The 288358-nt window shown below is 35.6% G+C and overlaps 5 protein-coding genes and 1 pseudogene across 5 annotated transcripts; 2 read left to right on the top strand and 4 right to left on the bottom strand.

Annotated features, from left to right (window-relative positions):
- Positions 1-1797: 1797 nt before the first annotated feature.
- Positions 1798-2767, bottom strand: LOC140157798 (G-protein coupled receptor 161-like; annotated as a pseudogene).
- A 26664-nt stretch (positions 2768-29431) lies between these two features.
- Positions 29432-30442, bottom strand: LOC140157796 (melanopsin-like). Its single transcript, XM_072181044.1, has one exon. It carries the CDS (start codon positions 30440-30442, stop codon positions 29432-29434), a length of 1011 nt encoding a protein of 336 aa, XP_072037145.1.
- A 28456-nt stretch (positions 30443-58898) lies between these two features.
- LOC140157795 (melanopsin-like) lies at positions 58899-59894 on the bottom strand. The gene has a single exon (XM_072181043.1). It carries the CDS (start codon positions 59892-59894, stop codon positions 58899-58901), a length of 996 nt encoding a protein of 331 aa, XP_072037144.1.
- A 9077-nt stretch (positions 59895-68971) lies between these two features.
- LOC140157794 (beta-3 adrenergic receptor-like) lies at positions 68972-69985 on the bottom strand. Its single transcript, XM_072181042.1, has one exon. The coding sequence runs from the start codon at positions 69983-69985 to the stop codon at positions 68972-68974; it is 1014 nt and encodes a 337-aa protein (XP_072037143.1).
- Positions 69986-95938: 25953 nt separating this feature from the next.
- On the top strand, positions 95939-228846 carry LOC140157025 (uncharacterized). The gene is made up of 4 exons (XM_072180085.1): positions 95939-97040; positions 209666-209753; positions 216302-216380; positions 226747-228846. The coding sequence occupies exons 1-4, from the start codon at positions 96080-96082 to the stop codon at positions 228217-228219; spliced, it is 2601 nt and encodes an 866-aa protein (XP_072036186.1). The 5' UTR covers positions 95939-96079; the 3' UTR covers positions 228220-228846.
- Positions 228847-282253: 53407 nt separating this feature from the next.
- LOC140157793 (beta-1 adrenergic receptor-like) lies at positions 282254-283231 on the top strand. The gene has a single exon (XM_072181041.1). The coding sequence runs from the start codon at positions 282254-282256 to the stop codon at positions 283229-283231; it is 978 nt and encodes a 325-aa protein (XP_072037142.1).
- The last annotated feature ends 5127 nt before the right edge of the window (positions 283232-288358 follow it).

Genomic DNA, 288358 nt, shown 5'->3' with positions numbered 1-288358 from the left:
ATTTTTATATTTTGCTTCAACGTTCATTCGTACCGTTTAAATATATGATAACATAATAGTATTCTAACATATTTTAGACTTAAGTTTCTGCTTTGTTCTGTCCTCGAGAAATGTACAGGCTGACTAGTATGTGTTTCAAATCCTTCTCAGTGTACGCCAATATTGCAGAAGTATAAACCCTCATATTTTGTGCTAAATATGTGCATAGAAATTCAAACTATACTATCGGTTATTATCATCGGTATTATCAAATTTACATCCACGCTATATGAAATTAATCTGAAACGTGTTAAACGTGAATGGTTTTATGATCAGATCTGTGACTATAATCAAACTTTTACTTTGAGCTGAATAATACGTCATATCTATGATTTTGTCTTTAATATAATTCTTACTCGCTGTTTTACAAATAAATTTAGTATAAATTGTATTGTAAAATAGTAAAACTGTTAATGAATGTTCTATTATTCTTATAATTTTATTTTCGTTGCTGTTCCTGAAGATATATTCACAGGTTCATATTGATATTTCATAAACGAAATGAGTTAACACTGCGACACTTAGTTTCTGCTTTGTTCTGTCCTCTAGAAATATAGCCGCTGTATGTGTTCCAAATGCTTCTTAGTGTACGACAATATTGCAGAAATATCCAGTGTCAAGAGGCGGCGAATTGGAGGTCCTGCGTGCGCGTTCAGCTGATATATGGGTTTTGATTGTATTGTACTCAGTCAGGAGGGCGGTATCAGCCGCAGAACACAGGCCAGCACGTGCAGGACAGAGCCGTATTGGGGAACACTCTGGCTGAGGCATTTGAACAGGCCGCAGTGAATGACTGTTAAGTAGCCCAATTTTTAAGATTCCAAAAATACGCTTTTACTGACTTTAGAACGTCTATCATCCAATTGGGTGGAAAAGCACTTTCAACGTTCATTAGTAACGTTTAAATAATTATATGATAATATTAATCTAATAAACGACATTTTCAATTGGAACCAAGAATATTCATTTAATATTATTTTGAATTATCTTGTTGCTTTCGTACCGTGAAGCGTTGTAAATCTGTGCTTTGTTATTGGACACTCCAGTCTTGAATATAGAGTACCGAAGTGTGACGTCATAAAATGTTCTTTTTTGCATTTCAGTATTTTCATGACCATATTTCGGTAGGACATGACGAAAAACATCCACAGTCCAAATTTGGTGGGCATCGGATCATGAGGGCCCGAGATATGGCCGCATGAATACCTAATTAGCCCCATTGAAATCAGTGTAAATTGGCCTGGTTCCAAACAGTTATGAACCAGGCCAATTTACACTGATTTCAATAGGGCTAATTAGGTATTCATGCGGCCATATCTCGGGCCCTCATGATCCGATTCCCACCAAATTTGGACTGTGGATGTTTTTCATCATGCTCCACCGATACACGGTATTCAAAACGCTGAAATGCAAAAAAAAAAAAAAAAAATTTGTGACGTCATCACTTCGGTACTCTATATCTATTTATTTAGAAATGCTTATAGGGCCAAAAAAGGTTTGTCTCAAAGCTCACGAGAGGTTTGAAAACAAATGCGAAATGCGATTTTTTTCAAATTGGTATTTTTATGTTATTTTGAGAGAAAAAAATTTTTCCGGAAAAAACTAATTTTTTTTTGAAATAACAAAAATTTCCGCATTTCTTTTTTTTCCAAATCTCGCGATTTTACAAATGCGCGCGTAAGCTTTGAGACAAACCTTTTTTTAACCTAGTCAGCAAGTTCTTTATTATTATTATTTCAGCATAAATGACTGTTTCCACTATGATTCTATATATTTTAAAAATTTAAGAAGTCTTTTAACGCCATTGCGAAAGGTATTATTAGTAAGTCCCAGAGTAAGTCCGTACACAAGAGGGTTGCAGGCACTGTTAAAGATGCACAGCCACTGAGCAATAACTTCCAACCAAAATGGTGTTGGTTCACATTGTAGGCCTACCGCCTGTAAAATGGTGGCTACTGTGTATGGTAACCAACATATCAGAAAATGTACCAATCAAGATCGTGACAGTAATATGCGATTTCTTCTCTCCTACGTAACGCCTAATCGTATGGATACTGTTTCTAGTTCTTGTTAGATCATATTCTAAAGCCTTTGCTGTGTTTGAAGTCAATTTCTTGTGGAGTTTTCTGGCTCTCAAAGCGATGTTCATTAGTTTCAGGTAATTAACAAGTATTAATAAGAATGAAGGAATCACCACAAACATTAACATACATACTAAGTATGTTATATTGACGTGCCATTGGATGTTACAAAGTGCCTTGTTTGGTTGAAGTTCTACCCCCTTCCAGAAACCTACGACTGGAAAATGGACGCTAGAATGACTTACAACCATAACGAAATACACAAGATAACGTACTGTTTTACACTGATATTTCCATGCCATACTGGATTCGAAATATGCAAGTATCTCTCGGTGCTGATAACTCCAAGTGATACCATTGACACTGTGCATAGCACACAAATAGAAAAACCAACAAAATCGACATGTGACGCTGTAGTAAAACGATGGCGGCTGACTGATGATTCCAAGTAAGAAATCTGTGACAGCAAGATTAAAAACAGGCACAAATGTTGTATTATGGAATTTCTTTTCACGTATGATCACTGTTATGGTGATTACATTCCCAAATAGGATCAGTATCATTGTAAAGAGAATCAAAGGTGGCTGGATGTATACACCAATCGGGTCCGAGTGACAGGATATATTCACCTGTAAGTCTCCGCACATTCTGTTTAGCTCAAATAAAATTATGTTACACAAACATTATTATTATTATTATCGTCTCTGCGTTGTGTGATTCTCCTGACACGCAGGCCCACACTTGCAGCACCTGAAGTGAGTTTACTGTATGGTGAATTGCATAAGAGGCGGCGAATTATAGGTCCAGCGTTCAGCTGATATAAGGATTTTGATTGTGTTGTACTCAGTATAAGGAGGGCGGTATCAGCCGCAGAACGCAGGGCAGCACGTGCAGGCCAGTGCAGGGATACCCAATCGGACATGTATTGGGGAACACTCTGGCGGAAGCATATGAACAGGCCGCAGTAAATGACTGCCAAGTAGCCCAATGATTAGGATTCCCAAAAAACGTCCCATACCGTATATTTGGGAGCTTTTAACGTAAATCATCCAATTGTGTAGTACTTATAAATGGGAAGTTACAAGTGACCGATAAAGTAACAGTCACAACATTCCTTGTTATTTCAATTGGAATCGATTGGTAAAATAGACGCTAAAATGACGTACAACTTTAAGAAAATACACAAGATAATGTATTGCCATAAAGTGATATTTCCATACCATATCTATTTACTATTATTCTTATACTTTTGTTCATTGCTGTTGTGTAGGTGTATTTCTTGTTCCTTTTTTTTCCATAAAATATTTTTGGCAACTATAATCACCGACAATGAACAATGAAAGGAGTGTGTTGTCGGGGTGTATTTGCATATAAATTACGCATATAAAGTGCACATTCCTGATACTGATGCCTCGTTGTTTTGTGTATTACTTTATAGCTAATAAACCCTTCTGCATAGCTGGATTGTAATTGCATAAATTGGTAAATTTAAAAAAGAAAAAGAAAAACAAAACACTGGCCAATATTCAGCAGAAGTGTTTATTTCTAACTATGTTTATCTATTTATTTGCATCGATAGTAACTGCATGAAAGTCATTTCGATTAGTCAACTGTATCTTTTGAGCAAGATTTGCCTGTTTTGGACAGTCTAAAATTTTGCTGAGTGAAGTGTAATTTTAGCAACATTTTTGATGCAATGGAAGTCAATTTGTGCCGAAATTCCTTCCCACAATGCAATAAGCGTTTTGCATAACAATAGATACAGTTCGGAGGTTAATCAATATTCTTTGTTATGCAATATGCATATTTTTTTGCATTGTGGGAAGTAATTTCGGCACAAATTAATTGACTTCCGGTAGAAACCCTAAATCTGCATATTGCCTGTCGTAATCGGCTGTGTTTACTTCTGAACTTACATTGCTTTTCACGGCATAATGCTTCACTGCTTCAGCGAATCCGACTACATGTAGATTTTGAATGCAATGGTCTCTACTACTCTCATAGCCTAGTAGAATGTGAAACAAATTTGTATTGGAAATTTGGAAAATTTGGAACAAGAACAAGAATTTTGCTCCATTTTTTCCAAATTTTCTACTCGATGACCCCTTTTTTGAAATCAGGTGGTGGTCGCATTGCATTCTCTAAATTCACTACATTTTCATCGTCAACCGTGTAAGTGCATGCGATTATTTTGAAATTTTAAAACGCTTGAAATATCACAAACAAATAGGCCTATGTTAATAAATAATATAAATACAAGCTAAAACCGTTGGGGTTCGATAATGAACCCCACAAAACTAACCAAGTATATGGAAAATGTCATGCGGCCGGGCGGTTTCACAAGTTCCTGGCTCGATCATGCCATTCGCCGCCTGTTTGAAATCTTATACCCAATGACCATCTTTTTTCAAAATATTATACCCAATGACCCCCTTTTTAATTTGCTTGTACCCAACAACCCCCTTTTTAAAATAAGGTTTTGTACCCGATAGGCCCCTACTTCATGATGCCGATAGGCACATACTCGACACTTCTAAAGTTTAGTGCCCGCGGATTTGAGGCATACAAAATGTATTTGTTGTCTTTAATATCAGCCGAATATACCAGCTGGTACTGGTAAATTCACAACACTGAAATAATAAAACACAAACAAATTGACACCGAGCATTGAGTGACACACTACGTATGGATTTATTATTTCAGATTTTGAAAACATATACTCTGGTGAACTGGTCCAAATCATAGAAAAGACATGACAGCTGGTTGGTGAGAGAAGACCGACACTTGTAAACAAAGATACAATTTAGGTGAGTTATTTCTGCGAATATTTTTGCATTCCATAATTACTTAATTCAGGACCATCGCCATGGGGGTGGTGTATTAAGTATTTTCAATGACTTGTTGTTTTAAAGCAGGCATGCCACAGGTTCCTGAGTAGTGCATGATTTGATTTTTAAAAAAATCAGAAAAATAAAATTTTATAAATTTTTTTAACAATTTTGAAGTGTATTTTATGTCTGTTGAAATAATTGAAAACATGAACAAAAACATGCCAGGAGATCCTTCCTATACCACTTTCAGTGGCCAAAACCAGGGGCGTCGCTGGACCAATATGATTGGGGGGTGTCTGTGTTTTGCAGACGGAAATATTTTTTGACCAATTTTAATTAGTAACTACTATAACATTCACAATGTCTATTACGTAACAACAACTATTTCGTAACACATTAATCTTTTATATGTCTCTTGCAATTTGCCGACAATCACATAGCTTTGACTACATTTGCCGACAATCACATGGTTTTGACGACAACTGTCAATTTTTGCCGACAAAATTGTGTATGGGGGTGTTGCACCCCCATATCCCTCTCTAGCGTCACCCTTGGCTAAACCACAAGCTTCCAGGGACCCCGAACCCCACCCATGAGATGCTACGCTATATTTGATTAGTGGCATTGTGCACAATTGTGCTGACGCAGTACAACAAAAGCTTTTCATACACTCCTATCAAAGCAGCCAATCAGAAAAACCGTTAGAAAAGTACGCGAAATGCATTGATTGTGTATAATGTGCACTCTGCATACTACGTGCAGCGTTTCGTGCTCTTTCACATCGCTTAGGATTCATTCATTTTTCGGGTGGGTTAATGCATTTATATTTGTTTCTATTTTCCCATATTTTGCTGTGATAATTTGTATTTTCAGCAAGAATCTTAGTTTTTTTCTTCTCTTGTATGAAATAGATTAATGTATTTGTTGCTGGATAAATTAGGCAAAATAATGCAATTGCGCTGATGTTGACGCATCTAATGCACGTGCCCCAAATATTAGATGCATCAACATCAGCGTGCGTGCATTATTTTGTCTACTTTCTCTCCCAACAAATAATACACATTCATTATTAGTACATGTAAATATCAATATTTATCAATGTCATGTTGGAATATTGTGTACGAATTGAATCACTGAAATAAATTAATTTACAATATTTGTAATTTTGCAGCTTCATTCCGACTAATAGGGCCAGCCAGGCAGAAAAACAAGATCACCATGTCAGTTACTACCGAGAAGTGCCGAAGAGCTGAAAATTACCTTTGCTACCCCAACCCTGTTTGCAAAGAAGAACAAGATCACCATGTCAGTTACTACCGAGAAGTGCCGAAGAGTTGAAAATTACCTTTGGTTTAACATGGTGTTTCTGGTGCTGTATTTGCCATTGGGTGCTCCTATATCTGGCTTTCTGATCTTGGATCTTTGTACGATCTTTTGTATGATAGAACATCTACTTTGTTTGGCTTATAATTTGCAAGAATGACTAGCTTATTTACACTTGTTTACGTGCAACTAGCATAGGTGCTTCGCCCGACCATGTGCATGGAATTCTATATCAATATAAGATGTTATATCAGTTCGGGGGCACTGCTAATTCAAAGACGTCTCTGATATCAAAGACTCTTCAGTGCCGAGTCACATGACAGTATCATAATTCAAAGACGTCTCATAAATCACATACTCCCTAGTCTCAAAACCCAGCCGCAAACGATATTGTGAACGTGAACTGGCGCTACGGGAATAATTTTGCGAGTAGGCCTAATCAGCATGATCAGAGTTGCAGCTAGCCCAAGTGCCTGCTAGCTCCTGCTAATTTTACTATCCAATTTATGAATTAAATCGCGGGCTCGGGATATACAGTGAACGTGAGAAATCGGAGAATGCTAAAAAATGTTGCTCTTTTTCATAATTGAGCTTAAATGCTGCAGAATAACTTTGCTCCCTCGACGACATTTTGCAGACTTTCAATTCTCCGGACACATCAAAACTGTTTATTGGTTATTTTCGGAGCATATATTTTTTACAGATTTCCCACTGAGCCGCGAATTTTAGTTTTAGGCTTAGGGAAACTGGGGTAATTGTGGCCCCTTTTGCATTTTACCATGTAATTCTTTAAGTATGAACTGGAGAAGTAAAATTTCTGCATTAGTGGATAGAGGCAATGGGTACCTATAAGATGTGATAAATATAATTGGAAAATATATTGCAATTTGCATAATAATTAACATAATGTTTTAGGGGTCACAATTACCCCAAGCGGGGTAATTGTGGCCCCTGAACAAAATAAAGAATTTAAAGAGTATTGTGAATCCAGTTCTTCCTGATAACTATTAATAGCATGTTTTATAGTCATTGCGATAATTCTAGGCCATTTGGACTGGTTTATTTACCAGAAAAAGGCATTTTAAGGCATTTTGTAAAATACTTGTTATTATGCTAATTTGTGCATGCCGAAACTGCGGCCGGATCTGACTGTTCATTATACTTCCTTGTTTTGACTTGGAAACATACTAAATATGTCTTTTTTGTTTCAATAATGACCCCAAATGGCTAATTTGATTAACATATAACAGATTAATGACCAAAATAGCTTTTTAGGGGGTCAGATGCAAGTAATTTGCTTAAGACATGAACAGGGGCCACATTTACCCCAAGCCGGGTATTACATAATATGCAAATTTAGCTCATTAAATAAACAATTTTTTTATAAAATTGTTATATCAATGGGAACTGTTATGATTACCTTTCATGTCAAACACATACAAAATAGTCAGTGATACAACCAATAAGTACCATCCCTATGAATAAAAAGTGGACTTGCCACTTTTTAGAGCCATTGCGATGTCGCTCCGCTAATTAGACCCCCTCATAAAACTTTTAATGCTATTTGAATATTTTTTCACCAAACAGTAACATAAAGACCACTCTTTCATACAATACAAAGTTAAGTCACCTAGACCAATGCTTAGTAAAGACACCCTGATAAAGACAAAGGGGCCACAATTACCCCGGGGCCACAATTACCCCAGTCTCCGCCTATATTTAACACTCGTGCTCAATAATTCCTTCAATTCAGCCTAAGTTTAGGCTTTTCTGTTTTGCTTGAGGGGGATGTGCTATAATAGGCCTATAGTCATTATATCTATGAAAGATAGGCCTATAATTCCTAACAAATTTCCTGCGGACCTGACGTATGAACCTGCTCAATTAGGCCTATATGGATAAATGCAAGTTAGCCTTTTCTTTTTTGACGGAGAAGGGTGCCTGAGGGGATGTGCTCCCTCAGAAGTTGGAGAATTATTTTCAAAAAGTTATGAAAGGCACAATAAAGTCATTTGGTGTAAAAGTTTACACTTATTATTCGTATTATTTTGGGCATAACAGATTTCAACGGACCCGACTTGTGAGGGGAATATTATCCTCAAACTAAAAGCCAATTGGTGCATCATTTTGCATTAGGCCCCTATTATTAACTTATTTTTCCGACCATCATGATTAAGCATAGCCTATAGGCCATATAACCATGTCATGATAATGCATAATATGTATTTTAGAATGGATTTCCAGTGGATGCGACTTCCCGTCACAAATTTCAAGCATGAACATAATTATGATGCGCAATGACTCAGAACGTAGGCCTACTCTTCCTCGTTTCTTCTTCCTTGTTTTCTTTCCACTTTTCCCCTTTCGTTTGCCTAAAATCCCCAGGGTGGCTGTGGCAAAACAAAATTTTCAACCCAGTTTTGCTAATATTTTGTCCTGATTTTTGTAACATTTTCGTTCCGGTATTGGCAGTTATTTTATATATGTTTTCAGTTGTCGGGTTATTTCTTTCAATTTTTGGGAAATCAGACCTATAAAAAGTAGACCTTTTCTTTTCCCTCCTTTTCCGCCCTTCAATTTTTGTAGGGGCACTATACTGCCCCACTGGCTATGCCCAGGCCCGTACGCAGAATGGGGCCGTGCGGTGGGGCAAAAGTCCCAAAAAAATCCTAATTTACGACCGTAGTGAGCAAAAAAATATGTTTTTTATGCTTTTTAGTCAAAAAAGGTCCAAAGTTTGTGAAGAAGGTCCACTTTTTACAAAATCGCCCCTGGAAAAAAAAACACTTTTTCAAAATCAGCACCCCGCAAAAAAACAGGCCTGGCTGTGCCACTGCTCTATCACTCCCTTCCTCTCCCTCCCTCTCCCTTCTCTCTTTCTCTCTCTGTCTCCCTCATTTTTTTTAAGACCAGGGCTGCAGGCCCCAAAGCCCCACTCCTGGGCAGTGGGCACGCGCCTGGTTTACCGTAATTTGTTGATCTATTTTGAGCCACCTAATCATAACATAACCCTACCCCTATCAATAAAATACAGGTGTCCATATTTCTCCGAATTCATCCCATGCACGTGTGCAAGAGTCAGGCCACGAGGTTAGGCCTGAACGTTTCCGTAAGGGCCTACCATTTTCAAGTCATTTTTGAATATATATTTTTTGAAAAGTTGCCGCCACAATGCGTGCCAAAAATCGCTCCTCTCCCCCCTCGTTGACTGGCCAAAAATTCATTGTTCCCTCCTTTTTTTGCCTTGCCAAAATATTCACTCCCCCCATGACTTGGGAATTTTTGTTACTTCAAAACGTTGGATATGGCTCGATTTTGCCAATCTAAGTGTTTTCTGGGACCATTTGTCAGAATTTGCACAGATAGATATGATGTTTGCACAGGCAGATATTTGCTAAACATAGGAAAGCATATTCCGATACAGTCACCTTCTTTCCGATATGCTGCATCTGGCCCCAAACTGTAAAAAAAGCACGACGTATGTGATTTCACAGACCCCCGTATGTGAAATCACTGACCCGTCTTTGATATCAGAGACGTCTTTGAATTAGCAGTGCCCCCGAACTGATATGCATCTTGTTTTTACCAAGTATAAGCCGAACAAAGTATAGTTATTATAGGTGCTTCTCTTCTGAAGTTGAGAGTAACAATTTTGCAGTGGCAGCATCAAATTGTGTGTTGTTACCATAATTCCGCAGGCGTATCGTATACACACAGGTAAAGGGCAATCTGTACCCATGCTGACGATGCAGCCGTGCAAACTCACTGACAGTTTGGAACTAGTTTCTTCCGGGGTGGGGCACTCACTAATAAATGGGTGACAGGGATGTACGGCCACATTGACCCCCCATTTTTCAACTCTGTCTCACCCAATGAACCCCCTTTTTATTTTACCGAACTCCCTCTCCCCCAATGACCCCCTTTTTGTTTTCCTGTTACCAAAAGACCCCCTTTTTTCAAAAATGTTGGGGAAATTTCTGATAATCTCTCACAGAATTGTATGTATCCCCATGATCCACCAGTGGATCTTCTGCGACCCCTACGCAGAACTTCCAATAGTGGATTAACTGCGCACGGTGGGCGCAATGAATCCACAGTCGGATTTTCTGCGCACGTGCGCAGAAACTCCCTCCATATATAAACAAATCCAACAAGCCAAGTGATAGTCAGAATTCAGTCGGCCATTACTGGGTCCCGTTTGCACCAAACTGCAGTCGGCCATTACTGGGTCCCGTTTGCACCAAACTGGTGTTGTTACTGCCGAATTGGGTGGATTAAATCCGCTTAAAAATTGGTGTTGAATTGTATTGTGTTGTAAACCTTTATCATTCTTTTGTGTACAACTGTGATGGAATGCAGTTTAATATCCCCGCCAAAGCCATGTCATTTCACATTTTAGGTGGAATAGACCTAAGGGGGACCCAGCTATGGCTGCCATTGAGGTGTAGGAATGCGTGAAAATGGATTCGTCTATAGCGCCGGTGGAATAATTTTGCGCACGGTCACAGGGAATCCACTGACGGATTTTTGGCGCACGATATAATCTCAGACGATTAGGTCTACCTTAGGATTAAAACATTACTTTCGGTGCATGTACGATGATTATTTATTATACTTTTTTTTTATTTGTTATATTTCTTGTATCTTAATACCCACTGACGGATTTTCGGCGGACGTGCGCAGAAATTCCCCTCCGTATATAATGCCGGTGGAGTTATTCTGTGCGCGGTCGCAGGGAATCCACTGACGGATTTTCGGCGCACGTGCGCTGAAAATCCCCTCCATATATAGCTCCGGTGGAGTAATTCTGCGCACGGTCTCAGCTCCACTGACGGATTTTCGGCGCACGATGAGACGAATTAGGCCTACCCTGGAATTCTTATCTCTTATGAAACATTCTAGAGTAGGCTAGCCTAATATTAAATCATTGCAATTCATGAGAGGATTAAAACGTGCGCCGAATATCCGTCAGTGGATACTCTGCGACCGTGCGCAGAATTACTCCATCCGCGTCTATATACGGAGGGGAGTTTCAGCGCACGTGCGCCGAGAATCCGTCAGTGGATTCCCTGCGACTGCGCAGAAATACTCCACCGGCGCCTATATACAGAGGGTTGTTTCAGTGCACGTGCGCAGAAAATCCGTCAATGGATTCCTTGCGTCCACCGTGCGCAGTTAATCCACTCTCGGAAGTTCTGCGTAGGGGTCGCAGAAGAGCCACTGGTGGATAGCTTACATAACTTAGAATTGCCCTATTTTTTATTATTTTTCTTCAATTTTGTATAAACTTTTATGTTGCAGGGCCTAGATTTCAACGAGAATCACAGAATCGATTCTCGTAATGACTCTCGTAAGATTCGATTGCGAGAATCAACTTTCCTCATTGTATCATACAGTAAGTGCAGTGACTAATGGATTTTGATTCTCGCAAACCAAGACGAAATCTAGGCCCTGTGTTGTCCCAAATTTTCCCCAAGTCTCACTGAATGACCCGGGTGAATGACCCCTTTTTGGTCAGATTTTCCCCGTCTCACAAAAAGACCCCTATTTTGAGACCAGACCCCTTTTTGGTGTCTAGGCTCTCACCGAAAGATCCCTAGTTCGAACTAGTTGTGCTGTCTGCATATTCCCTGTCACTTCCAGAGTCGAGTGCCCCCCTGTTTCTTCTGGTTTCTGTACATTTTTGAAGTTGTGTTTGAAAACAAATTACATGTATTACTGTATTGATTCAATCCATCTGTAAAAGACAGTTCATGTACCTTCATTTGTCATTCAACAACTCTTCCTATACCTTTGTACAGGAGCCAACCGTTGTTAATCTGTGATAAACCAACACTTTTACTGTAGCGTATACGCGAACGCGAGCGAGACTACGCGTTACGCGAGAGCGCGTAAAATTCGTCATGCAAGCTTTTACTGAATTCAACTTTAAAAAAAGTTGAATTCAGTATTTTTCATGTAGCGGCTAAACTTTGCCGTTTTATTCTGTAGTTTTATTGCTGATATTAACAGAGAAATCATCGAAGTTTTTGTAAGGCTTAGTGACAATGATTAACTGACATTTCCTCGTGAAATAATCGTGAATTATACGATCTTTAGCTTCTTTTGTTGAAAGGGATTCAATCATGTTTCACCGTTGTTCATCATCGTTTAACTCGCGTCCGGCGCGTCTGCGTAAACCATGCAGACGACACGGCCGCATCGTTGTTAACGGTGATGAACAACGGTGAAACATGATTGAATCCCTAATTCCTGCACTGAGGATAGACCTGGAAAAAATGTTTACTTTATTCCCTCAAAATTCTGCTTCTGCTCATATAAAGAAATACTTAATTGATGGGATTGGGAAATACAGCATTATCATGAAAACCTCCTGATTGGATCGACCATCATCACTTCTACATGTATTTTTGGGATTCGTTGCATAGCTTAAAACACCTTTAAACAAATTTATGTTCGAAACGTTAGATGGCAAAATTGCATTCAAATCTGGATCGAAACAGAGTCGTTGGATTTGCTTTGACATATAGAAAGTAGAATTGTATCTAGCAGTATGTGCGGTGGATAGAAGTTGTGGTGAGTAAAACCCAGTTGTTATTGATCGATTCATCTTGCCATATGGACCAACTGCCATCCCTTGCTGCAACCCCTTTAAAAACATCAAAAAGTGGAAGAATTACACAATGCTGAGCAATAAACCGGGCATGTAAATCTTTCGCTGTTCCAAATGTAAGCACGAACCCAGTGTCCATGGTACAAAATGTTGGCAGTTCAGATGCCGGATAGTCTTTTTCAGCTAGGAACCATCGACTTTTTCTGTCTCGAGTTGGTATTTACCCTTTACCCTTTTCCACTTTGCCGATCCAAAACTTGTCCTGCAATGTGGTATTTAGCAGTAAAGATTGAAGGTTGTGATGCAGCAAGGAGAGATTGATGTAAAAATCATCAAGTGCAACAACCACAACTGAATTCAAAGTATGATGGCCAACAATGAAGTCAACCCCGAGGAGAAATTTTAAGACATCACTTTTAGACCTGTCTTTGTCTTCATCCTCTGGAAACTCACCTATAAGAATGTCCTCATGTTCTTGAAATTCTTTTACAACATGATGTTGAAATTCAAGATCTCCTTTTCCGATGATAAACAGAAGTGCAATTTGAGCATTCAGAGTGCTGTTCGCTACCAATTCGTTACCCCATGTTTTCCGTGTAGTCTCACGTTGGCGAAAGTGGCTCCACTTCGGCAGCACGAATATTACAATATTTGTTTCTGAATTTAGACCTTGTTGAAATGATAGAGAATAATTAGATATTTCACCTTTCCTGAGACAATCATCAAGTTCAAAGTGTAGGCTGCCATTTTTCGCAATTATTTGTTCCTCTGCTGTCATATTGTTACCAAAATATGGATGTGGATGTGGTATTAGTAGTACCAGTTATTCGACTCATGTTAACAACAGTCGTAGCGATGGGAAACAGCCTTGGCGTAGTCTGTCCGGAATTACGTATTCGTACTTGAACAGATTGGACTCTTTTGCTTTCTAAACCTGCATATGAACGGTACGGGATTTTGGTAAAATGTCTCTCCTCATATATCAGTGATTTAAACAGAACAACTGCGTAGAGAATTGCGACCACCCCTATCACCGTCTTCATTTTCACGTCCATGATAATCCTATCGAGGAAGCGTCAGAAGGAAACTTCTTCACGAAGTAATTGTAAATACTTTTCTATTGTATACTTCAATCAGCGAGAATCAAGTAGTTGTTTAATGTTGTTCATATTCATGGTACTCCCTGTTGACAGTAATGTAAATACCCGGGGGCACTTCAATTTGAAATGGATATAGATGTAGGGCTGGTACTTTCGCACTAAGGGGCATTCGGTGAGAGCAAAATGTAAAAATATGGGGTCATTGGGTGAGAGCATGGTTTTTGGCATTCGGTGAGAGCAAAATGTAAAAAATATGGGGTCATTGGGTGAGAACATGACCTTTTTTAAATGTAATCTTTGAGTGAGAGGCGAAACAGCGCCACAGAAATCTCGAAAATCGAATTTCTAGTTCTAAATGGCTTCAAATTTCTTATTTTTTTCAAAATAAGTGACAAAATCAGTGATAAATGAAAGTTGCTGATAAAAATTGAACTTGTAAGGGTCTTTCGGTGACAGATCAAATGAAAAAATAGGGGGTCTTCGAGTGACAGAAGATGTGTTCGTAAAAAATATGGGGTCTTTGGGTGACAGCGACGCTGAAAAGGGGGTCTTAACAGCCCTACATACGCGTCACCTCAAAGTTGGAGTGCCCCCCCTGGGTGTAAATAGCTGCATGGTGCAACGCTTGTGTAAAGGAGTACATTAGTGTGTTGGCTAATGGTAATGTGCTAATGTACATGTTAAAGTTTGTCCAAGAAATATTTGAAAGAAAATAATTCGAGGGTTGAGAGCCAGAAAGCCTCAACTCACAATCACTTGCTCCCATAAACATGAGCATAAAGTCCCAAGGACACGATAGCAGATACAGTCCATTAATTACGACAAAATTCAATCTGAAATAAAAGACATAAAGGGAGGAAATATTGAGCCAACTTTAGCCTATGCTCACTTTGTGCAGGCTTATCATAGTGAGATATGGCTTTCTGATTCTGAACCCTCTATACGGTAATCAGGATTGTTGAAACCACTTTTGCCACTTTCATTTTGTCTCCCAAAAACTAGTTGGAGGATAGGATAATCATGCGCCGCTAAGCTGGACCCCGCTAGAACAATATGTATTTTCAAAATAGACTTTAAGGGCGAGTTTCCCGACAGGAGTCTTATTAAGCCGTAGTCTTAAGGTGGCCTTGAGGCTACTAAGCCTAGCCCGCTCTCGAAGCCCGAGTCTTAACTCTAGCCGGATTTCTTCAACGCAAATTCAACCTCGTCTTAGTGGCCTTGCAGGCTTAACGCTTGACAACCTCGTCCCTTTCAACCAGCGACTTAATTGTATAGGCTGTTTGAGGTAGATGTACATAAGCTGTGGTCCTCACGGTTTACCGTACTAACAAGGTTGCCGTCTCATTTATCGCAATGTTCCCGGCGCAAAGACTAGCCTGGACCCGCGGTCTTGTGCTTGGGCTTATACCGTAGGCCTGCTACTTGATGCAAGAATATTGTGTCTGTTTTTGTGTCTTTTATGTATTATTTTATTTCCACTTGACTTTTTATGAGTCCAACTTGTATGAATGATACGTCTATGCTTTATACTCGTGATTTTTTCTTTGCATCCCAAAAAGGGTAAAACTGTAAGCCTAATGGAAAGGAATCTGTGATTCCCCTAAAAAGGAAAGCAACCAACGTGCTATCTACTGCTGATATCAGTAGTCTTCTCAGATCTCACATGAAGTTATCTGTTGGTGCAATATTTATAATTATTTAAGTAGAAGATATAGCAATATTATATGCATCTTATCCGTAAATTCAGTTCTAATACTGCATGCATTATTGTTTCGTGTCAAATATTTACTATATCTTTACCAATTTTGTCATACTTCTATTATATAAAATTGATGTCCAACCTGGTATAATATAGGCACTCCAAAATAATATTGTAAGAGGCCTACTTATGAATAGTACGAGTATCAAACTATTAAGGCTTGGATGTATCATATAGGTCTTCATGATGATGATGATTATGATGATCATGATGATCATGATGATGATGAAAGAATTAAAAAAAATATATATTCGTTGTTAAAAAAATCATCATTCAAAATGAGTAGGTCTTATGATAGCAACAGTTACTTAAACAAATTCAACTAACTCAAATGAACACTAAAATAAAATGGTGAAATGTTCAACTAAATCGAACAATTATATACCCACAGTGGCGTAACTAGATATTTTCATTTGGGGGTGGGGTGGGGGAAAGCGGGGGCCAACATAATAAATGAGGGACAGGCATCGTTCATGCTGTTTGGGTTTGTAAGGGGTGGAGTGGGTCTGAGGAGTTATGGGATCTGCTTGGAATGTGTCCCCGGAACATTGGCGTAGATTTCTTTTTGACATGGGGGGGATGGGATTGAAAAAAATTATGGTACAAATGCCATATTTAAGCTATTAAAGCTAGTGACATATAGGCCAATGGTACAAAAGTGGGATAAATGCAATTTACTTAACCTTAAAAATTGAGTTTTTAAAGTTAAAATGACCAAAATACCGTATGAGGTTAATTAATAAGGGGGGAGCTCCCCCCGGAGTTACGCGACTGCTTACTCATGTTAATTGAAAGACCGTCAAAAAATATGAAAGATAAACTTTGCGTTACAATTTAAATAATTTGTTAATTGAAATAGACCAAGGCTTACGACCTAAGACCTGCTCTGAGGCAGGGCCAAGAAAAGCCGCTGTAAGCCTGGTCTTACAGGCTTGCGTAGACTACGGCTACAGAAGACTGATTTCGAGAAATGCAAATTTTACTGAAGCCTGGGGCTAATCCTACAAGCCTGGCCCACGGGCTAACGAAGCCTCGAGGCTATGGTAGCCGTGCTTCGGGAAATACGTTTTCAGTTAAGCCTGGTCTTACGACCTCTTAAGCCTTGAGGCTAGACAAGCCAATTGCTAAGCCACCCGTCGAGAAATTCGCCCTAATAGTCTAGTTTTTTTCATTTCAGCTTAAGGCCAGAGTAATGGGAGAGAACATGGACCTTTTCGAGCATCATTATTTCTGAATTGTATGTCCAGAGTATATAAAACTATACATTTTTGGGAAGGAAATGAGTCACGGAAACCCATAGTGACGTCAGATTTTGTCAAAAATCTCGAGTTTTCGAAAAAATCACAAGAAATCACTTTTTACCCCAATTTTTTGTGACAACTTAAAAAAATCCGCTCGGAGTAAAATAAAAATCAGTTAGCTTTTCATGAAAAAGAGACATGAACTTAGGGAAAGATTTTTTTTTTAATTCGTCTCTTTTTTCGAAATATTGAAAAAAAAAACATGTGAAAAAAAGCCAATTTTGTAACTCTATTAAGCTAAAAATTCCACATAATGGTGTATATGTTTTTGTTTAAAACAAATATTTTGAAAAAATGAGAAAACCTTCCCTAGACTTTGATTCACCAATGAATCAAGTTTCAAGTGAAAGAATTCATCTTAGTGTTAATAAATATCAAGGCGAATGTGTCTTGCATTACTCCGGCCTTAATTTAGCAGCTGTGGTTGTAATTGCAATTGCAACGTTGTAATTACACCGGCAGGTATAAACATGATATAAGATTGGTCACGGATTGCTGATTGATAACTGACTATTGATTGCTAATTGACCAGTATTGTTCAGTAGCTGATTTCTGAATGGCTAGCTGATTACTGATTTGATTGTAAACTAAGGATCGGTTCATAGTGAATAAGTTTTGTGACGTCAAAATATATACGGCAACGAATAAAATATGATGACACGCCGAGTTGAATCGGATTAAATATCGCGCAACTGATAGCGAGATACTATTGATTTATATGAAAGGCTCGAGGTCACCTGAATATCGTTCGACGAACGATGATTTCAATAAAAATTCCTTTAAAAAGGAACAGGGCGAGCAAATGAGGAAGTGTCAAGATAAAGGTGTATTTATTTTATTGTTTGAACTGTTTCTATAATTCGCATCGATCATAATGAGTATGTTTTTACGTACCTCAACTGACAAGGACTACAGTACTTAGCCCATGATCTTGCAATGAGACTGTACTCAGTGTATGGACAGTGTAGCCTATTTGTCTAATCATTTTGACTATTTAATTCTGACCATTGTGATTAAAACAGGCTTTCAGATTGGTGAGCTATGATTGTGTACCAAGTGATGGGCACGTATAATAAAAATACACTGGATAATTCATGATAGCCTATTTACTGGCAAAAGGTGGGCCAAATAAATCTTAGTTGATTCTTGAACACAATTTAAGCAGGAACCTTGAGGCAGAATTTGAATACTATAACGTTTACTTAGCCTAACATGTTTATGAAAAAAGTGTTTACAAACGAATAACATCTGTTATACATATATACATCTACTTGCTAAGCGTGTGCTCAATGGAAAAGAGAGAGAAAAAAAAAGAAGGATAATGAACAACATTTATTGTTGATTAAAGTAGCTATGGGTATACAATGTTTACAAAATAAGAGCGTTAATGTTTTGTCATGAAGTTAACGTCTTTGCTACATAGCTAGTTGTTAATATATCTAAAATTTGACTAGAGATTTACAATTTGATGACATTCAAAATAATTTAGTATTGAAGAATTTCAACAAATTACAGAACTTTCATTTGTTGACATACTAGCAATATTGTTAACAATGTGAAAATCATGTTCATAAGCGTAACATCCTCTATATACATCTATTTATTAATGTTCATAAACGTATAACAATTTGATACATCTATGTCTTAATGCTCATAAACGTAACATCCTCGATACATCTATTTATTAATGTTCATAAACGTCCTTGATACATCTATTTCTATTTCAATGCTATTTTATCTCCGTGTTCTGACAATAAATTTGACCCGAATAACATTTGTAAGAGGTAGAAACCTATCAGGTGGCGAGTGGCATGATAGAGCCGGCAACTTGTGACACCGCCCGGCCGTATGGCATTTTCCAATATTTATATTCTGTTAATTTTGTGGGGTTCATTATCGAACCCCAACGGTTTTAGCTTGTATTTATATTATTTATTAACATAGGCCTATTTATTTGTGATATTTCAAGCGTTTTAAAATTTCAAAATAATCCCACTCAATTACACGGTTGACGATGGAAATTTACTGAATTTAGAGAATGCACTACGACCTGTTCAAATATTTATAATATGTTAACATGTTTTAATGTCAACAACAGCCCTCACTTAACAGACATTAATTCTCAATCAGCATGATCCATGATGCTAAAGTAAATATATTTTCTCTTATCTTCTGCCTAAGTTTCCCCATTTAAGGGGTGGGGTATGAACGTTTGGACAGTATTTATTGTGGGACATTAGAGCACATCAAACATGTTGAATTGCATTCTGAATACGAAGAATGTCCTTTTGATATAAAATAATTTAGATTTTTTGAAATTCGCAAATGATGATTTTTACTTAACGTGTATGTAGGTGGGATGAAAAAGCCGACGATCAATTGAAAATTTTGACCTTTCGTATTGAAGATATGGATCTTTTTCCCAAAACACAAAAAAATTAGGTCATTTTTGGAAAAAAAATCCATATCTTCAATATGAAATGTCAAACTTTTTCAATTGATCGGCTTTTCCTCCCAGCTACATACACTTTAAGAATATGTCATTAGATTCATAAAATTTACTTCGAGGACTGTTATATATCAAAAATATGACAAATATCAAATTTTAATAATCAAAAATTGAAAATTATTTGATATCAAAAAGACATTCTTCGTATTAGGAATGCAAGTCTGATGTGCTCTCATGTCCCACAAAAATACTATCGAAACGCTCATTCCAGATCCCTTAAGTACTCTCTTTAATTTACTCAAGGTTGTGTTTGTATAAATGAATTCAGTTATATAAACACAGCCTCGTGAAAAGGACATATTGACATAAATTAATTGACTGTGTGTGCACATACAGGCAAGTATTTTGCCAGTATCAATAAAACTATAATGAGGCTATTAATGTAGCCCAACTGTACGTACAATCTGGCAATACCGCTAAATCTTAAAGAAATGAAAAATATCTGTTGCAATTTTCGGATTTGCATAAAAGTAATTCTAGTTCATCCAAGTTGTAAAACAATTATTTCTTTTAATACAAACACATTCCTTGGTAAGACAACTTTATAGCACTGTTTGAATATCAACATGAAGTAGTAGTGACAAATTTAAATGTACACTATCGCCACGAGCGTTGGTACCCTATCATTGCGTGTTCTTTTAAAATAAATTCTTGTTTATTTCTATAATTTGTGAATCAGGCATTAAAACACACTTAGGCCCTAGCAATGTAGGCCTACACAAGTTCGGAACGAGATTTTTTATCTTTTGACGCGTATTTCGGTCAAGTGCCAAAATTGATTGCTCAATGAATCATGAAATGAGAGCAATAATACTTTGATAATACCGATCTCAAGTGGATATCAGCCAATGAAAAAAGTATTCACAGGAAATATATCTGTGGGAGTTGAATTTTGTTGAACTCGACAGATATATATTTGGTGGGTCACCGTGGGTGGTCTCATATATAACACTTGTGAGGGCTGTCATATTTGTCGTCGCTTCAATCATATCTTATGATATTTATATATTTATTTATTTATTTATTTATTTATTTATTTATTTATTTATTTATTTATTTATTTATTTATTTATTTATTTATTTATATTTATTTATTTATATATTTATTTATTTATTTATTTATTTATTTAATTATTTATGTATTTATTGACTTATTTATTTATTATTTATTTATTTATCTATTGACTCATTCATTTCTTGATTTGCTTTGCAGTTGAAACCTACAAGAAGGTATGGGTCAACCTCCGCGCCTGTTACAGGCAGTCGTAAATGCCCCGAAAAGCAAATCTTTTTGACTCCTATTCAGGTCAGGGGCGTAACCAGACCTGACCTTCCGGGGGGGCAAGATTGAAAAAATTCCCAATTTCTGATCAAAAGTTTTAGTATTTATGTTCGAGAGAAAGCTCGCTTGCCACGAAGCGTTAAACGGGTGGAGTCGGTGGGGTCCAGGGGCAAAGCCCAGGCGGGGGTCAAGGGGGCTGAGCGCCATGAAGCTCCTGGTTTTTGGCATATTAGAAAATATCAGTGTTTAAGAGTACAAATTTCACAATGAAAGTAGTAGGCCTATAGATCTTCTTCTCTCTTTCTTTCCCTTTTCTCTTCTCCCTTGAGTCCCTTCCCTTTTCTCTTCTCCTTCCCCTTTTCTTCCCTCTTTTTCTTTTCTTCTTTCCCTTTCTCTTCCCTCTTTCTTTCACATTTTTCTATTCTCCCTTCCCCTTTTTTCTCTTCTTTCCCTTTCTCTTCCCTCTTTTTTCTTCCCTCTTTTTCTCTCTTTCCCCCTTTCCCCTTACAGACATTAAATCATGACAATAGTTCAATAGAGTTTACCTATTATGATTTGATTAACTTCGTTAAAGAAATTCTCTAAATTTTGCTTACCTTGGTCAACGGGCAATACTTGTTAACAGTCGGGCAACGTTGTGAATTGTAGAAATATATCTTTCTCCGGTTCATAGTTTTATATTCGAAGCCGCATATATTTTGACGCCCAAAACGTATTCGAAGCCGAATATTCGCCTTCGAATATTCACTTTGAACTAGTCTTTACTGAATAAGTTTTTTAAAGGGGCATTCGCATTTTTTTGAAGTTATAAAATCTGAATTAAAGGAATATTAATTAAGTTGTTTAAAGGGGCATTTGGAACTTTACAGTTAATCTCAAAATTAAAAGAAAATGAAATGAGCTGTTGTATTGGTAGATTAAAGGAACATTCACAACTATAGAGCTTTAAATTGAAATTAAAGGAATAGAAAATTTGTTGGTGGCTGACTTGTTTAAGGGGGCATATGTAGTTCAACATCGTTTGATATTTTGTACGTGTCAATGATATTTAGGCCATAAGGGAAACCCTTGCCTAATCAAATAAACGGGGTCAATTTTGTTTAGTCCGTTCATATTTCACCCCGTATGTTTAAGAGTGCACTCATTCATATTTAGAGATTCATTCCAAAGTTGCAAATGCCCCTTTATACAACTCATTTAATATTCCTATAACTTAGATTTTATAACTCTTAAGTTCCTAATACCCCTTTAGATAAATAAATCAACAACTCACTTTATGTTCCTTTAATTTAGATTGTATAACTTTAAAGTTGCGAATACCCCTTTAAGTCATTCAGCAAATTTGCAATCCATTCAGTAATCAGCTCCTGGCCAATCAATAATCAGCTCCTGACATTCAGTAAATCAGCTACTGAATATTCAGTAATCAGTAACTTAACGACCGGCAATCAGTCGCCAGCGACTGAACAATCAGTAATCAGCTACATGTCAATCAGCAATCAGTGATCATGATCAGCATTCAGCAATCAGTGATCAGTCTTTTATACCTGCCGTAATTAACATGATTTTAAATATTTGTATATTACGAGGGGGTATCAAAAAGTTTTAGAAATCGCACAGAAGTGAAAGAGCTATATCAATGAAATTTTGTCAGAGCAATCACTGGTCCTTATGTACACGATGGTGCAAAAATTGTCTCATAAGTATGTTTACTTTTTTTACATGAGCTAGATGTCACTACCTGCCTATGTAACCGCATAACCAGCAAGATGGAGGCATGCAGCACACACCGTCGACGTCCTATACGATAAATATAAATTTAATACTCCGTTGGTGAGCGACGGGCGAGTGGTAGTGAGCGACAGGCGAGTGGTATTTCACTGAACGCAAGAAAAGGAGTTCTATCTGATTGGCTAGCAATCGATCGCTTAGGTCGCTCAGTAGTCAACTACAAACTCATGCATTCAATTCGATTGAAATCGATTATTCTATTATTGACGAAGATAAAGAGCGTGATAGTGTGTCAATAATGTACATTGTATTGCAGCTGGATTTTACATACATTCCTTTATATTATTATTTCTCAAAGAGTTGAATATGATCACAATTTTTACCCAGGATTTCAAATTTTTTACCCGCAAATTGCAGTTAAACATATCCACAGCAAAATACCGGTCCTCACTAATTAGTACATTTAATTTCCAGTTAGTACATTTAAACGAAACCTGTGATTTACGTGACAACAAATAAAATTTTCTTACAATAGAAATATCATATGGGATACTGATATGGTAGGCCACAACCGCCACAACGTGGAGCTGCTACGCGTAGCTGACTTTTTGTTCCGTGGAGCCAAATTGACCAATCATGTTAGAGTTTTTCATTACTCGGAGGTAAAACTGACCAATCAAGTACGACTTACTCATTACGTGAAGCGAATTTAGTCATTAAGAATTTGCCAGACGAGCTTCACGTAGTTGCAAGATATCCTCGGTCACGATAGTTATGATTCAAAAAGTAATTTATGAAAAGTACGAACCGACTTATTATTAAGATGGACATGCACTCACAAGAAACTCATACAGTATTGTACACAACTATATAGCTAGGCAGAGTGGTGGTAAACCATGCACACAATTCTGCGATCTGCAGTGTACGCCGGGAGCTGATTTGTACATCTTGCGCGGCGTGGCCTGCGGAATTCGACCTTCAGCAAACCAGTTCGGATTTACTTTATATACTAGTAGTAGGCCATACATACTGTAGTTACTGTACTGCCCGTTTTCCTATACACCTATCCGACTTCGCCATTACTGCGGTGTCCCCGATGTAAAACTGCGGTGTCCCGAGGTCGGGGGTTCCATCCATTATTTATTGTGTGCTATACAGAATTGTACCCGGGAATTGTACACAACAGTGATATTCAATACACAATCATGAGTATTGAATTACGAATTAAATCTCCCGCTCTGGTACATCTGTGTTGCCGTCAATAGAGGGCCAAATACAGTAAACGCTTCTCGGATTGGTGTATACACAATACTCAGTGCGCTCACCATTGACGCGTGACCTAGTGTATGTTAGAAGTATTATGCCATTGCCTATATGACGTCACTGTGTAAAAATAACCAGTCAATATTTAAAGTATTCTCTGAAATTCTAGAAAATATAGTTTTGTAACATTTCCTAAATTTTAGCTAATTTAGGTGTTTGGAAATATTGGTACTTTTGTGTTTTAGGAAGGATATGTAAACGACAGATAACACCAAAAATATGAACAAATTATTTCTAAACCGTGTTAAGTCTGCAAACCATTATGCTTCTCATTTTCAAGAACGCTGGTTAACAATAAGCAGACTATTGTCTCATTTCGTAAACAAAAGCCCACAGTATTGTTACCTTGCGTTCGCTTTATAATCATTCACCCAACTGAAACTATAATACCAGCTCATTGTTCATTGCACAGGTAAAACAGACACAAGTGCAGTGTGTATTTAACCAGAGAAGATCTGATGTAACATAGTTGAGCTGTTTTCATTGAGTGTTATCTTGGTTTAATAGCTTTTAATGGGGTTTAAGTCCTTCAAAGGTCGTGGTGAATTCTACTGTAGACATGACTGCATCATGATTATTTTAAAGTCAACAACATTCAACAATATGATCACCGTGATAGTATGACAGTATCAGTACCGTGGGTGTCAGTGATCCTGGCCTGACACAGTAGACAAACAAACAAACACGCCACACACATGGCACATGCATGCAAGGTAACATTGACTATACACTAATCAAACAATGGTATTGATCCTGTACAACTGTTTGTGGTTTATTTACATTCGATTCATTTAAAATCCACATAGTAAACATTAATTTTGGCAAGAGTTTTCTCTCTCTGGAACGATGGTGCATCAACTGGCTCCGCGTAATGAAAAGATCTAACATGATTGGTCAATTTAGCTCCGCGAAGCGAAAAGTAAGCTACGCGTAGCAGCTCCACGTTGTGGCGGTTACGGCCAGCCATATACTGATCATGCGAAAATCGTAAAACATAGAATAGAAACAGTGTGGCCGGCTCTCAAAATCTCAAATTGTATGCATAGCCTGAGTCGCACGGCCTATCTCGAACAAAATAGCTCAAAATCACCATGCGTAGTTGTTGAAAAACGTGAGGATTTATCGTACTACCACGGCAATTTTTAACACGAAGATATAGGGATGATGACGGTGTGCAGCATGATTAAGTTCCATTTTAAGGGTTACAGTGCCTAGAAAATCTGTGATGAAATAAAAATTCCTTTTCCAAAAAGCGACAGTGACATATCACAATCACCACCGATTCACCGAAGAGATAACTTTCATTTCATCATCAATTTTCTAGGCACTGCAACCCTTCAAAAGCATGATCTTAATAATGCTGCTTGCCTCAATTTTCTCAATCTTGCAGTTTATGCACAGTAACTGGGGCAGTGGGTTATTGGCATCTAGTGCCACGTGTAAAAAAAGTAAACATACCTATGAGACCATTTTTGGACCATAATGTACATAAGGACCAGTGATTGCACTGACAAAATTTCATTGATATAGCTCTTTCACTTCTGGACAATTTCTAAAACTTTTTGATACCACCTCGTAATTTTCTCTGAGGACTTGCAGCAAATTAATTGATCTGATATATTTTTGTTGGTGTGGTAGTGTGGATAGTAATCAGGTAATGATGATGATGACGAGGACGACGATGACGACGACGAGGACAACAACGACGACGACGATGATAATGATGATAAAGATGATGACGACGATGACAGATGATGATGAAGATGACGATGATGATGATAATTAATACACAAACGAGAAAGAGGAACAAACATGCCTAGCATATAATTCTATTTTTAACATGGAAATCATCATTAACATCATCATCAACATCATCATCATCATTATCATCATTGCAGCTACAACCACACCTATAGAAATCATATATTAAATGCAACTCAACAGAAAAACAAAGTATTTAAAACAAATATTGATAGATAATAATATCTGTTATGGTGTCCTTGGGACTTTATGCTCATGTTTATGGGAGCAGGTGATTGTGAGTTGAGGCTTTCTGGCTGTCAACCCTCGAATTATTTTCTTTCAAATATTTCTCGGACAAACTTTAACATGTACAGAGGGACCAGACGTAGAAAACAATTGTATACACGGAAATTCTGAAAAATTCAGAAATGTGCGACTCATAGTTAAACCTGTTAGTCTCCATCCATTATTCCCTTCACAACTTGTTGTAATGAAATTGCGAATGTTCACTTTTAAGGCTTACTATCCATGTGGCTTATGCAGGCTCAAACATCGCGGTTCTCGATACAATATTGGGCCAATTAGTTTAATTATTGTTAATTTTAACACTAATTAGCGGTAATACTGGTGACTTGTTTTTCCTTACAAACATCGTCGTACTTGCTACAATAATCTTCGTACTTATCATACGTTTTCTTGTTTTCAAACATCGCAGTTCTGAAAACAAAATTTGCACCAATTAGTTTAAATATAGTTAATTAGGATGCTGATTAGCATTAACAAGCGGTAATAACGGTGACATATAGCTCTAATTGTGCGTCTATTAGTTTAATTAGCGCGGTTTTCGGACTGTTTTCCTTACAAACATCCTTAATTGTAGTTGTCGTTCATTCATTTCATTCATTCATTCATTTTATTTTCATCATCAATACATATATAATCAGTATAACAGAGATAAGCAATGTGGAAAATAATGATGTGATGAGGTAGATGCATTACAAAGCCAAAGGGGAAGAAAATGCATCACCTTTACATTGAATAATATATAAATTTAGATATTTACGCAAGAAAGAAAAATAAGTAAAAACAGGGGTAAAAGCAGGGGGCGGCCAAAACGAAGGGGCGGCGGAAGAAGAAGGGGCGAAAAAAATAAATAGTAAAGAAAAAGGGCGGAAAATTGTACTATACATCAAAATGTGTTGCATTAATCTTTTTTTTTTTTTGCTCTTCACTTTTTCAAACCACCGAAAAAAAATTTGGGTCAACCTTTTTGGGCTCTTGAGGAAGAGGCGGCAAAATTGAATTTTCTTCAGCCCCCGGGGTAAAGCGGCCACGGTACGCCACTGGAACCCATCTTTAATAATACATTAACCAGGCAAATTAATGCAAAATTTTAAAAAGCGTTTATAAGTAGGAGGGAGCTGTATGTGTATAGGGGTCAAATTTAGTTTTGCTCCGTTAACATTTTTTTGTATTCCATTTGGCCCATCTCACCATGAAATGACAGAATTTTTGGATATAGACCCAACAAAACTATACTTTATACTGTGAAATGAGCGCATTTGGGTGCAAAATCATGCAAAGTATTTATTTTTTAGTATTTTGATGGGATTTGGGTGTCTAAATATATGTAAATGAGGTCACAATATCAATTTTCCAAGAAAATTGGATATTGCGTTTTCGTTACAATTGACGTTTTAGGTCAAAATTGAGCGCGAGGGCTCTTTTTAAGATTTTGCGCAAGTTTTCGTCCAATTTTTATTTTGAGGTTAGTAGCGCAGCTAGCGCTAAAGATAACATCAAGACTGACAGACTTTCGAAATTTGAGTATTCTATCATGTTTACGTTGTCTGTAGTATCCGTTTGAATGTATTTTCAATGCTCCTATTCAAATGCATTGGGGTCAACGCACTTTTCTCCCATAGAGTTCAATGTAAGCATAACCGTAGACGTTCTAGCAGCTGTTGGAAACAAACCGTTATGAGTAAAAGCCTGAAATTCCATGAGCAGGTCAACCGCAATGTTATCTTTGCATATGTAAACTTAAAAACAAAGAATGATCAACAACTTGCGCAAAATCTTGAAAAGCGCCCTCGCTCTCAATTTTGACCTTAAATGTCAATTTTCAAGAAAACGCAACATCCAACTTTCATCGCACTTCCAAGAATTGATATTTCAACTTCATTTACATATATTTATACACCAAAATCATATCAAAATACCAAAATATAAATAATCTGAAGGATTTTGCACCATAATTCAATCATTTCACTAGATAAAGTATGGTGACGCTTGAGTGCGCTGCACACTTTTTTGTTCGGTCTATATCCAAGTAACTTGTACAATAGAGTAACAGAACCATTACATGTATGCGATAATCAAGAGCTAATGATCACCTTTAATTATTCTAATAATACCAGTAATACCCATAAAGTTTTTTGGTTTCAAACAACTCAGTCCTTTCGTTGGCAAGAAGAGATGAAAAAATCACTTGTAAACGGTAGACGGTATTCTTACAGTTGGAAAGATCTAGATCAACGGCTCTCTTAGATTAAGGCGTACATGTCAAGAAGAAATGGCCATCAGCGATTGGTTGAATTAAGAGCTTAGATGTCAGCATCCAGCCTCTTAACTGCAGCCAATCTCTTGTGGCCACATCATGGGTGTTACGCCTTCCAAGAAAGCCACCACTTTAGGTCCAGATGCAAGATATTTCAGCCTAACCATTGCAGGTAAATGTTAACCTTTTTGGTCAAATGTATGCGTGGGGAACTCATTTCTCCTCCCCGGTGTTTTTTGAAACCGCTACTAATTCAAAACTTCAAAGAAAGCCTCATTTATGTCAAAATTTATTTCAAAGAATCGTTATTTTCTACTGGATGATGGTTGCATGGGTGGCTGAGAGATCAGAGGCAGAAAGGTGAAGGGGAAAGAATCAAATCAATCATTACATTGATATCGAGAATGTTTTGTTTACATATATGGGATGTAGAAAAGCATCAGTTTTAGAAAATATGATTGTTTTTGACCAAAGAAATTGTTTTTGGAAATAGTACATTATTAGAAGGTTTAATAAGCGATTCCTCTTTTTTACGGATTTTTGAACTTTTCAAATCAACACAAAATATATATCAAGTTATGCAAATAAATGTTTTGCAAATTTTAGGAGGAGGGGAGTTATTGAGTTATATCTTTTGAGCCATGTATGGTCACAACTTTAATACATTGCGTCTTCTATACTCTGCTGAAATGTTCCGTACTCCACTGTATTTCCCCCTCAAATGATAAATGTTATTCTTCCTATCAATGTTTTATTCACACCAAACGTACCGTATTCATTCCAATAAGCGCCCAGGGCGCTTAACAAAGTCATTTTGGGTGGGCGCTTATTTTATACCTGGTTTCCGTAATTTTTTCGTAAGGGGCGTTATTAGAGACAATTTTACATATGTTATAAAGGGCTCTGAGATGTTTTAATAGCTTTTCTGATGCAGAAAATGTATTGCAAGTTTACACAAGATTATAGCCCTCCAGCTATTTCACTGTATTGATGTCTCTCTGTCACTTCAACATTAATGGTATCCTTTAGCAAATTGAAAATACCCTAGGTGGGCGCTTATTGGGGCATGGGCGCTTATTGGAATGAATACGGGGGGGGGGGTATTACTAATTATGTACTTATCCTTATGGATATCCTGATAGTTTCCCTTCAGTTGTGATCAATCTGATCAGCATCATGGACAATAAACTGTATTTGCATTTCTAGAAATTAGGTTTACTGTTTTATCCCGAAAAGTCACCGCGAGTTGCACAGGGTACGTTTGTAATAACGACGTATCTTGACCACGGTAGCTGCATATAGGAATGGATTAATGCAGGAGTTGAGGTATAGCCAATACCTCAGAATGTCGCGATAGTATGCTTTATTACACTGTGGACAGAATACGTTGGTGATAATAATGTATAATACGTATGGCAGCGTGCAGATGTTGACAGTCAATACGATAGCACCAAGTAGAATAGCTGCCTTCTTGTAGCGCTTGTTGGCGTCAGCTTCAGGTCTATGAGCCATTGGTACATTTGAACTACTACTTGGTCCTGCAGCAGACCTATTTGGATTTTGACTTGGATTCTCATTTTGAGATGACGTATTTGCGTTGCTGCTAGGATGAACCATTGGTTGACGCAATTTTTGTATCAGTCGAACAACAAATGCAAGACTGAATGATTCAATCGTAAGGAGAGGACCAAATATAGCAGTTATGAAAAACACAAGAGCAAACACCAAGTTATGCTTTGGTGGTGAGCGGCAATCTTGGCTGTAGTCAAAGTAATCGTGTAAAGCAGTTGGTGTCAGCATATCCCAGAGTAGTACTTCGATGGTTCCCAGTAAAATCCCATAGAGCCAAATCCCACCGATGATACACATTATTCGCTTTCTGGACTGGATCCTCAGATACTTGGGATACTCTCGGGACAGAAGAAGAAATCGATCTATGCTTATTGATACAGTAGTTAACATCCCGGCACTGACAAACATATTAGCCAGAAATACTACCAGTTGACATCCGAATTTGTCATATGGCCGTGGTTTATTGGCAGCTAGAGGGATCTCATAAAATTGAATCAGTCCTACTCCGAAGTCAGCACACGAGAGGTTCAAAATCAATAGATTGCTGGGTTTCTGTCGCAGACCCCTTACTTTAAGAAAAGCTACTATTGTGGCCATGTTACTAATGAGAATCAAGATGCCAATAATGATGACAACAACTACTTGCAGAGTGTGTAGGTTACCAGCTAGATCCATTTTTGAGTTGATACCTGAAAATTAAAAAGGTATGCTGAAAGCTGGAAATCTGCAAGAAACCCTGAGAGCTTTCGAAAAGCAACCCTTATCAGTGCAGTTTGACAAACTGTCTATACTGGTGAGGTGTCTAGCCAACATTTTATTTCACTTTCAAACACGTGATCTGGCTATAATAACCAATGCAAACAATTTGATTGGTTGACATGGGTATAACATTATCCATCTGTAGAACTAATTGGAACGCTCTGCCAGCTGTTAAATTTGTTGAAAGCAATAAAACATAATCAGACAATAATAAGAGCGTAACTTCATGGTTGCATTATGTGTAGCAATTAGATCTTAAAATATAAGTCATTTATGGGCACCAAGTCGCTGGCCGAGCAAGCGACTCCCCCGTGGCATGATGTCGGTGATCGTGTGCGTGGCACCCGAGGGGTCCCATGGTCAATTATCGGGGGTGCCAAGTGAAATCTGTCTTCATCTTCTCTCCTTTTTCGTTCCTTCTCTGCCTTCCGATAGCAAAAATGCACGTTCCTTGTTAGGGTTAATTAAGACGAATTTTCCATTATAAGGTAATATCGAGTAAGCGGGAAGTTAATTCTAAGTCCCCGTCCCACAACATGGAAAGTCTTCTAGCTTCGGTTCCGGGCATTATATAGAGACAAAAAGAGCTATCCTTTGTATTGTAACTATGATTTTCCTTCACCACACGGTTGTTTGATGTGATCATTTATTATTTTTTCTAACAAAACATTATTATAATGTTCAATTCTAGGCCTGAATAAATACCAACAGCTATCACACTAATTATGCGTTTTGGCGTGACGTTGATATCATTTAAAATGGACGAAAACTAGATGTGTGTGTAATTTAGAACGCAAAGGCCTCATTATACATGTATGCTTTATCACCATCATCCAGCCGTAGTGTGCACTATATTGGAGAATATACGGTATGGGGATAATGAAAAGGTTGAGAATGGTTTGTTATAATGAATATGAATATAAATATATATCTATAATAACTAAAGTGCGTTATCCTTTTAGCAAATACGCTTTTATGCATAGTTTGATTAAATTAGAGTCATGCGGTAGCATGACCAGCAAGTTTTAAAAAAATACGACTGATAAAGAAGAATAAACAGATGCACCGCTAGACTGACTATATTTACACGGAACAAAACGCTATTGTTCTATGATATTTTTCGCTGGGTACATAATATATGTAAAACCATGCTAAATCTTATTTACTGTCCAAAGTGTCATATTTTAATAACTCATTATTTCAAAAAGTTACACCAATCTTACAGTCAATCCGATTGTTTGATAATAAACAAACATTCTTGCTTTATTTCACGCGGTATTTCATAGCCAAAATTAGTGGCAAATCATAGCTAATCATACTGATATCCACAATCTTTAGATACTGCTACAGCCATACATGGCTGTCACTGTCGCACTACCTTTTTAGATTCACTTTCAAATATACCCTAGCATTTTCCTGGATACCCTACATACAAATTCTGGATCCCATTCGCCAACAAATCAAGTTTTTCACAATTCTTTTATTCTTTCCGGACCACAGCATACATTCATATTAATAAATACTCCACTTTCACACCTCGTTATATCGGGACGTCGCTGTGGCGAAGCGGTTAAGGCCATGGACTTCTAATCCATTTATGAATTTTTGCTCAAGTTCGAAACTTCCCACCACTTATTTTTAAATGTTTTATTAACCAATGTATTGTCATAAATCAAGAATAACACCATTTCGAACATCCATTGCTATTGTGATATTATATTTTTTCATCAAACAAACATGATTGATTTTTTATTCACATTTAGGCCTAGGCCTAGGGCCTACTTGCACCATCCAGATGCTTTCACCATGCCTGACTATCATGACATCTTCGTCATTTAAAACACATTTATCAGTGTCTCTGTTCACAGCTCAGACTGAAATTATATTTGGAATAAATATTATAAATTGTCACAAATTAAAATCACAAACCGCGAAAGATCGCCAACAACTGCCGCTGAATATTGATATTGAGAACCACAAACCGCGAAATTTGGATATCCAACTAGATTGCCCCGTAAGGCTACAAAGAATCACACACCACGGAATATGGATATCCAACAAGCTTAAACTATAAATTATGCTCCCGATAGAGGGCAGGGCTTGAAGGGAAATTAAAATCACAAACCACGAAAGATCGCCGACAAACAGCGAAATTTGGATATTCAACCAGATTGCCCGCAGGCCTATCGATTATAAAGAACCACAAACCGCGAAATATGGATATCTAACAAATTAAGACTTCAAACCGCGAAAGCATAGGGCCTGCACTTTGGCTCGTTTTTTGCAGGTTTACATGGTCCAATAATCACAAGATGACTGACATGTGGTAACAAAGGAAGCAGTCACTGCAATTTGATTATGTCCCATATGATTGGCCATTCAAGACACCCCTGTGAATATACTATAGCGGCCTTTTCAAAATATAATACCTGTTTGCTTGACTGTATTGACAATACCCGGGAACAATACACACAGTATATGCATTGGACAAACTTTTTACAATAAGCATGATAAGTGATGATGTGACCTCCAGATTTATACATCGTTCGTCTCGCACACTGACAACATTTGATTGAATGGACTGTAGGCTACTGCGCCGTGATTACGGTGAAGGACACCGGTTCAAATCCTTTGTTTGGAGCCAATCGATAAAGGCATGCAGGGCCTCTATACCCATGTACAGTTTATCCCTACATAACCTATGTCTTGAATACGCTGGCAAAGTTATGTAATAATCGGATTAATACTATATAGCAGTAGGTAAAAACAAGTTTTGAATAATAAGCGCTATAAAGTCCCATTCAGTGATAAAAAAAAAAATGAAAAAAAAAAATCAAATTGTTACGTTTATAAATTTTTTAATGAAAAACAAATGGCAAAAAAACAACAACAGGAAAACGACAGTATTGACGAAGTTGAAGCCCCATTCAAATACATGTAGCTAATTTATATACTGTCAGTACCGGTATATAAATTACAGACTCACGTAAATGCATTATTTTTTGTCTTAGACACACGGCGCGGCTTTCGGCTGAACCACTGCACTAGCAAGCTATGTTTAAGTTAGCACATCTATGACAATGACGAAAGGTACAAAATCAGCCATAGGCCTTTAGAGAGCAGAAGACACAAAAGTGGTGTTTTATGACCTTTGACATTCTTTTGTGGCGAGTGACATGGTCTTTCAATTCACGCCGAGTGTCCTTGACAGGTTTGACTATGCTTCAGTGGTCATGAAAGAATTCAAAAGATAACCTCTGCCCCAATAATCCCAAGCAATTGTCTGAAACTGCTCCTCGGATCATAAGAACTCAGTCCTCAAATGATAGTCATAATAATGTCCAAAATATAAAAATTAATGACTATCATTGAATACTGAGTTCCGCAGTCTAGTATCCAAAATCTGAATTTTGATGATTTTTACGATCGTCGGGATGAAAAAAAATAAAAAAATCACTGAATGGGCCTTTAGTTCCCCCCTCTCCTTACCCTGGCAATATAAATCAAAGAAAAATAAAGAAAAAATAAAGAAAACAAGAAAAGAAAATTAACCAAATTAAGGGATCTGTTTTGAGCGTTTCGATAGTATTTTTTGTGGGACATGAGAGCACATCAGACATATCGAATTGCATTCTGAATACGAAGAATGTCTTTCTGATATCAAATAAATTTCATTGTTTGAAATTCACGATATAATACAAATTTTATGACAAATTATTAAAATTTGATATTTTCACATTTTTGATAAATAACAGTCCTCGAAGTAAATATCATAAATCTAATGTTATATTCTTAAACAGTCCCTGGCATACAGATACCATACATGTATAGGCCTATGTATAGTAAATTTGTCTGCTTTATCTGTTTTGTGCTGTTTAAGGGGACTCGATCTTTTGTGCGTAATTATAGAGGGCCAGGGGATTCACTCTATCATTAAAAAAATCATTTGAAGAAGTCAAAGAGCACTAAGAATAAAAACTGTAGTGTAATTCACGCCAGACACAATTTCTTTATATGACAAAAATTAATTTTTGTAATCGATCAAAAAACAAACGTTTTATATCAATTTTAAATTTAGCCTGAATCCGTAAATATGGTACCTCTCGCCCTTTTTTAGGTCAAGGCTGTTTTTACCATTATGCAGCGAACCATTGTTGAAGCTATTTCACATACATGTATAAAACATTCTAGAGAAAGAATGATGCCATATACTGTTGAAATATCTTTTGTTGTTTTCGAATGATAATGTCATGAAGTCGTAAATTTTAAGGTCAAATTCCTAAAACCAAAACAAAACATTGCGACGCATGTATTCCCCGACTTACGCAATTTCATCATCACATTAGTGTCTTTATTATTTGTTTGAAACCTTTCCCAAACGTTCGTGCTCTTTATGCATAAAACGGGTAATCTATCTTTACAAAACGTGTCTTTTTTTAGTAAACAAAAGGTTAAAGATGGCATTATGAGATTTATCATTTATCATTACACGCCTCCACTCAACTGCCACCGTGGCCGAACGGTAAAGCGCTAGACGCGTAATCGAAGGAAGTTTCGAATCGCTGGTTCGAATCCCAACGAAGCCTGTGGAAACTTTTTTTTTTCTTCAAAATTCATGATCGCATTCTGAAATGAGTCACTTGTCGGTAAATCATGTATCGTATCCTTAAGCAAATAGTTAAACATAATTTCCATAAAATGTAAGCTTTTCCTGTCAGATATGTCCCCTTTTAATTTTGAGCAGAACAAGTGAGGTAAAGCAAAGAAAATTGAAATTTACTCACTAGCGCCAACGAATGTTATATACGATTGTAAAACGGTACGATCCTCTGGGTGTGTGGGGGCGTGTGCGTATGTGTGTCCTGCACGCGTATTTTTTTTCTGCAACTATAACGGGACGCAATACGATACCGGTATGTTATAAGAATCAAACTTACAAGAAAGATGGCTCTTGTCAAATCCTACAATTCTGTCAGAGAAAATATGCATATTTGCATTAAATTTTAATTAATTGACATAATTGATTAATTAATAAATATTTTATTTAATGATTTACCATAATTCCAAATATGTCAAACAATATGTCAAATTAAAGCTAATGAAATGCTTTATAAATTGGTCAGAGCGCATTTTGCAGAATGCATTTAGTACTTTAGTTACATGATTCCAAACATTCTATTCCAATTTTTTGCTATACACGCATAGGAGCTGTACTTTTAAAATCCGCGCCTAATCAATAATAATAGTCTTTCACTCCATTGTCAAAGTACTGTGCTCCCTGTAGCATTATGGAGTGACCAGGTCCTAGAGTGTAGTCTTAGAGTGTGATGGTTTTGTAGCAGATGACAGTGCTCATTCAAGCCTGTCAAGGTCAGTTAGTAGCCACTTGCTGAATGGATGGCCATGCTCATCTATCAAAGAGATGCCTTGTGCAGCTGCCAATCACAGTAGAGGTTTGATAACATTTTGTTAAAAACCCAAATGTGATATAAGGACAAAGCTGTGCATGTTGGTACTTAATTGTTTGGATTCTTACGTTGAAATTCCCTTGTATTAGTATTTTTATGTGTAGTGTATAGTGGTCATAAATTATATAGCTTTTAAATTTTGGGCATTTTTGCTCTGTTGCACTGTACCATTATGGAATTTGAGCAAATCAATTACCGACACAAGCAGGTATACAGTGTATTATTTTATTTTTATTTCGTATCTCAGGAGCACAGCTCACTTGGTAAGGCATCAGAATTTGGTACACTAGCGCTTCGAACTTTAAATCGGAAGGTGGTGAGTTCGAGCCTCATCACGGTCACATTAGTTTTATAAACCAAATAGCCTATTGTTCGAACTTTTCATATTTGTTTTTCTTTTATTGTTTCTTTTCTTTGTCTTTTTTTTTCTTGTTTTCTTTTTTATATATTTATTTTTCTTTGATCCATATTGCCAGTGTAAGGAGAGGAGGCACTAACGGCCCATTCAGTGATTTTTTTTTTCATCCGGACGATCGTAAAAATCATCAAAATTCAGATTTTGTACAAGACTGCGTAACTCAGTCTTCAATGATATAGTCAGTAATAATCTTTTGGTCATTATATGACTATCATCATTTGACGACTGAGTTCTTATGATACACCATCCGAAGAGCAGTTTCAGACAATTGCTTGGGATTGTTGGGGCAGAGGTTATCTTTTGAATTCTTTCATGACCACCGAAGTAACAATTTGATTTTTTTTTTCACTTTCGCTGGGCCTCAGTGAATGGGGCTTTGCAACGCGATATATTCAAAACTTGTATTCACCTACTGTTATAGCATTAATCCGATTATTACACAACCTCGCCAGCGTATTCAAGACATCCAATGCAAATAATCACCTGGATTATGACGTATCATACCGTAAATATGGCGGAGTACTCAAATTCATTCAACAAAAGCATGATTACAAGCTATTGCAATCTACCGCGACAGCTCGTCTCACACACATAACAAATGCACAAATACGATCAAATAGGTTGACGACAACGTTTGATTGAATGCACTGCATTGTGCCATGATTACGGTGAAGGACACCGGTTCAATTCCTTTGTATGGAGCCAATCAATAATTTCACGCACATCCTCTATTATTGCCCAATTATTGCCCGGGATGATTGCACACTGTAAAAGAGCTATTGTTATAATGTTTGATGAAATCGTGTTTAACTACCGTATTTGCTTAAGAACGGCACAATACAGATAAAGCAGACAGATTGACTACATGTGGTACATGTATATACATATAGGGAATGTGTGTGAGTCGAGTATTACCTAATTATAATAGGGGCGTATCCAAAAATGAATTCACGCCCCTTTCAAATGTCGAGCCAAAGTGCAGGCCCTATGGATCGCCATCAACTGCCGCTTAATATTATTATCCAACTAGATTGCCCCGCAGGGCTATAAAGAACCACAAACCGCGAAATTTGGATATGCAACTATTGCCCCACAGGAAGCACAAAGAAGCACAAACTACGAAATATGGATATCCAACAAGCTTAAACTATAAATTAGCTCCCGATAGAGGGCAGGGCTTGATGAGGGAAATTAAAACCACAAACCACGAAAGATCGCCGATAACCGCCGCTTAATAGGGATATCCAATCCAACTAGATTGCCCCGCAGGGATACAAAGAACCACAAACCGCGAAATGTGGATATCCAACTAGATTGCCCGCAGGCCTATCGATTAAAAAGAACCACAAAACCGCGAAATGTGGATACCCAACAAATTAAGACCACAAACCGCGAAAGATCAACAACAACTGCCGCTCAATATTGATATCCAACTAGATTGCCTAGCAGGGCTATAAAGAACCACAAACCGCGAAATTTTGATATCCAACTAGATTGCCCCGCAGGGCTACAAAGAATCACACACCACGAAATATGGATATCCAACAAGCTTAAACTATAAATTAGCTCCCGATAGAGGGCGGGGCTTGATAAGGGAAATTAAAATCACAAACAGCGAAAGATCGCCGACAACCGCCGCTTAATAGGAATATCCAACTAGATTGCCCCGCAGGACTACAAAGAACCACAAACCGCGAAATTTGGATATCCAAGCAGATTGCCCGCAGGCCTATCTTTTATAAAGAATCACAAACCGCGAAATTTGGATATGCAACAATTGCCCCACAGGGCTTCAAAGAACCACACACCACGAAATATGGATATCCAACAAGCTTAAACTATAAATTAGCTCCCGATAGAGGGCGGGGCTTGATAAGGGAAATTAAAATCACAAACAGCGAAAGATCGCCGACAACCGCCGCTTAATAGGAATATCCAACTAGATTGCCCCGCAGGACTACAAATAACCACAAACCGCGAAATTTGGATATCCAAGCAGATTGCCCGCAGGCCTATCTTTTATAAAGAATCACAAACCGCGAAATTTGGATATGCAACAATTGCCCCACAGGGCTTCAAAGAACCACAAACGACGAAATATGGATATCCAACAAGCTTAAACTATAAATTAGCTCCCGATTGAGGGTAGGGCTTGATGAGGGAAATTAAAACCTCAAACCACGAAAGATCGCCGGTAACCACCGCTTAATAGGGATATCCAACTAGTAGGCCTAAATCGGACTTACTCTCTGTGTCTCTCTGGCATTGTCAACATTGGGTATGTGTTGTTCATATTTATATTTTCTTTACATATTTACGTTGCCTTGAATAATTAAAGTATATTAAAATGTATATTGATCATTGTGTACGCCTCTTAATATTACAGTCACGCATGACGAGCAAGTTTTAAAAATAAACGACTGATAAAGTTTTGTTTAATTATTTATTGTCATGAATCAAAAATAGCAACTTCAAACATCTATTTTTGTTTTATTCGTTTTATGGAGCACTTCGTATAACCTGATGACTTTCCAAGCTTGGCGCTGCTTGGCTACATTCATAAAAAGAAAAGAAATCTACCAAAAAAACGTTGACAACGTAAAGAAATCAGCAAGTTTACAAAAACCCACCTCGGCTCACTTTTTGAAACTTGGTCCCATTTTGAACACCAACAGCAAATCAGTGTTTTTATTTTATTTCAACAGAATACAGCGTTTCCAACAAGATTACAAGCCAACTTGTTATTCGTTTAATTCAATCATTAATCATGATTATTATAAAACAAAACACAATAGGATATTGGCTTACTATGCAAGAACAAGATAATAACCTGTCAGGTCGTTCCAGAAAGCTTACAAATTAATATCGCATCTGCACATTAAAGATACATGTACATACAGTCAGCAACCTGGACAACCGATTCTTTAGAAATGCATAGTCGCGCTAAAAGTCGATCGATACATGTTAAAATCAGCACAATTCAGAGATACACCTTTTTGCTATGAAATTAATTTTCTCGGTCAAATATAAAGCAATTTTTTTTTTTTTTTTCAGTAATGTCGGTTAAAAACTTGGTGTTTGGATATACATTTTTTTTAAAATCCTGGTGTTAAAATTAAGCATCAAATTGTGTCTTTTAGTGTGATATTTTTTATTTTTATAGGCCTTGAGTTCGCCCGCGAGCTTTTTACGGAATTCATTTTTTAGCGTCTCAAACTAATATAGTTTGCTAAAGAAAGATATTTCCCACCTCTGTACGGCACATCGTGTGGGTCTATATATTATAATTTTGTCAGAATTTCCGTTTTTATTTTACCCTTTTTCCCTTCATGCTCCGAAAATGTCAAACTCATTACTTTTATCTCGAGAGCAACCAGCAGAAATAGTCGATATTTCGTTTGTTGTTATCCAGGTCAATTTTCCATTGAAAGCAAATATTGCCCGACCAGCGATTTGGTAGCCCAAATCCCCAATTGGGTATTCTGGTAAATGAGGTGAGTTTTAAAAATTTGCTCCCGTGAGTTTGAATTTCAATTTATATGGATTCCATGATTATAAAAAACATTTTGTCTGTCTGTTTGTTTGTTTTCCTAGGTTAGTCCGTATTAAGAGACGCACGCTTGAGGTCCATGGGAAAATCCACGGTCCAAACCTAGAAAAATTAGCGTGTTATTATAGGGGATTTTAATCTTCTGTCCCTCCTCTCTCCAGGTGAATTTTGTATGACCCCACTGCCCCCCCGCCCCCCATCGCGGGTTGGTATTTTCATTACACCCTTCAGACTTGTGTTCGGGTTTGTTTTTAATTTGACATGTAGGCCTATAACCATATTTGTCATAATTTAGCGCTATACCTATATAGGCTAAATGTATAGCTATAGTCGTGCTATATAAATATTATTATGTACCAGTATGTAATATCATGTACATGTAGGCCTATGGGGTGGGGTGGGTGCAGAGGTGTGTGAGGGGGGTAGTGGGGGTGTATGTAGGAAATTTTGGGGTGGTACTCAACACACTTTAACCATGACTTTCATTGCAAGGCTCATTGTTGCCACAAATGTTTGTTTTTTTCCTTAAGGTTATTTAATAGGTTTTATAAACTTCCATGTTTAACCTGGTATTGTTTTGGCTGCTTCATTAGGGCCTATGACTTTCGGTGGGTTTCCAAAAGCAGTTTCAAACAAACACAAACAAAAGGCACCATACCCAGTCACCTTCATGACAATTGAAACACTACGTCAAGTATTAACATCCAAGTTATTCTGTTTTTAGGCAAGCAAATTTAAATAATTGCTTGAACAGGTTTTTGTTTAAAAACAAAAACCTGTTTAAGTTACAATGATAATGAATGGTTCTTATAAGGCACAATCTCTTCTGATGAGGAACTCAAAGCGCGTAAAGCATGAAATTTACAAACAAACGTAAAAACAATCAATTTACAGAGATGGAAGTGTGTTCCAAACAGTTTGCTTGATCATAAAACACACAGCGTAGTATTTATGTTTTGTAAATAAAAGTTTTGCTTAAAATATTGCCCAATTGCATGTAAGATTAGTGCTTAAACATGATCAGTAGGAGCGCTACATATGTATACGCCTGGGAATTTCTTTGCTATATTGAAGTTCTGTCAACACTGGGAAGCCATGCCGGTATTCCAGGGATATCGATCCACAATGCTAGTATTAGCCTTAGATTTCACGCGTTGATTTTGAAAAAATTTCAGCCGGCAGTAAAAAATGGTGAAATCAAAACGGAAATTCTGACAAAACTATTATATATCGCTCACGGTGATGTGCGTTAGAAAGTTGGGAAAAATCCTTCATTAGCGAACTATCTTACTTTGAAAAGCTAAAAGGTTGATCCAAAAAAAGAAAATCTTACACTAAATGACTAAATTTGACGCCTAAGTTTAACACTAGGATTTGAAAAAAAAATACAGTATCAAGCACTACAATTTTTCCTGACATTTACTGAAAAAATGAAAATGATTGCTTTTCATTTGGCCGAGAAAATTTAGCTCATTTCAGCACCAAATTCGATCGTTTGTATTGCCTCATTAAATGACTGAGTGAGCCTTGCATTTCTAAAGAATCGGTTGTCCAGGTTGCTGACTGCATAACACTTCTAGAAATGTTTTAGATTTATATAAATATGATAAAGTTTAAATCAGTACCTTTTACAAATGGGACCAAGTTTCAAAAAAGTGAGCCGAGGTGGGTTTTTTAAACTTGCTGATTTCTTTACGTTGTCAACGTTTTTTGGTAGATTCACATTACACTGCTTTAAACAAGAAAACTAAAAACAAAATATTGGTAAATATGCAGCAGAAGATGCGTGTTTTTTCTGACCGTTCTCATCTGTTTTCAATGATGTGCAATTTTGTTTGCAGCGTGTGTCGAAATAAAGTTTACAGTTTGAAACTGCCCTATTTAGAATACATATTTATTTCATATTTGTGTACAGCAATAATTACCATGGCTTCTGTCGATAAATTTCAATTATTCAAAGTCACCTTTTTGTAGTTTCACTTATCTCAATCCTTGTCTATATTTTGCTTCAATGTTCACTCTTACTGTTTATAGTGTTTGAACAAATTTATCTTATAGACATTCTTCTTACTTGGAACTCAGAATATTCGTTTTATAATAAATATTATGTGTTCTTATTCACATCGATTTCGGTGCATTTTAAGGCATCAATAGCTATAATTTCCTATAAATAAAAGCTGCGTGTATATTTACCTTAACTATGACGTCTATGACGTTCACCTTTGATTAAAATATATCAAAAATAAGCAGGAAAATTCCATCCACCTTGTTGTGTTAACTGCGCCATTTGACACCAACATAATCAAAAGCGCATGAGCCTAGACCATATGTCCGACATTTCATTCAGATAATGAGGTAACTTGTGATTTGACTTGTTTTAAAGCAGGATCAATGGGCTAATTACCCAGGAAAAAATTGACACATTGACAAGATATTCTCTTTTGTCACCATGTCCAAACCATCCAAGAAATTTACAATGGACGTTACTCAGCAAAATGGCCCCCTGTCTAGTTACACGACCTGGAATGCTAGGTAGGAGCCAGCCAGGGGCCCAAAAATTAGTTTTGTGATCGCACCCGCCCTGCCAATTTGATGGGTTTTTTTCAGTCAGGCATCTTAGACAGTCTTATATTTCTTATTTATAAATTTATAGATTCACCATGGGGTACATGAGCGCAGCCATTATACAACATTGTATCAGCAAAAAGTACAAAGATAAGCATTCACTCCATACAAATGAATAGGATAACAAGATGTCGGTATTAATGAATGTTCACAAAAAATGACTGCTGCAAAAATATGAAGATTGGGGAATCCTGTAACTTGAATATTTTATAACAAACGAAAGCGTTTAAAAAGTTATCGAGCGCCGTTGATTTTACCATTTTATTCCATTTTCACTCCAAGACGTCTTTGATTTCTTTAAATAGATTTTTATTACGATAAAGTGAATCCCCGGCCCTCTATAACTGTACGCAAAAAAGGTAGTAACCTTAACAAGTGAAGATCATCATATTTACAGATTACGCGTTAATAACGTTTTACTGTCCCCTCCAGATACAAAGCGCTGGATTGGAATTAACAGTATTAATACATCAAAATAAGTGGTTGCGGGCACAACCAATAATTCTTCACGAACAAATCCACTTGTAACTTCATTATTATCTAAATACAATACACAGAATGTGTTTTGTATAAAAAGAAAATAACCGACAGTGGTATACGATACACATACAGATCGTTTTACGCCGCCCTCAAGCTTGCCCAGGCTGATGGGATATGAATATTAATTATATAATATTGAATGGCTTTGAGTGTGATACTAGAATATATTGAACGAGATAGAAAAATATTACACGAGTCGAAGACGAGTTCAATATTTTTCTATCGAGTGCAATATATTATTGTATCACGCGAAAATAAGCCATTCAATATTATTATTATTATTATTTATATCAGGCTTACCTACCCACCGGGCCTAACCAATGCGTATTGACCTTCTTGTTTTCTGCGCTTTCCTTCCCCCAAAGACAAATTCGGAAAATATACAGGTTTATTAGTAGATGTGGATTATATTTCCTATGTTATTCATCATCCATAATTGCAGCAAATTAAGGTGTTGGTGCTGCCAGGTGCACGTACAATATTAAAAACGATATTGTATTGCCGGGTATTTTGCAAAAACTATACAATACATAGTTTTGTTGTATCGCTCAAAAGCCTGGTATAAATAATAATATAGTATACCAACATTTTAAAGGTAGGAAAATAGTGTAAGTGCAGCAGAAGAAGAATGCCGTCAGCAATGATGCTGTAAAGAAACATTTTTTTCTGTAGATCTGAGATACGAGCAGGATGGATTGTAAAGATCAGATATGTTGGTGCCAGCCCAGACAAACAAGAACCTAGACCTATGACTTTGGTTCGCGTAGTGAAGTCAACACTGCATAGCAACAATTTTGACAAGGACGCAACTCGGACACAAACAAGCTGACACAATCGCGTCTACGGAACATGTTGCATTTAACGCGGGCGATAACGGCGCAGTAAACACGCAAACGAGCGCGTCAGAATGTAAGCGATATTTCTCCTCGCCTAGTAACCCCGTCAATCCGTCAATATCACCTTGGATACGGGGCTTCACCTCCCGCTGTGTTAAGGGATGGGCAGTTATAGGTCTAGGTTGGTATGTCTATGGGTGCCAGGTCATGCAGACGTTAGCAGCAAGGTTTTATATGTAATTCTTTTGCGTACTGGTCACAGAATTAAAACCAGAGAACCAGGACTCTACCGCCATCTTTATACAGGCATGGAGCAAAAATTGTGGGTATTCGGTTTCCCTCGGAATGCGCTCGAGGCATTCGTTGTCATGCAGGCGCGACATAGATAATGGGCGCATTTGAGAGACGCACTTGATGCGACCTGCACGCGAGTACAAAGACGCTACAGATGAGACGCAGAATTGTTTTCGTTCGTCTCCGCGCACCGTCGGCAAGGACCCGAATACCCCCAATTTTCTCCCCATAGCTGACGGCGCGATTGTACGTGGCGGTATAGGGAGTCCCGGTTCTCCTTCTCTAATTCTGTGGTACTGGTAGCCAATGGGCTATTCCAGAAAATAAGTGCACATACCCTAAATTAGAGTAACTTTTCATAAAAGAAATGTCTGGATTTTTAAGTTTGCTTTATTAAAAAAAACCTGGAATTCCAGCTGCCAATGTTATTGGAAAAAGCTTGGAAATGCAATTAAATGAATGAAAAATCGCGGGAAATGTCCAAAATAGTTAATCATATTGTTTCATTTAATAGGCTTGAAGACATATTACTCAATTGCAATAATACCAACCCAATACCTTTTCGGACTATATTTAAAATTATCTTAGAAGAGATACTAACTTCTCATCAAAAGAACTCCTAATATAGTAATGCGAGGGTTTAGTTTTATTATCGGTTTATTATTTGAAGCAGGTATACCTCTATTTTTAATTTAAATTTATTTGCCTTTTAGGGTTTCTAACTAGTAAATCCTATTGTTTCATTCAATATGTAAGGGTGGAAGTCATATATTACTCAAATTCCAGCGATACCGTGGTATTATCATTTCGAACTATATTTAAAAATCCATGCCCGTGTACTTCTAGTTGAAGAGACTTGGTGAGTATTATTATGAGGCTTTGATTCCAAATATTCAACAAATAGCCTAAATGTTAAACAAAACGATGTGTATAAATACGTCTCAACAACGCCGTATAAGGCGGCGCCCCGCGGCGGTGCATACAAATAGTATACACCATCGCAAATTGAATCAGACGTCCGGTCGTTCCCCCTCTTGATGGTAAAATTGACAAAACTAGATTCCATGCGAAAAAATAATATTAACAAAGGTAAACGATAACAACTATACAAATTAACACATCAGCCATATTGGGTTACTCTAGTTAAACTCCACCCCAATGGAAAACGTGATCTTAATCTTACACACATGGAGTGTAGATTTTAAATGGAGTTGCTCATTCAGTTAATCTCATTTCAATTTCACTCTCCCTGTTATATTTGGAGATTAAGGTCATGTCTTCCACAAGTGGTATATGGATTTCAAATACCCTGTTTTGAGAGAACCGATCTTGATACTGCACACAGAACTGTTGTGGTGTCAGGCTTCTCTACCTGGCCAAAACGTCCTGATTGGAGGATTCTACAGACCCCCAGATGCAGGGTTGGACCCTCTGTTAAGTCTTTGTGATAGCCTTGCTAAAATAAACAGCAGTGCTGGTTCTGCGTACATCATCCTAGGAGGGGACTTCAATGTCCCAAATCTTGATTGGTCATGTGAAGAGGAAGTGATACCCAGAGGTGAACTCCAAACTTCATTGATCCAAATTATTAATGATAATTTCCTGTCACAAAAAGTGAATTTTCCTACCAGGAAAGATGTGAATGGGACTGAGAACACACTTGATTTATTGCTCACCACTCATCCTTCTCTGATGCAAAATGTGAGGCCACATGCAGGCATAAGTGATCATTGCATCATCCAGAGCACCATTTCCACCAAAGCCAAGCTTCAAGTTAAACTCCCCAGAAACATCCCTCTGTGGCGTAAGGTCGACGAGAGTGAGTTCAAAGCAAGATCGTCTATTTTGAGCGAAGAATTCTTTGCTCGTCTGCCGGAGACAAGTACCGTAGAGGGAAATTGGACCTGGTTTAAAGATTCTCTGAACTCGCTCGTGGTTGAACTAGTTCCACATAAGCGTGTTAAAGGTAGACCGCCGGCACCGTGGTTTAACTCCAAGATGAAGCGTCTCTGCAGCAAGAAGGAAAAAGCTTACGTGAGAGCAAAGAAGAGTGGTTTAAGATCTGATTGGGATAAGTTCTGCAGTATCCGCAAGCAAGTGGACCGAGCTCTCGGGAAGGCACACATAGAACATGTGCAGACAGTAGCTGAGTCAGAAGACCCCAAACTATTTTGGCGTTACATCAGATCCAGACGCCAAGATAACACTGGTGTGCAGCCACTGAAGGTTGACGGCGAGCTGTTTACAAGTGACTCTGATAAAGCCCAGGTTCTTGCTAACCAGTTCCAGAGTGTTTTTACAAGAGAAGACTCAGATCCGGAATCAATGCCCATTTTGCCTGATAGCCCATACCCAGACATGCCTGAGATTAAAATCCAGACTGAAGGAGTCGAGAAACTTCTTAACGACATCAAAGTTTCCAAAGCAATTGGACCAGATGAGATCCAGAACCAGGCTTTGAAACTGGCGGCTCACGAACTTGCGCCTATATTGACTTTCATATTTCAACAGTCCTTGGACTCTGGTTCATTGCCACTCGACTGGAGGAGAGCAAACATAAGCCCCATTTTCAAGAAAGGTACCACCACCGATCCTGCCAATTACAGGCCGGTGTCCTTGACCAGTACATGTTGCAAATTGTTGGAGCACATCGTGGATAGTCAGGTGATGAGACACTTGAACAAGTTTAACATCATCGCAGACAACCAACATGCTTTTCGTAAAGCGAGATCCTGCGAAACCCAACTCATCCTTACTTCACAAGATTTGCTACAGAATCTGGACAGTAAACATACTACTGACTTGGGAGTGCTTGACTTCTCAAAAGCTTTTGATGTCATGCCACATAACCGGCTCCTTCTCAAGATAGGATATTATGGCATCAGAAACAAAACCAAAGAGTGGATTGCTTTCTTTTTAACCAAACGTTTCCAGCGTGTAGTGGTGAATGGGAACTCATCCGACTGGAAACCAGTTCTCAGTGGAGCTCCACAGGGGACAGTTTTGGGTCCTCATCTCTTCCTCATGTTCATAAATGACATCCATGAAAACATCTCTAGTACCACCCGCTTATTTGCTGATGATTGCCTGGTTTACAACAACATCAAGTCAGCTGAAGATGAACACCAGCTACAAGCAGATTTAAACAAAATGGTTGAGTGGGCCCAAACATGGGGCATGAGATTTAATCCATCAAAGTGTAAAACCATGAGGATCACCCGCAAGAGGAATCCAGAACCTTGCAACTACTCCATGATGGGAGTAGACCTAGAGGAGACGAATAATACCCAGTATTTAGGTGTCCACTTTCAACGTGATCTTCGTTGGAACAAACAGACAGAGTATGCTACATCAAAAGTAACCAGGGTGCTTAACTTCATCAGAAGAACTTTTTATCACTGTGCTCCATCTGTCAAGGAAAAATTGTACTTGACGCTCGTTAGACCCCACTTAGACTATGCCACAGCTTCTTGGGACCCCTTTACCAAGAAGAACATTGACACCATTGAAAGAGTCCAGAAGAGGGCTGCAAGATTTGTGTCCAACACTTATGGGCAAGATACCAGCATCACTGCCATCCTGAAAGAATTGAACTGGTCCTCGCTTCAGGAAAGAAGGAAGTGCCATCGGCTTACCTGCTTTTATAAGATCCTGAATGGCCACCTCCGACCTCCAGTTAAAACTCTTTTTGGAGTATTTAGGAGGAAGAACTACCAAGTACCAAGTAAATGGAATAACCACATTGTTGGCACAATAAGTTACAGTGAATTTTAACCAAAATTATACAACATACATGATACATACACACAAACGCCGCTTAATATAACTCATTTCCAAAAATGAGCAATGTGTCTTACATGCAACAAACATGTGGGACAGTTGAATAACCTCAATTTTAAACTAGATTAACATCAAATACTGGCCTATTAATTATCATAGATAACGTGTACAATTACAATGAACATCCACATCGTATGCATAATTTGTTTACAATTCGTCGGACGCAACACATAATGTTATATCTTTCGAAGTTCCTTTTCCAGAGGTTGGACCCATAAATTTGTATGCAGACCCCTCGAAAAGAAAAAAAAATCTTTAAAACTTCTCCGCCTGGTTTAATATTCTCAAGTGTTTCCATATTCTGTCCCTACTATTTGCTAATTTTCAAAATATGCTCCATAATGATGGTTATCGGTGGTCATCGGTTTACATAGGTCACCACTGATAGTGACTTAACATAACATTATCATTTCAGTGTCCAAATGACATCCTGAAAAAGTGTTTGCAATAATGTCACTACGAGTTGCACAGGACACGTTTGTAAAAATCACGTATCTTGACCATAGTAGCCGCATAAAGAAATGGATTAATACAGGAATTGAGGTATATAAATCATCCAAAGATGATATTAGATCTCATGTAAAAGTTTCTCTAATTCTAGGTTTTTAGACATACTCATTCCTCTTACACAAAATCTTTATACTTTAAACTCGGCACGCGCATAAATATACACATAAATACACACTTTTTTGTTTTTATGTTTCATTTTATTTTTTCTGTTTATTTCTTCATGTGAACATACATTTTAAAATAACGCCTAATGCAAGCATGATGATATTCACACACATGATTTTGTTTTCTTTTCATCGTGCGTTTCTCCAATATAACTGTCCAATCAACGTCATATTGTTCAATAGTAGTTTTCGTGATTGTTAAGAGTTCCCGTTTCAAATCATTGTCTTTGAGTCTATGACTACACAGATAGTGGGTAAAAACGAAAAGTGTCAGAGCTCTAAAGCATAGTTTGTAACCATTCCCATATGCAAACATTGCATTTTCACACAAAGCTCGAAATTCTTCGGTGAAATTATCATGATATCCAAGTGGCCAATCTAACATCAGTTTATATTCACTATAGTCTCTGCAGAAATGGATTACATTTTGTATTTGTTTCATTTCATCAGAATTCAATAGCTGACTTTGAAGGGTTCCCTTTGCAAGATATGTTTCTATACAGTTGAAATTGTCTTCATTTCGGCTATATACAATTTTTGTACAGCTTTTCAAGGATTGATTCTCTTCTGCAAAACAAGTCGTTTCATCCTCGCTGACAATAATGTCATGACAACATGATCTGGAACCTTGGTACTCTCCTGTAGATTGATACATACTTTTTGTTTGTTTCCAGCAAGTTTTTGATTCTTATTGTGAATACTGTGAAAATGTATCTGTCAATAGTCCATGAACAGGTAAAATTTACCGGCAAAAGTATACTACATACTCATGGAATGCGTTGGGCGGGGTGATCTATGTAGACCTATTTATGTGCAATAAATATCTGATCAACATTTCTTCAAGTTTTTAATATGTACTTCGTACACCTCCTTTAGGTCTCTCACACAGTCTGCAGCACCTCGATCAACTTCTTCGGTATGGTGTGTAATCTCCAATTATTGACAGCAAGGATCTTTTCAACGCTTTCCCGAATGTATAGTATATGATAGTAAGTACGTCTTAAAACTGGGTTCTTAACCACACCCACTGGCTGTTTGAACTCGTTTACCCTGATGTAACTTTCTTGGCAATTTTCATTCGCCGTGATTGTCCACATCCATCAGTTCATCGTTGTTTTGATTGTCTATATCCACCACATGATCTTGATTGTTATGGTTTTCATTTCCGTCATCATTATCATCATCAATAATAACAATATCGTGCATTTCCACACAGTCACCACATTTCATCACCAAAGTCACTTTTGGATGATTCGAAAATAGTTCGCAGAATTCATCAAATTTTGTGAAATAATGTTCCATTTCTTCAAAGCCCTCGTCTGTATCAAAATCGTCCATGCACACGTGTTTGGCATTGGAGTATGGTAAAGCGTTCCCACATACACTGTATTCAAACACTTCGATGGATAGGTGTTGAGAACCATTATAACTTTTCGGTAATATGTCCCAAGGACATAGCTCTGAAGCCGAAATATTACACATACCGGTTGATAAAATAGAACTGCAAATTTGTAGACGGTAAAGCGACTCAGTGATTGCGTTTAATTAAATTACCTTTATGTAGGAACAATGAGCAGGCCTACGTATATATAGCATCTATTATAACTATAATACAGATACATGTTTTGGCCTAGCTTTATATTACAAAAGTTTGTACCTATTGACTTTTATAGTACAGTACCTATTTACTTTTATACTTTACCAATATTATATTAGGCAGATAAATCTGCTCCTGTATACTGTACAAGTACTACATTAAACATGTTAAAGCCTATATTTGAAGTTGAACCTCTTAATTGACCTATTAATATCGGCATTGTTTCACTCGTTTGCTCAGCCACTCCAATTTAGGAAGCAATTAGGTAATAGAAGGGATTAACTCGTGACGTCATTTGTTTGATCCCATTTGCATAATTGTGGGCGTGAGGATGCCCAGGAACTACTATTGTCCCCTTTGTACATAAACTTTGCTTTCTGGCAAGGTTCCGTCACCCATTTCAATCCACCGATTACTTTTAGAGTCAAATGTAGATGGGATTCCAGAAAATTGAAAATTGTCAAATCCTTGTAAATTGTAGCTTCATTTTGTACATTTGTATTGATTGTTATGGTTTGGGATAAGCCAAGCACAAACAGAAGATGTACATGTTTGTTTTGTATAAGTGTCTCTTTTCACCATGTTTTACGTACTACTAGGGGGCGATCGAAGTGCTCCGGTTTTGAACTGATCAACATTATCATGAAAATCTCCTGATTGGATCGACCATCATCACTTCGACATGCATTCTTGGGATTCGTTGCATAGCTTAACACACCTTTAAACACATTTATGTTCGAAACGTTAGATGGCAAAATTGCATTCAAATCTGGATCAAAACAGAGTCGTTGGATTTGCTTTGACATTATAGAAAGTAGAATTGTAGCAGTATGTGCGGTGGATAGAAGTTGTGGTGAGTAAAACCCAGTTGTTATTGTCTGATGTTTCACTGAGCATATATCTTCAGATTTTGGCCAAATTGGAATCACCGATTCATCTTGCCAAATGGACCAACTGCCATCCCTTGCGGCAACTCCTATAAAACATCCAAAAGTGGAAGAATTACATAATGTTGAGCAATAAACCGGGCATGTAAATCTTTCGCTGCTCCAAATGTAAGCACGAACCCAGTGTCCATGTTACAAAATGTTGGCAGTTCAGATGCCGGACAGTCTTTTTCAGCTAGGAACCATCAACTTTTTTCTGTCTTGAGTTGGTATTTTACCCTTTCCCACTTTGCCGATCCAAAACTTATCCTGCAATGTGGTATTTAGCAGTACAGATTGGAGGTTGTGATGCAGCAAAGAGAGATTGATGTAAAAATTATCAAGTGCAACAACCACAACTGAATTCGAATTATGATGGCCAACAATAAAGTCAACCCCGAGGAGAAATTTTAAGACATCACTCTTAGACCTGTCGTTGTGTTCATCCTATGGAAAGTCACCTATAAGAATGTCCTCCTGTTCTTAAAATTCTTTTACAACATGATGTTGAAATTCAAGATCTCCTTTTCCGATGATAAACAAAAGTGCAATTTTAGCATTCAGAGTGCTGTTCGCTACCAATTCGTTACCCCATGTTTTCCGTATAGTCTCACGTTGGCGAAAGTGGCTTCACTTCGACAGTACGAATATTACAATATTTGTTTCTGAATTTAAACCTTGTTGAAATGATAGAGAATATTAGTAATTAGATATTTCACCTTTCCTGAGACAATCATCAAGTGTAGGCTACCATTTTTTGCAATTATTTGTTCCTCTGCTGTCATATTGTTACCTAATATGAATGTCCATGTGATGTTAGTAGTGCCAGTTATTCGACTCATGTTAACAACAGTCGTGGCGATGGGTAACAGCCTTGGCGTAGTCTGTCCGGAATTACGTATTCGTACTTGAAAAGATTAGACTATTTTGCTTTCTAAACCGGTATATGAACGGTACGGGATTTTGGTAAAATGTATCTCCTCATATATCAGATACTTAAACAGAACAACTGCGTAGAGAAGTGCGACAACCCCTATCACCGTCTTCATTTTCACGTCCATGATAATCCTATCGAGGAAGCGTCAGAAGGAAACTTCTTTTCTACTACTTTTCTATTGTATACTTCAATCAGCGAGAATCAAGTAGTTGTTTAATGTTGTTCATATTCATGGTACTGCTGTTGACAGTGATGCAAATAGCTGGTGCAACGCTTGTGTAACGGAGCACATCCCTTACGAAAATGGCACGCAGTTTTTGAACGCATGCAGCATGCAAGCAGCACGCGTGCCGCACCGCATGCAGCACGCGTGCAGTTGGTAGCGTGCGGATGCGTATATTTGGAACGAGGCACGCATGCAGGGAAGCGTGCAGATGCTTGCTGCATGCGTGCAGGTCATGAGCGTGTGCAGTTTGCATGCAGCATGCAAACCCATTAGCGTGTACTGCATGCGTGCAGCACGTACTGGCCATATATATGCGAGACAAAATCATGAAAAAAAAAATCAAAAAAAGAATGGTTAACAGTGTATACTGTCCATACAATTAGTCTTACATAACCTGGCTATCCATTTCACAATGAACCAAAATTGCCTAGCTTAAATTTATACAAGTCACTTATCTAACTTAACCTACCTGATTTTGAACCTGGGACCTTCTGCATGGGAGTCTGATGCTTTACCATTTGAGCTATTGGGGTATACACATTTGGTTAAGTTTTTTAAGTTAATATAAGCAATATTTTGATGACTAAACCGGCCAAAGTGCATCATTTTATGAATATTGATCAAATTTACTGTGAATATTGATAACATTCACTATAAAAATGTTGAATTTTGTTTTGATTTTTTTGATTCATGAATGGCATACCAACATTGGCCCAATATTGCAATGCCAACTATCGAAACAGGAATTGCATTCCAACATTGGGCCAATCATGCAATGCCTACTATCAAAACAGGAATGGAATTCCAACATTGGCCCAATGTTGCAATATCAACTTTCGAAACAGGAATGGCATTCCAACATCGGCCTAATGTTGCAATGCCAACTATCGAAACAGGAATGGCATTCCAACATTGGCCCAGTGTTTCAATGCCAACTATCAAAACAGGAATGGCATTCCAACATTGGCCCAAAGTTAAAATGCCAACTATCGAAACAAGAATTTGCTTGCCCTCCCCTCTAGACCTGCCAAAAAATGCTTGCCCCCCCCCCCCCTCCCCCCCTCTCTTGGTCTGCCAAAAACTCTTGGTCTGAAGGTTAAATACTTAGAAAATTTTGGTCCGAAGGCTAACTTATTTATTCATTGTAAACATTTAAATTTCACTTCTAGATCATTGCCAAATTGTGACTTGATGTCAGTTGTGTAAAGGTGAATTAGTCATTGAAAATCCTGCATGCATGCAGCATTTTACCTTTACTGCTTCTGGAAACCCTGTATGCGTGCAGCATTCTAACTTTGTGATCTGGAAATCCTGCATGCGTGCGGCAATATGCGTGCTGCATGCAAGATGCGTGCAATTTGCATGCAGTCCTACAGTCCGCACACAAGTGTAGTCTGCACGTAATTTGCGTACAGATTGGTAGTCTGCACGCAGGTTCTGCGAAGCAAATTGTGTGCGCGGTGGATATTTGTGTGCGGTGCCTGCATGCACACAGCTGGTTCGCACACATGAACACGCAACCAGCAGGCCTTGCTTGCATGCTGCACACATCTGCACGTGTGCTGCACACTGCCGCACGCGTGCTGCATGCTGTCGCACACATTTTTCATTGCTTGCATTTTCGTAAGGGATTAGTGTGTTTGTTAATGGTAATGTGCCTCTGTACATGTTAAATTTTGTCCGAGAAATATTTGAAAGAAAATAAATCGAGGGTTGAGAGCCAGAAAGCCTCAACTCACAATCACCTGCTCCCATAAACATGAGCATAAAGTCGCAAGGACACCATAGCAGATACAGTCCATTAATTACTACAAAATTCAATCTGAAACAAAAGACATAAAGGGAGGAAATTGATTTTGAAGACTAAAGCAAGGAGCCAACTTAAGCCTATGCTCACTTTGTGCAGGCTTGTCATAGTGAGATATGGCTTTCTGATTCTGAACCCTCTATACGCGCTAATCAGGATTGTTGAAACCATTTTTGCCACTTTCATTTTGTCTCCCATAAACTAGTTAGAGGAGAGGATAATCATGCGCCGCTAAGCTGGAACCCGCTATAACAATATTTATATATTTCAAAATAGACTTTAATAGTCTAGTTTTTTCATTTCAGCTTTAGGCCAGAGTAATGGGAGAGAACATGGACCTTTTTGAGCATCATTATTTCTGAATTGTATGTCCAAAGTATATAAAACTATACTGGAAATGAAATGAGTCAAGGAATCCCATGGTGACGTCAGATTTTTCAGAAATCTCGAGTTTTTGAAAAAAAGCACAAAACATCACTTTTTTACCCCAATTTGTTTGTGACAACTTAAAAAAAAATCCGCTCGGAGTAAAAAAAAAATTCAGTTAGCTTTTCATGAAGAAGAGACATGAAATTAGGGAAGGTTCTTTTTTTTTTTTAATTCGTCTCTTTTTTCGAAATATTGAAAAAACACGTGAAAAAAGCAATTTTGTCACTCTATTAAGCTAAAAATTGCACATAATGGTGTATATTTTTGTTTAAAACAAATATTTTGAAAAAATGAGAAAACCGTCCCTAGACTTTGATGCACCAATGAATCTATAATGTCTGCTTTCAGAGTGCCAAAATTAAAAAATCTAAGAGGCATTTTGAATGCACATTTTTGTTTTGTTTACACCACATTTGCTGGCGTTAACAACACATCGAATGCGCCTTGATTGCGTTGGACATACGCGCAGAGATGCGCCGCGTCATGCGACGCGGATCTCGCGCGTAATCACAATATTTTGTATTCGCACATTTCTGACTCCTAATTTCCCACCAATTTACTATGCTGTCATGAGCCATGTGACTTTTTAGAGTTGGAAAGATTGACATAAATCAAGCAAAAATACGAGTAAATATTAGCGAGTTGTATTTTATCAGTTTCAAGTGAAAGAATGCATCTTAGTGTTAATAATTTTCAAGAATATATTAATCCGGCCTTAATTTAGCAGCTGTGATTGTAATTGCAATTGCAACGTTGTAATTAAACCGGCAGGTATAAACATGATAAAAGATTGGTCACGGATTGCTGATTGTTGATAACTGACTACTGATTGCTAATTGACCAGTATTGTTCAGTAGCTGATTTCTGAATGGCTAGCTGATTACTGATTGGATTGTAAACTAAAACGCCAGCGACTGAACAGTGAGTAATCAGCTACAGGTCAATCAGCAATCAGTGATCAGCATTGAGCAATCAGTGATCAGTCTTTTATACCTGCCGTATTTAAACATGATTTTAAATATTTGTATATTAATTTTCTTGCAGCAAATTAATTGATCTGATATATCTTTGTTGGTGTGGTAGTGTGGATAGTAATCAGGTAATGATGATGATGACGACGATGACGACGACGACGACGACGACGACGACGACGACGATGATGATAAAGATGATGATGATGATGACAACGATGACAGATGATGATGAAGATGACGATGATAATTAATACACAAACGAGAAACAAATATGCCTAGCATATAATTCTATTTTTAACATGAAAATCATCATCAACATCATCATCATTATCTCTTCAACCACACCTATAGAAATCTTATATTAACTGTAACTCATCAGAAAAACAAAGTATTTAAAAGAAATATTGATAGATAATAATATCTGCTATGGTGTCTTTGCGACCTTATGCTCATGTTTATGGTAGCAGGTGATTGTGAGTTGAGGCTTTCTGGCTCTCAACCCTCGAATTATTTTCTTTCAAATATTTCTCGGACAAACTTTAACAGACGAAGAAAACAATAGTGTATACGGAAATTCTGAAAAATTCCAAAATTTGCGACTCATAGTTAAACCTGTTAGTTTCTCTTCATCCATTTATTCCCTTCACAACTTGTTGTAAGGAAAATGCGAATGTTCACTTTTAGGGGTTAATATCCATATGGCTCAGATGCAGGCTCAAACAATAGCTGTTCTCGATGCAATATTGGACCAATTAGTTTAATTATTGTTAATTTTGACACTAATTAGTAGTAATACCGGTGATACAGCGCTAATTATTCGCCTATTAGTTTCATTAGCGTAGTATTTGGACTTTTTCCCCTTACAAACATCGTCGTACTTGCTATAAGTATCTTCATACTTATCATGCTCATATACGTTTTCTTGTTGTCAAACATCGCGGTTCTCAAAACGATGTTGCGCCAATTATTTTAATTATCGTTAATAAGTATGCTGATTAGCATTAATAAGCGGTAATACCGGTGATATTTAGCTCTAATTTTGCGTTTATTACTTTAATTAGCGTGGTTTTCGGACTTTTTTCCCTACAAACATCCTCGTACTTATCGTTCTCCCATAAAGTTTTTGGTTTCAAACAACTCGGTTTGCGGAACAATATGACGTCAATTAGCTTCATTATCATTAATGAGGACATTGATTAGAATTAATTGAGCGCATTCAGCGCGGGATTTTCGGACTTTTTTTTAAAATTAATTAGCAATCAGCGCTATTATCTGTGTGATATAAGGATTATTACTAATTAGCGTTGTTACCGCCAATACCGGTGATATATCGCTTAATCCTAATAGTAAAAGATGTGGCTTTCACATTATACAAACGCTGACTGATTATTGAAAACACATTTTAAGTTATTACCACATTCATTGAGGCCTGCTTTTCATGGGACACTCTGTAGCATTATCTTCTGGTGGAATAATTTAATTCCAATGTTATGTTAAAGGCCAGAAGAACTGCCTGTTTGACTGCATCATAATTATTACACTTCCTTATTGGTAGAGATGAGTAGAATTTCCCGGTCTTCCCTCAAAACTACTACGTAACAGTAGGATCTAAATGCTCGTTGGACCATTTCAAATATGAAGCTATCTGTTTATCGTGTTAAAAATACTACGAATTTAGTCACAAGCGAAACATCAAGGTCTAACCTTGAGGAAAAACCTTTTGAGTATTTGTCACCTAGCTTGTCTAACATTTCCTGCTCGTAACTTGTAATTTATTTTTCTTTCAAATATGCGTCCGTTTCCATTCTTTGTTTCTTAAGTACAACATTTGCCACTTCTTCCATTTCCAGTTTTTGATGTTCAACCGCCATCTTTTCTTGACGCGTCTGTATTTCCATTTCTTGTTTTTGTTTTCCATGTATAGTTTATGCAATTCAAGAGCTATATTTTTTGTTTTCATTATCTAAAACATTTCTTCACAATGAATTCATCAAAATTGTCTTCGTCTATCAAAATATCAATCAAGGCATTTTTGATTACTGGCAATCTTGTAGCTTGCTCTACATTCAAGTTCTAATATTTGGCAAACACCAGTAAATCAGGCTTTTTCAACTCATCGAGCTTCTCCAAAATTATAGTTTTCAGATACTCCTTTACATTGAACGCTTTACTGTACATTCATTTTGAGACTCAGTACATTAATTTCAACTATTGCGTTTTACAGTGTGTTCCCGAACGAGCCCTCAATTTGTTACAGATCGTAACGACCCAAGCCCAAAACCACGTTTTACCCAAATGTACAGCAGAATAATTTAACAGAATTTGAATCTTTAATGAAAAGTAGAGTATTATAGACAATGATCTTGTACATAAACATTAATGCGTACAATTTACAGATTATACTGATGTACACCATTAATTTACTTATCAGGCAGTCTTCTTCTGGTTGTTGATTATTAAGTTTTGACGCACTCATAATGTTTCTGATGACAGTGACTAACGTATATCCTGAATCAAACTTATCAAACGAAGGTCACTGTTCACTATTGACTCGTATTTATATATTCTTTGTGTACAAATCCTTGCACAGATGACACTTTTAAAAATGGCGCTGCTTTCACCAATCGCTCAGTCTCTTCAGGAAACAGTCCACAAAAGGTTGTTCCACTTGTTCCAATTTACATTGACAGACAACTTTTTCTTAAAGCATCAGTTTAAGAAAATATGGCTGTTTTTGACCAAAGAAATTGTTTTTTGGAAATGGTATATTATTAGGAGGGTTAATAATTGATTCCTCTTTTCATGGATTTTTGAACTTTTCAAATCAACACAAAATATATATCTAGTTATGCAAATAAATGTTTTGTAAATTTTAGGAGGAGGGGGAGTTATTGAGTTATATCTTTTGAGCCATGTATATTCAGTATATCATTTTATGATTTATGATTTGTCACAACTTTAATACATTGCGTCTTTTATTCTCTGCTGAAATGTTCCGTACTCCGCTGTCTTTCCCCCTCAAATGATAAATGTTATTCTTCCTATCAATGCTTTATTCACACCAAACGTATAACTAATTATGTACTTATCCTTATGATTATAATGATCTGGTATTTTCCCTTCAGTTATCTTCAGATGAAATCAATCTGATCAGCACCATAGACAATAAACTGTATTTGCATTTGTAGGAATTAGGTTTACTGTTTTATCCCGAAAGGTGTTTGCACTAAGTCATCGCGAGTTGCACAGGATACGTTTGTAATAACCACGTATCTTGATCATGGTAGCGGCATAAAGGAATGGATTAATGCAGGAGTTGAAGTATAGCAAATACCTCAGAATGTCGCGATGGTATGCTTTATTACACTGTGGACAGAAGAAGCTGGTGATAATAACGTATAATACATATGGCAGCGTGCAGATGTTGACAGTCAATACGATAGCACCAAGTAGAATAGCTGCCTTCTTGTAGCGCTTGTTGGTATCAGCGTCAGGTCTTGTAATAGCTGCTCCATGAGCCATTGGTACATTTGAACTACTACTTGGTCCTGCAGCAGACCTATTTGAACTTTGATTCGCATTTTCAGGATGAACCATTGGTTGGCGCAATTTTTGTATCAGTCGAACAACAAATGCAAGACTGAATGATTCAATCGTAAGGAGAGGACCAAATATACCAGTTATGAACAACACAAGAGCAAAAACCAAGTTATGCTTTGGTGGTGAACGGCAATCTTGGCTGAAGTCAAAGTAATCGTGTAAAGCAGGTGGTGTCAGCATATCCCAGAGTAGTACTTCGCTGGTTCCCAGTAAAATCCCATAGAGCCAAATCCCACCGATGATACACATTATGCGCTTTCTGGACTGAATCCTCAGATACTTGGGATACTCTCGGGACAGAAGAAGAAATCGATCTATGCTTATTGATACAGTAGTTAACATCCCGGCACTGACAAACATATTACCCAGAAATGCTAACAGTTGACATCCGAATTTGTCATATGGCCAAGGTTTATTGGCAATCAGTGGAATCTCATAAAATTGAATCAGTCCTACTCCGAAGTCAGCACATGAGAGGTTCAAAATCAATAGATTGCTGGGTTTCTGTCGCAGACTCCTTACTTTAAGAAAAGCTACTATTGTGGCCATGTTACTAATGAGAGTCAAGATACCAATAATGATGACAACAACTACGTGCAGAGTGTGTAGGTTACTAGCTAGATCCATTTTGAGTTGATACGTGAAAATTAAAATGGTATGCTGAAAGCTGGAAATCTGCAAGAAACCCTGAGAGCTTTCGAAAAGCAACCCTTATCAGTACAGTTTAACAAACTGTCTATACTGGTGAGGTGTCTAGCCAACATTTTATTTCACCTTCAAACACGTGACCTGGCTATAATAACCAATCCAAACAATTTGATGGGTTGACAGGGGTATAACATCATCCATCTGTAGAACTAATTGGAACGCTCTGCCAGCTGTTAAATTTGTTGAAAGCAATAAAACATAATCAGACAATAATAACTTCATGGTTGCATTATGTGTAGCAACTAGATCTTAAAATATTATTCAAAGTCGTTCAAATTATCACCTCAAATTACTATAGTTACAGTACTCAGTATGGAGTTTCATCATTTCGTATAATCAAAGAGAGCTTATAAATATAATAATTGGTTATATGACAGGAACAGGAAGCCATTTGCAACGCATAATGTTGGACAATTGGATATTCTAACAGCCAATTAGGTTTTCTTAATGCAGAAAATTAAAATCAGTTTAAACATTTGTATTTGACTGTTGCAGTGTTAATTGTTTAAGGTAATATCGAGTAAGCGGGAAGTTAATTCTAAGTCACTGTCCCACAACATGGAAAGTCATTTTCTGTTGGTTTTTTTGTGGTGATTTTCATTCTATAAACTGTACATTTGTGTGCAAATTGAGGGCGCTATATTATATATATTATTCTGTTTGCTGATGTTCTGATACCATTTTACAAGTATCGACCCCTTGTAATGATGCAAACAAGATTTTAGATAAATAGCGTCATCATTGTTCAACTTTTCTTAAAAATGACTCAGTTTACATACCATCAAACAACTGTGACCAAAGTAAAAACATTTTTGAAATCCTCAGGAACCATCCCGGCCAAGAGATGATAACATTGATCTCCCTATAAAGCTAGAAGACCTTCCTTCCTAATCAGGGGAAAACGTTTGGCGCACACTTCCCTCTTACTTGAAATCACCTTAACCAATTAGCACGGCAGCATTAATACAGATGCACAGCGGAATTCGCCATCGGGCCAAAGTGTTTTTAAAATGCGTAAAAACAACTTGGTTTTAATGCTAATTATTGCGTGTTCTAGGGAAGTCTGATTATCTTTACAAAATAGCCGAGTGGGCGGGTTTTTCGCTGAAATATATATTGTATAAAAACTGAAGCATTATATGTATAAAGGAATATATGAATATTAACTGCACAACATGTAGAACGATTCATGATACCCAATTGTGGTACAGTTGGTGTTGTTTAGGAGGGGGAGAATTTTATCACCTTTACCAATTAGCACGGCAGCATTAATACAGATGTATCTTAGTCTTTCAGTTGTATTTTGACCAGAGAAGATGTAAGATAGAGGAAGATAGAGGAGGGTTAACATAATTATATACTTGAGATCATCCAGTAGGTAATGTCGCATCTATTCATAGTCCTTTATTCTAAAGTAGTTAGACATCCACTTGAAATATCTTCCGATGTCATGTGTGTGACTGCCCACGGTTGACCAATTTGCACTCCAGAATTGGAAATATTTTCAATGTTTCTGTACAGAATTTGTTGAAAAGTATAAAACGCATGTGTTATATATATTTTCTTCCCTCTGTAAGTCATTTCTACTTTCATTTGAGATATTCTTTTGTGCTCCACATTTTGTAGTTAACATTCTACTTACACAGGGTGGGCAATAGTCTAACTAGATTTTTAAATAAAATAATTATAATACTGAATATAGTACGAACATAATACAATTAACATAACATCCGTATTTTCTGTACAGGAAAATATACCATCAGTTTTCTGAATGCCAACAAAGACAACAACTACAAATTAACAATATTAAGTCATTTTTACATGTTTCTCATTTGCAATTTTGATTTTCTGAGTAATAAACCCATTCAGCCGCATTCTTCATTGACTTGTGGAATACATCACAGAGATGTATTCCACAAGTTAATGAAGAATGCGGCTGGAAAATACAAACTGTATGGAAAGGGGCTCCATCACAGTTTGATGACATGATTGTTTTCACTTTTATGTTGATTTTCAAACTGAAATTCATGATTTTTTAATACCAAGGTTGATAGCAATTATATATCAATAAAATAATTAAGACTAACGAGCTGGTTCATGGTTCACTCCATGTCTTATTCCATAGACTTCTATGTAAAACAGTCGATTTTCAGAGTTGCTTGTAATAAATCCGTTAGATGGAGAGATAATTTGTGCTTTTTCTGGGCTGCTATGATTATTTGTGGCTTAAACCAGTTACTGAAAGTATTTTAAGCAGCTAATTAGCATTAATTTTAATTATTAAAATCTTAAAAGATTTTAAAATAATTAATTAGGTCCCTGTATACAAATAATCAAGTATCGCACTCAATACAAACTATTATATTTTTTTGTGGGCTTTGTCAAGCCCTGTTGACCTCCTCATTGAAAATGCCCCTGGATAGAAATAGGCAATTTAAAACTAATTCTGACCCTCTATAGCGAAAGGTACTTTATTTCGGCTGCTTCATGTGCCTCCTCTTCCACATTATTGGCAGAAAATATCAAATAGTCATGACAATCTGAAGTGGCCGTCATTTCAAATCATACCCAAGTGAACGAGACCAACTCAATTCTTAACAATGCTTTTGAAACCCAACACTTGAATAGGGATCAGCCATAGCAAACAATGAGATATGTAGCACCCGACTTAAGGTACCTTTTGCTGTAACGGGTCACATTTAACATGTTAATTAATAAGTTAATTGGTACACCTTGTATATTTCTTCGCACACCCTGAATATGATTTGAAGTTTAGGTCATTGTAATCTGTGTTCTTTCTACTTTCCAGCAATATGCACTTTTACATACCTGTTATTGGTACAAAATGTTATAACCATTTATATTAAAATTGATGTTTTCACCTATGAAAATAGCATGCCACAAAAGAGGATCCCAATTTATGACACATGACCGACATTTGAATGTTTTAAAACGTTTTAACCAAAACCAAAGCCCAAAATATAACTCGTTTAAAACGTTTTAAGAATGTTTTGTTTATGCTCGGTATGTCATCACTGATAGTGACATTATCATTTCAGTGTCCAAATGACAAACTTGAAATTGCTGCACTGTACTTCTTTATAGCATTGTTTTTTTTTTGGTAATATAAGTACATTGCCAGTTTGTCAATTTGGGACGGATTCATGCCGTTTTTGGTCACTACTTATTGCGTCTTCTGTTCTTCGCTGCCATCTCCTCCTCGAATGATAAACTTATGAATGCTTAATGCACAACAAACGTCTAGCTGAATTATATACTAATCCTTATGGTTTTAATAATGAGCGTGTTTATTGTGGCTGTATACCGAAAGATTATTCGGTAATATTCATTGTTTTCGCAGAACATATACGCTAATTAACGGATAATCTTGTTCGCTACAAACACGCTAAATGATCTGATGTTTTCCCTTCAGCTATCGTTCAATCTAATCAGCATGATCTAATATAGACAATAAACTATTATTTAGGCCTGAGCGCACTACCTGCCGACCTAACATTGCCTCTGATTGGTCAATTACATGATATCTTTACTTTGATCACCAATCAGAATGGAGCTTTGCATATAATTCACCCCAATTTTTTTGCGTGGTAAAATTATTCAAACAATGTTGCTGATTGGTCCAACTGATAATGAAAGCTTCTTCTTGGCAAATCGGCAGGTATTTCTCATGGGGTTACTGTTTTGGTCCTGAAAGGTGTTTGCAATAAAGTCATTGCGGGTTGCACAGGATATGGTCCAAGAGATACTTTGACAATAATGACCAGGTGTCTTGTTATGATAGTTGGATAGAACATCCCATGGGACATCTGAAAAGTGAAGTCTTGAGTGTCGTGAGCGGTGGAGCGTGACATCAGAGGTCAATGACCTCAAATTTGACCCGTTTTCCTGTATAATTCGTATTATGCATGCCATTTATTAACAACAGCCTCGATTTTCATATTTTTGGTGTCTAATGAAAGATATCTAAACACAAGAAGTATCAAAGCCTTAGTAGTATAAGTGGGTAAGTGCAATAGCTGTCCTGTGAACATTTGGCAATATATTATATATTGTATTCATATACACATGTCAGCTACACATGGCAGCTATTGCACTTACCCACTTGGGCACTCAACAGTCGATGTCCCAACTCCAAGATCAACGACTAATCTAATCATATTCAGTAACTCTATTTGTAAAAGGATTAATTCTAGGAAAAAAATGAAACGATAGCTAAGAGTAGCTTGATGACGTAGCTCCCAGTTGCTGATAGCTAGCTAACATAATCAAAAGCTCATGAGCGAAACAAAAGAAGTGCCTAGACCATGTGTCCGACATTTCAGATAATGGGGTAACTTGTGATTTGACTTGTTTTAAAGCCGGATCATATGGGCTAATTACCAAGTAAAAATGCACACATTGACAAGATATTCTCTTTTGTCAGCAAACCATCCAAGAAATTCACGAGGAAACTCAGCAAAATGGACCTCCTGTCTCGTTACTGGGGCCCGAAGATCAGTTTTGTGATCGCACCCGCCCTGCCAATTTAATGGGGCTTTTTCAGTCAGGGATCTTAGGCAGTCTTATAAATTTATAGATTCACCATGGGGTACATTGGCGCAGCCTTTACACAACATTATATCAGCAAAAAGTACAAGCATTCATTCCATATAAATGAATAGGAAAACACGATGTCGGTTTTTATGAATGTTCACAAAAATGACTGCTGCAAAATAATATGAAGATTGGGGGATCCTGTAACTTGAATATGTTATAACAAACGAAAGCGTTTACGAGCGCCGTTGATCTTACCATGTTATTCCATTTTTGCTCTAAGGCGTCTTTGATTTCTTTAAATAGATTTTATTACGATAAAGTGAATCCTCCGGCCCTCTATAACTGTACGCAAAAAAGGTAGTAACCTTAACAAGTGAAGATCATCACATTTACAGATTACGCGTTAATAAAGTTTTACTGTCCCTCCAGATACAAAGCGCTGGATTGGGAATAACAGTATTAATACATCAAAATAAGTGGTTGCTAGCACAACCAATAATTCTTCACGAAAAAATCCACTTATACAATACACAGAATGTGTTTTGTATTTAAAAAAAACCGACAGTGGTATACGATACACATTTACACCGCCCTCAAGCTTAACCAGGCTGCTTGGGTATAAATAATTATATAATATTGAATGGCTTTGAGTGTGATACAAGAATATATTGAACGAGATAGAAAAGTATTGCACGAGTCGAAGACGAGTTCAATATTTTTCTATCGAGTGCAATATATTATTGTATCATGCGAAAATAAGTCATTCAATAATATTATTATTATTATTTATATCAGGCTTTTTCTCTGCGGTAAAATGAAAATTTAAGCTTACCTACCCACCGGGCCTAACCAATCCGCATTGACCTTCTTGTTTTCTGCGTTTTCCTTCCCCCAAAGACAAATTCGGAAAATATACCGGTTTATTTGTAGATGTGGATTATATTTCCTATGTTATTCATCATCCATAATTGCGGCAAATTAAGTTTGTGGTTTTACTTATCTCCTGTGAACCGGCAGGCCTACGGTGGCCGTGTTGTTGTGTTGTTGTATTATGATGCGTGTTGGTGCTGCGATGGTGACGCGCGATGGCGACGCGATACACGTACAATATTAAAAACGATATTGTATTGCATCCGGGTATTTTGCAAAAACTATACAATATATAGTTTTGTTGTATCGCTCAAAAGCCTGTTATAAATAATAATATAGTATACCAACATTTAAAAGGTAGGAAAAGAGTGTAAGTGCAGCAGAAGAAGAATGCCGTCAGCAATGATGCTGTAAAGAAACATTTTTTTCTGTAGATCTGAGATACGACCAGGATGGATTGTAAAGATCAGATATGTTGGTGCCAGGTCATGCCGACGTTAGCAGCAAGATTTTATATGTAATTCTTTTGCGTACTGGTAGCCAATGGGCTATTCCAGAAAATAAGTGCACATACCCTAAATTGGAGTAACTTTTCATAAAAGAAATGTCTGGATTTCTAAGTTTGCTTTATTAAAAAAAAACCTGGAATTCCAGCTGCCAATGTTATTGGAAAAAGCTTGGAAATGCAATTAAATGAATGAAAAATCGCGGGAAATGTCCAAAATAGTTAATCATATTGGTTCATTTAATAAGCTTGAAGACATATTACTCAATTGCAATAATACAAAGCCAATACCTTTTCGGACTATATTTAAAATTATCTTAGAAGAGATACTAACTTCTCATCAAAAGAACTCCTAATATAGTTATGCGAGGGTTTAGTTTTATTATCGGTTTATTATTTGAAGCAGGTATACCTCTATTTTTAATTTAAATTTATTTGCCTTTTAGGGTTTCTAACTAGTAAATCCTATTGTTTCATTCAATATGTAAGGGTGGAAGTCATATATTACTCAAATTCCAGCGATACCATGGTAATATCATTTCGAACTATATGTGACCATCCACATCGAAACGTTCGTAAAGTCGGCCCCTGGTCAATTTTGTTTTCTTCCATGTTTAGAAAATATATATCATAAGCTTTACAATGATATATCATTTGACTTCAAACGATATCCAGAAGTGGAGTTATGGCTTGTTAAACTTTGCTCCTTCAGTAAAAGGGTACATTATTTTGGTGCTACAATATATCTCTTTTTCTACATTGCTGGTATTGGCGGTCACTTCAAATCATCCCCAAGTCAACGAGGTTCAGGAATGTCCTCTCATTGTTAATTGTTGGTTAACCCACCACTTGAACAGGATTTAGCCAAAGCAAACAAAGACTAAACTATTTACTATAAGTATAAGCTTATTATCCTCTTCAACAATAGGATTAAAGATTGGTATATGACTGGACTGAAATGAGAAACTTGTAGGACAATTATTAGGTACATTATGAATACAAGCTTTATGCACATTTTGGACTATAACTCGAAATTCAATTTACCGACTTTACGAGCGGTTTGAGATGGATGGTCACATATTTAAAAATCCATGCCCGTATGTACTTCTAGTTGAAGAGACTTGGTGAGTATTATTATGAGGCTTTGATTCCAAATATTCAACAAATAGCCTAAATGTTAAACAAAACGATGTGTATAAATACGTCTCAACAACGCCGTATAAGGCGGCGCGCCGCGGCGGTGCATACAAATAAACTGAGCTCAAAAAGAAACTTATAATTTTTTACAACTTGTGAATCACAAGGTCATATCTTAAAATACTGTCAATCAAAATGAACCAAAATTACACACAGGATTACCTTAATACTCTACTCAAAACACATGTCAGTAACCAATCAGTTGTCCAACTGACACAACAACAAAATGCACTGTCATGGGACAGCTTCCTGGACTTCCTTCACTTTCACAGCCCAACATTTGGCACCCAGGACAAAAAAATCTGTGAGAATGCACACAAGATCCTTGCTTTCTGCTTTTCATACACTTTTTTTCACGAAACAGGGTTGGGCTGTGAATGTGGTCCAGGAAGCAGTCCCATGTCAGTGCATTTTGCTGTTGTGTCAGTTGGATAACTGCTTGGTTACTGACATGTGTTAAGAGTAGAGTATTGAAGTAAATCTGTGTGTAATTTTGGTTCAATTTGATGGACAGGATTTCAAGATATGACCTTGTGAAAAATTATAAGTTTCTTTATGAGCTCAGTTTAGTATACACCATAATAATTTGAAACAGACGTCCGATCGTTCCTCCTCTTGATGGTAAAATTGACAAAACTAGATTCCATGCGAAAAAATAATATTAACAAAGGTAAACGATAACAACTATACAAATTAACACTTCAGCCATTTTGAGCTATTTCAGTTAAAATCCATACATTCCTATGGAATATTTATATAATATTGAATGGCTTTGAGTGTGATCACACGAAAATAAACCATTCAAGATTATTATTATTATTATTCTCTCTGCGGTAAAAATGAAAATTTTGCGCTTTCCTTCCCCCAAAGACAAATTCGGTAAATATACAGGTTTATTTGCAGATGTGGATTATATTTCCTTGGTTTAATATTCATCATCCAGAATTGCCGAAAATTAAGTTTGTGGTTTTACTTGTTTGTAAAATCTCATGTGAGCCGGTACGGCGCGGTGGCCGTGTTGTTGTATTGTGATGCGTGTTGGTGCTGTCAGGTGCCGTGACCATGGTGACGCACGATGGCGTACGCGCTACGCGTACAATATTAAAAACAATATTGTATTGCATCCGGGTATTTTGCAAAAACTGTACAATATATAGTTTTGTTGTATCACTCAAAAGCCTGATATAAATAATAATATATGATCTTAATCTCCCGCACAGAGAGTGTAGATTTCAAATGGAGTTGCTTATTCAGGTAATCCTATTTCAAATTTACTCTCCCTGTTTGAACATTAAGGTCAAGTGGTATATGATTTCAAATGGAATAACGACATTGTTGGTACAATAAGTTACAGTGAAAAAAAACCCCAAATAGCACCCTGACAAAATTACATGATACATACACACAAACGCCGCTTAATGTAGCGCATTTCCAAAAAATGAGCAATGCGTTTTACATGTGACAAACATGTGGGCCTATTAAATATTATAGATAACGGGTACAATTACAATGAACATCCACATCTTGTGCATAATTTGTTTACAATTCGTCGGACGCAACACATAATGTTATACCTTACGAAATACAGTTTCCTTTTCCAGAGGTTGGACCCATAAATTTTTATGCAGCCCCCTCGAAAAAGAAAAAAAAATCTTTAAAACTTCTCCGCCTCGTTTAATATTCTCACGTGTTTCCATATTCTGTCCCTACTATTGGCTAATTTTCAAAATATGCTCCACAATGATGGGTATCGGTGGTCATCGGTTTACATAGGTCACCACTGATAGTGACATAACATAACATTTATATCATTTCAGAGTCCAAATGACACACTATCTTATCCTGAAAAGTGTTTGCAATAATGTCACTACGAGTTGCACAGGACACGTTTGTAGAAATCACGTATCTTGACCATAGTAGCCGCATAAAGAAATGGATTAATACAGGAATTGAGGTATAGCAAATACCTCAGAATGTCGCGATGATATGCTTTATTACACTGTGGACAGAAGAAGCTGGTGATAATAACGTACAAAACGTATGGTAGTGTGCAGATGTTGACAACCAATACGATAGTACCAAGAAGCACAGCTGTCTTCTTGTAGCGCTTGTTGGGATCAGCCTCAGGCATAGGAATAGCTGCTTCACGAGCCACTGGTACAGACAAACTGCATGGTCTTGCCGCAGACATACCTGAACTTTGATTTGCATTTTGAGATGACATACTTGTGTTGCTGCTAGGATGAACCATTGGTTGGCGCAATTTTTTAATCAGCCGAACAACAAATACAGCACCGAATGAATCAATCGCGAGGAGTGGACCAAATATGCCTAGTATGAACAAAACGAGAGCGAAAATCAAGTTATGCTTTGGTGGCGAGCGGCAATCATGGCTGAAGTCAAAGTAATCATGTAAAGCAGGTGGTATCAGCATATCCCACAGCAGCAATTCAACGGTTCCCAGTAACACCCCATAGAACCAAATCCCACCAATGAAACACATTATGCGCTTTCGAGTCTGAATCCGCAGATACTTAGGATACTCCCGGGATAGAAGCAGAAATCGATCAATGCATATTGCTACTGTTGTTAACATTCCAGCACTGACAAAAAGATTACCTAGAAATGCTAATAGTTGACATCCATATTTGCCATATGGCCAAGGTTTCATGGCAACTAAAGGTAACTCGTATATTTCAATCAGTCCTACCCCGAGGTCAGCACATGAGAGGTTCAAAATCAATAAACTGCTGGCTTTCTTTTGCAGGCCACTTACTTTAAGAAACGCCACTATTGTTGCCATATTACAAATGAGAGTCAAGATGGCAAAAATGATGACAGCAGCTACGTGCAGAATGTGTAGGATACCAGCCAGATCCATTTTGAAATGATACCTGAAAATGAAGATTGTATTATGAAAGTTGAAAAATCTGCAATAAACCCCGAAAGCTTTCAAAAAGCACCTCTCATCAGTATCACTACAGGAGGACAACTTGCCAGAAGTAATAATACTGGTGAGGAATCACAAAGCATTTTCCCACTTTTAATCACGTAGCCGGACTATAATAACCAATCCAAACGGTTTGATTGGTTGGCAGGGGTTTGATATTAGTAATCTGTAGAGCTAAATACAAGTGCACTGCCAGCTTGTATTTGTTGAAAGCAATTGAAAATTGTCGGGCAATATTCACATCATGATTACATCCTGATTGGATTTTAAAGTATTATTCAAAGTCATACAAATCTATCACCTGAAGTCCGCAAATTACAATACAACTGTACAACAATCATTTATAAAGGGCAACTCTTAAATGATATACATTGGTTAAATGACTGGCGCAATTACTGGACAATTAGATATTCCAACAGCCAATGCAGTATCCCAGCAAACACAAAAACGTTTTTAAAACGTTTGAAATAAATTATATTTTAGGTAAAAACGTTTTAATAACATTAAAATGTCGGGTTATATAAAGGTCATGAAATCGTTTTAAAACGTTTTGTATGAAAACACACTACAACAATATTTTTAAAATGTTTTCGAAATGTCATTGTAAACTATTTTTGCAAATATATTTGGCCAAATATTTTTTCAACACTTAAATAACATAATGTTAAAATATTTGCACGCAGTAAACACAGAAATGTTCTTAAAATGTTTTTTACAAAACGTTTTAATAATATTTAAATGTCGGGTTATATAAAAGCCGTGAAAACATTTTAAAAACGTTATTGTAAATATTTTGGGCAAACATTTTTTGCAAAATATCTTTTCAACCCCAAAATAACATTCTGTTTAGAATGATTTTTACCAAGTTTTCAAAAATGTTTTTGGAATGTTATTAAAACGTTTTTATACCCTTTATATAACCCGACATTTAAATGTTTTCTGTAAAACATTTGTGTTTGCTGTGCAGTAAATTACCAACAAATGTTTTTTAATGTTATGAAAACGTTTTATACCGTTAATGTACCCTTTATATAACCCGACATTTAAACGTTTTCTGACAAACTTTTATAACCTTTTGCGAATGATGTCGAAAACGTTTTGTGTTTGCTGGGATCTTGCTACTTTATTCATATATTTTGATCCTTTTTATTTATCTAGAAGTAGCAGAGTTGATAAAGATTTTTAAAGAGTGTTTTAATATGATTATTGCACTTTACGTGGACAGTGAATTTTGATAGTTGACCTAGTACTCCGTGTATGATGGAAGCATTGACATTTAAGAAGAGGATGAGCATATTTTGCTGGGGGGGGTTACAATCACCCCTAATTTTCAATTATAAACGGTTATAGTATATCTATGGGTATTTTCTCTCCAGTAAATCCAAACATTCCTTACATATTGTCGCTATGACGTCATAATATGAGGGCGCTCATGTAATTTTTTTTAATTATTCTTGCTTTTATTTTGATTTGTTTTGCTGTTATTGTATGTTGTATTTTCATTGAAATGAAGATTGATTAGATTGATTGATTGATTGATTGATTGATTGATTGATTGATTGATTAATTGATTGATTGACTGACTGACTGATTGATTGCTATTTAGAAAAATAGCTACAAATTCTACGAAAATGCAATTTTCACCGAATTTTGTCCTAGATAAAAAAGAAAATGATTCTTTCAACCTATCCAAGAAGTAAAAAGTCAGTAAACAGTAACAGTAGTTTGTAAAATAAAAAACAAACAAACCAAAAAACAAACAAACAAAAAAGCAACCACAAAAAATAGTCTGCAGGAACAGTATCAGATTCTTATGGTTTATTATCAGTGGTGCGGGCATATAAATAATATCGGAGATGGGCAATCATCCATCTGATTTGCTACCAAAATAAATTTACTGGAATGCATGTGCTAGAAAAGTTGAAATTTAGTGCTTAGGTTGAACATAAGTTGAACCTAATTAGGCATGAACCCAGTTCTGTTGTTATTTTGAATATAACTGGACACCAATGACTTTAAGAGTAGACTAGGTATTGTTGGTAGATGCAGTAAAAATAAATCGCTTTTATTATCTAAATCAATATATTATGAAAAATAGCATTTTGGATAGCCTCAGTTCTATTGTAGCAAAAACCTACCATCGCAGGCTGCTTGAAAGGATAAGACCACATATAGACAGCAAACTCAGACCAAACCAATGCGGATTTAGAGAAAACAGATATACTATATGCCAGATTCTTGCTGGATATCCCATCTTCCAAGGCAGTTTAAAGTCAAGCAACAGTAGAAAGCATCCTGCTCTATGGTTCAGAAACATGGACAGTGACAACCAAGATCCGCAAGTTGTTGGACGGCTGCTACACCAGGCTACTTAGATCAGCTCTTGCTATAAGCTGGAGGACACATACCACAAATAAAGAACTGTATGGAGAACTCCCAAAGGTAACTAATAAAATCAAGAAAAGAAGACTACTGGTCACTGTTTAAGAAGTACAAGGCAGGAGGTGTCTAGTGTTGTAGAAACCCAGTCACGGCAAAGGAAGTGTGGGGTGGCCGAGCAAGTGAGTGAGTGAGTGAGTGAGTGAGTGAGTGAGTAAGTGAAAGCACTTTGATGTTTTGTAGTTCATTCTATATACATGCACACATTATATGTACAGTTTCCAATTCGATACACCTGAGTACACACATTTATCCAAACACAGAGAGTCTAGCAATGCATTGTCTCTACACAGTCTGTGTTTACACTGTACGGTTAAGTGCAACGAATTTCGTAAAGCTTATACATGTATCTTCCACGCCTGGCTTGGACACAAACTTAGGCTTCCATTTTGTGACTTTTAAGTATGTTTGCCCTGTTATTGTGTTAATTGTGTTAATGATACCTTTGTGTCACATATTGATATGTCCAACTCTGATATAACAACGAATGTTAATGAAAATGTTATCTGTTCCACTATGTCTGACAATGTTGTTGCAAATGATGTCAGTATGAATATGCTTGATGTTTCTACTGTTAGTAATAATTTCAGATCTGTTGATGAAACTGTTTTTAATTTTGTTTGCAATAATGATTATGTTAATAAAAATATGTATGAAAATTGTAATGTTAATAATACCTTTGTGTCACATATTGATATGTCTAACTCTGATATGACCAATGTTCATGAAAATGTTGCCTGTTCCACTATGTTTGAACACGTGGAAAATGATGTTGCAAATGATGTTAGTAAAAATATGCCTGACGTTTCCTCTACTATTGGTAATCAACTTAGATCTGTTGATGGAAATGTGTTTGAAACTGTTTTTAATACTGTTTGCAATAATGATATTAATGTGAATAACAATATGTATGAAAATTGTTGTGTTAATTATGCCTTTGTGTCACATAATGATATGTCTAATTCTGATATGACCAATGTTCATGATAATGTTGCCTGTTCCATTATGTCTGACAATGATGTTGCAAATAATATGCCTGACGTTTCCTCTACTGCTGATGAAACTATTTTTAATTTTGCTTGCAATAATGATATATATGTTAATAACAATATGTGTGAAAATTGTTGTATTAATGATACCTTTGTGTCACATATTAATAAGTCTAACTCTGATATGACGAATGTTCATGAAAATGTTGCTTGTGTGTCTGAGAATGATGTTAAGAATGATGTCAGTAAGAAAATGCCCGATGTTTCATGTAATGTTAGTAATCATTTAAGATATGTTGATAAAAGTGTATTTAATTCTGCTTGCATTAATGATACTCATGATAATAACAATTTATATGACAGTTGTAGTGTAAGTGTTAATGATTTGACTGATGAGAGCTCTGATTACGTGCAACTTCAAAATGGCAAAATACCTAATTTTAAGACCAAAGGTATTAAATTTGCTCATCTTAACATAAGAAGCCTTGTTGGTAAAATTGATGAGTTTAAGTATATGTGTGGTGATTCGTTTGACATCATTTGTGTGAATGAAACACTTTGTGATCACACAGTAAGTGATAACGAGGTTAATTTTGATGGTTTTAATATACTGCGGTGTGGCAGTTTTAATTAATAATATGTTCGATTTCAGGAGAAGGGATGATCTATGTGATGATTCTCTTGAATGTATTTGGGTCGAAATTTCACCACCTTATACAAACACACTCCTTGTATGTGCTGCGTATAATCCTGATGAAAATGATAATGATTTTTCAAATAAGTTGTGTACAATGTTGTCAAAAGCTGCAAATGAAGATAAGGAGTTAATTTTACTTGGCGACTTTAATTGTGATTTTTCTCCTCATGTCGACTGTAAGCAAGTTAGAGATTTAAAATTTTGTATCAGTTACAGCAATTGATAAATCTTCCAACTCGTGTGACATCTCACAGCAAGACGATTATTGATTTGTTTTTTACATCAAAAGATGAGCTTTTTACTGAAAGTGGTGTGATTGAAACATCGATTAGTGATCACTATTTAATCTATGCCATAAGAAAATCCAAGCCAAGTAAGGGTCAACATAAAACCATTGATTATCGTTGTTTTAAAAAATTTGATGATCAAAGTTTCATTAAAGATCTCTCCGAACTGCCATGGAGTGATATTGAAAAAATTGACAATGTTGATGATGCTGTAAATATGTGGAATTCGATGTTATTTGATGCTGTAAACTGTCATTTACCTAAAAAGACCAAGCGTGTTAAATCAACTCCATCGCCTTGGTTAGGTAGAGAAATAAAGCAGTATATGCATCATAGGGATAGCCTCCATCGTATTGCAACTCGTTCTAATAGTGTAAATGATTGGAAAGCCTATAAACTTGTTCGTAATCAAGTTACTAGTATGATAAGATCAGCTAAATGTAATTATTATAAGGGTCTAATAGATGCGAGTTGTAATGATTCTGGTAAGCTCTGGCAAACACTTAAAAAAGTTATTCCATCCAAAGTTTCCCCAACTCCATCAGCTGTTGGGTTTGGAGATAATGTAGTTACATCTGACATCACATTGATATATCAAATGTGTTCAACAGCCATTTTGCAAGTGTTGCAACAAATCTACTTAATGAAAGTGATGAAAGAAATGTAAACAATGTTAATAATATTGATGATGTTAATGTGTTACATACATGTGAAGATCTTAATGATAAACCTGTTCTTAATATACCATGTATTCCATATGATTTTGTTGACAAAGAAATTCGCTCCATGAGCATTAAAAAGGCGGTAGGTTTGGATGATGTCAGTTGCAAGATCCTGAAACTGGCTCGTCCAGTCATTGTTAAAAGTTTAACTTATATAATGAATCTTTCTTTGTCAAAGGGGATATTTCCTACTTTGTGGAAAGAAGCCAAAGTGATCCCTTTGCATAAAGGAGGTGATCTTGATAACACCAATAATTACAGGCCAATTTCCATCCTACCTGTAATAAGTAAGATCATTGAAAGGGCTATGCATAATCATGTTTACTCTTTTTTAAATCGAAATGGTATCTTCAATGTTCATCAATCAGGTTTTCGTCCTGGTCATTCTACCGAGACTGCTCTTGTTGACATGGCTGACGAGCATCAACAGCGGTGAATTGACTAGTGTTGCCTTTATCGACCTTAGAAAAGCGTTCGACACCGTAAATCATGATATTTTGCTTAGAAAGCTCCATTATATTGGGGCATCTGAAGATACAGTTAAATGGTTTGCATCGTATTTATCTTGTAGAAAGCAAAGAGTTACTTTTAAGGGTATTGTCTCTGATTCTCTTGAAATAAAAGTTGGTGTTTTTATCAATGATATGCCAAATGTAATATCACATGGGAAAATATCTATGTACGCAGACGATACCACTCTGTCTGTCAGTGGTACTGATACTGATATTATTTTTAAAAAGCTCACTGACGATCTTTCTGCAATTAAGGCATGGTTAAATGTAAACAAATTGTTTCTTAATACTGATAAGACAAATGTTATGCTCATTGGTAGTGAGCCTAAGTTACGTAATGATAAATGCTCTGCTTTTTCAGTTTCCATTGATGATTGTCAACTTGTAAGAGTTCATAGTGCCAAATGTCTTGGTGTAAAGATAGATTCTAAATTACTTTGGCACGATCATGTTAATTCAGTCATACAGAAATTATTTTGTAAAATAGGACTCTTGAGACGTCTAAAACATTTCTTGACGTTCGCACTCTTAATGTTTTATATAAGGCTCTTATCCAACCGCAGTTCGACTATTGCAGTGTAGTTTGGTTTGGTCGCTTCAATGAAGATGTACGTAAATTATGTGTTTTACAAAAGCGATGTGCTTGAATAATATTGCGTGCCAACTACCTTACGTCTTCTGATATAATGTTTCCTATATTAGGATGGGAATCACTTCCAAATCGTGCAATGTATTTCAAATCACTGTTAATGTTTAAATGTCTTAACGATTTATCACCACAGTACCTTATCAACAGGTATGTGAACACCAGACAAGCTGCGTCCAATTTATTGGCTCTACCGCCTTGCACAAATGGTTATGACACTGGGTACTTTAAATCATCTTTTTCATACAGTGGGGTTGAGGTTTGGAATAAACTGAGTAATGATGTAAGAAGTTCTATAAATGTGCAGACTTTCAAGCAAAAATTCAAGTCTTAAAAAAAACAATTGAGCATGTACTTGTTAATGATGTATTTCTATTCTACTTTGAAAATTGTATATATTTCTGTATTTTAATTTTGTATCTAATAGTTGTATATTTTATATAAATTGCATGTTGAAAATTGTTGCCTTTTAATGTTATGTAAATGTATTGCAGGGCCCCATGTAAGACCAGCTATCGGCTGAATTGGGCTACCCTGGATAAATATGAATAAAATAAATAAATAAATAAATTATTACATGTGATCATTTGCGTTTACTTTTAGATTACTTTCTTACATACTTTAACTTAATCACAAGCCTTAAACTTAAGGCTACATGCTCTTTTTGGTTGAAATTTTTGGCGGGAAATAATCCCGCCAAAACATTAAAGTAATCTTTTCTCACAACTAAATATCATAGTCAGGAAATTAATGATGCATCTGGTAGCTTAGATCATAACTTTTATTATACTTAGTTGCAATTATCCCAGAAAATTCTTGATTTGTTTTTACAGAGTCTTGAATTGTCGATGTTATTGATCAAAAAACATCACTCGGTGTATTTTGAAACTCGAGACATTAACTCTTCTCAAATTAGCCCCAAATCATAATTTATTATATGCACGTGTAGCAAACACCAATGGGAATAATTGGACGTTGTTTGCGGAGCCTAAATTTGGTTTGATTTTATTTTCACAATAATTCTAAGGTGAGAATTTTGACCTGACATTTCCTTTTTGGATTTCCAATTTAAAGTCATTGATATGTGATATTTTGAATAAATAAAGAGTACGCTTACCTTTCTGCAACAATTCCCGGTATCATTAAGCATCTGCTGATAACCAACATTTTAGCTGAAAACAGTCCCTTCCTATCATTTTTGAACAAAATATGGTTCAAAAGTGCGTACACTGCGCGTATAAACTGGCACAGCGAGGTAATAAAGAGAGCTATCTACGGTGGGGTATCTATTGTAAGCTATTAGGGTAGGCCTATAGTATATCTTCCCGCAAGTGACAGGATGTGTCAAGCAGGGCGGTATATTGAAACGCTATTGTCTGGATCATTGAGTATCGATTGCGCACGTATACATGCAACACGGATGTGTGTGGTCCTCCCCAGGTTTTGACATGAATTACAAATGACGTCGTGAATGACCCAGCGTTTTCATTTTATTATTACTAAATGTGACCCGGCAGCACAAATGAGCCGTAAATTCCCTAAATTGTATTCTGAGTTACGGTGTAAAATGTGTACGAAGGTCATATTCATCGGTAACTTAAGCTGGCCCGACATCCGTCTCATTTCGATAGTCAAAAACTAATCAATAATCCTATTGTTGAAGTGGATAATAAGCTTCTACCTTAGATGACTATAGAACAGGCCTTCTCAACTGGCGGCGCGCGCGCCACTTGTGGCGCTTGGAGTCAGTCGAAGTGGCGCATGAAGTGGCGCACGTTAATTTAAATAATTTTTTTACATAAATCTTGAACAAACAATGCGTGAACATACCCAATCTGGGCCTTTAAAAACCTTGAAATCCATGAGCTTCCGGGGGCGCTGCCCCCTGGACCCCGATAAAGCACCACTGCACCTTAACCGCTATGCATACGCGCTACATCGCAGAGTCCTCCCTTGACGTCATGTTAGCACTTCATGATCACTAAAGTTGTCCAGTTGGCACTTCAAATAAACTAGTTGAGAAGGCCTGCTATAGAACTTTTAATAGCTCTGGTCTTTGTTTGCTTATATTGCTAAATCCTGTTCAAGTGGTGGGTTACCAGGCATTGTATTTTGTACAGGTATGCATAACCAACAATTAACAATGAGAGAACTTTCTTAAACCTCGTTGACTTGGGGATGATTTGAAATGACCGCCAATTATGACTGTTTGATATTTATTGCCAACAATGTGGAAAAAGAGACACATGTAAAAACATAAAAAGCTATAATTGTGTTGAAGGAGCAAAGTTTAACAAACCATAACCCCGCTTCTGGATATCGTTTGAAGTCAAATGATATACCATTTTTAAGTTTATAATGTTTATTTTTAAACACGAAATAAAACAAAATTGACCAGGGGAGGAATTTACGGCTCATTCGCCGTGGACGGTCACACATTAATCGTCGTTTATCACGAGTGCTAAGAGTCGTACCAGTTAAGTTCAATTCATCAAAATTAATTTGTATTAAATGAAAAACAAACAGACAAGTAGAGTCATATGTCTTTCAATGACCGTATTCCTACCAAAATCTGATTTTCAATACACTAGAAACGTGTTGATATGTATATCTTTGAAAATCGCCGAATGTTAACCACAGTCACCGTGGCACGGTAGGCATCTTTAGCATTCATAGTGCAATTGGCAGTGGTTCGAACCCCGGTGAAAATGTTAGTATTTTTTATTCTTTTTACTAATGCGCTGTGCCGTTTTTCAAACACGCCCCTGAATGAAACCGATGGGCAAGTACCCTTAACCACAACCTTGGTCATTAGCTCTTAACACTAACATATGGACGTATTGAATTGTGGGCGTATTGAATGAAGTTGCCAATGTTAGTGGTTACGGAGCAAACACAAAACATTTTACAGGAAACGTTTAAATATCGGGTTATATAAAGGGTATAAAAAGGTTTTAATAACATTCAAAAAAACATTTTTGAAAACTTACTGCAAAACAGACTAAACAAAATGTTATCTAAGTGTTGACAAAATATTTTTCAAAAACGTTTCCCCAAAATGTTTTACACTAACGTTTTAAAAAACGTTTTCACGACCTTAACATAACCCGACATTTCAATGTTATTAAAACGTTTTGAATAGACGTTTTAAGAACATTTTTGCTGGGGTTATTTATCGTATTTTGAATGATACATTCAGCATGTTTTTTCGTCCACGATAAACAAATTTGAATAACAACAGGTAGCGTTTCAAAAGGAACACATTTGGTTATTTCACCCTCATGGAATCCTTATTATCGCTCACTGCTCTCTGTTCATGATATTCGCGTTTCGAGGGGAAGGCCATGCACATTTTGTAATTTTTGAAATACTCTGTTTTCGTATTCAAATTGGTGCTATAAAGACGTTTCATGCCGATTTATGTACACAAATAATTATGAAAAACAAACAGTTCATGTCAAATTAGTAATAATTATTTTGCTTGCCAAAACCAAAAGTTTTTTACTTACTAATATTTCGTCCATCTCGTCGGAGGACTTCATCAGATGTGAGCATCTGATCCACTTTCCCGGGAAACTGGCTTCCGGTTGTGGGTAGTCTTATTAAAGTGGGTCAAATAAGTGACTTAGGAAATAAGTGCCCTCCTCTCTATTCATAGTTTTTGTCACGGAGGGCATCCGAGCAAGAACAGACAAAGTCGGCCATATCCGATCATGTCGTCAATTGGGAGGATTCCAAGATACTTGGCAAGGGACATGTCAGAAAGTCTAGAGAAGTACGAGAAGCGATGGAGATCAGAAAGAGGGGGGCAAAGACCATGAATAGAGAGGAGGGCACTTATTTCCTAAGCCATTTTCCCGGGAAAGTAGATCAGATGCTCACATCTGATGAAGTCCTCCGACGAGATGGACGAAATATTAGTAAGTAAAAAACTAATTTGATTTGATGTACACACCTGATGAATCTATTCACTGAAAACAGTTCATGAGCACGAAGGAGATGAGTGAATGCAAGCAAGATATTATGGGGGTTGCTGCAGTCTAAGACTGTCGTCTGTGTTGAATGGTACCGAATGCATGTAAATATAAGCGCCAAAACACACCTCGGGCAACAATTACGAGAGTGATTGTTGCTGCGTTGAACGATGACTATTCTATACCGCAAAATATTAATTTAAAAATAATTACATGTAAAAAGGTGTAGGAATGCCACGTGCTATGTCAATAACTTCACTGTGGTAGACTTTTACTCCCTATTCCTGAAAAATGCAGCACAAAACTTTTGGGATTAGAAAAATATTATCCTGTTTTTCCAAATGAAACATAGCGTAATTCTAACCATTTAGTTAGTCCTAAAACGCAATAAAAGTTGTTAATATTTGGCGAATTCTTGGATAAAAGGGCAAAAAAAATGCGTTTTTAGGGTGTTTTTTGACAATCAAGCATAAAAACTAATTTCAGTTTATGTATTTTAATTTTTGGAAAAGACATGTTTCATTCTTATAACCAACCATTTAATTAAAGTAACACGAAAAAATTAAAATTAAATTACAATTACGGCATATACTTAAGATTTAGAATGCTTAGACTTTGATTTTTATGACTCGATTGTCAGAAACATGCCGAAAATGCATATTCTTGGCTTTTTTTCTCAAGAAATTAGTAAAATAGTGAACTTCTTCTTTTATCTCCAGTTAGGACTTAATGAATGATTAGGATTGAGCTATGTGTCATTTGGCAAAGTTTGATAATATTTTTATATCAAAAAATTAGTGCTATATTTTTTCTGGAATGGGGAGTACCACAATCATGACAATTTGGTGAACTTCTTTCAAATGTTGAACTTAGAATCTAAAACAATAAACCAGTAGCAATATTCTTCATACCTAACAAGATTAAACTTTTCACGGTATAATATATTATATATATATTATGGGACACCGACTGTATTGATGAACTGGTGTCCATTAAACAAAAAATAAAGCTTTAAGATTTATGAAGAACATCAACGGTACGCTTAAAATACATTCGATTTGGTTCTCAAGAAAGGCAAATTTAGTAACCGTCTATGGCAAGCCAAGGGGGCCAAAAGCGTGGAACAGCTACGCGTAGCTTCTTTCTCGTTACGAGCAGCTGTTTGACCAATCAAAATAGTCAAATTTAATCACGTGGTTGGGTCGTTAGCTGCGCGTAGTATAGTTATATGTATCCTCTTTCACAATTATTATCTTGTAATTAATTTACGGAATTAGCATAGATAACGAACGGGTAAATGAGGCCAAATCACAGCACGTGTGAAGATAACATGTTGCTAATGCCTGGCTAAAATGACACAAAGCATATTTATTTAGTGTTTCCAAGCTTACACCGTGTTTAATAGCAAGTAACTTTATACTCGGGCTGTATTAGCGCCGTGCAGGGGATACGAAGGTCAAACAACAACTACTACTGATGTAAAGCGCTGTGTGTGTAAAGATATTGCAGGGAAAGCGATATCACATGCCACTGTGTAAATATGGAGAGAGTAAAATGGGTCATCATTTTTTTCGGAACGGGGGGTGGGGGTTCCTAAATTTACAAAAAGTCGGCGTCAATAAATTGCGGCCCTCACTATTTCGGCATCAAAATGTTATGACCCCTGACTCCCACCACCGATACACCGTACCCCTAGACAGGCTAAAATTGTATTGAAATCAGTCTTTTTGAATACAATAAACACACTATCTGTAGTCATCTTGTGACTCCCTACATTTTGTCATTATCAATTTATGACCCCCCCTCCCCTTATTTTTCTTTCCCTATATTTGGGATCCCTTCCGAAGAAAATGATAGCCCCTAAATATAGAACAATCATCATTCTGTTCAGATATTACTTTAATAGCACCTATACCATTTTTTGCTGATATACTACAGATATTTTCATTTACAAAAATTAACAATTAACAACGTAATATTTGTGAGAGAGGATGTTTACATCAGCTCCACGTGTTTAAAACCGCGAATCTGATTGGTTAATAAGCTGCACGTAACGAGAAAGAAGCTGCGCGTAGCTAATCCCACGTTCTGAGCCGCTTAGCTTGCCATAACCGTCATGCTATTCCTGATTGATTTATATGTACTTCAGTGCGCCACCAATAATTTGCAACAATGATGGTTGGCAATTCAGCAGGGGACGAAATACAGGTGCCTCGTAGCTAAACATGGACTGTTGGATCCTTTTTGACAATCCTCACTATTTAAGTAAGGCGCCGACCACTAGTGGAAGTTTTGGATGAGAAAACGGACATTTTAATGAGAAACGGCCAAAATGGCTAGAATTTAAATTTTCTCATCCTTTTGGATGAGAAACTTCCTGGTGTGTGTGTCAATCATTATTGTCTTATTAAAACTGGTGAGAATTGCTAATCCCCGCTGAGCTGAAATAAACATTATTATTTTCTCATCCAAAAGAATCAGAAAATTAAATTCTAGCCATTTTGGCCGTTTCTCATCAAAATGTCCGTTTTCTCATCCAAAACTTCCACTAGTGTTATTAGGCCTATGAATGTCTATAATAGGACATGTTGAAGGAAACACAAACATTGATACATGGAACAGAGAATCAAGCAATCAAGATTTATCAATTTAAAATTTCATATAGAAATTATAAGATTATACAATAGGGTGTTTGCACGGAAGGTCCTTAGTTCAAATCATCCTCCAGACACGCTCCACAAGACATACAAAATGCATGGAGTTCAATCATACCACTCGCCTGCTTAACTGGTATTGATCAAAGTAATTCTTTTGTACTCTTTCTTTTGAAAGAGAGGAAGAAAAAAAGAAAAAAAGAATGAAAGAATGAAAAAAGAAAGAAAGAAAGAAAGAATTAAAGAAAGAATTAAAGAAAGAATTAAAGAAAAAAAAAGGAAAAAAAAAGAAAAGAAAAGAAAAAGGAAGGAAATTTATATGGAAACGAACAACGAAACTTTGGGGCAATAAGCGAAGTCTCTAACGAGACGCCACTGGGAGAAGTTAACAATCACTCTTGATTTTAGCCTATTTATTGCTACTACATTGTGCTATTGATCTTCGATCGGAATAAAATCATTCATTAAAACTCATGTTTTTATCGTATACGGCATTTTATCTAAAATATATTTTGAATATACACGGTCACTTTACACACTCTTTTGTGTGCTATATGTTTATAGGTTATTATTCCTCTATTTAAGGCAAATTGCCACGGTCTACCATTTATGTAAAATAAATATATATTACCTTTTAAGTTATATTATGTTGGTAGACCGTTATTGCGTCATTCTTGTTATACATATTATAAATAAATTAGAAAGCCTAACAACGGTTCTCCTGCAGTGTAGTGAATTCGTTACTGGGATTGTGATCAGGAGGTCTAGAGTTCGAATCTCTTTGGCGACGGTTTTATTTTTTCATTTATCCCTTTTTCAAAATTCAGATAACACCTATAACGGCAGGTTTATTGATTTTTATTTAAAAAAAAATATAATCCATTATGAAATCTGTGAGATAAATTTACAATGTCTCACGATACTGGTTATGGCTTACTTACATTTTATATTCACCTATTTGGATACAAATAACGTAATGTATGTGTTTTGCATCAAAACAAAGCAATCATAATAATTTTGTATTAGGAAATGAAGCTCACATTAATTTCAGTGTCAAACAACCATTTGTGACAGGTTGTTGACAGGTTAATTAGTATTTCTCATTCATTTGGATGAGAAAGTTTTATAGAAATGAGAAAATTTTCAATTCTCATACTTTTGTCCAATTCTCATCGTTTTGAAAGAATTCTCATTCTCAATTTCCACTAGTGTAGGCGAGGCGCTGACCTTTTACAAAGATGCCAATTTTGGGCGCAAAAAGCGAGTTTCAACCGTCAGCCTGATGTGCTATACACACTAGTGGAAAATTTAAAATGAGAATTCTTTCAAAACGATGAGAATTGGACAAAAGTATGAGAATTGAAAATTTTCTCATCCAAATGAATGAGAAATGTTAATTAACGTATCAACCACCTGTCGCATTGTTTTAAATGAGGAATTTAAGTTTCAACCGTCATCCTTGCGTTCTATATATAACTACAATCAAGTGATAATTTGCTGGGATGCTTCCATAGTTTAATGACTGTCCCCGCTCCCCTTATTCAATGTTGTATAACAAACGCCGCATTTTTTTAATGAGCTCTATGTTTGCTCCAACATTGATCGGTGGGGGAGGGAGGGATTCAAAAATTAAATAGTTTGGAAATTATACAAATAAAATATCCTATGGTGAACTTCATATGAACGGCTTTATTGAACCGAGGGTGCGAAATATGCATATGCAGTTATACGACTCTTGATGTTGGTATCATTCATTTAGTGGTTATGATTCAACATATTTTTATTATTACTCAGAAGAATTCTTTATTATTATTATTATTATTATTGAGGCAACACAAACAAGTACATGTGTTTAAAGTGTTTATAATGAATTCGTCCTCCGAAAGGTATTATTACTTATTAGGCAACAACTCTCGACATGTAGTGCCACTGTCAACGACGAGCACTGATATGATACGGCATATATATGATTTGTTGCTAAATTCCCGGGGCTAAATTCTTCAAATCATTTACTAAAAGAATGTGAATGTGGATCAGCACAAACTGCTGATCATAACCAATCAGCTCTAGATCCTTATTTTACAAGTGCAGAATGTGATTGTTTATTGACGGACTAAAATGCTCTTTCCTGACTCCCTCAAGTGCATGAGCCGTCACGTGTAATTTTAACTATAGTTTTACTTCACAAGTCAAGATAACTAGATGTTGTGGTTTTTTTAATCTAGCTTCAATTTTATATACACTTGTTAGTCGTCAATCGACCTACATGTACATGTTTATGTGAGATGAAAACTCTGAATATCCAATATGGCCAGTTGGCCACCTCTTTTGTTATGCAAATTAGGCATGCAGCACTAAGAATAATATTATATTATGTGTTTGACTAAATATTGTGTTTTTAAATTCTCCCTTCTAATATGTAAGTACGTACAGGGTACATGTGCAGATCAATTCTGATGAGGACATACATATTTTTTGAGACACAAAAATTGAAAATACAATATGGCCGCCACTTTTATATTTTACTTATTATTATGCAAATTAGGCATGTAGTGCTTGGAAATATGTGTTTTTGACTATTATATTGTGTCTTTAAAGACTCCCTTCTTATATTTTATACAATCAGTCCTGATGAAGACCTATACATTGTACATGTATGTTTTTTGTGCTTGACATGAATAACTTGAAAATTCAATATGGCTGCCACTTTTATCTTATATTATTATGCAAATTAGGCATGTGTATATCTTTTCAGATATACTTTTAAAATTTGTTTTAATTTCTATAATGGTTTTATACACATTACCACAAGATTGTCAATTAATGTGTTTTGAATTGAAATAACGACTTACCAGACTTCAATTATAGTGCTTTATTATTATGACTTTCATGTGCGTCTGATTTGACAACAACAGGCTTTTGTTTTCTATTATATAATTTTTATTTACCATGTGCTTGATTATTTGTTCAACCAAATATGAGTTGAAATTGTGGAGATAAGTTTACATTTATATTCTATGTAAAACATGTTATTAAAGCACCACAAATTGACAACTTGTATAGTGCATTTCCTTCTGTGAAAGTTTGTTTTAATGATTTTAAACATAAAACCATGACAAAAGGATACAACTGACATTTTGAGCGCAAATTAAAATAATTTTCCAAAAATATTGTTTCACCCAATAGGGGACACCCATGGCATATTTATATATGTTTACATCAGATAAAAATTCTTAAACAAATTTCAGAGCTACAAGAAAACCACATTTTACTCCATAAGTCAAAACCATCAACATGTCAGTTGTGCCCTTTTGTCGTGGTAGGGCAGAATAGTTTTAAAGTACAACATTTTTATTTTGTGATCTTGTCTTTCAACATTATTTAAAGATAAAGTGGAAGCTGTTAAAATAATATATTAAATAAATTTGACGTTAGTTTGATATTTGCTGATTGATTTTGGAAACTATGAATATTGCTATTCAATTTGAAATCCATATACCCCCTATGGATGAAATGACGTTACTCTTTCAAACATAGAGTGTGTATTGCAAATAAGATTACCTGAATAGGTGACTCCATTTGAAATCTACACTCCCTGTGTGGAAGATCAGGGTTATGTTTTCCACAGGGGATGTAAAGCCAAAAGGCCAGAATCACCTTTTACCCAAATTCACAGGAATGCACAAAGATAACACACTGTTTGATTGAGTTAATAAAATCTGAATCTTTAATGACAAGTAAAATACAACTGATAACAATAACACAATGAACAATAAATACACATACAACACACTATTAATTATTATTACTTAACCGGCAGTCTTCTTCTTTTTTATTATAATTTATAATATAAAGCTTTGTTACAATGTATAATATCCTTATTCACTTGTCCTGCAAAAATCACTGTTTAGCGAAGTCCACTGTACATTTCAAAATGTATATACTTTGCGTATACAATTTTCACACAGATGACGATCTCCAAAAAGGATGCTTATTTCACCAATTACTCTCTTTTCCCCAGAAAACGGGCTTCTTGCTGTATGTGTTCTTGTACAAACTAGACTCCACCCAGTCGACAGAGGAATATTAATTTCGCTAATTAATATCACCTTATTGGTTATGCAAACTGGTTCAAATGTACTTTTTTGTTTGAAGCACAACGACGACCAACACTCAGGGCACATCATAAAATGAAGTTCCGAATGAAGAACATCAGCGGTACTTTTAAAATACATTCGATCTATTTCTCAATAAAGGTAAAGCTAGAGCTGTCATGATATTCTTGAGTGATATATATGTACTTCAGTGCGCCACCAACAATTTGCAACAAACTTATAGTGATGGTTGTTAATTCAGCAGGGGACGCAATGATTTTGCCTTGGAGCATTTTTCTCCTCCAAGATTGTTTCTGTAAACATGACCTGTTGGATCCCTTCTACCGTGGTTATGGCCAATTCTTACTTGAAGTAAGGAACAGGCGAATCTTAATGTTGATAATATGATGCAATTCGATTTAGTGCTTCTGGTTATGGTTCAGAAGAATTTCATATTATTAACATCTCTATCCGGTTTAGGAACACATGTAAATCTTTATTTTTTTTAAATCTATATCCCCGTCTAGGAACAGAATTATGCAAAATAGAATCAACGTAAACCTACTTATGGTAATCTTGCATTAACTTTACATTTTATTCATTGATTCAACACAAACAAGTATTTTAAGTGTTTATAATTGAATTCATAACGAGTCCCCGAAAGGCACTATTGGCCATCAACTCTCTAGTGCCACTGTCAACGACAAGCACCAAACTAAAAACGAAAACGGACGTAAGCGGCGCTTTTGATGATAACCGTCGTTTATCTAAATACTTCCGCATCATGCCAGGTGCAATTTAAGAAAATCACAAGACACCTGACGGTAAATGACTGTCTCAATGCAAGTAGCTAATAAGGACACGTGTGCATCATTATGAGATGAATGACTTCATAAAAAAAGCCCAGGTACATGCTTATAGCAATGTATACTATCTCGCATCAAGAAATCTTCAAAAAAAAAGAGCACGCGTGTGTCAGACACATCCAGGCCTCGTGGGGATAAGCTTATCAGAGGATAAGGGCTTTTTTAACATCATCACGACTAGACTCTTACCGAGGCAAGGAATCTGAGTATGGATTAGTGTATCTGATGCCCTTTCACCGGAGAAATGATGTAAAGTATTGGAATATTCTTAGTTGTTAGTTTCGTCTCGACAATATTATTTTCATTTTGAAGACACAGACGAGAAGGAACACATCTTTTGCGCCTGACGAAGCGAATAAAGTTGGCTTTTATGTTACACTAGAATAAAAGCGTTGATTGATTCTATTGTAAGCGAGAGACATCTTGTTGACATCCGAATATTGCATTGATGGGAAATTGTTTAGACATATCTGACATCCGTGATGCTGTGATATTTATGCTAATATGAGAGCCAAGGTCGAGATTTGTGTGATGTAGATGCTTTTATTGGAATGATCTGGTTGTCTTGTGATTTAAAGAAGGAATAATGGTAACATGGTGTATTACTAGTATGTGAAGCTGTGGAAGGTTAAAAGAAACAACAACAAGAACATGACGATCATTAATTCAGACAGGACATCCGGATGCATTTGAAAACGGAAAATCTTTAAGAGGGAACACCTGTGTCAGCATCAGGCAGAAAACGAACGCCAACAAGTAGCTAACAAGTGTCTGTGGAACTAGAGAAAAACGACTATGGACGTTCTAGACCAAACCACTAATTAGTCAGCACTCAATCTGCCATTTGTAATATTTTTGAGAAGTAAGTTTGACCTATTTTAGTGTGTTGTATACCCAAATATCCCGGGTAAACTACGTTCCTTATACGTGGTCAGTTGTTAGTGTGTAGCATGTTTTTGGTGTACTGATGCTGGTTTGTCGAGTTGTTCCAAAGCTAATTGATACTCATTTACTTGTGCTACTTGTGATTGCGGGTTCGAGCCCCGGCGACGCCATCGTGTTGTGCCCTTGAGTAAGGCACTTTATCTCGATTACTCCTCTCCACCCAGGTTTGTAAATGGGTACTGGCAAATGCTGGGAAGGTAACATACTCGCTGTGGAGGAGGTGTAGCGATCCCCCCTATAACAACATTACATGGAGGAGGCTGGCCCAATTGTCAATGAAAGAGAGTGGGGCATTTCGATCACTGTTTACAGGATCGCCTCCTTTACCTTACCTTTACTTGTGCTACGATGAATAAGACATGATGTAGACGTTCCGCATTTCTGCACAATGATGATTTATTTATTACACATTGGGAGCAAATACATCCATTAGCAAGTGATCCATACGATCATCATAAGCGTGTTTTTACAGGTAGACTAATGAGTTAATTGGTAAATCATTATCTTCATGTAATAACGTTCAATTAATTGGAGACAAATTATATTTACAAAAGGTTGCCACTGTTTTCTTAATACGTAATCATGCTAATATGTTTTAGTCAAGAGCAGACACAACATTCATTTTTGCCTGCGGAACCCTGAATATGAATAGGTTCAGTTTGATCAGCCAGGGGAATGATGAAATTCAAATGAAATCTGAAATTGGATTATAAACAATTTATACATATCTATCAGATACCAATGGGCTATTCCTGTTGAAATCCATACACTCCATGTGGAAGACATGATCTTAATCTCCCACACACGGTTAGGTAGATTTCAAATCCAGTCACCTATTCAAGTTAGTATATTTGAAAGGGGTACTCCCTGTGTGAAATATTAAGGTATGTTTTCCATAGGAGGTGTATGCATTTCAACTGGGATATTCCAATGTAGGCAATTTTGATTCTATGTGTCTTTTTAAGAAACAGCATACTGAATATGAAACAAATTAGCCCATAGGAGACGATGCTGTAATTTAGACCATAAGAGCTATAAAATATGACGCTGTTATTAACAACCTCGTTCAGATTTACGTTGTTAATTTGTTTATTGAATATAATAAATGCATGAGAAACTACATAAGGAAATCACCTATGTTGTCCTTATATTTACGGTGTTGTTGTTAAGGCCCGCAGAAAATGTCTACGATATTTACGTCTATGTCCGGGGGAGGGGGGATGTTTCGAGTTCAAAGTCAGTGTAATATATTCACATCGATCCATCAAGTGTCAACGAAAAATAAAAGCTTATTCGCCTCCAACATTTGCTCCATTTTCAAATGTACCTTTTCTCGCTTTATTGGTTGTAACAGTTACATTTCGTAAGACTTTTTTAAATAAGAAAATGAATGAAATGTATATTACCCCAGTGTATCTTTTTTCTTTAAAATATTAGGAAAATCTTTTTTGTTTCTGGCATCATTTATATTTACCATTTTATAGCATCTGAAATTTTGTTTGTTGGCCGTCTTTTGTTTTGTATCAGAATATCTGAAATAGGAACAAAACCTGGTGTTCGGGCGTAGTTTGCTCCATATATTTCTACCTTGCCTTTAAGTGGCCATCCATATGTGACATGTCTTCTTTTTCATGCTTTTCCCTATGAATAAAACAAGAAACGTTTCTGATGAGTATGTTACATTACCGTTTCTATCGTACGCTATATATAGCGCGTTTCATTTCAAATTGAAAGACACCTTGTTTGCCGATGAATGTTTGGATAAACATTACAAAACCTTTCTACCTGCGTTAATTCATTTACTTGGCTCGCATACCTAGTTCTTGTAAACACGGCCTTTTTACTCCCTTGCATTTCAATACATTTCAAACGCCAGTCTTGATTTACAATGTCAATTAAGTTACCCATTGATTTTGCTGTTCTATTACAAATATTGAACATCATGAGCGTGGTTTGTTTAAAATGGCGCAGACGCCATGATTTTTTTTTGTGTGTGTTAACATTTCATGATAAAGATAACAAACATTTTCTAAAATGTTATGCTTGTATATCATTGAAAATCTAGGTCACTGTGGTTTACATTTATATATATTTATTAATTTCATATTTGATTTTAGCTCAAATTTATTATTCTTTCAAATATTAAAGTCACCTACATTAATACAACAATTCACCTAAGTGTAAGCTTTACCACTCTACTTACGTTGTCTGAAATCAGCTCATATCATAAAACAAATAAACGAAATACGATAAGGTCATCCCATTAGCAGACGAAGTGCTCATAACAGACCAATGAAAATAAAACTGCACATACATCAAGGTAAATATACATACTCGTAAATGTGTCAGAGATCGTGCTTGATATCGTCCTAATGGTATTTACTACGAATCCCACTTAATTGTCCATTACAAACATAATATAAAGCGACTATGTGTTACCTTTAAAAGCCAAAGCACACCAATTGGATTCAGTCCGCTGAGTGCTCTTGTGCACATAACAGTCATAACTTAATCTGCGTAGCTCTCAAATATCGACGCAAGGCGGGAAAACAGCAAAAAATATATACTTTTGAAAAGTATCCCAATTTCGCAATTTCAAGGCCATATTTGAAATGTACATGACAAATACATTAAAATGAGTACAAACATGCCTAGTATTGGTTCAGTGGTTCTTGAATATAGGTTGTGATATGCGGAAACATTTGTAAGGTGTTGTCCTTTTTGTTGGCTGTAACGTAACCTATTGCAAGAGCGTAAGTAGCGAGAGACCTGTAACAGTATTCTTAATCAATATCTGTATAGCGGGTTAAGTTCGCAAGTTATGTTATCGCGCAGATAGTATAGTATCGTTGTTTGATTTTCACACTGTGGGTGTATAGTTAAAGAGGTGTGCATGCTATGTTGAAATGGGATGGTCGATGTTTATTGATATATAATAGCTAGTGTGAAGAATGAAATTTTATAAAACCTCAAAGGGGCTCGATAGATGTGGGTGATAAAACCAGAATTGTTTTTTGAGTGTATGAAACATATTGAAAAGAATCGCAACGGCTATCATGTTTTCTAACTGATTGACATTATGAAGTTGAATTGATTAAAGATGATATTTTTCTTAATAGTTAAGTAAAACATTAGAACCACAATAGGTCTTTTTTGAATTTATTGTATGATCTATTGGGTGTAACGCAATCAGATTTCCCCCACTCCAAAAGGTTTCGATTGCAAAAATGAGATACAGGCTAAAAATATAAGGAAAAATAAGGAGCAAAACAGCATCAGTAATCTACACCAAGATATAAAAAAAACATAGGTAATTTTCCATTGTAAAAGCTGGTAATTCAACAAATAAGTTGTAAGCAAAAAGGCACTTGTTACTTTGCGAGTTCATGTTGATATTACTCAATGTAAAAAAGTCTCCTTTGGTTCAGATGGACCAAATCGTATTAACAATGCTCTTTAGGTTATTTGATATGTGCTATTTTTCCTAAGATTACATTTTTACCATGGAACCCACTAAGTAGAGTCATTTAAAAGACACCAAGATAAGGGCAACTTTTTTAGTCTCAATAAAAAAAAAACACCTTATTTTTTAATTCATTTGATATTAAAAGAGCGCGTGAGTACGTACTGAGTTTTATCGTTATGCTTTATACCCTAGTCACACAGTCTAACCAATAAGGTAGATCGTTTAATGTGGATTTGGAAGAAACGATCCAATTCATAGTCAACAACAAACCTTTTGCGGGTTTTTTTTATGAAGACAGCTATGATTTGTTCTTTGCTGATATGTCACCCATAGTGGGTAGGAGAACATGAAAACTAATATGAGATACTGTATTAGGATCACATATTAAGTATCATGTGAGAGTATACTCTTGTACTCCAGAAGACAGGATCACATATTAAAGTGTGCGACACTATGGAATATAAAAAGCATGATATTGGTATGTTAAAAATAGAAATGAGGTATGGGGCTGGCTGGGGGTGGCTACGGGGCGTTATCTCAAGTACAATATTGTTCAAGGTTGCGCCGCAGGCTTACAAAGAAACAATAGCAATCAAGCTTAAACTTTAAATTAGCACCCGATAGAGGGCAGGGCCTGAAGAATGAGGGAAATTATGGGAAATATTTAACGGAATAAACTGCATAATCATATTATTTAGATTTATTCCGTTAAAAATCTTATTTTAACTTATCAAATTACTAGTTTTTATATTCAATGGTGTCAAATTTTTATTCACAACGTTGTAAATACGCATTAAATACGATTAATAACAACAGAGGGCGCTTTTTCTTTAATATGTGATCCTGTCTTCTGGAGTACAAGAGTATACTCTCACATGATACTTAATATGTGATCCTAATACAGTATCTCATATTAGTTTTCATGTTCTCCTACCCACTATGGGTGGATATGTATACTTTGATCAGTACGAAATAGACACGCATGTTAACATTGTGAGTCATTATCAATATCAACAACAGTGAATGTTTCGTCTGTCTGTATTATTAATATTGCAACAATCAATCATATCAATTATTACATTCCCTATATAATGTACCAGATTCTTCTCTATAGATACAAACTAACCAGAAAAAATATGACAGAGGGTTGTGCCCCCCTAAGATATTTTCATAATCCAAAACGTACTCGATCAATTATCTTGTTTTAACACATATTAATGCATATAAAAGCCAATGTAAAGAATACAAAAAATGTTTTTGGCCGACAATTTCATTAATGGCTGTATTCAATGGAGGTGATAAAAGATGAAGATGATAAAAGATAGCAACCCGTTCACTAGACTTCTCCGTAGTCCACTTGCCCATTTAAGCATAAAACTCTGATTTATATTGATTTGTGTGCAACTGATAGATTTGCACATCTGTATCTGATTTTTTCAGTCACCGCACTCCCTGTTTGTTAACTTCCCAAGTGGACTACTGACTTTGCCTTACGGTTAAGATTTTTAACACGGGACTCTATGGAGAGTTAGGCCAATTTCTGGCCTAACTAAAATTGGCCATGATGTAATGCATCTTTAAATGGATCTGCCTTGTGATTGGTCGCCCATATCTCGCTATGGTTTAAATCTTTCGGGCCCGCGCCATTACCATTAACTACACCGTACACAACTATCTGTGGTATTTGCGGCGCTTTTGTTTTGACGCGAAAGTTAATCTCTCATCAAACATCTAGCGCGTCTTGTACTATACCATGCTTAGTACTTGTGGTTAATGGACTGATAAATAAGTATGCTTGACAGTGTGTTTTAAGAGAGCAAAGTCCCGGGGCAAAGTTCTGCTTAAAATTCAAAGTCCATAGTCGGATTTTCGTGGTTCGCTATCAATAAACTGGTAGATTCCAAACTCAGAATTCTTCAGTATTAAAGTGAGCCATTATAATTATGCAAGATAATGTTGCATTCAATTACTTTTAGTGTCACTAATCATCTGATATTCTTAATTCTTCATGACCATTTTACTATTGAATACTTTAATTTTAATAAACATCAGTATAATTTTGAGTTCAACGAAATGGGTTTATTATGACTAATATCATATTTTTAATAAAATTCGACTATGGTTCGCTATCAATAAACTGGTAGATTCCAAAATCAGAATTGTTCAGTATTAAAGTGAGCCATTATAATTATGCAAGATAATGTTGCATTCAATTACTTTTATTGTCACTAATCATGTGATATTCTTAATTCTTTATGACCATTTTACTATTGAATACTTTAATTTTAATAAACATCAGTATAATTTTGAGTTCAACGAAATGGGTTCAACATGACTAATAACATATTTTAAACAAAATTAACCTATGGCATAGTCTACCCGTTCACTTGATGCATAACTGACCGGTCTATATTCTAAACCTTAAAACGAGAGAATCAGTTTAGTCTTTTGGATTATATCAAAATGTCTTAGGGTGGGACTTATCTCGGGAAACCTGAATATTAATAAAAACCAGGTCGCGTTGGTTAGCGATTCTTGGACCTCATTTTGTTTACGTCTACAGCCTTTTCTGATACACAACGGGCGGCAAAGCATTTGCAGCAGCAGGTGCCAGATTCTGGAATGACTTATCTTTCCAATTAAGACCTTTTTTGCTGAATAACTTGGGTTTTTGTTTGCTACTATTATATGACCTGCTACAACGAAATTAGTATAAAGTCGCAAGTTAGTATAGTTTTGAGACACCCTGGCTGACTGAGTTGATGCTCTTTGTTTGCCGCGCACCTGTACAAGCCAGTAGTGTGTCCTTCGTGAATGGCCCATTGTGCCCCATTCACACAGGACATACAGACATACTACTGGCTTAAACAGGTGCAACTGCGCAGTATTCGGGGCGTTTAAAAACTACCAATTTGCGACTTTACTCTTATTTCACATAATGTTCTTTGGATGTATGTTATAGTGTTATGTTTATATTTGGGGGCTTACACTCTTTGACATTTTTGTATGTTCACGAACCTATAAAGTACTTTATAGAACCTAAAGACCCTTTATAGGTTCCTCCTGGAGGACTGCAAAGGAACCTCGGTAGCGTAAATAAATTATCATAGAATAACCCTTTTTTATAAAGTTACAAAGACATTGCATTCCAAGCCTATATTGTCAATATCAACGATACATACCCACTATTACATTAAATCATTGGGATGTATTTTTAAAGCACCACGCCAATGCATAATTTATTTTTTTGTTTACTATAGAGAGTTATCTATTAAAGCGGTTTCTCCTTTTTTCTTTTTATTTGCAGACCTTTGGAAGGAATCTAATTTAGCGAGTGTCTTTTAATCATGGAGCTCTTCAAAATGATCATATTGATATCATTAATTCATCACGTTGGAAGTATGTTGGATTGGACAAAATCTATACTGAGCACTGTAGCATTGATCTCAGTCATATGTCACGGTTACGCAACGTCTGTGAATACCAGTACGTCTAGTGAAGCACCTGAGGCTACAGGCTATAAAAGAACGACAGAACTACCCGTAATTGGTATGACAGAGAAGCACCCGGTGGACGAGGCAGCATTAGAAAAAGAGCTTGCTTCAGGGGACTTGAATTGGGCCTCCCAGTTTGCTACACCCATATGGCCAAGTGTCCCCGTTCAAATAACCTCAAGTTATAGAAGAGAAATTGAGCATGACACAAGTATAGGGGTAGTTGAGCAACACACGGTAATGTCCCAAGGGTTGACGTATATAGGGGCCAATCAGGAGAACTCATTGAAAACAGTACCTCACTTAAACATAAGCACTACAGCGTTGTATCAAACATCACGATCAATACAGCCCTCCGTGGTTGCAGCTTCATTAAGCAGCTCCATTAGACCAACTCCGTCGTATAGCAGCATCTACGCAACGCACTTGTTCACAATTGATGCTTCACCAGCTAGCTATACAGAGAGGAGTGGAGTTGAATCATTCACGCTCTCTCCGATAATAATAACCACTAGTAGCACCTTAGAGGTTTTACCAACCGCCTCATCACCGTTGCCTCGTCATTTTCAAACAGCGCAAAATTGGCGCACATCATTACCATTGCAGTCTGATATATTACTACCAATGCCTACGGTTGATTTATCTACTTTAATTTGGAGTGATACGGAGTTAAATACACTTCAGTCTATTATGACTTTGTCTACCACAGTGCAACCTTCATCCGATGCCGGTTATGTTGATAGTGGTATATTATCTCAAGTATCAGAGAGTAGTAGATCACTATTATCAAAGCTTTCTGGAACTACTCCTCCACAAGACTCAGCTCCAGCGTCCGATTTGGCAGATTCAGCAACAATGCCACCACCGACGCATGCGCAACGTTCTTCCTATCATCAGACAACAATTACCCCTTCGCTCAAGACTTTACCACCGGAATGGTTTAAGGAATTGTCTACGCCAAATGTTCTGCGAGGAAGTACGGAATATTATCAATCACAAACTGTGGTTACTGATATGGCCCCAACAGAACCGGGTGGAATAGATAATGATGATGAAAATGATGATGATGATGATGACCAATCTCTCCGTCCAGCAATGACACCATCACCATCTATTATAATGGAAAGTTCTACTTCTTATTGGAATTGGTCTCATAGGATACCTATCAATTCTAGCAATACAACAACGATGAATAAAGATGGTAAGTACTTACCTTTATGTTGTGGTATTTTGATGCATACATTTGTAAACAAGGTAGTTGCGGGGTATCTGTTTTCCTGTGCAAGTATGCATACCAATTTCCATTTATAACAGAATTCAGCAAATGTAAGTTTGTATAAAGAGTCTTTATATCCGGAATACCTTGCCTAGTACCCTGACTCCAATCTTAACTATAACCTTAACAATGACCCTACAAAGTATTTGGCCTGTGTTTGTATGTAAAAGATATGAAAATTATACTATACAATTAAAAGAATGTTGTTTTGTACTTATACTTATTTATCACCGTTTCCTAAAAGATTCAGCAATTTAGTTTGCTTAGCACCTTTGAAAGGACGTAATCGAAGTTCAGTAAAGATTTCCTTTCGATATGGAGGCAGATGCAGACATTTACGACCGTAAATTGAATGTGTTAAGTGTGATGTATTACGACTACAATATCAGGCAACTATCTCAACTAAATTCAAAAATATTTCAGAATTAAAAAGTTTATATATTGTGAAGTAAACATCATCTCACACCTACGAGTCGATAAGAAATATCTAGTGGTTGTAACAGTACGTCGACAGAAGTCAAAAAGGTCGTAAGTGTCTTCAGATATATTTGTCACTTGCATTATCTCACCGATTTTTGCTAGCCATTTTAATGTGTAGCCTGTTTGGGATTAACAACAAATGTTTATGCTTTGAGGACTTAAGGATGTGTTTTCTCTTAACGTACATCTCAAAGAGCTATATTTTGGGTCGCATCTTTCACATCTACTTTAAAAAAACTAGCTACCACCTGTTACCGGGCCCATGATTAATCAATGCAAAATATGTATCTAATCATATCAGACACGTCGGTCTTCTCATTGAAAAACAATTTGCTGTAACACGATCAGCGTAAAACATTTTTGCTTTTAGAAATTGCATAAATGTATCATTTAGATGATCTCAAAATAGGGTTCAAGATGCATCTATAAGTGCCCGAAACCATCGGGTCATTGCTCTGTCTCCTGTCTCATGTTATGTTATACTCTTTCTTCAAATCTGATAAAAGCTTGAATAAATATTGTCCGATGTTAGCGTATGGGGTCAATGTTCTATGTTTGAGAGAAAAAAAAGAGGTGCGATGGCTGTAAAGCTATTGATGATAACATCATGTTAGTCAACGCTATTCGAACTAATCGGTGAACTGCCCGGCATTGTGTGAGATATATTTACATTATGTTAACGAATCAAGTCATTGGTCCCTCAAAATGTTCACAATATGTTAGATTTTGCTTCAAGATTATATTATATATCGATTCATGAGTTTGGGAAGAACATCAGTGCTTTTACGCGGTTTTGCCGCAAAAGTGCGGACAAACCGCCCTTGTACTTGAGTGTATATTCTCTGTGCGATTTAGTTAGCTCGAGCAATCTATACTGCGACCAGCTAAATACGCACTTTTGTCATTACCAAGTTCGAGGTGAAACAGAATCTAGTTTTCAAACCCTAAACGCGTTTTTAACTCCACAAAGTGTTTTGAAACATAGATTGATGTTCGATAACCCAAAGCACTTCCCTCTAATCATGTTTCTGTTATGCAATTATGTTGTATTTACATTGTGTGATGATTAATATAAATACAAAATCAACTAGCTTTGTAAAACACTAGCTTTGTTAAGCTTCCAAAAACATCAAAACATTTCTTACAAAAAGCGCCCCTTTATGTTGCATTAGTACTAATTGAGATAGCACGAGCAAGAAATAACTGCTCGAGCGAGGTAATGTCGCTTTCCCCAAATAAGGGGCTCCTGAGATGTAAATTCTGCTTCCAAGCGTATCTTTACAATGTCAGACACCAAGACAAATTTTGTTATGCACATTATGACATCTCATTTGTCAAAACAGGTCTATGTTCTGCCTGCCTGAGCGTAAATGGTCAATTATTCAACGCAGGTATACGAATAACAACATAGGTACGATAATGTTGTATTGCCTGTACAAGGTACTTCATGTGTTTAGTTACAGGCGTCCCTTTAATCTTGATATTTTCATCTTTGCATCAGAATATGTTATATCTTTGTGCTATCGCTAATCGTTATCGTTGTATATTGGAATCTCATTTAAAATGTACTGCGGTGTATACATATAGAGTAAAATAGAATATACTGTCTTATTTCTAAGATTCGTTGTCAATATTCCTTATGCAGAAACGCCGCATTGCATCTGGGTTTGCTTTGGACAATGTTGCCCCTGATCAATGATAGCAAACAAATCTCGTTCACTAATACACCGTATATCACTCAGTAGAAAATGCAAGACTCGACCGAGATTTTATTCATGTTGGGTTTTCCACAACAAGGTACACATAACTATACTGACTGACATAAGCACACCAGTGTGGTATACTGGTTTACATTATCTGGATTGCATTACCTGGATTATACACTGGTATGAATTCATTATGACTCATTACAAATGCACGGATTACATTAAACCAGAAAGCTATTAAGTTTTACCACATCAGACATGTCAGAGGAATATATAAATTGCAATACTGATATGTTTTTCATATGAAAACGCACCACTCTATATAATCACAAACACCTATCCATTTAACATGAGATCAGCCCTTCCAAATTCAATGTAGTTCACGTCATTTACAAACACCGCATTGCGATATTGCTAATGTAATTAGATATATGGTTTCCATACGTATAATATGACAACGGTGAATGATCACCCCCATCCATTCGAGCTGCATTATATAAATTGTATACCTAAACCGTGCACACAAGTGGGAATTCCAATGCAACGTTTATTTTACACTTTACTTTCTGCTACAGATTAACCTGTAGAAAAGTAATAAGCTTATTTCTCCCAAAATTTGGAAGACATTCTTGTGGAGTTGCCAAATTATTGCATTTATTAGGAATGCAAAATATTGGTTTGGAAATAGTAAGACCTTATATTAAAAAAAAAATGGACGGATATTATATCAAATACATCAAATATTGGAATATGTGTAGACGCAATATTACAGTGGAAATCGTCAATATTTTATTAATACAATACAATACAATACAAGGTGCAACGGTCTCTCTAACTCTCTCTCTCTGCCCCTCTCTCTCTCTCGCTGTCTGTGTGTATATGTCTCTCTGTATCTCTCCTTCTCTGTCTGTCTGTCTGTCTGTATGTATGTCTGTCTGTCTGGGGTGTCGGGTGTCTGTCTCTCTGTCTCTCTCTTTCTCTCTCCCTCTCTCTTCCTCTCTCTCCCTCTCTCTAACTCTCATCCGTCTCTCACACTAACTCTCTCCCCAGCAAACACAAAAACGTTTTAAAAACGTTTTAAGGGCTGGGGTATGAACGTTTGGACAGTATTTATTTTGGGACATCAGAGCACATCAGACATATCGAATTGCATTCTGAATACGAAGAATGTCATTCTGATATCAAATAATTTTGATTTTTTGAAATTCGCAATTTAATACACATTTTATGGCAAATCATTAAAATTGATATTTTGATATTTAACAGTACTTTATAAATCTGATGATTTATACTTAAAGTGTATGTAGGTTGGATGAAAAGCCGACGATCAATTGAAAATTTTGACCTTTCGTATTGAAGATATGGATTTTTTCCCCAAAACACAAAAAAAAATAGGTCTTTTTGGGAAAAAATCCATATCTTCAATATGAAAGGTCAAAATTTTCAATTGACCGTCGGCTTTTCCTCCCTGCTACATACACTTTAAGAATATATCATTAGATTTATATTTATTTACTTCGAGGACTGTTATATATCAAAAATTTGAAAAATATCAAATTTGTATAATTTGTCATAAAATTTGTATTATATTGTGATTTTCAAAAATGAAAATTATTTGATATCAGAAAGACATGCTTCGTATTCAGAATGCAATTCGATAGGTCTGAGGTGCTCTCATGTCCTACAAAAAATACTGTCGAAACGCAATAAACGCTCATTTTAGATCCCTTAAATAAGTTATATTTTGGCTTTTGGTTTATGTAAAAACGTTTTAATAACATTAAAATGTCGGGTTATATAAAGGTCATGATAACGTTTTAAAACGTTTTGCATGAAAACACACTACAACAATATTTTTAAATGTTTTCAAAAAATGTTATTGTAAACTATTTTTGCAAACATTTTTGCCAAATATTGTGTCAATACTTAAATATCATTATGTTAAAACATTTGAACCAAGCAAACACGGAAATGTTCTTAAGTGTTTTTTCAAAACCTTTTAATAACATTTAAATGTCGGGTTATATAAAGGTCATGAAAACGTTTTAAAACGTTATTGAAAATATTTTGGGCAAACATTTTCGCAAAATATTTTTTCAACCCAAAATAACATTCTGTTTAGAATGTTTTGTATCAAGTTTTCAAGAATGTTTTTGGAATGTTATTAAAACGTTTTTATACCCTTTATATAACCCGACATTTAAACGTTTTCTGTAAAACATTTTTGTTTGCTGGGCAGTAGATTATCAAAAGATGTTTTTTAAGGTTATGAAAACGTTTTATACTCTTAATATACCCTTTATATAACCCGACATTTAAACGTTTTCTGACAACCTTTTATAACCGAAAACGTTTTGTGTTTGCTGGGTCTCTCCGTCTTCATGTCTCTAACCCGTGTCTCACTATGTCTACCGCGTTATCTCTCTTCCTTCTTTATATTTCAATGTACACTAGGATACTCGATTTAAAAAACATGACTTTTTAAAATGAATATTGATTTGAAATGTAAAACTTTTATACATTCGATTTTAAACAGGTGGCAAGGCACAAACCTACAATAATAACATATGTATCGAATATCTATGGATTCTTTGCTCAGTATTTCATATTAAGTATAAAATATCTTTACAATGTCAAATATTTATGATGTCGTCCAGACTTAACTGCTCTTTCTAATATTTTTTCATCAGTCTAGAGTAGACTATTACATATTGATGCTAGCCTAGAATCTCTATTATTTATGCATTGATGTTTTATATAAAGTATGTCGCCGTTATATTTGGTTGCTATAGTTATATTTTGACGTTAAAGAAAATATTATATTACTGATTAATTTTGTACACGAGACTCGGGATTAGAGTAAAATACGCGCCAAATTACTTTATAGAATTTTGCAGGTCAAGGATAATCCTGGTAGACATTAATATTTATGTACGTATATTAGACATTGCTGCCATGTGTTAATGCTCTTATGTTTGTTTTTGTAAAGCGACATGAAAACCAGTTTTTACTATGTAAATTTTGCATGCAAGTAATTAATTTTAACGATTCAGTTGATTTTGTTGTTTTTTGTATAGGTTACATTTATGAATTTCCTCTGTCAAAGCCTACTATGCGTATTCCACGTTTGTTGTTTTGTTCTTTTGTGCTTTAAAGCACTCCATTTCTGTGCAATATGCATTGTATGTTTTCCAATTCCTTGCCTCTTGCGCTTGTGCCTATTTCAAATTTTCATTTTTGCTGCTTCTGCGTGTGCCTTTTTTTGTTTTGCTCCTTGTGTGAAATATGCACCATGTGTTCTTTTGGCTTTGGATTTGCATGTTTTTTGTTGTATATTTCACATGCTACTGTCCTCCTTTGCTCGCCTCTGACGTAACTGTGCAATATACATCAACTTATTTCTTTATTAATTTTAAAATGTTAGTTCGTATCTTAATGCTGTATATTTAAATATTGTTGCCATGTGTTTATGCTTTTATGTATGCTTTGTAAAGCGCATTGAGATTTGTTTGTAACGCGCTATATAAGATTAAATTATTATTATTATTATTATTATTATTATTATTTGTGAGTAATTGGTATACGATTAATTTTTCTTCCTGAATATGCTTTGGCCTTTTTAATCGTTTTGTTTTGGACGGGCGTGTGTATTATTATCATGAAAACGCAGTGTAGTCAATTGGTTCTTAGTGTGTTGTCTCTTTGAATATTGAACGCACCTCAAATATGCTGCTAATGTTAATGGTAACCCTAAATCTAAAGGCTTAGTCTAAATCTAGTTGCATCTACTCTTATTATCACCATTCAACTTAATACCTATATTGTTTAAGAAACTCATAGAGCATTGTAATTCGACTAGAGTTGATATTTCATAAATTCAATCGGACAAAATTGGATCTAAGAAGCACCAGCAAGTGTTATTGAATTTTTATTATCATGGACACCATCTCAACTCGAACCTGTCACCATTATAACACTATAATTGCAACGCCTTAATCATGCACGTGTTCATTTAGTAATCTTAACCCTAACTGACCGTGAAGCTTACCCCTAACCCCTAACCCCTAACCCTAACTCGTATCATATCTTAAAGTTTTCCCACTTCCTGTTCATCTTCTTAATGTTAAAGAGCCACTATGATTATACCATTGTCATTTTCCCCAATTGTTCGTCATTGGCCTTCCTCTTGGCACTAAATGTTTCTTATTTTACTTGCTTCCAATCTTTTTAACTTATCCCTATTATTAAATTCATTCGTCTGTCAATTTTCTCTCGTTGAGAATAATATATATATATATATATATATATATATATATATACGCTCTCCCTTTTTGGGATTGAGCACTTTATTCAAAAGATAGTCTAACTTGAGTAAAATGTTGTTATATATATATATATGTATATATAGATCCATGGTAATGCATCTCCCCTATTCCATGTATAATAATAAATGCGTAACCAAAATCTTCTTATCTGACCACTCTATCTAATTCCACTATGTTGCTTCCGATATTTGTTGTTTAAGAAAACCATAGAGCTTTATAATGCGGCTATAGTTGACATTACATACATTCAATTGGACAAGATGAAACCTAAGACGCATTAGAATTCATGTAATAGCAGTATAAGCTACGGATACTGATTGTTAAAACCACCTTAGGGATAGGTAGTAGTAAATGATATTCAGGACATAGATATGATGATTAAAATCCTTCGATTTATACCATGGTCTAGTTACGTCGTCTCAGATCAATTTGAGCCTGGTGACTCTAATCCGATAAGATGAAGTAGATGGCGGGTTGTGAAAAGAATGTAACTGATATCGAGTATTCTACAATTATACTGTCTTTTGCATCGGTTAGTATCGATTTGCATCGGTTTGTACAAGAAGATGGCCATTATTGTATGAGTTAAAATACTTTATATCTTGCTTTCTCTTTTTCTCTATCTTTCTTTCACTCTCCCTTTTCTTTCCTTCCTCCCTCCGTCTCTCTCTATTTTTCCTTCCTGCGCATAGCCTATCACATAATATGCTTTGCACTATTGTTTCTAGCTCGTTGAATAATACTACTAGCAGAATTTTTTTTTTTAATTTCTAGATTCTAGGGACATGGTACACACAATGAACGTTTTTTATCCTGGGTTAACAAAATCATGTTTTATCCGATAGCCTGGTTAATAGTAAAACGCTATTACCATAATGTATATAATTTTTTTGCTCTTTTGTACGTGTAAGCAAACATGAAAATATGGAATGAGTCAGCAGACGTAGATACATATCGACAGAAAATATACAAAAACATAAAGCTAAAGACAAAAAAGAGAGAGAACAATGCAATTAAACAATTCTATTCCCACTCTAATTGAATCCCAGTAACCTCTTTCCATCTTCTTAAAAGCCTCACTTTATACGGAACAATGTTACCTGTAATTGCCTAATGTATATTTTACAAGAATATTCTAAAAAGAGGAAAAGCATATAAAGCAAAGTAATGAAGATTAAATGCCAGGCTTCGACGCTCCTATAGTATTATCACACAATACCTTTGGTATTTCCTTTCTCGTAGTTCCCCTTGGTAACCGGGTGAATAAAATACTATATCATCAGTTAGGAGCACATGTTTTGATACTCCACATAAGAAATTAATCTAAATAGAGTCGAGATATATGTGTTCATAAGTCATTCTCCGTGGGAAATTACGTATGAAACATCATTTCTTTACAATGTCAATAATTTAATAATATTCTATTCCACAGTGGCTGTGGTTAATTTAAGCATGCATGCGTTTTATGGAAATTAAAATCCGGTGCTCAATCGAGTGTACTATAATATATCCATATTTCTAAATTATTTTCAGCATATTTCAATTATAGCCTATATAAAAAGAGAAAATTTCGCAAATGCATCGAAAACACGATTTTAAAGACTTATTCATTAAATTTACCATGAGAGTATGATATTTTTAATTAATTTACGTTGGCTGAAATATTGGACTGTATTGTGAGTCATATTACAAAACAGGTATTGCAAATTGTAGACATATCGACGTTTATTGTATTATTACTGCTTTGACATTAAATGGGCAGATATTGGCAATGTAGCTTTCATTATTTCACCATAATGGATATGCTTTTAAATCATTACAATGTATTATTATCTCGTGGAAAAAAACTCGGGGAGCCGATCCTGGTTGCGATGGTTATTTGTGGAATGTCTAGGGTGTGCGCTCTTGAAGTAGCAAAATCCCTGATTTGTTGTTTAATGGTTTATGAAATGATGTGGGGCCGTAGTGGTCAGAGACTACCTGTAAAGTGTGCTGAGGCTTATGGATCAACGTCTAGGCGTTGTGCCTGTGCGTAGCGCACTATAAATCACTGCGCTGTTTTCTTTCTTTTTAAAATTAAAAACAACAAAGTTCAAATGTAAATATTATATTATTGTCATGTCTTGAGTAATATCCATAGTAAAACTCATGCAATTAAATCATGCGATGTAAGTTTCAGCTCTGTGTTTGTGGCCTTGTTTGATTAAAGACATACAGACATGTACCATACCTGCCGTTGTTTTCATCAAACCATCAGAAGTGTTTTTACTTTAAGAAAAAATGGCGTCATAAATATGACACTCTCCTCACATAATCGATTAAAAGCGCGCGAAATCAAATTCCTACACACAGAAACTTCAAGAAACACCTAAAGAGCTTCCTTCTACAGGGTAATACGCTCACGGTAGTGGAATTCCGCTTCCTGTTTAAAAGGGCTGCCAACTTCACTGACAGAAAATCAATCATTAAAGAAATCAAAAGTATATGACATTTCCGTAGAATCTTCATTAAAACTTCATAAGCTCACTCAAAGGTACAATGTGTAAATTTAGAGCTATGATTTTACAATAGGATGCCTGTTAGCTCTTCGAAAGGTGACATCCTTATTTCCAACTGCGCAGCTAAAAATTAAAGCACGTTCTAATTCATGAATTATTGACTTTGAAAAATGTGAAACTACTTTAAACATTTATCTTTCAATAGTTCTTTTACAAAAAGACGCCCTCTATCTGGGCCATATTAATAATGAACTGTTATTGTTATTTATAAGAAATGCCCCTTTCTGGGTCATAATAATAATGAAGAACGGGGGTCATTCAATAAGTTATACTTCATCTCTTAAAACTTTGATTCCACAAATGGTACCTTCTCAAAACTCAACATGATTATACATTGGAATGTCACCTACAAATGAGAGCAAATGTATAATTGATACCCACTCCAGAGGTACACTGTTGCTCAGTTACTTTAGTGGTACTCTAGAATACCTGTGCGGTACATCTAAGCGTACGCAGATCGGAATCACACATAGAGTACACACACCGGTACTGGATTGGTACTGCACTGGTACTCTACAGTAGCCACAATGTAGCTGGGCAGCAGTTAGTATCAGGGCGTATTATTTGGTGATTCCTTTTAAGGAAAATAAATGAAGGCTACTTCAAGGTTAAGTTAGTGTGTGTATAAATTTATGAAACATCGGACAATAAGTGGGGCATGCCGACATAGCGTCATGTTGTACCTCTTCGGTGCTATTAATTAAGTTTCATCACCTAGACCAAGTTCTCTTCATTAGGTTAGGAATGTGGGCCCTGTGTATTATGAATCCGTCTTTATTAATTTTATTTGTATCCCCACGTGTTTAGTTAGATGCTGGTTATTGATTTGACTTCAATAAGAAAGACAGTTTGGGCATAGTAGTGTTGTTTTACCTGCTTACAGTGATTCACGGAGACCTCTTTTCCTCTTTACATAAACACGCATGAAGATGTCGTCTTTAAGATGCCCTATAATATAAATCATTGGCCAACCACTCGTTTATAGAACGCTATTTGCATCCTAAATCAACCATAGCTCTAATCCCAGCCCAAAATCTTAGCCCTAAACTATAATCCGAACCATAAGCGTAATTATTTTATTTTTAATAGTAAAACAACATATTTGCGGAGAGATTTCACTTTCTCCACAATGTGCAAACATTAGCTTTATTTGATTTTATTTGGTTACAGCCCGAGGTATTTCGTTTGATGACTATTTGTGAAATGCGGATAACAACATGTATACATAGAGTAGCGATGTTTAAAACCTGCCTAGGTCTCCATAGACTAAGGATGTACATATCTCACTCTGATCAGCTTTAGTGTATTTAAGCTGTAGATTTGAATGCTATCCACGTTGCACTGTCCACTGTTATTACTTATGTTCTAACACTAGTAAAAATGTTGGTCATTGTTATAACACCAGTAAATGACTCCTCATATGAGGTTGCTTTGGTTGTTTTAAGTGTTGTATGGACGTCAAAGTGTTGGTCATATAAATCTGGTAGCTGGTCTAAATTATTGTAATGTAAGGTCTTGAATTTTAATTCAAGAGATGAACAGATTTGTCATAGCAACATCAAGAGTTTTTATGGTCTATAGAGCAGAGACACAGTACTAGCTCAATAATAATATTGTAGTTTTGTTAAAAGATTCATGTATGAAGAATTTGTTATTTGATTGAAATACTTATTCTGCAATCGACCATGAAAGATACATTATCGTCATAATTATTTTGACACGCTTTTAGTGATATGAGTTCAAAGGTTAGGAATTATAGGAAATGATTTGCTGATAATTTTGACATTCAAATCAAAAATTTTCAATAAAAAAATAGCAAAGATTTAGTCTCGCACAAAATTTCGAGAAACACATACATCTATAATTTTGAAATACATGTTGCATATCTTGACAATAAAATCCGCATCTTTAGCTAAAGTCAATGTCCCTCCTCGCCTTCAGCTTCCAGGACTGACATTTGGTTTGCCTTATTAGAGCTGAACAAATGTCAACGCGTCCTATACATCGAGCGATAACTACTTTCACCACGATATTCATCTGAAGTAATATAGGCTATATATTACGTAGGATTCGATGAAACTCTCCTGCTGCGTTGCCTTCAAGTTCCATTTAAACACAAAGCAATAATCGCTCGATCTGCCAATTTTTGTGCTTTCATGATGAACTATTAAAACTCGGAAAATCAGGCTTTACTTTTTTAATATGATATTCAAGAGGTATTGAGTTAAACAAGAAATGTAAACTAACAAACGTAAACCGTTTATCTTTAAAGGTAGGTTAACATGTATGACACCCATACATGTTAATATTGCATTATCTTTCAAACGTCCAATTTGTATGATATACATCCATTTCAATTTTGATTGACAATGTATGCGCCAGATTAGAATCCCCAAAATGTAAAATGCATTTCGCAAGAACTAAACTCTAATAAAGCTATTACATCAATCAGACCTCTAGCACGAATCCTAAATGTGATTTTCGACCTTTACAAGCGTCTCAGAGAAATACACTAAATACCTGCTTTGAAGTTCAGTAACAATATACTCTACTTTAAAAATCTAATACTTGTCAGATTTGTCACGAAACCCGATATCAAATTCATGATTTTAGAGGTGTCCTGTTAATAAAAAATCGCGATCAAAATATATTGGATATAACAGTAAGAGTTACACCTGTCGCCGAGTTTGGTTTCTTTAATTTAACCCCTTGACAATGATGAAAGTTACAAAGTATATCTGATGAAAAAACCTAGAGGTTGAAAAGAGGTTGAAGTTCGTTGAGTAGTTTTCGTCTTCATTGTGAACTTAAGGGGGTACTACACCCCTGGCCAATTTTGTGCCTTTTTTTTTGCATTTTTCTCAAAAATTATAACGCATTGGTGACAAGTTAGATATGTATATTATAGGGGCGAGGACTACAACTACTGCACTGAAAATTCAACAACTCAAGACAAGTAGTTTTTGATTTATTGATCAAATATTGGTTTTCCCTCATTTTTGACTGTAACTCCACAACTGTTGTCTGTGTTGAAATAAAATTTCCAGTGATGTAGTTGTAGTCCTTGCCCCTATAATATACATATCTTAATTGTCCCCATTGCGCTATCATTTATGAGAAAAATGCAAAAATAGGCACAAAATTGCACAGGGGTGTAATACCCCCTTAATCCTTTCAATAGAGCAACCAAAAGACCATTTACAGAGAGATGAAATCAACTTTAATCATAGTCTTTCATAAAGACAATATGTTAGCTAAACAATTTGACGTTTTTAATATTATGATGTTTAAAGATGACGTAAGAATTAAGTTATAATACGGGAGAACATGGTGTACGCAGCTATAGGCATTATGAGCCAAATTAGCCTAATTTTCAAAAACAAAGTCCAAAAATCGCTATTCAATATAGCTTGGCCTGACTTTGGTAAGTAAACTAATGTCAATGTGGGTTAAGGAACGTTGTACTGATAGGTGAGCATTATTGTTTATCATAATGACAAACGAAAGCTGTGTGTGTGTGTCATATATTGGTCTGATGTTCCATAATGACAAACCAACGCTAGGTGTGTAATGTATTGGTTTGATGTTCTATTGTAATGCGAGTGTATCATATTAAGTAAAGCTTGTTGAATTTATTATAATTTCTACAGGATGAATAGAATAGAGACACCTGCACTAGCATATAACGTATAAATATGTCATGGAAGTTTGACATTTCGTGTTTCAAAGCGCTAAGCGTTTTTTTTTATTTTTTGAAACCAAATTATCTAATTAAGCATTCATCTTCATCGTTTGTTATTTCAAGAGTTGATTGCCTTTGATTGTTCTATTCAAATTGCCTGGTAATATGTTATCAATCAAGCCATCCCGTTGCGATATATTTTCCTTTGGTGACGTCTTAATCATAATAATAAATTTGAAAATAAATTTATATTGTGCACAAACTTTTTACACATAATCACATAACCTACAGTAATGTAGAAAAGGAAGAAAATTTAAATATTTTTCAAATAGAATGCCTTTCTTTTGCGGCTTGCAGTGTGGAAAAATAACAAAATTTGTCAAATGTAATCTAATTAAATCAAAAGCTACACATATAAAATAAATATACGAGATATTAACTACCACGATGTCTGTAATAACTGATCTATGTTTTTCTCTACGTGGATTATATCTATTTTTTAATAATGCACAAGTCCGTGTTTTAGTCTGGTACTCGTCTGATAATTTTACTATTTTTTTGACACGTGATATGTTCATGAATAAACCATAAACATTGAATATTATAAATACTAGAGAGGGCATTCCAATGGTAAAATCTAGATATGAAAAATGAAATTCCGAAATTGTAGCCTGCAGAGGATATAATGTTGGTAACGGCGTAACGCACTTTATTTACGTTCCATCAGCCTTCTCCTTCTGACGATGAACATACCGTCTGATATAGCATGTAAGAAAGACTTATCCCGTATATCGTTACAAGTGGTATACTTTCTTTCAGCTTGTTTTAAGCATCGTTTATACATATTCATTAACTATTGACCTTTGCATTGCTGAAGGGTGTAAAAATAAGGAATCGTGCAAATTTACTGTATCTTTTTCACACTTCGGTTTTTTGAGACACTTATAAGGATTTTTGTTAATTTTGATTTTTCTGTTGATGTATTTATTACAAGGTTTTAGCTTACTCCGACAAAAACTGACTTTGTTTACTTGCATAATCTCGTCCAAATTTTCTCAAGAAAGCAATATGAAAGTCAAAATTTACCCAAAGTCGTGTCTACAATGATACTTTAAGAGTGTTTGTTCCTGAACATCAATGCAAACCCTTGTCTTCTAAGGCAAACATAATTGAATGGTTAGGTGCATTCTTAAAATGGCCGATTGTTTGGGAAACAAAGATTTGAATGACCTGGAATATTGAAAGCAAAATATTTGCATTTCTGCAGATCGTATTTCCGCAGATGTTTAGCTTACTTGGAGACAAACCTTATGTGTATGCTTTATTTCTGGATATATTTTGGCGAGACGAAAGAGTAGAATATTCCGACCTGTCGTTAATTGACGGTCTTATATTACGACACTGACGGTAAGTATAAAGAGATGCCATGAACAAAAATGATTGAAATAATATTTTGTCAAGCTGAGACGCTCCTAGAGTATTATCACACTATACCTTTGGTATTACAGGTTCTCGTAGTTCCCATTGGTTGCCGGGTAAATTAGATTGTATGCTATCATCAGATAGAAGCACATCTAAATAGAGTCAAGCAATATGTGCTCATAATTCTCCGTAAAATTATCTATGAAACATAAATTTGTATAATACGAATTTATTCCATACCATTTATTTTCATCATAATCATGTTTGTTAGTTAGCTATCATTATACTGTATGTGAATGGTATAAAATCTAAAGGCAAATAATAAAATTAGATTTAGCTGAGACACATTTCCAAATAAACATGATAAAGATAGCATGTTAGTTATATACATGGACGTATTAATATTCTGTCATCTTGGGTCTAATATTTAATACGGACATATTTAAATTATACTATTCACCAAGGCCACTAGCGATAGATATAAGTATGTTGTATTATTACTTCTTTGACATTGAACGGGCATGTATTGGTAATATGGCTTTCATATAAAAATTATTTCACCATAATGAAAAAGCTTTTAAATCATTACAATGCATTATTACAAACAACGCATTTCAAATGTAAATAGATTTTATTTTCATGACTCGAGTAAGACATATAGTAAAATTCGATAAGCAATAAGATCTTTAATCTCTGTATTTGTGCCCTTGCTTGATTAAAGACTTGCAAAAAGCTCTGCCATAACTGCAGTTGACTTCATCAAACCATCACAAGTGTTTTTACTTTAAGAAAAAATGGCGTCGTAAATATGACACTCTCTTCACATATATCGATTAAACGCGCGTGAAATAAAATTCCTACACACAGAAACTCCAAGAAACACCTAAAGAGCTTCCTTGTACATGGTAATACGCTCACGGTAGTGGAATTCCGCTTCCTGTTTAAAAGGGCTGCCAACTTCACTGACAGAAAAATCAATCATTAAAGAAATCAAAAATATATGAAATATCCGTAGAATCTTCATTAAAACTTCATAAGCTCACTCAAAGGTACAATGTGTAAATTTAGAGCTATGATTTTACAATAGGATGCCTGTAAGCTTTTAGAAAGGTGACATCCTTATTTCCAACTGCGCAGTTAAAATTAAAGCGCGTTCCAGTTCTTGAATTATTGACTTCGAAAATGTGAAACTACTTTAAACATTTATCTCTCATACTTTATTTTCTTGATAACATACCCTCACATCAGATGCCCCTATCTAGGTCATATTAATAATGAATTATAATGCTCCTTTCTGAGACATATTAATAAACTATTATTGTTATTTATAGTTAATGAAGTGAAAAGAGGTAGGATTATTGTACTTACTATAGCTCACTGCGAACACTTGATCAAAAGATCACACTTTCAACTTAAGTCAGTTTTAATTACTTTTTTGAAAACTCGGTCGTATTATTAATACCTCCATTACACTACATTAATTAGCAAACCCTCATCTTATGCATTGGTGGTCATTGATGAAGCTTAAGCAATCAAGCCTGAACATGTTGAAGATAATTCATATTTTAAGGTTCTTTAAAATAAATCATATTTAGATAATAGTTAGTATTATTTAGTAATTCCTTTTAATAAGGATAAACAATGGCTACTTATTATAGAATAATGTCGGTTTTCCCTCTCGGTGCTTCATCGATAAAAAATTGTTATAAACAAACGACCTCTTTCTTTTCTGCAAAAATTCATGATACAGTATCATCATTATATTTTTGCCATGCACCCGGTTATTGAGTCTGTTTATTTGCCTATTTGTGTAAGGGATATTTAAGAAGCACTGGTCAACAGGCATTGCCTGTAGAGTTTGTTACCTCTTTCGGAGGTAACTCTCCACCCAAACCAAACCCAAATCTTCGAATCTGGACAAGATATTGGTATTTGCAGCGTTCGAAATACGGTACGGGTCTGCATGATCCGTAAAAATTGAACCAAGCTAAAAGCAGAAAATCCTAGTTTAATTGGTCTACTGAAAAATCTGGTTCACATAATACGTCCAGCTTCCTAGGGTACACTTTCATTTTAGTTTCCCATCAAGTTTTCAATTTTCTGCAATCTACATACTATGATCGCCTTAGCTAATTCTCTCTCTTGAAATTTCGAAGGCAAGGGTCCGGAGGACCCTTGGATTTTTCTTCTTATTTCGAGGCCTGGGTATTTGGCCTGTATAATGAATTATTCTTAATTTGTATCCTTACTTGCGTTTAGATGTAGGTTTTACTGATGTTGATTCGACTTAGAGAGCAAAGAGCTGTTTGGGTACTGTGTATTTTATGTGATTTATTTGATTTTTGATTTGGTTTAGTTTTACCCCGGGGTTATGCTTTGATGGTCATTCGTAAAATGCTGATAACAATATATAAGACAAATACATGTGTGCAGGTGTTATAAAGCCTACTAGTGTCTCCCTGGACTAAGGAACTTCCTATCTTACTATGATCTACTTCATCCTGCTAAAGCTGTAGATTTGAATGCTGTTCACGTATCATTATTACTTACGTTCTATCACTTGTAAATGTTTCAATGCTTGTCTTTGTTATAATACTATTCATGTGAGGTAGTTTGAGTTGTTTCAGGTGTTACATGAATGTAGATTTTGTTACCAAGTGGTTTTTATATAAATCTGGTGAAATTATTTTAATATATAGTCTCTTGAATTTTAAGAGATCTTTAAGAGGTTAAAAGCTTTTTCATAACAATATCCAGTGTGTTAATGGTGTTAATTCCTATATAGTAACGATAAATACTGTTGTTTTGCCACATTCAAATGTATGACTTTATATATACCATTAATAGATACCATTATTTGCAGGAAAGTTGATGCAGTTAAAATTAATGATATTCTAAAAATAACTATGTATATTCAAATTGACTACAATTGTATTATTTACTTTTTTTAATCAGATCAGTCAACTGACCGTATACACAAAATTTCAAGAAACACATACATCTATTTATTCGTACATTTGCATATCTTGCAAATCTCCGAAATCCCATTTCAATAAATTCCACATCTTAATTAGCTAGAGTCGTTGTCCGATCTCACTTTCAGCATCTAGTACTGAGATCCAATACATGTGTCTCTGTGTATCAGGTTTGCCTTATTAGAGCTGAACAGATGTCAACGAGTCCTATACAACGCGTACAACGCGTGATGTCTACTTTCACCACGTCCCTCATCTGAAGTAATTATATAGTAAAGGGGGCTCGTTGAAATACTCTTGCAGAGATGTCTCGAAGTTCCTGTCTGTTCCAATTAAACGCAAAGCAATTGGGTATCTCAATCTGTCAAGCTGTGCTATTTCAGTACCTTCTTTATGACCGACATTTTCCTCTTGGTAACGATATTAAATTATCAACAGTAACAATAAATGTAAAATCACAAGCCATATGCGCCATATAATTTAAAGGATATGTTCACTTCATGATTTGATATTTTACATAACATTCTCTACATGCACACCCAACCACATCCACCCTACTCACATATAAACATCTACATATGAAAAACCCAAACACCATATTAGTTATACACTCACATACACCCTACACACATAATACACACACCTCACATACACCCCCCACCACCACACACACACACCCCTCACAAAAACCCACACCAAATAAACCCAACACTCACTCAAAACGTTCAATTTATACAATATAACATCCATTTAACTTTTGATTGACACTGTGTGTGCCACATTAAATCCCCGAAAGCAATATTAAAAACGTATTTAACAAGAAGGAACCTTTAATAAATGTATTGCATCGATCAGACCCGCAGCACGAATTCTCCATGCGATTTTTGACCTTAACAAGCGTCTCAGAGAACAACATCAAATATCTCAAAATTGCTCTGAAGTTCAGTAACAATATACTCTACTCTACAATCCAATAGTCAGATTTGTCACGAAACTCGATATCAAATTCATGATTTTTGAAGTGTTCTGTTAATAAAAAATCACGATCAAAATATATTGGATATAACAGTAGGAGTTACACCTGTCGCCGAGTTCGGTTTCTTTAACTTAACCCCTTCAATGAAGAATTTTACAAATCCAAATTGTTATTTAAAAAACAATCCTTCTAAAAAAGACAGAGAATTTTATTTTATATAAAGGTTTGTTTATGGTATGGAATTAAAATACGTGTTCTCACAATCTGCAGACACAACCACAATATAATTTTAAGCTTGTTGCGTATTTCTTCTTCATTATGAACTTAATCTTTTCAATAGAGCAACCAAAAGAACATTTGCTGACATATAAAATCAACTTATTATTATTAAGTAAAATTCTTTGCTTGTGTCAACTTATTAATTAAACTATATTTCACTAAACTATTAGAAGTTTTAATAATACAATGTTTATTGGTGACGTAAGAAGTTAATAAGACGGATGAATATGATCTGCGCAGCTATACATTATGAACCATATTAGCCTTATTTACAATGGCATGTTTTTTGACAAGGCTTTCAATGCACATTGCGGCCTGACGATGAGAAGTATGAATTTGTGCACTCTTTTTTAAAGAGTTTTGTTGTACTTGTAAATGAGAATATTGTATATCCTATCCTCGTGAAAGTTAAACGAAGGCTGTTTGCGTAATGTAACGTGAGTGTATCATATCAAGGGAAACTTGGTGAATTTATTATAAAGACTATGTCATTTGTAGAAGATAAATAGAAAAGAGACACCTGCACTAGCATAAATATGTCATGGAAGTTTGACATTACGTGTTTCAAAGCGATAAACGTTTAAGTAAATTTAAACTTTTAAAAATTTAAATATTAAAATTACCAAATTGAGCAATGATCCTCATTGTTTGGTATTTCGTTAGATGTTGATTGTTCTATTCTTCTTATCCGTTAGTATTTTATCAATCAAGCCTTCACTTTATAAACTTGATCCTTTCAAGGTAGCAACCAAAATAATGTTTGCTAACTAACAAAAGTAAGTTTAATAACGTTTTCATAACGTTACTTAAATATATTACTAAACTAGTGGCAGTTTTTATATGACGATGTTTGAAAGAATATGATATATTGTGCAAGCATTATCCATCAAACACAAAACTGGTTTTAAAACGTTATAGACGTGTCATACACGCTTTTTGGTGTAGGTCAAAGCATTTTAATAATATTCAATTGTCGGGTTAAAAAAGGTAATGAAAAGGTTTTAAAACTTTCATATGAAAAAACATTATAAAATTATTTTTAAAATGTTGTTCAAATGTTATTGTAAATATTTTCGACAGATATGTTTGCAAAATATTTTGTCAACACTTCAAAAGTGTTTTTAAATGTTATTAAAACGTTTTATACAAGCTATATCAAAATTATTGGTACCAGTCCGTTTTCGTTCTAACACATCAAACTTCAGCATAAGATCTAAGTAATATGTACATTAATTACCATAACAAACATATACATTCTGGGCATTTCAGGAGTATTGAATAAGAATTATTTAGAAACATTCTGTACATAAGCAGACATTTAAACGTTTTCTATCATATGTCTTGTACTTTGCTGGGTAGCTTCATGATTAAGCTTATCATACAGTAGCCAAATAAATCCTGTTCAAGTGGTGGGTTACCAGGCATTGTATTTTGTATTGGTATGTATAATCAACAATGAGATAACTTGCTTGAACCTCGTTGACTTGGGGATGATTTGAAATGACCGCCAATTATGACTGTTTGATATTTATTGCCAGCAATGTGGAAAACAGGCACACATGTAGAAACGAAAAAATCTACCATTTTGTTCAAGGAGCAAAGTTCAATAAACCATAACCCCGCTTCTGGATATCGTTTGAAGTCAAATGATATACCATTTTAAAGTTTACGATGTATATTTTCTAAACACGAAATACAATTGACCGGGGAGGAATTTACGGCTCATTCGTCGTGCACAGTCACATATAGAATAAACCAGATTTCAAACCATACCATCTTTTCTGTAATGACTGATCTATGTTTTTAATCACATGGAGCCCATCCATTTTTAATATTGCACAAGTCCGTTAAGCGTGTAATATTTGATGTATTTATAGTCTGGTAAATGTCTGTTAATTCAGCTGTTATTTGCCACTTGACATTTTCATGAATAAACCATGAATACCGATTAATATCAATACTAGAGGAGATGTTCCAAGAGTAAAATTGAGATTTGAAAAATTAGAAATCCAAAATAATAGCTTCTATACATGTAAGTTAGTTAGTGGCCAACTGCACTTTATTTACGTTTTGTCAGCCGTCTCCTTGTGACGATCAACCGGCCCGGTTGATATAACATATACGAAGGACATATCCTGTATATCACTGTGATGTACTTACTTTAAACCGGTTTCAGCATTTTATATATGATCATTAACTGTTTATTAACCTTCATATTGCTGAAGGGTGTAACTGTAACAAATAAGGAATTGAATTTATCGTGTATTTAGTTAAATATTCAGAACTTGTTCCATTGCTACAGATTTGGTACGCTAATAACGAAAAACATGAAAATGAACGCTGAAAACGAAAAAACGTAAAAATGAATGCTGAAAACGACAAACATAAAAAAGAGATGAAGCGATTTGGGAGAACTAAAATGAATGGTTTCTTGAAGACACATTTCAGCCTCACAAAATTTTTTTTCTTCATAATCAAATTCCTTTCACCTCATATAACCTTCTCCAAGAGAACGTCGTGTAGCTTTTATAATTGTGTGGATCTGTCAGTAAACAGAAATTTTAATTGCCTTGCGAATTAAAAAAAAAAATTATGCATTTCAGCAGATTTCCGAGCTATGAGCTTACTTTATGCTTATCCTGGACATCTCTGCCGACCCTTTTCTTATTCTTATAAGTTTATTATAAGCCTTAATGTTCTTAAGTGCATTTGTAAATTTGATCGATCTTTGACAAACAAATATTAAGACCTTGGAAATTTCTGCCGATATTATTTCCACACACCTTTTTGTACATATAAGTTGATTACGAGACAAAGCTTTTAGTTCTGTGTGTGCTTATTCCTGGATATTTGCTGGCGAGACTAAAGGGTAGAGTGTCTAGACCTGTCATTAATTGACGGTCTTATATTACGGCACTGACGGATTTGTAATAAGAATGTCCCCATCATAGAACATCATTGAACATCAATGTTGAAATGCCATCACTCATCTCGATGTATCTCTCTGCTATTGTCATGACAGGTCTGAACTTTCCACACGTAGATGCTTCCAGATCTGTGATTCTACATTTATTTATTTCAATTTTTATACCAACCTATCATACATACATGTAAGAAAAGTAACAAATGAAAGTGGAAAGTGTGACCAATTTATATAATTACAAAATACAAACATATACCAAAATTTCTACTTTACTGATAAGAGAATATGTTTGTTGTTGAACTGCAATATGTACAATATTGAAACGTACTATCAAAGGAAATTTAAAGTGGGTGGTCGAAGAGATGGGCAGACAGCTTGAAGAACAATGAAGATTCAGGAGTCAATATTGTATAATATGTGAAAAAAATAGGGGTTAAAATATCTTACAATACAGACAAAGGCACGAATCAGTGAGAGATATAAAACTTTAAAAGACAGACAGAGAGAAGTGATTATTAATACCACCTTCCATTTCTACTTCAATTCAATTCCAGTAACATGTTTTCATCTCCGTACAAGCCTCACATATATGCGACTTTTAAAATGAATTATATACGGGACAAAGAATATGCTTAATGTACATGCTGCAAGAATACATTCCTAAAAAGAGGAATGAAGTGGTTTTCTTAGTATAAAAGACAGGTAATACAAACTAAATTATTGAAAGCAACGACAATTTGTTTAAGGAAGTTCCCGGAGTCAATATCATTATGTTGAATGGATAAAAAATAGCTTGAAACAGAAAGAGATAATTCAATATAATAATGCAATTAAATATTTCCATGCCCACTCTAATTGAATCCCAGTAACATCTTTTCGTCACCTTAAAAGCCTCGCATGTTCATGACGTGTATGACGCTTAAATGTGACGCTTTTTATACCGACCAATGTTATCTGACATTTCTTAACGTAGAAATTTCAAGAATGTATTCTTAAAAATAGAAAAAAAAATCTCTTTATAAAATGGGGTAATGAAAAGTACATGATTGAAATAATATTTTGTCAAGCTGAGACGCTCCAATAGTATTATCACACAATACCTTTGGTATTTCATTTCTCGTAGTTCCCCTTGGTAACCGGGTACTTAAATGATATCACCAGTTAGGAGCATATGTTTTGATACTCCACAAAAGAAATTAATCTAAATAGAGTCGAGAAATATGTGTTGATAAGTCATTCTCCATATGAAATTATGTATGAAACATCAAGTCTTTAAAAGATCAATAATTGAATCAAATCTATTATAATTATAGTCTATGTGCTTAATTGAATGCATGCGTTTTATGAGAATTAAACTTGGATGATCAATCGAGTGCATTGTATATGTATTCACATTTAAATAGATTTATTGAATTCCATCATTTTACAGTTATAAAAAGAGAAGAGACACTTTTAAATATAGCTATAATTGATAGCCATTAATATGTGAAAGATATGAAGAGTAAATGCGAACAATAAATTTAGATTTAGCTGAAACACATTTGGATGAATCATACTGGATGAGCTGACACGACTAATCTATAATCAATCTGCTAGAATTATGATAAAAGTAATGAAAATGTAACATTTAGTAAGGTAATGATTTCTTTTGAAATCAACATGGTATGTGCAGTCACATATAAAGGACATATTGGTATTTGAATTCTCTCATTACGGGTAAAATTTAATGTTCACAGTATTGTATGTTATTTACTAGAGGGATCACTCGCTGTCTACAATATTCTTGCAATAACTATGCTTAATATATCGTTCATGTATATAGGTTGAACTGTATTGTGATAAAAATCCATTTTTTCAAATTGCAGATATAAGTATTATTAAATTATAATTGTCCCAAAGAGGATGTGTTTTTATCATGAATGATAAAGCTTTTAAACCATTATTAGAAACAACATAGTTCAAATAAATATCATTTATTCATGTTATTTTAAAACTGTCTCGAAAAAGACCAAAATTCGCGAGCAATAAAATCATGAGGTACCTTCAAAGTTTCAGCTCTATGTTTGTGAAATTGAATGATTAAAGACCTACGAGTATACATACCTGTACCATAACTATGTAGTTGTCTTCATCAGACGCTGGCATCAAATCACCACTAATATTTTTACCGTAAGAAAAAAAATTCTACACACAGAAACTTCAAGAAACAAGAACTCTCTTGTACATGATAGTACGCTTACGGTAGTGGAATTCCGTTTCTTATTTAAAAGGGTTGCCAACTTTACTGACAGAAAATTAATCATTGAAGAATCTTCATTAAAACTTCATAAACTCACTCGAAGGTACAATGTGTAAATTTAGAGCTATGATTTTACAATAGGATGCCTTTTAGCTCTTTGAAAGGTGACATCCGTATTCTAACTGTGCAGTTAAAAATTTAAACGTATTCCAATTCTTGAATGATTGACTTTGAAAATATGAAATTGCCTTAAACATTTTCACCTACAATACTTTTTTCTGGGTGAGACTGGGTCATATTGTGATTGAATTAGTATGGTACTCGTATTTATAATTAATAAAAATATATGGGTCGTGTTCTTTTGAACATTTTATCATAGAATTGTATCATCTTATAATGACTTGAATCGGATGATAAAGTTAGTGAACATTTATGAAACACGGGCACAGTCTGTCTGTTGTTTTATAACTCTTTTTTGGGCTTCCTTATAAACACGACTTTCAATCCAAATCAAGTGATCTTCATTAGGTTAGGAGTGTGGGCAATATATTGGTATGTGGCCTGTGTATTATAAATCCGTCTTCATTAATTTCATTTGTGCCTCCACGTGTTTAGTCAGTTGTTTGTTATTGATTTGACTTTGATAACAAGGCCTGTCTAGGCATAGTAGTGTTGTTTTATCTGCTTACGGTGAACCACAGATACAGACATTGGTCTTCAAAAATACCCAACGAAGATATCTTCTTTAAGGGATCTGGAATGAGCGTTTTGAGCGTTTCGATAGAATTTTTTGTGGGGCATGAGAGTACATCAAACATATCGAATTGCATTCTGAATACCAAGAATGTATTTCTGATATCAAATATTTTCAGTTTTGAAATTCACGATATAATACAAGTTTTGTGACAAATTATTAAAACTTGACATTTGTCACAGTTTTGATATATAACAGTCCTCGAAGTAAATTTTATAAATCTAATAATATATTCTTAAAGTTTATGTAGCTGAAAGGAAAAGCCGACGATCAATTGAAAATTTTGACCTTTCATATTAAAGATATGGATTTTTTTCCCAAAAAGACCTAATTTTTTTTGGTGTTTTGGTAAAAAAATCCATATCTTCAATACGAAAGGTCAAAATTTTCAATTGATCGACGGCTTTTCCTCCCACCTAAATACACTTTAAGTATAAATCATCAGATTTATAAAGTTTACTTCGAGTACTGTTAAATATCAAAAATATAAATTTTTAATCATTTGCCATAAAATGTGTATATTACATTGCGAATTTCAAAAAATCAAAATTATTTGATATCAGAAGGACATTTTTCGTATTCAGAATGCAATTCGACATGTCTGATGTGCTCTAATGTCCCACAATAAATACTGTCCAAATGTTCATACCCCATCCCTTAAGATGCCCTATAAAATTTTAATTTTTGGCCACTCACTCGTTTTGGATGAACTATTTGCATCCTAACACCAACCATAGCGATAACCCTTACCCTAAGCTCCAATCCTAACCATTTAGCGTATTTTTTTTTAATTTATTCAAAATGTTATAGAGACACGGAGGCGCAGATATCTAAGACTCATAATCGCCAGGTAGCTAGAGGTCATGTGTGTACGAGACCATTCGGCATGAACGCGTTGTGCACCCAACCAGAACTACAAATTGGTACCGGCTTTATTCAATGCCGGAAAGGGTAACAGACTCACTTTGTAGGAGGTGTAGCAACATTATATGGAACTGGTCCAATGGCTTCGAAAGAGATATAGAAACACCGGCCTGTAAACACTGGTTCATTTTCTTTACTTTACATTTAAATAATGTAACGTACTAGTATGCTTTATTTGCAGGGAGGTTATATGGATCTCACTAACCCTTTCACCTTTTTTTAAATATGTGTAAAACTTGATTTGATTTAGTTTTAGCCTGAGGTTTTCTGGTTTGATGGTCATTTGAAATGCGGATTACAAAATGTATACATAGTGTAGCGATGTTTCAAAACCTTTCTGTGTATCCATAGACTAAGGCTGTGCCTATCTCACTATGATCTCATTCAGCGTATTTAAGCTGTAGATTTGAATGCTATTCACGTATCACTGACCACGTTTATTAACCCCAGTAAATTTGTCAATGCTGGTCATTGTTATAATACATACGGATAGTGAGGTACTTTAAGTTTCAGATCCACCATGGACGTAGACATTGTTGCTTTGTGTAAATTATTGTAATGTAATCTCTTGACATTTAATCAATGAAATTAAACATTCAAGAGCATAAAAGCTTTTCACGTGTTATTAAGAGGTTTATATATCAGATCTATGTTGATTCATTTTCATTTCATTCAACTACGAAGCAGGTGACTACGAAGTTTCTCCAGGTACCACGATTCATAGCTAGTGCGGCAATGTCATCTGGTTGTATCTAGAAATATCAACTTTCTGAATATTCCAATCAAACCACACAATTATTGGTTTATAAATGGCTTCGTAAAACAGAAATATGCTGATCCTGGAAACCATGCAATATGTGCTTACATTGGTCTTGCACTCTGCTCACAACTTGTGTCTCTCTAATATTGAGGATTCCCTGTAATTGCTGCTGCACATATGTCAATGTGTTCTGTACAATACATGATATATACTGTCACTACGAATCTTATCTGATATAATATATATTACAGGGCATTCTTTGAAACACTCTTGCTGAGTTGCCTTCAAGTTCCAATTTAACACAAAGCAATTGGATAGTTCAATCTGTCAGCCTGTGTTATTTCGATGCTCTCTTGATGACAGAGGTTTTCTTCTCTCTTCTCGGTAAAGATATAAAATGCGGAATCCTCACAATTATTGAAATTCAGGAAATCAGACTTTCTAGGTTCTTTAATAAGACATGTCAATATAAACAGAAAACAGGTTTTTGAGTTTTGATACATTAGTTCTTTTGATAACTTTTTATCTAGAAAAACTTGATAAATTAAAAAAAATAATTTTAATTTGAAATAATTTATACACATACTAACTAAAGTAACAAAACGTAGTGTAGAGAAAGAAGAAAATTCGAACTTTTTATAACAGAATACCTTTTTTTTGTAGCTTGCTAGAAATTTCTGAAATTTTCGAAACAACATTTAACCAGAATTGAACTATCCGCGTGTTTACACTGAGCAAATAAGGGTTGTGGTGTGTACTGGAAGTACTGAAAATATTATCCTGACCCCAGAGATGCCTTTAAGGTCAAGATGTGATACATTAAATGTACATAAAAGAAGTTACTAGTATGTCAATGTGTTCTGTATAACACACGATATCTACTGTCAATACGAATATTATCTAAAGTAATATATATTACAAGGCATTCTTTGAAACACTCTTTCAGAGTTGCCTTCAAGTTCCAATTTAACACAAAGCAATTGGATAGTTCAATCTGTCAGCTTGTGTTATTTAGGTGCTCTCTTGATGACAGAGGTTTTATAAAATGCGGAATCCTCGCAATTATTGAAATTCAAGAAATCTAGACTTTCTAGGTTCTTTAATGAGATATGTCAATACACTAAACAGGTTGTGAGTTTGATATCTAGGAGGTACTGAATTAAACAAAACCACGCGCGGTTGTATCTTAAAAGATATGTTTACGTCACGTTTGGATATTTACATTCACACATACACCCCAGTCGCATCTACACCTCAAATCACACCCAACCACATCACTAACCATTCACATTTTACACATCCACATGCGCACACCGACGGCAAAGAACAACAACACAATCCCACACACCCACACGCCCACCCCCAACACACCCCGACCTAATCTTACATTTTATCACAAATGTACGCATACGTTTGTTTACACACCACGTGATCTTCAACATTTTTCTGAACGTTTTATTCTCATTCCAGTCGTTCAATTTATACAATATAACATCCGTTTAACTTTTGATTGACACTGCGTGTGCCACATTAAATCCCCGAAAGCAATATTAAAAATGTATTTCATAAGAATGAAACTTTAATAAAAATGTATTGCATCGATCAGACTACGACACGAATCCTTGATGTGATTTTCGACCTTAACAAGCGACTTAAAGAATAACATCAAATATCTCAAAATTGCATTGAAGCTCAGTAACAATATACTCTACTTTAAAAATCCAATAGTTGTAAGATTTGTCACGAAACTCGATATCAAATTCATGATTTTTGAAGTGTTTTGATAGCGAGGAAAATATATTGGATATAAAATGTAAAAGTTACACCTGTCGCCGAGTTCGGTTTCTTTAAATCTTCAATGACGAACTTACAAAGTATATTTGATGAACAAATCCTAGAGGTTAATAAAGGATTCCCTTCTACAAACATATATATTTGACACAGAATTTTAGCTCTGATGTACAGATGCGTTCCTAGGAAGGAATGCAAAGAACAATTTGACATGTTTTCATTATTTGCAGACGAAGACGGAACTTAATTTGAAGCTCGGTGCGTATGAACTTAATCCTTTCAAATGAGTAACTAACAAAAAGAACATTGGCTATAGCGGAACTAAAAAAACCAGGTTTAATCAAGATTTCATAAAATTACTGAAAATAGAAATATTTAACAAAACTGTTGACAGTTTTAATATTACAGTGCTTAATGATGACGTAGGTAGCTCGATGAAAAGAATATTATATTAAGTTGAAACGAAAGCTGTTTGTGTAATGTACAGGCATTAGCTTCATGTTCCATTGTAACGCGAGTGTATCATATCATACAGTAGCAAAGTAAAGCTTGTTGAATTTATTATAAATACTATGTAATTTCAAGAAGATGGAAAGAAAGAGACACCTGCGCAGGTATAATAACGTATGAATATATCATGGAGGTTTGACATTTCGTGTTGAAAGCGATAAACGTTTAGGTAAAATTGAAACCACATTACTCGAGCAAATTACCAAATTGAGCAATGCTCCTCGTCGCTTATAATTTCAAGAGTTAATTGCTTTTAATGTGCTATTCAGTTTACCTTTAATACAATCATGTAAACTGGGCTAAAAAAAAATCACAAGGTTATATCTTACAATCCTGTCCATAAAAAAATAACCAAAATTGCACACAGAATTACTTTAATACTCTGTTCTAAACACTGATCATTAACCAAACATTTGTCCAACTGACACAACAGCAAAATGCACTGACATGGAACAGCTTCGCTTCCTGGACCACATTTAAAGCCCATTAACTGGCACTCAATACAAGGAATATGTGAGTAAAGGTTCGTTCATACTACCACCGCATTTGCGATGCGTTGCTTTGCGATGTAGATATATCGATTACTTTTTGCCGCAACTCAACGCAACTCGTCGCATTTCCAAGTTAAAATGTATTTAACTTCATTGCGATATCACAATGCAGTAGTTTGCAGTGCGGCAACGCACCGCATCGCAAAGCACCGCATCGCAAATGCTGTGGTAGTATGAACGAACCTTAAGTGGAATAGTGTGGAACAAGACCTGTTTCTTTAAGAAAGTGTGTGAAAACTAGAAGCAGCCCCGTTCCACACTATTCCACTTACTCTTTGGAAATTAGCACGTCTGTGAATGTGTTCCAAGAAGATGTTCTGTGTCAGTGCATTTTGCTGTTGTATCAGTTGGACAACTGCTTGGTTATTGTTAGCATGTGTTTAAAGTAGAGTATTGAAGTAATCCTGTGTGTAATTTTGGTTCACTTTTATAGAAAGGGTTGTAAGATATAGCCTTGTGAAGTTTCTTTTTGAGCCCAGTGTATGTTATCAATCAAGGTATCCTGCTTTGATTCAGTTCGTTTGATAACTTTTTATTTAAAAATAATTTATTTTGCGATAATTTTTACCATTTACGTATACTAACTAAAGTAACGTAACGCAGCGTAGAGAAGGAATGAAAATCGAACCTTTCTTTTGTAGCTTGCTAGAAATTTCTGAAAATTGCGAAACAACATTTAACCAGAATTGAACTATAATTATAGAAATAGAATGAAACCAACGAGATCTCTAACTACCATTCGTGAATAGTGATGCCTGTCTGTGTTTTATCCACGTGTATTCTATTTCTAATAATGTCCGAACGTTCAGCGTGTAATATTTGATGTGTTGTAGTATGGTAATCAACTGATAATTCAGCTGTTGTTTGCCACTTGACATTTTCATGAATAAACCATGAAAATCGAATAATATCAATATTAGAGGAGACGTTTGAAGAGTAAAATCAAGATTTGAAAAATGGAAATTCCGAAATAATAGCCTCCGTAATTTAGTTAGCGGCGTAACGCACTTTATGTACGTTCCATTGGCCGTTTCTTTCTGACGATTATACCGACCAATTGATTTAACATGTAAGAAAGGCTTCTCCTTGATATAATTATTTACGGCATACTTTCTTTAAGCTTATTTCAAGCATCGTTTATCGTTTACACATTGCTGAAGGATGAAAAATTAACTTTAAGTCAAAAAAATTACAAATTACAAATTTGTATAGTTATTTTTAAAAGCACAATATAAATTAAAGTATTGTAAGACAAAAATTATCAGTGGAGGCAGGAGCAACGACAATGAGTTAAAGGGCGCTTATGAAATATGTGGAAAATTAAATATGTTACAAGGCCCCACACCTAACACCTTTCCAGGGAAGGTGTGGTATTTAGTCATGCACATCCAAAGAGAGCAACTTGAAGCTTTCTTACAATCATAATTCTTAAAATGGACGAATCTTTGACAAACAACATTTGAATGACCTCGAAAATTTGAAAGAAAATGTTTTCATTTTTCAGACCTTATTTTTGCAAACCTTTTACTTGTCGAGATAAGCTTAATATGAGACAATAAATAATGTTCGCATGTGTTATCACCCTGGATTTATTCTGGGGAGATGAAAGGGTAGAGAGTTTCGACCTGTCGTTAATTGACGGCCTTATATTACGGCAATGACGGATTTGTAATAAGAATGTCACCATCATGGAACATCACTGAACACCAGAGTTGATCGGTCATCACTCATCTCGCTGCATCTTTCTGCTAAGTCATGTCAGGTCTTAACTTTACATTCCTAGAGTTTGCATTTTGTCTATTTCGTATTTCTGGACCAACATGTACAAATAAATACAGCACGGAGGCGTGCGTACTCAAATACCGATTACCAAACTACTCTTTAGGGCTCCCTATATCCAAGCAAGTAAAAATAATAATTCACTTTAGATCAAAACAATTACCAATTACAATTATTTTATAAATATTCTTAAAACCCAATATTAATTAAAGAAAGACAAAATTTAGTAGTGGATGATGTATCAACAACAATTGGTTAAAGGGCGCTTATCAAATATGTGGAATATTAAATATGTTACAGGGCCCACATATTTTCAGGGAAGTTATCCAAGACGAGTATCTGGTGGTATTTACCGGGAATAAGGTTAACATTTATATAATAAAGATAATGCTTTCATATTTCCGTACCAAATGCGTTATACTGGACAAATATCATATACTAGTAAACTGAAATGATTTTTCGTCAGGATACAAAGCATGTCTCTGCCCAAAAGGTGAATAACATTAATGGTTGCCGATTCGATACTTTGATTTGATTACATATCATAAAATTGTGTAGCCAGCATACAAATGTACAATGTAGCCACATGTAGCCTTTCATTGAACCGTAATTGTACAACGGGCGTTTTTATGAAGAGGAAACACGCGTCAAACTACATATGTGTCACTAACTCTCTGCACTAGAATGTTGTCTGTGGGAAATTTCATAAAAAACGCCAAAAATATATATTACCAAATGTTACAATGAATTTCAAATGTCAAGCAGACCATGAGAAAGTCTGTAAATCGGTAGAATAAAAAAAATAAGTAAAATGGAAAAACTTTCTCATGGTCTGCTTGACATTTTAAATTCATTGTAATATTTGGTAATATTTTTTTACGTAATACCTTATCTGGTAAAGTATGCGTGACTGTAATTAATATTAAAAACAACCTAATGACTCTAATTACTAGTTTATGAAGTAACATTTAAAATAACACACACATATCGTTACATTTAAAAGGTGGTGTACTCACTGACTGAAACCTACCTGAAGTATGGAAAGGCTAGTGTAATATTAACTGAACTGCTATGATGGTTTCACCGCACCAAAGCTGTCAAAAAGGGTCAAAATGGTGTTCACGGTGCGCTGAAGTCTTGATTTATCTGGCCTATATTATTTCCGTCTTATTGTGGCTCATAGGTGCTTTGACGGTAGGAAAAATTGGTGCACCTCTTCATCTATAAAGTTATTAATAGAGGTTGTCAATTGAGTATTGGTTAGAGCTAGGATACGATGTCATGTAATATAATGATAGAATCATAAGAATGAAATATGTGTGCCTGTAAAGGTAAGATCTTGTGTATAAACCTTGATGCAAACTTGAAATATTGTGAGTTTCTTATGCATACAGGCAGTTGGAACTGTTTGGTGTGCCCAAGTGCTGCAAAACACTCAAATGGCCAAATAACTTGAACGAATCGTCAGACCATCCATTGCGCTTTGTTTACGAAAACTATTGATAAACCACTATCAGGTACTGTGAATAATCGAATTTTGGAGCTAAGGAGAGGATTCAAACTTGATTTAGGCCAAAATAATGATTTCTTCATATTCACCAAATAGTTTCTTAGCCAAAAATCACTATAGGTTTGTGTACAGCTAGACTTTTCTAACACTGAGGGGGCCCACTTGGAATAGAAGAGGCTTAATAATAGCTATACATCTACCAATAACCAGCATTATGGTGTCATAGAATTGATAAAGTTTCAGAAAGGGCTGTACCAAGCACACCTGTTATAGTAAAGTTTGTTTCCAAAAGCCTCAGTAAGGGTTAAAATATAAAAAACTTAAAGAACTTATTTTTTTTTTTCAAAATTAGTTTCTGCATACTTTTACACATTTTGACACATATCACAAGAATATTAATAGCAAATAGCAGTTCAGCTGAAATATATATAGTATATGCGTGTATTAATTCCATAATAACTATATATGTGTTACATTTCAAATACATTTTGAAAAACATCCGCAAATCTGTTTTATTTTGAACTGAAACACCTAATATGTTTCGTGCATGTTTTATGGTTGAAAAACGACATCTCTGATCTTGTGAAACCGCGATATCACTATTTCTATCATTGAACCTCAAATTTCAGGCCAGCATAATTGCAAATCAAATTCACACCATTCGTCAATTGGAATCACGCTTATTGCTTCTTGTATGTAGAAAATAAGAATTCCTACGATTTCATAAAAGATTGTGATCTATTGAATTGAAGAGCTCAGATGCAAAATGGCTTACATCCAATAGCTGCCCCGAGTTGAGTTTATTAGTTACTTATTAGCTGCCTTGAGTTGAAATTTGCTTTAAAGCAGGATAATTTGTTGATAACAAGATTGTGGTAATTCAAGTGGCATAATTGTATCATGAAAATGTTATTTGAAATTATAAAATAAATAAATAAATTCACGGCAGCTATATTAGACCTTCTGCAATCCAACTCCTCAACTTCAAATACCTCATGGCTCATTCAGGTCGTCAACTATGAGACAAGAGCTAAATCAAATCACCTTCTGCCTGATTTCAAAAATAATAATTATAAACATCTTTATTAAGAAAAATATGAAAAGTGAAATCAATATGTTATAGGTCGACCATCTTATTTTTACCACGAGCGGGGTGACAATTTCCGGTAATCTTATACGCATCGTATGTATGAACACAATTTAAGGAGATTGTTGGTCGTGCTCAGAAAGTAACCAACCCAAAGGCAAGGCAGTGTAAATTACTAAAATTTTATATTATACCTAAAGTGTAGAGGTTCCATGGCGTGATTCTCCCGTAGGCTTAACCAAGGGACCAGGGGCAGGGGAAGTCCGCCTCAGGAAAATTGATTTCTCGTGTTAAATCTGAATAAAATTATTAATATGGATCCTGTGTCCCATCAACCAGGACCATATTTCTGGAACCAAAAATGTGGTGCGGTTTGTATAGCTTGACTGCCTACATTATATAATAATAGCACTCAGTTTCAACCACCGTTTATCAGTGGGAGCTGGTGGCCTATTACTGATGACATCCGTCTGGGTTCGAATCCAGCGCCGGTACATTCTCTTTCTTGTTTGTTTTCAAATTTGGGTTGTGTAATGGTCGGGGTTTGTGTTTATTTGTTGTCTTATTTAATTGTAACACCTTGGGTTGGTAAACTGTTGTTTCTTTCTTATTAATTATATGCAGATTGCTCTCGTAGCGAGACTCGTTGCGCAAAAACAGCTTTGCGTGGCAATTCACTAGTAATGTCTTGCAGTAAAAATTTGAAGAGTATCTTCTCTTTATCAGCCAATAAGATGCCGATATGATAGTATGGATGAAATGTTAAAGAATCTGTGATCACATCTGCAGACGTATTCTCACGTGACATTTTAGAATTCTTATTATATGAAATGAAAACCATTGAAATAATTTAACAAATAAAAGTTTTCATTTCCATTCGGCACAGACTTACAACAAAAAACGAGCGCATTTGAGATAGCAAAGCAGTGCTATGGCATCATACACGGGCATCTACACCATACTTTAATCAGGTTTTAACTCTGCGCATACAGGTGTAACTAGATAAGGTAGAGAAACCAAAAACTCGTTTCAAGCTCTTTAAGGATCGGCTAGGGTTATAAGTGAGCGTATATTAATGTATCCTAATGTACAATGCCCCATAAGGGGAATCCAAACTAGCCCCTCAAAAGTGTTTACTTGTGACCCTTTGACAGAATCAAAACTGGCGGATTATTTTGAAACCAGAGGCAAGGTACATCTTGCCGCCGACGGTAGGAGATATCAATGGCGAAGTCTGAGCTTTGCGTCTGTTCACCGTGGTTATCCTCATCTAGTATTCCATCATTGTAGCGTTAATGCTTTTGTGAGCTGCTTTCCTTAACCATCTCACCATCACCACAGTTTACGATTTTTTACGTAAAGCATTTGCTTCCTCAAGATTCACTGACTCACGATTATGCTATAAGATACTTTTATCATGCAAATTTTAAATAAAGTCCTAAAAATTACCCACTTTGCAATTTTAGTAGAAATTCTTCTAAATTATCGGCTGCTTTCGTGTTTCACATCTAAGGATAAAATCCTCTTGGCACAATCGGCAAGCACAGACGACGTTAGGTGTAACAGAATGTTATATTATTGTCAAAAAATATATCATAATTTAAACCTGTCATATCAATATTTGGAACATATAATGAAAAATACATTAAAATGAGTACACACATGCCTAGTATTGTTTTGGTTCAGTGGTTTGCAGACTATCTTCTTGAAATTGGAAAACGATTTAGAACGGGATGATTTTGGTTCCGTGTTAGCTATAGCCGCGTGCTCAGGATTAAGCCTTGAGGCAGGCTCTGCTTCCGCATATCTGCGTCCGTGGTATCTATACTCGTGATTAGAATTTAATATCATCAAATGCGGTGTTTCTAAATCAAACTTTCCAAGTCGGATCTTTTACGGTAGTTGCGCGTTTGAGAAATTCTAACTAAGGTATGTACCCAAGTATTTTAAGACAAAATATATATTAATTTATTATCATGTTGTTAGATTAAACGATGGTGTTTTTGCAAGTCATCCTGGTGTTAATTTAAGCTATTTACTTCATGCTGTTAGGTTTTTACTTTAATTTAAAATTAACTAGCGTTAAGAGAATTTCATGTTGTTTTGAATGCATTATCGAGAGATACGAAAGCAATCTAAAACTGGTCTTCTGTTAACTCGTGGCTGATGGGGTTACTTCCCACTTTGGCTTGCAATCCCCTCTTCTCTTCCCTTATTAGATTTTCTGATATCCTTTTATTTTTCAATGGTACAGGGTGCTCCAAAATGATTAGAACACATCCATCTGACGGTATCCGCTGTAGAGGTCGATAGACCGAAAGGCCGTTAGTCCGAAAACCCAACAACTATATAATATAAACCCTAATTCTTACAATAACCCTAACCCTAACCTATAATCTAATCTCAAATCCTTACCCTAAACCTAACCCAACCCTAAACATAACCCTAGACTACTGCCCTCATTCGTCAACTGTCTGGGTTGCACCGAGACTGCGCAGTTGTGTCCAAATTGACCTTTTTATTGTTTTTAGAATTTTAGAGCGCGATCTGATAGTCGCATTGAATATTTTCAGAAGTCAGTCACGATATGGACCGTGAGTTAATCAGTAATTACTACGATACGAAGCATAGCACAGTAAATGCGCAGTGTAGACAGCTGATTGGAATTACCCTAACTCTAATCCTAACTCTAAACCATAACCCTCATGATAATCATAACCCTGTCCTTATCCCTAACAAAAAATGACATGAAGTTTAAGCCTTTTCGGATCAATGACCCTGGGAATTAATGAGTTATTTCATTATGAACATGATTAGAAGAGAAATGTGTGTGCCTTACCCAGCATTGCACAAGATACATCATTCCTTTGAACTTTAGACTGCACAAAAACATTGAACTTCAATGTACACTGTTCCTGCACTACTATAGCCTTGAAAAAGCTTTAGTGATACACACTGTTATATTTCTTCATCTTCATGCTTTTAAACTTCCACAATGTGGATATCTGTAATTTAAATAATAATAAACTTTGTATAATGACAAATCATGTTTTATCACTAAGCCTTTTTTTATCATTAAGCACTACTAGAACCAACTAACTTACTCCATCGACTCTTGCTGTCGGGCCAAAACCGCCTGTCCTGCTTGCTGGTCTCAATTTTTGCTACTGTATATCCCGTGTCTTCTTCAGGCAGGTCAACAAAGGTCTTCCTGGGACGTCCTTTGTATTTCTTTTTTCCTTGTGTTGGTTTTCAAGTAACCAGATCAGATGTTATTCTCCTTCGGCTCTCTTACATTGTCCTGCAAACCGTAGCCGTCTTGTGGTGATATTGGAAGTTACATGTGGGATGTCCGCATACAATTCTTTACTGGACACATCCAGTTATTTTCCAGCTTACATTTAGTGCTGATCTTAACAGCCTAGTATAGCACCCGTCCATTGCTTTACCAATGTTCATACTTCATACTACAGAAAGCTTTCTACAGTGGCTTGGAACAGGTGTATTTTGAGGTGTCCAGGAAAGGAAGATTTAAATATTATTGAGTCTGTTAAAAGTTAGTACCAACAAGAAAATCATTTGGGTCAATTTAGTAATTTCCTATTTGACATAAATCCGGATGATGCAACATATTATAAAATGTTTACGCAAATTAAATAAGTCGCTTGTGATTTATAACATGGTTTCTTTCTAGTTAGATTTCAGCGCGGGAAATTTTACAATAAAAGCATTATAAAATATGTGCCTAGGGACAAACACCATAACGTTAGACTCAAAATATTTACTGATATTTATACTATAAACAACTAGCTTCTAAAACTGTGTCACCAAACTCTTGCTGATAAATTCATACCATGAACAAATTGCACAGGGTGATACGTCTCTTAGTCCTACTTGTCATTATTGGAATAGTTTTTGATCACGTTAGGCTAGTGGGATATCAGGAGCCACATGTTCCAGTTTTATGCTTATATATTTTGTTTGTTTTAGTATTATATGAAATCAACCAAGGAAGCCTGAAATCAAATTTAAATTTCCATAGGTTTTGCGGTTCTTGAGTTAAGACCAGGGTTTGGGTATTCTTCTCCTTCCGAGAAAAATCATGCACATAGGGCGTACAGTACAATCCTAATATCAAGCCTTGGGATCCCCGTTATAGAGCCCTTGCTATTACGTCTTGACAGGATTGTTCTCCAATGTGCATGCATTTTCTCGGAAGGGTGGGAACGTCCCAAACTTAATATAATATCCCATACCTATTATTAGGCATGTCACAGTGGCTGCACAATACTTCTGCCACACTGTGCATGCAAGCATAACAGTAAATTGAAAAGCGCGCGCATGAAAGTTGTACAATTTTGGCAAACATCCATGCCGAAAAATTAATTTCCTCATATGTGCTATTTATCACAATTGTTTGAATTTTTGATATATGGTGTGTGAAACCTTTCTGTGACTACCATCAGGTTTTTTTTAATAAATATTGCTTCGTTTAAGAGCTACTACCTATTTTTATGGATTGTTGAAGATTCCTCATAAATCAATAAATATAGGCCTTTTGAAAAATCAAGATCTACCACCATTTAGCTGAAATACTAATCTTTCTAAGCATGTAAATTATTTCCGTCGACAACGAATGGCACACTTGAGGAAAACGATTTGAAACAAAACATTTTTTAAGTGAGTTTAAAGGGAGTAATATTCCAAACCACAATAGCTCTAAGCCATTGTGTGTGTCCAAGGCCACATCATTTTGTATACGCGGTATAATAGAGGGGCTGTTCCGTTTACCGTTTATCTTCCCATGTTAATCCAGATAACAAAATGTTAATTTAAAGTCTCATTGCAAATGAATTTTTATTTTTACTTTTCGGATTTGGCTTTGAGCAATGGTGACACATACCATATAGTTAGGGGAAAAAGTTCACTTTGGTGACCACTCTCTGGCTAGTAAGGTTTGACGATTGATTCGACTTCTATGGACCATTTAGAAAAAAATAGCCACCATGTCCCTCGCGAAAATCCCGGCATTTTTCGCTAGAGGCCAAAATCCAAAATGGCCGCCACCACCATTTTGAAAATTTAAGTTTTGAACCAGAGCACCTATAATCATGCACAAAGACACTTTGTCGGATATGTCGAGTACAAGGATTCCGATTCTGACATTAGTTTGACATTACGGCATCATTTTCACCCAGAAATCCAAGATGGTGGCCGGCACCATCTTGAAAAATTTAGTTTTGAACAAGAGGACCTTAAATCGTGTACAAAGACACTTTTTTGGATAAGTCGACCACAAGGATTTCAAATTTGACATTACTTTGACATTACGAACTCATATTTACCCAGAAATCCAAGTTGGGGCCGCCGGCGCCATCTTGAAAAAAATGAAAGCAGAAGCATAAATGTGTCATTTCCGCCTTATCTGGGGTTCATGTCCCTTATATGGGGTTTAAACTGCCTTATCTTGGGTTTACATCCCTTATCTAGGGATAAGGCGCCTTACCTGTGGTTTAGACGGCCTTATCCTGGGTTTACGTTCCTTACCTGTGGCTAAGATGCCTTAACCTTAGCATATCGCAGTCTAAACCCAGATAAGGCATCTAAACCCCAGATAATGCGCCGTAACCCCAGATAAGGGACGTAGACCGCCGATAAAGCAGTCCAACCCCCAAACAAGGCGCTTTAACCCTAAATGAGGAACATAAACCTAAGATAAGGCATCTAAACCCCACATACGGTGCCCAAACTCTAGATACGGGTCGTTAACCCCAGATAAGGGTCGTAAACCTCAGATAAGACATCTAAACCCAAGATAAGGCGCCTTAACCCCAGATAAGAGACGTAAACTCAGATATGACAGTTTAAACCCCGATAAGGCGCCGTAACCCCAGATAAGGGACGTACACCTCAGATAAACCAGTCCCAACCCCAAATAAGGCGCCTTAACCATAAATAAGGAACATAAACCTAATATAAGAGAAGTAAAACCCAGACGGCGCCTTATCTGGGGTTTAAACTGCCATATCTGAGTTTACGTCTCTTATCTGGGGTTAAGGCGCCTTATCTTGGGTTTAGATGCCTTATCTGAGGTTTACGACCCTTATCTGGGGTTAACAACCCTTATCTAGAGTTAAGGCACCTTATGTGGGGTTTAGACTGCTTTATCTGGGGTCTACGTCGCTTATCTGGGGTTACGGCGCATTATCTGGGGTTTATATGCCTTATCTGGGTTTAGACTGCGATATGCTAAGGTTAAGGCATCTTAGCCACAGGTAAGGAACGTAAACCCATGATAAGGCCGTCTAAACCACAGATAAGGCGCCTTATCCATAGATAAGGGATGTAAACCCAAGATAAGGCAGTTGAAACCCCATATAAGAGACATGAACCCCAGATAAGGCGGAAATGACACACTTATGCTTCTGCTCTCATTCAAAAATCACATTTACGCTCTACCAAATGGGGGCCATCTTGGATTTCTGGGCAAAAATTATTTTGTAACGTCAACTTAATGTCAGATTCGGATTTCTTGGGGTCGACTTACCGGAAAAAGTGTCTTTGTACACGATTTTAGGTAATCTGGTTCAAAACTTATTTTTTTCAAGATGGCGCCGGCGGCCACCATCTTGGATTTCTGGGTAAATATGAGTTCGTAATGTCAAAGTAATGTCAAATTTGAAATCCTTGTGGTCGACTTATCCAAAAAGTGTCTTTGTACACGATTTAAGGTCCTCTTGTTCAAAACTAAATTTTTCAAGATGGTGCCGGCCGCCATCTTGGATTTCTGGGTGAAAATGATGCCGTAATGTCAAACTAATGTCAGAATCGGAATCCTTGTACTCGACATATCCGACAAAGTGTCCTTGTGCATGATTATAGGTGCTCTAGTTCAAAACTTAAATTTTCAAAATGGTGGTGGCGGCCATTTTGGATTTTGGCCTCTAGCGAAAAATGCCGGGATTTTCGCGAGGGACATGGTGGCTATTTTTTTTTTTCTAAATGGTCCATAGAAGTCGAATCAATCGTCAAACCTTACTAGCCAGAGAGTGGTCACCAAAGTGAACTTTTACCCCTAACTAATATTAACAGAAAAAATGAAAATTCAATTCCAGACACCGTCAAAATGTCAAAGTTTGTATTTTTTGTATTATATTAAAGTAGTTAACTGCAGATTCTTTACTCAACATCATAACAGATTCTTACTTGACAAATTCATGATGAATGAAAAGACTTACATTAAACATCGAAAAAAACCCAAAATTACTCATATCTAATTTACATAATAATATCATGAATACATAACTAGCTGTAATAAGCTAATTTGCATAATTGATTACTTTTTGTGTATTTTTGTTATCAATTGAAAAAACTTTATATACATATGTTTGTGAAAAAACCGCACCCTGATATCATGTACGGTTTTCTTTTGGCATCAATTTTGCATATTAATTAGCTGAACTTAGTCATTTTTTCAACTTTTATTTGTCTGCAGATTGGCCGGAATTGCTAAAATGGTATATTTGGTTAATTTATTATAATTATTCAGTGATAGATTTTTTTATTTTGTTTTCTTTGACGAAGTTAAAAAAGATAGGCAATTAACCTGTGATACTTAAATTAACGTTGCTTTTTCAAGCAAGTGTCCAAATAAACCTTCAAAATCTCGAAATGTGCCAATATTGTCATTATAGCAATTTGTGGCAGATTTGCATTCCATTTATGAGCATCTTAAAATTGACACTACGTCACAATGCATTGACCGATTTCAATTCGGTTTTTTGATTTTTGATGCTTTAATAAAGGTCATTCATGTAGAAACATTAAATAACGTGTTTCTGCTGCCCTTATTTTTGAGGTGATATACCTACATGTCAATTATACTTATTCTGTCAACAAAGGCTGGGTCAGACAATATGGAACACCAGTGTTTGAGGTGGACAAACGCCCCTCTCGCTCATGGTTCTCATCATAGTTATTATATTTGGCAGGATAAGCCTATAACTCAAATTAAATAACAGGGCCCGAAGAGGATAGGTAAGGTAAGGATGTTACACTGGTCCACATTAATGCGTCTCTTTTAAAAAAAAATTCAGACTTGCAAATCACCGTTCAGGTGGTGGTCGCATTGCATTCTCTAAATTCAGTAAATTTGCATCGTCAACCGTGTAATTGAATGGGATTATTTTGAAATTTTAAAAGGCTTGAAATATCACAAACAAATAGGCCTATGTTAATAAATAATATAAATACAAGCTCAAACCGTTGGGGTTCGATAATGAACCCCACAAAACTAACCGAGTATATGGAAAATGCCGTACGGTCGGGTGGTTTTACAAGTTACCGGCTCGATTATGCCATTCGCCGCCTGTCACCGTTCTCGTTATTCAATGGTTGTTGTTGCGCGCCCGCGGTGTATCAATCGCGTATCCAGTGTGGGGTTCCCCACATAAATCATGGCTATTTTCACCCTTTCCTCTGCAATCTTAAATTCCTATCCCTTCTGCTCTCCTATCCTTTCACTTGATCTTTCAATTGATGTTTGTGTCATCTTGTTCATTTAAATAACTTTATCAATATGATCAATAACAGAAAAACATCAACTGAATAGGAATAAGTATGAAAAATTAGGGTCTTTTGGCGACAGTATAATGCTGAAATTGGGAGCCTCTGCCTACCCTCTCTTCTCTCCTCTCCTCTCCTCTCTTTTACTCTCCTCTCCTATATCCTCTCCATCTACTTCCTTCACTGCTCCCTGCTCCTCTCCTCTCTTCTCATCCCCTCTTATTAGTATGATCAATGACTGAAAATAAATTCGAGTCTAGCATTCTAGGCTGAAGCATTTATCATATTTGAGTGTTTTTGTGGCATTGTAGCTCTATTGGGCTAGACTTTTCGTGACTTGCTCACTACTTCTCGGCAACCTTGGTTAGTATATATGTTGATGCCAAACTGTTTTTACGAGTAACTCCCATGTAGGCTGCTAGGCGGAAGTACATTATACAAGTCAATGCAGCCTTGTAACTTCTCGCGAATTTGAGACCGAACAATTTAGACATCTCTTTTGCCTAGATGTGCATTTACCCTCTCACCAAACTGAAAACGAAAGTACACCTCCTTCAAGTTTTCAGTGCGCCACAAAAGACTAGAATTAAAGTATCTATCTCACATAGCAGGCTGACACGTCAAAATAATAATGAGATCCGAAACCGAAAACGAATACGAAACTGAAAAGATAAAAGGACCTTAGGCAAACTGCTACAGGATATGTTTGATCACGTTATAAAAGAAGATATACACATGATCTATGACACCAAATTACTTTCTTGTTTGATGGTTTATCCCAGATGAAATCAACACACCCCTTATGGAAGACATGACCATAACCACTATAAAAGGGGGTGCAGGCTTCAAATAGAGTCGCTCAGTTAGGTAACTCAATTTGAAATACATACTTCTTTTGTGAAAGATTAATATCATGTCTTCCATAAGGGGTGTGTGGATTTCAAACGGAATTGCCTAATTTCAGAGCGGGAGACTTTGTTTACGTAATGCTTGTATCATATTATGTGGTGCCCAAAGACATAAGCCATGTCGTTAGACACAACATAATTATTTATTAATATTGATACTCTAAACAACCTGCTTTCAGAACTGTGTTATCAAAACCCCCCTGATGAATCCATACCATGAAAATAACACCGATAAACTGAGATGACTCTACTGTGGACCACAATGGCCTCATCCCAAATGGCGTAGTTCAATTAAACCTCAATTAAACAATCATATTGCAAAATTTGACCTCAAGTTTCAGAGTATGAGTTTTTGTACCCAAATTTTCAAAGGTCATTCAATGAATGTGCAAATGTATTGGGGTTAATGAAATGTGCCTTGATAGATATTGTGGATCCTAGTGTCTAAGTATATGTGTCTATCAAAACTCTTTTGACGTAATATATTGTTTGCAATGAATCAGTATCTTTAACATCTATGTTTATCCCGACGACGACCTAAATATGAAAAATATTATCTTTGCTAAAACATATACATGATACTTAAGATGACGAGGCGTTTGAAGTTTTTTCTGTTCCAAAGATAATGTACGCATTTCTAACTTTGTGTGTATTTTGAAAAATTCCAATATCTCTTCGATTACTAAAAATATTTGTTTCATTTCTATATGCTTTTTAAAATAAATTGTCATTTGAGTGCGAAGTTCTAGTATGCCTTGTCATTAGTCAGTGACTCTTGAAACGATATTACTAGATATATCGTTCATTTTTGATGAGAGTGCTCAATCGGTATTTATGACGTCCAGGGTTCAATTCCGAGGAATTGGCAAACAGGAGGAGACCGGGATTAAGAAGAAAAGTAAACTTTATAAAGCACTTCCCAAACTCTCCCTTGGCACTGCAGTTTAACTACGTCATGACACTGATTGATAAACTAACTTTATAATATCTGTATCACGTATCTCGTTTTATTTTGAAAGGGAAATTCATATTGGCGTTTTTTTCTAGGACCCGGAAGACATTTTCCGATTGAATATATTCTGGAGAGCAATTTCCTCTAAAATGCATACATCAATATTGACAAGGGGGACATCATGAGTTATATGACTTAGAGTGCTGTGAGGCTAAATTTTGTTGAAGGCTAAAAGGATATCACTTGTTGATAAAAATCCAAATCGGAAATATTATACATAGAGGAAAGATGGATATTGAAAGATAATAATATAATGGTGCAGAGGATGGACATCTAACCATTACACTATTTCTGGAAAAGATTGTTGACACGACTGCTAAGTAGATAATATTATTTCACCTTTTTGCGGTACCTCGCACAGTGGTCATTCCTCATCATTATAATACAATGGGCTTGATATACCATCGGGTTATAGCTTGTAAAAATAAATAATTCACCTTTTATTTTAAACGTGAGCATGTCGAGTAGAAAACAATACTTTAACTATGAAGAATTCCTGGTTAGGAATGGACAAGTAGGAGAACCAGGACCCGTAACTTATAGAAGCATTTCGCAAACTTGTCGATGACACCGAAGTTTAATTACGTCGTGACATTGATAAATAAACTATACCTATAACGTAACGGAGATTTATACTGCCGTTTTTAAAACACGAATTTTTTTCGGACAGCAATTTTCTCTGAAATACATTCATTAATATTGCCAAGAGAAAACATCATGAGTTACAAAAACAAATACTTATCTTGAGTGAGTGTGATGACTTTCTGTTGATAAAAGGATATCTCTTGTTGATAAAATTCGTATCGGAAATTGAATACACAAAATGGATATTGAAATAAGATAATATAATGGAGTAGATGATGGACATGCAACCATTAGAGTATTCATTGGAAAGATTGGCGACTTGACTGCTAAGTAGATATTATTGTTTTACCGTTTTGGAGGTACCACGCCACATATGGTGGGCTTTACAGGTGGTCATTTATCTCCATTGTAATACAATGGGCTTGATATATATATCAGCGAGTAATAACTTGTTAAATAAAATAAATAAAAAAATTCGGTGTTTTATATAGCGCCTTTTCCGGATCTAAGAGGGATCAAAGCGCTGTAATTTCGCTGCCATGGTGGATCATCACAATCAGATCGCATCAACTATGCTGGTTGCAGCCGAACTTGGCGCAAACCTATCCGCACTTAGATTGTAACATCCACCAATTATCTATGCAGCTCCCTAAATTCCATTGGGTGAAGGAAGTTTTTGATAGCCAAACAACTAATCACCGATTTTTTGAAAGCAGGAGGAAACCGGAGATCCCGGAGAAAACCTGCAAGAGCGAGCATGGAATCGGGATAAACCAAGTGCATATTAGTCCTTGGCCGTGCCGGGGCTTGAACCCGGGAATTCAGTGGTGCAAAGCGAGGAAACTACCGCTGCGCTAACTCGCCCTCCCAAGAATAATGCATTTGTTTGAAAACATGATGCTGTCGAGTAGAAAATAATACTGTGTAGGAGATTTGTTTGCACATAAATATATTCACACATGAATAATTTAGGCATACTATAATGTTATTTTACCTGCTCAAGGTTGTCCATAACATGAATGCCATGCGTACAATAACAACAATATGCATCGTTGGGACAAACAAAGAACGGGTGTTTACATGTAATACTAAATAGTAACATTTCATGCAGACATAGAGACACACATATATTATTATTAATTATCTTCTGCTATACGTCCGTAATATCAAATTTCTCACGTAATACAATATAATATAATATAATATAATATAATATAATATAATATAATATAATATAATATAATATAATATAATATAATATTTAATCCTGTTCCATTGGTGGATATTTTAATTGGAGGTAAATGACTGTGTGTCCTTTGTTTTGAGGTTATTGTGAAAAATCCCTGAAAGAATATTACAAGGTTTAGATGTTTAGATTTTTCACAATACCCTCTATGGAATAAAATAACGTTAATAACATATGATGGTATACTCTATGGGACGGAATATGCAACACACAACGAAATAACACAGAAAGGATCAAAATATGAAATTGGAATATCTTTGACATACAAAAGGCTACATTACTACTGTTGCTTACTAAATTATATGCTGAGCGAGTTCCCTTACATATGTAACAAACTAGAACCGAGGGACTCAAAGTAGATACACTACACGCTCCGAAAAAAATGCCATGTTCTCCTCAGTACTTGTTCAAAGTATTGCGACTCGGATCTTTTGCAAACATGCGATTTATGTTAGCTTAAATCGCGGTAAAAGTAGACTCATACGTCTCACTAGCTCTATATATGAATCTGAATTCAATCCCTATGGTTTGTTGACATACCATTAGTATCATCATATAAATTCCATAGCTTACAGATGAAAAAATCATGTTAGAGATGTGCATATAATACGGTATATGAAATATGGACCCCTCAAGTACGAACATGTCCATTTTCGGTAGAGTAACGCTTTAAGCTTTAATTTAGTCGGACAAACTGTAGAAGTTGTTGACTTTGTACAGCGATACACTGATCAGTACATGGAGTATTATATTACAGCAATACCTAAGCTTACGAGAAGCATATATTTTCATCAAGCTGAATGAAGGAGAACTTTTTCAAATTATACGGTTAACCTGGTAAATTATAGCCTCAATCACACTCGGCATGTACCCCACAAAGGGTGACAGCTTTACATATGTGTGAAGATATGTGAAAGATTGAGCTTTAGAAAATTCAATTTATCCTCAAGAAGTGTTGAAGATACAACGCCAAAAAATATGGCACTGTGCTTATTGAATGGATGTAGATGTTGCACATGATAAACAGGAGTGATTCAGCCGCGCAACTTTTATGTTAAATTACTTTTAAATGAAATACTTTGCCACATATATGGTAGAAATTTGTGTTGATCTTTCGACTGATAAATATTGTGCGTCAGCTGCGCAAGTTGTATGTTGAGCTTCTATTTCTCTTAGGGTGAAAATTTGGGTTGAAATTTTGATTAATAAAGCGAGAGCTCCAGCTGTGTTCACCATTGCAGATATATGTGTCGATGATTTGATTTCGACTCATACTACTAAGTATTGCGTCAGGTGCTCCAGCCTGATATTACGATTTTTATGTATTACATGATGGTGGGAAAATGTGCAGTAGTTTAAACATAACACCATGTGGAATTATTTACTAACATGGTATGGACGACACTTTCACACCAAGGCTAGAATCTACCATTCCAATGGATTTTACTGTTGTTAAAGCAATATTATAACCCCCGGATTATAATAAATTGTACATGTATTTCTTTTCCACAAACTTTTGTATGCTACGCCAGTGTTATGAACATCGCTACGCGTTAAACTAATATTCCGTTCGTATGAAATAAACGTTAAACAATAAACATGTTTTTAAGATGTTTTATTGAAAATCCCAGATTGTGTCACAAAGCTAAATCCTTGATTTTTGCAGAATTGTTTTAGTGTATTGAAGTACATTACAATCTTCATTATCTTGTTAAAATAAGAATTTTGAAGCACTTGGCAAATGTTACAATATTGTTTTAAGATTAACGTGTGATACTTTAGAGTCGTGTTAATGGTAATCCAAGTAAAATATGTATTAAATCTAAACTAAATAGAATGTGATAACTTAACGACATTATTGGAAAAAAGAAAAAAAGAGGAACCGTTCTCTATCTAGAGGAATTTGAAATACAGTACATTATCAAATCAAAAATTCATGTCACTTTGCACTAGATATGAAAGAACACTCGTTCAATGACGCCATTTCAAAGAATACGACATTGTTTGAAAAAACAAACACACAAACACACTCTTATTTTCTTTAATCTCAAAATATTATTGTGGTTCTCGTGGTTCACATTGTTGCATACGCAAAAGCCAATCATACGACCCATTTTCCACAGATGCGTTGCTATAGTTACGGCATGTTGCTGACTTTACATCTACTCCGGTTAATAAAGAACAGTGTTAGGGGTTTTAAAAGAAACCGCATGGCTTTGATGGTGAAATCCTAGCGGTGAGAATAATATCTCTGGATAAGTTTATTATCACTGCAAAGGTACAGCTGTCACGTTCCATAGGTATCAAATCCCGCGCATATCTAGTCTGGATTTGTTTGAAAATTAATACTTAGGGGAATTAGGACAGAATAGTGGAATAACCATTGTTGTCTGGCAATCAATACCTCTTGCAGTAATCGAAATTAATCTTTATAATTTCGATAATAGCGTAAATTTGACTTGCTTGTTATAAATGATATAACTCTTTAGTAGTTGTCAAGTCATATCTTTCTCAATGTAGATCCTAATTGTAGAAACTGACATGAGTAATTCGAATAGCATCTGCTGGGACACGTTTATTGCTATGTTTCGCTAATAAGATAATCGGATAACGTTTTATAGCTTACTATAACTTAACACGTATGGATTGCTTTCACTTTACACAATTACTATATTTGCTAGATTAGTTTTTAAAGATCATTTCTCAAGAACTATTAGATGAATGATAAAATTGATAGTACTCATTTAGATACATTGCATTAAATTCAAAATTCACATGTAAAAACAAACGAAAACAAGACACCCAAAAAAGGAAAAAAACCAAAAACAATGTACTATTTTTGGCTTCCTGACTCAATATCTAAAGCATGTGTAGGGTTAGCGTATAATATCCAAAGGTTTGGGTTAATTTGAAATTGGATATGATGTTATTGATGTGCGAACACAGTTTAACATATTTCTGGAAATAATCGATGAAGAAATCAAGAGAGAACATTTAAGCATGATAATCATCGGCAGGCACCGACCTTTCGTTGACAGCGTGACAGAACAAGTGCCAGTGATTCACTTTTATCATAATTTGCTAAGCAGTTTTTGTTAAATCATCTTCATTAAACCAAAGAAGAAAAACTTACAAATACAAAAGACAATGAGCAAATACATCATGGTGGAAGAAAACAGTTAATTAAATGACTTCTTGGACATAACACTCTGGCTTGTGTCTGGAATTAAAATGATGAGAAAAGACTTGCACAGATTATGTTTCAATTCCTTGTACCTGCTGTCAATGTTTACAAACAGGTCAGCCTAATGTTATATGTCGCTGTTGATCGAACCTCTAGACCAAATTCGTTTTAGTCTTTTGTGATGTCAATGACTTTCAAACTGAAAGTAAACCTACAACATAAACATCCTTACAATTGCAAGAAGAAAAAAGTTAAATTTTCTAGCCTTTTCACATCAAAGTTCTAAATTAACTGTCAATAACTAATAGCGTGATGTAGGATTGTATATTTCATTGGATTAGAAATTACTGATTAATAACAAACTTCAAAGGATTATGAATACAATGTTGGTTTGTTGTAAAGCTTTTTGCATTCATTTATTCAATTGTTGATGTCACTAGAATAATTTTAACGATTAAAGTACATCGAACTTTGTAACATCGTAAAAAAGGGGTCCTGTATCGGTAGATGCTCAGAGGGCCCCCTCTTGGTGACACGTCGTGATAAGAAGACGTATAGTTACTAGGATAATTAAATTATGTCATCCTAGTTTTAAATTAAAAAAACAAAAAACAAAAAAAAACATGGAATTATGGAAATATTTGGGCCTCATAACTGCTAAATTGTTGGTCTAAAGTATGTAAACGTATACATATTGACTTGACAAATCCATCTGTTAAGTCAAATTTGGCAAAATGCTCAGTTTTCGAGGAAATAAACTTCGATAAAATCTCACCAAAAAAAACACACCCGAATTTCGCCCAAATTTCATATATTTGTATATTTTCATATTTATATCTAGGTGTATTTAGTATTGCGTTTTTTATAAAAGAGATTTGCGTTTTGTATGAAAGAGATAATCACGCCATCTAAATTGTAATCAATATGTACCAGCTGTTCATTGATACAACAAGTTGACCGCATACATACCATCACGTAATAACACCTGGCGCATACAAGCAGCAGAGCATAGCTCTATAGAGACATATGCACAGACCCCATTTTGCTTTGTGTGTTTACTTTGTAACAAATACGAATCAACACTCCAGGGTAGGACAGTATCTCCGGACAAATATAACTACAGTATCATATACCGACCTAGAGCGATTTGTAAATCTCATAAGACCGTATGATTACTAACAGTTACTGGAAACAGAATTGATTGTGTCTCTGTGGGCTCAGGTTTAGGTTTCTTTCCACCTTCACATCTATTTAAGGCACAGAGAAGGAAATCTCCTGAGTGACTTTAAAATTCTTCTTCCCACCTTCACATCTATATAAGGTAAAAAAAAGGGAATCTCCTGAGTGGCGTTAACATTATTCATCATTTTTGTTTCAGTAAACATGTAATGCTGTATATTCTGTCTTTTGGAGTTAAGCGTCCCCAGTAATCTACATGTTTTGTTCTGCAAAGATTGGGCTTATACAGGAGGATTTTTTCGAATGAGGACACCCATCCTCTTGTCGTTTAATTCGATAACATCTCCCTGTCATCTACCATTAACTCCACTAAATCTCACTTAAAAGTAGCTACTCGATTGTTTTCGATCAAAGCTAAATTGATCAAAGTTAAATCGGTTGATATATTAGAGTCAAAAACGTGTATCACAATGGACAACAGTACACGGAATGATGCTACAAGCTGTATCAAAATGATTGGTACCATCGGTTTTCATTGGTAATGGATGAGTCCGACACATCAAAATTCAACATGAGATCCACAAAATAGTCATTGTATATTCTGTATATTTTAAGTTGCATTTGGAAGAGGCAGAGTTTTCAATTAACATCCAAATTCTAAAAGTACATTATTTCAGTCTCTTTAAGAGAGATCAAGAAAACGTTTCTTTAAGTTATCGTCTCTACTCGTTACATTACATGTTGATATTATATGATATTTGAGCAGTAGCCTATGTTTGCATCTCAAAGTCATCAATGTTATCCTCTATCAACGACTGTCACACATATAGATGGATCCAGGCATGTTGAACGAATGTTAAATAAATATCAGGCTATTGTATTGCAGACATGGCGATATGATTCCATAACATAAAAGGAAAACATTCTTTATTTGATACTAGAATTACTTGACAATAGACGATCAAATTTAAATTGATTGTGTCAGTTTCCAATTTGTAAATTTCCCATCAACATGAATAATTTGATATGATACATACGATCCTATTATGTTGATATGGCCCTAGAGAGATGAGCACAGACCGAATAAATATTACTGGTGATGTTATAGAAGCTAGCCCGAGTAATAATAACATTCACCAAAATTGCCAATAGCAAACACTCGATGCCCATAATAATAATAAATATCGTGTCTCTTTGCTAACCATACATATCCTCTGCTATTGATAAATATAGTTCAACATTGTTGTGCTAATAATTATATCTTGTAGAACCCTCTGGGATTAATGGAGTCAATCGTAACTCAATAATGAAAGCGCTTCTTGTGCCTAAAAGTATTCTTTGGTCATTTCATTATAATATCTCCGATGTTTTGGTTTTATTTAGTTTTTAAGCAAACATACGTTACAAACAGACTATAATTATTAGCACACTTGACCTGAAGTTTCAACAATAAACATATATAATAATGAATGTCCTTCTTGTATCTTCCCCTCACTACCAAATATACGCATATCAACATAATAAACCACCGAAGAAACACAAGGCAAATTGATGTGGTGTCAAAGGTCATGACACGACATCAAAAAAAATGGGGGCGCTAGTATGTAGTAACTTCTATTAGAAAATGGTATTTATATAATTATACAGGCATTGGACGAACGCGTAGCAATTTTGCATTGAAGATTTGGTTCATAATCAAGAATCTAATCGAGCATGATACCCAACGTCTATCGTGATACAATATTTGAAACACAATCTGGTTAAAATTCTACACAAGCTTGGTGATTTTACTAAGCATATACATATTACTGAAACACTGCTATTTTAAGACAAATAGTTTAATAGCTTGTTAATAATTAGCCGTTATTTCATGCCTTTTAAGAGGCGCTACGAGGAGACAAGACAGGCAGTAAACATGACACACTACGATAATCATTCTAAACAGTATGCCTCTTCGATCGGTTGTTTAATAAGTGATGCTGAAAAATCGTATTATCTCCTTTGTTTTGACGGTCCTTCAGTAAATTAGTTTCTCGATGCCTATAGAGTGTACGCAAATTCATGAATTGGATAAAAAGTGCTATAAAGCCTGAAAAAATATTGAAGCAATGTCTGAAGCATAGATATTGCAGACTGAAGCATATTTATTACAGGCTGATTTACTCAATGTGTTGTGTAATACCTAAATAGATAATAAAAACCTTTGTTCAAGTGTAATGAAACATAGTGTCATGTCAATGGCTTCTTTTGGTTAATGAAAATGATTTAATAAAAACTGCTCAGCAAATTATGATAACACAATGTTATACTATTGTACCTCTCCTTATAGTAGCAAATTGGAAAGGCATCATTATGCTAGTTAAAATATTGATAGTATGAGCTATTATTATCATTATAACTCAATAAGCTCCATCAAACTTAGTCTACCACAACAGGCATATTGTCTTTTATTGTTTACAAAATAAGTAACATTGCCAATATGGGTGATGTACTCTATGGGACAGAATAACCAGTGTCACAATGTTAATTACCACGTACATTTCTATCCATTACTGTTCCATGACTAAAATATTTAATTTACCATTTGCTGAGGCATTTGAGACACAGATTCACTTCCTTACATATGTAAAAAATTAGAATCGAGGGAATTAAAGTAGATATGCTCGACAAAAGAAGGCTAGGGTTCAGGCCATGTTCTACCGAATTCTTAATAGAAGTCTTGTGACTCAGTACTTGTGAAAACATTATGTATGTTTGCTTAAATCGCAGTATAAAGTAGACTCATAAGTCTTCCTAGCTCATGGTATATATGAAGCCCAACTCTTATCCCTGTAGTTTGTTGACATAGTGTTTTAAATAAAATCAATGCTCAAGTCGGTAGCTTTAAAAATATGCAAAATAGTAACAATTTCAGCCATATTTGAGATGCATAATACGGTATATGATACGGATTCAGTCGGTTACGATCATAACTAGAATTGGTTAGCGCTCACGCTAGTCATTGTTACTTTAGTCCGGACTAGTTGTAAAATGCGTTGACTTTACACCGCGATAAAAGTGTTCAGTGCATACAGTGTTAATGCAATGCCTAAATTTACGCGAAGTATAGATTTTCATCAAGTCGAATGAAGGAGAACATTTTCAAATTATACGGTTAACCTGATAAATTATAGCCTCAATCACACTCGGCATGTAACCCACAAAAGGCGACAGCATTATACATGTGAAAAATCAATTTATCATCAAGAAATATTAAAGAAACTACGCCAGCGAAATATGGCACTATACTTATTAACGGTAAAATGGGTGTAGTTGTAAAAATGAATACTCTGCTACCGATGCACGGTAGAAATGCATGTTGTTCCGATATTTATTTGACTGATAAATAGTGTGCGTATGTTTTATGTTGGGTTTCTCTTACTCTTATGATAAATACTTGGGTTGAAATTATGATTAAGAGACTGTGTGCTCAAGCTCCTCGACTTATAGAAGATATTGCGACAGGTGCTCGATTATTATATTACTTTTCTTGCATGGCATGCTTAAGAGATATATACTATTTTAAATATAGCACCAACATATTTACTTTAAGCAGTTGTGTCCGGATTTGCGACAATTGCTCATCTGTTTTCATATTTATTATGAGTACAATTTCTTACCAAGATCGGGCAATTAATATTACCTTAAACGTGATATTTTAAAATCTGACGTTTATTATTCTAAAAAAACGAGAAAAGATAATCCAACAAAATGTGCTACATCTATATAAACGGCATATTGTGATAAGGTAGCACAATTATTCGAGGAGGAAAGCCTTCGACTCTATTTGTTCCTGAATTTGAAACAATTACGATGTAAAATCAAATATCCCTGTCACTTTTCACGATATTAAAAACACTTGTGTAATGACGCCATGAGCAAACCGCATGTTAAAGAATAAGAACTTGTTTGACAAAAAAGAAATCACAAACACACTCTTGTTTTCTTTAATGTCAATATATTATTGTTGTTCTCATGGTTCACATTGTTGCATACACAAAAGCCAATCATATCACCCATTTCTACAGATGCGTTTCTATAGTTACGGCATGTTGCTGCTTTAACATCTACTCCGGTTAATATAGAATAGTGTTTGAGATTTAAAAGAAACGGCATGGCTTTGATGCTGAAATCTTAGCGGTGAAAATAATATATCTTGATAAGTTTATTATCACTGCAAAGGCTGAGCTGTCACGTCTCTTAGGTATCAACTTCTGGACATATCTAGTGTGGATTTATTTGAAAATTAATACTTTTGGGAATTAGGACATAGAGTCGAATAACTATGACATTGAATACATCTCACAGTAATCGAAATTAATCTTAATAATTGTGATAGTAACATAACTTTGACTTGCTTGTTATAAATGATATAACTCTTTAGTAGTTGTCAAGTCATATCTTTCTCAATATATATCATAATTGCAGAAACTGACATGAGTAATTCGAATAGCATCTGCTGGGACACGTCTATTGCTATGGTGCGCTAAGAAGGTAATCGGATAACGTTTTATAGCTTACAATAACTTAACACGTTATATGTAAGTTTTTACTTTAAACAATATTACTAAATCACCAGATTGTTGCCAGCTATATAAAGACCATTTCTCAAGAACTACCAGACCATAGTAGTCTTATTTGTACTGATTTAAATGCATAACATGTGCAAAATACAACATACGGTCACGGAAATGTTCAAGTTAAAAAAAATGTGACATTCTGTGCGTCCTATTTTTACCTCCAAAGCGCGGAAAGGGTAAGCATATAGTATCCAAAGGTTTGGGTTAATTTGAAATTGGATATGATGTTATTGATGTGCGAACATGGTTTAAATTGTTTGTGGAAATAATCGATGATGAAATCAAGATAGAACATTTAAGCATGATAATCATCGTCAGGCACCGACCTTGTGTTGACAGCATGACAGCACATTTGCTAACGATTCAATTAATTCGCGTAGTTTGTCGAGCCGTCCGGATTTTTCAGTCTTCAGTGTTGTAAATTAGATCAACTTTCAAAATCAAAGTAAACCCATAATGTATATCCTTTAACCGTACTAGTTGGAAAAAGAAATTTTAATTTACTCGGCTTTTCGTGTACCTATAAATTAACCGAAAAACATGCTGCAAGATGTGTGATTTAGTAGTATGTGTTTACTTGGGGAAAAGTTAATTATCAACAAACTTCAGAAGCTTCTGAATGCACATTGGTTAAAACTGCCCTGTTCATACATTTGATAAGTCTTTATTGTTGTTGGCCTAGATCAACTTTCAAGACCATATAAAACCCACACGAATATCCTATATAAACAGATCATTGTGGGGAACCAATTTTAATGTCTCGCTAATCCAGTTGGTTACTTTAATATTTTCAACAATAACATAATAGTTTAGTATCTTCAGTAATGTCATTAATATGTAATAACTAACAGACCAAAGTAAAACACACACTAACATCCTATAATCGGAGATAAAAAGAATTTATCGCGTCTGATGTCACTGTCAATTTACGATCCTTGATTGGTTAACACAGGTTAAATAGCGCGTAAAAGGAAGACCGATCTATCTGGTGCTGATCGGAGAAAAGGAATCGCAGAACATGGCGAAAAATTACGTACTTTTACAAGGCAAAAAACAGCTTTCCTAGGCATTGTCGACATGGTGCCTTCGCCAAAGAAAGTTTCCTACTATAAAGACCTAACTTTTGAGATGGTTTGCATGTCGAAAGGTGCAAAACTAACAATAAGGCGCCCGGTTATAAATCCGCGTTCAGCAAGTCATCATCACGACACTTGTAAACAAACCGTGCTCTGAGTTTGATTGACAGGTGACGTCAGACGCGATAAATTCTCTTTATCTTTGTGTTTCATTATAAACAGATTATTTTGGGGAACTAATTTTGATGTCTCGCCTCATCCATTTTCTACTTTAATATCAAGAATAACATAGTTTAGTATCTTCAGTAATGGCGGTACTTAAACAAGGGCATTAATGAGTAACATACATTATAAAACTTATTGATCCTTTATTGCATATTATTGCATGTACCCTTTCATCCGAAATGTTAGCTAAAACGTATGCATTTTGTTCTTATCTCTGCTAGCTTTCTTGTCTGTCTCTCTTCATTTTTCTCCCTCTTTTTGTCTGAAATTATGTTTATCTGATCATCATTACAGTCAATTCAGGTTGCTGTGCAAGAGAGCATCTTATATTATCTTGTTCTTATATTTCGTTCTATATGGTGTTAAAATCACAAATATATAAATCTGCAGAAGGAAAAGCACCTAAATTTTAATCAATATGTACCAGCTGTTCATTGATACAACAAGTTGACCGCATACATTCTATCACGTAATAACACCTGGCGTATACAAGCAGCATGGCATAGCTCTATACAGACATATGCACAGACCCCATTTTGCTTTGTATGTTTACTTTGTAACAAATATGAGTCAATACTCCAGGGCAGGGTAATATCTCCGGACAAATACGACTATCATATACCGACCTAGAGCGATTTGCAAATCTCGTAAGACCGTATGATTACTAGCTGGAAACAGAATTGATTGTGTCTCTGTGGGCTCAGGTTTAGGTTTCTTTCCACCTTCACATCTATATAAGGCACAGAGAAGGAAATATTCTGAGTGGCTTTAAAGTTATTCATCAATGTATTTTTCATTTCAACAATACTGTGCTATGTAGTACAGCATCCATGGGACCAATTTGTTTTGTTCCGCACAGAATCCTTTCATACGGGAGGGCGTTATCGAATGATAAGGACATCCTCTTGCCACATAATTTGAGAACATCTTCCTGCCACTTACTACTAATTCCAATTGGAGTACTAAAACGCAGGCAAAAGTGGGTAGTCAAATTGTTCAAATGGTTCGTTCAAAATATACGAGCGTATACAAAACAATCTGATTTTTTAAATAGCTAAATCGCTTCAGCGGTTAGATTTTAGTAGCACAAAATCACAATGGCCGGAAGATGAGGCTACTCCTTTTTTGTACTACCTTCTGAAGGAAAACTATTAAACCTTTACAATTTTACTGGTGTTATGAGACAAATATGAGCTTTTGTCAGATGCAAAACAACTCAATATTGGGGGATAGGTCACCCACCTCTAAGTTGCACGCACAACATTTTTGTACGGTACATTTACCTTTAAGAGAGATCGTTTTTATTCGTTACAAAACATGTGGATATCAGTGTGGTAGCCTATCTTTGCATCTCAAAGTCATCAATGTTTTCCTTTATCAACGACGGTCATATAGATGGATCCAGGCATGTTGAAAGACTACTGAATAAATAAAAGGCTAATATTGCAGACATGGTGATATGATTCCGTAACATGAAAGGAAAACATCATTTGTTTGATACTGAAATTGCTTGACAACAGACGATCAAATTTAAGTTGATTGTGTCAGTTTCCAATTTTTAAATTTCCCATTAATAGGAATGTTTAAATATAATACATATGAGCCCATATGTTGATATGGCCCTAGAGAGATAAGCACTAACCGAATAAAAGCATATCGTTATTACTGGTGATGTTATAGAAGCTAGCCCGAGTAATAATAACATTCACCCAAAAATGCCGATAGCAAGTTCTCGATGCCCATAATAATATATATCGTGTCTCTTTGCTAACCATACATATCCTCTGCTATTGATAAATATAGTTCAACATTGTTGTGCTAACTATTGTATCTCGTAGAGCCCTCTGGGTTTTGTGGAGTCAAATCTTAATTCAATAATGAAAGCGCTTCTTGTGCCTAACCCAAAAACTATTCTTCGGTCATTTCATTATATATCTCTTCGAATTCTTTGATATTTTGGTTTTATTTACTTTTGGAAGTGCTATATAATCACGCAGTAAGAATGTTTTACATTTTCATCATTTAATGGTATTACATTCAAAAATTTGATAAAAACGTAATACTTGTATATTCAAGAGTCTAAAGGTACTGGTAATACTGATGTTATTACAATATGCAGTACAGAGTAAGATAGTTGAAGTGCAAGGTTATATTATTTGCTAGCGAAAATAACTCAGATTATTGATTATTTATGTTGCTGTATTATAATACTGCGGTTTAAATTGTCTTTCATAGTCGATCTATATTAATTTATTATTTATGTCTTTATTGGCATGTATTCGTTATTAATGTTGCGCTAGACTTGTGTTTGAATCCGCAGTTCATTACCATGTAAAAATATAAGCTACATTGAAATTCATCTAAAAATAGAAAACAAAATGCTTATTGCAACGTTGAGAAACGAGTAAAGCTGGCTGCAAAGGTTATGTTATACGTACGTAGGCTGATTAACATACTGACCGTTAATTATTGGAAAATATTATAAAATGGTCTTGTCCCGCGGATATCATACAGGTTTTCTTGTTATTAATTCCAGTATTTTAGGAAGGTCATATGCACAAGAACTATCACTGAAAATTACATTATGGTGGGAGGGGAATTGACAAAACAATTTAAAGGGGGATCCAGTTGACCAGGCAAACTTTCAAGGACAACCCAATTAAGTAGGCTTAAAATATAATCAAGTCAATTTTCACCTCTATACCCCCAAACTTTGTACAGCTCCCAACTTAATGTGTTTTCCAGATATTTATAGCGGCCTTTAAGAACCCCCGATATCAGTTCCACACTGTTACTCGTCAAGGCCCCGATGTAAGTTCCACACACCATCAACACCCCCTAACACCCCTCAACACCCCACCACTGATCATGTGATTTACAACAATGAGAACCATGGTCAAGGTAAATAGAGTATGGTCATTTCAGACTATTCATTGTCTTAATCCATACTCATATTTAGTAATCGAGTTAAAATTACACAAATGAAAATATATCTTGCCAATATTCATCGTACGCATACACAAATGGACATGTTCACCCATTGTGATACATATCTGAAGCACAAGCCAAGCGAAATAATTATTATACACATGCTTTGTGATCTTACAAAATATACACATGTTACGAAAGCCCGCGCTTCTATTTTAAGATAAATAACTCAATTAGCTTTGATAATACAGAAACAGCCCTTCTTTGCATGCCTTTTGACGGTCGTTGTGATTCGAAGGAGAAAGAAATGCAGTACGCAATGAAGGCACATGTACAAAAGTAGCCTTTTCCGCAAGTAAAGCGAGGTTTGTATTTTCTTTGTTTTGCTCGGTATTTCAATAAAATGGTTCATTAATAATGCTTTCCTTTGATTCCCTTTTTCACAATGATTGCCACTTTTCGTGGTGTTGGATATAAAGCTCAGGACTAATATTATAGTGAATCAGTATCTGACCCTAACAAGGCCGTACACTAGATTGTATAGACGCATGGACTCAAAGTTATTTTTTATAATATCGAAATACTAGTATGGGTAGAAGAATGTTGATGAATTCGAAAATGAGGAATGTTTGGAATACTCATCAATTAAATGGACTTTATAGAGATCCGTTGAGGAATAAAAACGTGAGATATTTTGAAGGCGCTTAAATGGATGCTAAATCGGGATTGTACCCTTAAACCATTTTCATTTCAAAAATATCGACAAACTATGAGAAAACGTATAATACGTCCATTTCTGAGATGGTATTACCATAGGATGTACAATGTATTCCTTATGTCCGGGGATTTGTCCCTCGTGAAATGAAAACCGAAGTGTCTAGTTTATTTATTATAGGGGTTAAAGGAACTACATTAGGCATTATTCTAAAATCGCAAACAATTTAATGTGTGAGGAACCGTGTAGTTAGAGAGCAGCGGACCTCTGAATGTTCCTACAAGAAGAATACCAGTTCGATGAATGTTTTATTCGGTAGAATATGGAGACGTTAATGCTCTGCGTGCTAGCATAGTCTTTAACATAATAAATCTAAATGTTGAGATATTTATCAAATTATCAAGAGCTAGGTTCAAAAACTACTGACCCAATACTACCTTTATTGGTATTGAAATATTTGAATTTTTAACGAGAATTTGAAAGTTGTCGTATGCATTCGACACCCGCCTGGAGAGGGTTAATTTACTGATGAATAAACGGTTTGTAGAGCATGTAAAGTCCTTGTCATTTGCTACTGATCAATATACCTTGAAATGTAAATGTAGAGTCTGTACAAAATAACTGCTGAATGACTTAATGTATTCTTTAAAGCCAGAATAGCTTAGGATTCATTTTGTATGGCTATTTTAGCGTGGACGAATCTCATTTCGAATGCTTCTCAAATTCGAAAGCTTGATGTCGAGGTGAATAATAATAAACTGATAGTAATTTTATTCTATCTTCATGTTGAATCATTTTAATAACCGATTTTGTCTTTACCAAATTGCTTTAACATGTGTGGGATTTTTGTATGTTAATGTCAAAACTATAATTTGTGTGTGTTTTGGTCAGATAAAGTAATGACTTTCTTCCTTTATTCTACAACTTCAACTAGAAAAACTTACTAATAATGACATTAGCAAACGTTGTTTTTTTCTTTTTTTCTTATCGCGAACAAACATGTAACAAAATTGAAATAAAATGCTGACTGCTGAGAATACAAATATCATCTTAAATTAATAAACCAAAAAACAAAATTAATACCAATTTAAATCATGTGTTTCTATATATTAATAATAAGTCTAAATAATGGCATATTTATCTAATAAGATATCACCCATTACCTAGCACTAATGGCATTAACTGCAAGTTATAAAACAAACGATATTATCTACGGTATTAGATGAAAGAGAGCGGAATCGTAAATGTAGGTTAAAAGCTGACATTTATTAATTTTTATTACGGTATTACCAAATTATCTCGATGGTAAATTAATATAGCACCCAACTCTAGAAGGAGAAACGCACACCGGCCTAATTTCCACCATTAAGATACCTATTTGCATAAATTACTACTTATTTAAGTAGCTTTTTTTTTTTTTGTTCCACTCTTTTACTTGTTGCAACCCGCTTGCCGCAAAGTGCTAAAAGTTAACCTGTTAAATGCAAGAACCGTGTACAGTATATCAATTTTAATAAACGATGCAAGATTGTGGCTAGTGACAATAATCTAAATTCCAAGTTACCATATAGATATCTGAACATGGACAAAAGGAGTACAAATAAGCTTATAATAGTTCCATTGGTTCTTAAGAATGGTAGGATTCATGATAGGAATTATATAATATTGGGTACCCTAAAACTCGTAAGCTGCGAGTACCGCTAATGACTCCACCAATAAGTAAACTCAACAGCACTTAAAAACTAAATGTATTTAGTGAACATGTTCTCGATGCTCTAGGATTCCTTTTAGCGTATTTGTATAATGTGTTCAAGTATCTACATTATCAGTCGGGTATGAGATTAACCTGAATTTTCTCTCTTCTCTCTGTCTTTCGTCTCTTACGGTCTATTTACATCTCTTTCACACTATTTGCTTCTTTCGTTCCGTTTTTATCCATTATTACCATACGTGTTGTGGTATTATACGTTCTATTTTATTGCATAATCCAAGCGCTCATAGAAACACAAAACAATTATTAAAGCAATATCAGCTGAACAAATTACAATTGTCCCAGGAAGATGCTCTTCTATCATTTATCACTATGCGCATAAATACACACCCACCCACCCCATCACACACGCCCACACCCACCCCACCTACATATCAATAATTACCTAGCACCCATACCTACCAATCCCACCTCACAGTACACCAACTCACCCCACATACCTAAACAAATTATTACATCCACACACAACCACGGTGCGAGCAAACACACCCACCATACCAAGCATGCTATCAAACACTCCCCTGTATACGATGACTATAACACAATTATTATACTTTGAAACAGAAATGAACATAGAAACATAGACGCAATCAAAAGCAGCAGCATCATCCATCGGCTGCGGAGCAGGCGACCACAAGTTTGCTCCATGCACAGTGGTCCTTAGCAATACATAGCATACGCTGAATGAAAGTTACATAAGTGGTGCGTGGACAACCCGGTCTTCTTTTGCCATGAGGCGGTATGTCATAAAGCGCATACCTGCTAGCAGACTCCTCCTTCGGCAGATGAAGACGATACAAAATAATATTATGTTCGGCAAGAAAGCTTTCCTGTATATTTTGAGAACAGCCTAGCTCCATTAATGGATAGCTGTCAACTACCTTATTACTGTATATACTACAGTAGTTCCATACAGACTCGTTTAAATTTGTACACAGTCGCCGTACATTTGTCTAAAATTGATAATTAACAGTTAATATAACTGTATTGTTACAACTTCATTGCGTGACAGAAGTCGCCTTTTAGCCTCTAGCCTAAATTTCTTTACTTGAATGTGAAACTGTTCAATGTTTAGTTTAGTCAAATATGAAAATAAACGCATTCTGGTAAAAAAGAAATAGCTTGAAAGCTGAAGGTAGATTTTAGTATAGAAAGCGGAAATGGATTATTTTCTCCTTAATGGCGTTAAAGTCATTTTGTATCATCTCTTAAAGAAACCACAAGGATTTGAAGGATTTTTTTATTTTCCGGCTAAAATGATTGTGACGGTAATTTTAAAAGCAAAATATAAAAATTAAAAAAATTATCCCCTGTTGCCTCTAAAATCTATTCAATTTAAGGCAAGGATGTCAAGCAAGAAAGCGCTTATCGGATTTTTTTATAATTAGACATGCTTCATACGCAACACCAAGGTTACGACCTGCTTATATGCGCTAATATATAGCGCGGAAAGCTTTACATTTAATGAAATGACATATTGTACACGACGTCCATTTCTTGTGCACATTTCCTATTATTGAGTTTGGGTTCTTGATTAATTGGAACAACTTGGCTACATTACTTTATGTTGAGTTCCAATAGGCGACCACAAGTTTGCTCCATGCACAGCGGTCCTTAGCAAGTGCGGCTATCTGTTCTGCTTGAGTACATAGCACACGCTGAATGAAAGTTACATAAGTGGTGCGTGGACAACCCGGTCTTCTTTTGCCATGAGGCGGTATGTCATAAAGCGCATACCTGCTAGCAGACTCCTCCTTCGGCAGATGAAGACGATACAAAATAATATTATGTTCGGCAAGAAAGCTTTCCTGTATATTTTGAGAACAGCCTAGCTCCATTAATGGATAGCTGTCAACTACCTTAATACTGTATATACTACAGTAGTTCCATACAGACTCGTTTAAAGTTGTACACAGTCGCCGTACATTTGTCTAAAATTGATAATTCACAGTTAATATAACTGTATTGTTACAACTTCATTGCGTGACAGAAGTCGCCTTTTAGCCTCTAGCCTAAATTTCTTTACTTGAATGTGAAACTGTTCAATGTTTAGTTTAGTCAAATATGAAAATAAACGCATTTTGGTAAAAAAGAAATAGCTTGAAAGCTGAAGGTAGATTTTATTATAGAAAGCGGAAATGGATTATTTTCTCCTTAATGGCGTTAAAGTCATTTTGTATCATCTCTTAAAGAAACCACAAGGATTTGAAGGATTTTTTTATTTTCCGGCTAAAATGATTGTGACGGTAATTTTAAAAGCAAAATATAAAAATAAAAATAAAAATATCCCCTGTAGCCTCTAAAATCTAAGTCATGACCTATTGCATAGCTTCAATTTAAGGCAAGGATGTCAAGCAAGAAAGCGCTTATCAGAAATGTTTTACAATTAGACATGCTTCATACGCAATACCAAGGTTACGACCTGCTTATATGCGCTAATATATAGCGAGGAAAGCTTTAAATTTAATGAAATGACATATTGTACACGACGTCCATTTCTTGTGCACATTTCCTGTTATTTAGTTTGGGTTCTTGATTAATTGGAACAACTTGGCTACATTACTTTATGTTGAGTTCCAATAATACTAATGGATGACTTCATGACATTTAACTTTGCAACGTGACATTATTCTTCCTTGTTATAAAAAAAACAATATCTGCAAAATACATCAGAAAACAGATGCTACCTTTTTACTTGGGAGAGAGAGGTGTTTAGAACCAAAGTTGAAATGGTGTCTTTGGTGTAATAGGCTAACAGATGATGATTCTGTGTTCTTATGTAAGGAGCAGCTACAGGGTGTCCCTGAAAGTACTGTATCGTCGGAAACGTAATTGTTTGGGTATATCAACGCCACAAATAAACATAAATTAATAACTGGCGTGATTCAGGAATAAATCAGCTACAACATACTTTTTGAATTTTGACAATTGATCACACCGTTCTTAATATATAAGACTTTTACGAAAGCCACTCATTTTCAAACCTTTCCACGATTCAAATATCAATCGATGATCTGTATTTGGAGTGCTTATCAGTGCGCATCATCAGTGCATGAGGTGTCTATTGTTATTGATATTTGACTCTGTTGAATGGATTGAGGGACTTTCGTAAAATTCTTTTATTTCAAAAACAAAGCGGTCAATTGTCAAAATACAAAAATAAATTTCCGACGATACAGTTCTTCAGAGACACCCTGTATGTTATATGTTTTGATTCAATTTGCGTACACAATAAAAAGACAGTATTTAGTAGTAATTAGCAGAGCAGATACTGCGTCCTTACTACCTTACAACATACCGACTACTCAGTGCCAGAAGTGGGTTAGTGCAATAGCTACCATGTGTACCTGCCATGTGGATGAGTACAATATACTATGTGTAAATTGCAAAATGTTCACATGGCAGCTGTTGCACTTACCCACTTCTGGCACTGAGCAGTCGATACCTTCAATGGTTCACTCATTCACAGACTCGCTTATAATTCCAAACTAAATCGCCCTACATTTTCTAAAGTAACATTTACAAATTAATGATGTTGTTGGCAGGCGCACGCTTGATGTCGCCGTTTAGCCTAATAGTCGAAAATTCTTGCAATTTGTATGATTTACTTGAATATTAAAGTGAAACTATTCTCTATTTGGTTAGTCATTTAGTCTGAATGCATTCTGATAAAAAGAAAACAACTTAAAAGCTGTGTCTGAAGTGCAATATAGTAAAGAAAACAGAAATTAGTTACTTTGGTCTCAATGGCGTCACAGTAATCTTCTACCACGCCTTAAAGATTTGCCAAGAAACAAATATAATTAACTCGAAAATTCTCACCTGTTGCCATTAGAATCTACGTCAGAATCTAAGCTTCAATTTAAACCAGGAAAGTCAAGAGAGCTTGTTGGAAATTTACACAATTATATATGCTCCATGCGCAATACCATAGATGCGACCTGATTATATGGGCTAAAATTTTAGCACGGAGAGATATACATTTAGAGGAATTACATATTGTACGTGACGTCCATTTCTTGCGGACATTTGCTGTATTAAGTTGAAATGTGTTATTTTTCCTGTTATTTAGTTTGGGTTCTTGATTAATTGGAACAACTTGGCTACATTACTTTATGTTGAGTTCCAATAATACTAATGGATGACTTCATCACAATTAACTTTGCAACGTGACATTATTCTTCCTTGTTATAAAAAAAACAATATCTGCAAAATACATCAGAAAACAGATGCTACCTTTTTACTTGGGAGAGAGAGGTGTTCAGAACCAAAGTTGAAATGGTGTCTTTGGTGTAATAGGCTAACAGATGATGATTCTGTGTTCTTATGTAAGGAGCAGCTACAGGGTGTCCCTGAAAGTACTGTATCGTCGGAAACGTAATTGTTTGGGTATATCAACGCCACAAATAAACATAAATTAATAACTGGCGTGATTCAGTAATAAATCAGCTACAACATACTTTTTGAATTTTGACAATTGATCACACCGTTCTTAATATATAAGACTTTTACGAAAGCCACTCATTTTCAAACCTTTCCACGATTCAAATATCAATCGATGATCTGTATTTGGAACTTAATGGCGTCAAAATCTGTTTAAAATATTTCTAAAAGTAACCACCAAGGATTTAAAAAATGTTTATTTTGCGACAAAATGTGGCGGTGTTTCAAAAGAATAAGTTTAAAAAGTTAAACTTCTTTCCTGTTGCCGTTAGAGTGTAAGTCATGGCCTATTATAGTTAGATTCAATCATGTTTCACCGTTGTTCATCACCGTTTAACAACGATGCGGCCGCATAGTCTGCGTGGTTTATTTCGCGAGGGCAGCTTTAGTTGCCCGAGCGAAGTAAACCACGCAGACGCGCCGGACGCGAGTTGTTAAACGGTGATGAACAACGGTGAAACATGATTGAATCCTTTCAACAACGAAAAGAAGCTAAAGATCGTATAATTCACGATTATTTCACGAGGAATGTCAGTTAATCATTGCCACTCATCTTTACAAAAAACCCGATGATTTCTCTGTTGATACCAGCAATAAAACTATGGCCTACAGAATAAAACGGCCCGTAAAACGTCAATGTTTAGCCGCTATCTAAAATCAACTTGTAAGCTTGCACACGCACAAAAGTTCCAGACATGACGAATTTTACGCGCTCTCGCGTAACGCGTAGTCTCGCTCGCGTTCGCGTATACTCTACAGTAAAAGTGTGGATTCATCATGGATTAACAACGGTTGGCTCCTGTAAAAAGGTATAGGAAGAGTTGTTGAATTTCAATTTAATCCGGTGAAGTCAAGCAAGAAAGCGCTTTTCGAAAATTTACACAATTAGGCATGCTCCATGCGCAACACCAAGCATGCGACCTGATTATATGCGCTAAAATATTAGCGCGGAGAGCTTTACATTTAGTGGAATGACATATTGTACGTGACGTCTATTTGTTGTGCAAATTTTATTTTGTTATATTGAGTTTTGGTTCTTGATTGCTGGACAATTTGGCTACATTACTTTATCGAGAGTTTCAATAATACACAATACGACTAATGGGTGACTTCATGACAAGCGCGGATAGCTTAAAATGAAACATTATACGTGATGTCCATGTGCTGTGAACATTTGCTATATTAAACTTTGGTACTTGATTGTTATAAAATATGGCTTCATTACACTATGTTGTCTTCTGTTCCAATAATAGTTTTTTATATTTTCGATTAATGGATCGGGCGTAGATATGTCTTCACCACAAACGACTTTGCGATAGTGTCTATACGTAACGCTGCCATTCCAAGTAAAACAAAGTATATGTCTTTTTACTCGAAAGACTGGTGAGTTAAGCCAGTTTGCTCACAAATGTTAATATGTAATTTCCTGGTGTAACATACTAACAGGTGATACGCTTATATTTTAGAGGCAAATATTTAGCGATTTGTATAAATTAATTTGAATATTAAAGTGATTCAAAAGAAAACAGCTTAATGTTCTGCGTACTAGCCATAGCCTGCAACATAGAAAGTCAAAGTTATGAAATATTTTCTCAAAATATCTCGAGCTATCTCTCGAGCCTCTGAACCAATACTAGGCTTGTTTGTACTCATGGTAATGCATTTTCCATACTGAAATTGGAATCAAAACTGATAGTACATTCTTGACACACACACACACACAAAACCAGAACATTTGTTATTTTCGTCTTAATGGCGTCAAATTTATTTTATATCATTTCATAACGTAACCATCAAGGACTTTAAAAATAATTTAGAGGTTTAAACCTTTGATCACAACACAAAAATTTGCGTACCTGGAATTTTCAGTCGACACTTCGACTTTCATCAGCAGACTTTAAAAATGTATATTTGCGACAAAATGTGGCGCCATTATAAAAAAAATAAATTTAAAATCTTTTCTCCTCTTGCCTCTCGAAGCTAAATCATGATCAATTAGATAGCTTCAGTTTAAGCAAGGGTAGTCAAGAAGAAAACGCTTTTCGGAAATTTACACGATTAGATATGCTTCATGCACAAAACCAAGGATAGGACCTATAATATGTACTAGAATACCGGGCTAAAATATTAGCTCGGAAAGCTTTTACCTTCAGTGGAATGAAATCTCGTATGTGACGTCCATTTGTTTTGTAAATTTGCTATAATTGAGTTTTTGGTCGTTGATTGTTAGACAACTTGCCTACATTACTTTATGTAGTGGTTCAATAATACTTACGACTAATATAATAATAATAATAATAATGATAATAATAATATTCTCGCAACTTTGGTTATGCGCCATAGCATGACTGACTAGCGGTGCCCGTGTACCGCCCCGTTGTACCACGCCCTTGCGACAAGATCGCGTTCTAAAGTTTTTAAACCACAAACTCGGTCAAAGGGTCAATTTGGACATAACTGCGCAGTCTCAGTGCAACCAGAATCTGGTTGAAAGACGGTCATTTTTTTCCACATAGTTTCTTTTAACCTTCATCCCAGGCAGTTGACGAATGAGGGCAGCAGTCTTTACTACGTCCGTACTTGAGAGAAAACAATATGAAATAAATATCGTATCATTTACACCAACAGGAACTTTCTAGATTTCGTTTATTCACGAAATGTTTCGACTTTTCCAAATCTGATTTTTTTTACCAGTATGCCAATATGATAATTATTATAACGAGTATGACAAGGGAGTGTGCATTATTAAATCACAATTGGCCTTTAATTTTATAATTAGAAATTTAATAAATCGGCATTGCAAAATTGTAAATGAGGCTATGTTAGAATGATTTTATTGGCATACACTTATGGCACGTTTTTAATTAAGCATACTTACATATTTTTAACGATCACCGTATGCGTATAACTTAACATAAATAAGTCTTCACTTCTTACGTAGTGAAGACTTTAAGAGGTATTGTATAACTTCATATCGTTCCATTCTACATGTTTTAAGTACAACGCTGATTGCTTACTCATTGAATGCACTTTCAAACTAATCACACAGCAACTTATTGAACGAGATACGAACGTTTCCTCTACGATTAGTCTGAAATCAATGGCAATCCTAATATATGTATATACATAACGAGGTTCTTACAAATCCACATCTGCAATGACTGCCAGATGTCACATGTGCAATATTGAATGCAAAAATTGTCAAACATCTAGTCAGGGCAGCTATAATTATAGATAAGGCCTTTTTGAAATAGTTTCTTGTTATTCACGACATTCACTGCTTTACATAACGACACACAGTAAAATTCATATGAGATTTGGTCCCCTATCATCAATTGTACTTAATGTGGAACAAGAATCACAAATAAAACTCACATGTGATTTGATCCCTTATCATCAGTCGTACTTATTGTGGAACAGGAATCACACGTGAGATTCTGTAAATGAATCTGTAATTCCTCGTTCGTAAGACGAACGAGTCTATGGGGAGCGAGTACACACTGAAAATGTGGTGGTTACGTGCGGAAGTGTATACCATGTTAACTATTCACATATGTTCCCATCTATCTCGCAAATCAGTGAACTTATCGTAATCACAAATCCTCAATTTGCAGTTTGGTTTGATTATTAACTTTGTTCTGTTTCTATTTCTATTACTTTTGTTGCTTAACTTTTTAGTTAAGTTTGTTCTATATCAAATTTGCTTTGATACAATTTACATTATGTAACTAGTTTTGAAGCAAAAGCCTTAAATTCCTACTTAAATTTAAACTAACTATAAGTATAAATGTCAGAAGTATTCATATATTTAGGGGCTTCCCCATACTGCGTCATGGTAAACCACGCGGGACTTACTGTGTGATCAATACTCTCCTTGCCATGCTTACTTTTTTCCCTACTTAACATTCACACAACACATTTAATATTATTGAGTATCTCGCGAACAGGTCAATTACCTCAATATCTTGTAAGCGCTAATAGGTATAAATGCAAATTTGTGAACAATTTAACGATAGAATAACAAAATACAGCAGCTAGGAAAAGAATCTGATAAAATATACGCATCTTGAGGCGCTTGGTAATTAACAAAGACAATGGGTATCATGGGATGTATCGAAACTCATACTTCATGTATCACAATTACAAAAAGCAATAGTGTGAAGAATGCCACTTCACTGATCGACTCAGATTGCCTGAAGACTAACGGATTTTTTTTTTGTATAAATTTTTATCACTATTCACACACAATAATTATAAAATAATAATGTCAAACTCGGAGTTTATACAAACAGTGTTGTCATGGTAACGACGCCTTAAGGGTATAGAATTAACAGGCTGATAGATCTGAGGAATAGTGTAAGTATGGCACTTCAAAGACGCGCCGCGAAATAAGTTGAAACAGATTCAAATATATATCTCTTGATATCTTGGTTAAATTAGCGGGGAAAAATATACTATTCACTAAAGACTGTGTCATGGAGGAGGCATTAATCGTACTGAGTAGCAGGCTTCAGGGCGGAAAATGGGTTGATTAGAAAATTGGGAACAATCTAATGTACTCTGACGCTTTGCAACTGTGTTTTATGGTATATTTCAAAAGACTTTTTTCACAATTCCATGCTCTGTTTCTTGCTTGATTTATGTGAGAGCTTCGAAATATGAAATCGGGGAACAATTCGATATACTTTAAACTTGGGTGACACTATTGGCAGCCTCATCCCTCGTTATAATTTTCTAATCAAATTTCAGATTTTGTCGTCGAAAGAAAGCTCATAGTGTTTTCTTAACACCATAAAATTCAAGGCTGGGATAAAAAAATAGCTAGTGTGGCGGTGTACTACGCCATATGGTCCACTGCGATATACATTTTGCTTCTAATATACCAAGCGCTGAAGCGATTCGAATGAAATCTTTGAATGAGAATGTTTTGGGGATGGGCCTGCACAGTAATGATAAAAGCAGACTAATAATTTTCCATGCTTATGTAATATACCGTATATATTCTATTTGAAATACAACTTTTTGATTAATAATTATATTCTTTTCGGATTTTTCCTTGAGATGTCTGAGTGATGCAGCTATAGTCATCATCAAATATCAACAACCAACCTGATGTAACAGTTAATGGGAAAGTTGTAAATTTATTCAGATTTAAGGTTATTTTGATAATTATTCCATTTCAATGATATACTGGTTTTGTGGGCGAAAGGAGAGTGAAGGAGGGTTTTAATAAACAAAGTATACACTTTAATATACTGAGTCATTATGTGTCAATTAAGTTTAAATCAACATGAATAATACGAGTACCCGGTTAGATGTAAACAGAATTATACTGTGCCGTAACTTTAAAGGAGGCTGATCCTGTTTTATATCAGTCCACCCAAGTCCACCTATGTTACATGCGTGAGTTGCACTCTACAGAACGTATTGTTGCAGCTGGGATTTAAGAAGCAAAAATGTGGAGCAAAGTATCTAATGGAGCGTTAATAATGGGGTTTACCATCACGGAGGTGCATTACATAAAAAAGACGACACATAATGGTTATTTGTTATATCGTCAACACAAAGCGCTCCAAGAGCACAGCCAGTTGGTGTACATCCAACTGGCGCTATTCATAACGTTGGTTCTTCTACATCAAATTTGAATATAACAACCTTCCACCGGTTCGATTGCGTTGTCTAGTCACTTTGTTTATGTATATAAGAGAGGAAAATAATCGTTAATCGCAAATTGAAGCCAGCTGTTTTAAATTAGATTATAATGAGCAGCAGCGATATGAAGTTAGCATATTAGTTGGGCTCCGTGAGCGCTCTATATAGGCAACATTTTAAATATGCACGCACAGATTTCATTTTGATAGAAAGGAAGCGGGAAAGGAAAATGGATGATATGTGATGAGTTGTTTGATAGAAACACGCTCCTTTAAGAGCAACATTTGTATTCCCCACGCAGGCGACATGTTATTTCTTTCCAATCAGCTACTTCCCTTTCACATTTCACCATACAGGATATTGTCATAGTCTGATGTTTTGCTCTCTGGACTTATTATCGGAGTTTAGATGACATTGTCAAGTGTGTATTTATGTTACAATATGTTTTATGATATTAGATGCCGCAGGAAATGGCCTCCATGACAGGTTTTATGGTGGGTGCATTAAACAAACCGCGTATAAAATATGTTTGTAATTTGTAATGCGCTTCGCCGAGCTCGATGGATCAACACACTTTTTGAAGATGTAATCTTTCTTTAACAATATGCTTCCCGAAACGGAACTATATGTCTTCGCTCTGTGTCTGTAACCTTGTTTATGATAATCCTAAAGAAAGCTAAGAACATTATTTTGAATTATGGCAACATCAACTCCTAATTATCTTGCACGAGCAATATATTGATCAAGCAGGTCTTGAGGATGTCGATATTTTTGTTGGGAAAAAGCGAAAATGTCAACATAAAGGAATTCTAAAAAGGAACAAAATGTTTGTATTAAAAAGTTGGCGGTTTATTTTATGGAGTCGTAACAATGTTATTATTCAGTGCCAAATTGGACCTCCTCAAAAAATAACGATATCAGTTTCAGTAATATAACATTCTTTCTTCCGATATAAGTAAAATTCACAAACATGAGACAAGTAAGAAATTGTGTCTCTGATCATCAAATTTTCACATTTTTGTCAATTTAACAAGCTTGATCAAAACGCCATCACGAATGGACACTATGTAGATATAATTGTCTTGTATTGTCTAAAAGAAGACAACTCGAAAATAGGTTAACACTTTTTGATCCTTTCTGAAAATCAGTACATAAGCAGTTAAAAACAATAAAGCCAACTTTCGAAAAAATTTAGTACCTCTTTATTTGTCTATGACACTGTGAAAGGTGTATGCCGTTTATACAAAGATATTGAAAATGTCATTGGTTTAAACCCGAAATTTTCAACTGTTAATTCACACATTTTTGCTGCTTCTCAACTGTTAATGATCGTTAAAATTTAACAAATCGATATTTACAATATGAACCTAACAACTATTGTTTGGAAAAGCGCACAATATATTTAAATGTTTCAATATTTTCAAAAGGCTGGGGAAATCTTACACATTTTTAACACCAATTGTTCATACACTGGCGTAAAACAATATTGTGTAAAAGTTTGAACAAGCATTTTTTTTGGTGTTTTTTAGTGTTTTTTAGATTTGCATTGATTCAGTAGATACAATCTAAATACCTTTTCAACGTAACGGTCGAGATACATTATAAGTACCGTTTCTTTTACTTGAAAAGTTTTGATTTGATGTTGAATACATTTACCTATTTACAAGTAAATAAGCATAAATAAATCAAACGTATAACACAGGATAAATAGGACAAACAACAACAACGGATATCTATGCGAAATCCAACGTTTCAATCTATGATCCCACCAGGTTTATCGTAATACGCTCGAATTTAAAAGTCTTTATCCTTATGTCGCTAGTTAAAGTAAATTGTATTAAATATGTCCAGAAACAAGGTACTAGTATCAATCCAAATGGCAAGCACTGGCAAATGTAATGATACAAAATAAAGAGAAAAATGTACTGCCTCCTCAGCCATCGCGATATCGAAACTGGCTCAATTATGGTTGAACATTAACATAAGATTTACTACAGTGTGATAAGTTAGACAAGCTTGACAAATGTTTCCAATCAGAATTAATTTATCTACCACCTATCCAATAATTATAAGTATGAGGCCTCATAATAAATCTATTTGTAAGGTCAAAACTGATGTAATAACATTTTGTTTCATGATAGTAAATTTATTTGTCTTGCAGCTGCAACATATTCTTAGGGTAAAATATTTGAGGGAACCTGCCTTTAATGTGTTATAATCTCTCTTATTTAAAATGTAAAGGAGATTACCAAATACTCAAACAAGCACAGGCAACCTTACGTTCTAGTCAAAATAAGCAGTACTTCAAAAGTACTGAGAGCCTCGTATCTTTATAGAGACATTAATGTAACCCCAATTTACAGACTAGAAAGTGCACTTTGGTATATAAAGATGTTGTTGCCCTTTACCCATGCGTGACTAAAACACTCGCTACATCATGAACGTGACATTAACCATTGATTGAATGTTTGCGACATGAATGTGGTATTTGATCAAAAGGGTGAAGTCATGCCATTTACCACATTGTAGCCTGAATTTAGAAAGGGTAATGAAATTGATAGTCGATGTTTAAATGTTATATTGTTGTACTTGATTTAATTTATATGGTTTAAAAGAAAAATGATTACATTACGAGCAATCGTATAAAGAAATATAAACTTTCAAGGTTTGTTAATATGTTTGTCCTATGTTGGAAACCTCAAACTGCTGACGTAATTTGGAAGCAATTGGTGTTTCTATGACACAAGAAAACACTTCTTTCAGGTCAAATTTGATTTATAGTAGGCTATATTGATATAACCGTTCATCATATGGAGTATAAGTGTAGCTGGTGTGAGCTAGAATGGGCTTTTAAACAGTATTGTTTTCTCTTTGATAAATTCTTACAAATTAAGGGTTAATTTAAGAACGTATCAAGTGCTAAGCCGTAATACCATCCGAGGGCTGTTTTCACAGAGACCTGTGATCTTCTTGGACATGATAATCAAGTTTGTATTGGAGGAGTTAGTAAAGAAGTATCAAACTAGAGTCAACAGACGCTGATACAAGCCGCAATTTGACCCCTATAACTTGACCCCTGGGTTACGGATGGGGTCAACTGCTCTTGCATTGTGCTTAGGAGGTCATAAGAAATATTCCTGGTGAATTTCAGCTTAATCGGAACTTATACATGGATTTTGATTTTTGAAAATTTTGATTGACCTTTTGACCCCTTAATGACCTTTGACCTCAATGAAAAAAAAACCTTGTGTACACCGACAAAATGCATTGTTCCAATTTTAATTAAAAATTCTAACTTGTTTAGTTCTCGAGATAAAAATTCTTAAAGTTATTCAGCTAAAAACAGGAAGTGACCCCTTAATGACCTTTGACCCCCCAAAATAAAAATACCATGCATACATCAGGGAACACTTATTCATGTATGTTGGTTATATTATTCTGGTCTGTTTACATTTTGAGATAAAATTTTTTTAAACATTTTTGATAATTTTCGTTTTTGACCGGAAGTAACCCCTTAATAACCTTTGAGCCCAAAACTGTAGGCATCCTAAAGACCCTGGCTAGTAGCAATGCATGTGTGCTAATGGCGACGCTCTGCTATATAATTTGTAAAGACAGTGATTTTTTGAACATTTTTTACAAATTTTTCAGACTTTCACCGGAAATGACCCCTTAATGACCTTTGACCTCAATCTTTTTAGGAAGTTTTAAGCACTGCCACATGTTGATTCATATGCATGAGTCACATGATCATTGCATGTAATTTGTGGAAGGAGTAGCATTTTTGTGAAATCAATATTTTTGGCCATAAGGTCAAGGTCAAAGGTCACAGTCAGGTCAAAGTCAAATGTAAGGTTTGGCCTAGTCCAGTGGTCATTTGGCTCAAGTATGGTTGAAATCTGTCGAAGCACAAGAGAGCTAGGGCGAAACGTGGCAAGTCACGCAAAATGTCACGAGGTTGCCAGAAGAAGAAAGAACTAGACTTAGCTGTGGTCTAAGACCACGAACACAGCCGTGTTGCAACCCCCAATGACCTTTGACCCCAAAATATATGAAAACCCCATAGACATTGGCAAATGTCAATGCATGGGTGCATGTGGCATCACTTTGCTATGTTATTTGTGGCAGAAGGGGCATTTTGAAGGTTTTTCGTCTCAGGCCGGAAGTGACCCTTAATGACCTTTGACCCGAAATAAAAAAATACCACATATGAATTGGGTAACCACAATTCATGTGTGAACATACCGTTACTGTCCTATGTTTTTCTTAGCAAATAAGAAATTTTGAAGGTTTTTCGTTTTATACCGGAAGTGACCCCTTAATGACCTTTGACCCCAAATCTGTGAGGACCCCATAGACACTGGGTAATAACAATGCATGTGTGCAAGTGGTGTCACTGTCCTACGTAATTTGTGGGAGAAGAAGCATTTTAAAGGTATTTCGTTTTATACCGGAAGTGGCCCCTTAATGACCTTTGACCCTAAATAAAAAAATACCACATATACACAGGGTAACTACATTATTTATGTGTGAATATACCGTTACTGTCCTATGTTTTTCTTAGCAAATAAGAAATTTTGAAGGTTTTTCGTTTTATACCGGAAGTGACCCCTTAATGACCTTTGACCCCAAATCTGTGAGGACCCCATAGACACTGGGTAATAACAATGCATGTGTGCAAGTGGTGTCACTGTCCTACGTAATTTGTGGGAGAAGAAGCATTTTAAAAGGTATTTCGTTTTATACCGGAAGTGACCCCTTAATGACCTTTGACCCTAAATTAAAAAATACCACATATACACAGGGTAACTACAATTTATGTGTGAACATACCGTTACTGTCCTATGTTTTTCTTAGCAAATAAAAAAAATTGATGGTTTTTCGTTTTATACCGGAAGTGACCCCTTAATGACCTTTGACCCCAAATCTGTGAGGACCCCATAGACACTGGATAATAACAATGCATCTGTGCAAGTGGTGTCACTGTCCTACGTAATCTGTGAGAGAAGAAGCATTTTGAGTTGAAATCACGTTTTTGACCCATATGACCCCTGCGTGACCTTTGACCCCACGAGTTTCATATGACATGTAGGGGCATGGTCAATGATGGTTGTGACTAAGTTAGGTCAAAATCGGTGTAAGCATGTAAGTGCTAGAGCAAATGTAGTGGTCGGCAGAAGAAAGAAAGAAGAAAGAACCTGTAAGAAAAAAGACACAGCCGTGACTAACGTCACGGCTGTGTAACTAGAGTCAACAGACGCTGAATACAAGCCGCAATTTGACCCTATAACTTGACCCCTGGGTTACGGATGGGGTCAACTGCTCTTGCACTGTGCTTAGGATGTCATAAGAAATATTCCTGGTGAATTTCAGCTTAATCGGAACTTATACATGGATTTTGATTTTTTGATAATTTTTTCATTGACCTTTTGACCCCTTTTATGACCTTTGACCTCAATGAAAAAAAAACCTTATGTACACCGACAAAATGTATTGTTCCAATTTTATTAAAAAAATTCTAACATGTTCAGTTCTTGAGATAAAAATTCTTGAAGTTATTCAGCTAAAAACAGGAAGTGACCCCTTAATGACCTTTGACCCCCAAAATAAAAATACCATGCATACATCAGGGAACACTAATTCATGTATGTTGGTTATATTATTCTGGTCTGTTTACATTTTGAGATAAAATTTTTTGAACATTTTTGGTTTTTGACCGGAAGTAACCCCTTAATGACCTTTGACCCCAAACCTGTAGGCATCCTAAAGACCCTGGCTAGTAGCAATGCATGTGTGCTAATGGCGACTCTCTGCTATATATTTTGTAAAGACAGTGATTTTTTGAATATTTTTAGCTTTCAGACCGGAAATGACCCCCTTAATGACCTTTGACCTCAATTCTTTTTAGGAAGTTTTAAGCACTGTCACATGTTGATTCATATGCATGAGTCACATGATCATTGCATGAAATTTGTGGAAGGAGTAGCATTTTTTGTGAAATCACATTTTTGACCATTATAGCTAGGTCAAAGGTCACAGCGAGGTCAAAGTCAAATGGAAGGTTTGGCCTAGCCCAGTGGTCATTTGGGTCAACTTTGGTTGAAATCTGTCAATCCTTTGCGAAGCTAGATGCAGTTGATTGGTTGCCAGAAGAAAGAAGAAGAAAGAAGAAGAAAGAATTGAGAAGAGACAGAACAAGCCGACATCCGTCGTCGGCTTGTAACTAGACTTAGCTGTGGTCTAAGACCACGAACACAGCCGTGTTTTGACGCCTTAATGACCTTTGACCTCAAAATATATAAAACGCCCATAGACATTGGCTAATGTCAATGTATGGGTGCAAGTGGCACCACTTTGCTATGTTATTTGTGGCAGAAAGGGGCATTTTGAAGGTTTTTCGTCTCAGACCGGAAGTGACCCCTTAATGACCTTTGACCCCAAATGAAAAAATACCACATGTACAATAGGTAAACACAATTCACGTGTGAATATACCATCACCCTCAATGTTTTTCTTAGCAAATAAAAATTTTTGAAGGTTTTTCGTTTTATACCGGAAGTGACCCCTTAATGACCTTTGATTCCAAATTTGTGAGGACCCCATAGACACTGGGTAATAACAATGCATGTGTGCAAGTGGCGTCACTGTCATACGTAATTTGTGGAAGAAGAAGCATTTTAAAGGAATTTCGTTTTATACCGGAAGTAGCCCCTTAATGACCTTTGACCCTAAATGAAAAAATACCACAAATGCACAGAGTAACTACAATTTATTTGTGAACATACCGTTACTGTCCTATGTTTTTCTTAGCAAATAAAAATTTTTGAAGGTTTTTCGTTTTATACCGTAAGTGACCCCTTAATGACCTTTGACCCCAAATCTGTGAAGACCCCATAGACACTGGCTAATAACAATGCATGTGTGCAAATGGTGTCACTCTCCTACGTAATCTGTGAGAGAAGAAGCATTTTGAGTTGAAATCACGTTTTTGACCCCTATGACCCTGTTTGACCTTTGACCCCACGAGTTTCATGTGACATGTAGGGGCATGGTCAATGATGGTTGTGACCAAGTTAGGTCAAAATTCGTGCAAGCATGTAAGTGCTAGAGCAAATGTAGTGGTCGGCAGAAGAAAGAAGAAAGAAGAAACTAGAGTCAACAGACGCTGAATACAAGCCGCAATTTGACCCCTATAACTTGACCCCTGGGTTACGGATGGGGTCAACTGCTCTTACACTGTGCTTAGGATGTCATAAGAAATATTCCTGGTGAATTTCAGCTTAATCGGAACTTATACATGGATTTTGATTTTTGAAAATTTTTGATTGACCTTTTGACCCCTTTAATGACCTTTGACCTCAATGTAAAAAAAACCTTATGTACACCGACAAAATGCATTGTTCCAATTTTAATTAAAAATTCTAACATGTTCAGTTCTTGAGATAAAATTCTTGAAGTTATTCAGCTAAAAACAGGAAGTGACCCCTTAATGACCTTTTGACCCCCAAAATAAAAAATACCATGCATACATCAGGGAACACTAATTCATGTATGTTGGTTATATTATTCTGGTCTGTTTACATTTTGAGATAAAAAAATTTTGAACATTTTTGGTTTTTGACCGGAAGTAACCCCTTAATGACCTTTGACCCCAAACCTGTAGGCATCCTAAAGACCCTGGCTAGTAGCAATGCATGTGTGCTAATGGCGACTCTCTGCTATATATTTTGTAAAGACAGTGATTTTTTGAATATTTTTAGCTTTCAGACCGGAAATGACCCCCTTAATGACCTTTGACCTCAATTCTTTTTAGGAAGTTTTAAGCACTGCCACATGTTGATTCATATGCATGAGTCACATGATCATTGCATGAAATTTGTGGAAGGAGTAGCATTTTTTGTGAAATCACACTTTTGACCATTATAGCTAGGTCAAAGGTCACAGCAAGGTCAAAGTCAAATGGAAGGTTTGGCCTAGTCCAGTGGTCATTTGGCTCAAGTATGGTTGAAATCTGTCGAAGCATAAGAGAGCTAGGGCGAAACGTGGCAAGTCACGCAAAATGTCACGAGGTTGCCAGAAGAAGAAGAATTGAGAAGAGACAGAACAAGCCGACATCCGTCGTCGGCTTGTAAGAACCTGTAAGAAAAGACACAGCCGTGACTAACGTCACGGCTGTGTAAAGAACTAGAGTCAACAGACGCTGAATACAAGCCGCAATTTGAACCCTATAACTTGACCCCTGGGTCACGGGTGGGGTCAACTGCTCTTGCATTGTGCTTAGGATGTCATAAGAAATATTCCTGGTGAATTTCAGCTTAATCGGAACTTATACATGGATTTTGATTTTTTGAAAATTTTTGATTGACCTTTTGACCCCCTTAATGACCTTTGACCTCAATGAAAAAAAAAACCTTACGTACACCGACAAAATGTATTGTTCCAATATTAATTAAAAAATTCTACTATGTTTAGTTGTTGAGATAAAAATTCTTAAAATTATTTAGCTAAAAACAGGAAGTGACCCCTTAATGACCTTTGACCCCCAAAATAAAAAATACCATGCATACATCAAGGAACACTAATTCATGTATGTTGGTTATATTATTCTGGTCTGTTTACATTTTGAGATAAAATTTTTTTGAACATTTTTGGTTTTTGACCGGAAGTAACCCCTTAATGACCTTTTGACCCCAAACCTGTAGGCATCTTAAAGACCCTGGCTAGTAGCAATGCATGTGTGCTAATGGCGACTCTCTGCTATATATTTTGTAAAGACAGTGATTTTTGAATATTTTTAGCTTTCAGACCGGGAATGACCCCCTTAATGACCTTTGACCTCAATTCTTTTTAGGAAGTTTTAAGCACTGCCACATGTTGATTCATATGCATGAGTCACATGATCATTGCATAAAATTTGTGGAAGGAGTAGCATTTTTTGTGAAATCACATTTTTGACCATTATAGCTAGGTCAAAGGTCACAGCGAGGTCAAAGTCAAATGGAAGGTTTGGCCTAGCCCAATGGTCATTTGGGTCAACTTTGGTTGAAATCTGTCAATCCCTTGCGGAGCTACATGCAGTTGATTGCGGTTGCCAGAAGAAAGAAGAAAGAAGAAAGAAAGACTAGTGGCAAATGGTGGTCATAGACCACAAACCTAGCTGGGGCATGTTGGTGTTGTGGAGGTATCTGACCCCTACAAAATGTTCCAAAAATGCTCCCCTGGTCATGGGGTTTGTTTTCACCGAGTTTGAGTCCCGTACTCCTAACAGATGTCCAAAAAATTCAATTCTAAGATTTGACCCCAGATGACCTTTGACCTGACCTATGCATGATGTTCCATAATGTTCCCCTGGTCTTGAGTTTTGTTGTCACCATGTTTGAGCACCGTACCTCTTACAGATATCCAGAAAATGAAATTCTACGATTTGACACCAGATGACCTTTGACATGACCCTTGCACGGTGTTCCAAAATGTTCCCCAGGTCAGTAAGTTTGTTGTTGTGGAGTTTGAGCCCCGTATCCCTAACAGATGTCCAGAAAATGCATTTAGAAAATTTGACCTCTACATGACCTTTGACCTGACCCCTGCAAAATGTTCCCCTGGTCATGAGATTTGTTTTCACTGAGTTTGAGCCCCATACCCCTTGCAGATATCCAGAAAATGAAGTTATAAAGATTTGATCCCAGATAACCTTTGACCTGACCCCTGCAAAGTGTTCCAACATGTTCCCCTGATCATTAAGTTTGTTGTCACCAAGTTTGAGCCCCGTACCCCTTACAGATGTCCAGGAAATGCGTTTCTAAAATTTGACCTCTGCATGACCTTTGACCTGACGCCCGCAAAATGTTCCCCAGGTCATGAGATTTATTGTATCGAGTTTGAGCCCCATACTCCTTACAGATGTCCAGATAATGCAATTGTAAGATTTTACCCCTTAATGACCTTTGACCCCAATTCTGTGTGCAAGGTATGGGCACTGGGTAAAGCCGATGCACATGTGTAAGTAACGTCATTGTGCTATGTAATATGTGGCAGAAGAAGCATTTTGAAGATATTTGGTTATATACCGAAAATGCCCTTTAATGACCTTTGATCCCAATTCTGTTTGCACCATATGGGCACTGGATATAGGCGATACATATGTGCAAGTTACGTAATTGTAGGGTGTAACATGTAGGAGGAGAAGCATTTTGAAATTTTTGTTGCCAGAAGAAAGAAAGAAAGAAAGAAAGAAAGAAAGAAGAATCGGAGAGCATTACAGTACCTAGCTGGGGGGTGTAAACCCCCCAGCTAGGTAAAGAAAGAAGAATTGAGAAGAGACAGAACAAGCCGACATCCGTCGTCGGCTTGTAAAAAGCTATTTGAAAAAAATGACGTCTTTTAAAATAACTTCATCTACGAAAGGACTCACTACTCATTCCTGCCGGATTGAAAATTAAATTGTTATATAACTTATATTTTCTCATGCTGACCCTAATGGCAATAAGGATTCACCTCCTTTGAGTAGTTGACGTTATGATGTTAAAAACTGTTACATTATTTAAACTGACCTTTAATTAAGTCAGGATATCCATCACATCAAGGACGACATCAAGTTGCCCGACAGGTTGTCTCTCAAGATTTTCTTTTGTCACCTCTTATTTATTGGGTTATACAACTTGACATGCAAAATCAGCCGAGTGATTGATGAATAAAGACGTGTGATTTCACATCTCAGCTATCTTTAACACTTCAATAGCACCCTCATGTAACACGATATCCTTCTGATCAAAATCATATCCCTAGCTGCTGTGAATACCGCAGATTTACTGAACAATTGAACCTGTTCAAACAGTACGAATCTTAAGCACACATCACTTACGAAAGTTCAAAGATACTTCAATAATGCATGTACTAGCGTGAAACAAGTTATCACTTGAAAGATCTGTGAACAAAGATACGATCTGTTCGGTGATTCTCACAGACGTGTTTTAAATCGGTAGCTAAATGTTAGCTGTAAAGTGTACAATTAGACATAATTAAACCGGTATTAAGCCCCAAACTACCTATACCTTACAAACTGGGCGTTCACCTTCCAACAACCCACTTCACATAATCACACGTAAGTCGTCAAAGATCTTTTCTCAAATCCACACGTGTGAGGTGTTAGAAAATAATCCACAGAGAACTCAAGTGTGAAAACTGTTTTAAACGTGTAGGTATAGGCACCTTAGGCTTGTTGCTTAACACTCTACGTACAGATGCTAAAACGCAGACAATTGATTAATTTCTGACATATCTTATGATAATTAAAAGAATTTGACATAATTTTGCCATTTCTGATGTAATATAGACTCTATCGAGTACAAACATGCCTAAAATACATAACACTATTATCAAGACAGAGGATATGACTTAATAGCTCAATAGGGCTGACTTTCTGTGCGGTAACTATTTTTATTGCACTGTGTTGCAGTTAACATTAAGATATCAAGAATCGTGGCACGTATGGCTTTTGTACCTTCATGCGGCAGTCGTGTTCTTAATCGATATCATGTAACTGTGAAATTGAGCAGCATCTCGTTCTTGTATCAACTGCGTGTGTACGTAGCCTGCTTGGAGACATCCGGCTTTACATCGTACAGGTGTATGCAAAAAGGACGTAAGTGCAATAGCTACATATACTAAATGATATTTATTCCTTTAACTCTATTTAATTTTATATTCGCAGCACAGTTTTCAAAAGAATACGGTTAATGGTTGGCAGGTGCGAGGCATAGAGACTGCGACTGCAATAGATGGATTTTCATTTCGAATTTAGTATTTCTACTGCTGCACCAATTTCAATTGATTCATTTTTTACTTAGAGATTATTAATCAAAGGTATTTCTCATTTCAATGGTTGCAAGGATGATAAGCTCATACAGATTCAGATAAAAATACAATATCAATCCTAGCTCTTTTATGAATACGCTAGATTCTCATTACTGGTTTTTTCCATAATTGGAAATGGAGAATACGGACCAAAGACCACTCCCAAGCTTGTAGTGCTCTTATGATGCGTTTGCCAATTTCAGCATAATTCATGAAGTGAGAAGAGGTTTATTTTAATTAAGATGTATTATTTTAAAACCTACTTACAAAAATACTCTATTTAATAATTATATTATGTTTGTTCATTTAAGTGTTCTTTGTTTAAATATAAGACATCATAACTATATAATAAACTTTTTAAACAAATTGGTTAACAGCTCAAGCTCTGCTTTAGACAACTGTATTACACGGCAGCTTCTGCATCACCACCGTTTTTGCCAGTTAACCAAACAATACGTCCCAAATGACACAACGACAACAGAGATGCTTGCAGATACTGTATAACATGTATAAAAACAAACATAGGAAACTAGTCCTTGATGTATGAGATAGCAGCCTCTTACTCAGTATATGACCTTACACTTTTACTCTTTGACTATATGTAACGAAATCAAAGGTTACATTATATATGTCAGTCAGTGTTTACTTGGTTTACTTGTCTTTCATCCTAAGGGATTTTAGCTACAAACAATAGTAATCCCTAATGTACTAAAACCACGTACTTCGTACTACTCTTTCCTGCCTTAAATATGTCAAATCCTGATGGTAACGTTTGCATAATTGTAAACAATCCTACATTTCAAATTTGTGCTTTTTAACATGTTGGAGATATTCATATAGAAAATAATTTTTAACATTGCACAAAATTGGTTTTACACTACTATACTTTTGAAGAGTTGCTCAAACTCCAACGCAGTTCTGAGAATTCCACAATGAATTCTTCACTGAGAATTCACTGATGGGTACTGACATTAACAGAAGTAAACTTGTAAAAAAATATTTTAATAAGTACATGGATATGTGGGTATTACATAAAAAATTAAAGTAGCTTTGAAAGGTTTTTCCCCTAAAGTAAATTTGTCAACATCTTCTGGGTCTTGTAAAAACAACCAATCATACATGGAAGAATTGGACCTATAGCACAGCTCATTGAGGATGCGTCATTATTTATTCCTGAACATTAATTTGTATTCAATATTTCCACAGCAGAGGCAGGCCCAATACGCATTCGTTCTACCGCTTGCCAATGCATATAGCGGCATATCACAAAAATGTGGTTATATACTCCTTTATAATCTAAATACTACTTAACGTACTTTCAGATAACACATACATATTTATTTAAGTATTGTGTTGGGAGGTGTGCTCGAAAACATGAGTAATCGTAAAGATAGTATAACTGCTAAGATCACTGGTATTGTTTTAAGCTAATACGAGCTTGTTTTCATGCGCTGTCTATGATGTTATTTCTTCTTGTTATTTCTTCTTTTCTATTTCTTCTCTATTTCTATAATAAATGAATAATATAATTATATAATATTGTGATAACGTTCTCCACAGAACATTGCCTTGGAGCTTGTGAAGTGTTGCATTGGGTATTACAGCTCTTGACTATAATAAACCACTAAAGTACAAAATCAATATTGCTCTTAATGTTGGGAACGTATCTCATGAAAGAAAGACCTACCACTTGTGAACGTTAGAATTGTGTGGCGTGGAAATACTACTCACGATACTTCTGACAATTTAATACATAATGAGTACCATAATGTTCGCCGACGCTATGAAGATAATTACCAGTTTTACAAAAGGGGACTCAATATCGGGATTCGTATTCACAAATACACACGAAGAACCTTTATAATCTTCAAATCAACTTTATTTTTTTTAATGGTTAAAGATAAGGTTGATACAGAAGTTTTGTAAATACTGGCCAATGCAATTGGGATATAATGTGTCTATGGTGAGATACCGCACACGTATCGTGGACTTGCGTGTCAAGTACTTTACGTCGCCAACTCTTTGAAAGACCGTACTTATGTTTATTACTGGAGTCCTTGGCGTCCATAAGATTTCATGTGTTGAGGTAACGTGCTCTTGTGTCCAGGTTTTCCGACTATTATGGACACCGTATAAATCACATCGTGGCCAACGTGCTATGTCCCTGATCAAGGTACTTAATAAAGTTTGCCTCGCTTCATCCAGTTGTAAATGAGTAACCTGCTTTGGCTGGTACGGTAAACAGACCTGTAATGTGGGAGGAGGCGTACTGGTCTCTACATGTATAGTCGCTTCAAAAGAGCGATGGACACACCGGTCTGAGAACACATGCATCTGCGCATGAATGGTCCTTAGTTTTTCCACAGGTTCTATGTTTTGCCCTACACAAGCTATAGTATTATTATTATTATTATTATTATTATTAAAAACGGCATTTATAAAGCGCCTTTACTAAAGGACAAAGCGCTGTACAAAACAAAGCAACCTTCAGAAATGCGAAAAAATTTAAAACAATCAAAACCTAAAAAAAACCACACATAACATAATTAAAGAAATAGTTGAAAACATGTTACATGTAACAAAGCAATGATTACCATCCTAAAATAAATACCAAAATGAAAACAGAAACCTTATGTAATGTACATAAGTAAACAACTAAACTGAGCTCAAAAAGAAACTTATAATTTTTCACAAGGTCATATCTTGAAATCAAATTGAACCAAAATTACACAAAGATTTACTTCAATACTCTACTCTTAACACATGTCAGTAACCAAGCAGTTGTCCAACTGACACAACAGCAAAATACACTGACATGGGACACCTTCCAGGACCACATTCACAGCCCAGCCCTGTTTCATGAAAAAAGTGTATGAAAAGCAGAAAGCAGCACCGTTTTATCATCTGTGCAAGGATCTTGTGTGCATTCTCACAGATTTTTTGTCCTGGGTGCCAAATGTTGGGCTGTGAAAGTGAATGAAGTCCAGGAAGCTTTCCCATGACAGTGCATTTTGCTGTTGTGTCAGTTGGACAACTGCTTGGTTACTGACATGTGTTTTGAGTAGAGTATTAAGGTAATCCTGTGTGTAATTTGGTTCATTTTGATTGACAGTATTTTAAGATATGACCTTGTGATTCACAAGTTGTAAAAAATTATAAGTTTCTTTTTGAGCTCAGTTTATTATGAATCATAACTGATTTACGCTAAAAGCCATTTCTAAAAATTAGGCAAATACACAAAACACTTTAAAAACCAGGAAAACCAGCAAGTTTTATTGAGACCAGAATGAATGAATCCCCGTACGAATGTCATCCCGATCCTAATGCTTTAGGTGCACGCATGGTGTAGTTAGACGTTCTCAATCCCCTTGGCAACCACACTTAAGTTGTTTTTCTGTTTCTATTTACTCAAACACCTCCCAAACTGACTTTATCATTAACATTGCTGTACTGACTAACCGTCCAGTGCGTAAAAGTTTGCGTAGGGTCCTATGCACACGCTTGACGTCGCATACGTATACACGCGGGACCTTGGAAAATATTACATTTCTTACATTAAAATTCGCCTCTCTAAAATAACACTGGATGAACAGCAATAACAGCGCGGTCATTGTCATGACCGAGTTGATCGACCATGTAATGGAATGATGAAATTCTTACTCGGGTAATATTGATAAGCTCTCTGAATCCGCTATCCTAAATCCTCTTTGTTGATCAAAATTAAACAATAACAAAATAATTGAATTATCCTGTCTTTTAATAAGTCGTTCGCAGTTGCCATGTTCGTCCCTGTGTTTGCAAGTTGTCAAAGAGGACATTTGGGACTCGCGCCGATTCTTCGTCAATACTATTACCTAATTCAGATCGCTTGTAAGAAATTCAATCAATTGGCACAATCACACTATTGTTTATATATTTGCTTTGCTTTTTGATAATAAATTTTTAGTCCAATGCAGCTTTATGTGTCATCTGCAAAGGTTTCTTTAAATGTTTTTATTTAATGAAAAAATGTTGGAATTGGAAGGAAAGTGACGTATAAAGTAATTCCTGCCAACGCCCAGCAAGTCAAGGATTCGCATAAATAAAATGCGATATTACATGTCGTGCGTGTCATGGGTGAAAATGCAAACATTTAACTGGTTTTGTTAAACAAATTAATGGATGAGAAATTGATTTAAACACGTGGGTGACTATAAACACATACATTTAAGCTTCGCACTGCATTTCATGATTAATACGAGGACAAAATTGGATGGTCAGTGACTTTGTCGATTTTAAAAATACCAGAATAAACCTTTGTTGTATTGTTGTTGTTTTTTCCTCTACATATTTCAAAGTTAGTGACATTGGATAAAACTTAAAACCGAAAAAATGTTAAATGTTAAATGTTCAAATCATAAGTTGGCAGGCCAAATGTGTATATTATTAGCCGACTCTGTCAATAGTAAAATTTATCACGTTTTTTTGTGAATTAAGAAAACAAACATGTAAAACTAATATACTTAGTACGAAAGAAACCTCTCAAAAGTCCGTTAAGCATTCGTCGTATGATACCCTCGTCATGTAAAAGCATTTTGTAAGACAAGTAGTTCAATATTCTGCATGCAATACCGATAAGTAGTGAGATTATGCGAGGCTTAATGTGTATGTTAAAACTCCGGTGGTAACCTAAGTCATGTTTAAAGTTTGACTATGAATTTTAAATTGTCGTACATGTACCTTACGTAAGAATACGAGCTATCTGTATGTGGTAATGCAGATCAATCTAGATTATCAAAACTTTTATACACATACGCTGGCGGAACTTCATAGTACATGTAAATGTGTACATTATATAGTGTAGCAGACAGCCAGTAGTATGGTTTGATGTTACACGTAATGACAAAGTTTTGAAAAAAGGAAAAAACTGAATGCGTGCTTTTTTATGAAACAATAATTTTTTGATTCTACATCCATCAGTGTTCGAGAGTGAATCCCATTGTAGGAACTGTTTTTGAATATTAATGTTTAGTTATTTTTAACTTAGATTTTTGTTTCTTTATAATTCATTTTATTCAACTTTTTCTGCATTTTTATGGTAACTTGTATTATATAAACTGTATGCAAATTGAGGGCGCTATTTATATACATTTTTAATTACATTTAGCCAAATAATATAATTTATTCCTTACATTTCATGATAAAAAGGTTTTTGAACATTTCTTTTTTATTTGTCTACCCCTTGTAAAGATGAAAACAAAATTTGAAATAAATAGCGCCATCAGTGTTCATCTATTCTTAATAATGACTAAAGTTTACATTCCGTTAAACAACCGTGTTTTGAGTGAGTAATTTTTAAAATAGACAACCGACCGATCCCTGCAAAAGTGAACAAAGCTGCTGTAATATCATTTGTCGGATGTTGTCTAGACGGGATCTAGAAACAACGCCACATAGTTTACATCAAAATAATTAACATAATATCGATTATGTTAATACATAAGCGTGTAAACGCCCCGATATTCTAATTAGATTATGTCTTGTTTTGAAATTGACGTAATACATCCAGTTATAAGTACCTTTGTGTAATAAACACTTCCAGCCACTTGACACGGCTAATAAAATTTTGACCAAAGCACTGGTTCGTTCTTTACAAAGCAAACGATCATGATCTCATTGGTCAGAATTGCAACTGCTTATTACTGATGACTTTTATAGAGTCACTCATATGGGCACATTATAGACAATGTTCATATCAATCTAAACCAATCTGGACTGAAAATGCCCGTGTGATTATCGCACTATGGATGTTTTACATACACGCAGGTGAACTAACGTCGAGATCATGAAAGAGTAATGCTCAAATTCTACAACAACAATATTGAAAAAAGGTAAACATACTTGAATTTCCATCAGCTATTCCATGTGATTCTTATTCAGTTAAATGACATTTACGAAGTAACAGTACCCAACATGAACTCTAGCAGGTAGTATTTATTTTAAAAATATAAATTATTTAAACAGATACTTTAAAAGGATCTTGGTGTTTGAATTTTGTTTGTGTAAACTTGTATCCAAACTTTTCGCGGGACACGAGCAGGACAATATTGTGTGTATCGGTTTTTAGTAGATTTTTATCAGAACACCTTTATTGATTGAGTATCAACAAAGCTATTGTTTCAATCTGTAGACTGCTTTTAAACATAATCATGGCAATTTAAAAGTTTGACAATATAGAATTCACGTAGTCTGCTGCTATTTTGGCACGCAAGAGGGTACACGGTGAGCACAGACACGTGTTAAACCATGGGTTATAACCACGCGTCTGGGACACTTGAAACGTCCGCAGAGAGGCTCTAAGTAGGATGCTGTTAATAGCGCTAATATCACCATGGGAACGTAGGATTATGTAAACCATAAAACCAGTATGTTGTTTCGCGTGATGAGTAACACGACACCTACCTAATGTTGTGATTTTTTTAAAATTGATGAAAACAAATAGTACAAATTCCAATTTTTGCTCAATATTGCCAGTGTGACTTAAGGGTATACGATTTATTGTTGGTCGAAGCAGCCAAAATATCGATTTTCATTATCTAAATCAATATATTGTTGAAAAATAACACTTTTATGTTTTTACAAAAATTCAGTCTACAAATTAGATACTTGTTCTTGTTCTTAATGAGTTATGTGTGTTTTACAAAAGTGTTGTTGTTTCAGTCTCCTTTACAGCATAGCTTAAGAACCACAGCACCTACTAAAGTTTATCTTCGCTATGAAATGATTAATGCAATTTTTGCCAAAGCTCACTACCATGCGCAAGATGCTGTGAACTACAAAATCGCAACAGTTTAAAATAATTGCTAACCTTAATTGTATCGCTTCTTGATTCATATTGAATTATTTAAATTTCTACATGATTATGTATGTTCTGGGATATCCAGTAGTATTTTGCAAAATAAGAAAAGCGTGAAGAAAATGCGGGACTTACCATCGAGTTTCAATTAGTTTGCGACATGATCACCGGGTCTTCATCAGACTAAGCAGTGATTTGACTGGTATTTTCGTCACGTGATTGTAATTGCCGAATAATTTTTTTCTTGCCAATTACCGTTACATGACGAAAACACCAGTCAACGTAACTGAAAATCGTTGGTGAGACCAGAACATTTATTTTATTGGTATTTTCATTTCTGTTTCAACACATTTCTGTAAATCATTTTGAATCATTAGTTAGCTATTAATAGCGAGCGAAAACGATACATTATGGATATTTACAGTTTTCTACATGCTTAAGCCAACAAATCGCACAGAAACAGTTAATAAACAGATCAAAAACGATCAATTAACGGTTGCCTTGCCAATGAATTATAGATTACATATCAGTACTTTTCAAAGGATCTCTGATTATGGTTCTATTATCATTATCATTAGAAAACGCTTCATTTAAGTGTTATTATTGCAGAAGTAAACACGAGCTGTATGAATGTTTAGACCAATATTACAAGGTAATTATTCGATATTGACCTATTGAAAGTTGTTACTCTAACGTGCAATTATGTATATAAATAATACTAAATGGAAGAGTTTAAATGGTAGACAAATATTGTGGCATGTAACCAGTACCAGCGTCGTGTTAAGTGTTTTCTGTCTGTAACCTTTTATACTATATATATAGAAGAAATCGTGTATTATAAGTCTGCCTGTATTAAAGGTGAAGGATCCTTCGGAAAGGATTGACTTAAAGTATCACTAGGATCCACAACATGCTCATCTATCTGGGGCACAGTTCTTTAATCCCAATACATCTGTACACTCATTGAATGACCTTTGAAAATTTGGATACAAAAACTCATACTCTGCAACTTGAGGTCAAATTTTGCACTATGGATGTTGAATTGAGATTATTGAACTATGCTATTGGGATGAGGCTACTGTGGTCCATAGTGTATGTCTTGGGAAAAAGTAGAGCAACTTTAAACGGATTTATGCTTTGCAGTCACAATCGTCCAGCAATAACACTTCAGGCTATCCAGACCAATTATCATCCATAAAAGTAACTCTCGGGACTTGCAAATTTACAGTAAAGTTAGATTTGTTATCCATTTGGGTATTGGTATCAGGTCCGAAAGTGAAAGGTTCTTAAGGCTTAGAAATTAAGTTAGTTTAATGCTGTTATTTCACGCTCTGGGAATAATGTCCACTTTCCACGTCCTGTGTGTCCCAAAAACAACGTCGAACACAATTAATGGGCTGTTCCATTTAAAATCCACACTGCCCTGTTGAAGATTTTGGAAATATCCGCTACAGGTGGAGTATGAATTTCAAATAGAATGAGCACACTATGTAGCTCTGTTGAATTTCATACACCCTCTGAGAAAGATTCAACCTGGATTTCCCACAGAGGGAGATGACTTGCGAGTACTTCCTTTACTCCATCTGCCCACCTCTTCCTTGGTCTTCCTCTAGCCCTAATTCCTGTTGTTTTGCTGTTATATGTTCTTGCTGCAGGTTGGCTAGGGGCCATTCGCATAAGGTGACCGAACCATCTAACTTGTTGTTTTGCAACATATTCTGTGATTGGTGTGGTGCCCACCATCTTCCTGATATCCTCATTCCTGATTTTATCCCTCCTTGACTTATTAGCTGCTCTTCTTAGGCATCTCATGTCACAGGTGATGAGCTTTTGGGTTGTTCTTTTGTTGAGAGTCCATGTTTGGCACTGGTAGCAGAGAGTTGGGAAAAATATGGCATTGATGAGTTTTGCTTTTGTATCCATCGGTATTGCAGGATGTGTGAGAAGCGGGCCTAGTTGGTAGATAATATTATTGGCCTTTTGACATCGTGTCTCTATTTCTCTGGTGATACTTCCATCCTCAGAAAAGATACTTCCCAAGTACTTAAACTCCTTTGTCTGTTTAAGCTTGCTGTTGTTAATGGTGATGTCAATATCCTTGGGTAATCGACTAACCACCATAGTCTCTGTTTTGGCTATGCTGACTTTCATGCCATATTTCTCACATGCTGCGTTTAGTTTGTTGGTATGGTCTTGAAGTCCTGCTGAATCCTTGTGGATGAGGCTCTGGTCATCTGCAAAGAGAAGCTCATTTATTTCTCCACTAGTTGGATTTGCTTCCTTGGCGATCTTGTCCATATAAATCAAGAAGAGCAGTGGCGACAGCACACAGCCTTGACGTACCCATGATGTTACTGGGAGTTATGCATGATTATGTGTATTATACTGCTCCATAGACAATGTGTTGTAATTTCGTTCTGGTGCACCAGAACGAAATTCAAATTTGGCGATATTTTTGCTAAACGAATTAATCTGCAAGAAATATTTGGTACATAAACATTATGTAGCCAGAGGTATCCAGTGGTGTAAAAATCTCAACTTTTTTTGGGAAAAGTCGGGGGATGAGGCTCACGAAATGCCCCTTTAATATCTGGTTAAGAGATAAGTAAACATTAAATGTGTTTGGTAGTGATGTACGCCCTCTGTGCGGCCAAGGAGTCATATTGTCATGGTAAGGCAGCATAACAGAAGGTGTCTTTCAACGGAGACTGCATTGTCGGAGAAGATTGACTTGCTACGTATTTCTGAAAAAAAAATTGAACAGAGTTACGCAGTCACTATTATCCGGTAACAATACTTCAGGCTATAGATGATGTGACTTCTGACGTCAATGCCTGACAGTATGCGCACGCATCATCACAATTTGTTTTTTGCCTGGCAGTATGCGCGCGCATCATATTTTGTTCAGGGCTCGTGTTTTTAAAACTCCCGCCACATCACAATAAGACTATTAAACAGTGTAGTGGTTGCATGGGGTTCATTCAAGCATAAAGATGATACCAGTCCCTTGCCTTTGTTGATAAACATTGAGGTCACCTCATCTATACAAACTTAGATTTGCTATTCATTTAAAAAAAAGTTATTTTAACCATTTTATTTTAAGCTTTGGGAATAATATCCACTTTCCACGTCCTGGGTGTCCACGAAACCACATCGCGCACTTTTAAATAGCGATCAGGAAATTCAAGATCAGGAAATTTTACGTAGATTAAGAGGTAAGGCTAGGAAGTCTGGTCATAGCTCTGGAGGCTTTATAGTACCACTTAGCATTCTTTTATTCCATTTACTTAAAAGTAACTCAAAGCAACCATTGGCCCCGAGACATTCCAATAATACAAAGACATGCCTTTTAGTTCCTCTGAATTGATTATTTTGTTAGGATTTCATACCAGGTAAATCAATCTCTAAAAGGTTGTTGGCGATTAGACAGAATTATAGCGTCCTCTCTAAGGCACAACGGAAGGCATGTCAAGTTATGCAAAGAAATGTTTTGTAATTTTAGGGGGGAGATTTTTTGAACCCTGTATTTTATAGGCTAGCTTATAGCATCTGTAAGCAAGTTTGATAACTTTCTTTTTTAATTATTTGATCGATCATATATGGCTCGTTTCTTTTACAGTAAAATCTGAAAAGTTGAAGCAAAGATTAAATCGGTGAAAATAATTTCACGTTACGAGCCGCGTGTAACACTATTCTCATTTGGGACGGTACACCTACGCTGAGGTTTTTGACATAATATTTTTCTAGTCTCATTATCCAGAAACACAGCAGCTGAAGGGAGGGAGTATCCCACCATGCATCTGCTTGCTCCATAGCAAATACATACAAAACATAAGTAAGAGCGGCTTAGATATTGAGAGCTATGGATAGTTTCACAATACTTTAGAGATCATATTTTTGCAAACAAAAGTCTTAACTCCCCTGATATAAGCGAGTAATTTAAAGTTGAAGTGAGGGATTTTGTGTACATTTTCTATGGCATGTGCAGTTCTACTGTGGTACTGCAGAGCATGATGGGATACACCTATCTGCTGCTGTGATCCAGACATAGATGTCAACGTTCTTTCACAATTGGGAGCAGTGTTTAACCAATATGTTTGCTTTTGTCATAAAACAAATGTTCACGTTACTAGCCGCGTGTGTCATCATTCCGATTTGGGACAGTAACCCTACTTTAAAAGGTGTTAACTTGCTTGTATTGTGATAAACAGTTTCGAAAATTATAAAATATGTAAGTAAAATATGCACAAGTGGCATTCATTTAAACATGATGCGTCTGGCATCATGCTAATTTGGGACGGTAACCCTACTTTGAGTAGGCTATATGACTTGCTTTTTAATCAGACTAGATTTTTTACAAAATAGTTCAAATATAAGCGATTATGCACAAGTGGCAATGCTTTTACATTGCTTTCAGTGGGTACATAGCGTGCCGTGGTTTGGACAGTCACGTAAAATGGTGGTCCCATGTACCAGAAGAGCAATATCTGAACATGTAAAAGTTGCAGGCCTTTTCATAAAGAGCAGGGGATTAGAACGGGCATGTTGTCTGTCACATTCAGCATTGAGGTCAACTTGCGCTGCCCTTTGGGGCTTGGCAGCATACCGACCCGTGGCGCGCTTTGAGGAATCTGAGTATTCAGAAAGCGTGGATAAATGCAGTTTTCTTATTTTCTTATTATTATTAAACAATTAATGTTCACGTTGTTGTTTCGTGTGGCACCATTCCTATTTTGAGCTTTTGACTTGCTTTAAAGGGTTAAATTATAAACATCTCAAAAAAAGTAACTAACCCCCCTTAAACAATGACCAGTATTCAAAAACGGGTAATTGTATTTCAAATCTGTAAAATGCGTTGGAAGCAGAATTTATTTCTGCATATTTTGACACCTCATTTGCAGCAATTGACTAAATATTGACGTCACAGCGTACATTTAAATCAATGTAACCCAAGATTTGAAAGTTGCAGTAAATTGTATTGATTTTGTATTCAGTGTAATGGAAGGAAATGTGTGTAATGATATCTGACCGGTGTTTTATTGTTTTCTGGGCTATCGTATCAAATGAGAGGTCAAAATGCGCAGAAATAAATTTTGCTTCCAACGCATTTTACAGATTTGTAACACAATAGCCCCTTTTTGAATAATGGTCATTATTTAAGGGTGTTAGTTACTTTTTTTGAGATGTTTATTAGAAATATACATGGACAATGTCATACATTACTTTTTACAATGCGATATTAATATATTGAGGGTTGAGAGCCAGAAAGCCTCAACTCACAATCACCTGCTCCCACAAGATGAGCATAAAGACGCCAGGGCACTATAGAAGATACACTCCATAAATCATGACAAAATGCAATAGAAAACAAAAGACATTGTGAAGGAAATATTGATTTTTGAAGGCAAGCAAGGAGCCAACTTTATGCTCATTTTGTGAGAGTTGGTCATAGTGAGTTACGGCCTTCTTTTTGGATATGTCCAAAGAGTGATTACAGCAACAGAAATATGTCTGAATGATCTATCGCTATTAAACAAAATGGTACATTACTACTGCAGATAAGGTTAGATTTCTTGGAATGCAAATTTAATGCATCAAAATAGATCTTCTCAAATTTCATGTTGATCACGTGACAACATAAATGTCATTTGAAAGGTTCAATATACTCCCTATTGAGATTCTAATCATTGGTTTAATGTGGAGTCCCCACCCGTGTTAGAGATAACAAGTTATGGGCCATCAAAGACATTTAGTGCGGAAATCAGGCAAGCTAGGCTCATTTTGAGTACCGATATGAGATTCAGGCTCTTACGGCGCATAGCTTCATATCACATTACTGCCTATATGAAGTATTCGACGTTCATGAATGGCATATGTGAAACTGTGACAGTCGTAGTTGTGTTTAGTGCATTATACGAGTTTTTTTACGCAGCAGTCACCTGCTCATGCAATCGGCTATTCCTGTTGAAAACCATACACCCCCTTTAGAAGACATGAAATTAATCTCCCGCACAGGAAGTGTAGATTTCAAATTAAATCACCCATTCAGGTAGCCACGCTTGAAATTCACGCTCCTTGTGTGGAAAATAATTCTACTGGAAATGCCCAATATGATTACAAAGTACAAAAGACTGTAAGAAGAACATTACTGATAATTATAGCTGATAGGCAAGATTGTGTCGTTTTAAATGAAAAATTCGTTGCTAGACTATATATAATGTGCCCTTTCCTAATGCAATCAAACACATCTGGTGTAGACACTGAACTAGGGGAGACATGTGGACAACGTTTTATTTGCTCTTTGCAATTTAGAAGATCCAAATTCATTGTTTCTGTAATGTTAGTCTATAATCATACGAATGTATTTCGGAAGTGTGTTGGTTCAGAACATGATAAACCTGCCAGAAATATTATGACATTCTATGAAGGAATTAATTCACGCTTGGGCCCCTCTCCACCTCTACCCACCCGAGTACTTTCTTTGCTTATTTCGACTTTCAAATACGTTGCAAACTACAAAAACTGTCAACTAGCAAATAGGTTAATTGTATGCATGCAGCAAGGTATCAGTCTTTGACTTGATTCCAATGCGTCGGTGTATGGTAAGTTTATAATACGCTGACTACGTCTTTACAAATAAAAGATTTATTATTCTGTAATAATATTGATTTCATCTTAGATTCAACAACTTTGTTTAATAGAAAAAACTAGCAGCTAGCTTAAGAATACTAATGCATATTTAGTATCATTTGAATACATTTTACTTGTTTTTTACACAATAATGATAACAAAAGTTAAATTTTGCATTTTTTGAAGTAGTATAATGTTTATCCTGACTAATTAATTGTATTTGATTATATAATAGTTAATTTATGATTTGTAATTATAATACCGAGTTTACGAGGGATGTTGCCAATAAGGCCAATGGCAATGACAATAACTTAGATCCACTGAAGCGTTGTTATAGCCTTTTTGGTCTCGTTTAACCATTATATAAATCGAAGGTTGAGAGCCAAAAACTCACAACACGGTTGTTTGATGTGATCATTTATTATTTTTTAACAAAACATTAATATAATGTTCAATTTTAGACCTGAATAATACCAACAGCTATCACACTAATAAACTGTATATTACACATATATTGTGTAGCAATTTTTAACATAAATGTTTGTTTCTTTATCAAATTATTCATTTTTTTTCTCCTTTTTTGTGGTAATTTTAATTCTATAAACTGAACATTTGTTAGCAAATTGAGGGCGCTATTTACATATATTTTAAATTCAAATTAGTCAAATAATATGAGTTATACCTTACATTTAATGATAAAAAGATGTTTGAAAATTCCCTTGTCATCTGTTAGTCTGTTTGCTAATGTTCTAATGCCATTTTACAAGACCTTGTAAAGATGCAAACAAGATTTTAGAGAAATAACGCCAACATGTATTCAACTTTTCTTTAAAATGACTCAGTTTTACATGCCATCAAACAACCGTGACAATCATAAGCTCCCACAAAATGAGCATAAAGTCGCCGGGGCACTATAAAAGATACATTCCATTCATCATGACAAAATTCAATAGAAAACAAAAGACATTGTGGAGGAAATATTGATTTTTGAAGACCGAACCAAGGAGCCAACTTTATGCTCATTTTGTGAGAGTTGGTTATAGTTTAAAGCTTTCTGGTTCTGAACCCTCGAAATATATAAGTCAGGACGAATTCGTGTCATTTGTACTTGATGCCTTTATGATTATTTTATCTTCCGACTCAGAGATTGGTATTCGTGGTACACACACACACCCCCACACACGGAACTAACGTGCGGCCATAATGTTCCCAGCAAACACAAAACGTTTTCGACATCATTCGCAAAAGGTTATAAAAGGTTGTCAGAAAACGTTTAAATGTCGGGTTATATAAAGGGTATATTAAGAGTATAAAACGTTTTCATAACCTTAAAAACATTTTTGATAATCTACTGCTCAGCAAACAAAAATGTTTTACAGAAAACGTTTAAATGTCGGGTTATATAAAGGGTATAAAAACGTTTTAATAACATTCCAAAAACATTCTTGAAAACTTGATACAAAACATTCTAAACAGAATGTTATTTTGGGGTTGAAAAAATATTTTGCGAAAAATGTTTGCCCAAAATATTTTCAATAACGTTTTAAAAACGTTTTCATGACCTTTATATAACCCGACATTTAAATGTTATTAAAAGGTTTTGAAAACAACATTTTAAGAACATTTCTGTGTTTACTGGGTTCAAATATTTTAACATAATGTTATTTAAGTATTGACACAATATTTGCCAAAAATGTTTGCAAAAATAGTTTTCAATAACATTTTTTGAAAACAGTTAAACATATTGTTGTAGTGTGTTTTCATACAAAACGTTTTAAAACGTTATCATGACCTTTATATAACCCGACATTTTAATGTTATTAAAACGTTTTTACCTAAACCAAAAGCCAAAATATAACTTATTTAAAACGTTTTTAAAACGTTTTTGTGTTTGCTGGTTCTTACTCAATCAAAGATTAAGATTGTACTGTTAACAAGCTTTAGTGCCCTGCTTGATCTTCACTTATCTTAAGTTACCAAATTTCTTTACCTTTATCCACCACTGTTGCCTTTCATAGCGTCATGATAAAATGTAACCTTCTTTCCTGGGCGAGTCGGGTAGCCTCACTCATGGTAATTCCATGTCTTGCGAGTTAATCCTTTACTACATCTGCCCACCTCTTCCCGGGTCTTCCTCTAGCCCTAGTTCCTGTTGTTTTGCTGTTATACTTTCTTGCTTTAGGTTGGCTAGGGGTGTGGTGCCCGTCATCTTTCTGATATCCTCATTCCTGATTTTATCCCTCCTTGACTTATTAGCTGCCCTTCTTAGGCATCTCATTACACATTGTGATAAGCTTTTGAGTTGTTCTTTTGTTGAGAGCCCAGGTTTGCCACTGGAAGCAGTGTGTTGGGAAAATTGGTATTGCAGGATGTGTAAGAAGTGGGCCTAGTTGGTAAATGATATTATTGACCTTTTGACACCATGTCTCTATATCTCTATTGATACTTCCATCCTCAGAGAAGATACTTCCCAACTCATTTGTCTGCTTTAACTTGCTGTTGTTAATGGTGATGTCGATATCCTTGGTTAATCGGCTAACCACCATATTCTCTGTTTTGGCTATGCTGTCTTTCATGCCATATTTCTCACATGCTGCATTTAGTTTGTTGGTATGATCTTGAATTCCTGCGGAGTTCTTGTGGATGGGGCTCTGGTCATCTGCCAATAGAATCTCATTTATTTCTCCACTTGTTGGATTTGATTTCTTGGCGATCTTGTCCATATAAATCAAGAAGAGCAGTGGCGACAGCACACATTCTTGGCGTACTCCTGATGTTACTGCGAACCACTTTGATTGGTCACTTCTGGTTCTCACCATGCATTTAATGCTGTCTTTATTTAGAGCTCTGACACTCTCTACCAGTTGACCTCTTATACCATAGCCATCGATTACAGCCCACAACTGTTATCTATCCACCCGGTCAAAAGCCTTTTCTTGGTCTATGAACAAATTACCAGATTAGGACTGACTATTTTGCAACACACCTAATTTGGTAAAAAGCCTATCTTTGAGTTGCATCATTTTACCAAATCAGAGCTGCTACCCATGCCTACCCATATCTTCACATGCCACATAATATCGCATTGAAAAAGACTTGTGTAATTACTTGAAAATACAGTTTCTGTGTAATTTGGATGGGCAGTTATTCCCCATATTATAGGAAATAATGATAAGTATTCTTATTTCCACGTGGTTATCAGGATCAATTTCAAAACACTGTTTTGGTGCTTTAAGAACAATGGTTATTTACACATGTTTTATTTGGTATAGTATTCTCCGTTCCTTCTTCGTAGGTAGTATTATTAAAAGCTGCAAATAAAACAAAACCACTGAATGAGGTAGAAAAATTATGTTTCCTCCCGTTATTACACAGTTAAAACACTGTTTAAAAGTTTAAACAGCGCTGAATAAAGGATGAACTGAACAGCCAGTTGAGTTGCTTAAAATATTGTTTTTAAACAATAACATTTTAAATTCTTAAAAGAATTTTAAATAAGTTGTTTAATTATTTTTAAGCAACCGGCTGTTCAGTCTACTCGTTAATCAGCGCTGTTTAAACGTTTAAGACAGTTTTAACAGTGGGTATCGACTATCAACAGTTTGTTACCAGTAGCACATTAAAAAAGAAAAGCATTTTTGGTGCGATTAATTGCCATCATTGATTTAAAACAGAAGACAATGGAAGTCAATATAATTACTGTCAGCCTGCTACGTTTTTTGCTTAAGTATTTTTTTGTAATTTTTAGAAAAAAATACAAAACATGGTTCAAGCATGCATTTAAGCATATTTATTCACCAATCTTTGCACAAGAACAAATGATAATGATACAAAATGAAAGGGAATAATCCGCACTAATTAAGGTGATTACGTAACTGATGCATACTTGAACCACATTTTGTTCTTTGTTCTCAAAATTACAAAAAAAAATCACTTAGGCAATTAGCGTAGCAGGCTGACGATATGCGACTCATCATTCCATCTAAACCTGCTAGTTTTTCTGGTATTTTGTTTTTACAATGACGATTCTGAACAGGATATGACATGCGCGAGACTGCCCATTTCATCTAATAATAAACAATTAGTGTCCAATAAGACATTTGTGGTGCTTAACCTGTAAACCGAGTATGACTATATATTGAACATGCGCAAACCAAAGGTTAGGATTGGTTAAATAGATAATGCTTCCTTATTATTCTACCAGGTACATGTTGAATATCTTAAACCAGATACCAGCTTCCACCACGTGAACTGTACTTCACGTGTTGGTATATGGGTCAATTACCTGGTCCTTAGTTAAGTTAATGATTAAAACTTATTAGTTTTGCCATTGAGTATTCATGGTATCGACTTTGTTTTGTTTTGGTGTGGGAGGATAGGATTAGCTGTGGGTTTTGATATCATTTCTTATACATGGTAACCATGGTAACATAATAACCACTGATTTTAAGCTCCTTGTCCTTAAAAGTTGGTATAATATACTTGTCGTATTTCATGATTTCTTGATTGTTGCCGGCTTTTCTTGAGTACAGTTAAAGCCATATTGTAGCATTTCTATAACTATAGATTAGTGTTTCTTTTCCATAAAATGTTAGCTTTTACTGTCAGATATATCCCCTTTAAATTTAATTTTGAGCCGAACAAGTGAGGTAAAGTAATGAAATTGGAATTTACTACCAGCGCCAATGCTTGCTACTCCCGGCGCGGTTGTAATACGGTACGATCCTTTGATATGTGTATGTATAACCGACCAACACGCCGTGCCGTGTACATACTGTATCATTAACATCCCATACGTGTTCGACTAATATTTCCATTAAAACGCCTATTAAAACGGTTTATCATATCAGATTTTGACAAAACTTCTTGATTTTTGCAGGGTATCTTTGTATTAAAAACATATGATAGGAAAATGTGCTTGGTTATGTGTTGTTTTTCGTTTGTTTGTTTGTGTTTGGTAATTAAAATGTATACGTATAATATTATATTAGTTACTTATTTACCTCAGTAATTCGTTACTTATTTGCCACAAAAACAGGTCAACTGATTCAATCAATCAAATTTAAGAAAGAAGAATATACATTTTAATAAAATAATGCATTCATCACACTGGCATACTCTTCATCCGGAGCGGCAAACTGGCTATCTCCTACGATCATTATCCTCTTATTATTCCCAACAAGGTATTATTTAACAATATTTACCATAAAATACGTGTTTAAGTGATACTTTGGGAATTTATACATGTAAAATTTGAAAATAAGATCTCTCTTAAGATTACATGTATCTTATTATTGTATAAAAAAAAAGCCATGTCATTAACTTATTTTGCGTTCATGCTAATCGGGATATCAAAGACACATTATAAAGGTTGTGTATACAATTTCTTTCTATTCTTTCTGAAGAAATAAAGGAAGGAAGGAAGAAAGAAAGAAAGAAAGAAAGAAAGAAAGAAAGAAAGAAAGAAAGAAAGAAAGAAAGAAAGAAAGAAAGAAAGAAAGAAAGAAAGAAAGAAAGAAAGAAAGAAAGAAAGAAAGAAAGAAAGAAAGAAAGAAAGAAAGAAAGAAAGAAAGAAAGAAAGAAAGAAAGAAAGAAATGAAGGAAGGGATAAATTCCTGGTACAATAGAGAATCAATCTTGTAATAATAAGTCAAAATGGGTACCTGGAATCAGAGTATTGCCTCTCCAATAATACGCGAGTAATTAGATGCTTAAACAATGCTTCTTCAATACCATTTCACCTGATACATTTAGTCATCTTGTATAACTTTGCGATTGTTTTTGCTTTTGCTTGTATCAATAACGCGTAATCGAGACATTTGATTAATTAATTGCAAAACAACACAGGAATGAGTGAATTATCATGATAACATTATTGACTTTTCCTACTTATAGTAAATGAAGAAAGAAAACACTTCATTTTAACAGAATCAGTTACTTTTTGCTGTTGAAGACCCATTTCATCAACATTATACGAACGTACATTATATTGTCTCAATAGTTCCTACTATAGAACTTTGATAATTAATTGCAAATGAACATATAGCGAATGACTTAACCTGTTTCATCAAAGAACAAACACATATCACTTCACGTAATCTATTCACCCACTTGGTATCTTTCTTCTGCTGTTATTCTGGTATAAAAACGGAAGTTCTAACACGTGCTCCTATATTCACGTGGTCATATTGTATATACATCTTGACCATTGATCGTAGTGTTGTGAACGTTTAGGCCAAAATGTCTTACTCTTGTGGATTGCTAGTTATATCAACATCAATTTTACATATGTAAGTGTCCAGATTTTTCTTAACGAAAAATTCCTAAGCAATATAAGCGATTGAATAATACAAACAGAGGAAGAGGCTTACGCATCATACACTGTAACATGGAAACATTCAAACATTACAAACTAGAGCACAAGATCAAATTAATGATGCTTAATCGCTAATCTATCAATAATCAGGGGAAAGAATAATTACGCATCGCACCCTAGCACATTTAAACGTGAATTTACAAATGGAAACATAACATGCATAGCCAGATATACCAGAGTAAAAACTCCGGACATACCTGCCTGTGCGGGGACTTGAACCCCATACCTCTCGCTTGTCGGGCGAGTGCTCTAGCACTGAGCTACACAGACTGTCCCTGATAAACAAGACTCAAGTCTGGTACTTATGGATATGGGCAATCAAGGGTAAGCAGTACAAACAACACATTACATACCAGTGCACGAGATCAATTACGCTTATCCGATCAATTAATGATGCTTACTGGATTGAATAATAATTTGCATGCGTATAAATCAAAGACGCTTACCGATTCCACCATTTGTCTTTCTCAGTTTCTGCCACACTATAGGGACTTTTTGTAAAGCATACTTTCGAACTGTTAGGATGCTATTATCAATAGAGTGCGATAGCCATAGGCTTCAACATTAGAGATATTTTCACAAAATATCAAGAGCTATCTCAAGAAGTCATGAACCAATTCAATTCTACCAATAATTCAAGGCTTGTTTGTACTCATTTTAATGCATCTTTCATGCTGATTCCAAATATGCATCAAGAAAATGTACAATTCTCAATTTTGAATTTAAACCTGTCGTCTGCAGTCGACACCATTTGGTTGTCTATTTTAACAGTCTTTAAAAAGGCTGTTTAAAATAGACAACCAAATCAGTTGCTTCATTTAACATGCTTGCACAGACTATATACCTATAGGAACCAATAAGTTGAAATGTTCATCAAAATTACTAACTACAGTTACTAAAGACAACTAATTGTAACGTTATTGAAAACAATGAAGTACCTGACTTCGTATTTTAGTCACAACAAAACTCAGAATTGATTTATTTCGACAACCGACTCCACATACAGTGCTTCTTATTCTAGATACAGACTAGAAATCCCATACAGCTTGGTATTTGTGTCAAATGCGTTTTAAGTCAATGTCAATTTTGAAAATCACTCCCTGTACCCGTATAAGGGCAAGGCTTATTTCTTGCGCATATTTCTCTATGATTCTTTTGTTGAAACGTTTTGGGACGATTTAGAGCCACGTCAAGGGGTTGTAAACCGTGGTTTTACTTTTTAAAAACATAAATGAACCACTAAACCAACTTGATTATTTATCTCTCCAACTCCGTAATTGGGCTATTCCATTTGAAATCCACTCTACCCCTGTGGAAGATTTCGGAAACATGTTCCACAAAGGGAGTATGAATTTTAAATATAATTAGCACATTAGGCAGCTCCATTTGAATTTCATACACCCTCTGAGATAGATTCGACCGGAATATTTCACAAAGGGAGGATGAGTTTCAAATTGAGCTGCTAATGTGTTAATTCCATTTGAAATTCACACTCCCCTGTGGAAGATATTTCCCAAATCTTCCACAGGGGTAGTGTGGATATTAAATGGCATAAGAGTACAAAATCCGCAACTCACATCCCATTTCGTCATTGAATGTAAGATAATGGTAAATCTCGTATAAAAAGGACAAATTGCAGAGAAAAAGGCCAATAACACTTTTAGCTCCTTCAAGTGTGAATAAATTTATTCACATCAATTGATTATTTGATTGATCCCAGTGACTGACTGTTCCGTTGTCCCTTTTCCTGTATTTTCAACGACGCCCCAGGTTCAAGACCCATCCATGAAACCCGTCTTCACATACGCCCCAGGTTTTGAGTTGCTGTCGGTTCATCTACGCCACTTCTCACTCCGATTGCCCGTGAGATTAATTTAAAGACAATTAGTTTAGCCACATCGAGCTAGGCGAAGCTTGCACTGTTGGAAACGTGTTAATGACCTCAGTATTAGACTTCTAAAAATATCCACGGTTAGGAAAAAACACATTATGTCTCAGAACTTGCAAAGATTTTAAAATTTAATGCGGGATACGGTTGTTTTCCTCTTTTTTATAATTCAAACTCATCAAAATAAGATTAAAGGAAGTCCCCGGCACTCACAAAAATCACGTGGTTTTATTTAAAACAAACTCATATTGACCATTAAAAACGAATAAAAGCAGCCGCCTCTCAACACGTGATATTCAAAATTGCTGGGCGCCGCAATTGTCTAGTGCAATGACATCCCAGTAAGTCAATGAAGGCTGACGACAATTGAGCACAAATAACCATGACGTCATCGCGGGAAATTTTGAATATCGCGTGTTGAGAACCGGTTGCTTTATTCGATTTTATGGTCAATATGAGTTTGTTTTACAAATAAAACCATGTGATTCGTACTTGATAATTATTTTTCTAACATATAAATATAATATTGTGATTGCCGAAGAATTCCTTTTTGATGCTCAAACTTTTCAAAAAACAAATGTATTTAAATCATATTTTTGTTTTACTTCTGTCGTACTTAGACGTTATAGATAGAATAGAACTCCAAAATAGTCGTCTGGGTTATTTCACCTTATCTTGTGTTTTTGGCTTAAAATGTACAGTTACATCTATTTATTATAATTTCAGCATTGTCACTAAATTTTAATGAAATTGTTCAAAGTCATAAAAGGTCCATATTACGTAATGATCATCCATTTTTGATTACATATAGCATCTGTTTCTTTTAAATTATTCACTGACAAAGGCAGCAAAATCTGATACCACCTCCATACTTACTCTCAACAGAAACTTACTTGGAATTTTACACACGTGCTGGTAAAAAAATATCCAAGACAGGTTAAATTCACTTTTAATATAAAAATTGAACTAACCTTAATTTTTTGTGCAACAAGTCCTTATCTGGAACAATCCTGAAATGTCATGATGGACTTGCCCATTTAGTGACCTTAGGTTGAATCAGGGTATTATATAAATATGGCAATTCCAGTCCCTGATAACGTCAAAACATTGCATTGGAATCCACACACGTTTGGAACAACGATGAAGAGGATACCCCTGTTTAATAGAGGAGGTAAGCCAAGACAAACACTAGATCGTGGTCAGTTGATTTTCGTGGAGAAAGTCAGTTAAAACTGTATCAGAAACAGGATCGTACTTTCCTTGGGTGTAATCCGCCGCTAATATATATCGTCAGCCTACTACGCTAATTGCCTAAGTCATTTCTTGAAATTTTCAGAATAAAGTATGAATATGGTTTAACCATGCATTTAAATATATTTATTCACAAATCTTTGCACAAGAACAAATGATTATAACACATGAAAGGGAATAATCCCAAGTAATTAGGGTTATTACGTAACTGCTGCATGCTTGAACCACATTTGTACTTGACGATATGCTGCATTGGGCTATTCCATAAAAGGAAAAAAATTACCCTTCTATTCTTTCTGAAGAAATAAAGGAATAAATTTAGGAAATATTGAATTTTAAATTCATACTCCCCCTGTTCCAAAATCTCCCACTGGAAGAGTGCAGACTTTAAATGGATCAACACATTAGCCACATTGATAATAACATCTTTTATTCTACCAAGCAGAGTTTAACGAGTTAATTAATACCCATGTGGGGAAAACAAAATGAGTCGACAAAATACGATCTACTATGAAATTCACTTATAAAGGATTTAAAGTATTAATTAATATTTTACGTGGGTTGATACCAGAAATGGTAACGACCCATTTTTGCAAGTCCAAGTCATAAGACATTAGTTACATGTAAGTTAGTACTTACCACTACAATTCAAATAAATAGGTGCCAACAATAACGATTCACCAAAATACTTGTGGAAGGACCATGGGGGATGGAGGGTGTTTTTTTTTGTAAACATAGTTGAAGAACAAACAATGATTTTCTTTGGAAACATCTTGCCAAACTCCTGAACTAAATGACCAATCTTACCATATTAGGTGATCCAGGTTATTTCTGATTTATTTCATAATGTACGTAAAATACACCCAAGGTTGTAATTGAAAGTCCCTTCCAGTTTACACATTGATGATACCTTACTTTTGATTGCTGTTCTCGCCGTTAAATTTTGATTGAATAAAAAATAATAATGTACAATACTACGCATATTTTGAATGTAAATCAAGCGATCATGCCATAGTATATTTTGATAAATAAAAATATATTATTAATCATAATCATAATGAACGTATTCAGTTGAACTCGAAATTACACTGATTATTTATTACATCAAAATACTAGTGAATGGTTATAAAAAAGTTTATATAATTATATTAGTAACAGTAACAGTAAAGTTTACGTGGGCTTATATTATAAAGCTCACTTCAATACTGAGTAAATCTGATTTTAGAATATGCCAGTTTATTAATCGTGAAAGCCCGACAAACAGAGGGAGTACAGTGACTGAAAATATCAGATGTGAAAATCTATCAATTGTGCACATATTATACAAAATGCGCAAAGGGTAAGTGGACTACGGAAATGCATTTGGTCCGAATTTAAGAGTAGCCATATTATGCAAAGCATTATCAATTATGTCAATTATGTACATAAGATAAGATGATTCTCGGGTTAAATCAGTGCAGTAAATCCAGTAATAACGTTCCATGCTCTAAACTGAATTATGCAACGGCCAGTTGGAGGGTAGGGGCGATATATATTTTTTTTTTCATTCCACTCAAAAATAGCAGTGTACTTCTTTTAAAATACATCGCTTTGATAGGAAATGAGTCAATGAAGCTAATAATTGCATTTGTAAGTCTTTAGCTTTTGAGCTAATCCAAATAATGTATCAAAAAGAAAGGTTTTGGCATTTTCACCCTCTAGCATGTATAGAAAAACCTCTTATATCAAGTCGTGTGATTTCCTTTATAGAACCCATACCATTCCTCTTGTGTGTAAGCTTTATTTGTCTCAATATGTGAGTTCAAACACCGCTAGGTCAAGCTCCCGTCCAACTCGCATTACGCCTCGGGGCTTACATTTGTCTAACTATTCAAAATCAATTTCAAGACAATGATAATTATTATTGTTTATTTATATTATGTAAAAATTAGATACATCAGCATGAGAATAAAGTAATACAACTTAAATAGGTTGCGTTTCTATTATTGCCAGATAAAACTTCACGCTGCTTCATTGCAAATTTAAATAGGTTTTACCCGAGGTTTTACCCCACTGTAATTGGCCATTTAATAGTGGGTGACGTTCTCAGTAAGAAAATGTACGAGGAGACTATTTACCGGGTATACTGATCTCCCCACTGTGCGAGCAGAAGAAACGACATATAGTCTATTTATCTACCTCCAGTCAGCGGCACTAGCTTTGAAGTTCAGCATGTTCTGCATTAGCTTGGCGTTATTTGGTACGTGTACATGCTTTTACACGCACGATCAAAGTGGCGCATATGTATACGCCAGAAACAACGCTAAGCCAACGCAGCACACGTTGAACTTCAGAGCTGGTGAAGCTGACTGCTGGGGGTACTATAGTTATAAATATGAAGAGCATAAAATCGCAGTGATGCGAGGTGTACAGTATAAACACGTTGAATATGTTTTTGTCAAGAACAAGTCTATAAATGTGCAAACTGTAAAGAAATAGTAAAGAGAAATCTGTGATATGCATAGCCTTCACGAACGCGACACCTGTTCTATCCGAAGTTAATTTTATTAACCTAGAACTAGCGACACAAATTATAAATATTACTTGCGTGCCCCGAAGGGAAAAGTATAATAAAATTTGCTTATTCGCTGTGACCTTTATATGACCCATGGTTTACTTTATTTATTTATTTAATTTTTATTTATTTTATTACCCAAGACCTGCCAGATATCGCAAAAATAGCGTTTGACTGATGTCATTTAGTGTTTACGGTTTATCATTCATATTTGCTTTGAACGCTATAATTGGGTCAACTCACAATGTCGTTAATATTTGCTGACGCGCAGATATTCCTTTTTCCCTTTTTTTTTTTATAGTGGTCTTCTTATATAATCATTGCCTAGCCCCTTAAGTATTTTTTTTTCACTTTGACAAAAATGTATGCATTTTTCATAGAACATAATAAAATATATATGATAAAAAGTCTATTTGCGGATACTTTTCATGCTCCTTTAACTTACACTCTTCAGTCCTTGTCAAGTGTACAAACAAAATGGATGCCTGATGAAAATGTATACTCAAGATGCACTTCACACTTAACTAAGCATACTTGTCAAAGTTGTTCTTACTCCTTTCATCACATATGCAGTCCTCGAATCCAGGAGTCCTACAGGGTGTATCAAAATGATTGGTACCCATCAGTTTCTAAGCTAGTGATTATGGACAAGACTACCACAACAAATTGTAACATAGGAGCTACCTTATTTATAGATGAATATTGTGGGCATTTCAAGAGGATCAAATGCTGCATATTGAAGAACAGGCTTGTCAATAAACACCAAAAACTGATGGGTACCAAACATTTTGATACAGCCTGTACGTCATCATTCAAAGATGACAATACATGTTGCATGTGTTTATACATCGGGATGTTTGTGGTTATACTTCGCCCTACTGAGGCAACAATTTTAACACGAATTACGAAGTCGGGTGGGGTACCTATTGCACACATAGCAACATAGTTTTCTATATTCAAGGTCACACGTCCACTGTTATTAATGGTACCTATGTATAGCTATGGGTCTCTTGTATCTAATGATACCACAATTAGTACAAACATAACCCAAGAATGTTGCTATGACGTCATAGAGTGAGCGCGCCCTCCAAAACTTGGACAATACTAATGTAAAAAAAACTATATGCGCAAAAGTAAAAGCAAATCCCACGAACTGGACTTCACGGTCGACTTTAAGGGCCTGCCTTACCCCAAGGTTTTGAGTTAAAATCACGCAAATGAACCCATAGGGTAGATCTACGACTAGCTTAGGTCATGTGGGTGTTTTAAAAGGGGCAAAGGGGGACAGCTTTCACCAGTGAGAAGTCTTGCCCCTTTTTGCCACCCCCACCCTTTAAAATGCTTTGTTTTTGTACTTTTTAGTTCATTTTTGACAATATTCGTCAACTTTTGCCCCTGCAAAGTTTGCTTGTCCCCTTTCCCGCTCTGAAAAAGTGCTCCACTGAGTATAATCGGTACCACCATCACTTTCTTTACCTTCGTAGGACGATGGTTCATTAATCATGTAGCGGTTCCTCTTTCTTTTTAGGGTATGGAAAGGCAACTATAGCTGCACCTGGAACTCTATGGAAAGTAGCATGTAATTTCTAGTTTTATATTTAATTCCAAACACAGATAAAATAATGGACAGTTTAAATTATATGTTAAGACTTAACTATTAAAGTAATGATAAAAAATGGTAAAAAGTTACGTGGTATTAAATCATCGTAATGCTCAAACGAAAACAAAACAAAATCGTGTCCGATTTTCACGTGTTGTTGTTGTTGTCCAATAGGTAAATAACATTAGCTAATAGTAAAAGCCAGAATCATTGTGTGTTAGGAGTCAATAGGCAAGGAGTTCCGGTAAACTATTAGTTCATCTGTTCTAGGTTATGACTTGTCATATGTAAATTGTTAAAAGAACAAACGAGAAAAAGATTATATGACGACATATCAGAGCTATGCCGTTCAGTGTAACTCAACACATGCATTGCATATGCTTATGAAAGTATATTTTCATTGTTGTTGTTTTGTGTGTGTGGGAGGTGGATATGTGGGGTGGACAGGGGATGTAGAGTATAATCATGCTTATGTGTGTTCAGTTGAAATCCATTTTAAGAGTGCATTATTTATTTGTTTCGTTTATTTACCTCAGCTAAGTTTTTAACATTATTACCAAGTACCTAGCCACGACTACCCTGTGGTATCGCTCAAATCCTATGAATGAACCATGTTCATACATACCCAACATTCTGAAAATTGTTAGCAATTCAATACAAATGAAAATAAGGGTTTACAAGTTTAAAAACATTTCCATACCGTTTTCCTTCAAAAATTGAGAGAAAATGAGTAGGCTTACTTGCAGGAGCAGCTCGGCTCATGAGGTCAACGGCCGGGAGTCAACGCGTTATCTTTTGCGCTCCGCGTGAGATGGGCGCGGTGACATGCGCATGTACGCAACACTAGCAAATCGTGGGTTGTGTTAATTGGGTTCCAACGCTGCGTGACGCAGCTTGTTTATGCCCTGCGTAATGGTCATAAACGGAATTTATGACCAGCAAAAAACTTTCCAAATCCAATCAGAAACGTCGTTATATCGTGAGTATGTATGAATTAATATTAATATCCATTTAAAATTGAGACTTTAGCTTCTAAATTGTGCCCGTATCAACACTCGAGCTTCAGAAGTGCTTCCTTTTGATTGTATGAAGAATCAAGTGGTAGACGGATGTGTGGTGAAGTTTATTAATGTTACACAAACACTACTGATATCACAACATACGACTTTATTGTACAGTGAAAACATACTCCAATAACAAAAAGAAAACATTATAAAGACAATTTCAATGCAATAAATTAAAACTAAACCTGTTCCAGAAGTCATTGTGTTCTTTCGATCAATTTGCGTACAACAATAAATGTCACAAATTGTTCCTATAATTACCCCTGCGTGCGCATTTTTAAAAGATGTCAATGATGTATGCGCATTTGTACTTTCATAATAGATTACTTACTAAATCAAGAGATCTGTGTAATGACGATATATACTAGTTATTTAAACTTTGTTGATATTAGAGAAACGGTCTGACTACATGCCTTTGTAATGACAACGTGAATTGGCCAACACGTGGCTAAATACGTATGCGTTGTCGTATAGTATAACCACTGCTAGGACCAATTTCCCTCAGTTATACCATGGGTTCGGAATCAACAACACTCTAAATAATGGGTAAGATCGTGTAATTATGTTTCTTCAAATCAGAGGATTATTTTTGGGAGATTTGATTATGAGGACCTACTGGAATTCTTCTGAAATGCTGAACAACTATTAATAATCACTGGACCAATAATTATGTGTGCTTGGATTAACATTTTTTGTGCAGAATTTCTGAATTATGGTGGTTGGAAAAGTAGCAAAATCTGATTTTCATAATTTTAGACGTATGGACTAAATCAGCCATCGTTGGCAAAGATGTAGATTGGACGACTGTGTAACTCTAATATAGAGTGGACGATACTCCAACCGTAACCCTAATCTCCTAACCTTTATCATAATCCTATCTCAAATTATAACCTTAATCCTTACCCTAACTCTAACTCTAACCCTAATCTAACTCTAATCCTAACCATAACCCCAATTATAAATCTTATCTTAAGCCAGCCCTAATCCTGGCTCTATTAACTTTTATCACTTGGGGTGGCTGCAGTTGTTTGATCTACTAGAGCTATTTTGTTACCATTATGTGCCAAGAATGGAAATATGTTTTGACCTTGCAAAGTATCTCTGTGACCGCATAAACCTTGATTCTGAACCATTTTGGTATTTTTGTGTGTTTTCTACAGGTTTGAGCGCACCAAACAAACTTCTAGTTGTCTCTGTAATGGTTGTTTTAGGATGCTTTGCAGTAACGGCATTAGCTCTTCGAATAGGGTAAGTGATACCAAACATTGTTTTTATTTTGTTAATCTTTTTATTGCCTTGTTTGTGATATTCTGTAATGATTTGTGATAAGTTCCGAAAAAACATACCAACAGAATATGAGGTACACATTTGTAAAAGATTCATACTGTATAAAGGTTGTCAACTTTTCGAACTTAGGTTTTTGTTGGTTTCGGTTATAATACTAATGGAAAAGGCAATTGTTCAATATTTATTTTTTAATATTAATGTATCCTCATTTAATGCTATTTTATAAGAAGAATTCCTTACATTTATGTCTCAGAACCGCATTATTGTAATATACGTTCACAGGTGTACGAGGTACAAAACAATGCTGGTGTCATTGTAAAGCTTATCTACAGATGTATCAAAATATCAAATATAATACGTTGATATGTTCCTGGTTCTGTAGCAGTAGATCATAGTAACATTATGCGAATGCAAACCACTCACAGTATATAGACCGGGAACTAGATATTAAGCGAAAATAATTGCACTCTTAATCCTGTCCATCCATACTCCATTCCATCCAATATTGCCAGATGTCAACATTTTTTTTCCATTGGAGTGATAAGTTATCTCAAGTAGTTTTGCATTGTCCAAGTATATCCGTCCTGTTTTTTGTTAACGGTTAGTTTTACAAACATTGGTGGATATACATTGCATTGTTCTTGTTTTTACAACATAGACCTAATCGGCCGTTATTAGGTATTAAGTATACCTTGTATGTAAAGACTAGAGACAAATTAGAGTAATTAGCGAGTGTTTGACTAACAATGCACTAATGGCATCGTTCAGTGCAAACTATTTTAAAACATTGAAGTAACAATTTGAAGCTAAAGCAATTCTTTTAAGCGTTACTCAAATATTCATGGACTACGTTGAGTTTGTCATAATGGATTTCGTTATTTGGGGATGCATTGTGTTAGTCGAACAAATAATCTGCTTCCAATTACTACTTGCGGCTCATCGTAATAGACTAACGTTGACTGACGGGATACACATGTTTTTAAAGCAAGTCAATTCTTTGGGTTTCACACAGAGGGTTATTTAGCTTACTTTGGAATGGCAGATGGGATGCAAGACTGCGATTGTGATCACTTACCACGAGACTCTAACCACTATTCGCCGTAGAAGTGACGTAATTAATCGGATTAACTACCATAGCAATAGATGAATATAATTTTGAATATATCGCCCTGCACTACAACGTTCACGTGGTACCTATGCATTGATTCATATATCACTCGCACCTGTAGGATTAGTATCTTTGAAAAGAGCGGTATTGTATTCAATATATGTTTGCTGACATACACAGGGGATTAGTGCAATCTGCTTGTAGTGCAGAGCGATCTACTCAAAAATTGTATTGATCTATGGTAGTTAATCTGATTATTACGTCACTTCTACGGCGAATACTGATGGTTTTAATTTTGATACCACTTCTGCAACAAATTGAAATTTTCGCTAAATTTTGTGGTAATAAACTAGTGATAACATTTGGGATATAGACAATCTTTTTTTGAATTTGTGACTCTAATGAAGAATGAAATCTTAAACCAACCCTTTTCAGTCGCATATCCTCGTGTCCACTTAGAAACTCCCGGAGCCCAAGTGTTTATTTTGAATTTTAGTAAGTTTATAACAATTCGGATTTTAATTTATAATACCGAAATGCAAACAAATCGTTGATTCTCCATCTTTTTAAGTATCTTCGTGTATTGCTGTGATACCACTTAAACAATCCGTAGGATGTTTCGAGAGTAAATATAATGTAAGCAGTGATTTAATCTTTAAGATAAATCCATAATACGTGTATACACGCCTTTCAGGGAATATATAGCGAAACTCAAATTATGAAAGTAAATGCAATTATAATTAGTACGATGACGACGAAGATTTATATGGTGAGTATGTTGGCCAATTTGAAAAGAAAAAGAATGACACGGCTATGAAATAAAAACAACGGCAACTCCCAACAACTAAACAGTTTCGACCAAACTAATCAGCCATGGTGTCAATAAAATTAAAATGGATTACGTCACCACTCATCTTATAGGGAGCATGTTTTAAACAACATCATATTTATATGAAATGAAGCAAGCTGATATGTCTTTATTATTATCATTTAATGTTTTGAGGGCTTGCTATGAAATTGTTTATTAAATAAACTCAAAGACGTCCTGAATTTGAATTCTTATCACGCACCAGCTCTAAAGTGATAATGCCATAGGAGCACGTTTTTTCCCGTGGTAAAATAGTTCAGAAACTTTTCTATAATTTAGGTCATAAACCTTATCCTTATAGGTTATTTGAAATATAAGTGCAGATACTCAAAGCGCATGGCTATACAAATACAAAAATGACACCAGCAATGTTCTTGTTAACATTCCATTGGTTGCCAATACATGATACAGCATAGGTGCGTGCTTTAACCATTGTAACAGGTTAATGTGTCGGTACGCACTATTCGCTGTAGACGTGGCATAAGGCTACCATAGCAATAGATGAATACAATTTCTTACTATATCGCCCTGCACTACAACGTTCACGCGGTACCTATGCATCGAACCGTATCATGCTGATCACGATTAGTTTCTTTAAAAAGAGCGGTATTGTATTCAATCTATGATTGCAGACCAACACAGGTGATGAGTGCAACCTGCTTGTAGCGTAGAGCGAAATAGTTAAAAACTAATCTATTGCTAATCCGATTATGACATCACTTCTACAGCGAATAGATCATACTACAGTTTGATCAGCTCTTAATCGGCGGGCCTTTTAACATCGCGGATTAATATCAATATTTTCTTTCGAGAATTGTCTTGTGACAACTCGTCAGAAGTATGACAAATTATTAAGTAAAGTCCTATACTTTGCCTATTTTATTTAACACACACAATATAGACCAGACAGGTCAACTATATCACTTTTAATGTGGATCTATATTTCAGCGTAGTGGTAAAGGCCTGACATTCCCCGCCGATTACGAGCTGATCAAAGGAATATCACAACTGGCAGCGACACTAAAAAATTAGCATGTGTCTTATTGTTATTAAAGTGACGTATTTTACCAATAATATATGCAAATAAGCATTTATGAACATGGGATTTGAAAAGGTTTAGAATCATAGGAGACTTATCCTGGTGCATTCTCTACATAAAACAACATTGCTTTTTATGTTAGAATCCCGAAGATAGATATTTATCACCAATTAAAACAACCTGTTTTACGCAAAGAAAAGATGTCGTGTTAATGTTCGTAACTATAGTTTACTCTCCTTGACCACTTAAAGATTACCCCACGAGAGCACAAGCTTCTGTTCTATTGCTACATGCGAAGAATATACTTTTGAGAATATAAAGCACGTGAATGCTAACGGTGACAGGCTAGATAAGTTCAAGAACATATCGTATCCTTGTCGGCCGTCAACATGTTTTCATTTCAAATTCCGCAGACGATAACGAGACTTGGCAACACTTTATCATTATTGAGAATTGAAAGGAAAAAATCTTCCTTGATAATTCCGTTTCTTGTATCTGTCACTACTTTGCAATAAATTGATAGATATTATTGCCAAGGGCATGCCAAGTAGACGCATACAAACTTCACAATTGCTACTTTATCATTTCCACATGAGGATAGTTCATATTGTGATATATCTTTATGAATACCCCAGAGCACCCATTTGATTAAATAACACCTTTATTCTGTATTGTTGCAATTTGGATATTGTTTCATTAGTGTCATTTTTATTGAAACGGAGAATAAAATTAATTATTTTCTCAAGTTTTGACGACTGTCATAGCTTTAAATTAAATCTACGAGGGTACACAGATTCATAACTATGGAGACATAGTTTCAGCTAATATAGATATATGTTTAGGGTTATTTGTAGGATAAATGTATTACTGGGGCAATGCGGCTCTCCCGGGGCCATACATTGAGTCGCTTTGTTTTCAGTTTGGGTTTTCATCTTTGAAAAATACCTGCGACATTAGAACAAAGGATACCAACATGGAAAGCTTAGTTTTTGTTGTAGCAGTTGTAATTGGAATACTGCTAAGGGCGTTGGTGATGACAATAGAGCATGCGCAGTGTAATAAATAATAATGCGCATAATAATAGGGCATGCGCAGATTCGGAAACACAAGAATAGAGACGCGGAGCTTTCTATCGCGTTTGAATGAAGCGATATGGCATAAGAGTATAATTTTGTATTGTACCGTGAATTTGCCGTTTGAGGGAATTACTGTAGACTACCCCGTAGTCCACTTGCCCATTGTGCATACTCTGGATATTGTATTTAAGCTTAAAACTCTGATTTAATTAATGTGTGCACAATTGATAGATCAGTAACCCTACTCCCTCTGTTTGTTAGCTTCCCAAGTGGACTACTGACATTGCCTTGCGGTTAAGATTTTTAACACGGGACTCTATGGAGAGTTAGGCCAATTTCTGGCCAAACAAATTGGCCATGATGTAATGCATCTTTAAATGGATCTGCCTTGTGATTGGTCGCCCATACCTCGCTATGGTTTAAATCGTCTGGGCCCGCGCCATTACCATTAACTACACCGTTAACAACTGTCTGTGGTATTTGCGGCGCTTTTGTGTTGACGCGAAAGTTAATCTCTCATCAAACATCTAGCGCGTACTTGTGGTTAATGGACTGATAAACAAGTATGCTTGACAGTGTGTTTTTAGAGAGCAAAGTTCAGGGGGTAAAGTTCTGCTTACAATTCAAAGTTCATAGTCGAAATTTCGGGGTTCACTATCAATAAACTGGTAGATTCCAAAATCAGAATTGTTCAGTATTAAAGTGAGCCGTTATAATTATGCAAGATAATGTTGCATTCAATTACTTTTATTGTCACTAATCGTCTGATATTTTTAACTCTTTATGACCATTTTACTATTGAATACTTTAATTTTAATAAACATCAGTATAATTTTGAGTTCAACGAAATGGGTCCATCATGACTAATAATAACATATTTTTAATAAAATTCGACTATGGCATAGTCTAGAATTACTGGGACATCTTCTTAGATTAACTTATGTTTCTTTGAAAAAACTGAAAAGAGTATAATTATGTGACCTGCTAATACGAAATTAGCGTTAAGTCGCAAGTTGGTATATAGTTTCGAGACATCCTGTCTGACTGAGTTGATATTCTTTGTTTGCAGTGCACCTATAAAAGCCAATTATATGTCCTTTGTAAATGACCCATTGTGCCCCTCGCTTGAACTGGCTTGAACAGGTGCGTGTGAAACAAACAACACCAGCGCAGTAAACAGGGCATCTAGAAACTACCAACTTGTGGTTTTACACTCATTTCGTGGTAGCAGGTCAAATATTGTAATATTAACCTTCATAAGAATAATTTTGTCAGAGTCTGTTGATATTCTCATTGCCTGTTTGCGGCTTTGGGCGGGTCGTTTCTAAGAATACATTATGCTTAGATTTCTGTGAAACTGCACGCACTCTTTTGTGTTGCATACATAAGCTTGAAAATAATAGCTGGGGTTACAGTGATTATTATAGCCTAATTTGCTGAATACACAACACGAGTGATGTGTATTTGGGGTGTGGCCTATGCATGCGTTTGAATGGAAATTGTATTCTTTTGCAGGTAACATAACACTGGTATAATTACTCATAATATCTACAAATGAGTGTTGTGCAAATGTCACCATTAACTGGAAAGAAAACGCTATAATTTCCTCAGACATCAGGATCAATAACACTAGTTGTTGAATGCAATACACTCGTGCATTGAACGTATCAAAAGCACATCGCGTGCATTACTTTTTCTTAATTCTGGTAACTTCACCAATTAGCTTAAATTTGAACTAAAACAGGCAGAACGTACAGTACAGTACTTTTTCTGAATCATTATTCTGAGCGAAATAGCGTGGGAGCAGCGTGGCACACTGGTTAAGGTCATTGTCTTTGGTTCGAGTGGTCTTGGATTCAAATCTACGCAGGAACAAAGAAAATGTCTATTTCCTAAAAATAAAATTAAAGTAGAATAATAAAACATTTTATCAGATTACGTTATTCAAGTAAATATTTTTATATTTTTTCCCATAATGCACCATCTAGGGGGTACTTCTGCCCGGGATATTCTCATGTCCACTTTCGAGGGTCGAACGTCATACCTGTGTTCACGATGAGAGTATGCAATCAACGGATTGCTGCAGGATGGGATACTGGTGAAACGGTGTATGATTTTAAACATATAATTATGTGTAAGATATCCAAGTAAAAATGTCAGTGGTGTACTTTGGCTTACAACAAATACGGTATTGACGTCAATGCTTTTTCGCCGTTTTGCCGCAAGAATGCTAATAAACCGACTTTGTACGCGTACGTGTACGCTCTGCGTGATTAACTTTACGCGAGCGATTCGATGTCGTTACCAGTGAAATACGCACCTACATCAATACCGAATTTAAAATGAACCAAAGTTTTCACAACATAATTCACATTGCTAATCCAAGGTTATTTGTATTTGTATTGTTTTTATTTGCAGTAATCGAATCATAAAAATGAGGAAGAAAGGCAACAAAAAGAGCTGTTTAGCATACTTAAGAAGTCTATGTCCAACAAGGGTAGGTGTTGTGAAGTATTAATTTATATCTTTGACATTTACGATTGTATCCATTATTAGACACTTACCGGCGCGCGCTGAAAAGTGAGCCCATTTTTGTTTACGATCCCACCAACTTGATTGATTTTTGACCAATGACGATAGAGTGCCATTTACTACTTTGCAAAGTGACGGGTTACAAAACAGTCGCTGTTTATCAACAAATAGTGCATGTTCAAATTTAGTTTAAATTGGGCTATTAAAGTTGAAATCCATGCACCTTATAGAAGACATAATCTTAATCTTCCAAACAGTGTGTGCGAATTTCAAATCGGGTACAATACAACCTGGTTGGGTGATTCCATTTGGAATCTACAACCTCTCTGTGGGAGATTAAGGTCAAATTATGTACCATAGGAGTGTATGGATGTCAACTGGAATACCGTAGCTGATTCATATACCTGTCGTTAGTGGTAAGCGATTTAGATTCGAAAAATAGGTTTATTACTTTCTTCAGTTCCGCTGACAATTTGGGATTTCGGATGTTCCATTACGTCTACAGTTTGGTTTATTTTTGTTTGTTTGTTTGTTTGTTTGTTTGTTTATTTATCTTTGAAGTAGTTTTTGACCTAATAAAAAGTTTCCATCTTGAAGTACAAACGGTTTTTCATTGTAGACAAATAAGTCACTTTGCGTAAGAAAATAAGAAAACGTCAACTCTTTATAGTCCACAAGTGCAGAAGGACTATATGGTTTAGGGCGCTTTAATAAATAACTTTTTGTTAACTTATATTATGAAATAATTTAATGAACTAATAATTAAATAACTTGAACAAACTTGTAATACAATTATCTTTAAAACCAATTACATTACATAAACATTTATGTACCAATCCCGCAATGTACTTTACAAATAAATTGAAGACTTCTTCTTAAAGAATTTTCTATTTGATGTTGGCACACCATTTCCATAAAAAGAATTTAGATTAATGAATGTTTCTACGCCACATTTCGATAGATTCATCTCGTTGATTGGGTTTGCGAACACATATGCCTGGAATCGTTCTTGTGTTTGCATTCATCAAACAGCCTGGGAGGAAAATACAAATTGTTTATAATTTATTTCCTTGCAGCAACCTTTACTTACGTTATATATTTATGTATAAACCGAATCAAGATAAGACAAGCACTCCTAAAACAGAACCTTTAGAATTTGTTCCAGAAAACCAATTTATCACTTTACTTTCTAATTATCCACATTTAATGATATATCAAGGTTTCGGGGCAAGAAGGCTCTGTTTTCAATAGCTGCCCTCTGGTACCTGTGTTTTTTCACGTGATCAACATGTCAAATATAACACCGGGCAGCTGTTCTAAATTTGCCCTTCTTGCCGTGAACCCTTGATATTATTTTCTTTTTCAAACCAAATTACAAATGATGGCCTCTGGTACGTAACATCCTTAAAGTTTACGGTTGAAAACAGCGGATAAAAAAATCTCTCAAATTAGCTGCACCAATTCTATTACCAGATCTGTCTTTCCATCGCGGTTGCATAAACTGGGCCGTTGCAGTTAAAATCCATACACCCCTATGGAAGACATGACCTTAATCTACCAAACATAGGGTGTAGATTTTATATAGAGTCACCCAATCAGGTAACCCCACTTACGATTATCACCCCCTGTGTGGATAATTAAGGTCATTCGTATGGGGTGTGAGGATTTCAACTGTAATGGCACATTTGGCTTCGTTATCTGATAGAGTAAGGTTTATTTAATACCATTATGTATCTTTAAATTCTGTTTTTTGTATACGAGTTGATATAGCTCTACTCAACTGGTTTCTACTCTCATACAGTATTTTTACGTTCTGTTCCAATAGCGTGTATATAGCTATTTGGACTAAGCAAAAAAGAAGCTCTTTCTTTATTACTCTTTTCTTCACATGTGCCCGTTTGTGTTTCCCTTTTCGTTATGTTATAAATCGTACAAAGTTCACAGAATCATATGTCAACAAGCATAGAGCGCTTGAAAAACACAATTTAAGAGGAATATTATCAATAAGATGAAAAGAAGAAATAAAATTTCCAAAAGTTACTCCCGTTTGCTGCATGTTTGCTTCATGTCATTAAGGTATCTGTATTTGTTTCATCTTAATGTAAATAATGTGTTTTGAAACAACATATTATTCACTCATTTGCAGCACTAAAGTGCACATATTATTATCCTTCCCAATACGTTAATAAGACGATTTTGCGCTTAGAATAAAGTATACATTATTTTGTGCTTAATCAACCAATATGGCTACGTTTTTCTAAATGCATCGTATATCATATTCTTCACAGACAAACAAACTCATTAACTAAATGTTACAGCTTATTTTTTCCATCTAATTAGTTATCTCATGCTATCACAAAAACAAAGTAATTTCCATAATATAACAATACAATATGTTTAAATGGCGCTGCCACATTGTCGCATTAACCTTTTCCACATAAGTGTCGACTGCAGACGATAAATAAATTCCAAAACTTCTTTAAAAAAATCAGAAATTTACATTTTCATGACCATATTTGGAATCAGCATGAAAAATGCATTAAAACGAGTACAAACAAGTCCAGTATTGGTTCAGTGGTTCTTGAGATATTTCGTGATATTTTTTGAGAAAATAATATCAAAACTTGAACTTTTTATGTAGAAGACTATATGGTTAGCATGTGAAGCATTAATATGGCATCCCTCATTTACAAACCAATTTGGTCTTAAATAATATTGCTATTTAAATCCAGCAGCATTGCACTTTCCTCACACAAACATAAACATAAGCCAACTAATTTCACCAACTAATTCGGCGGAATGAAAAATGTTCAGCCTTGATATTTATGAAATGATATTTGTCACCTAAAGAGACTCATATTCGATGACACTATGTTATTACATGTCACAATCCTCAAGACACGGTTCTGCAATCCCCAATCTGCACATGCACTTTACGGATTATAATGATCGCAATAGGTACCAAAACTCATCCCTGTATTTTCTAGATCGTTTTTAGGACGTCACTGTTGAATGCAGACTATTAAACTTTGTACTGGAAGTGAGACTGTATTGATCAACGTGTGGATGGTGTCTCCCTAGCGACTACAAACCAAATGCTAGTTACGTATGTAGTTGAAATGACGGAGTACCCATCAACCTCTGTGCTATTCTAGTTGAAAACCATGCGCCCTATGGAAGACATAACCTTAATCTTCCACATAGCGGGTGAGAATTTCAAATGGGGTTACCTAAATGGGGTTATTCGTTTGAAATCTACACCCTAATTAAGGTCGTGTCTTCCATATGTGGTGTATGGATTCCAGCCTGAATAGCGGATAAACCCTGAGAGGTGTAGGTGACTCAAACCGATTAGACGACGTAAGAGGATGAAATATAGGGTGATCTATAAGATGCAATAGCGGATAAGTGATCACTTTGGTTCACATTTGAAAATAACTATGTGTTGTAATCAACGTATAGTGCACGGTTTAACTTGGGCATCACAATTTGCGGAAATTAATCGGGTGATGCAATAGCAGATAACTACCCGCGTTATTTCATTTCTGAAAATATTATGATTTACTTTAAACAAAACATAGAGTACAACATTGAAGATACATGTACAACAACCTTTGCGGATGACATATAGGGTGATCTACAGATTGTTTTGTGTATACTTGGCGAAAAAGTTAGTGATCGCGTTGGTTCATTTATAATTTCTCTGCAATGAAGACGTTGAGAAGCAGTTTATACAGAATGAGCCTGTGAGACGTGGGTTTAGCCGGGGGTAGGCAAAAACAAAATCAACAGAGATAACCAAAATATTTTTTCTGTTTGATTTCAAGATTTAGTTTTATAGTGATAGTCAATTTACCAAATTCACCTGGTCTAATTTCTATACATTGAGCCATAAGCAATTCTATATTGATCACATCGCTCTAAGTATAGAGAAGAGTGGACCGACTACACACACTACACATTTATTTATAAGTATTGGAACATCCTCAAAATAGAGGGTTTTTTTAAAAACGAGTTACTACTAAGTCGGATCCTATATATTCTACATTACATAATTATGTCATGAATCCTGTCAAGAGTTACTACTAGTTTCCTAGGCACAAGACTAAAATCGTATAGAGGGTGATGCTTTTGGTATACAGGGAATACCAGGAATGCTTAAGTAGCCAAAGAGTTTATTTAGCCATGGTAAAGTGACCAGGAATTGGTGACAGTAGAAAGTTGCACAGACGTGGTGATCAAAAGAAACCAACATGGAAAGAAGACAGAAGTATTGAAAGATTGCGAGACTTAAAAAAGCTGAAAATCTTCGACTGCAATGATGAATACGTGAACACGTGAAGACACAAATGACTTTCATTCACCTCCTGATCATGAGCATGGTCATAGTGTCTTTGACGTAATTAAAGTCGTTAAATTTGTGTTGTGATAGTCACGTGACCTTAGTATTGCAGTTGAAGCTGTTCAGCCTTTTATCAGTTTCGCAATCTTTGGAACACTTCTGCCTGCTTTCCATGTCGATTTCTCCTGACTGCTTCTGCTGTTCACCTTTCTACATTCACCAATATCTGGACAATATTCTATGGAAGAAATGTAACACTTTCTCTGTGTTATATTTCTTTAACTTCCGCCATTTTAAGATCTTGTAACCAACGTATTTCACCATCAAATTGAACACCATTTCTCCTTGTGACTAGGCTAGTATTAACCGTTTTCATGGGAAGAATCTTGACATATATTACGTATTGTAGAATTGATAGAAACCGATTGAGTGCTAACTCATTCTTAACAGAAACCTTTTTGTTGGAAAATGTTGGTTGATTTTGATGTTACTATTGCGTAAATATTTCTCTCCGTCTGTCTTTCCGTAATTATACATGTAAATAATTGTAGCAGTAAAAACTGTATATATGAAAGTAAAATATCAACATTAATTTTTAAACCGAGGGTTGAGAACCAGAAAGCCTCAACTCATGACAATATACAACAGAAAACAAAAGACCTTGTGGACGAAATATTGATTTTAGAAGACCAAAGCAAGGAAGCAACTTTAAGTTCATTTTGTGAAAGCTGGTAATAGCGAGTTACGACTCTTTACTGTTCTCGTTCAACTAATAATTCAAATATCTATCACAATTTGGTTCAGTAATTTTACACACAGTTTCTAGGTAATACGTTATGTTCACCAATACATTCAAATAAGTAACGGCATTAAAGATACAGAGAAAAGAGTAGACAAAGTAAGACAGAGAAGTATGGGCCCTCGTAACCATTCCCGTTACAAACCTGAAAAAGGCTCATATATCACTTACCATAGAACAACATGGAGGACGGTTACTTGAATCTACGATTATCGGTTAACGGTTGCTGGTTTTGTTTTTGTAAGACTAGCTTTACTCTGTATCGTTTCTGTTCGACTTAAAAGCACATGTGTGACAGAATGAGTAACTTGTCGCGTGATTTCTATTTTTAATATTTTATAATTCTAATTCGATCCATTCATCCAGCTACGAAATTGCAATAGAGATAAGACATACTGTTTTGGAAATATAAATATATTAATTTTGCTGACAACCATGAAATACAAGAGATGTTCTACATTTCTCTCGACCATATCTCAAAACCAGTTTCAGCGATAAATGACTTATCTCACGTAATCGTGGTACATTTGAGATTGAGGACATCGCTGGTGCTTTCAGATACTGTCAGTAACGAGTGTTATAGAAACCTACATAGCTACGTACAACATGTTCCAAAAGAAAATGTCACATCCAGGGACAGTTTTGCAGAACGAAGAAACTAACAAAGTTGTTTCTCAACTATTAAATAGTGTTTTGTAGCTCCTGGCACTTTGTCATTTTGTCATAGTTGTTTCCGTTCTCTCCTTTGCTTGGGTCGCTGATATGATATTTGAATAAAATTACCTTAAATGCAATTAGTGCTACTTTCACTGGTAATCTATATGTGACCTGCTACCACGAAATGAGCGTAAAGTCGCAAGTTGGTAGTTTCGAGATGCCCTGGCTACTGCGTTGGTGTTGTTTGTTTCACAGGCACCTGTTCAAGCCATTAGTATGTCTGTTTATGTCGTTTGTGAATGGGGGCACAATAGGCCATTTACGAAGAGCATATAAGTGGCTTGTATAGGCAAAAATAGAACATCAACTCAGTCAGCAAGGATGCCTCAAAACCACCAACTTGCGACTTAATCGGTTGATGTTAGATTACAACTAAATTCTTACAAGGAAATTCCAACGTATGTCACAGTGATAATCTAAATTTAGTTTTAACAAGAGCCGACTGACTACGCATATGACACAAAGTATTTTTTCGGGACAAGCTATAGAGGCTGTGTATCGACGCATATCTAGTTTAAGCTGTTAAACAACATATGCTGGAAGATCCAGTTTAGTTTTACATTTAGATCAGATGCTTTTTAGAATCGATACTGGGAATAACCTGCGGAAATGTTTCTGCTACATCTGTGTATGTGTTTTTAAAAAGAGGTTACAATTACAACTCTGGCTGTTACTGGTATTATATCTTGCGTCCAATATGGAACACTTAGAATTCACAGTATTTTGCTATTTTGGATTCTTCATTTCTATTTTGCTCAAAATTTGTATGCTGCTGCTTATTTGGTTGTTGGGTATTATTTTATTTTAAAATCGCTCTCGTTACTCTTTGTTCCCACGCTTACATGTTATCAATCTAATTGTCTGTTAGTCTGGGGTTTTTGTTCGTTGTAAAAAGTTTCCATTCTTTATATTTTTTTTATTTTGCTCTCTAAATCTCTTCCTCGCACTCTTATACTACCTCAAGCAGCTCTTTTTCGCTTCATCATTTTTTTCCACATTTCTATTTTCTGTCCTTTTACACATTTGTACTCTACCCAAACGCTCATGTATATTTATGAAACACACTTAAAAGTAAAATATTTATAATCACCTGTTAGGAAACAACGTTCTCCGTAAAACACAGGTCACAAAAAAGATTTTCATCGAGGCGGTGCCTCATATGACCCTTATAGCCAGAGGTACAAGTCACTTCTCTTCAGTAAAGTAGCACTAAAACAACTCCTCGGAGAACACTTCCGTAGATACTTCAATACAAGCACACTTAATAGTGACCTGAATTGAATTTATCGTGACGAATGCATGACGCGGTTATTGTTTAAACACTGCTGAGCTAACGAAGTGAGGGCTGAGACATTCTTTAAATTCTTTACATTCCGACAGGTGTATTTACTTTTGAATTGGAATGTATATTCTATATTGATTTATGTCTATTGTTAGCATTCCAGGGATAAAATGTGACATTCGTAACCTGTCAGCAGCTGCTGCTTAACTTTTAAGTGACATATTTTCTTAGTCTATTGTCACAGTCTGGGAAGATATTTTGTTATCATAAAATCATATTTGACATCCATTTCCCGCAACGCACCAAGGCATACTGCCACAGTAAGTCTTCTTGATATTTAGTTACATATGAGGTGTCACGAACAGCTTAGGTACTAGTCAAAGTTTCTCTCCGTCTTATTACATTATATTTAAGTTTATCATACTGTCCTCAACCGTTAAATTTAACCATGACACTGTTCTTCTGATTACGTAGTTCATGTGGAAAATGACAGAAGATCCCATGGACAAAAGGATAACAGACCGCGTACAAGCAGTTAAAGTCTCAGCATCACCCGATATAGTGAGGGCCGAATGTTCCATGAAATGCGGCAGACAAACCTGGTACGCACTTACCGCGTATTTTTACGATCTATCGCGTAATTGCAAAGGCACGCGACGCTCTATCGCGTATACGCGAAGTCACGCAACGCTGGCGTGATTGTTAGATACCGCACAATCAAACAATCGGCCCTCATGAATATGCGAGAATTCACAGCATACAATGCATGGGAACATTGAGTGTTGATACATGGTCTGTAGTAGTCTGCGGAAGGGCCAAGTTAACAACGAAAAGATTAATTATGCAAATGAGTACAAACATGCCCAGTACTTGTGTATTAGTTCACTTATTTCTAAGTTAACCCTGTAATGTTTAATACAATTTCTAAAGATATTCATTAGTGCCTATTTGAAGCATAGTCTAGAGCGTAAGGCGTTATTATATTGAAATGACAAGTGCCTCCTTAAGGCTTAATATAAACAAAAGTAGCAATGTAAAAAATTGGCTATGTTGACATTTTGTTCGATGCAATGTACCGGGGCCAATGTTTACAAAGTGTCCATTCGGACTCATCAAAACTAGGGTAGTCTATTGTTTACTCATATACGATAACCACTGAGAACGCTATTTATGTCGATAAATCCCTCTAAGGTCCCACAGGATGAAACATCTTTTGAAAAGCTACAAATGTAGTGTGCTGTGTTCTTTTGTGTCTTTTCTAGGGTAATGGCGCGAGTGTATAAGATAAAAATATTACTATAAGATCTAGTGTAGCGCGGTATCAGATCATCAATATTTTGCCTTAAGTTGCATTTAGTTCATGACCTTTATATTTGCCAAGATATGATGCATGATAAACACATGGGCTGTAGAGGGTATTAACGGGGGCAAGAACAGTTTGCAATGCAATTGAATAGTTTTTATTGATTGAAAAAGTGGCTGCATTTCTAAGGATGAAAATAACACTTATGATGGCCATTTTTGTTTCTTTTTACTTGTCGCGTGATTTGCATAGATTTTTGGAAAAAGGGTTTATATCAAAATTGGTAAATGTAGAAGGCGTCATCATAATAAATTTTGGAGTGCCTTTGGAGTGGTTTATGGTTATTGTGTAATGGCTATCAAAGTACGTCGAATGTTTAAATATTAAGACAACATAGTGAATTACACTAAAAAATCAGATACTTTTATTTGCAGAACTTCAATATTCTGATTAAAATATTTTAAGACATTTTCATTTCTTTTCTTGCAAGCCATAACCTATTCCGGATAAAACACTGGCGCCTTGCCTGGACTGCATCTAGTTCATTCCCCCTAGAAAGATTGCTCAATGTGATCAACTTTTGCTGAATATACCGATAAAGGGATATTAATTCAATAATATGATCAACTTTGGATAAATAAAATTTCGAGTATATGATCAAGCCACGATACGAGTCATGGTAAGCTTAAACAGTCGCGGACATTAAAGACTTGCACTTGCAGGCACCGAAGATGATCCGCGCGCTCTATCAAGTTTATCGCAATTGCTAGTTTGGTTTGTAAATATGTTAATAAAAGTTGGATAAAAAGTACACTCACGGGGCAGCTAGACCAATTATAACCATTGTATGAATAAACAGAATAGCTAAGTGAAGAATATTAGACTTGAAATCTAAAGCGAAAAAACGGTCGGGTAACTATCATAAAAGTACAGTTGCCTGTTCTATTATCAATCTGGCTACTTTGCTGATTCCCTATATAACTAATTGTTTAAGTGCGCATTTTAATATTTCGTCATCAGTTATTTACCAACCCCATTGATTTACTAAAATCAGGGTCATGATATAATGTTGCATATATGGTTAATGAAATGCGTATATTATGTTTTCACCAGCAAATATAACACATGGATAACGAGCACTCTATACTAAAACTTCTTTCTATCTATCATATCGACATCGCGTTTTACTACAGCGTCACATGTCGATTGTGGGGTGGTCAATTTGTTTTGCCAATTTGTTTGTTTCTCCATCTGCATCGACTGGATAAGCGTAGTAACAGGTTGAATTCTCGATGGGCAATCACATCCCAAGCTTAAATAAAACTGAAACCTTATTAGAATATGTTATATACATTAATCTTAACTATGGGATCTGAATGAAATGATAGCAAATGCTGTATATTTTTTCATATACTAGTCCAAGTTAAACACACTTACGTGGCGACGTTTCGATAGCTACCATCTATCTTTCTCAATGCTATGTTGATGTGATGATCGCTGAACAAGAGGAGCAACACTGAACCGAGACGAGGGTCAGTACAACCTAAGTTACATCTATGACGACCTGTTGATGGAGAAATCGGCAAGCAGCGATCAACAACAGCTGTTCAGCAATCATCACATCAACATTAGCATTGAGAAAGATAGCTGGTAGCTATCGAAACATCTGCACGTAAGTGTGTTTAACTTGGACTAGTATATACAAAAATATACAGTTTTATGGAACAGTCCTGATGAATTTATTCAAGAAGATAGCAAATGCATTTGAATGTTTGCCTAACATAATTCATATTATACAAATATCGCCAATCATAATTTGTATCAAAGATCTTCGTACAAATAATATTTGCAATACTAAATACATATCTTGTTTTATTTATCTTTTCAGAACAAAGAACCAAGACCAAAACCAATGAAAGTCACTGTCCGGATGACGAGACAACCCAGTAAGAAAAATAGCGTTAAAAGTATAAGTAGCATCAGAACAATTGCCTCTTCAGCATCAGGATATTCCGAAAAATCTACAACTTCTATTCTAAGACATTCGAAAAGTCTGGCCAACATTCATAATCATACTGATCAGCCTAGCACTTCAACTGGTGGATTAACAAATTCTGTTAAACGTAGTAGAACCATGGATGCATTATTAGACATAGGTGCATATTCTTCTGATTTTCATGGACCTGAAAACCTGTTAGAATCTAGCTCGGAAGCAACTTTGCTCTGTAAAGAAACAAAAAATAAAAGAACTCGATTTTTTGATGAAGTTTACGATAATCCACTCATGAAAATAAGTATGGACGATAGTACTGGGGAAACATCGGCTTCCTTTGGATCTCAAACTGAGCTACAGTTATTTATGGATCGACCTGATAGTAAAGATAATCTATCAGATTGCCAACGATCGCCTCCAAGAAGTGATAATAACTCCCCTATTTGTATTATAAGTCATGCAAGAACAGACTTCGATACACCTCAAGATTCTCCGCTGAATAGTGATAAGAGTTTTGAGAACTCTGAAACGGAGAGCCACAGTGATGCATTAAAAAAGTTTCAACTTGGTAAATGTATGCAATGGAGAGCTTTGCAACAACGGTGCAGTTCAAAAGACTCTGGCTATGTTACGACACCAACGTCGCCTTGCCAAGACGGTGACTTACTACCAATGCAAGGTTTCCAATTAGTAGATGAAACATACACTGATAAGGAGGTTGCTGGTATTGACATACCTAAGAGAAGGGATTCTTTAGTATCCTCGGCTAACAGTAGCCCAAGCTCAGTGTATCCTTTATCTTCCATCGAGGAGAGTCCACCTCCCAAATCTCGCTGTGAGAGATGTGATTCATTATACCTTGCATCTGACGATAGTTTTTATTCTCAAGATAGCAGACCGCAAATTACTCGATCTCAAAGAACAACATGGACTCAGAATATATCTGGGTTGCTTCGCGATACTCTAGCAAATTACCTTTACGCTACTGATAGACAGTATGAAGAAGGTTATAATTCTGCATCTGATCATTATCAATCAGACTATTCATATCCGTATCCAGAGTATACTCAAGAAATACCAGAGTATAATGAAAATCAGGATAACACACCGCCGTCTCCTTCACTACTTACAAAATTCTTTAAGAAAAAAACAACTACTATTTCCACACAAACTAGTGGTCCACCATTGACTTCCAGAAGATCATCTGTGAATTGGCATCGTGAGGATGGAACGTATATGATTAAACCGAGGGAAGATGCAGGAATGGAATTTATGGGACCGATTTATTTGGCCAAAAGTGTGGAAGATCTTGGCCCATATTTATCAGGTAGTGTGATGGATAACGACTTGGGGAATTCTAGTGTTTAAAGAAGAGTTTTTTATGAGTATAAAGTACCTATTATCGCCTATGCCATCGTAAACAATGGGCAAATCAAAATATTGATTATAGCTAATTTTTTATTAACACATTTACATCAAATACAATAGGAATAACTATGTTTTTCGTTCCCTTGACGCAGTGACAAAGTGCGTTTTCCAACAGGTAACATTAAATCGTATTGACTTATGTTTATATGGGATCAAAAAGGCGGAACATTGTTGCAGGTGTGTAAAACCATTGACGTCACTGCTTCAAGGAAAAAAAACCCCAGATTGCAACCAACTTTGAAAGTAACGTCTTTCAGTTAATAAAGGTCGTTATCGTTTTTTGAAGTGAGCAACACATAATTTCTACACTCACTTGTATTTTCCAACCGCTATCGTATGCCTTAGCGCAAACACAGGGACATGAAGCGTCTGTGTAACGCTCTGTGTAATAATTATGTAAAGCACGAGTGGTAAAACAGTCGACTTTCGCAAATATTCACAAACAGCAGCGTAGCCAGCCTCTTAGTGGGGGAGCCAAATTTACGTCCGTATTTGTAAATTGTTTGACCCATTTTTAATGACACTAATCTTTACTCTTTGTCGCCTCTCCCAATGTATCCCTCCAAGATATCCGTGGAGGGCACTTTGCCCCCCCCCCCACTGGCTACGCTACTGAACCACGAAGATTTGCCAAATGCTCATTAGGTCTGTGTATAGGTTGACCAAATACATCAGCAGCAGTTGCTAAGTACTAGTAGCAAAGGTTCCTTGATGTATACCGTAGTTAAGAATTGAAACAGATATAAACGCACTGGGCTGTACATCCTTTGGTCAAATTTCAATCAATGTTCTGTTTTCGAATGTGTTACAAATTCCTGGAATTTAAAAGAATTGAGATTTACTGATTTTGATAACGATGATAACATGAAGTATAAATATATGAATATATGTATAATGAGGCCAAATAAAATAATAATTCGCTTCGCGTCCTCATTCCTCGCTTGATGGGATCATTTTTGTTTACAATTTTCACATTAAATTAAGTTTTTAATACTTGCGTAAAATGTTAATACTGATAAATACGTTTATTAGTCAGCATAAATCACTTGCAAATGTTTGTTTGTGGATCTTTAATGGGTCTAAACCCTCATAATCTTAAATGAAAAAAGGGCCTCGTCGTTCTCAAGGCAAGTGCTGAAAACTGCTAGCGATGTAAATTTTACCTTAGAAATTCTGTATTTTGTCAGTTTAGGAAAAATACTTCCTTCCCTTCTCGTTTTTCCAAAAAGGTGGGGACGTGAAACGAATTTTTAATTTTATGTGGCCTAACATTTGAAAGTCACTTCTCGCTTTTAATTCACCGAGTGATCATTCCCATAATTCATAGCGACAGGATTGTAACTATGTTGTTATCAATACTATTGTCCTAGCAAGTAACGTCACTAACTGGATACAAGATCGGCCTCACAAATTCAAAATCTGTGATCTGTTAATTATATACATCGTTTTACTTTTTGACCGGATTCTTCACAATATACAAAAAATGTTATTTACTTGTAGATTCTCCATGTTTCCTTTGGAGTAACACTCACTCAATCAGAAACAGCTGCCTCGCTTGTTTATCTAACACATATTTTGGTTGCACTTTAGGCATAATTTTGACATTCCACCCCAACGCTGTGAATTATAGGACTCATCACATTTAAATTATCTAAATGATCTAAATAAAATGGGTATTGTATCGAAGAAATCGTTTTGTTTATGTTATAGTAAGCAAACTTTATGTAGAATTTTAGGAGTTGTAACAAATATTTTTCAAATTTGTATACCAATCCATATAAACTCTTCAAAAAAGTTTGGAAACTTTCCAAAACGGCTACATATCAGAAATATTTGAAATTTATTTGCATATTGTTTCATATCAATACAAACATTGTTCTTTCCTGTCAAAATTGACACCAAAGTTGTGACCATAATTTATTCTATTATTGAGTAACTCTCTTTGAAAGACAAGGAGGTCTCAAACAAAATGTGCCAAATCTGCCATTGTCTGCGCCATTTGCATCAGTAAACATGAGTAAGTAATATCACACTAACTGTTTCATTAAAAACGGTTTCGAAGTGCTGTCAGCCTGATGTACCGGTCTTCTGCAGCCGTTGTCTGTCTTGGGCAGCCACTTCGGGGTCTGTATTTTGACATCTCCGGTATGACAAACCTTGGCTTTTAGCTTGGAGATCATACTGCGGGAAACTAAAGTTGCCGCAACTTGATTCTGAGCATGCCAGCCTCAAGCTGACCAATAGCTCGAGCTTTATCCAGAACTAATAATCGAACCATGGTTGATTTGAACTTTCTTACAAATGACCACTATGAAGAAGTGACCAGCAAGAGAGATTGACTTACGTTGATCCATTTGAATCCACCTGTAGACAATGGTAGAACGGTTAATCCCATCCTAGCACTTTTCATTCAAAATAATATACTGCAAACAACATTTTGTTTTATTCATGCATTTATCCACTCATTCATTAATTCACTCTTTCGAAGCAATGAGATGAGCGCAGACAATGGTCAGTTTGGCATATTTTCCTTGAGACATGTCTGTTTTTCAAAGAAAGTTACCCAGCCGTGGAATAAGTTATCGTCACAAATGATGTGTCATTGTTGATAGGAAAGAACAATGTTTTCACTGATGTGAAACAATATGGAGATAGAATTCAAAAATTTCTGATATACAACCATTTTTAAACGTTTCTTTAAGGAGTTTATATAAACTCCTCAACGAAAGTTTGGAAAGTTTTTTCAAGCATCTATATCTCAGATTATTTGTGACCTGTTCATATCATGTTGCATATCAATGGATACCTACATTGCTCCCTTTACAATGACACTAAATTTGAAACAATCACTTTTTTTACGGCTGAATACACGTCTTGTGAATGCAGTGGGATCTCAAACCGAATGTGCCAAATTGGCCATTATTCTGTGCACCAAGCTGCAATTCCATATCTTCACAATTTGGGACCTAAGGCAATCATCCCAGATGACAAGGTTGCCCCCACAGAGCCAGGGTAGTCAATGACTACCTGCAGAATATGGGAGTAGAGAGAATGGAATGGGTTGCCATCAGCCCAGACTTCAACCCGATTGAACACTTGTGTGACCAGCTTAGACGTGTTGTGCGTAACAGAGTAGCCAATGCAACCATATTGAATGACCTGTGACGAATCCTGGTTGAAGAATGAAGTGCCATCCCACAGCAATGTGTGAGCAGGCTAGTGAGCAACATGAGGAGGAGGTGATGGCTGTTCTGGCTGCGTATGGCTTTACCAACCGCTATTGAGGTTTGTGACTAGTGTTGTTTTAGCACAGAATAATGGTCAATTTGGCACATTCTGTTTGAGACCTCACTACATTCACAAGACGTCTACTCAGCCGTGACAAAAGAGATTGTTTCAAATGTGGTGTCATTGTAAAGGGAAATAATGTAGCTAACCATTGATATGCAACATGATATGAAAATGTTACAAATAATCTGAGATATAGATGCTTGAAAAAACTTTCCAAACTTTCGTTGAGGAGTTTATATATATTTAAGAACAATGTGTGTGATAATGTAAGTACAGTAAGTACAGACTGTAGCAAAATGATTGTTCTCCAGCTGTTCACCATCTGTTTTGGTGTTATTAAAATGCCCGCTTCTTCCAAACGCGGGATCCAATTGAAATGACTAGACTGTTGAAGTATACAGTATAAAGTCATTTCAAGTGGAAGTGGTGTGCTTGGAAGAGACAGGCTTTTAAAAAACGCCAAAATGTGGTGGGAGAACAATCATTTTGATACAATCTGTGTAACGTTATTTCCACATCATCTACAACAAACAACTACTAGTTTACATTAAAAAAAATACACACTAAAAACACACACGGAGGACGTTTGGTAATAAAAAAAAATAAAACTTCTCTCAAGAAGCACACAAACAATTACAAATAATAGCTCGGAGTCATTAAATTAGATGTGTTAAAATTACTTTCTGAATGTTTTTACCTGTATAGTATTCTTTTATTCAAGAGAACTACATAGAATTAAATAGTTATACCGTAGATTATATAATTGTTAATTTACAATTGAACTAGGTGCACTTGACTTTAAATTATAGTCAGACTAATTTTTACCACTGTTATCATTGAGTGCAGGCTGTATCTAATTGGTACCCATCAGTTTCCAGTGATATGGATAAGACTGTCTCATCCAAATATAACATAATTAGATATCTAGATCCAGTATTTACAAATCAATGTTAATCCATAAAAAGTCATAAAACAGTAGATTTGGTTAGATGACCCAATCAGTTCCAAAGATGCAATCGTTTTCATATGTACCGTAAAATCTTGTCTGCAAACACATAATGCCTCTAAACGAGGTTTTTTTTAACGAAAGAGACGAGAGGCAGTCACTCTCCACAAAAACACTATTTGGAGTTTAAACAACTATATTATTGATAAAGGCGGTTGTACAAACACCTAATATTGTAAGACCAATTTATTGTAATGTGTTTGTGGAGGGTGTTTGCCTTTCGCCTCTTTCGTTAAAAAACCCATCGTTTAGAGGCATATATGCTTGTAGACGGAATTCTACGGTATCTCACTAGCTAAACGACGCTAGCGGAGATAAACTCGGAATATTCCGTCTAACGTCATCCTTGAGACAGTGTTTTTCTGCATTCAAACAATGCAGCGAGTTCGCATGACCTGGATCAGTATTACAGCCAATCATAGCGCATTTTTACTTTTATGTGACAAGTGACGTCAGATACAACAATCTGCGTTTATCTCTGGCGGGCGACTTCTGTATAGAACTTTTATCCATACCCCATTATGCACTATCCCAGCGGGTCACGTTGATTCATTTCAGGACATGAATTTTGATACAATGCAGAAAACATGTAGAAGACACTTGCTTCAGGAAGTATTCCATTGTGGGATATAAATGGAGAGGTATAAATGGCTGTGTAATTTGCAAGTTGCTAATTGCTTCTTTTATAACTATAAAGTATGGTCTTGTATCAAATTTGATGTATATGATCGTGAATGTATATCAGTTTGAATGTGTACACAATGTATTTAATTTTGGGGCAAGTAAGATATTCTTATTACTATTATAAAACGTAACTTTTGAAATATACAAGTATGTGACACGTTTGTAAGATGCAGATATTATCATTGTCATCAGCTGTAGCAACAACAGCAACATCCAAGTAGAAAAACAATAACTACACCAACACCAACAACAACTTCAAAGTTTAAAAATATAAATTACTACAACAATTGAATTAACAAAAATAATAACATTAGCATCAAATGCAACATTAATAATATCAAGGTCAAAAGCCAAATCATTCTCTCCTTTTGGGGCTACGACGGCAAATATATTTTGAGAAAATGTTGACTTCCGTCCGGGTGTTTTTTTACCTCAAGGTACATCAACAGGTACGACTGCTACGTTAATCATTAGTAGATATGACAAATTTATGTTGAATTATGTCTGCTTATATGTGACGTGGTATATCGAAAGCAGACACTTTTGGGCAGGCTCGTTAATGGAGAAAAAAGCCAAAAATCTGCACGGGTGATTTTTTTTTTACAATTTAGATTTGTTGCGAATTTGTGATGTTATTAATTAGTTTCAGACCGGAATATAACTGGCATCTTGTATTTCTTGAGACATTTTTTAATTTAATTTCTACTTTCAACATTGTCAATGATATTTTTAAAGGCCGATATCTCAATTTCTAATTTTCTAATACCATAACTTATGAACTCAATATCTTCGCTTAGGAATGTCCGATTTCATTGTGGAAAACGGCGTTATGGAGTAAAAATCTCCATATTTAAGATATGTAAAAACCGCAAATCGATAACCTGCCCAAAAGTGTCTGTTTTTGACATGACACGTCACATATATCAAAACGTTTCCATGCAAATTGGTTTTAAGACAAGTACGATGGCAGGAGCCATAATTTTGTCCAGTGTTTGCTATTTAACTACAAAAAATGCAGTTTCCTTCTTAGTATTAATACACCGATCTTATATAGGAAATGGCTCAAGGAATTCGATAATCACATTTATATTTCCATAGGTCAAGACCAAATGGTTAAGACCAAATGATATATCAAAACAAAAGTTTTGGGCGTTTACTCCATCCCAAAAAATACAATGCATTTGGGAGTGGAGTCGACACCCCTTTTGTCAAGCCTCAGTATATCTTTTATGAACCCATGCCATTCCTCGAGTATTGCCTTAATACCGAAAAGACACTTGCTTAAGACGTATTGGTCAGATTCAGAGTTCTTTACATCTCAAATTACATTGTTTTTTGACCCACGTAAAAAATGTTCCAGTTACATTGATTGTTTTTTATTCTCACTCATTGGATTATGTTCTACCATGAGGCCCAAATGATCCATAGATTATTGAATTTTATGTAAATGGCAAGAATTTATCCCTTGCATTTTACTCCAAAAATGGGTTTTGCAATTTGACAAAAGAAATTTATAAGCATACTGAAATATAAAGTCTTTCCTGTAAGTTGCAACTTGTTGTAAATATCGTTGAAATATACAACATTAAATTGTAAGGCTTACAAGATTATTTTAACGCGTTTTGATGTAAATTTCGGAATCACATTTTTCAATATTTGGTTTCTTTATAACTTTATAAAGTGTTGTTGCAATTCATGACTACCGTCAAACTGTTACCTTGCTTTTATAAATCAAGATATCGGATTGAAACTATTTTAATGTATCTAGGCTTTTTGTAAAAGTCCAAGCAAGTCTTCAAAGGAATTTTGACATGTTTAAAGAACTTATTTGCTTTTAGTAACAAACATACATTATTGGTAGATATGTACAAATATGTGATGCGATCAAGCAAAATCAGTCGGAACTAGGACATATTAAATTTTCAGTTTCTTATAGGATAATTAAAAGCATTTACAAATCTGGATTTTGCAGAAAACTCCGTTGAAATTGAACAAGCAGTTCCAAAGATATGACCAATTAAAGGATTTCCAAAACAAGAGGAAACAAAAAGAAATACATCCTTTGTTTGGCTATATCTCAAAATCAATATTTCCGAGTTCCGACTGATTTTGCTTGATCGCATCACATATGATACTTTGTTTGACAATACAAGGAAGTCTTGATCTCATTCGAGCATTTCAGCTTTGTTTTGTTTCGTTTTGTAAAATGCATTCCATTCATTTTGTAGATCATTTAAATACAGTAATTATTGTAAAATCATAAAGTAGTTATTTTTATATCTAAACAAGTTTTATCTAAGGTGTTTGCAATGCGGGTTTAAGATGTACATGAAATGGTTATCAATAAAGAGAATTCTTATTAATTGACGTTTTACTTGTTGAATTTCTTTCAATATTGACTTCAAAATCGTTTTATGGTAGCTGGATTTGTTTTATTTGATGCCAAGGCTAATCAAGTTGTTAACAACAGTTATTTATTACTACGGAATTATGGCGCCAAAATAGTTCTGCATAATTATCCTACAATCACGGAAATTAATGTTGGCACACTTTGGCATACTAATTGTACATCGCTGCCCCTCTCCCCGAATTCAATGCTGATTCAATTATGACATTAGGCTCTCAAGTCTCCTCAACATTGGTTAAGTGGGGGAGAGAAGGTGAAGGTGGAAGGGAAAGGTTTGTACTTTTCATCAAACATAGTTATACTAATTTCACTTACCTCGCACAGCGGCAATGAGAGTTCAAACATATTGTCAAAGTGTGCCAACAAGGAAGCTGGGACGAGGAGGAAAGACATCATTTGTTTGAGAGGTTGTGATTTCTTACGCATCGGTATTAAGCACGTCTATTCAAAATCACTTGTCATATGACGTGATTTTGAATAGTTAGCCGGGCGTAGGTACCAGCCTCACAACTATTTCAAAGAAAGCTTAGATTCAGCAATTGCTTAGAACAATACTAACAAGTACGAAAAAAGGCAATATTTAAGCAACCAATCTCTTAATCTTAATCAATAAATAAATTATTGTAGGCTTTAATCAATACAGGGGCGTGGCCATCTTTCTGGACGGGGTCAAAATAGAAATATTTTGGGGATATTATACATAATACCGTTTATTTTTATTGGGCAACAATTCGGTATTTTACACTATGTTGGCCCATGATCGAGGTGAAATGTGGTAGGAAACGGGTTCCTTTCCCCTTTAATTCTGCTTTGATTTTCTTTCCATTTTTGCCACGGCTATTTGATGTGATCATTTATTAGTTTTTCAAACACAACATCATGTAAAACCCAATTTTAGGCTTAAACAGCTAAAAGCGATATCATGCTAATGTATACAGATGCATGAGTCATTTTCACGTTTAAATTTCCCCTCTTTTACAACATTAATCACTTTTACAGAATTTTTTAAAGCTTTTCGGATATAGAATGTATCTATTTATGACAAAATTGGTGGCGCTATTTAGTTAATGAAAATTACTCTTATCTTTCAAGCTTTTAATACAAACAATTTCTTTTATTTGTTGATGAAATATATTTATAAAATTTCTTTGCTGCTTGTTTCCACTATTCCATTTGTTTTAAAGGCAGTATTGATCACCTACGCTTTGCAAATTGAGAAATATGATTTTGGTTAAATAGCGCCATATATAGTTTGCATTTAGTTAATAATGAAGCCAATTCTATATACATCAAACAACCGTGTGCTGTCAGGAAGCAATAACCTCTTTCAAATTTTGTCAGGGGGCGCTCTGCCCACCAGGCACCACCACCACCACCCACATGGCTACGCTACTGCATTTTATATGACGTCACTAGAATAGTTATTAAATCACTTCTACATTTATTCCGCTGCCAATATGATGTATTACATCATTGGAGTGGTATAAGCCAGATAATGTGCCTTCGCCAGGCACAACATGTTGAACCTGACGAAAATAATAGGGAGGGGGATATTACATGACTGGTTCTTGTTGGTTGATCACAACCTTGTGATCACGAGTCGAGCGCCCTAACAGTTCCAATCTATTGTTTAAGCAATTGGGGCACAATATAGTTATCATGGTTAATATAACCAAATATATAAATTATTTTGTTACGGAATAACGTTCACCTTTAAAACCAAGATCACAAAAAAGACACCCAATTTTCACCGAGACGCTGCTTCATTATGACTTCGGCAAAGTAGCACTAAAATAACCCGTCAGAGAAACACTTCCCCTTGATACTTCAATACAAGCACACTTAATAGTGACCTGAATTGAATATATCATCATGAAGACATGACGCTGTTATTGTGTAAACACTACTGAGCTAACGAAGTGAGGGCTAAGACATTCTTTAAAGATTTACATTCCAACAGATGTTTTTTCTTTCGTATTAGAATGTATATTTTATATTGATCCATGTATATTGTTAACAATATGTATTTTTTTAAATGTGACATTCGCTACATGTCAGCAGCTTCTGCATATTTGTGCAAGTGACATTATTGCGCACTATATTTCTTTGTCTATTGTCAGAGTCTGGGAAATGTTTTTGTTACGATAAAATCACATTTGACATCCTTGTTCCTGCTACGTGCCAGGCATGCTACCACAGGAAGTCTACTTGATACTTGGATACTTTTGAAATGTCACGAACAGCCTAGATACTCGTTTTAGTCAAAGTTTATTAATGTATAAATTCTTTGATCCATGATGTATGTCCTCTATCCTCTAATTTAATCATGACACTGCTGTTGTAATTAGATCCTAGTTTGAATCATGGGAAAAATAACTAAATTCTACCAGTACAAACACCAAATATTCAATAGATTGAAACGTGAATATGTAATTTTAAAGGCTAACCTTCTATTAGCTGTTCCTACCCCTATTATATCTTCACACGCATTTTGCGAGATCCTTTGTAGATTATTTTCCATAATGATCTTTGGCTATTTGGAATTATAAGTGTTTAATCGTCAATTACCTACGATAGGAAATACGGTGAAAAGCAATCCGTACAATTCAGTCATCAATCCTTCACCCGAGTCTATAAAATCAAATCATAATACCATATTGCAAGATGTCAAATTACTTATTATTGTCCAGCAGTAGCGTAGCTAGGGTGCAACGGATTGCACGTTTTATGGGGACAACGAATCGACCAAATCAGTGGCCCTTAATCGAGTATGGGTCCCCTACAAGCGGTGAAAGTCAAACCTTTACATAAATAGTCCATTTTAAGACCAACATTCAGATTGTAACCAAATTAATGGTATTTGGGCAAAATGTCGCGTCCTCAACGCACAATTATTTTTTTCAGGAATGAGGGGAACGACATTTTGTATCCTTGCGCCACAGCCCTTATCTACGCCACTGTTGTCCCACATAATATTATCAGACCGTTTTCATCATCGTGTCATATATTTGATGCATGCCCTTCTAAGTAAATAATTACCAAACAAATACTGGCTTTTTACTTAGAAGATGTGAAAACTGGCTTCTCACAAAGTTAAAATGCAGTAATTGCGCTCCTAAAGTAAAAGACAATATCTTCTAGTAGTAACCAAAGTAGATACGTTGTTTTTACGGAGGGGCAGATGAATTGGAATGTTAGAGAGCACATTGTCAGCAAAAATAGGAGACACTTAATGAAAACTCTCTTGGCAATGCCATTTGATGAATTGCGTGGGAAAATATTTGCGACAAGACGCTGCTTGGAAAAACCTGTACACATTACGATGTGCTCTGGCCTTAACTCTCACAGATGCTGTACTCGTATATAGTGAAGGTGTATTGATATACGATGTACGCGTGAAAGTATTAAATGCAAATAGTGGTCATGTCAGCACACATTTTTGTTCGTAGGTTCTTGCCAAGTTTAAAAGCACCTCTTTAACATGAATATATCTCTTTGACAATATAGGTCAATTTGGATGGATGAAGCGGATGTTTTTGGTACTACCCATTCTAGTGGTATGCTGGACATTTTCTTTCTGTGAAGGTTTGTATTCATTGTCTGTTATTTATAGCAATGCAGATGGTCAATATTTTTAGAATGTGCCAAATAAGCAAGAACAGTAAAAATTTGAATTATAATTATCTATATTTTCTTTCCGTTTTCTTTTTTCTTTTTTTTTGTTGGACTAAATGAGAATCTCTGCTGTAGAATTATAAACAACAAAATACTACAAACATTACTATATATTAAACTTTGTAAGTTGTGAATATGAAAACAAATATGTGACCATCCACCATAATTGAGCCCGGATGTTGCCAGTGCCACTATTGAGATATGCTCCATTGAACTTAACAATAAACAATAGGAAACAAAGGATTTATTGACTGTTTAATTGATTTTTCACTACTTAAATGTCAAGTACTATAGACATGATATACATCATTTTAAAGCTAATTTCAAGCAAAATATTTTGGTTAAATATCTCAAAAATGATGATTGGCGACTTCAGGGCTCAGTTGTGCTGGATGGTCACATATTGCATGTATAAGTAATACCCATTTTCTTGTGATAAAGTGCGTTATATGAAATTGATGGTGCATAACATAACATACTTCATTTTTGAGAAGGTAATTGCGATATGGGAGTATATGAAAAATATAAGCAGCACCCAAATCGTCGGCAAAACACAAACGGATAAATAGCGAAAACCACACTCTACGTAAAACCCTTTATATTAAAGTATCTTGAAACTATTTTGATTCAGACTTTCGTGTCTTTACTTGCTCTCTCAATTGAAACTTCACCCATTATTTGTCTCTAAGTGCCTCTTCTTTAATGTAGAATAGTCATGTAACTGCCACCAACATTACGCGTGAATGAGGAAAGTAAAAGCGGACTCGTGTTTAAACTAAATTACTTCGCGTTTCCCAAACCAAAATGAGTACCTCAAGTACTTTTAATTGAATTCAGTGTCTGATGCATGATGTTCTATTTTAATGTACTAGGCTAATGCATAATATACTTAACATACATAACATACATATACAATATTGTACATATATAGACCAACCTTCCCATCCAATATCTATGATTGACACTTAAGTATGAGTGCTTACCCTAAGAGATATGTTTAATTGCATTGTATGCTGTTATTAACTATACGCACGCCGGGAACATCAATCCTGTGAATATGGGTCGGAACCTTTTGAATCGTTCCCTCGGTATGACAGTAGAATCCCGGGTCTAACCGCTGATGAGGAAAATTAGCATGGAGAATCGGATATGCTTCATGGCGCAACTTTTTATTTTTTGTTCCATCGTGAATTCAGACTGCACTTTAAGGTATTAAGCTTTTTAGAGACTCTGGAGTGATGAGATGGGGCGACAGAGAGTGCTTTCTAGGGTCTGTGTAGTGATTGGACAAGCTAACAGCATGGAAAATGTGACACGATAAAATAAAAATCAGTTATTTCTTGAGGGAAGTGTGCAATTAAGAAATAAAAAAGAACTTTAAAACTTGAAATTCTTTAAATCTGAAAGACCAATGCTTGGTGAGGAGCATCCTTGACAATCTCGTGTTATACCACTCGCGACGTCACGAAATCATAGAGTAAAACTGTAAGGTATGTGAACAGTTTATTCCGTAAAATTACATGTCCTAGGATGTATAGTACAATATTGGTTCATCCTCTTTACATAAGTATTATCGTTTCAAAATATAGGTTCGTGTAGGTTTAATTATCTGTGTCTTTGAGAGACAGCTTTGTTATCAAACATTTATTCTCAAGAAGGTTAGTGACTGTCCGGTATTAATTGTACCATAAATACTTGCTTGAAGCATTTTTTGTGACTGCAATTACTACGTCTCTTTAGTGTTTTATATCAGTATATTTTACTGTATGTTGAGAACCAATCCAGTCTTCATATTCTTCTCCATACTTTTCTGCATTTTTTCTTAAAGACTAGAGTGTTTTTAATAAAACAAAATTTATGTCTGATTTGCAATAACAGAAAATTCAATATTAAAACAAAATGTACAAATCGATCTTCGATTCCTACATGTTAGCTATCGGGTTTTTCGCTAACTTGTTTTATTTACTTGTTCCTTTTTGTCTTGTGTTTCCCTCTTATTTGATAGTTTCCATTATTTGGTTGGCAATAACCAAAATAATCACAAATTCGACAGACATAGTACAAAATGTAAAGATCTTAAAAAGATGAGCAATATCTCTAAATGGATCTTCGATGCACGCAGTATTTCCTTATACAATTTTCCTCAGATATCCGAGTAAAAATAATAATAGTTCATACTTTGGTTGGCAATAACAAAAATACATTATAGCTCGTGTAACGTAGGAGTTTTGCGGGGCGAACCATGGGATTGAAAGACAAAGTCAGTTGCACTTTTGTATTTACACAAGTATAAGTAGCTTCTCATTATTTTAGTTGAATACTAGTACTAAAACTTTTTGAATGCTCAAGTATGTGTAAATTTTATGTAATAGTGACTTTGATATTCGACAGATCAAATATCAATTTTTAGCTCTTGTAGAGCTTTAATGAATCTCCATATAGCTATCCGTTTTATCTTTTCAAGATACAACACATTATTTTCATGTTGTGGATGTTTCTATATTTAGTCGACAATAACGATGCTGGATTAGTACACATGGCTCCTGCAGCTCATTTACAGCCATACATTAATATAATTAATTTGAATTCGGGTATTTAAGCGTAATGTTTCATTTAGAGTAACTTATTAAGGAACTCTGAATACATGCCCCGTTTGTATGACGCGTTCACTTTTTCCAGGAAAAACAATTAAAATTGCAGGAGGCTAAACTGGGTTTATATAATTCAATCGCTAACCTTGCGCGATTCGTTCATCGATAAGCTATGGATGTATTTAGTCTGATTGCGTTAAAACGTACGCTTAAGTCAATTGTTAAACTTCATTGGCTTATCGCTCTCGTTACACTATGAAGTATATGTTTAAAAGGATATGGTGAATCAATGGAAACGAAAAGAGTACCAAAAATAATAGATGCATTGTGTCGTGAGACAGCTGATATTGGAACGATAATCACACAAACCGGCCTGCTTTGGGGCATACCATCATCATGATCAGAGCTATAGAACTATCGTGGCACACATTATCTACGAAGAAAATAAACAGAAATGTGACGAAAGGGTAGACAGAGGGGAAATGATAGTTGACATGAAAAGAGAGAGCTTTGTATTTGGGAAATATTGCTTGCAGACAGAGATATAGGGAGAAAGGAGGTCAGAAGATGTTAAGATGGTGTAGTGGTATATCCTCATTTGGTATGAACTATTAAGTACAATCCGGAAATACCACAAGTAATTTGGTCACTCAAATTTAATTATATTTAAATTACCAGGAGGTCAGTGGTTTAGGGAGAACAGAGGTCAGTGACTGGTCCATCATAGTTCGCATTCGCATCCGGGACCAAGTGAACATTCATACGGCGCAGACTATACAACACAATAATCGGTAATCACACTTGTGCAAATCACTATTGTAATACTGCGGTCAAACAATAGATGTTCGTTGCAATCCTTTACAGATTAGTCAATATGTTAAAGTAATAATGATAATTTTGCTCTTTTCATTGGGGGAGGGGATTATAAAGATGTATCATTTAGGTTTTAAAAAATTCGCGAACACAATTGTTATTGAAATATTTTGATCCGTCTCAAAATTATGACCTTAGTAAATTACTTTTTAAGTTTTTAACGCAAGTTCAATATCTGTAATATCAATGCAATTTGGCAAAAGCTCACTACCATTCGCAATATGATGTGAACTACCAAATCGGAATAGTTTGAAATAGTGTCAAACCTTAATTCCCAGTGTTGCTAGATGGGAGATAGCTTGCCTGATCAGCAACTATACCTCTTTTCTATTATTGATGTTGTTTATCAATTTTTGTTTATTGCACCATAAATATTATCACCTGGACATTTCATTTTAAGGGAACCAATTTCTTTTGAATCAATTTTCAGCCACTTCAATATAAAGGTCAGCCCTACTGTTGGTTGACAAATGTATGAACAGCGACATTTTCACGTATTTTTTGTGGGACCTGAGAGTACATCAGACATATCGAATTGCATTTCGAAATCGAGGAATGTCCTATTATTTATTTTTAATTCGCGATATAATGCCGTTTTATGGCAAATGATTAACAATTGATATTTTTGACATTTAACAGTCCTCGAAGTAAATTGTATAACTTTAATGATAAAAACGATATCTTTAATATGAAAAATGTCAATTGATGGTCGGCTTTTCATCTCAGCTACATACACTAAGTACATATCATAAGATTTATGAAGTTTACTTCGAGGATGGTTAAATATCAAAAATAAAATATCAAATTATAATAATTTGCATAAAATGTGTGTTTTATCGCGAATTTAAACAAAATTTAAATAAATTGATATCAGAAGGACATTCCTCGTATTCAGAATGCAATTCGATATGTCTGATGTGCTCTCTAGTCCCATAAAAATTACTCTACAAACGTTGCTATCCGAGCCCTTAAAAGAGAAACGTGTAAAACACATTCTTTGGGAGATTGATTGATTGATTTTGAACTCCTACTCAGCAACCCTGGGTTTTTCCTTTTATTTCTTTTATACTAACCTACACATTATTGTTAATGTGTATTACCCCATTGGAATGGTCCAAAAATGTGTCTATTTGTATATATTTAATTATCTCAGTGACGCGTGAACGGATTTGGATCATTTTTGCACCATTGGTAAGCAGACACTTTATGGGTTTTGAATCTTTAAGAATTTTTTTATTTTACTGCCGATATTTTTAGTTATGCACCACTTTCCATAGGGCCTATTTTTATTGAGACACCCTGTATATACCATCTGAATGCCTTGAATGTCTTTAATATAAACTGTCGCACCTGGCTTTCACACAATTACTAGAAAATGCCTTAAAATCTAATCATGTTAGTAAGTTGTTTAAGCACATTCGGACGACACAATAATGAAAGCAATAAACAATTTCCCACAAATCAAATCAAAAGGATTACACTACATTACTTGCATCTTTATAAATAATCATAACAATGTTCCATTACAAGGTTTTTAAAAATTCAGGTTGTCAGTACCGAACGTTTTTCCACCAATGAACAAAGCTTATTCTTTCCAAAACATAAAAGAAACGATCAAGCTGATTAGTTGGACAAGGTCCTAATTGATCATCGCTCTTGGTAGTTCAGTGTAAAATTGTTTTATTATCACGAATTTCTAGAGCTTTTTCCAAGTCTATGTCCTAATGCATTCTCAATGTATAACAAATGTATCTACACCCGTAGGATTTTTAGAAACACGTCAGTAATATTACACATAGTTCATCAAGCGTCTGGATCGGATTCCAAATGAAACCATCTACAATCTGACCAACACCACTCCACTGGTTGCCAGAGTCAAGATTCATCAACATGCGTCTTGAAAACGACGAGCCTGTGAAAGAATATGCCCTTTATATTCCACTACATGGGAAGAGGAAACCGGAACAGCCATGCACACTGTACTTACAGTATGTACAGCACCTCCTGGGAGATACTGAAGGGATTCTGCAGCCAAACAAAATTGTTTCGCTTGCCCAAGATCGCAATAGTTGGAGAAAGCTTGTAGTCGCCTGCTCCGCAGCCGATTGATGATGATGATGATGATGATGATGATGATGATGATGATGATGATGATGATGATGATGATGATGAGTTCAAAATAAATTACGCATCGCTTTGACAATGCATGAAAAGACTAATTCACATAGTGCATTAATGTCATTCAATACTGTAGCACTTGTTAATGGATTTTAGACGGGATTATTACGGGAACATATTATTAATGCGCTATTTATCTTCCAGTCTTCAACCTTATTTGTTATGTCATAATAACACACTACTCCAAAGATCTATTATTTTGTTAACCTTTCGATCGAGCGGTAGGAGACGACACACCATTTTAAGAAATAATGTTCACACAACATTACAAATTTTATACTTTTATAAGCGGGTGTGAGCATTTCTATATTGTCATTGAGTAAATGATTTCAAATGAGTACAGACATGCCTAGTAAATTGGCTCAGTTGTTTCTGAAATGTTTTCTGTAATGTTCAAGCTATACATAAGTGCCTTTTTATACTTGACACAAAACCGAGGCAGTATTACATTGAAATGACAAGTGCCTCCTTAAGGCTTAATAACAAAAGCAGCAATGTGAAAGTTGGGTATGTTGACATTTTGCTTGCTGCACTGTATTGGGGCCAACGTTTACAAAGTGTTCATTCGGACTCATCAAATCTATATAGGGTTCTTCTTTCGCGTTTACAGATTTAGTTAGCCATACACCTAATCTAGTTATCATGGTTATCATCAAATATTTATATCCAATTGTTGCGAAATTACGTTCTCCATTAAAACACATGTACCAAAGGGTACTCAATTTCCACCGAGGCCGTGCCTCATATGACCCTTGCCGGGGGGGCACTCAACTTTGGAAGTGACGGTATGTGCCTGTCAATAGGCCCCCTCTTTTGAAGTCGACTATACCCGATGACCCCCTTTTTTAGTTGCGGCTACCCAATGACCCCTTTTTTTGGTTGCGGCTACCCAATGACCCCCTTTTTCTAGAATAGCATCATCAAAATGCAACAAAAAAATGCCGAAACTGTCAAATTTTGCTCCATTTTTTCAAAATTATGCCGACATTTTCAAAATGTTGCTCCATTTTTTCAAAATTTTCTACCCGATGACCCTTTTTTAAAAATCTTATACTCGATGACCCCTTTTTTTCAAAATATTGTACCCAATGACCCACTTTTTTATTTTTTTTTGTACCCAATGACTCCCTTTTTTAAAATAACGCTTTGTACCCGATAGGCCCCTACTTCGCGACTCCGGTAGGCACATACCCGTCACTTCCAAAATTGGGTGCCCCCCGGGACCCTTGTAGCCAGAGGTACAAGTCACTTCTCCTTGGTAAACATAAGCGCTAAAATAACTCCTCAAAGAAACACTTCCCATAGACACTTAAATATACAAGTATACTTAATAGTGACCTGAATTGAATATATCGTGACGAATGCATGAAACTGTCATTGTTTAAACACTGCTAAGTTAACGACGTGAGAATTGAGACATTCTTAAAATTCTTCACATTCCAGCAGGTGTATTTACTTTTGTATTGGAATGTATATATAATATTGACCCGTGTCTATTGTTAGCATTCCAGAGATAAAATTTGACATTCGCAACCTGTAAGCAGCTGCTGCTATCTGTTCAAGAGACACTATTTCTTTACCTAATGTCAGAGTCTGCCAAAACGTTTTGTTACAATAGGATCACATTTGACATCCTTTTCCCCGCACGTGCTAAATCATGCTACTACAGGAAACCTTCTTGATATTGAGTTACATTCAGTGTGTCATGAACATCCTAGATACTACTTTCTTTTTCATTTCAATTTTCCATTTTATTTTTGTGACACTTTTGAATGAATATGAATCATGATAAGAATAACTAACTCTCACAAACACCAAATATTCAATAGCTCAAACTTTAACATGTAATTTTAAACTCTTTAAAATCATCACAGGCTTCTTTGCATAAAGTTTGCTGTACCGTCAGAATATAATCCGTCTCATAACCCTTACCATATCCATATCCCTAACCCCTAACCCTAATCAATCATATCAATCATAGTTACTACACAAGACACAAACCTGATTTCTGTAATGATCCATGACTATCTGAAATTATGTGAAACTATATCTTCAATTACCTACAATTTGATCTCTTTTGTTAACGATATGGTGGAAAGCAGTCCGTAAAATTCAGTCATTAAACCTTCACCAACAAATCAAAATATTTTATATACTTTTTATTTTTATACATCATGTTAGTAGAGCGTTTTTATTATCATGTCATATTTGATACCTCCACTCCTACCCCGCACACCGACACCGCCTGGCTAATAATTATTTGGTGCAGAAGGGACACTAAAATGAATACACGGGATCGATACACGTGAATTGCTATGCACGATTTTGATATCAGACGAAAATCTTCTGATACCGGGTTAGAAAATGATGAATATCTCCCGTCATGAATTTTTTCTCAAGAAACCAGATTTGGTCTCATAAACTTGGAAATACGTGTTGAACGGATATGATAGTCGCTAGAATGCGCTTTGAAAATTGGCCGTGCGCTTTGAACTCAAAATTTGACCATTTTATATTGCGTTGGTCCTGTTATGGACTTCACAGCGTGCAGCGTGTAGTACAGCTGCACTCACTGTAGGCAGTATAAAAGTCGATGACCATTGACCTCAATGGGGTATACAAGCTTAATCACGCACAACCAAGATCGATTACCCGGCTATTGTGAGTAGCCTTAGTTATGTCCTCGACTAATTATTAGTTTAAAAGAGCTTTAAAGGTTTGAACCAAATGGCTAATCGTGGCTGTGGATTTAACCTACCATGGCGATTCCTGCCATGAAGATATAGGGTCGATGACACTGTGCCCCGTTGGCCTATCTGTGAAAAAGCCGTTTTTTGTTATTGAATCATTCTTCTCACAGACAAGTACTGTACGTAAACCCCCGCGCAAACCACGCAGCAAGTACGAGCTTTATTTTTTATCTGGGAAGCAAGCCTTTTGAGTCAGTCTTCTTCTAAAGTAAAAGAAAATATCTGCCAGTAATAATCGAAGCAGATAGGGTGTTTTTACTTATGGGAGTAGATTATTGGAATGCTAGAGAGCACATTGTCAGCGTAAATAGGAGCACTATAGAACCAAACGCAGACACTTAATGAAAACTCTCTTGGCAAAGGCATTTGATGAATTGCGTGGAAAATATTTGAGACAAAACGCTTAAACGCTGCTTTACGTGTGCACATTACTATGTGTTCTCTGCCCCTAAGTCTAACAGACGCTGTACTCGTATATAGTGAAGGCGTATTGATAAACGATGTACACGTGAACCTGTTAAATGCAAATCGTGGCCATGCCAGCACACGAATTGATTTTTGTTAGTAGGTTCTTGGCAAGTTTTAAGCACCTCATTAATATGAAAATATCTCTTTAATAAAATATAGGTCAATTTGGATGGGTGACGCGGATGTGTTTAGTACTGACCATTCGAGAGGTATACTGGACATTTCCTTTCTGCGAGGGTTTGCATATTTTACGAATTGTTATTAGTTTGCTTGTTAGTTTAAAGCAATGCGGATGGTCAATATTTTAAACTAATATTTACGAATGTGCATACAAGGCAACAACAGTAATAATTTAATAATTGGTGTTCTGTGTTAAAAACAAATGTGGAAAAACAGTAAATATCGCTGTACATTGTGATTTGCGAAAGCACTTCAATCAATATGGTTAAATGTTTGTTAAAGCATAAATACGTATCCTTACGTATTTAAATATATACAAAGCTAAACTATAGGCCTATATTGTTCCTTAAAGCCTTTTAAAAATGTTGTAGTATATGTGTACCTGGGTGTGTAGCTTTTCAAATATCAATCGCGTTTGATATATGCGGCTTTTACCGTCTATCACGTTCTACCACTAGATGTACTGTTGTTAAAATAAGGCAGTAACTCATATTGACATTATTTTCCTAATTTTTAGACTAACTGGAAGACTTTGGTGTAGGGTCTTTATAGGTTAAACTGTGTAAATTCTGAATATTATTACAAAATAATGCACGCAAAAGCACATTTTTCCAATTGACCTCCTTTTCTTAATTTTTAGACTAGATTTAAATAGTTCTGATGTTGGAAAATACCGTACTACACGAAAGTACTAAATCCCCTATTGTAAAATGTATAATTGGTAATTTGGTGTTGTATAACCTATAATTAAACTTGTGAGAAGGCAATTGTGATATAAAAGTATAAAACGCCGGCAGTGCACAAACAGAAACATATTCAAATGCTATAAGCAACACTCTACGTAACTTCCTTGATCCGCATCGTGAAACCTTTTTGATTCAAACTTTTGGGTCTTTACCCGCTCTCACAGCATGTAACTTTAACCATTATTTCTGTCTAAATTCCTCTTCTTTAATGTAGAATACTCATACAACTGCCACAATGAGGAAAGTAAAAGCGGACTCGTGTTTCAACTAAATTACTTCGCGTTTCCCAAACCAAAATGAGTACCTTAAGTACTTTTAATTGAATTCAGTGTCTGGTGCATGATGTTCTATTTTAATGTACAAGGCCCATACATAATATTCTTGGCATACATAACATACATATAAAAATACTCCGTCATAAAAAACTTTTACGACCCCAAAATACTCATTTTGATTTGACAAACCTTCCCCGTGCAATATCTATGATTGACACTTAAGTCTGAGTGGCTACCCTAAGAGATATGTTTAATTGCATTGTATGCTGTTATTAACTATACGCACGCCAGGAACATCAATCCAGTGAATATGAGTCGGAAGCGTTTGAATCGTTCCCTCGGTAAGGCAGTAAAATCCCGGGCCTACGCTGATGAGGAAAATTAGAATGGCAATCTCGTGTTATCACCCGTGACGTCATACAATTTTAGAGTAAAGCTGTAAACTATGGGAACAGTTTATTCCATAAAATTACATGTCCTAGGAGGTACGGTACAAAGTTGACTCATCATATTTACATGAGTATTATCATTTCAAAATATAGGTTCGTGAAGGTTTAACTCTCTGTGTATTTAAGAGACAGCTTTGTTATCAAACATTAAATCTCAAGAAGGCTAGTGACTGTTCGGTATTAATTGTTCCATAAATACTTGCTTGAAGCATTTATTGTGACTGCAATTACTACGTCTCTTTAGTGTTTTATATCAGTATATTTTACTGTATGTTGAGAACCAATCCAGTCTTCATATTCTTCTCCATACTTTTCTGCATTTTTTTCTTAAAGACTAGAGTGTTTTTATCAAAACAAAAGTCTCTTTTATAAATTCCAAATTCTTTAGAATGCTTGATTTATGTCTGATTTGCAATAACAAAAAAATCAATATTAAAACAAAATGTTACAAATCGATCTTCGATTCCTACATGTTAGCTATAGGGTTTTTCGCTAACTAGTTTTATTTACTTATTCCTTTTTTTTTCTTGTGTTTCCCTCTTATTGGATAGTTTCCATTATTTGGTCGGCAATAACCAAAATAATCACAAATTCGACAGACATAGTACTTAAAAAGACGAGCAATATCTCTAAATGGATCTTCGATGCACGCAATATTTCCTTATACAATTTTCCCCAGATATCCGAGTAAAAATAATAATAGTACATACTTTGGTTGGCAATAACAAAAATACATTATAGCTCGTGTAACGTAGGAGTTTTGCGGGGCGAGCCATGGAATTGAAAGACAAAGTCAGTTGCACTTTTGTATTTACACAATTATTTTAGTTGAATACTAAAATTTGTTGAATGCTCAAGTATGTGTAAATTTTATGTAATAGTGACTTCGATATTCGACAGATCAAATATCAATTTTTAGTTCTTTTTTGAGCTATAATAAATCTCCAATGCATATAGCAATCCGGTTTATCTTTTCAAGATACTTCATTATTTTCTTGTTGTGGATGTTTCTATATTTAGTCGACAATAACGATGCTGGTTTAGTACACATGGCTCCTGCAGCTCATTTACAGCCATACATTAATCTAATTAATTTGAATTCGGGTATTTAAGCGTAATGTTTCATTTAGAGTAACTTATTAAGGAACTCTGAATACATGCCCCGTTTGTATGACGCGTTCACTTGTTCCAGGAAAAACAATTAAAATTGCATGAGGTAAAACTGAGTTCTATAATTCAATCGCTAACGTTGAGCGATTTGTTTTGCAGTAAGCTATGGATGTATCATGTCTGATTTAGTTGAAAAGTACGATCAAGTCAATTGTTAAAATTAATTGGCTTATCGCTTTCGATTACACTATGAAGTATATGTTTAAAAGGATATGGTGAATCAATGGGAACGAAAAGAGTACCAAAATAATAGATGCATTGTGTCGTGAGACAGCTGATATTGGAACGATAATCACACATAAACCGGCCTGCTTTGGGGCATACCATCATCATGATCAGAGCTAGAACTATCTTGGCACACATTATTTACGAAGAAAATGTTCAGAAATGTGACGAAAGGGTAGACAGAAGGGAAATGATAGTTAACATGAAAAGAGAGAGCTTTGTGTAAGGGAATTATTGCTTGGAGACAGAGATAATGAGAAAGGAGGTCAGGAGATGTTAAGATGGTGTAGTGGTATATCCTCATTTGGTGGCGGTGACTGATTCAGGTATGAACTGTTAAGTACAATCCGAGGGTGGAAGCTCTATAGTCCGACGGTTCTTTATTCCGACGGTTCTTTAGTCCGAAGGTTCTTTAATCCGACGGTTCTTTATTACGAAGGTTCTTTATTCCGACGGTTCTTTATTTCGAAGTTTCTATAGTCCGAATTTTAAAAAAGGTTCCCTAATCCGAATATTAAAAGAGGTTCTTTAATCCGAATTTTAAAAACGGTTCTCTAGTCCGAATATGAAAATAGGCTCTATTGTCCGAATTTTAAAAAAGGTTCTCTAGTCCGAATATAGAAATAGGTTCTATAACCCGAATTTAAAAAAAAGGTTCTCTAGTCCGAAATTGCAAAACGGTTCTATTGTCCGAAACGGATACCGTGTTCTTTAGTCCGAATTGGTAAACGGGTTCTATAGTCCGAATTTTATTTTTATCATTTGTGTCAAATCATCAATTGTTAAATGCAAATCCGCTAAAGTTCAACATGGTTGGTTTCTCTGGATATTTTCCGTAGCGTACATTGACGTTCATTTTTATTCTGGTGATATTTTCTTAATTTTTATGTATTCGAGTATTGTCGAGTTCAAATTTTCATAGCGCCATCCCGATTCCGTCACGTAAATGGTGCGGCTTTTTTTAAACATTTAAACAAATTTAGTCATTTAAACAAATTAGTTAAACTCTGCTTTAGTATTATCTAGCTAGAGGGCGCAGTAAATGTTAATGTTTTAAAAAATCGGACTATAGAACCTTTTTACTGATTCGGACTAAAGAACACGGTATCCGTTTCGGACTATAGAACCGTTTTGCAATGTCGGACTAGAGAACCCTTTTTTGAATTCGGATTATAGAGACTGTTTCTATATTCGGACTATATAACCCTTTTTAAAATTCGGACTATAGAGCCTATTTCTATATTCGGACGATAGAACCCTTTTTAAAATTCGGACTAAAGAGCCTAATTTCATATTCGGACTAGAGAACCGTTTTTAAAATTCGGACTATAGAACCTTCGAAATAAAGAACAATCGGAATAAAGAACCTCTTTTCAAATTTTTTCGGACTAGAGAACCTCTTTTAAAATTCGGACTAGCGAATGCTATGAACACATGTTCGGACTAGCGAACCTTCGGACTAAGGAACCTTCGGATTATAGAACCTTCGGATTATAGAGCAGTCCCCAATCCGAGAATACCACAAGCAATTTGGTCTCTCAAATTTAATTATATTTAAATTTCCTGTAGTTCAGTGGTTTAGGTAGGGAGAACGGAGGTCAGCGACTGGTCATTATCATCCGGGAACAAGTGAACATTCATACGGCGCAGACTATGCAGCACAATAATAGGTAATCACACTTGTGTAAATCACTATTGCAACATGGCGGTCAAACAACAGATATACGTTACACTTCTTTACAGATTAGTCAAGATATCCGAATAATTCGTGAACATTTTGCTCTTTTCCTTTTTTTTTCGAGATTTAAAGTTGTATCTAAAAGTTGAAAATATTACATTACTACATTACATTAACCAACACTTACTGGATTCAAAGCGCAATGAAAATTAAAACAAAGCAGCAAAAACAAGAGAAGCTATAAACATAATCTAAAATCTAAAACAGATGAGTTTTGACAGCATAATTGAAGGTTGTAACTGTTGGAGATTTACGAATGTGATTTGGGAGATTATTCCAAGCTCTGGGCCCTGCCACTGAGAAATCCCTGTTTCCAGCACATTTATCATGTTTATGTGTTTTAGGGATCTCGAGGTTCAGGTTGTGACCCAAGACGAGCTTTTTTTCACCACCAGACAGTCTTTGATGTACAGAGTTCATTTAGTGACTTGAACACACACACACACCCCTGTTTGTAAATACGTTCAAACGAGGACCTCGACTTTAGAAGGATCTAACCGAGGACTTACACACCCGTTTTTAATCGACACACCGTGGACCTCACGCAAACACACCAGGCAACTTACTATCCAACTGAGACCCGTCCTATACCCGCTATGGGGGACCTATCTTATATGCTATCTTATATGCATATTTGCATCATTTACGTCATCCTGGGCATAGTTTCAAAACGAGGACGTCCTCGTTTGGAGGTGTGTCCTCGTTTTACGGTGTGTATCCATATGTAGGTCCTCGTTAGACGGCATTTACAAACGCACACCCCACACACCCCACCCCACCCCACCCCACACACACACACAGGAGAAGTTTGAACTCGATGCGGTCTTCAATACGGAGCCAGTGCAAATCAGTGAGCAAAGGGGTGAGATGGCAAGATTTTGGTTGTTGGTAAATTACCCGGGCACATTTGTTTTGGAGCTTCTGTAAACGATTTAGATTTTTTTTGGCAATATTGATTATAATTATTATGACAAGGTTTGACAAGTTACGAACACAATTGCTAGTGAAATATTCTTATCCGTCTCAAAATTATGACCTTATCTGCTTAAGTTTTTAACCCAAGTTCAATTATGCCAAAGTTGGCAGAAATTTGCTACCTTCAGATCTGATGTGTCAATTGTAAATGCAGGTGCACGTACTTTCATATATCGTGTATTTACGAACAGAGAAAAGTATAACTATAAGCTTTGACATGAATATTTATATTTTATATCGACTGTATACGCAAGTGTATGTGTAAGTATGTCACTGTAAACTAGAAACAAATGTTCAATTAATAAATTAATCAAAGACTACAATAGAAGATCTGCTCCAAACACACACACTATCTGCTTTGACTATCACTGGAAAATACGGCCTATTACCTTAGTAGCACACTAATTCCAAATATTTGTTTCCCAGATCAAAAGGCAATATGTATAATTACTGCATTTGGACATTGTAAGTGATTCAAAAGCATTTGATCCTTAAGATTAATGACAGTATATGTTTCGCAAATTGTTTACAGATATGTCATTGTGGGAGCTAGGGGAGAGTTAAGGTGTTAAAGTGTCAAAGTGTCTTTACTGACGTGTTTGAAAAGTGCTTTGAAATATTATACAAACGGATATGCATGATACTAGTGCGTTAAATTTGAGAGTAATGTATATTTACAATCATGTGAGCGTCTGCATGTGTATTTATCCTTTCTTTTTCTTCTTTCATATTTTTATTTCCGAGAAGTGTGACATCAAATACTGAGCGACAAGCACATTTTATATCACTAGCTAAAATATTAAGCTTAGTCACGTGTAGGTGTAGATTTGGTTTTATGATAAGTATATTTAGAAAAAACATCATTTACGCAGGTACATACTAAAAGTAACCTGGCAGAGATTTTTAAATAGTGCAGTTGCATGTTTGTAGTTTTTGTGGTATTTAAGTTCTAGCTTGTACCGCTTTTCACACATGTCTTCTGAACTAGCTAGAAATAAAACACTACCATATATAAACTTTCGCACCCGGCTTTCACACAATTAATCATGTGACGGTTGATAAAATGTACAAATTATCGGAATTTACTAGAATAATTTTGATGGAAAAACTATAAACAAGTTTCTTTTTATTTTTTGGGACACGTTGTATATGCTATTTTAAATCCTGTAAATCTGTTAGTATTGAGCCTTATTGGATACACGCAAATCTATCATCTGTTCACGCTAACCACCACACGCTCATGCTCTTTCGATCATTGAATTTAATATAACCCAATCGCAAGTAAAAGCAATTTCTTGGTAACCAATGAACCAAGTCGGTTTTTTATGAAAGATGAAACGATTCATACCAGTTGTCGCTGACCGATCGCTAGATGTTGAAGTATGAAGTGAGCACTACCCATGTAGGCATATTAACGCTTAGCTCGGTGATGACTGATGAGTGTATCTTGGTTTACGTGAGAATGTATAGAGGCACATTGCGATATCAGTGTATTCGAGACAGGTTAAGGGTTTATGGGTTGAGATCTTAAGAGCAGTTGCAATATTGTTTTTCACTCAACAAAAAAGGCTATTGCAAAAAAAAATAGCCGTTTAAAAAGATGTAAATTTTAAAGATGTAATGTTTGTAAATGGTACACATTATTGAGAGCTGTCTGCATGTATGTCCTTTGGTATTGAAAAATATTCCAATGCATATTTAAAAAGTATTACACTAAACTACTTGCATCTTTATAATGATCATAACAATGTTCCATTACGAGGTTTTTTAAAAACCCAGGTTATCAGTACCGAACGTTATTCGACCAATGAACAAAGCTTATTCTTTCCAAAACTTAAAAGAAACGATCGAGCTGATTAATAGTGCCGGTCTTAATTGATCATCGCTCTTGGAAGTTCAGTGTAGAATTGCTCTATTATCACGAATTTCTAGAAATTTTCAAATCTACGTCCTAATGCATTCTCAATGTATAACAAATGTATCTACACCCGTAGGATTTTTAGAAACACGTCGGTAATATTACACATATATAGTTCAAAATAAATTACAGATTGCATTGACACTGTATGAAAAGACTAATGCACATTAGGGTGGGCCAAAAAACACCTTTTTTCTCGGATCGACTTGGAACTCTCGGAGAATTTTACTAGGGTACATACTACTATTGTGCTAAAATATCAGTAAGATCGGAGCATGTTTTGCCCAGGCAGTAGATTTTCACAAAATCCCTACTTATTCACCATTTCTTACTGTATAACTCTATATAGAGAAATCAGTAGAAACAACCTGGGAAAAGTAGGCATTGAGATGACATCATAGCCAATATTAAACAATTTTGGTAGTTTGTTTAGACCCTCCAGAACATCACCAAATAGCAAGCAGTCTCCAATTGGTTACCATTATTTTTTGCTAGAGACCTGTATTTAGTTAAATATTGATGATATTTGAGTTGATAAATTAAGGGGTAGGGGTAGCATTATGGAGCATTTCCCCAGTTATACTGAGTCAAATTTTACAATCTTGGTCTTGATGGGTAGTTATGAACTGCAAAAGTACAAACAATACATGAGATATGAATTTAGAGCAGCTCTGACATGACCAGGGGGTTAAAGGGTCATGTGACGCCTGATTTGTAGTAATTTTCAAGGCTGTGTGACCTTTTGACCTCTGGTCAAAACATGGATAACCGAAAATCATATAGCATTTATTTTTGGCAATGCTGCAGTTCATATATGTGCAACAATACCGCATTTGGGAAATTTGACTGAGTAGAACTGGTGAAATTCCCCATAATGCTACCCCTACCCCTTAATATAGCAACTCAAATATCATTAATATTTGACTTACATGCGTGTCTTTAGCAAAAATAATGGTAACCAATTGGAGACGGCTTGCTATTTGGTGATGTTCTAGAGGGTCCAAACAAACTACCCAAAGTGTTTAATATTGGTTAGGATGGCATCTGAATGCCTACTTTTCCCAGATTGTTTCTACTGATTTCTCTATATAGAGTTATACAGTAAGAAATAGCAAAAAAGTAGGGATTTTGTGAAAATCTACTGCCTGGGCGAAACATGCTCCGATATTACTGATATTTCAGCACAATACTAGTATGTACCCCAGCAAAATTCTCCGAGAGTTCCAAGTCGATCCGAGAAAAAAAGTGTTTTTTGGCCCACCCTAATGCACATAGCGCATTAATGTCATTCATTACTGTAGTACTGGTTAATTGATTTTAGACGGGATTATCACGGGAAAATATTATTAATGCGCTATGCTTTAGAGGGATGTGTTCAACCTTCTTCGTTATGTCATAATAAGACACTACTCAAAAGATCTATTATTTTGTTAACCGTTCGATCGAGCGGTAGGAGACGACACACAATTTTAAGAAATAATTTTCACACAACATTATAAATTTTATATTTTTATAATCGGGGTCCGGGTGCGAGTATTTCTATATTGTCATTGAGTAAATGATTTCAAATGAGTACATACATGCCTAGTAAATGGGCTCAGTTGTTTCTGAAATGTTTCCTGTAATGTTCAAGCTATACATAAGTGCCTGTTGAAACATATTCGAACGTGAGCCATTATTACATTGAAATGACAAGTGCCTCCTTAAGGCTTAATAATAAAAGCAGCAATGTGGAAGTTGGGTATGTTGACATTTTGCTCGATACAATGTATTGGGGCCAACGTTTACAAAGTGTCCATTCGGACTCATCAAATCTATTTAGTGTTCTCGATGCAATTACACCATGGAGAATTTTTCTTCTTCCTGTTTGGCCGATAACCATACACCTAATCTAGTTGTCATGGCTATCATAAAATATTTACAACCAATTGTTGTGAAATTACGTTCTCCATTAAGAAACATGTACCAAAGGGCACTCAATTTCCACAGAGGCCGTGCCTCGTATGACCCTTAGCTCCTTGGTAAAAATAAGCGCTAAAATAACTCCTCAAAGAAACACTTCCCATAGATACAAGTACACTTAATAGTGACCCGAATTGAATATATCGTGACGAATGCATGGAACTGTCATTGTTCAAACGCTGCTAAGTTGACGACGTGAGGGCTGAGACATTTTTCAAATTTTTCACATTCCAGCAGGTGTATTGGAATGTATATATGATATTGATCCGTGTCTATTGTTAGCATTCCAGAGATAAAATGTGACATTCGCAACCTGTCAGCAGCTGCTGCTAGCTGTTCAAGTGACACTATTTCTTTATCTATTGTCAGAGTCTGGGAAAATGTTTTGTTACGATAAAATCATATTTAACATCCCTTTCCACACACGTGACAAAGCATGCTACTAGAGGATACCTTTTTGATATTGAGTTACATTTTGTGTATCAGGAACATCCTAGATACTATTCAAAGTTTTTTCGCTTCCATTTTACATTATATTCTCGAAACACTTTTGGTCTAAAATACGTTGTCCCTATTATATGAACCATGGTGAAAATACAATTATACAAAGCCCAAATATTCAATAGCTCAAATCTTTAACATGTAATTTTAAATTCTTTAAAAATCCTCACAATATTCTCACAAGCATTTTGCAAGCCACTTTGCATAAAGTTTGCTGTAATGTCAGAATATATACCGTCCCATAACCCCTGCCATACCCATGTCCTTAAACCCTAACCCTAAGCATATCTCTAACTTGCGGGACGGGCTATTTAACCAGACAGTACAAGACACAAACCTGATGTATGTAATGATCCGTGTCTATTTGAAATTATAGAAAGGATAAATCTTCAATTACTTACGATAAGATATATTTTTATTTAACGATATGGTGGAAAGCAACCCAAATCAAAATATCGTGTAACTTTAATGGACCATGTTATCAGAGCGTTTTTATCATCATGTCATATTTGATACCTGCCCTCCTAAGTAATACACAGTATCTGTGAAGAAATTACGAAACAAACACTGCCTTAGTGCCTTTTGACTTTTCGTGCGCTTTTGAATCATACTTCTCACAGAATCAAAATGAATTACTGTATGTAAACCACATATCAGATGCCGCCTTCTTATCTGAGTTTGAGTCCGTCTGCTTCTAACGTAAAGGACAGTATCTGCCAGTAATAATCAAAGCAGATATGGTGTTTTCTCTTAAGGGAGCAGGTTATTGGAATGTTAGAGAGCACATTGTCAGCGTAAATAGGAGCACTATAGAACTAAACGGAGACACATAATGAAAACTCTCTTGGCAAAGCCATTTGATGAATTGCGTGGACAAATATCTGAGACAAGACGCTTAAACGCTGCTTTACGTGTATACATTACGATGTGCTCTCTACCCCAAAAGTCTAAGATACGCTGTACTCGTATATAGTGCAGGCGTATTTATAAGCAATGTACATGTGAAAATGTTGAATTTAAATGGTGGTCATGTCAGCACACGAATTGATTTTTGTTAGTAGGTTCTTGGCAAGTTTTAAGCACCTCTTTAATATGAAAATATCTCTTTAACAAAATATAGGTCAATTTGGATGGGTGACGCGGATGTGTTTAGTACTGACCATTGGAGTAGTACTAGTTTGCTGGACATTTCCTTTCTGCAAGGGTTTGCATATTTTACGAATTCAAATAAGATTGGTTAGCAGTTTAAAGCAATGCGGATGGTAAATACTTTTAACAAATTCGTACGGATGTGCTTAATAAACAACTACAGTAACAATTTGAATAATTATAATTTTCTTTAGTTTTCTTCTCTTACTATGATAGAATCCTTGTAAATCATTGGGGTTCTGGGATAAAAAAATAAAAACGTAAAAATACCATTGTCCATTGTTTGAACTTATCCATATGCATGCGTATTTGGGTATAATTTATATTCACATCAAACTTATTACTAACACTCCCCTATAATGAATGACCATCATTCCAAAATGGTTGATCATAATGCCACATTTGTGAAATGTATCAGGAACAAAATTTATTTCAAGCACCTCATTTTTTGCAAGGGTCAATATATTGATAGATTTAGCGTACATTAAAAGGAAATATGTTTCGCTCTTATGAGATTATTATTCTACTTTCATGCATTTTCAAAATTGGCATATTGGAATAACGGTCTTTCATCAAGGGGGTTATTTACTTTTTTGATGTGTTAACAAAACGAAAACTATATTGTTAAGCCATTTGTAAGCGTTAAACCATGTGCGCATTTGACAAATGTGGATTTTGCCTGTAAGTACTGAAAATCACTTTCTGAAATTGATCATTAGTACTGTCGTTATAATGAGGCAGCAACTCGGATTGACCTGGTTTTCCTAATATTTTTAGACTAAATGACAATCTCCTAGGTAGAATTAAATGAATGGGAAGAATACAAATTATAGGTTAAACTGTGTGAGTTCTGAATATTACAAAATACTGTACTAAAATATATTGTACTGAAATATTCCTTATTGACCTCCTTTCATATTTTTAGAGTCTTTGCTGTAAAACAAATAAACAAATTAAACTACGTGAGTTCTAATATTGCAAATTACTACAATGAATTACTCAATCCCTACAAGTAGTGAAATTCATTTTCAGAAATTAATCAATAGACTTACTAGTAAATCCCTTCAAACAGGCAGTGTACTCCAATTGACCTAATTTTCCTAATTTTTAGACAATAATTATGAAATCTCTGCTTTAGAATTATAAACAGCAACATTCTTTAAACATTACTATAGATTAAATTTTTGTTAGTTGTAAATATGGAAACAAATACTCCATGTAAAAGTAATTCCCATTTCCCTGCTGTAAACTGCGTAATAGGGAATTGACGGTGTATAACAAAATAATAGTACAAATTTTGAGAAAAAAATTGCGATATGGAAGTGTATCAAGAAATGACGGCAGCACACAAAAAGTCGGCAATACACAAACCGACAAATATTAAAATGGCGAAAACCACACTCTACATAAAAAACTCTTTATATTAAAGTATCTTGCAACTATTTTGATTCAGACTTTCGTGTCTTTACTTGTTCTCTCAATTCGAACCTTCACCCATTATTTGTCTCTAAGTGCCATGCAACTGCCACAAAATTTACGCGTGAATGAGGAACACTAAATTACCTTGTGTTTCCCAAACCAAAATGTGTACCTCAAGTACTTTTAATTGAATTCAGTGTTTGATGCATGATGTTCTATTTTAACGTACAAGGCCCATGCATAATATACTTGGCACACATAACATATATATAAAAATACTCCTTCATAAAAACTTCCCCATCCAATATCTATGATTGACACTTATGTCTTTAAATAGTGCCTACCCTAAGAGATATGTTTAATTGCATTGTATGCTGTTATTAACTATACGCACGCCGGGAACATCAATCCTGTGAATATGGGTCGGAAGCGTTTGATTCGGTAAGACAGTAAAATCCTGGGCCTAAACGCTGATGAGGAAAAGTAGCATGGCAATCTCGTGTTATCACCCATGACGTCATACAATTTTAAAGTAAAGCTGTAAACTCTGGGAACAGTTTTTTCCGTAAAATTACATGTCCTAGGATGTATAGTACAAAATTGGTTCATCCTCTTTACATAAGTATTATCGTTTCAAAATATAGGTTCGTGTAGGTTTAATTATCTGTGTCTTTGAGAGACAAATTTATTCTCAAGAAGGTTGGTGACTGTCCGGTATTAATTGTACCATACATACAGCGTGTCCCAAAAGTAACTTAACATTGTGAATTGGCCATATCTCAAATATGTCCTACTTCATACCAAAATGGAGAACATATTCATATAGATTGATCTTTTAGAATTATTCTGATACCAAAAACAGCATTATTGATGACCCTTTGACCTTACTGTGCGACTGTACATATGTGTGTATCAAACCCACAAAAGCAAGCTCATGTGTTCTTTGTTCAAGAACATGAATGATGTGCTTCCCTGAACAATAAAGTTGGTTCACTCACTGCGCACGCTACATTTAGGTATGATTACATGGCTTAGCGTAGGCCTAAGCGTGACTGCTGTTTTAGATTATAATTAGGATATATTGACAATATTATTAAACTTTACTTTAAAACAGTTGAAGTGAAGATGAATTTCCTATAGATCAACGGATTCAGGTCGTATGGTTCTTTGCCGAGACAAAGTCGGACAAGCTCACTGAAGCAATGTTTAAGGAACAGTTTAATGTAAATTATGCACTACCCAGCCGAAATACAATCCAGCAACTAGTGCTGAAACTCCTATCAACTGGATCTGTTCTCTACTTCGGGCAGGACATGGAAGAACGGGAAGATCGGCTACAAACATTGATATCATACGAAGAGCGGTGGCGAAAAGCCCAAGGCGATCAGTACGTCGACTTTCAATGGAGAACAACGTACCGCGTACAACTGTTCATCGAATCCTGAGAAAAGATCTTAAATAGTTTCCATACAAAACCCAGATAAAATAGAAAATGAAGATTACGCATTGAAAACAAACAAACAGACAATCAAACAAACACAGCCAAATTAAACAAAACCGATTTTAAAATGATAACACGTTATATCGTGTTCACGTCTCAAATGACGAGACTTATTTTGCGTTTGTAAAAGTGGGTTTTACGGTACGGTAGATATCCATTAATTTCATGCCAACGGGTCATGGCCACATAGGCATGTTTGGTATCATAACATTTCTAAAAGAATTATCTACATACTGTGCAATTTTTGTAACAACACTATTAACCCAACGCAAGTTATGGCAAATTCACAATGTTAAGGGACTTTTGGGACACCCGGTACTTGCTTGAAACATTTATTGTGACTGCAAATACTACGTATCTTTAGAGTTTCATATCAGTATATGTTACTCTATTTTGAGAATCAAGCCAGTCTTTATATTCTTCTCCATACTTCCCTACATTTATTCTTAGAGACTAGAGTGTTTTTATCAAAACAAAATTCTCTTTTACAAATTCTTTAGAATACTTGATTTATGTCTGATTTGCAAAAAATTCAATATTTAAATAAAATGTTAAAAATCAATCTTCGATTCCTACATGTTACTTGTTCCTTTTTTTCTTGTGTTTCCCTCTTATTGGATAATTTCCATTATTTGGTTGGCAATAACCAAAATAATCACAAATTCGACAGACATAGTACAAAAATGTTAAGATCTTGAAAAGACGAGCAATATCTCTAAATGGATCTTCAATGCACGCAATATTTCCTTATTTCCTTATACAATATTCCCCAGATATCCGAGTAAAAATAATAATAGTTCATACTTTGGTTGGCAATAACAAAATACATTATACAGGGTGTCCCAGAAACAATTACCGGGCAAACTAATTTGGCCGTAACTTGAGAATTAAGCAAAGAAATTGTAAAATTGAAAAATCACCATATAGCCCATTTTATTTTGCATCTTATATGTCAATTTTACTTTAATCGGTTGACCAGTTGCAAAGAAATGAGCGATTACATAACACATGCACAAATTCACTTCATTCCAAGTTTGCAAGAAAGTTCACTCCACACAATGCACTAGTGATTAACATGCTTTATATTTTGTTTGGTGAAATCCTTCTTGTTCTTCTTAAACAATCTGTTTCTTACAAACAAATTTTACAATATTAAAATGAAACCTTGCATGATACTCAGTACTTGTTAATATCTTTCTTCGTTTAGAAAATGTTAACATATTGGACAACATAAAGAATGAATTCGAGCTGGTTAAAAGTATAGGGTTTCTTTCTTATTTTTGGAATATTTCCAAGAAATGGTAATACAAACTTCTTAAATCTTGTAGGGATGGAAGGAAATGTCCAAACGAGTAACCCTGTTAAATGAGGATTTGGACATTATGTTGTTCCGCCTTGCACTCATTCTGGGATTGTGTTGGAGGGCTTGTCTGATAGCGGCTATGTTGTGCAAAGTATGAACAGTTCTTGGTCTCACTGACCTGCCCTTATTTAGGTTGACGCTCGTACCTTTCTCCTGATACTTTTTGAAATTGTTCCTGATTGGTTTTTTTTTCACAAGGAGGCCTTCTGTGATATTGCCGTCTGAAATCTTGCTGGGCCTGCACAACACTGTGTGTTTCTGCATATCTTAAGACAACGAAGGCCCTATGACGGGCAGTAAACTGTTTGTCAACCATGTTTGACAAGAAACATTCAAGCAATGGGCATAGACTGCACTGCTAATTGAAGTACAATCTGAGTTTGACAGCTAGTTCTATATGCTGGTTGTCCAGTTATTATCATTTTAATTGAAAACCCGTTGTTAAACCATCATCTATAAAATAATGTCCACTCCAACCAACCTGTCGGAATATCAAAAACCATTGTTGAAGACGGGATGAGTTGTTGGGCTTGTTGTTAGTTTAATAGTTTTTGAGATGTAATGTCTTCATTCATCAGCTTTACCCTTATTCATTGACTGAATTCAGGTCGTCCACCTTCAAAGGTGAAAGCATGAATAACAAAACATTATCGATTGTAAAATAGATACGAGGACTCGATTTAATGAGATACACAGACCTAGGAAGAGGTGAGCGAATATGAAAAAGGGCTTGTTGATCAAACTTGGAATGAACTGCATTGGCGCATGCATTATGTAATCGCTCATTTCTTCGTAATTGGTCAACCAATGCAAATAAAATTGACATGTAAGATGCAAAATAAAATGGGCTACACGTTGCTTTTTAAAATTTTTGATTTGGTTGCTTAATTTTCAACTTACGGCCAAATTAGTTTGCCCGGTAATTTTTTATGGGACACCCTGTATCTGTAAACGCGCGGCCAAACAGGAAGAAGAAATTGTATCGAGAACCCCATATAGATTTGATGAGTCCGAATGGACACTTTATAAACGTTGGCCCCAATACATTGCATCGAGCAAAATGTCAATATACCCGACATTCACACTGCTGCTTATGCTATTAAGCCTTAAGGAGGTACTTGTCATTTCAATGTAATAATGCCTCAAGTTCAAATATATTTCAAAATGCACTCATGTATAGGGTGAACATTATAGAAAACATTAGAGTTTTAACAACTAAATCAATTTACTAGGCATGTCTGTACTGTATTCATTTGACGCATTTTGTCAATGAACATATAGAAATGCTTGCACCCATTGAAAATTTGCCATTTTGTGTGAAATTTCTTAAAATAGTGTGTCGTCTGCTAGTGCTCGATCGAAAAGTTAACAAAATAATAGATCTTTGGAGTAATGTGTTATTATGACATAACGAAGAAGGTTGGGACATTTATCTAAAGCATAGCGCATTAATAATATTTTCCCGTAATAATCCCGTCTAAAATCCATTAGCCAGTGCTACAGTAATGAATGACATTAATGTACTACCGTATGTGCATTAGTCTTTTCATGCATTGTCAATGCAATGGGTAATTTATTTTAAACTTCGTGATATTACTGACATGTTTATAAACATCCTACGGGTGCAGATACATTTGCTATACATTGAGAATGCATTAAGACATAGATTTAAATGGTGTTCTAGAAATTCGGGATAATTTTACACTGAACTTCCAAGAGCGATGGTCAATAAGGACCTGGACAACTAATCAGCTTGATCGTTTCTTTTATGTTTTGGAAAGAATAAGCTTTGTTCATTGGTGGAAAAACGTTCGGTACTGACAACCTAAATGGAACATTGTATGATCATTATAAAGATGCAAGTAGTGTAGTGTAATGCTTTTGATAAACGCATTGGAATATTTTGTAATCTTTAAAACTTACATCTTTTTATTTTTTTGGCAATAGCCTCTTTCATTGAGTAAAAAACAATATTGAAACTGCTCTTAAATATCTCAACCCATAAACCCTTAACCTGTCTCGAATACACTGATATCGCACTGTGCCTCTATACCTTCTCACGTAAACCAAGAGACACTCATCAGTCATCACCGAGCTACGCGTTAATATGCCTAGTGCTCACTTCATACTTCATCATCTAGCGATCGGTCAGCAACAACTGGTATGAATCGTTTCATACAAAGCAATTGCTCTTACTAGCGATTGGGTTATATTAAATTCAGTGATCTGAAGAGCATGAGCGTGTGGTAAGCGTGAACAGATGATAGATTTGCGTGTATCCAATTAGGCCCAATACTAACAGATTTACAGGATTTAAAATAGCATCTACAACGTGTCCCAGAAAATATTATGTGGAATTGTCGGTTGCTTTCATATTGTGTCGTCCCAAACAACTTTTCGATAATTTGACATTTTTTCCAAGCCGGTTGCGAAAGTATATGGTAAACATTTAACACGTTCAGATGGTAGTATTTCATTTCTAACTACAAACATGCAACTGCACTATTTCAAAATCTCTGCCAAATTACCAGATTGCCGAAGTACGTACGTAAATGCTGTTTTTTTCTAAATATACTATATCTTAAAACCAAATCTACACCTAAGCGTGACTAAGCTTTATTTTGTAGCTAGTGATATAAAATGCTTGTCGCTCAGTATTTGATGTCACACTTCTCGGAAATAAAGAAGAAAGAAGAAAAATAAAGGATAAATACACATCCAGACGCTCATGTGATTATAAATACACATTACTCACAAATTTAACGCACTAGTATGCATATCCGTTTGCATAATTTCAAGTTACTTTTGAAACACGTCAGTAAAGACACCTTAACACTTTACCACCTTAACTTTACCCTTCCAAAATGACGTATCTGTAAACAAGTTTTTACTTAAGAGTCAAATACTTTTGAATCACTCACAGTGTCAAAATGCAGTAATTGTACGTGAAACATAGTAGATATTGCCTTTTGATCTGTGAAGCAAATATTTTGAATGAGCGTCATTTTTTTTGTAATTTTGAGAACAAAGTACAAAATATTGTTCAAGCATCCGTTTAAATACATTTATTCGCCAAGCTTTGTACAAGAACAATCAGAAATAATTAGGGTGATTTCGTATTAAACTGATGCATACTTGAACCATCTTTTGTACTTTGTTTCTCAAAATTACAGAAAATGAAAATAAAGTCATAATTTTGAGAAGGATCAAAATATTTCACAAGTAATTGTGTACGTGAATTTTCAAACCCTGTTATAATAATCAATATTGCCATATCACCCCTTTGCTCAATGACTTGCACCGGCTCCGTATTGAAGACCTGTACATGTCTGGTGTTGAAAAAACCTCGTCTTGGGTCAGTAACCACCCGTCCATGTCACAACTTGAAACTCGAGATCCCTAAAACACATAAATGTGCTGGAGACAGGGTTTTCACAATGGCTGGGCCCCAGAGCTTGGAATCACATTCGTAAATCTGAAACAGTTCAAACCTTCAAATCTGCTGTCAAAACTCATCTGTTTCAGATTTCACATGTTTATAGTTTCTCCTGTTTTTGCTGCTTTGTTTTTATTTTCATTGAGCTTTAAATCCAGTAAGTGTTGGTTAATGTAATGTATTCATAGCCTCATTAATATACGCTATGTGTTTAATCCAATCACAGCTAATAACTTTTAAATACGCGGACGCAAATGCATGTTATTAAAAAGGTATAATGACCGCGTCTCGTGACGTAGCCAAAATACGCTTTACAATGACCGCGCCTCGTGACGTGTTATGCATTCGAAAAATTTACGCCAACGCTGGTCATCGTATTTGGACATCACGTGATTGCGCGCTAGTGTGATTGGTCGCTATAACGCTATTTCCTTCACAGGCTATTCGATTTTTCACAGCGAAAACGAAAGATACAGTTTAAATTGTGTTATGTTTTCGAATTTAAAAGAAGAAAATGTGACGAAAATTAAATTAAAAAAAGTGAAAAGTGACGGTTATGAATGAGGTTAATGACTTTGCATCAGTTATTTTTCGGGTATTGTGAAATATCTAAACATCGTGGTTTTGACCCGGGGGTTTGTACCTCGGAATATCCCTCGGGGCTGCGCTCCTCGGGATATTTCTCGATTCCACAGCACAATGTTTAGATACTTCACAATACCCACAAAACAACTGATGCGCAGTCATTAACCTCTAAATAATGTACAATTGTCAACTTTTAGATACAACTTTAAATCACGAACAAAATGAAAAGAGCAAAATGTTCACCAACGTATTCGGACATCTTGACTAATCTGTAAAGGAGTGCAATGTATATCTGTTGTTTGACCGCAACGTTGCAATAGTGATTTGCACAACCCAGGCAAAAATAATTCATCGGCATTCCCAAAATTCGCTACTGGTTGCTATGCAAATCATGCCATGAACATGGCAAGACATTCTGATTCTTTTGTTTTGTATATGGCATGAAAATCCTCTATCAAGGATTCATGGGTCGTTAATATTGAACCCATTAGAATTGTAAATGACGCCCTTGAATAAAAATTAATGGGAATGGAAGTAGAGAAAATTTGACATTGACCATGATTCATGCCAAGAGTTACCCATGAATAAGGCATTTATTGGCATGAAAGTAGAGAGAATTTGACATTGACCGCGATTCATGCCCATGAGTTACCCATGAACATGCCCTGAACATGTCAAGGCTCTGACTACACGCATGACAAAAAAAACAAAAAACATGCAAGGGCATGAATATTCATGGGTGAGCATGAACAACCCATCAAAATTCATGAAATTTCATGCCCGTTGCTAGCGAAAATAGGGCATGTTCTTGGCATGTTCATGGCAAGATCTTGGCATGTTCATGAGCATAACTCATGCCTAAATTTTTGCCTGGGAAGTGTGATACCAAATTATTGTGTTGTATATAGTCTGCGCAGTATGAATGTTCACTTGTTAACGGATGCTATAGGCCAGTCGCTGACCTCTGTTCTACCTGAACCACTGACCTCCTGGTAATTTAAATATAATTAAATTTGAGAGACCAAATTACTTTCCCGGATTGTACTTAATAGTTTATACCTGATTCAGTCGCCGACACCAAATGAGGATATACCACTACACCATCTTTACATCTCCTGACCTCCTTTCTCCCTATATCTCTGTCTGCAAGCAATATTTTCCTTACACAAAGCCCTCTCTTTTTATGTCAACTATCATTTCCTCTCTCTCTACCCTTTCGTCACATTTCTGCGTATTTTCTTCGTAGATAATGTGTGCCAAGATAGTTCTAGCTCTGATCATGATGATGGTATGCCCCAAAGCAGGCCAGTTTATATGTGATTATCGTTCCAATATCAGCTGTCTCACAACACAATGCATCTATTATTTTTGATACTCTTTTCGTTCCCATTGATTCATCAAATCCTTTTAAACATCTACTTCATAGTAAATAGAAAGCGATAAGCCAATGAATTTTAACAATTGACTTAATCGTACCTTTCAACTCAAGCAGACATGATACATCCATAGCTTACCGAAAAACAAATCGCTCAGCTTTAGCGATTGGATTATATAAACCCAGTATAGCCTCCTGCAATTTTAATTGTTTTTCCTGGAACAAGTGAACGTGTCATACAAAAGGGGCATGTATTCAGAGTTCCTTAATAAGTTACTCTAAATGAAACATTACGCTTAAATACCCGAATTGAAATTAATTAGATTAATGTATGGCTGCAAATGAGCTGCAGGAGCCATGTGTACTAAACCAGCAACGTTATTGTCGACTAAATATAGAAACATCCACAACAAGAATATAATGAAGTATCTTGATAAGATAAACCGGATTGCTATATGAATTGGAGATTTATTGGACCTCTATAAGAACTAAAAATTGATATTTGATCTGTCGAATATCGAAGTCACTATTACATAAAATTTACACATACTTGAGCATTCAAAAATATTTAGTATTCAACTAAAATAATGAGAAGCTACTATATACTTGTGTAAATACAAAAGTATTAGTCACACGAGCTCTGCTGTATTTGTTATTGCCAATACCAGTGGGCTATATCGAAGCCAAAATGACATTTTTGGTTATTTTTGTTTGTAAACAGTTTTTTTTGTTCTATATAATCTATCTCAACATCAAATGACACAATTTTTGAACTTTCAAAATTAGGTATCTTTATCCCATTTACATATATTTAGACACCAAAATCATTGTGATATGCCAGAAAAGGAGTACTATGAAGGATTTTGTACTCAAATCCACTCCTCCACAAAGATAAAGTATGGTGACACAAGAGGGTGCGGCACACTTTTTCCTCAGACCCCTGTCCAAAATGTTGCCATTTCATGCTGAAATAAGTTATTTAGAACAAAAAAAAATTGATTACCAAGTATGAACCATTTACAGCCCACTCCTATTGCCAACCAAAGTATGATGTATTATTTTTTTACTCAGATATCTGGGGAAAATTGTATAAGGAAATATTGCGTACATCGAAGATCCATTTAGAGATGTTGCTCCTCTGTTTACGATCTTAATATTTTAGTACCGTGTCTGTAAAATTTGCGATTATTTTGATTATTGTCAACAAAATAATGAAAACTATCCAATAGGAGGGAAACACAAGAAACAAAAGGAAAATAAAACAAGTAACCGAACAATCCGATAGCTAACATGTAGGAATCAAAGATCGATTTGTAATTTTTTTAAATCTTTAATGTTCTTGTTATTTCAAATAAGACATAAACGTTAATTTTGCTTTCATGAAAACACTCTAACCTCTAAGAAAAAAATGTAGAGAAGAATGGAGAGAAATATGAAGACTGGCTTGGTTCTCAACATAGAGTAAAAATATGATAGTATGACGTCACGGATTGTATGAGATCGTCAAGGATGCTTCTGACCAAGCTTTACTCTTTGAGATTTTAAGACTTCTTTCAGGGGTATTTCATGATTGCATATTTCCCTCAAGAAATAACTGATTCTTATTTAGTAGTTAAATTACTCTGCTTGTCCATTTGTCCTAAAAGCACTCCCCCATTTCATCACTCCAGAGTCCTTTAACAGCTTAATACTTGAAAGTGCAGTCTGAATTCACGATGGAACAAAAATAAAAAGTTGCGCCATGAAGCATATCCGATTCTCCATGCTAATTTTCCTCATCAGCGTAGGCCCGGGATTTTACTGTCTTACCGAGGGAACTATTCAAAAGCTTCCGACCCATATTCACAGGATTGATGTTCCCGGCGTGCGTATAGTCAATAACAGCATACACTGCAATTAAACATATCTCTTAGGGTAGCCACTCAGACTTAAGTGTCAATCATAGATATTGAATGGGGAAGGTTGTCTCATATTTTTATATGTATGTTAAGTATATTATGCATTAGCCTAGTACATTAAAATAGAATATCATCAGACACTGAATTCAATTAAAAGTACTTGATGTACTCATTTTGGTTTGGGAAACGCGAAGTAATTTAGTTAAAACACGAGTCCGCTTTTACTTTCCTCATTCCCGCGTAATTTTTGTGGCAGTTACATGAGTATTCTACATTAAAGAAGAGGCACTTAGAGACAAATAATTGGTGAAGTTTCAAGTTTAGAGAGCAAGTAAAGACACGAAAGTCTGAATCAAATATTATCTAGACCAAGGTTTGGTTTATAAATTGTGTTGGCAGAAATTTGTGCAAGAGGGGCCCCTTACCCCTCCCCCACATATATATTTTGCTTATACGATCATCCAAATGTTTTTATGTTTCTTTCTTTCTTTGTGTGGTGCAGGGTTCGGTTTTTGCCGGCTAAAACATGTTTTGCTGGTAAAGTGGCAAAAAAAAACAAAAAAAACGTTTTTGCCCGGTTTAAACCGGCAAAAACTCACTATAGTCGCTCAAATATGAAAACGTAACATAGAAAGCTCATAAACAATATAACACAAAACTTTTAATGAATCATTCAACATTATTTTTTGTCTTATCAAGTCCTAGGTTTTGAATTTGATAAATGCCACATTTCGGTTAAATGCACTTGATCAATGTAAACGCATGCCTTTAATTTCTTACTAATAATTATGTTACTTATAATTATAAAATATGGCCTTGTTACACTCAGAAATTTTTTTTGTAACTTAATAATTTGTTTTGAGATGAAAAACACTGATCTATAAATCACTTTTTTAGTGTTTGCCATTTTTGTCTTCAAAAACCGTTCTTGCCAAGCAGTTACCTCAGATAAAAAATTACGCTTTCGGAGTACAATTCTCCAATAAGGTCTAAATTAAAAAAGAAATTTCTTAGGGACATTCAACTTTAGAAGTGACGGGTATGTGCCTCGGCAAAATTGGGATATTTTCTATCCGATGATGTGACAATATATTTTAAAAAATTGTGTACCCAATGACCCATTTTTCAAAATGTTGTACCAAATGACCACCATTAGATTTTTTTATAACAATCCCATTTTTTAACAACAACATAAGGCCCCTACTCCCTGACTCCGGTAGGCGCATAACTGCAGTCACTTTTAAGATACCCCCCAAGAATAATTACAAAGAGACCACTTTTTCATGTTAAACTGTTCAAAATAACACACAAAAGCATATTTTTAGAGAGGTGAAGTAAACATTTTTGTTGCATGCTAGTGAGTATGGAGGGGTCCACATTTTACATCCAATTTTTATTTGGGTCTTTTCTTGGATAATTTAAATGACCTTCATGAACACTAATGGAGATAAACTGTTGTGATATTTAGCCAAACAAAAAAATAATTTCTTTTGTCCATCAGTACATGTAAAATGACCAAATAGAATCAATCAAGAAGAAATATTTATAATAATATAAAATGAAGGCATACAAAATTACTTGAAACTCAAGTTATATACATGACACAAAGAAGTATAGAGTGAGAGAAACACGACCTAAGTGAGGACATGGCCCTAGTGGGCAATGGTCTAATTGGGACATGGCCCTAGTGAGACATGGCCCTAGTGTGACATATCCCAAGTGGGACATGGCCCTAGTGGGACATGGCCCTAGTGGGACATGGACCTAGTGGGACATGGCCCTAGTGGGACATGGACCTAGTGGGACATGGCCCTAGTGGGACATGGCCTAAGTGGGACATGGCCCTAGTGGGACATGGCCTAAGTGGGACATGGCCTAAGTGGGACATGGCCTTAGTGGGACATGGCCTAAGTGGGACATGGCCCTTGTGGGACATGGCCCTAGTGGGAATGACCTAAGTGGGAAATGGCCTAAGTGGGACATGAACTAAGTGGGACATGGCCTAACTGGGACTGGACCAAGTGGGATTTGGACCAAATGGGATTGGCCTAAGTGGGATTGGACCAAATGGGATTGTACCAAGTGGGAATGGCCCTTTCAGGATGCTTTAATATAAAGGATTTTTATGTAGAGTGTGGTTTTCGCCATTTTAATATTGGTCGGTTTTTGTATTGTCGACTGTTTGTGTGCTGCCGTCATTTCTTGATATACTTCCATATCTGAAAGTATCCTCCCGTAAAACTCCAACCAGCAAAAGGGCCCTTAATTCTTGTTGGGATTTTTAGAGGAGGGAGCTTTCTTTTTGTACATTTAATTTACCGCAGGCAAAGGACCCCATGTGCGCCATTAGGCGAACCTTTACGGTACCAACAGAGCAGTTTGCAAGGCTGCAACAAAAAGGAGCATTGTTTTCATTGAGTGTGTGTATTAATCTAGACACGCTTTCATCCATTGAAGCACGCAAACATTCAACTATAATCTATTTTTGTTTTATCACAGAACCGCTACCTACAAAATTATGTACAATGAGTTATAATATACACTATCAAAAAAGGAAAGACCAAGGAAAAAAAATATGGATACTTATTATTCAAATTGTTACTGTTCTTGCTTATTTTGCACACCGTAAAGATAAAGAGTATCGACCATCTGCAATGCTTTAAACTAACAAGCCAAACCTCGCAGGAAGGAAATGTCCAGTAGGCCTATACAACTAAAATAGTCAGAACCAAAAACATCCGCCCTCACCCATACAAATTGACCTACATTTTTGTCAAAGAGATATTTCATTTTTACAGAGGTGCTTAAAACTGGGCAAGAACCTACTGATAAAAATCAGTTAGTGTGCTGACATGACCACCATTTGTATTTAACACTCTCACGTGAACATCGTTTATCAATACGCCTTCACTTTATACGAGTACAGCATCTGTGACAACTTGAGGGCAGAGCACATCGTAATGTGCACAAGCAGCGTTTAAGCGTCTTGTCGCAAATATTTTTTCAAGCAATTCATCAAATGGCTTTGCCAAGAGAGTTTTCATTAAGTGTCTGCGTTTAGTTATATAGTGCTCTCTCTCTCTAACATTTATATAATCTGCTTTGATACTAGCAGATATTGGCTTTTGCTTCGGAAATAGTCTGGCTCAAAATGTTTGCTTTTCTGGTAAAAATGCGGTATCTACGTGGTTTACGTACAGTACACGTCTGTGAGAGGATTGATTCAAAAGCACAGAAAGGCAGTATTTGTTTTGTATTTTTTACAGATGCTGGGTAGGAGTGCAGAAATTAAATATGACAAGATGATAAAAACGTTCTGCTAACACGATGCATAAAAGTATATCATAAAGTATTTTGATTTGTTGGTGAAGGCTTAATGATTGAATTTTACGGGCCGCTTTCAACCTCGGGTTTCAACCATATCGTTACCTAAATTTAGGGATTCAATCATGTTTCACCGTTGTTCATCACCGATTAACAACGATGCGTCAGCGTCGTCTGCGTGGTTTACTTCGCGAGGGCAGCTTTAGCTGCCCAAGCGAAGTAAACCACGCAGACGCGCCGGACGCGAGTTGTTAATCGGTGATGAACAACGGTGAAGCATGATTGAATCCCTATCAACAACGAAAAGAAGCTAAAGATCGTATAATTCACGATTATTTCCCAAGGAATGTCAGTTAATCATTGCCACTCAGCCTTACAAAAACTTCGATGATTTCTCTGTTGATATCAGCAATAAAACTACAGAATAAAACGGCAATGTTTAGCCGCTACCTGACAAATACTGAATTCAACTTGTACGCACAAAGGTTCCAGACATGACGAATTTTACGCGCTATCGCGTAACGCGTATTCTCGCTCGCGTTCGCGTATACGCTACAGTAAAAGTGTGGGTTCATCACGAATTAACAACGCTTGGCTCCTGTATAAAGGTATAGGAAGAGTTGTTGAAATATCAAATGAAAGGTAATTGAAGACATACTTTCATCAGTGGACTTCGGTTGTATATTTAAATGCGCATATATAAATGCGCACGTGACATCTACAAGTCGCCATACCGTAATAAACGATATAAGGTACCCGGATGTACATAAACTCCCCGTGCAAAAGTATAGGGGAAAATGACAGGTCGCAAGGAAAATTGCTTTTGCAAAATAGTGGCATTGATTGCAAAGGGTAGAATAACTTGACCCGAAAGATAAACTCTTTATTAACGTTTTCCATCACGGAAAAAAAAAATAACTACGGAAAAGCTAGATATAGCTGATTTACAAACTTATATTTCATAATTTCCGTGCTAAATGGGCGTGCCAATTGGCCATATCTATGACGTAGTGCTGGTTTCATACTATCATGCTGCTTGCCGCTGAGCGGCGTGACACACGCGCATTGTAGACAAACAGACACAATCAAGACGTGTGAATGGCTGATAAGTCATGCCTCTTGTCACAACGGCATGAAAGTATGAAAGGGACATGATTGGCTTTAAGGTCAGAACTGTGCAGGCGGAGGATGACATGATCGAGCCGGCAACTTGTGAAACTGCCCGGCCGTATGGTATTTTCCAATATAGTCGGTTAATTTTGTGGGGTTCATTATCGAACCCCAACGGTTTTAGTTTGTATTTATATTATTTTTCAACAACTCCTCCTATACCTTTGTACAGGAGCCAACCGTTGTTAATCCGTGATGAATCCACACTTTTACTGTAGCGTATACGCGAACGCGAGCGAGACTACGCGTTACGCGAGAGCGCGTAAAATTCGTCATGCCTGGAACCTTTGTGCGTATGCAAGCTTACAAGTTGAATTCAGTATTTTCAGATAGCGGCTAAATTTTGCCGTTTTATTCTGTAGTTTTATTGATGATATTAACAGAGAAATCATCGAAGTTTTTGTAAGGCTTAGTGACAATGATTAACTGACATGTCCCCGTGAAATAATCGTGAATTATACGATCTTTAGCTTCTTTTCGTTGTTGAAAGGATTCAATCATGTTTCACCGTTGTTCATCACCGTTTAACAACTCGCGTCCGGCGCGTCTGTGTGGTTTACTTCGCTCGGGCAGCTAAAGCTGCCCTCGCGAAGTAAACCACGCAGACGACGCGGCCGCATCGTTGTTAAACGGTGATGAACAACGGTGAAACATGATTGAATCCCTAAATCAACATAGGCCTATTTGTTTGTGATATTTCAAGCGTTTTAAAAATGCAATGCGGCCACCACCTGGAACTGTGGTCGCAATTTCAGTGATTGACAGTGAGGTAACACGAACATGGCACTGGCCATCTGGTCACGTGTGCATTTATATATGCGCATTTATATATACAACCGAAGTCCACTGTTCATATAATTTCAAATACCGTAGCCATGGATTATTCAGAAATCAGGTTGTGTCCTGTGTAGTAAGTAATTAAGATCAAGTTATGGATATGATTGTTTAGGGTTAGGGTTTTGGGACGTATTATATTCTAACATTACAGCAAAGAGGCTCTCAAAATGCCGGTGAGGATATTGTAAGGATTTTTAAAGAGTTTAAAATTACATGTTAAAGATATGAGCTATCGAATATTTGGTGCTGGTAAAATTTAGTTATTTTTGTCAAAATTCACATAATAAGGACTACGTAATCAGAACAAAGGTGTCTAAAAATATAACGTAAAATGGAAGCGAAAGAAACTTCGACTAGTATCTAGGATATTCATGACACACTAAATGTAACTCAATATGAAGGTTTCCTGTAGTAGCATGCTTTGGCATGTGCGGGGAAAAAGGATGTCAAATGTGATTTTATCGTAACAAAACATTTTGCCAGACTTTGACAATAGATAAAGAAATAGAGTCACTTGAAAACCTAACAGCAGGTGCTGACAGGTTGCGAATGTCATAATTTTATCTCTGGAATGCTAACAATGGACACGGATCAATATAAAATATACATTCCAATACAAAAGTAAATACACCTGCGGGAATGTGAAGAATTTGAAGAATGTCCCAGCCCTCACGTCGTTAACAGAGCAATGTTTAAACAATGACAGTTTCATGCATTCGTCACGATATATTCAATTCAGGTCACTATTAAGTATACTTGTATGTTGAAGTATCTATGGGAAGTGTTTCTTTGAGGAGTTATTTTAGCGCTTTGGTCATATGAGGTGCGGCCTCGGTGGAAATTGAGTGCCCTTTGGTACATGTGTTTTAATGGAGAACGTAATTTCGCAACAATTGGAAGTAAATATTTGATGATAACCATGATAACTAGATTGGGTGTATGGTTAAGTATTACTTGTAAACGCGCGGTCAAACAGGAAGAAGAACAAATTCTCCACGGTGTAATTGAATCGAGAACCCTATATAGATTTTGATGAGTCCGAATGGACACTTTGTAAACCATGGGCCCAAATACAGTGCAGCGAGCAAAATGTCAACATACTCAACTTTCACATATCTGCTTTTGTTATTAAGCCTTAAGGAGGTACTTGTCATTTCAATGTATAAATGCACTTATGTATAGCTTGAACATTACAGGATACATTTTTTAACAACCGAACCAATGTACTAGGCATGTCTGTATTCATTTGACAGCATTTTGTCAATGACAAGTTAGAAATGCTCGCACCTCGCTTATAAAAATTTAAAATTTGTAATTGTGTCAAATTTCTTAAAATTGTATGTCGTCTGCTAGCGCTCGATCAAAAATTTAACAAGATAATATATCTTTGGAGTAATGTGTTATCATGACATAACGAAGAAAATTGAAGACATCCCTCTAAAGCATAACGCATTAATCCTATTTCCCGTGATAATCCCGTCTAAAATCCATTAACCAGTGCAACTGTAATGAAAGATATTAATGCATGTGTGCATTAGTCTTTTCATGCGTTGTCAATGTGACGCGTAATTTATTTTGAACTATGCGTAATATTACTGACGTGTTTCTAAAATTCCTACGGGTGTATAGATACATTTGTTATACATTTAGAATGCATTACGACATAGATTTGAAAGGGGCTCTAGAAATTCGTGATAATAAAACAATTTTACGCTGATTTTCCAAGAGCTATGATCAATTAGGACCTGGACAACTAATCAGCTTGATCGTTTCTTTTATGTTTTGGAAAGAATAAACTTTGTTCATTGGTTGAAAAACGTTCGGTACTGACAACCTTGATTTTTAAAAACATTGTAATCGAACATTGTTATGATCATTATAAAGATACAAGTAGTGTAGTATAATGCTTTTGATATACGCATTGGAATATTTTGCCGTATCAAAGGACATACATGCAGACGACAGCTCTCAGTAATCTGTACCATTTGTGATTGGACACCACGAATCAGCCGTAAAGTCGGCCCGGTTAATTTTGTTTTATTTCGTGTTTAGAAAATATATATCATACGCTTTAAAATGGTATATCATTTGACTTTAAACGATTTGCAATAGCCTCTTTCGTTGAGTGAAAAACAATGAAACTGCTCTTGAAGATCTCAAACCATAAACCCTTAACCTGTCTCGAATACACTGATATCGTTCTGTGCCTCTATATATTCTGACGTAAACCAAGAGACACTCATCAGTCATCACCGAGCTACGTGTTAGTATGCCTACATTTGTAATGCTCACTTCATACTTCATCATCTAACGATCGGTCAGCGACAACTGGTATGAATCGTTTCATCTTTCATAAAAAACCGACTTGGTTCATTGGTTACCAAATAATTGCTTTTACTTGCGATTGGGTTATATTAAATTCAGTGATCTAAAGAGCATAGACTGTGTGGTGGTTGACGTGTGGTAGATTTGCGTGTATCCAATTAGGTCTAATACTAACACATTTACAGGATTTAAAATAGCATTTACAACGTGTCCCAGAAAATGTTAAATACTTGTTAATAGTTTTCCCATCAAAATGGTGCGAAATTGTCTATTGCTTTCAATATTGTGTCGTCCGAATGTGCTTAAACAACTTGAAACTAACATGGTTAGGTTTTAAGGTTTTAATTTTATCAACTGCCACAGGATTAATTGTGTGAAAGCCAGGTGCGAAAGTTTATATTAAAGACATTCAAGGCATTCAGATGGTATAAATAAAATAAAATATATGTAGATATTTATATAGCGCTTTATGCCGTAAACAGCCTCAAAGCGCTTTACATTTATTTCGCCGTTATTAGAATATGTCGGAACCACGTTTGCTGCCTACAAATGGCGCAGGGTTCATCAGTACAACGAATGTGACTACCCCTAACAGCTTCCCATTGCTGTCAAGCAAGATCTCAGATTATGAGTCCAAGGCCGTAACCACTGAGCCACCGTGCCTCCTTAGAGACATGTGTGAAAAGCGGTAAAAGCGAGAACTTTTTTTAAAAACTACAAACATGCAACTGCTCTATTTAAAAATCTCTGCCAGATTACCCTTTGTATGTACGTACGTAAATGATGTTTTTCTAAACATACTCTCAAAAATCCAAATCTACACCTAAGCGTGACTAAGCTTAATTTTGTAGCTAGTGATATAAAATGCTTATTTAATGTCACACTTCTCGGAAATAAAAAAGAAAGAGGAGAAAGAAAGGATAAATACACATGCAGACGCTCACATGATTTAATATAAATGCACAATACTCTCACATTTAACACACTAGTATGCATATCCGTTAGCACAATTTCTGGGTACTTTTGAAACACGTCTGCCCTCCCACAATAACTTATCTGTAAACAAGTTACAAAGTTTGTGATATAAATTTTTTGAATTAGTGCGCTACTATGGTAATAGGCAGTATTTTCCAGTAATGATCAAAGCAGATAGTGTTTGGTTTTTTTACTTGGGCAGATCCTCTATTGTTGATTATTTTATTAATTAAACCTTTGTTTCTAGATTACAGTGACGTACTTACACCGAGACTTGCGTATAGTCGGTATAACAATATAAATATTAATGTCAAGCTTATAGTTGCACTTTTCTGTACGTAAATACACGATATATGAAGGTACGTGTACCTGCATTTAAAATTGGCACATAAGATCTAATGGTAGCAATCTCCTGCCAGCATTGGATCAGACTATTTCAATAGCTATTGAAAAACCTGTCATAATACATTATTATAGTTATCTAGTTATCATGGTTATCATCAAACATTTACGTTCTCCATTAAAACACAGGCACCAAAGGGCACTCAAAATCAATGACCCTTGTAGCCAAATTGGGCTACTTGGCAATCACTTGCCACTACTCCAAAACCCGTGCCGCTACTTGCTTAAAATTGGGTTACTTTGCCGATTTATAAAGGTTTTGAGTCTCTTTTTTTAATTCTTGATATAATACAATTTTTATGGCTAATTATTAAAGATTTTTTTTATATATTTGATATTTCACTGTTCTCGAAGTAAACTTTATAAACATAGTGCTATGTACTTAAAGTGTATGTAGCTGGAAGGAAAATCGTTCATCAATTGAAAATATTGACCTTTTGTATTGAAGATATACATTAATTTTTGTCCCAAAATCACCTAAATACTTTAGGTCATTAGGGGAAAATATATATATCTTCAATATGTTAGCATGAAAATTCATCTGTATTGGTAATCCATATAGAAAGATTTTAACTCTTGATCTCAATACAAATATATTTACCTCCGTAATTTTCAGCTGTTGCTGCTACAGCCTTCTTCAGGGGACTGACCCGATCGAGCACACTTGAAGTGTGACGTAACATCAGGGCCAACCAACCATATCTGAACAAGGACGGATGGCGTTACAAGTTGTCAAAGGTATATGACCCGAGTATTACACTTCAAGTGTGCTCGATCGGGTCAGTCCGCTGAAGAAGGCAGTTAATTTATTATTTTAAAATTATTTCATATCAGAAGGATATTCCTCGTATTCAGAATGCAATTTGCAAAAATGTATTATCTTCAATACAAAATGTATATTTTTATTATTCAAAATGTTACCTACATGTTTTGTATCAAAATGGTCACGTCAACAAGTAAAATATAAATGGACTATACACTCATGTTAAGATGCTTAAAAAAACATAATCAAGATTACACTTTAAGAGTTTAGAATGTCAAGTTTCCAAAGTTTCAATTCACAGAGCTTTGCCTTGAGCTAACTGCTCGTGGTCAATTGCTTGCAAAAATACCCACTGCTGATTAGCTTTATTTCTACAAAATAACAATTTTAAGAGATCTCTGAACATGTTGAAAGAAAGAATGTGTTGTTTTAACCTAGGACAGGGAAAACGCGTGATGCGCATAAAAACGCAGAAATGTGCGCATTTTAGGTCCGACAGCAAATTTAAAGATTTTCCCAAAATAACCATTTTTCAAGAACCGTACTCATTTCCCAAAAACCTGAAGTTTTCACTAAATCCATAATGATCTGCAACACAATCCATGTTTTAAAAAAGTATAGAAAATGGGCCGTCGCAAAACATTACAGGAAAATATAGAAGAAAAATGTAAACAAATTTTAATAATGCATAATTTGAACTTTTTTTTGAGGGGGGGGATCATGCATTATGGTTAAAACTTGCGCAATTTTCAAAAACAGGCGCGCATTTTACTCTCAAATATCACGCATTTACCCTATGCTTATTTGAACCAAACATACAAGAGAATGTCATAAGGTCAGGTTTGCCCATTAGGGGAAACCTCTCTAGCACCCCACTCATGCACAATTACTTGTTGACCAGCTATATTTGGTTTATTTTCTTCTATTACCGGTACATAAACATTTCAGGACATCCCTGAAAAGAGACAACTGTTTTAACCAAATATTGTTTCCAATCGTAATAAAGAAAGCTATTTTCAGATTAAGAAAGATAAAAGGAAAATAGTGTGACCAAGATGTGTGTTTTTAAACTGACCATTATCTCATCTATACTACTAGTCAGTTCATCACTTAAAGCGAAGATACTCAGCTTTGTAAATGGCCATAGTAGTGACACAGGTGATGATAAGATCATTTTTAAGCAAAAGATTGACACAAAAAATCAACCTCATCTAAGGCAGCACCAATTTTGTGGAGCACATCAGTCTTAAGCTTGTAGGTGAAGACTCTGTTCGGCTGTTTGAGCATCCTTCACAACAAATAAATTTGCAAAGAGCTGCTTGTGTGAAGTTGTAAGGTTACCAGATTTCCAGCTTTGAGAATAGTTTTAATTTTCACCTATCATTACAAAATGGATAAGGGTAGTAATCTACTCATTCTGTATGTAGTTGTTGTCAGCATTATTGCCATCTTGACTCTCATAGGCAACATTGCAACAATAGTTGCTTTCACTAAAGTAAGTGTTTTGCGACAGAAACCCAGTAATTTACTGATTTTGAACCTCTCGTGTGCTGACCTTGGGGTAGGACTAATTCAAATTTACCATTTACCTCTAATTGCCATGAAACCTTGGCCATATGGCAAATATGGATGTCAGCTGTTTCACTTCCTGGCTATACTGTTCTTCAGTGCTGGAATGGTAACAACTGTAGCAATAAGCATAGATCGATTTCTGCTTCTGTCCAAAGGGTATCCCAAGTATCTGAGAATCCAATCCAGAAAGCGCATAATGTGTATCATCGGTGGGATTTGGCTCTATGGTATTCTACTGGGAACAAACGAAGTGCTCTTGTGGGATATGCTGACACCACCTGGATTACATGATTACTTTGACTTCAGCCGCGATTGCCGCTCACCGCCACTGAATACCTTGCTTTATGCACTGATATTGTTCATACTAGTTACATTTGGTCCACTCCTTGCGATTGAATCATTCAGTTTTGCAGTTCTAGTTCAGCTGGTAAGGAAATTGCGCAAACCAATGGTTCATCCTAGCAACGACGCTGATGCTGCAGGACCAAGTGGTAGCTCCTCTATACCAGTGGCTCATGGAGCAGCTATACCTAGGGCTGAAGCTGAAGCCAACAAGCGCTACAAGAAGGCAGCTATGCTACTTGGTGCTATCGTATTGGTTGTCAACATCTGTACACTGCCATTTGTATTGTATGCTCTCATAACTGCCTTTTGTCCCCAGTGTAATAATATGCGCCTTCGTGACCAACTAGTATATTTAGTGTACTTCAACTCCTGCATTAATCCATTTCTGTATGCAGCTACCATGATTAAGATACGCAGGTTTTACAAACGTGTTCTGTGCAACTCACGGTGACTTTTTGCAAACACTTTTCAGGATTTAACAGTGAAGCAAAGTTTAAATTACAAATACAATTTGCTTGACTATAAGTTAGATGGTGCAAATCAAAATGCTTTCATCTGATGATAACTGAAGGAAAAGCATTAGCTCAATATAACAATAAAGGGTTAGTATACACAGTTCTTTGTTTGGTGTGCACAATGCTGGGTTCATACTTTCTTGCCGCTTGTCGCTCTGATGACGATTATGCTTCACTGCGCAGTCGCACCAAAAACGCTGGCGGTGACCAGCGGCAAGCCTATTATATCGATCACTCCACTGCTTTGCCTAAAGCGGCAGAGCACTAGAAGTTGAATTCAAGTCAAATTGGGAGGTCAGCACCGCTTTGACGTATAAGAACAGGAAACAATTTTGGCGGCATTCCGCTCCGCTTGCAGAAAAGTACAAGCAGCAAGACGAAGCGTGAGAAATAATAAAGTCCCAAACAAAGCTTATCATTTGATGAGAGCGGAGAACGGAACATTGGAGCAGAAAACGGAACACGCAGTGTGCATTATGTCACAACAAAAACCGCTACCATGACAGACTATAATACTGGACATGAAGCATGTTTACATTCATATGTTCAGTCAGCACAATAAAGGCAACAGTTTAAGGAGTCATACCTTTTTAGAAACGGTCCTAAAGGAAATGCTAAGGTTGAAAACATCTATGTGGAAATCATTATAGATTTATTTCTGAAAATGATTAAATTGCTATAATTTTTTTGTACATATAATGCGGGAAATAATGTGAAGCTTGCAGATAGAACAGTTTTACTGAGTATCGTGTCTTTTGCACTACAAAACCGACACATGTTCAGAATAGCCTTCGTATTGACCCTTTTCCATACGTTGTTGACTTCGATTGGGTGAACACTAATGATTCAAGTCATATTAATTGGTTCATAAGTTAAAATCAAATAAGTCTTATGCAATGTGTTTGTATTTTGTAAGTATACACGATGTTATTAACAAACTGTTCATCTTATTTCCACCTCAAGATGCATCCATATATTGCTTAAAATAGGACGTAATTACGAATTACACCTTAAATGTGGTCTAGTCGAAAACTGGCAAATGTCACTAAGATTTGTGTGTCTGTTGTACCCTTCGAGGTTATCTCTTCATATAAAACATGTTTCATTTTGTTTTAAAGTTCCAAAGCATGTCGATGAGCTTAAATAGGACCAAAATATTTATCCCGAGTAAGCAGTTTCACAACCACATCTTAAAAACATTTTTATAGTCATTATCCAAAGCTCCAATATGATGCACTTCTGGCTTCAGTTTTTAGCCGTTTCCGATGTACCAAATCTGTATTCGCTTTAACCAACACATTTTAACAACCAAAAATCATGTTGGCATCAAATAACTTTTATTTGCTAGCCTATATTTAAGAGTATAATCATACGTAAGATAACAGAGATATGATGATTGAGGTGGACCTTTTGGAATGACCCTCGTATGTCAAAAATAGAAGAAAATGTAAATGTTTAATAATTTGCTATAAAATCTGTATTAAATCGTGAATTTCACAACAACATATCAGACTGAAGGATTCGTATTCAGAATGTAATTTCAGGACCTACCAAAATACTGTGCAAAGGCTGGTAACTGACGCCTTAAAGGATGTCTCTGGCAATCATAACATTATGCCTTATGTGTTATAAAAATGATTATCAAATACGAATCACATGCTTTTATTTAAAACAAACTCATATTGACCATAAAAACTAATAAAAACACCCGGCTCTCAACTCGCGATATTCAAAATGTCTGCGTCTAGTGGAATGACGTCATGGTTACTTGTGCTCAATTGTTGTCAGCCTTCATTGTATTACTGGGACGTCATTGCACTGGACAATTTCGGCGCCCGGGTATTTTGAATATCGCGTATTGAGAGACGACTCTATTAATTCGTTTTTTTATGGTCAATATAAGTTTGTTTCAAATAAAACCATATGATTTGTGCTTGATAATTCGTCGGCCGTATCACATACCGACGTATTTGCAAAATCCGCATTTCAAGAAAATCGAATTGAAAATTTGCAATTTTAATTTGCTGCATAATCTTTATTAACACATTATTGCCGATTAAAACCTGGTTATACGTAATGCAAATATACCATATTTTCAATGTAATTCACTTATCACTTTTAAAGCTAAAACTTATTCTGCAAAAAATAAATAATAAATAAAATACATCATGCAAATACGTTACTATGTGAAACAATTGCGCAAATACGTTACAATGTGTAAAGGACAAAACAGCAATTTTACTGCAAAATGACAAAGTCGCGCAAATACGTCACTACGGCAAATTCTTCAAATTGCAGCTTGCGCCGTATAGGTGATCGGCAAATACGTCGTTATGTGATACATACATTTCAAGGTTTTGCAAATACGGCATAAATAAATTAATTAATATCTTACTAATTAAGCCACTTTGGGGCATGGTTTTTTGGTGAATATATAGAGTAGAACATAACAAACTAATACTAATTTTCTCAAAAATGTTAATAATGTCGAATACGTCACTATATGATACGGCCGACGAATTATTTTCACTCATATAATGCATAATGTTGTGATTGCCAGACACATCCTTTAAGGATTTTTAAAATTCACGGTATATAGTAATAAAAACGTGTATCCTATTTTCAAAGTTGGTGTGGGGCCGGTGTGCATTGGACAACTAACCTTTGTTGGCCTCAAGTAAATTAGATTTCAGTGACAAATGGAGTTGATATCTCATTGCTACTGGAATGCTTTTTTCTTAAAGGGCAGGTCTATTGCAAAAACAACATCATATAATTGGCAAGCTGGTATTATGAGGACAATGAAAATGACTCCTTTTTTGAGAAAATAAGACGTTTAAAATTGATATTCCGCAAAAAACAACTTAAGCGGTGAGTTCCTTCGAACGAGGACACATCGTATACTGTTGTTGTTCACAGAAAAACAAATCAAAATTAAGTATTACAAATTTAATGGTTTTTAAACATATGGATAAAATCAGCCGCTTCTTTTTTTATATATTAGTAAATTGTGATATTACAATTCATATGTATATCAATATCATGAGAAATATTAGGCCTAAAAAATAAATAAATAATTTGAACTTAGAATTTCATCATGATCAATCTCAAACTAGCATATAAACCGTGTTAAGGCTATACAGTGGATTTTTCAAGGCTTGATTCCAGAGGGGCGTAAGTTAATAATAGAAACAGCCATGCAGAAAAAAATGAAATCAAGCGTACTTGGTGTATCAATCTACATGCACAATGACCACGAACCTATGAAACCGTGACACGTGAGTCATCCTATGGGGAAACCATGGTAGGGGCTGCCGGGGTGGGGGAAGCCGGTTTTCTGCAATGTTCCTGTGGTATTTGATCAATTTTCAATTTTTTAAATATTATCCTTAGATGATATCTGTCGCGAAATAAATCAATGCCGATATAGGCTATAATAGGCCTAGTAGCCTAACAAAACCAACAATGATATCTAATTTGTAAAAAAAAATATTCATAGGCTTATATAGGCAGCGCCTATTTAGACTGGTAGGCCTATTCATGAATTATACAATAATAATATTTAAAAAACCGGCATGCGGCAAAAACAATCAATCACTGCATTCAAAAAGAAAGAAACGAACAAGAAAGAAGACAGAAAAAGAGAAAAGTAAGAAAAAATAGAAAAAAAATATATAATTGAACCACACAGGGACTCGAACCTGTACTCGTTGACCAGCTCAAAACCATTACATAGTCGAGAAGAGTATGAGTCAAGCGCGCTAATCGATTGCGCCGAAGAGGGAGCTTACGAAAACTGATGGTCTCAAACTGACTATGATATTCAATAGTTCATACAGGCTGTCATGATAAACAAGCGCATTGCCCCCGCAAAGTCGGACGCATCGAAAACTCTTTTTCTTTGTGCAAAAGTAGCTTCAATTTGGAATGAAAATCAAATGGTAGAGTAATCGACAGACAGTTGAGAAATAATGTTGGTAACAAAGCATTTTTTTCTCAAGCCAGATTCTCGAAAAAGTTCCCCAAAAATGGCTTTTAAAATTTAATCGGTACTGTATTTGGTTCTTCCCCATGGCAACATTATTTCTTTGATCGATTTGTAGTACAATACAAAAAAGAAAAAAACAATCACTCGGCGTGGTTTTATACGGGGCGCACATTTAAAAAATGTTTGATCTTGTGAACATGGTGCGTAAAAAGGCTTTAAACGAAGGATTTTCAAATGTATTCTAAAAATTTGTATAAACACACAAACAAATGTTAAGCTACATCCAATGCACCAACATTTCACTCGCTGCGATATTTGATTACTGAGAAAACTTTGTTTTAGTGAACAACTTTATACGTCTTTTATACGTTTCTTTGTGTAACCTTAAGTCCACAAACGCATGTATCTGATTTCCCTGTGCGATATTCAGTTGGATGAAATATTACAAAGCAAACGAATAGTAACAATACTGTGTGGACTTTGTTTCCGAAATGAGAACAATAGTCTGCATGTTGTTATGCAGCATTGTTATGGTAAATAATAGTACAACTCAAAGTAAATGACAGCATGGTGTAGTGTCCGCTTCATTTCCTTACGTCATAGCCCGCTGCCTTGAAAATTAATTTCTTTTCAAACGGGAGAGGAACACATACGAGCCCGAATTTACCCACACAATTTCTCTTTTTTCAGGAGAAATACGCATACAAAAATTGCAACGAGTGTCAACTTGTAATGTAATAATTATTCTCTTCGAATAGAGATAAACTTGTTTTTGCAATAGACCTGACCTTTAATTACCAATGAGCATCGGTGAATAAATTAACTTTTAGGGGGGTTTATTATTGAAGACCGAATTAAAAAGACTAGTTTGCGTCTGACGTCCTGTCAACCAGACCAAAAATGCAGTACTGTGCAGTTCAGCAACCAACCACACCGCGCCGTTGCCCTGACGTCAGACGCAAACTAGTCTTTTTAATTTGGTCTTCAATTATAGTTACACTTTTACACTTTCAATAAATCTGCACAAGTGTCCTTCTCATTCAAGAAAGGTCCTCTTTTTTGAACTTCCCTTCCT

This window comes from Amphiura filiformis, chromosome 7 (genome assembly GCF_039555335.1).
Source record: "Amphiura filiformis chromosome 7, Afil_fr2py, whole genome shotgun sequence".
Classification (NCBI taxonomy): Eukaryota; Metazoa; Echinodermata; class Ophiuroidea; order Amphilepidida; family Amphiuridae; genus Amphiura; species Amphiura filiformis.
This window is presented reverse-complemented; position numbering and strand designations above follow the sequence as displayed.

What these genes read in the sequence shown, in the direction of transcription:
- LOC140157796 (XM_072181044.1), bottom strand. Translation starts at nt 30,442, where the DNA reads ATGGATCTAGCTGGTAACCTACACACTCTGCAAGTAGTTGTTGTCATC.
- LOC140157795 (XM_072181043.1), bottom strand. Translation starts at nt 59,894, where the DNA reads ATGGATCTAGCTAGTAACCTACACACTCTGCACGTAGTTGTTGTCATC.
- LOC140157794 (XM_072181042.1), bottom strand. Translation starts at nt 69,985, where the DNA reads ATGGATCTGGCTGGTATCCTACACATTCTGCACGTAGCTGCTGTCATC.
- LOC140157025 (XM_072180085.1), top strand. Translation starts at nt 96,080, where the DNA reads ATGTCCCAAGGGTTGACGTATATAGGGGCCAATCAGGAGAACTCATTG. An exon ending in AACAACGATGAATAAAGATG is followed by an intron (nt 97,041 to 209,665) that starts GTAAGTACTTAC and finishes TGTTTTCTACAG; the next exon opens with GTTTGAGCGCACCAAACAAA. An exon ending in GAAGTCTATGTCCAACAAGG is followed by an intron (nt 216,381 to 226,746) that starts GTAGGTGTTGTG and finishes TTATCTTTTCAG; the next exon opens with AACAAAGAACCAAGACCAAA.
- LOC140157793 (XM_072181041.1), top strand. Translation starts at nt 282,254, where the DNA reads ATGGATAAGGGTAGTAATCTACTCATTCTGTATGTAGTTGTTGTCAGC.